The sequence below is a fragment of the Harpia harpyja genome, chromosome 13 (genome assembly GCF_026419915.1).
Source record: "Harpia harpyja isolate bHarHar1 chromosome 13, bHarHar1 primary haplotype, whole genome shotgun sequence".
Lineage (NCBI taxonomy): Eukaryota > Metazoa > Chordata > Aves > Accipitriformes > Accipitridae > Harpia > Harpia harpyja.
The window spans coordinates 14,778,344-15,066,701 of NC_068952.1; the positions used below are offsets into that span (position 1 = coordinate 14,778,344).

At 39.6% G+C, this 288,358-nt stretch overlaps 4 long non-coding RNA genes across 10 annotated transcripts; 3 read left to right on the forward strand and 1 right to left on the reverse strand.

Moving 5' to 3' along the window:
• The first annotated feature begins 40,931 nt into the window (after positions 1-40,931).
• Positions 40,932-194,413, forward strand: LOC128150388 (uncharacterized). Of its 3 annotated transcripts, XR_008238044.1 has the most exons (9): positions 40,932-41,083; positions 128,729-128,810; positions 135,606-135,657; positions 182,232-182,359; positions 186,612-186,672; positions 188,462-188,568; positions 191,121-191,272; positions 193,986-194,074; positions 194,266-194,413. It is a non-coding gene; the product is annotated as an uncharacterized LOC128150388 (long non-coding RNA). The 3 variants fall into 3 exon arrangements; XR_008238043.1 differs by lacking the exons at positions 40,932-41,083; positions 128,729-128,810 and adding an exon at positions 114,138-114,342; XR_008238045.1 differs by lacking the exons at positions 40,932-41,083; positions 128,729-128,810; positions 135,606-135,657 and adding an exon at positions 114,138-114,342.
• On the reverse strand, positions 92,637-113,613 carry LOC128150387 (uncharacterized). 2 transcript variants are annotated; one of them, XR_008238042.1, is made up of 4 exons: positions 113,506-113,613; positions 112,692-112,790; positions 95,195-95,297; positions 92,637-93,320 (listed from the first exon to the last, which is right to left on the reverse strand). It is a non-coding gene; the product is annotated as an uncharacterized LOC128150387 (long non-coding RNA). The 2 variants fall into 2 exon arrangements; XR_008238041.1 differs by having other exon boundaries at positions 95,191-95,297.
• A 207-nt stretch (positions 194,414-194,620) lies between the features above and the next one.
• LOC128150244 (uncharacterized) lies at positions 194,621-218,603 on the forward strand. Of its 2 annotated transcripts, none has more exons than XR_008237995.1 (4): positions 194,621-195,577; positions 208,581-208,665; positions 209,556-209,679; positions 211,859-218,603. It is a non-coding gene; the product is annotated as an uncharacterized LOC128150244 (long non-coding RNA). The 2 variants fall into 2 exon arrangements; XR_008237996.1 differs by lacking the exon at positions 194,621-195,577 and adding an exon at positions 201,229-204,600.
• A 22,234-nt stretch (positions 218,604-240,837) lies between these two features.
• LOC128150463 (uncharacterized) lies at positions 240,838-284,827 on the forward strand. 3 transcript variants are annotated; one of them, XR_008238059.1, is made up of 7 exons: positions 240,838-241,084; positions 255,413-255,648; positions 271,471-271,614; positions 273,923-274,049; positions 278,543-278,590; positions 281,628-281,916; positions 284,310-284,827. It is a non-coding gene; the product is annotated as an uncharacterized LOC128150463 (long non-coding RNA). The 3 variants fall into 3 exon arrangements; XR_008238060.1 differs by lacking the exon at positions 271,471-271,614; XR_008238061.1 differs by lacking the exons at positions 271,471-271,614; positions 273,923-274,049 and having other exon boundaries at positions 278,548-278,590.
• The last annotated feature ends 3,531 nt before the right edge of the window (positions 284,828-288,358 follow it).

The window sequence follows — 288,358 nt, forward strand, 5'->3', positions numbered from 1 at the left end:
AACTTGTGAGTAAAAAGGCAGAATAATTACTGTAATCAGAACATCACAAGCTGGCCCAGGCTCAGCAGCATGTTACAGAGACCTTTCGTGAGTGGTTGACTGGTGTTTACTCTTTCTGTAATAGTAAGGCTGTATATTTCATGTTAACTCTTTTTTTGACATAACTGGATATTTCAAATATACAAAAATTTTTGCTGTGAATAAGTAGTTTCCAGAGACCTTTTTTTGCATTTCAATCAGCACATGCAAAAATATTGCGGTTAGTTACATTTTTTCAGAGTTTCATTTTTGTTTTTTTTTAACCAAAGTCCCTTTAATCAAAACACTTCACTGCTTTCCATTTTAGCCCAAGCATCTCTTCCAGCAGGTCCTCTTGTTTTCCCTGTGAAAAGGAAAAATTGATGATAAAGTTTAGTGTCTTTAATGCAACCCTGCTTATTTACAAAGTCTGTCCAAAGGCTGTTTTCTCTAAGCAGAGGAGGAATCAGGAAAGAAAAAAAAAGAAAAAAGATGATTTTGTTGTTTCCGGCGTCAAGGCCCTTTGAGTCTGCAAGCATATTCCAAATATTCCACAACTCCAAAATACACTCTCCAGACTTATCTTAAGAAAACATGCTTTGATTTCTCTCAAAAACACATCGGAGTATTTCTGGCTTTATGTTACTCCTGTGACTTTCTGAAACAGATGCTTGGGTGAGTTACGTCAGGCAGCAAAGTAGGATCCCGAGGCTAACACCAAGCTTGATCTCCTCTTCCCTGTAAAGCAGACAGTGACATTGTCCTGGCAGGAGAGTGTGAAGATACTGACCTCCCCAAGCTGGGTTTGCTGCTGAAAGGCAGGGGAATGCAGTGAGTTGGAGGGAGCAAGCATGTTAGCTTAGAGGCATGTAAGAGACTGTGAACATTGCCTAATGCTTGCTGCCTTCAGCTCTCCATTTTCGGTTGTTTCCAGCCAGCTCATTGTAGTAATTTAAGCTGAATTTTTCCATAGGTTGTTCCTTCATCACATTAGTTGTTTTGTTGGGGTTTTTTTTAAGTTTCAACAAAAATAGGTGATTTGTTTCCAAGAAAAATATTGGTGAAGAACAGGTGGTTTTGCCAGTGCCCATTTTCTTCATTTGGTTTTTCGAACAGCTGTGTATCCTCTGTGGTTTGGAGATATATACTGAAATTTGGCAGTGAAGTGCCTTTGATTGTTCTCATGAAATTCACCCTGTTTTAGTCAAGTTGCAAACAGGGGAAAAAATTGCCATTTTCATAAATGCAGCAGGATTTTCCTTCTTTTATTTGTTTGTTTTGCTGATGGTATTACTAATTTTCAGAAGAATTTGTCTTACAAAACAAAAAACTTCTCCACAGAAAAAATCAATAATTTGATACTAACTTTGTTCTGAACTAAGACATACCAGCTGAAATAGGGACATAAAATTAATGTAGAAATATCAAAATATTTCATTCTGCCCAGGTCAGCTCTATGCTCCCCCAGAAGTAGAGTGGTGATGTGTGAGAAGGTAAGTACTATGATGAACCACCGAAGTGCAAAAGGACAGATGATGTGGTGCATCATGGGAAACAAAATTTTTTTTCAAGAAGTATTCTTCTGTGGAAAACTTTGATTTTGCGTGTACTCCCACGATTTCTATAAGAAACCTCTTGTAAGAGAGAGATTTTCTCTGTTCAGTTCAGTAGAGGTTTTTACGAGGAAGGAAGACTACCATTTGTCAAAACTGAGGTTGAAATGGATATTGAAAAAATTAATTCTGTAACACTTTTTAAGTCACCTTGAACATAGTAAGAATAATGTTGTTATTAATAATAAAGAATGTGATGTATTGCTCCAAGAATGGAATTAAGAAAGAATGAAACTCAGAGGTCTGAGAGATGCTCTAAAGAAGTCAAAGAAATAATGAAAATCCATCTAAAATTAATTCCTACATTTTTCAGGCCTCCTTGCTATTTCCTAACCTTTTAACAGAGCAGATGAACCAGGAACTAGCCTTACTAAGAAATTTCAGACATCTGTTTCAACTTAAAATGCCTCCTGTTTCTTACTTTCATCAAGTTTCCTAGAGAAAAGAACTTCTCTCAGCCAGATCTCCCCCATGTTGTGATCTACGTGAAATAATCAATAGCAGTATGCGATAATCTGCAGCATGATATACTGACAAATGCAAACTAGACTAAGCACAACGTGGATCTCTTGTTTCTGTAAATATTTTATGCTTTCTCAAAGGACTTAAATTTATGAAGGCCTTAGAGACATACACCTGCAAATATAACACTTTGTTTTACTCAATTCCAATTACATTTAAAAATGTAGAAATTTCTCTGGCATATGAAATCTCAAATGCTTTGTCTGTGAAGTACATGGTCCCTGGATTCTGGCTTTTTGTAGGGTTTTTCTTCTCAATTTTGATTTTAACTCCTTAGAAGAAGCTACAGCTAAGCTAATTTTAATCAACACCAGCAATATTTTTCATAGAGTTGCCACTAAGGTATTTATGTCATCGTAAATATTAGGGAGAAGGTTTGTGCAGGAGTGGGAGAGCAGCTTGGCTAAGAAGTTAATTTTATCTTTAGTCAGTTTGAATGAAGACATATAAGAAACCACCTTTTACTGCTTTTTTTTTTTTTTCTTAGTAAGGCTCCAAGTTTAGACTCAATTTTATATCAATGCCATATTAGACATAGTGTTCTAAAAGGGCCATTAGCCTGATCCAGTGTGACAGTTCTTATGTTACTTTTTTACCATGGTAAATCCTTTAACCACTGAAATACTTCATATGCAGTGTAAAAACAAGCAAATGAAAAAAAGTAATCTTTTGGATTTCTTTTTTCAATTTTATTTCAGTAGGAGCTCTAGCCCTACAGCTACATGATCACTTTGATCCATGCTCATGCTGAAAGGGGTGGTCTCGTTCTCTCGCCACAGCAATTTCTCATTTTTTCCACCATTACGGTTAGTGCAGCCTTGCATTGAGGGGGGGTGCCAGGGATGGGGACAAGTTGGAAGACAATGCTTTTTTACATAATGGCTGAAAGCAGTTTGCTGGAAATACACAGTTTTGATACTTGATTGGTAACTACTTCATGATATAGTATGCAAAAAAGCTAATTCCACTTTATTCAGATAAAAATATAGGCAGGATGAAGCCTAGGTAAAAGATTAAATGATGAGAATGAGAAATGAAACTGTGTTAACTATGGTTAGAGAATGGCAAGTGAAATCATACAGCAGCGATAGTAAGTGCTAGTGTTAGGACCTGTTGCAATTGTTATCTTTGTTACTGACTTGGAACAAGGAGTTAGCCACTCAGTAAATTAACAGCCCCAAAATTGCTATGAGTCTGAAGCTCAGTCTAGACAATGACATAAAAAAAGATGTCATGGTAGAAAGGAAAGCTGGGAAAGAATTACCAATACAAGATTATGCTTTTATAAAACAATCAAACAAACAAAACCTGAGAACCAAGAAACTATCCTGAAACATTTTTTTTCTTTACAGAAAAATTATTCTGGGGAAAACATAATACTAAGAGATGTCAGGTTATGTCAGTGTACAACAAATGGACATGAATTTGTCAAACAGTATGGATATGAAAAGACTTAGGCAGTTTGGGGCTGCTTAGGAAAAGTCATCTCGTTGTAAAAGCAAAAATCACTATGATGAGCCAGTACTGGGGTTCTGGACAACATCCTAGAATAAAGATACTGCCACACTGGAAGGGGTTTAACTAGCATTATTAGGGCTCTAAGCATTGATTTCTGAAGTCTAAAAAGCTAAATGTATGCAATTTAGCATGACTTAAGTTAGTGAAAAATTTAGGGCTTAAACACCTGGAGAAGATCTTTCCATCAATTGTCATAGCTCCATTGACTTGGTTTAGTTGCAATTTCCCAGGCCAAGGTCAAATTATTTAGCTGGAAACATGTGGACAAAAGCAATGAGGTAGAGTAGAATACAGAGTAAAAATACATTGAAGATACACACACACACACGTGAGATCCTTACAGTGTGATAAAATTGGCTGTGGAATGGTCTACTTACGGAAAAGTGTAAGTCACAACGTTTGGAGCTTTTAAAGCGATTCTGAGCAAAGCCCAGTGTAGCGTGCTGAAGTGGAGTGATCTTCCACTGGCTGGAAAATGGGCTGTATTCCATAGTCTTTCCAAATACTGTTACTCTTTACAAGAAGCGAAATAGAAGGATCAGATTTAAGTATTTATGTATGAAATAAGCCATAGAGATTCAAAATTACTTTCAAATGAAAACCAGATTTATGAATCTCTGTTGCTGCATTGTCTTGATTGAAGACGCCACCTTTGTAGGCTATTTGTGCCCATCATCGAGGTTTTGATACCCAGATGTTGATCTGTAAACTTGGTAAGACCTCTGATAGTAAATTAAGGAATCAGCTTTTCAATTCTATAGAAAGATCAGATTTGAAATCCTGGTAAGTTTCTGCTTTTTGGTCTTTTTCTTTTAAGAGATTAAACAAAGGTAGTAGCTCAACATATCTAAAAGTCATCCTGACCTAAACAAAGGACCAACAAACATTGAAGATACATTTATAGGTTTGAGTGCTGTTTACCCTTAACATGTATCAGCAAAGTTCTGAATTTCCCTCACACCCTTTGCTCTTTTTTCAGTTTATAATCTAAATAGCTTCCCTCCAATGGCATCAGTAGTTGTGCCCAAGAGTTATCTGGAGTTGCAGAAAGATGTAAGCTCAGATTTTGAGGTTCCTTTACATACAGGAAAACAGATAGAGCCACTGCAACAAAATGTTCTGCACACCCACACATGGTAGACAAAACTAAACCAGAAGGAGAAAAACATGCCGCTTGGCAGAGATTCGAGGTAACTTGCATAAGCAAAAGCTATGCCCATAGCCACCATAAAAACTTAACCTTCATTTTGAGATTCCTGTGTTTCAATTTGTTCAATATAGAAGCTAAAAGACAAATACAGTTAACAAGATATCCAGCGTCACTGGATAGTAAGGAAAGAGGGGAAAAAAATGCACAGAAATGTTCTTGTGGCTCTGTTTTGTTGCTAGTATTTAGCTTTGAGAAAGAAGCTTTGCTTTCTTGATTTGCAGAGGATTTCTAGACTGCTAAATTGCACAATGCTGTAGTAATGCTAAGCTTTAAAACTGGCAACATGGATAGAGGTCATTCAGTCACTGTGTTTTGGTAGTGTTAGCATTACTCTGCATTAAACCAGAGCTGTGTGAATCAGTCAACATGTGTTGTCCTTGGGTATAAAATAGAGTGTTCTTTAGTCAGATGTTTGGATGTGGCAGATACTATCTTTGAAATTTAAGAGAATTCCCACTTTTCCACTCTAGCAATAGTCGTAAACAGATGTCAAGGCTTGAAAAACGATTTCTGATGATACCATGGCTTCTCACATTTCGTCATGCTATGCTTAAAAAGAAAAGGGAGAGGAGGCAGGCTGCTGCTAACTACTCGAAAACAAAGATGTATGGTCAGATGGAGAATTACAATGAAATACATTGATATTAATGCCTGTTTTACACTACAGGATAAACGACAGGTTTCTCAAGAGTATTCTGTTTCTACACCAGTGAAATCTACGTGCAACGGGACTAGTTATGGGCTTGTATCAGGGATAGCACTGCGCACTGAAGACAAAATGTAGAGGGCCAGAACAAACTTATCAATTACTCAATTCCCCATAAACATTAAATCAAGTGTCTCTTACTTCAGGAAAGTGGATTTTACTTGCAGATCTACAATTAGGCTGCACATAGGGAAAGTACCTGTTTATTTCCAATTATCTCCTGCAATAGTACACAAGTTTTCCTAATTGCCCGGGAGAGAAAGTTAGTGAGAGGATGGACAGCATTTTTATGCATGTCAGAGAAGTCTCCATCCTGCTGCTGATCATCCTTTCTCAGGCCTCACTTTCTAACAGCTGGGATGAACCTGCTGTTCCCAGAGCAGCACGGCTGTGTATAGTATTAGGTGTCCAAACACAGCTTGTCTGTCTTGAGATTGTTCCCCTCTGCCCCAAGAAGTACTTGCTGGCTTCAGAAGAGGTGAATAAAAAACATATGGCAGAGAGCAGAGCTATGCAGATAGTTTTATTTTAAAGATGAAGGCATTTCAGTGTTGTGTTGTTTTACTGAGTTGCCAGGCACTTGCTCTGAAGTTCGTTGTGTTTTATTTCATGTGCTTGTGATCATGTGGCAGTGCTTAAAGAGAAACCCACGGGTTTGTCCTGTGCCATCTTACCTCCTGATGCGCTGTCCTGACAGAGAGTGATACCTTAAAAGCAGTGACATCTAGATAGCCAGTAACTTGCTGGAGGCAACCAAGTTATTACTACATGAAAGTATATCTTTGACAGCTTGATCTCTTGCTTCTCATCATGATGAATGTGGAGCCAAAGCCTCTCAGTCCTTGTAGAAAACTGCAAAAAGGCCCCTGAGTCATTTGTTAAGGAGGAACACTGATGTCCCCAGAGGGAGACAGGCAGGTCTCCTTGAAGGCCTGTGCTTATTTACAGCAGAATAAAGCAATTTGCTCTGCTTCAACTTACTGTTTGTATTGTGATTCAGATTATAGCAACAGTTGTTTTCCAGGGACCTAGATGCACGTTTTGCCTGGCTTGTTGAATGAGGTGTTCAGCAAGCTATGGGTTCAGCAAGCGTTTGCCCATTTCTGTGTTTGTCCTTTGTAAATGACCTAGCTAGGCTGTAGGACAAATTCTTTCTGGAAGTTAGATTTCCCTTTCTTCTGTTAGCAAGTCTAAGAATTCCAGAGGTGTCTGCCTGCAAGTGAGGTGGGCAATGGCATTTTCAAGGTTACAGCTCAGTGCCCAATTCAGAAAAGGGGACCAGTACTCCGAACAGCATAATGGTTCCAGTTCTTGATCATTTAATTTCATCTAGCAACACGTATTTGAAAGCTCACATGTGCCTGTTGTTGCTCATGCTTAACTGAAAATAAACTATAAAAGCTCCCAAACGATTCTGAGCACTGCCCCACCTGCCCAAATCCCATTAGTGACTGGTATGTCAACCTACAAAATAACGCTGTGATTGCTGAAGAAGTCCATGCTATTTTTCCATAAAAATTATCTCATTTCTTTTAGCTTACACAGCTGTCTTTTGCTGTCTTGACATAACTGCTTGTCAATTAAAATTCTTGGCACAGAACAGCCTTTACTTATGTATACATCACCATTTTGATTATTTCTGTTCCTCAGGGGAACTGGAAGCATGTAGTCTCTGATTTGTAAAGCAGTCTTGTTACAGGTATCTTATTTTATAGGATTTAAAATAGGGACATATTTGATATGTTCCTTTGATTTAAAAGAATATTCTAGTAACATATGCTTTTTAACAAGGTGGTTGTGAGGTGGTTGTAGCCACAGACCTAACCAAACACATGTACATTGATTGCACAGTAACTCAGCTTCTCTCCCCACCCCCAGTTTGGTTTGCTTTTCCTTTTAAAAGCAGTCTTGTTAGGATGAAGTCTGCCCTGAATAACTGCTTAATGTACCTTGATTCTAGACTGGAAGTCACTGTTTTCTTTCAAAATGTGCCTCTTGCCCACAACAAACAATTTCAGCCTTTCTTTGCTCTGCTAGCAGAAAGAACAGTGGTGACAAGCAGTGTGTTAGCATACCAGCCGGTGAAGCTGCTCTATTAGGGTGCTTAATTTTAGGAGCTTAACTTGAAACACCAAGCTTTAAGACAACTCTCATTAGTGTTACACAGCTAACTCATAAAATCTCTCAGGTTCAAAAGACTGTGAATCGATAAACTCTTTCCTTTTATTTAAACTGGAGCCTTGGAGTTATCTATGAATCAAATTATCACCTCACTGAAACCAAAATTATGCGTGTTAAAACATTAATGTTTTTTGCCATGGCCATGTTAGTCTATTTAGAAGTTGGTTAAATGGTATGCAATAAATTTCATAAAATATGTGGAGGAAGTTACCTTATGCATTAAATTTATTTAGTCAAAGTCATAAAAGATAACACTTAACAGAAAAAACCCCAAACTAACATGGAACTACATGTAAATGCAAGATCATCCAAAAATGTTGTTTTGTTGAAATAGAAGGGTTTCACAGGAAGATTTTGGCTTAGGGAGTGATTATTAAAACCAAACAAAAATAACAGCAACACCTTTAAACATGCCATTTTTTTCCACTCTAAATCAGTTCTTGGTAAGGGCTAAAATAGAGTTTAATGCTTATGTGTCATCAAAACAAAAAATTTTGCATAACCCTAAATAATTTTTCCTAGTTTAATTTCAAGAGAAGCATAAGGAATTTCTTACTTTCTGTTGCAGAACAAGAAAATATTCAGAACCCTGAAATTTATAAGGGAACAGAAATCTGATTCTTACATAACTGTAACAGTTATATACCTATATACCTTCTCATTACATTGTTTTGCAGTAAATTACTTCAGTCTTAAAGTCTGCATTAAGAGCAGATTCATTAATAGCTGAGTTTAGATTACCATGCTGTAAAAATCATGTTCGGTGTTTTCCAGTTAAAATGCTTCAGTACTGTAAACTCAGTTATATATAAAAATCTTACCTTGGATTTTCTGTGTTGAAACCAACAGTTCTTGTATGAGAAAGTTCTCTCCAGTTTTTGCTTATGAAACTAATAGACTAGATGTTATAGGAATTGTGAAATAAATAGTTTTGTAGAGCCACTTAATCTACACGTTCTGTCATTCATTAAAAAAAGAGACAATTCCAGCATTTAGTTATTACATGCAAATGTTCAGAGTGAGAAAATACTCAGTATTATCACTGAATTAAAAAAAGATGTAAAGTAGCATGCTTATGGCAAACAGTTGCACAGAGATATGAGTATGCAATATCAGTACCTATGGAGGCAGGAGTTTGGAGGAGAAATTGGAATGTCTGCTGCTAGCAAACATTCTCAGGGTGATTTTCCTTATCAAATTATCAATAAACTAGCCTGGTGATGATATTTTCTTTGGAAATATTGTGATTAATGTTTTTGAAAAATTGTTATTAAAATTCTACACAACAGACCTTGTTGCACAGAAACTAATAGAAACTGGATTATGCCTGGTACAAACTCATTACTATAATTAATTAGCTAAATTCAGTTTTGTATGCATGCAGCCAAACTCTTTTGAGTTCCTAGTTACATGCATATATGTAATGTTTGCTGTTGTAAGCATACCCTGTTTCTTTAACCAGCCATATTTCTGTTGTCTCTTCTGAAGCATCCATGTTTGGAGTTACTAGTGTCTATGGGGAAAAAAAAAAAAGGAAAGAAAGATGACATAAAGTCCATGAGCAAACAGAAAGTACAAAAGCAAAATAACATTCAGGACCACATCTTGATAAAGTGTGGCAAGTCTTCCAGTACATGTTGTTCCAGTCTGTGCATGTGCAAATTGATTGTTGGTACATGCAATGAATATGTGGTTGCAGCCATATATTTTAAGTGTATCTAGATATTAAAAAATGTGATCCATGAAACCCAATCTATGTTGCCTACACTGTCCATGTAATCTATACAGTTATTACCATGGAGATTTTAATAAGGAAATCTCGTTTCTTCTCCTTATAAAATTAAGCTTACATTTCTTGAAATTCCCCTCCTTCCACGTTACCATTTAGTCTTATGTAGAAAACATGTGCAAAGTTGTTCTCCTGATAAACTTTGCATTTAATTGCATTTGGTGTTAGAGTAGTTTAAACAGTTGGCAAGTACTGTAAATGTTTCAGATCCCTTACCTGCAGAATGTTCATTTTTTGGAAAAACTGAAGCTTAGAATTATAACTTCATTAAGTGTTTACTTTACAAAACAGAATCAGTCAGATAACATTAATGGCTACATCATATAATTAGCTAAATTTCCTCTGTGTTTCTGTAAACTCCAGCCAGGCTTTTCTCACTTGCTTTTTCTGTCTTGGACAGAGACGTTCCATTGTGTAAAGCTCTGCTATTGTTTTATTGAATGGAAGAACATGGAAAGAACAAACAGTGGGCATCTTTAACCTCACTTCACCCCACATTGCTTTTAAAATAAAGCCAGTGGTCTCCACTAAAAAATTGAATGATAATATCAAAAAGCCTGGAAAGTGAAAGAAGTGACTGCATCTACCAGTTATTCAAAGTAATCCACTACATTTTAGGGTAAGGTACTATAAATCAAGATATTTAGTGACCAGTTTCTTTTATATCACCCTGACAGCCAAAGAGAGACAAGTATTTCGTGTATTTCTTTATATCCTGCTGGAAACACTGGAAAGGTCTTGCCTCAGTGTGAATCATGGTCAAGTCTTATAGGTATTTTCTGTTATCTCTTGGAGCCTCACCTTGCTGCTATTGAGGTCAGTGAGAGTTTAGTGATTGAAAACATGTTTGCAGTGATAACATCCCTCCACTCTCTTAATAATTAATTCAAACAGCTAATACCTCTAAAGGAACTCTCTTATGTCTATCTTGCATCCTCAGTTGTTGAACATTTTACTAAAATTAAAGAAGTGCTAGCTCCTCAGCATTCTTATTAATTGATATTCTTGATCTCAAGATAGGCTACAAATAGTACCCTTTTGCTGTCTGTGATACGCAGGACTGCAGTTCTCACTTTCTTTGCATGTTTGCTCTTCTTAAAACACATTTTTTCCCAGTATCTCTTATATGTAATACACAAATGACTGGATTCATTGATTCCAGTTTATGGTGGCATTTGGAATTTACTGAGCAGATTTAAGTTTCAAGCAAGATTCTTCAAGTGCAAAAGTAAACTGAAAGCCTGCAGTGATTTTTGTGTTATGACATACCATAGTGGAGACAAAGGCAACTGCAGTCCAACATAGACATTTCTGGCTCAGCTCACTTTGGACGGTACGGGGCAGAACCAGGTCAGTGGGGCATCAGGGAAGTCCAAAAAGCAGAGAAAATGCATCCCTGTGATGCACTCTACTGCTGTGAATCACTACGGTGATCAAAGTTTGCTAGTTTAAAACTAACTTGAGTACCTTTTCATGACACTGAAGTAATCTGTGTGGGTGCAGTAAATGTCATTTACTTTTCTCCAATAGGCATATCAACCTTGTCAGTTTTCAAATCGCAGCTCTCCATTCTGTCTCTTTGACAGGCATTTGCTGCGTTTGCTTTCCATTCCAAAGGGAGCAACCTCCTTCTGCATCCTCACTAATGCAGTGGCTAAAAATCCAGTGAAATTTGAAGGCAGAACTTAACTTGGTTTCCTTTAAATATGTAAAGATTTCTCGTTATTGTTTTACCTTGACTGCCAGGGATGTGACCATTAGGACAGAAACAGAAGAATATTTATTTTCAGATTGTATTTGCATACTTTCATCTTTGTGGCTTCCTTCTGATGAATGAATAAAACCCATCACATACCGAGTAAATGTTACAGGAAAAAATTACTCCTGAAACATATTAGCTGCCTACAGTGACGGCCCAGGTCTCAGTTCAAAGAAAGTTGTCCTGACCATCACAGACACTTTGGAATATGTCCTTCCCACATTCCTCTGAAACCACAAACAGGACATCCTGCACCATAATAACAAGAGCCTGTGGGTTGTTAAAAGCCAGGAAAGAGCAGCTTTAGAATAGGAGAGAGGAGTTATACTTGAACAAGAAAACATCAGACCTTTCTGCAGGCTCCAAACTACCAAACTGATTCCTGAACCAAGTTCAAAAGACTCATTTGTGTTTCCTACATCATTTGAAACATATTTAAAATGGTATGATATGATGGTAGGAAAATACATGCTGTTTATTTCAGAAGGGAACTGTCTCACACTGTTATCTTGATTGGCCTTGAGTTTTTTTATGAAGTCTCGGAACAAACCAAGCCTATAGGATTAAAACCTACAAGGCAAACAGTATGTCCTTGGCAGTTAAATATACATATACATGCTATGCTATTTACTAGTTTTCAGTCACAAAGAGCAAATTCATAGTTAATGCTGCTAAGTTCTCTCGCAAAAACCTAACTGGAAGATGTTTTGGGGACATGGCACTGCTAGCATTCAGACATCTTTTCGAAAAGCAAATTGTACTTCTCTAGACAGTGTGTACTCTGTTCTCTTTTACTTGTTTGAGAAGAGGGCAGATCAGAGACTAAGAAAATGTCCATGGATATGCATCCAAATCCAGTCCTGGTGAATAGCAGCTGTTTATGGGTGCTATTTACTTTGAATATAGAGTCAAGAAAGGCCCCACCATTAAACTACATCTGTCTGAGGTGTTCTTCTCAAGGTACATGAACTTCACGACCTAAGAAATACTCATACCTTCCTTTAAACAAACATGTTTTCTATTCATTATTTACTTTGCCTGCTGTATTCATCATAAAGTTGTTATATGTTTAATGATCATTCAGAAAAAGAAACATTATTTTTTCTTCCATAGGAAGGCTAAGAAATTAAAATGGTAATAGTAACTTGAAGAAATGGACAGCAAACAAGTAGTAGTTTTAATCATGTGAATCCTTCATAAAGGGAATTAACTATTTCTCATAGTCTTCTCATTGAGTTTTGTTTGAAATCTTCCTTGTGATTATTTTTTCCTGTTCCAAAGTGGCCTTATGCAAACCCACACAACAGGATGGTGTCTGCTGTCCTTAATGCCAAAAGACTATTCAATGGTATTGGAGACAGAAACCCTCTGAGAAAATGCAATATTCCACTTCACCAAAATGAAAACAAAATCCTTTGATTGTAGCAGAGTCTGTTTCTTTTCTTATAAGGAGTGAAGACATTTTGGCAGCTATGCTGTTTTTCTTGTGATTTGTGGTATTGTTTATTATGAAAACAAATTGCCCATCTATTGGAGGATATTGAGCCAAATTTGCTGATGTCAGTGAAGGTACCCTGCAGCTGAAATGAGGTTGTTATGATCTGTGCAGGAACTTAAGAGGCTTAGAAAACTGCTGCAGAGAAACATCCCAGCTTTGGAACATTTTTAACTGGGAACCCCTGGCAGTGTAAAGTGAAAGTAGGGTCCAGCTTTTGGGTTGGGCTTCCTTTTTCAATGGAAGAGGTAGAGCTGCACCAATGTCTGTCAGCAGCAGCAGCAGCAATCTCCAAGAGCAGAGCGTAGGAGTCAGTCTTCTAATGAACAGTGGCTCACCTGGGGTGGATCAGCACGTACTTAAACTGACCTCAGCCCTGTACCTGCCTCTTCTTTCAGCAACAGCATCGCCATGAATGCCAGGGAAATCATTCCTCCAGTGGAAGGAAACCTCTGCTCCATCCGAGCCTCTGCTCTGGCAAACATAGATGAGTGCTAAGAGAAGAATAGCACAGGGCTTTTCTAGTGCCTCCCCTGCCTTTGAGACAAAACCAACTCCATTCTAAATTCTGACAAGAAACACAAAGTAACTGCTTCTTTCCATAACAGTGTAGAAGAGCGGATTTCCTAAGCACTGATTATTACTGGTGCCCAGTGAGGGAAGTACTGAACTTTCCCAAGCACTGAAAAGATCAGAAAAGGCAGGACTGGGGAAAATATGAGAAAGTTTTATTAGCCCGTTCCATACTGTGCATGTACTTTTGTAGGACCTTCAGGCAAGGGACTGTTTCCCAGCTGCTTGCTGGGTGAAGTTCTGTTGTTCTGCGTGCTAGGTAATGGGATAAGGAGAAAACAGCTCATTTGCATTGACAGTAAAACATCATGGACCCCTTAATTGTGAGAAATACGGTCTCAAATTTTATCTATTAACCAGTGCTTGTACTAGTCACGTGTCACTGCTGTGGGTTGAACTGCATCACCACCTCTGTGATCCAGCATCATAATTATATTGTGTAAAGAGAATATTTTCATAGTGAACATAGCCTTGCTTTATATCTAGTTTTATTAGGCTGTGACAGTGTACTTTCACAGCAACCAGTTCAGTCAGTTCCAATAATATGACATGTTGAAAGCCTTTCAGCTTCACTCCTTTCAAGTCTGTGAAACTGACTTCTGAGATCAACAGTGTGATAAGGAGACAGCACTGCCTTCTTGCACCTTGGAATACGGAAATGTAGAAATAATACAGACTGTTTGTACTTCATGTCTTATTAAGATCTGTATCTTTTATATTTATATATCCTAACCATTCTCTGTATGTAATTTGTGAATGTAATATACTTTATTCCAAAAATATCTGACTTGCTGGCCCAGTATGAAGTCCATACAGGCCACAGGGCTCCATTAGATTGCTGCTTGCTAGCTTCATGTAAACCCTAGTCAAAATCTCTTTTTTTTTAATAGAAATTAGCTTAGATCAATAAAACCTTTTTAATTTCACAAATGGACACTCCTTGGGAGATGGGATTAGATCTCAGTTTCCCTCCCTCTTTAAGGGCAAAAATATTTTAGCTGAAAATTGCATAATTATGTCTCTTTTACCTAAGGCAAGTTCTGCCAGTGAACCACTATCAAAGGTACGTATTTAAGCAGGAAACCAGCATTTCTGGCTGCAAAGAAAAGCAGCATTATCTCTACTTTGTTTACTTTAACTGGACCAACAACGATCTAGCACGAACATGGGAGTTTTGCCTGCACATAGCTAAGGGGAGAGAGAGTGCCTAGGAGAGGGAAAGAGATGAAGCCCATATGTTAGATACGGGTGTATACGCGTTCATGCCTTGCTTAGAAGGTTTAATATACATCACTGAGCAAAGCTGTGAGATGTTATCTCATTGCCAATACATCAGCCTGTTTTGCTTGGATGAAAATTGACCACCCTTCAGAACGCCAAGTCATTCATCAAAATAAAAGACCCACAACTATGTGAGAGACAGAGCACAGGGTTGGTTGAGAACATATGCTGGAATGCATTTAACATCTCTGAACTTCATGCAAGAGAAGTAGAATGGAGCTCCTATTAGCACTTTCCTCTATACTCCCATAGGAAAATTTGTTCTGTGAAATTCGACTGACCAGATAACTATAGAGGGAGAAGAAATAAAGTGATAATACATGGCTGTGAAACCTTATCTTAAATTGTCTAGTAATATTGGGGAGAGGTACTCATGTTACTGCTTTTATAACTACTGTAAACAGGTTAAAGCTTTTTCTTACTGAAACCATATGGAAAATGAATTCTTTGTCAAAGAAATTGATACTTCACTCGGCATGCTGTTACAGCTTAAATAATTTTAAAGTGAAAATTGAGAGGGTTTGAAAAATTGTCTTGCTCTAAAAATATAGGATGCAGGTGATTTCATCAAAGATACTTTCACAGAAGTAAAATATGTAAAATGTATTGTGAAAAAGTATTTTCTTGATATTCCCACATTATTTACTTTTGTGCTGTTAGCATACTATTAAATGCAGTGGTGTTTTCATGTATAATATAGGTGTAATCCAGATCCCAATGAAACTAATGGAAAGAATCCTACTGACTTCAAAGACCTTGGAATTGAGCCTGTACATAAATTGCTAATTAAACTTGATTAGTAAGTAAGGTTGGCCAATGGAAAAAATTTACCAGATTTATAGCCTACCTGAATAACAGGTAGTGGAATTAGTGAAGGTCTAGCAACTTTATTGCTGGAGTTCTGTTTGACCACAAGACAGCATGAGCTCTGGGCCTGTATTGCTTTTCCTCGTATTAATTCCCTGGTTCATAGAAGTAAGGCAAATGTTTCTTTCTAACATGAATTTTTATTGTTTACATAAGATGGGTTTCCTTTTCATTAAAACTTTTGTTATGTTTCCTTGGAAAAACAATGATATAAATTAAGGGAAAAGGAGTATAAATTGCATTAATGGGATTAAATTAAAAAAGGAAGAATTATACAGAATATCAGGGGAAACATCCTGACAGCAAGATCTATTAGAGTACTGAATTGTCTCTTGCAGGAAGTAGAGGAAGCCACGTTGCTTGAGACAGTTTAAAACTAGCTTGGATGAACCACAGAAAAATCCAGCATAGAAGTGAGACTGGGAAATGGGCTGGCTCACTTAGTAGACCTTCTGTGTCTCTGATATCTAGAAGAATTTTAAGAGTTGTACAATTTTAGGAAAGCCTTATGTATGTCTAGGCTCAGCTGTGGTACTGATTATACTAAACAGTTTACATTAGGCAGTTTTCAGTAACCCACACGTAAAGCTAACCAGGAAAATCCTCAAGGAAAAAGAAATCAAAATAAGATGAAAAATAAAGCCCTGTAACTCTGAAAAGGGACTTCATGTGCCTACACCTTCTGATTCTTACCTGTTTGTCTCACTATGGTATAATTGCTTGACTGTCCAAGTGGTGGATAGGATTCTGACCTACTGGCATGAAATACAGGTTGAGCGAGGTCAGTATTTGGCTGGTGGTGCTCACCATATTAACCTAATTCTCTGGTTATCAATGTTATCAATGCTTTGGTAGCTTAAACATATTGTATGTGCACTGATCTGGCACTAAAAAGAATCCAGTATACTTTTAGGGATAACTATAGTTCACTGCTAGATTTTTGGTTCTACTGATTTAGTTACTTGATGTCTGCAGCGGCCTGACTTGGTTTATTTGGTTAACAGACTTTGTTGTGTGTATTTGACCTCATTAAATGGAGGGTGTATGCAATAAATCCTATTAAGTGTGGGGTAGATAAGAACCCCCAAAGCTCTCCTAATATGCCATGAAAATATTATTTTCATTAATATGAAAGATGCTGCTGCAGAATGTATTTTGGAAGGAAAAACAGATCTTTTCCTCATGGCTTACTTAAAATTATTAAGGTGTTCTTTGAAGACCATCACAGTATGGCTTAAAATTAATCAACAAACTATTCCTAAATGCCATTTGCCAGGCATAATCAAACAGGCATATGTTCAACACTCAGGAAACATTTTAGAGGATTAAAAGTCACAGCATGGAGAGGAATATGAAATCCTAAACCTTCCCCTGCACTCAGACAAGCAGACAAGCCACATCATGAGCAGCTGAATCAGACTTCAGGAACTGCTTGCACAAACTATGAAAATGTCTGGCAAGATAAAATGTACCCTCAGCTGGAAGAAAATGATTCAGTGGTCACATGATGTCCCATGGCCATAGCTTTAAAACAGACTTTCAGAAACATATTCGACATGTGTTGGTGATCACACAGATGAAAGCATGCATTGTACAGATGAGAATTCCAGTGTCTTGCACAGAGCCTTCAGGACTTATGAAAGAGAGCATTTACAGTGTAGTTTTAGGACAACCGCAGAAAAAAGTGCCTTTATCAGTCAGTACAGTAGTTATGAAAGCCTTGGTTTTTTGAACATACTGAAGTATTCACATATACACATATGGTATTGGAGATTAATTCATCTGTCCCTTGATGCATTCCTCATCACTGAAATAGAAAAACAAAACAGAAGAAAATGGAAAAGACTGCTGTGGAAAGAAAAGCCCTATTTTATTCAGTCTTAAGCATGACAAAGAAAAAAAATGGTCAGGAGCAGTCTTTGAATTATTTTTTGCATGCCCTGTGGACTTGAACTCCCCTAAGGTATTTTACCAAGCTTTATGACTGGGTAAAACAACCCTAGATATTTACTTGGTATATCATGAGGCTATTTTAAAAACCATGTGTAAGACAGAAAAACCCACATGCTTTTTCCTTTTTTTCTGCAAATCTATTTATTTAAAAAAAGGGGGGGAGGAGGATGTGTGTTTCAGTCTTTTAAATAATCTCAGTTATAGACATTGTTTGATTTTCTCTGAATTTGTATATGCGGGGTAATTCTTTTAGGGGAGGCCGATTAAACCTCAAAGCAGACAAACAATATTCTTAAGATTGACTGTAGCTTCAGATTGACATCCCTTAATGAGCCTAAGGCCCCAAATCCTGCCTTGCTGAAAACAGTCTAGGTTCATAAAGGTTTCTAATCTTTCAGTTCAACCTTTAGATGTATAAGAAACCCTCTGACCAGGCAAGAAGTTAAAATAAGCAAAGGTCTTTCTGGATTTTTTCAATGTGTTCTCTGGAAACACATAAATCTCAATGTAGGTTTTATCAGGCATATTTTTCCTTGGATCTAACCTAACCTTCTGATTTTATTCATGAAGCTCTGTATTTGTATAAAGGCATGGACATTTATGTGTATACATTTGTTCATCAAGCTTATAAAATCTTAGTACAATCTGGGCAGATCTGTATTATGGATATGAACGTAAAAGTAGGATGGAATAGACCATTTTGCATTAGGGACCTATTTGTAACTGTGAATTTAAAGAACCAGTCACATTTTAGTAAATTATAAAATGTTTTAGCCATGGGTACATTTTGTAAGGACACAGGTATGGTTTTCAGTTGTGTTAAATCAGCTCTTTGGTGATCTAAGTCGGGTATAGTGAAGCTGTGAATTATGTCTATAGAATTTAATGTTACAGTTAAGGCTCCCTTCCTTTGCAAATATTCCCAGTTTCCAGGATGAATTAATCAGCTGATTTATGTACATTACTCAAAAGTAAAACTACTTAAATGCTTTTAAAAGCATTTTAAAATGGTACAATTTGAGACAGGACCGTCAACTGAGATATGTGGAATTACATCAGAGATTAAATTGGCCTACTGTTAAAATTATTAATGTTGGCCCAAAGACCAAAATTTTAACTCAGTCCTCATTCAGTCATAATTCCCATTGACCTTTGTCAGGTTTTTGCTTGCAGAAGTGAATAAAAAAATGAGAGTTTGGCTCCTTAAGCTGTAAGTTATTAAAATAAAATTGTTGACCTTTCTGGTAGATGATCACAGTGGCAAAGTCAGGTTTCTTGCCAGGTTGGCTGGCTATGAGATTAAACTTTGCGGATTTACAATTATAGTAAAAATTACTTTTGCCATAGCATCCAGGCAAGGAAGTAAACCAGTTTAAGACAAATGCTTTCAGTAGGTGCAGTCATTCCTGTAGAGATCAGATTTCCTTTGCCCTCTCTTTTCTATACCCTGTAGGTAATAAATTCCACCTAGATGTATGGCAACAGAAGCGACGTTCAGTGTCCCAAACAGTCAGCCACCCAAGGTAGACACTTTGCTCTAACATACATATCTTGATCTCTGCTTCTTGGGCAATGACATCACAAATTACAACGGACCATTTAATTGTGTAATTTCATTGATCAGATTTACTACTGCCATCTTTGTTGCTAATACCTGTAATTATGTTTGGACTTAATGAAAAGGCCACAGCAAAATGTCTGAGGAGCCCTATAACCTGGTTTTCCACATTCCTGGCCTTTTGTTTGTTCCAGGATTTGCAACATGGTAATTGATAATGATAGGTGGTAGATGAGATAAATGGTTTTACTGTAATGCCAGGAAATTAGTTTACTTGCACTCATGGCCAGAAGTGTACTTCATCCAACCTTTTTATAGGTATTTGCTAAGGAATAAAAAGAGAAATTCTGCAGCTCTATTCCCAACAAAATTTTGCTTCTCTTTGTTTAGGTCCAGCTTTAGCAATTTGCTTGCTAGTATGTGAGCCAGGATAATAACTGTTAGAAGTCAAAACCCGAGCTAAATAGGCAGCTACTGCAATTTGGCAGTATTGTTTTATCTGTGTTATGATTTCCTCATAAATAGCACTTCTACAATTTTAGTTGTACTTTCAATATTAATGCTTGTATTAACATGGCTCTGGTGATTTTTTTTTTTTTAATGTAGTTTACAACATTTCTAAGGTACATTACAGGGTTGAAGCATACATTTCACATCTATGGTAAAGATCACATTTGTGATAAGCAGTGAAGGAGGAGGACAGAGCAGATTCCTTTCTGTTAGAGAACATTTTTCATTCATTTAACTTCAGTGATATCCTTCCAAATGGCAATCTAGTGTAATCTTGGGACATAATTTGTAACATATCCTTGTGGGAGCTGACTGGATTCCCACTGATTTTTCAGTTCTGGGTGTTGCCAATTTTGCATGAAGCTCAAATACCCCAGCTTCAGTATCATTAAGGAGGCTGCAAAATGTTCACAGCGAACACAACTTTTGTGTGTTATTATGGAAAAACAATGTGTTATGGCTTTGGAAAAAGAAATTTCTAGGAAGTCACTAAAACAAGTTACAAATGAGATGGAAGACTAACACTTAAAAAGACAAAGGACTTGTGAAGGGTAATTGCACAGCCAGTGTTTCCCATTTGGAAGAAGCACTTAAATGTGTCAACAAGACTTGTGGCAACATCTGCTGAGCACATTTTGATGCCATCCTTTATAGCCACTCATTTTTACAAGACATAACCATTTCAGAAACATATCTGAGTGCTGTGAGCAGCTGAGAAATCTATCAGTTCCTTGACACTGAAATGAGGTAGACTTGTTCTCTTCCTTCTCTTTCTGCCGTTCTTTACACCCTTCCCTGGTCTTTGCTGATGAGTTTTCAGCAGGATTAAGAAGCTGAATTGATTCAAAGAAGGGTCCAACCAGCTTTAGATATTTGTCTGTATGGGCCTTGTAGCAAAACAGATGGGATGAAGATCGAGTGGAAACTCATTCTTTGAGAAAATAATGCGTTATTAGGGTTACTAACTTCATTTTGTGGATCCTAAGAGATGGTGGTAATTGAAATATTCTGGGTCTCTTACACTCATATCAAGATGCAATGTTACAGTCAGCATGGGCTGGTAGGCAAAAAGTATTAGACCTGTGTCTGAATTCCATCTGTGCCATTGTGCCCTGGACCTACACATCCAATTATCTGAACTGTACACAATCACTAACTATCTTACAATATGCAAATGATGTCTTTATCTGTAAACCACGCAAAAGGGCATGTTCTGAGACTGCAGGAGATACATCCAGAAAGCTAGTTGGTGTCATCAAAGTGCTGAATACTGAAGCATCTGTATGAGATAATTGAGGGACACATTAAAACTGAATTGCTCCAAGAGAATTAGCAGAACTCAAAATGCCTAGGATACTGAAATATCAAACAGATACTATATCTTTGGTTTGATATGTAATATGCTTGGGAGAAAGAGGTATTCTAATATGTGGTGATATTGTCAGTCTAGTAACTAGTCAGTTGTTCTTCTTCTCCTGCTCATTTTCACAGAGGACTTTCTGAAATACAACAAGGTGGAGTAACAAGCATACCACAGTTTCAAGAAGAAACATTTTGAGAATAATTCTTCTGCATGGAAACGTTATGTTCAGCCACCCAAATAAACATTTTCAGACTTTTTTTTTCTAAGGGAGTTGGAAGGATCTTAGGAAATTAGTAATTCTCAGAATAGGCAGGAATTTACTTAGTAACTTATTAATTTCTGGTTGCTAGAGAAGTACTGGCATGTCCATTATTCCCTGGGCATTGGCACTACTCAGTAGATGTCCATGTGATTAATCGAATGAGCCTGGTCCAGACAATGAAGAGTGTTAACAAGGCCTTTGCAGAGCTTGTGGAAAGTGCCAGGTTATTAGTGTTACACAGCGGTGCAGAAAGATGAAGAATTTTTGTAGCCGTTGACATTTCTTGAGAGATGTCCATAAAAAATACTGGAGGTGGAAGAGGATGTCTGATAAATTAATTTAAAGAGTAGACCCGCAGATCAGATGCAAGATAGCTAACAAAGGAAGAAGAACTATGTTTGAGTCAAACAAGTTACACTTGGGCAATAAATGACAGTGTGTCATTCAGTGTGTGAATAAATCATGTGCACTCAAAACTAGTTTGGACTTTGCGAAATGCTTGTATCCCTGTCAAACCAATGAATGCATGTGCATTAGTAATAGAGTCTAGTCCTTGTGTGTAAGCTAAAAAGCTGTATCAAAAACCAAGTTAATTAAGAAGGCAATTTGATGTATTTATATCAAAGAAAGTCAGGAATATGAGGAAGAGACATAGAGAGAGAATTCTAGTATCGTTAGAAATTAGTATGCTTTATAATACATCTTTTAGTATGATTCTCCAAAGAAAACAGCACATTACTTGTTTATGATTACTTCAGAGAAGTAATAAATTTATTTTAGCTGTTTACCTTTGTTAAAATATTTTTGGGGCTGATAAATCTGTTCTAATACAAAAATATGTATATTATTTTGTGGAAGTGATATATATGTAGTGCACTCTGTCATATCTAAACTAAGTCAATTGACAGATGTCTTCAAAATTCATTGCTAAATTTCTGCCATCTGAGGTCATATTGTTAACTTTCTTTTTTATGCTGGGCTCCTCAGTATAAACTGGGACCCACCCGTTTTAGTATATGACTCAGACTGCTCATTTAATACATTTAATTGATTGCTAAAGAGAACTTGGAAAAAGGTGGGAGCATCATATCACTTGTTAACAACCCTTCTATGTCTCTGAAAAGACTGACATTAGAGGAAGTCAGTTCTGGGAATGTACTTCAGTACCTCTTATGCTTCTTGCAGTACTGAAAGTCAGAGGACTTGAATTTTAAACATGGTTCCTTCTGCTAATGATTTCATGGGTTTATGCATTGATTTCTTGACAGTCTCTTTTTTTTTCATTTTCTTATTTTTTTTATTTAGGCATAGGTAGAGGATGGGCAGTATATATATATATAAAAAAAATTTTATTGGTTAGTAGCTAACATTATTTTAATGTGTGAAATCTATGGTTAAATATACCAGAAGAAAGTTTTAGACCAGTCTTTAAAACATGTTTACATAACATTTTGTCACATATTTCTACCCATGCAAAGCCTCATAGATCCATTTGAAATTATGTTTTCCTTCCATTCTTCTGAAAGAGTTTAGCAAAATTTGCCTGTTAGGAAAGATTAGTTTTTCTTTAAAGAAGGTAACTTATGTTTAGAAAACTAACCAACAGAAATCCAGGGCAAATTCCAAGAGAGGATGCATTGCATTTAAAGAACAGCCTGCATGCTATGGGCATCTTTGCTTTTTTAAAACTTTGAATTGGTTTTTATTGTATAGCTATGTCCTCAGAGAGCTAAGATTTACAGCCCTCATTATGTAATTTATAAGACTAAATGACGAGCATACTAAAGGATCTGCAGCTGAACCAGTCAGCAACATACAGATAAATCAGATTTATCCAACCTGGTCTTGTCAAGTCAAGCAAAACAAAATCAATCAGTGAACAGAAGTAGTGGGACTACTTAAGCTGAAAAAGAGAGTCTGTTTCCTGCTAGGGGACTGGAGCTGGGTAGTCTGTGCCCATTTTGCATTTCAGAGAAACTACTGCAGAAAGTGATTTTTTTTTCTTTTTTTTTTTTTTTAAGTGTTGAAAAACTACTGACATTCTCTGAGAAATCCCCTTCTTGCTCTCGTGTGCTGTCCTGAAAAGTGGCATGATGGCAGTCGTTGGGAATAGCTTTCTCAAAGAGAGTCCAAGTCAGAAAATTGCTATTTGCCAGAGAATCACATTTCCATCTTGCAGCCACTAATAATAACCTACAAAAGTATTCACTCTCAGTTTTAAATGACCTCTTGTGCTTGCTGCTGCCGTTGAAATTAGCAGTCAGTTGACACAACTGGTATTTTCCCTTCCACCGAGAACCAGCTATGAGCATGAGGCACATGTGCCCTGACTGAGGAAAAGAAAGCTGAGTCCCTGAGCAGGGGACCTGATCACCCAGGCTGTCGATTCCTCCTCACCTTTACTTCCCATTTGGCTTCACATGCGTCACCAAATAACACAATTTCAAGACTTAGGTTGAGCTGGGGATGGAGGTGATGGAAACTTAGTTCTGCTACCTAGCGTACCAACATTGACTTGTGTACCTCACCGAGCAGGGCCTGCCTGTGAACAGCCTTCCTTGAAACTTGCAGAGAATATACCAACTTCATGTCTGATAACAGCTGCTGAAAGCTGTCCTCTCACTGAAAGGATGATGGGGAACCAACAGCCCTAGACTTTGTGCCTCGCATGTATTTTAGTTGATAGCTCTAACATGTGATGTGTGTCAACGTACCTAGTGCCATGAACTAGTCAGAGACATGTGAGCCTGTTTGTGAACAGCTCATTGAGCAAGGAACTGGTTTTTGCTTTATTAGCCTTGTTTTCAGGTTTGTCTGGAGTGATATACAATGAGGTGTTTTCAGTTGAGGAGTTTTGAACTTTTTTTAGTAACAAAACCTAGTTTGTTCTAAGTAAAAGCAGAAGTCAAATCCCCCAGTTAGAAGTCAGGAGTAATGCACTACAATTTACATCTTGGGTCACGAAGATTAAAAAAGCAAATTCCTAATATCGTGTTTACTTCCTGGCACAGCAAAGAGAAGTAGAAAAGACTACAACGTGTTCATGAGCAGATGCTTGGTTCCCTTTGCCGGTGGCTCATTAGAATGCTATGTAACTGGACTCTGTACAGGTGGACAGTTAAAAGCCAATAATTTTAATTAGTGCTTTTTTAGATCTATGTAGCCAAGGATCTCTAGGAGCTTGACCTTGGGCTAGAAACCAGTCTAATGTTTTAAGTCATTGTGGGCCTGCTAAGATGCTTGTCTCACTAGTGACTGATTTATGACTCATTCTCTCCTCAGTTAGTCATAGTATTGCAAGTTTCCACAGTGTGAAATTGCAACTAAGAGGAAGAACTAGGGCAGAGAAAAAGCTGGGGAAGAAAACTAAAATGGGAAAGATTTATTATTGTGCAATATGGGCTGAAAGAAGTAAGAAACAAACTAACCAGAGTTGTTTATTAGTCTAATGTGAGGTTCAGCAAGGTAAACTGCAAGAGACTGTTGGGGTTCCATGGACTCATTGTGTATTTCTAAATTAACATTAGATAGTCAGGAAAAAACCCAATGTTTTGGGTGGGTTTTTAAAATTTTTATCATGAACACCTGACCAGTGACTCTTTGCTCAGTGTACCATGGATCCAACAGCAAACTCTGTCTTTGAATAGCCCTAGCCGTGTTCTGTGAGATAGGGTGACCCTTTACCTAGGTTAGTTTGGCTGGGTTTGGTGGTGGTCTTACCAAAATATCTGGGAGAACTAGAAAAAGTCTAATAGGAAGTAATAGAAATCTTTGGGCTGTGACAGACCTCAGAGGAGGAATTTTGAAAGGGGAATGAGTGAAGAGCATCATGAGAGAGCTTATGTAGAACATTTTAAAATAGTGAACAGTAAAATCATACCTGATTGTAACATGTGAAGAGAGGACATGAAGGTTGAGAAGTTTCACATTTGAAACTGGTCTAAAAATGCCTCATGAAGCCTTCATGAGCTCAAAAACTTAGACATCAGGTAACAAAACCACAATTTAATCCAACCATTGCCTTCTTAGACGTTCCTTCTTAGGCTGTGCGTTCTAGAGATGGTATTATATTACCCATTGTGCGAGAACAGTGTGTCAGGTTAACACATCTAGTGCTTTAGTTAGAGGTATACTTGGGTCCCATTTAAACAAACAAAACCTTGCAACCAAAAAAGATACTTTGTTTCTGTATAAACTGAAGAAATCCATAGAAGAGCCCAGGGCAGAAACAGCTATGCAATTCATTTGTGTCCATCCACCTTCATCCTAATAACACCCATAATGACAACTTCTTCTGGTGAGAGAGGAAACCACGGAATCTTGTTTCACCACTGCCAGTTTGTATGCGTACACTAGAAACACAACAGAACAAGCTGGAAGCATTTTGGATGAGAGGCTTTTGTTGATTATATGTATAGAAGTGCCAACAGCTCTTCAAATGGATAGCAACCAACACTGAACCTCAAAAAAATCCAGACTGTTCATTTCAGATAAGCATCCAAAAATTAGTCTGCTTAACCAAAACTTGTCCAAACCTCTTTGGTCTGGAAATCAGGCTGGAAATGTTACATGATCCGACTTTCATATGAGTTTTCCAGTGCTCATTTCCTTTTGCCAGCAAAGAGATACCATGAGAACAACTTCTTATAGCATGGTGTGTCTGCAATTAGGCTTCTGCTTTTGCCTGAAAAAAACCCCCAACAGTTAACCAAGCCTGTTTTGAGCTTGTGCAGGGAATGGATTTGATGCAAAGTCCATCCCTAATAATTACATAGGAGAGATAAACCATATACTCTTATGCAATTAAATATGCATAGTATTAATTCCTTTGCAAGATTTTAAAGCCACTTCCTTTCTTCTTGTGGCACTAAATCCAATAGTTTCATTTTAAAACCAAACTTGGACTGAAATTGAATTCACTTGTAAGTTAACTTCAGATTAAGTCTACCACTAGAAAAATTGGTAATGCAACAGAATTGTTTCTACTCTTCCCTTTTCAACACCTTTTAGTGTATGATCATATTTTGATCTATATTCCACATGATCCTTTTTATGAAAATCAAAAAGACAACTTTTGTTTTCAACACTTTTGCTGTGAATTAGGCTAGGAGAGCTGGCCAGTGTTGGGAAAATGTCCGAAAAAGATATAAAGTGGTATGTAGTTAACAAAACTACGTTAAACATAAAAGGAGCCAGTTAAGTCCTAAAGAAGGTACAAAAGCTTGCAGAATAAGAACAATTAAAAATAAAGCTGAGAATACTGCATCACTGTGTAGGAGAAACAGCACCCCAGATCCTGCAGTCAGTGACACCGATTACTGTTTTGTCTGCTGAGAGTTAAGATGAAGGACTAGGGCATTACATCTTACAGAGTCTTTTTCCGTGACTCCTTTTTATTGGACTAAAACATTTCAAATGATAGGAACTTAATGGACAAATTGTGAACTGAGTTGTTGCCATCAGATATCCATGTGAGTGGATGTAATAACTCACACATTCACTAGCAGTTTCATGCAGGCCAGTAGTACTCATGTGGGCCCTTGGAAGCTCAGTACCATCTGCAATTCAAATTTTGCTGCTTCTACTGACTAAAAACTAAAGGTGTTACAATCACTAAGGTTAACATTAATCTATAAAGGTATGAAAATTTAGCTTCAAAAATAGAAAACCTGACCATTACTAAATAAAGAACTTCTGGTAGAGATAGTGCTAAATCAGAGTAAAAAGTTGGGGTTTTTACATTCAAGTGTCAAATTACTTATCTGTGACAAAGATAGAGGAACAGAATGCTGGAAAGGAGACTTTGCCCTTTACCCATCAGTAGCCTTTCCCATACAAACTTGCATACCTTGTTCTGTTTGGCTTTCAAGGTGAATGAAAAAGGCTTCCACACATTGTTTGTGTAATGCTCTATCAGTCAAAAAAAGGGTCTTCAGAAGTGCCTAAGGGCAGATTTTCCAAAAGTTTTGAGGTGACTTAGGTGCCATTTGCAGCATAAACTGTAGCATAAAAATAGCTTTAAACACCTTCACATTCAGTTCCTTTGAAAATTGAAAGTCAGCTCCTACATAATTTTTGTGGATTTCAGAATTTTACCTATATAGATAAGTAGTTGGTTTCATTTGTTCAACTCCAGGTCTCTATTTTCTTTGTTGCTTCATTTTAATTCTGCATATTCCTAAGAATGCACATCAGTTTTATTTGTACTCAGCATAGGTCTCACCACCTGTTTTGTTTCCCATAGCTTTCTGTGAAAGGGAATCATCAGGCATATTTTAAAGTTTACATTTTTTTTGCCACTAGTCTGAATAATATCTGATAGACACATGCTTTGGAATTTGTCGGGAAAGGGATTCATCTTTTATTTCAACTGATTTCTGATGAAATTGCCCACAGAAGTAACCACAATGTCAGAGGTTATGGAAACAACTCTGTTAAAAAAAAAAAAAAAAAAAAAAAAGCAGGACCGAGTCAGACACTGAGAAATGTAGCTATTTCTCCAACTTCTTTCTCATCATGTAGTTCCTTTCTGGTTCTATTATACTCAAGCCTTTGAGGTTTTTCTCTGAATTGTTACTTATAGTACCCTGAGCTGCTTCTGCCTTAAAAGCAGATAATCATCCTGAAAAAGACCATAGTTCATTAAGAGAACTAATGATCCTAAGTAGTCTAAACTCTCAGGATGTTATACTCTGTGGAGCAAGGAGTTTCCCTGACTAGTTATTTGCTGAACTCTGAATAAAATCACTGGGTTTGTATCAATAGGATGTCAAACCACGACCTTATTCTTCACTCCTTCTCCACCGTTCCCGAATGGATGCCGTATATGCAGAGAGGAGGGAAGACAAGAATTACCCAGTATGCTTTCTCCAAAAATGAAACTGTTTTAAACTAGTTGTAATAAACATTCTCTGTTTTGCTCTTATGCTCACCTTTTTTTTTTATTCTTGGAAAAATGCACACAAGCTTAAATCTTAGGTAACAATGAAAGGAAGATTTTTTTCAGGCACAAGTGTTGTGAATGTAGGCTCATTTCTGAGACTCCTCAAAACCAAGAAGCCTGGCTGCACCTAGGGTAGGCACGAAGCTAAAGCAGTGTCATATTAGTGAACTGGGTGCTGGTAAAACAGGGATAATTTAGGCCTCCAAGGGTAAGTAAGTTAGTCTAAGGACGTTTCTAGATCCTGGGGGCAAAAGAATCCAAGGAAACTGCAAAGGATGGTTTAAGATGTGTTAACCCCAATGCACCCTGTGTATAGAGATACTGTATGGCATTCAAGGTTATTAGGGCAAATCCCACAGAGAGTGAAGTTCACGTAAAGGTTCTCTGTTGCCTTCCCTGACTGATGCCCAAATGAAATTCTGACTGGCCACCCCTATAGGTTGAATTTTCAGTATCTAGTTCTGAATTGGCTCTTATGTTCCTTCTATATTGTGTTGCAATAAGTAAGAGCTCATTTTAACCCTAGTTTTCCCCAAATAACCATTCTTGACAAGAAGTTACACAAGGTAGTCTAGGCAGTACGTAGAGCATGGCATACATGCAAATATGCCTTCTTACAGCTTATTTCAATGCCTATGGCGATCTAAAAACCCAGGGAAAACTTCAAACACATTATTTCAGAAAAGAACATTGATGCACACTTGAAAATTACATCAGGTAGCAATAGTAATTTCAAGCACATTTTCCCTTCTGGGAAAGTACATCAAAGAGCAGGGGTACCATTCTCTTGTGTCATTTCCTTCAATAACAAAGGAAGGGCTGACCTTAGATATTTGGATTATGTTAGTCAAAACTGAAGAAAAGTATATTAATCGGCTCTGAGTCTTGATAGAGCCCTTTTGCCATGCAGTTGTTCCTTAAGTAAACTCTGAGTAAGGGAAAAGAGGTTGGAAACTTAAGTACAGAATGTGATCAGGTTAAAATGCAACTGATCAGACTGAAAATCAGTGGCAGGTACAGAAAGAAATACATATAAATTTTCTGGCTCTTTTACTACAGATATAATTCCACTGTCAAGTGAATAGAGAGAAAATGTAAATAGTCTGCTGGTCCCTGATAAGAACCTCTTCTAAGAGTTGAAGTGAGGGAAAGAAGAGGCAGAGATCTGACCTAATGACAGTGTCATCATTGTCCCTCCCAATTCTGACGATTACATGATTAATGTCAGTAGCCTGAGTCTCCTTCTTAAATGGATTGTTAGAATACATGTATCACCTTTGTTTGCATATGCATTCCTCCCCTACAGAAAAAAAAACCCAAAACCTAATATGCAGCATAATTACATGACCACTTTTCTGCAGGAGAAAGGCAAAGCTCAGTGTAGAGCCAACTCCACCAAACTTGGGGAAGTTTAGAAATGGATAAGAACCAGAGTGACACAGCACAATCCCATCATACTGAAATACTGTAACTTGGCCACTAAATACAATTAAAATTTAAACTATATTTTACCCTTATTACCTATACAGAGTTCAGTTTGCTCAACCATATGCACCTGACTAATTGTAATGTACTTGCTTGGGCCATTTATGTGCATCATAACATGTGGAAATAACGGTGGCAAAACCAGATCCATTAAATGTAAGTAAATCTTACCTTGACACCAAGAGATGTCAATTCAACTACATACAATTCCCCATCTAGAAATCATGCTCCTTTCTCCCATACTGTACTGCTTTGTCTCCATAAAGGAAAATCTGCCAGGCTTGGCATGTCTGTCACTCTCTGTGTATACAACAGCTCTGTAGTGGATAACTTCACAGAGGTCCTCTAGATACCATCAGAACACTAAGACTACTTCCACTTCAACATGTTTACCACAAGATCTAATTTTTTTTTCGTTATGATACTGAAATAGGGGGAAAGGAAATATGTGATGTAGTTGTGTGTAGTATAAGTGTATTGGATTCTAATACCCAGGAATGGTTTCTGGGCCCCCAAACCCTAATTCTTTTTTGTCAAAGAAAAGAGCATTTATTATTATTATTCTGAATTCACTCTGGCGTGTTCAAGGAGGAATATTTTTTATATGATTCCTTTCTTTATTGTGAGTCAGCAGAAAGACCTATGGCCATTTGAGACAGAGGGAAGAATGTTGCCTGTATGTGTGGATGATGTTTGAGATACAACCAGCAGTTTTAGCAAGCTTTTTCCTCCCACTCATGTAGAAATTAAGAATACTGAAATTAGGAGAGAGGAGGATGAATAGTATTCCTTCTTGAAAATTGTAGTTTTCTAATTATTCATGCTAGCTTGCAAGAGAGGATAGAGAATTTCGCAATGAAAAAAACAGGAGCATTGAGAAAAAAAAATTCTTTGCCTCAAAAGACTATCTTGACTGATTAATTTCTTTCTGTTGAGAATTTAAATTATAGCTTTTTTACCTTTCTTGTTAGATTCTGTGACATGGGAAAAAAGCATGACTTAGAAGCTATTCTGCAGCATACAGGAATAATAAAACTTTATGGCAGGTTATCTGAGACAGGCATGTGACTAAACCTGGAGTTCTTGAATCCACCTCCAGCATTATTAGTTATGAGTTATAAATAAAAGCTTCTGACACATTTCATGGACAAGCACTTCTGGGGATAAAAGCTTAGCTATGACAGTATGAACATTAAGTAGTTACTGAAATGCTGCTTTAAATTTAGAAATCAAGGTTTCTCACACAAGTATGAGTGAAGTCAGGTAAAATTTGTAGGACATGATAGGACATAGGCAGAATGAAATGTCCAGCATTTGCACTGAGATACTTCCAGAGGGACTCTGCAAGGGGGGCATACAGAGACCTGATGGATTAACTCATTTCATTTCCATGAAATCTGCTGCAGTATAAACCATTTAGAGCAACATTACCTTGAGAGACCTATAATGTTTATTTAGGATCTAGACTGAATCCAGGGTCACTATGGCTAAATGCCATTCCAGAATCACGACTGAAGCATTGTTTGAGGTCTTGTATGAAATGAGACCAGTCAGTATCTAATGTAGCGTTGCTATTGTGTGAACACTGGAGAAGACTGCCCAGGGCTGAAGAGGTGTGGGGAAAGCCCAGATGTTGTGCTCCAACCTCAGCTGACATTGATGGGGTGGGACCTGTGTACTGAGAAGGATTCTCGATATTTACAAAGCTTTCCCAGTGGCTGCTAGTATCTGAATGACTTCCAACACTGCTACTGTCACCTTTTGTAAGCATTGAAATTGTTCTCGTTAAAAAAAAAACAAAAAAAAACAAAACAAAAAAACAGTTCAAGTGAATTTCATCGCTGTTGGTGGCTGGAACTGAAAGTGAGGGTGAACTTTCAACACCAGATGTTTTCTGGCTGGGAACCATTTTTATTCCCATTGGGAACAGTTTCAGTGGAGAAAAGATGAAAAGGCTAGGCAAAACAAAATAGATAGGCAAACAAATAGGCAAAACAAAAAGCATATCTAGGGCCCTGTTCCACTGGATGTGTTCAACAGGCAATACTTTAAAGATGATGGCAGTAGCTCAGTTTTCTTGGCATCTCTATTTCTGGTAACAAGGACCATACTAACAACTTGGTAACACACAATTTTACAGGCATGGAGGGTAGGCAGAGGGTATAAACTGCTAAATTGGTCTGAAAAAATGAATTTATCTTTCCTCAAAGACAAAAATCCAAAAGCTTTTGATTTGGTGCTGGTTTTTCTTTTTTCTTTTTAAATTTTCGTCCGAGCCAAGTGGCAAACAGGATTTAAAAGAACTGACTCGGGTTGTTCACACAGGTGCAAATTCTCTGCTGTCCTTCAACATTTCAAAATTGCAGAAATGCAGGACCTCAGTGCAAATAGAAGTACAGGAAAAAATTCTGCATCCGGAGTGTTCCACATCAGTCGGCGGCGAGGCCAGCAGAGGCAACGCTAAGTGGGCGGCTGAGCGCTAGATGGAGGCGGACTGGGAGGCTCCCGAGGCCCAGGAGCCCCGGGGCAGAGCGGCGGGACCCGGCCAGAGCCGGCGGCTCTCGCGAGAGAGGCTGACGCGGCGTGCGCGTTGCCACGGGCAACCGCGGGAGATTTGAACGGCCCCGAGCAGCGCCGGCGAGCAGGAGCGCGCCGCGGCAGGGCGCGCAGGCAGGGCGCGCAGGCAGGGCGCGCAGGCAGGGCGCGCAGGCAGGGCGCGCAGGCAGGGCGCGCAGGCAGGGCGCGCAGGCAGGGCGCGCAGGCAGGGCGCGCAGGCAGGGCGCAGCCCCCCGCTTCCCCACTCGAGAAGGCTACTCAAGCGGTGGGGGTCGGCCCAGAGGGAGACCCAGATATGGTTGCTGCCACTCGGGTGAAAGCCATTGTCAGGAAAAATGTGGCAATGCAGACAGAGCTCCCATGTAAACATGCAGCTGTCCAGGTCTCTGGCTGCAGGGAGTGCCTGAGTCTATCACTGTTGACAGAGGGCAGCGGGGGCACCTCTTGTGTGAGGTGTGACCAGGTGGATGATCTGCTCAGCCTGGTGGCAGAGCTGAAGGAGGAAGTGGAAAGGTTGAGGAGTACCAGGGAGTCTGAGAGAGAGGGAGATAGATTGGTGGACCTGCACACTACCATCCCTGAGGCAGAGGCAGCAGATGGAGGCTCCGCAAGAAGCGGAGGTTCCCCTGCCCTCTTGCCACCAGGCAGGAGGGGACCTACGAGATGGAGGGGAATGGATACAGGTCCCTGCTTGGGGAGGCAGGCGAATCCCCTCCCGGTCTCCCTCACCTTCCCAGTTGCCCCTACGCAACAGGTATGGGGCTCTGGAACTTGAGGACCAGGTCAATGAAGATCAGGGTGTAGATGAAGCCCTACCCAGGGGCGTGCCTAGGCTCAGTCAGGCAGCCCCATTCATTCTCGCATCCTCTGAAAAAAGAAAAGGGAGGGTAATTGTCATAGGCAACTCCCTTCTGAAGGGGACAGAGGGCCCAAGATGCAGACCTGACCCATCCCACAGGGAAGTCTGCTGCCTCCCTGGGGCCCGGGTAAAAGACATTACCAGGGAACTGCCTGGTCTGGTTCGGGCCTCCGATTATTACCCATTGCTGGTTGTGCAGGTTGGCAGTGATGAGATTGCAGAGGGAAATCCAAAGGCAATCGAAAGGGACTTCAGGGTACTGGGGCGATTAGTGGAAGGATTGGGAGCACAGGTAGTGTTTTCCTCAATCCTTTCAGTAGCAGGGAAATATACTGAAAGGAACAGGAAAACACACCTGGTTAATACGTGGCTGAGAGGCTGGTGCCATCGGTGGAATTTGGGGTTTTTTAATCATGGGGAGGTTTACATGACACTGGGCTTGCTAGCGACAGATGGTATCCAGCTATTGCAAAAGGGTAAAAGAATCCTCGCTCGTGAGATGGCGGAGCTCATAGAGAGGGCTTTAAACTAGGTTTGAAGGGGGAAGGAGATAAAACTAGGCGCAACAGAGGTGAGCCTGGAGGCGGCATGCCAATGCTGGGGGTGGAATCGATAGCCCAGCTCAAGTGCATCTGTGCCAATGCACGCAGCATGGGCAATAAGCAGGGGGAGCTGGAAGCCATTGTGCAGCAGGATAGATATGACTTAGTTGCCATCACGGAAACATGGTGGGATGACTCCCATGACTGGAGTGCTGCAATGGATGGCTATAAGCTCTTCAGAAGGGATAGGCAAGGAAGGAGAGGTGGTGGGGTGGCTCTCTTATGTTAGGGAGTGTTTTGATTGTACAGAGCTACATGATTGTGATGACAAGATTGAATGCTTATGGGTAAGGATGAGAGGGAAGGCCAACAAGGCAGATATCGTGCTGGGAGTCTGTTATAGACAACCCAACCAGGCTGAAGAGACGGATGAATCATTCTACAAGCGGCTGGCAGTAGTCTCACAATTGTGTGCCCTTGTTCTTGTGGGGGACTTCAACTTTCCAGACATCTGCTGGAAATACAATACAGCAGAGAGGAAACAGTCCAGGAGGTTCCCCAAGTGTGTGGAAGATAACTTCCTGACACAGCTGGTAGGTGAGCCTACCAGGGGAGGAGCCTTGCAAGATCTACTGTTTACAAACAGGGAAGGACTGGTGGGAGGTGTGATGGTCAGAGGCTGTCTCAGGCTTAGCGACCATGGAATGATAAAATTCTCAATTTTTGGTGAGGCAAGGAAGGTGGTCAGCAAAACCACCACTATGGACTTCTGGAGGGCAGCCTTTGGCCTCTTCAGGACACTGGTTGAGAGAGTCCCTTGGGAGACAGTCCTGAAGGGCAAAGGGGTCCAGGAGGGATGGACATTCTTGAAGAAGGAAATCTTAATGGCTCAGGACCAGGCTATTCCCATGCACCGCAAGTCAAACCGCTGAGGAAGATGATCAGCCTGGCTGAACAGGGTGCTTTTGCTAGAAGTCAAGAAAAAAAGGAGAGTTTATCATTTCTGGAAGAAAGGGCAGGGAACTCAGGAGGTACAGGGATCTTGTTAGGTCATACAGAGAGGAAATTAGAAAGGCAAAAACTCAGCTAGAACTCAATCTGGCCACTATCGTAAGGGACAACAAAAAATGTTTTTACAAACATGTTAACAAGAAAAAGAGAGCCAAGGAGAATATCTATCCTTTATTGGATACAGAGGGGAACATTGCCACCAGAGATGAGGAAAAGGCTGAGGTACTTAATGCCTTTAATAGTGAGACCAGTTATCCTCAGGGTACTCTGCCCCCTGAGCTGGAAGGCAAGGATGGAGAGCAGAATATACCCCCATTAATCCTGGAGGAAATAGTTAGTGACCTACTACGCCATCTGGACATTCACAAGTCTATGGGACCAGATGGGATCCATCCAAGAGTACTGAGGGAACTGGCAGAGGAGCTTGCCAAGCCACTCTCCATAATTTATCAGCAATCCTGGTCAACAGGGGAGGTCCCAGACCACTGGAGGCTTGACAATGTGATGCCCATTTACAAGAAGGGTCGGAGAGAGGATCCAGGGAATTACAGGCCTGTCAGCTTGACCTCGGTACCGGAGGAGATTATGGAACAGTTTGTCTTGACAGCGCTCACATGGCATGTGCAGGACAACCAGGGGATCAGGCCCAGTCAGCATGGGTTTACAAAAGGCAGGTCCTGCTTGACCAACCTCATCTCCTTCTATGACCAGGTGACCCACCTAGTGGATGAGGGGAAGGCTGTGGATGTTGTCTACCTGGACTTCAGCAAGGCCTTTGACACTGTCATGGCATACTCCTTGAGAAGCTGGCGGCTCATGGCTTAGACAAGTGTACTTGTCACTGGGTGAAAAACTGGCTGGCTGGATGAGCCCAGGGGGTTGTGGTGAATGGAGATAAATCCAGTTGGTGGCAGGCCACAAGTGGTGTTCCCCAGGGCTCAGTATTGGGGCCAGTTCTGTGTAATATCTTTATCAATGATCTGGATGAGGGGATTGAGTGCACCCTCAGCAAGTTTGCAGACGACACCAAGTTGGGAGGCAGGGTTGTTCTGCTCAAGGGTAGGAAGGCTCTACAGAGGGATCTGGACAGGCTGGATCAATGGGCTGAGGCCAACTGTATGAAGTTCAACAAGGCCAAGTGCCGGGTCCTGCACTTGGGTCACAGCAACCCCATGCAGCGCTACAGGCTTGGGGAAGAGTGGCTGGAAAGCTGCCCGGCAGAAAAAGACCTGGGGGTGCTGGTTGACAGCCGGCTGAATATGAGCCAGCAGTGTGCCCAGGTGGCCAACAAGGTCAACAGCATCCTAGCCTGTATCAGGAACAGTGTGGCCAACAGGAGCAGGGAAGTAATTGTTCCCCTGTACTCGGCACTGGTGAGGCCGCACCTCAAGTCCTGTGTTCAGTTTTGGGCCCCTCACTACAGGAAAGACATTGAGCTGCTGGAGCGTGTCCAGAGAAGGGCAACCAAGTTGGTGAGGGGCCTGGAGCACAAGTCATATGAGGAGCGGCTGAGGGAGCTGGGGCTGTTTAGTCTGGAGAAGAGGAGGCTGAGGGGAGACCTTATCGCTCTCTACAACTACCTGAAAGGGGGTTGTAGTGAGGTGGGTGCTGGTCTCTTCTGTCAGGTGTCTGGAGATAGGACGAGAGGAAATGGCCTCAAGTTGAGGCAAGGGAGATTTAGGTTAAATATTAGGAAAAATTTTTTTACTGAGAGGGTTGTCAAACATTGGAATGGGCTGCCCAGGGAAGTGGTGGAGTCACCATCCCTGGAGGTATTCAAAAAGCGTGTAGACAAGGCACTTCAGGACATGGTTTAGTGGGCATGGATGATGGTTGGACTTGATGATCTTGAAGGTCTTTTCCAACCTAAATGATTCTATGATTCTATGAACAGTTACAAACAAAAGAGGAACTTCTGCAGTCACTGAATTTTTTTTCATGTGCATAAATTCAAATTGAAAACTTGGCAGCACTTCACTTCGGCATTTATATCACCAACGCCTGTAGTTCTGTTTCTTCTTCCATTCTTTGTTTTCACCTAATTCAGCTTAGTACTCCCTGGCATAGAGAATTATGAGGCATAATAGAATGAAGCTATCATGTCAATTTGGACTTGTGGGTACTGCATAAATATTAATGATAATTAATAGGACTTTGGTTTTACCTTTAATGTCCAAACACCATGAAGGAAGGTGTGGCAATGATTTCCCTTTTTTCTGTGGTGTAGTATTACTGATTTCATTTTGCATTTTGACCAAGGAATCAGGATCCTATTGTGATATTTTACAAATGCATGATGTAAAAATACATCAACAAAAAGTAGCCATTGTTGAAGACATAATTTTTTTTACACGTTATCTGGTTTATGTTTGTTAATGATGATAGTCCCTATATGAAGTGGTTCCCACCAAGTGGAATTTTAATGTTTTTATTATGTTCCTTGATATTAGAATCAGACAGAGATAAAAATAGTAATTCTTTTTCTCAGAGGTTTTTGTTGATTTGACATTTGTGTTTTTTCCAATTGAAGAAATGGAAGGAAAACACTTAGGATACTCTATTAATGGGGACAGAGCTCTTGCACTGTTTTGGGGACGGACATCTGGTCCTGCAAATCCAGGTTCCCAGCAGCCTGCTAGGTAGGCTGCCAACAAGCTGGACAAGGTAGCCAGTGAGAACCCAAGTTTTAAAACCTGCCTGGCAGTGAGGCTCATATTGGAGCCTGCCTAGGGTCTGTCAGACCGTCTGTGAAAAGTTCTAAATTCGCCAAATCATCAAATTCCAATGAAACAGTATTTGGTAAGAATTTTTCCAACCTGCTCTAATTAAAAGGAAAGTAAATCACCACAGCCACTGTTGTGCCTATTCAAATTCCCATCTGTAGTTGTTTCCAGTGTTCCAGGTTGAAATGATATGTAGATATGTATGTAGGTCCACAACATATTCCTGAATCCAGGAAGTCACTCTTTCGAGCCAGAAAAAAAAAACCAAAACCACTGGCCCAAACCAAAAAAAAAAACCCGAAAAGCCAATGTGCACGGCCAGACTGTTTATAGTTCTATCACCTCATAATTTTTCTCTGAGGAAGATTTTTTTTTTTTTGTAAAAGGAGTATTTCTCTCTACACAGTTTATTTCCAAGAGATATTGTGTCCTGATGAAGAGTTATAAAAAGGTCATGCAAACTATACTGTTCAGGCTGTCTAAAAAAGATTGCTATTAAATATGCCTTAAACTTAATATTCCCTGGAAAATTAACTGGCTTGTAAATGACATTTTGACAGATTATTTTAGCTATGAAGGGTTATGTATATGTGCTGAATTTTAAAGTCTGCCTGTTAACTCTCAAAGTGAATTGAAATGAGTAATTTATTTTGCTGATATTTAGTATGTTATGTCATTTCTGAAATATAGAGATCTTCATCTGGGGAATATAAAAGATACTGTAGAACCAGCAGTACTTAGAGCTCCACACACAACCACTCCCTTTGGACTCAGATATCAAAGGAAACTTCCAAAATACAAAGATAGATTTTTAAACCGAAGTGCACACTGAGTTCTTTAGAAAATCTGCTTGTACATGCCAAAAGACTGATGGGTGCCAGGCAGTTTGTAAATCACCTTCATTAGATACCTAACTGTAAATGGAGTTTTTCTGAGAAGGTTGTTCACTGTAACACTGACACTAGGATGACAAGATCCAAACCAGAAAAGTCATCTCAATTAACTGACTGTATTTCCTAGACAGGAACTGATCTATTTCTTTATGTATTTATTATTATTGGCTCTTGCATTATAGCTCTGGCCAGGTGAACCATTCCCATGTAAGGGATAGTCTATATGCAGTGTGTCTTTCTGCACAGAGAGCAGGGTTGTCGTGGTTTAACCCCAGCTGGCAACTAAGCACCACGCAGCCGCTCTCTCACTCCCCCCCACCCAGTGGGTTGGGGAACAGAATTGGAAAAAAAAGTAAGACTTTGAGGTGAGATAAGAACAGTTTAATAGGACAGAAAGGAAGAAAAAAAAAATATGACAATAATAATAAAGAATTGGAATGTACAAAACAAGTGATGCACAATGCTATTGCTCACCACTTGCTGATCGATGCCTGGTTAGTTCCTAAGCAGCGATCCCCCCAGGCCAACTCCCCACAGTTTATATACTGGGCATGATGTCACATGGTATGGAATACCCCTTTGGGCAGTTTGGGTCAGCTGCCCTGGCTGTGTCCCCTCCCAACTTCTTGTGCCCTTCCAGCCTTCTTGCTGGCTGGGCAGGAGAAGCTGAAAAATCCTTTACTTAGTCTAAACATTCCTCAACACCCTAATGTTTTCAGTTGTTCCTATCAACATTATTCTCATACTAAATCCAAAACATAACACTATACCAGATACTAGAAAGAAAATTAACTCTCCCAGCCGAAAACAGGACAAGGCCCTCTGTTAATCTATGGCTTCGCCTACTCCACATCTGTTCACGCTGTGAGTCCTTTTATTTGTGTAGAGTCTTGGAAAGGTGTCTTATGCAAGGGTCTGATCTTTGCAGGTGTGACAACACAAATTGTCTGGCATAACCCTGGACAGCCTGCTCCAGATCTAGAATAATTAGATAGGAGGAGGAAGCTCAGCAGAAGGAGGATGGTCATTGAAGTGACATTGGTTTCCACAAGTGGTGACTAGCAGTCTTTCAGGCTCCAGGAAGAAAAGCCCCTTGAGTGGGCTCAGGGACTTTGTTTTCTGCTAGGGAACTCTGTACAAGAGCTCAGATGTAAGGGTTTTACAAACTTTTGTTATGCATGCTTCAGTGGCATGCTATTTAGAGGAAAACTGAACTTGTTCTTTTTTGTTTGTTTATTTTATTTTGGCTTCTCTCTACTTGACTCCTGCACATGTGGCACAGTCAAGAAGTTCTTTTGAGAGCCCCTTGCCTCGCAAAATGTCCTGGAGATTATCCTGTGCCTGACATAATAACAGCCAGCTGACTGACAGCAACTACCAGTTCCAGATTATGCATCTGTCTGCTTAGCAATGGCTAAGGAGCACACAGCTGGTGTGCATGGGAAGGGCTGGCCTGTGTCCTAATTATTCTGTGAAAGAAAGAACCAGCCATTGGGATTTGCCCAAGCCTCACTTCATCCATGATGAGCTGTAATACTAACCATTTTTGAGTGAGTCACTACCAAAACTAGCTGGGAAATAGGCATTTCAGAGGTGAAGCTGGATGGGCTGGATAGTCTGTGGTATTCTGAGGAGTAATTTGTAAATGTTACTATATGGAGCTGCATGGATGCATTTTGCCAATATTGGTGTTCATCATAAGCTAGCTAAAAGTTTTTTGTCCATTCTGAACATGATGGACCATCTGTTTAGAGTATGTTTGAATGAAAACAACACTAGGTTTTTAGTGGGTGTCTTGATTCTGTGTAGCTTCAGTGCATCTTCCTGACTGTGTTAAAGTATTGGTCTAGTGTTTATGGCTAACATGGGAGCTGTGAAAACATCTGACACATACCTCACAGCCAAAGTACTTACAATGGGAAAGCTCGGTCCTGTGATTAGCTGGCCCAGCCAAAAACAATAATGGGAGATAGATAACACTGCTGACACACAACTGAGTCTTCACTAACGGACCCTTTGAGACCCAAAATATCTCAGATCAAGATTCTGTCATAACAACCTGAGTGAAGTAAGAAACTTCCAAAAAGTCTCTATATTCTGCAGGGCTGTTGTTTTGCATGAGCTAAAGACTGATGATGAATGTTTGCTTGCCAATGTGATACAAATAATCCCCTGAATAAATGTGACTATTTAGCATGCTGGTTTTGCTGATGAGTAATACTTTCGAAGGCTCAGGAAATGTGTAACCCAAATAAAAAGAAGTCATAGCACTGTGGAAGGTCTGATGGAGATGACCTACTTCCAACACAATCTGGTTTTGTGCAAAACTCAGATCCAGAGGAACCCGTCTGGATTTTGTTCATACATAGCAAGTTATGTGAGCTGACTGAATTTCATGCAGTACTTTGTATTACAAAAATAATACTTCGCCATTTGCTTTATACTGTGGGCACTGAGGTCCTGCCTGCCAGGTAAACTGCATTTGGTTGAGATCATCATGACCTATAATGGCTTCATTCAGTGTCAGATTTGCATGCCTTTACTAATATTTGATACCCAGAATTGCAGGCATCTAGGAATGCTTTCCTAGAAAAGAACACTAGAGCACAGGTTTCATTTCTTCAAGTAACTAATACATGACAATGTTGAGTAAACAAGCCACTGAGCCAACATGAAAAGGAGGTTACAAGCTGGTCCTTAGCCTGTGTCATGTTGGTAGACAGCCCTGCCTCAGCCTGGAGATGAACTTTTCAGATTAGGAAGAAAGGAGTTGTTAGCAATGATCCAAGGTGAACTGGTTGTCTCTTTCCTGTATTTCAGGATTCATTTGGCCAGGCTCAGAAACCTTTTTTTTTCTGAGAAAAAATTAGGGGCTCTCAGTAAGAATTCTGAGGTAAGTGCCGTCTGAAGTTTTGTTAAGCCCACTGCTTCAATGAGACATTAGAAGGAAAATATTTTGTTTTGTTGGTTTATTTTGGCTTTTCCTTGCTCTGATCCTTTACAGGGCTCTACAGAGGAGTATGTAGGATGGGCAGTGTGCCAGGTTTGCAGCCTGCACCATCCTTCAGTCCCAGAGAGTTCAGTTAGAAAAGGTATAAATGTATTCTCTACTGAATGCCTATCAAATGACGGGGAAAGGAGGGAGGACAAGAAGTGAGGCTTTTGTCTAAACAGAGAATTTATCCGTAGCTGGACTTGCACATGAAAACCTTTAGGACAAGACATGAACTGTGGTGCTTCTGATGACCTGAGCCCCTGGTAGAGCCGGGAAATGGGCATTATGCAGGCATTTTTGCAGCTTTTTCTTCCCCTGGAAAGGGAAGGTGGGTCTATGACACTTTGTAAGACCTGTTGATGAAGTTTCCTTTTTTACTGAGGCTCTTCTAAAAGTGGCTTTCCATTTTCTTACTTGGTTTTATAGATTTTAGAAATGTGTTGGGTATGTTTATAATATTAAAATAGGTGCTCTGTATGGGGATAGAATCAAGGGAGAATCTTACTACAGTAGTCATTGCCAGTGTAGATAGGAGATAACATTTGAATTCCCTGTTGTGAAGCTGCCCTTACACTCTTGCCATGTGTCTTAGACCCACTCTTGGACACGACCTATTACTTCTGGTTCAAATACATGTAAAAAATAGCAGACGTCTTAAGCACTGAAAGAGATTCTCATCATTCTATGAATGGCTCACTTTATGTAAATGTCTCTAAGCAGCTTTATTTTGTTTATTTTGTGGATTAAATCTCAGTCTTAATCTGGCATCCATTTTGGCTTTGAGGAGGCATCCATGGCAGTCTACTGAAGGCATAGACAAGAAATGAAAAGGCAGTTTTTGTAGTCATTCCAACATTACAGGAAGAAAACACTTAAAATTAGCCACATGTGGTACTCATGCACAGAAACTGAGACTCTGTATGCTTGGCAGTGTAGAATTGAGTAGAAAGAGAAATTGAGTTGAAAAGATGACAACTAAGACCATAATTATGAAATGCAAGCTCTATGGGCAACTTTTGCTAGAAAAGCTGTAATGCAATCAGTTGCATACTGTGAGACAAACCCACATATAAACAAGAAAAGTCTTTTTATTGTCCCTAAATCACATGTAAATCTGAAGAGTAAAGAATTTGAATAACTGGCCCCAGATCACACCAAATGAATTTGAGAAGAAGAAAAAACTTAGGTTTTTTCTGAAAGCCAATCAGGGCCTTAGAAGCATGACCATCCTTCCACTCAAATAGAATTTAATAGAAATATCATAATAGCCAAAGTAGCCAACTCTTAAAAGACTTACAGATATACTATTTCAAGTTTCAATAAATCTCAATTGCTCTTTAAGATTTGCAACTAATCTGCCATAAGTCCCCAGCTGCTACAAAAGCTTTCTTCACAGAAATGTCAGCGTGGCTTTCCTAAGTCTGAGACTCAGACTGAATTTCTTGGGAACTTTAGACAAGTGCTTCATCTTTCAACCTTCATACTCCTCCTCCTTACTAGTGCCAGTAATAGAGACTGTTAGTTTGTACTGCACAGTGAAGTGCAGTAATTTCTTCATTATCATCAACTATGTAAGATAATGAGAAGTCCTTATTTCCTATTATCTGTCATGCAAATGGACAAACTGTAATGCATAACTGAAAATGTTCTTGGATGCACAACTCTGGAATTATTTTTTTCCATATACATTAAAATCCCACTGCAGCACTTATGATGTCTCCTGTATGGCCAAGTTCAAAGTCATCATTGCTCCAGAATCACTGCTGACAGGCAGAATAAAGGATTGCAGTCAGCCTCAAAAGTGTATCTTTCCAGCTTTCTTGTTGCTGGTTTTATTTTGTTAGCAATCCAGTTCTAAATTGCAGTTTTAGCTTTCATTTCTCCATGTGTTCAAACTGGACTAAAGCTGTAGCTTCTTGCTTGACTGGCTCCAGTGAGGTGGCATTGTTCACAATAAAACTGATTTTTCACAGATAAAATAGTGGACTCTGAACTGACTGCAGCTGCTCAGGAGTGAGACCTTGATGCTGTAATAGGCACCAAAACATCAGCTCAGTGTTTAGTAGCAGTTTAGCAAGCAAACAAAATGTTAGGCTCCTTTAAGAATGGGAAAAAAAAGAAAAAAATTGAAAACACCATTACGCACATATCATTCACAACCTGAATGATGTGTGCAGTTCTAGTCTCCCTATCTGAAGAAGATAATGTTAGAACTCGAGAAGGCACAGAGAAGAGAAGCAGGGATGACCAGAGGTATGGAGCAGCTTGCATAGGAAGACTGATTGAGAAGGCTAGGGCTCCTCCAGCCTCAGAAGGGATATAAAAGAGGTCTACAAAATCATGAATGGCATGAGGAGATTTGGTAATGATCAAAACTGATCACAGTTTTCTCCAGTGTGAAAACTGCAGGCCAACAAATGAAGCTGGTAGGAACCTAGTTCAAGTCAGAAGTAGGTAATTGACCTGAAGGAGAGAGCTCTTCATAAATGAGCTGTTGGCCTGTGGAACACCATACGACACTGTGGACATAAGAAATGTACATGGGTTCAAGCGAAGACTGGACAAGTATTTGAAACAGAGGGCCCCCAGAGCTACTGAATATATTAAATCGTAACAAGCTCAGAAAATCTGCTGAGTTGAAAGCAGCTGCAGGGTGGAAGAGTATGAGGAGAGGAAATAGCCTCTATACTTACTCTACTATGCTTTCTTATGTGTCCAGTTATGACCATAGAATATTTGATTAGCTAGATACTTGGTCTGAATCAGTATAGCCACTTGTATTTTTATATTATAACAATGCCCTAACTGTTGGTGTGGCCTAGAAAGATATACTGAGCCTCTAACTTCTGTAAGATTTTATTTTTTTTTCTATAGAATCGGGGAAAAATGCTTTATTTCTTGGGCTATACAGTAATGGGATCTGCAGTGTGTGTGAGGTGATCAGAGCTATACATCCCTCTCATTACAAGCTTTGCAGAGTCTGAAGAGTCAGTTAGGAATGTATACTTTCATGTCTGTATCTTCACAAATGTACGGTAAAATACCAAACTAAGCTAGTGCTTTAAAACAGAGAGCTGTGAGAAGTGAATTTTGCAGTGCATTTTGTAGTCTCTGAATCATAACTATGTGAAGTCCTGATATTTTCACTTCACTTGCTTTGCACACATTCTGAAAGGCTCTGTGAATGTTCGGAGCATCCTTTTCTGTATGAAAATATGAAAAGCCAAGTATTATTAGAAAACCTATTTTCATCTAGTTGTGAACTGAATATTCTTCCTGGCAATGAAATCATCATCTAAAGTTATCATTTGGAGAGAGGGAGAAATGGGTTCCATATGGGATAATTATGTGGTGGTCTTCTCTTGAAGTAATACAGAAATCACTGCCCTGATGAAAGAGTCAGGAGTAACTTGTTTATCTGGCATTGGTTTGGGCATCACAACACTAGAACAGGTCAGAAGGAATCTGACCCAGGTATTTTCTGTCTTGATTATCGTTACGAATGTGAACAGAACTTTCAGCTAAGACAAACTTACCATAAATCCTACAAACCTGGTTTTTGAGGCATCACCTCTTATGGTGAAAGGATTGTTCTGTCTCTGCGCTTAACTCAGTCCTTGGTTTCTTTAGTGAAATATCCAGTAAAGGTGCCAATTGTGGCAGAGGTTTTAGTGGTGTGGATTCCTGTCCATGAGATCACCAGCTTATTGACCATGACTTGGTAATGACCACTTGGTAAGTGACCTACACTGGATTTGAACTGGTGACCTTAATGTGGGAGACTCTGTATGCCACTTCTAATCTCTGGAGGATTTAATTTCTGGTTTTTATTCTAAAATAAACTCTGTTCAACCTCAGATTTCTTCCTCAGGCAGTGTTGTGACAATAATCTTTTCTCTATTACCTTGACATGCTTTGTATCTTTCACAGCACTAAGTTGATCTTCATCATTTCATTCAGAAATAATCTTAATATACATTTAATTCATAGAATAGTAGAAAACTTTATTTTTCAGCTAGTGGTTATGGGAACAAGAAAGAATTTTAACAGCTATATTCAGTACCCTTGAGAAAACACGATGCACTGTAGCATGGGAACAGCCCTAAGTTCCTTACTCCAGCAAAAGCCTAAGTCAACAAGATTTGTGCCTGAGGAACTACCACAGGACTGGCCCAAATATTTTGATGTTTTTGGATACAGAAGTACACATAAAGGAGAAAGAGACAAAAATCATTCCAGATTTCAGAATATTTAGCTGGAGCTTGTTTATGTAGCATTTTTTAAAAAATAACTATTCTGGAACATTAAGTTGTGTAGCTCTAATTGAGCCCAAATGTGTATCAGGTACACTGATTTAAAGCCCACAATGATCCAGTTATTTGGAAACACATTTTAAGAGATGGTGTTGGCTTTAAGTGTTTTTTCAGGTAGTATCTATGTATTGATAGCAATTACCAACCCTTCACTGAAATCTTCTAATTTCATCATCAAAGTAAAAAATGAAGGTGAAAATTAAATCGTTAGTGTATTCACTCTTCATGAACTTGCTTAAATTGATAGTATTGCTCAAGACATGAGCTTTTATAGTTACTTGCCCCTTATTTTTCAAGGCAAAATATTCAAACTTTTGCCTTAGAAAATCTTGGACTTTGTAAACCCTTTTGGGGGGGGGGGGGAAGAGGGAATATGGGTGTGACAGGTGCAAAGTTTAAATTACTTTTAGCAAAATATGAATAATTAGATCCTATGAATCTCAGTTGATAAGTATTCTTGAGAGTTTTTCATTTCTATGCATTACTGATTCCTGGCTTGTGGGGGAAAATTTTACAATGAAATCCTCCTTTATTGGTGCATAGCTTATATGTCCAGGCATAAAATTTAAAAAGATAAGTGAACAACCCTTCCCTGAAACATAGAACTTGATCAGACTGAATGCAATAAATCAGTGCTGCTTCTTCAAGTAATGATACAGAATAACTCAATATAAAATATTAAGTAAAACAAAACAAAACAAAAAGGCAGTGAGTTCTTCTCAAATGTCTGCTAATTTGTTAAATACATTAAGGAGCTAGACATACAGCTGTCCTCCTGTATAAATTATAACATGGATACTGTGACTTTGCAAAGATTCCAATACTGCCATATTTTGTTACTGAAATTTCTCCATCTCTTTGATCAAAATGGCCAGTCTTCAGCATCTGGTCAAATACTTAACATATTTTGTATAGCATAGCCAGGAAAATACAGATTTTAATTACAGATCCATGAAGCCCTTGTGGTTAAGAAGGAAAAAGAATCAAAAGTTTCATCTGAAGTTAAGTTGGCTGACTGATGAAGTGAAGTCCGATAGGAAATGAACATACATGCATATTATATTGTATATTTGTATATTTTTATATGCTATATAACACTGAGATCAGTTTTGGAAGACTGTTGCCCCTGACTTGCAAGACTGAGCAAATCTGGCAATGGCATGGAGATATGCTGAGTTTTGTTTTCCAATGTAAATTCTAGGCATTTTTCCTACAACCCAAAATGTCTATCTTACGAGGTCTGTGTTATGCTTTCAAAAACATTTTTGTGTCATGCATCTGCTATATAGCCTTAATCCAAGTGTGCTATACTCCTCATAGGAAAGCACATTGAAATTCTTACTTCAAGACATTTTCAACTAAAAAGGGCTGTCCTTTTTCACTTTTTTTATTCCAGTAAAATGTTAAATTTTTACAGGAAAGTTTCATTTTTCTTAATTTCATTACCTGAACAGATAATGGCCCTTCTCTCCAAAAACACTCTCTGCTTTTCTCTGGAAAAGAGAATTTTTATGGCAAATTGAAAAACTATGGAACTTTTATGATAAATTAAAAAAAAAAATCTTTGACATTTCTTTCCAAGTTTCTCATTAAAATGCTGACTATTTTATGACCTGCTTCAGTGTGGTAATTTCTGTTTAATTTAGCTTGCAGCCAGTTACTTTCTGAACCAACAGAGAAACTCCCTGTGTAGATTCACTGGACACAAGAAACATCACTTTCATTCATGAGATTGTAGGGTTTCTTCTCATGGCTGCTGAAAATTTTGAGAAAGCACTTTATTTTTTGCTTGCAGTTTACTCAGTATTTTCCTCCCAAGTTTTCATTATAAAATATGTTTTGATAACTCTGAAATGTAGGAAAGAGCCTTGAAATATTGTCCTCTGAGGCATGAAAAGTTTATAGTGTCTTATTTCTAGATGTAAATATGATTCATTCTGTGCTAAAGTTTCTAAATTTTATTTCAGCCATATGACACCCAGCTGATAGTGCTTTAAGGGGCTCACTAAAGAGCAAAGCTGGCAAAGTCTCTTTTCAGCTGATAGCTCAGATGAGTAGTAGGAATTAGCTGTAACAGCAGCAGCTCTCAGGAGGCAATAGCACAGAAGGTGGCAGCGTGGCAGGGAATGAACAGAAGGGAATAGATACTGAGAATTGGTCTACCTTGTCACCCACAGAAGCAACAGTGTAGCAGCCATGAGTAATATAAGCTTCAGTGTTAGAGTACCTTTCCTTTAACACAAGGGGAATAAAGCTACACAAAAGATTTGGGTCCAATTCATATACAAGGTTGCAAGCAGCTTCTGTCACTCTACGCAGCGTGGAGATGCCTCCCAGAGCCCTCTCCTGTGCGGAGAAGATCCCCGCTCCACACAGGCTGGACCAGGCTCAGCCTGGCCTGAAGGCTCAGCCAAAAGTGAGATCCTGGTTTTCAAGCTCATCTTTGCTTTTTCCATCAGGTCGAGCAAGCTGCTGGCCTGCTTGGTGATCTTGGGAACTTTTTTTTCTTCTCTGGCTCATTTTCCATGGGGAAGGTGTAAAAAATTAGAGATACTCTATTGAAAATATAGTACATATAAAGTAGATGTGATGCTGCTCTAAGCAGCTGTACAGGGTTTCTTCATTCCCTGATGTTTTTCAGAGAATACAAGGCTTCTGCTGTAAGTCAGAAACAGGCACACAGTTCATATATTTTTCATTGCAGTTCTGTAAAGACAGGAGTAGTCCATGGAATGATCATATGTATAAAATGACTCCAAGACTAGCTCTAAATTTATGAAGCACTTTTGGGCTCTTTTGAATGAAAGGAATTACAACTTGTAAATGCAAAACAGTGCTACATATGTTGTTGTGTGTACTGGTAAACCAAGGAGATGTCATCTGAAAGCAGCTAATAGCGCATGGTTCTACCTGGAAACCTTTCTGCTACAGATTTTACTCATTTCCAGCCTTTCCCGATTCTTCATAGCTGAGGAAAACATTTCCGCTGACTTGAGTGAGGCTGGATAGAAGGTGTATGGCTACGTTTAAGGTGGCAGGGTAACAAATATATAAATTATGAGGTTTTCTGGAATAAAAAAAATTTCCACTTAAAATATCACAAGTCTAAAGTTGATTCTGCTAGTGTTTATGTATGATATTTCATATAATACATATAGCTCTGTTTACATTATAATGCCCTCAGTTACATTTATAGTTGAGCAAATCAAAAAGGAATTATCCACTAATGTTTTAAAGAGAAATACTCTCAACTAATTCATCGTATTCCACCAAAGGCAGGTGGATAATTAGGAAAAACATTTATAGAGTTAGTTTTATATTTTATAATAATAAAAATGATATGCTGAAAACAAGTGCCATCTTACCATTTGCATTATAAACCACTCAAAACCTAATTTCTTTTTGAGGACTGTCTGCTACATTAGTTTCTCTGAACTGGAAAACAGATCCAGATAAAGTCCCGGTTCTCAAAATGTGGAAGAAAAGTTGAAGTCAGAGTTTAGGTCTCATTTGCATTACAGTTTTGTGAGTAAGTCAGGAAATGGACTGTGTAATGGCTCATTCTGATGGGAATCTAGTCTTCACTAGCTGCTGTCAGTGTCATGGAAATGATAATGTAAAACTTGAACAATTTGATTTCTACTGCACATGTTTGAAATATTTATAAAGTAATGATGTGGTAACTGGACTGTTCTTGCTATCGGCTCTGTAGCTCTACCTGTTTTAGTGCCATACTTTGTCCTGTATTTTGCATGTGATCTTTCACTTTTCTTTACTTGGTGATGAGAATGATCCTTTTGGTGACATTATTACAGAATTTGCTGCGACTTCTTTATCAGGTTCACGTTCTCCAGTAGGACATTGCTGCTGGACAGGGGGAGGGAAGGCATCCCTCCCTTCATATTCAGCTGGGTAGCAGAGGAAATTTTCCAGAGACCTCTTTACAATCCCAAACAACCAATGGCAGAAATTCCCCTTATTACTGGATCTTTATGAATAGTGACATTACTTTGATGACTACAAGGCTAAATAAAATGGGTTTTCTCCTATGACCTGACGACTTCTCCCGTTATATACTCACAAGGTACTACAGTAATTAGTATCTGCTGACAGTTGTGTACAACATAACTTTATACAACACCTTTCTAAACAGACTGTTTCTTTCATAGGGCATAAAACAAATTAATCATACAAATTTGCTGTATGTCACATCTTCCAGGTTACATCTGTTTATGTACATATGCCTATTTTGTTAGAGAGGTTTTTTTAGAAGCTTTTAATGTCCACACAGACTTTTAGAATAGCTAATTACGTTCTCAAAAATGGGAGGAAGGGGACTTATTGAAAAGAAAATCTTTGAAGTAGTGGAGGCTTATTCTTCAGGCACTAGTGGTCTCCAACAATTTTTGGCAAGACATTTGTTCTCTTTTAAGGTCCAGTGCTAATGCACAAAAGCTCAGAAGCTCAGGCATGTAACTTCTCCTCTCACAGTGGTATATCATAACAATCTGCAGCGTTATTGATCCAGGGACCCTCTGACTATAGGCTGCTGGGAAACACTCTCACCTAAGATCAACTTTTCATGTGTTTGATTTTCCCTAACAGTTTTCTCTAACCTTACATGAGAGCTAATTTCAAACTAACCTTAGTGTATTTTCAATGACTGGATTTTGTGGGTTTTGGGGGAGGGGTGTTGGTTTTTTTTAAACAAAGATTACTAAATTATTTCTTTTGTGAAAAACCCATACAGCTGTAGAGAAGAGTAAGTCATGTTTGGGATTTTGCAGCCTTGATCCATCTTTTTTATGCACAAGGCAAAAGAATAGCATCAGGCAGAGAGATGTGTCCCTCAAAAGGCTCCATGATTTGAAATCTGATGCTTCCTGTAGGGAGCTTTGTCATCTCCCTGCCCACCCACCTGTTTCCCTCTTCTGGTCACACATGGAGTCATTACCACATCCAACAGTGTTTGGCTTAGCGGTCAGGTAGTGCTGGCACACAGTTTCGTGGGGGGCCTCATTGTACAAGAGAACCTACTGTCTGATTTTCGCTGCCAAGAGAATCCTGCTTTTTCTCCCCCCACTGGTTTTATCAAGGGTGGCTCAGTCCAAGTTAGGGCTTTGATTGGGCCACACAATCACAGCTACAAGACCTGCTTTCCTTCAGGTATAAATGGGAGAGAAAAGGGCTGGAAGTGGTCCTCACATAATCACTTACTAGGAGACTTGGAAGACAAAGTGGCAAATGTGGCTCCTGTGTAATGACTTGCAGTACAAGCTTCTACAGAGGCCCATTTGAAGATGGCGTAACTTAGAGCAACCAAATTATTGCTGCAAGCTGTGTCCATGGCTGAGATCCAAGCTGAAAGTCAGCAAAAGTAGATGAAAGCAACCAGCACTGTTTCCTTTATGCCTCTTGCACTAATGAACTCTATTATCTTTATTAAATTGTTTCTCACCTACAGCTTGTAAATGCAATTATAATTTGGTCCTTTTAGCTCTTGCATATTCTTTAGTAGACTGTTCCCAGGCCAATTCAAAATCACCACAGCATAAAAAGATTGTTCTCAACAGCACTTTCATGCTGTTGATTTGAAATACTTTGAAAACCATTAGATTGTTCCAGGCTTACTGGGACATTTCCATAAAAATAGCTCCATGCCAAAGAATCTGAGATTCATATATTACAGGATATGGTCTCCTCACACCCTCCGCCTACTCATTTGGAAGTGTCTCATGGTTTTCCTGCATCATTTGACACATCTGTAGTCATTTAATTGTTCTAGCCTTTCAGACTGTATTGTGAAACAATTGCTTACAGGATTCATTAAAAGAAAATATAACAAAAAATTCCCATGTGTTGTACCTCCTCCACAGTAACGTAAGCCTTGGAAACTTGCAGGGTATCCAAAAATCATTATTATTTTTTAAACAGGACATTTTGACCTGTTAGAGTAGGCAGCCAGTATGCAGCATGAGTATTTGGACAGTATTTCTGTATGTCTAAACAAGGCATGAGTGGAATGAGTGTGTTATACATTGCATGGGATTTTTTTAATTGTTATTTGTTTATTCCAGTTTTGGTCCTGACTCAGAAAGGTACTTAACCACTTTTTTATGTCAACCTTCAACTAGAAAAGCCTTTTCTTAAGCCCTGTTGAAGTGAGTGGAAACTAAACATATGCTCGGAGGGAAGCATTAGCTTGAAATGTTTTGCTGACTGGGATATTCTCTCACACTAGTCTTTGGAAGTTGACCTGGCAAGAGGTGTTATTGGAGTGCATCTGTTTATCTCAATTAGTATTGTGTCATACAGAATAAAACACATTGCCAAATGCTTGAAATTCCACCGTTCCCTATTTCACTCCTTAGTGGAGAGGAGAACTCCCTGTATCTCCAGCTGAGATACCAAACATCTGGCAGATCTCTAAATTCCCATCTGACTCAAGGTCATAGAACAAGACACTTCATATTGATGCTGAACTAGGCTTCTGCAACGTAATGGATGTATCTAGTTGCAAATGTTTAAATTGGTTTCAAAAAAAGATGTTTAACGGTTTCTGTTGAAACACGCATTATCGTAGACACAAATGTGGCTCATAGGCTGATGGGAGCCTAGCCGGAGAGTGTCACAACGAATATATAAAAATGCTGCTTAGGTTTTGAGGGAAGGATCACATCTGAATCAGTCCAGCACTAAATTATCCACTGACAAATCCTGATTGTGAGAATATTTTGGATGGAATTTGGTAGTGAGCCTGCGAGTGACAGGCAGATCAGCAGCCTTAACGTGAAAATGGCTTAGCAATAGGAAAATAGAAATTAAACATACTTTGCTTTCTACCTTCTTTTCAGGCAGCTTAACACACCTATTTTCTCTGAGGTAACGTTTTGGAAAGACTAGAAAATTTTTACCACGTCCATAGATGTATTTTACACTGACTTTATAACAGGATACATAACAGCAGAATCTATCATATGGAATCTAATAGAATCTAATCTATACCTGAAACAGAGCTAGATGTATAGTTTTCTTAGCTTAATAAGTAGGCCCAAGTGATGAACAAGCTTCTGCACAATGGATTTTACCATATTTAAAACATGCTGCTTCTCAGAGTACCAGGTGAGTCCCTCTTTATTCTAGTCTGTCCATATTTTTATGCCACATTCATCGTTACATTTGACTGCCTAGAGACTTGAATCTCCTCCAGTTCAGCTTTTCAGGCACACAGGTGTAGTGATGAGTAGAGATGAGCTGTCATTAAAGCTCAGGCTCTCAGGCTTTGAGATCACTTGCAGAGGTCTAGGAAACTCTGCCTTGAGAGCCAGGGACCTCAAATGCTTGCCCTGGTGCTCAGGACTAGCAGGAGGAATAACAGCCTTCCCCTCAAAACAGCAGAGTCAGGTGGGGTATGTCCTGGGTCAGATACCATGAGATCCCATGAGAGCTGAAAGGTGTCTTTCTGGTTTTTCCTTCTCCATCCCTAATCACTTTCTCCTTATTTCTACCATGATTTCTTCCACTTCTGACCCCAGGACCATATGTGGGATTTGGCAAACACCTCATCAGCTTTAAGTGAAACATAGTAGGTTCCACAAGGGTCATTTCCAAGGTAACTTCATTTCATCAGAAAATCACTGACTTTCTCTGGATCCAACCCTTGCCCTAATGAGTGGGAAACACAATAACCCATAGCAGGTTTTTTGGGACACCCCATTGCCAAAGATGCTTAGCAAGTCTGCATTAGCTGGGGAGAAACAAGGAAAATTATAATTTAGCAAACACGGGAAAAAGGTTTGTGATGAATGTGAGCACTTGCTCATAGATAAGCAGAAACAGTACAGTGGCTTTGCAAATCCCTCCCCAAAGGTTAGTGGTGTTTAATAACACAGGTGCCTCTCTTTGCATCTACTGTTACACTCTGTGCCTTCTAAACTGTACCTCAGTATTTTACTATTTTCTTTGCAAGGCCTAATTTGGAGTTCAGACTACACAGGGGAATAGTGTGTACAACACAGATTTTATCGTGCTTCCCGTCTCAGCTGGCTTTCCAGCAGAAAGGTGATGTAAACACTCTGAGGAGCGGTTTGGTTATATTCAGAAAACAGATTTTTCTATAGGTTTTCTCCCATATCAGTTTGTTTTTATTGGTGTATTAGAATAGAGACAGCATTAAACAGGATGTGTGTAACTTCAAACAGATCATGAACTTCTGTCAGTTATAATAGATTTAAGAATACATATGTGTGTACAGGCTTATGTGTGCATATATATATGCCAACATACAGCCAACACAAAAACATGTGTGTGTGCTTGTAATCTAACAGAAAAGTTTGAGAAGAATATAAATGCTAGTGGAGGGCTACATATGTGTTCATTAATAATTGCTTTTTAGATTAAGCACCAGTTTCATGTTCTCTTTCAGTAGTAATTGAATTGAAGTGAGTGTATCTAAAACACCAAGGGTAAACAAAATCCAGTGGACTAGACTGGGCATCCTTTGCAAAGAGAATCCCGGATGTAACTGTGTTACAGCAAGTAATTTTCCTGGGGCCTGACATACAATGTGTTTCTGTGCAGCAAATTTAAGAGAGGATATGCAGTTTGCATCATCTCTTTTTTCCTCTTAGCCAGTTTTTCCAGCTAATGGAAAGAGAATGTCATTGGCTTCATCTTTATTCCACCCTCATTCCATCAGGCCCAAACTCTAAGTTGGATGACTCCCAATAGGATCAGGACACATATGGTCAAAACGTATCACTTAAGTAATGCTTCTGAATCAGCACATACATTTGCAAAATATTTTTTTAGTGTTAAATTTGTGAGATTAATTTATTGCTCAGCTTACATTTCTTTATGAATAAATATATATGTATACGTTTGCATATATATACATGTATATGTGCATATACGTATGAGTAAACCCATTTTCCCTATCCTACTAGACCTCCAGAAGGTGGTGCTTCCAGCTGTCTGTATGTGAGCTGCAGAGACGTTTACTTTTGTATATGTGGTGTCAGGAAGTGGGATGAACCAGCTCACATCTGTTAGCCATTAAACAGTGAAGTAATAACAACAACAATAATAAAATATTATTTTAGCCAGGCCGACAAGAACAGATATCAGACATAGAAAGCTGAAGGTGAGTCAAAAGAGGGCCCACATCCAGCTGATTTCTTCAAAGGCAAAATACTATGTACTCTTTCCTGGTTTTCAGTTCTGCAAATACCGCCTTCTTGGATCATCATAATATGCCATCAGAATGAGTGGGTTTGAGGATTTCCTGTAGAAAACTATAGCAGCATTCACTTCTGCAGCAGTGTTCTGAGAGGAACAAGCACAGGCCTCAGAAATTTTTGGATTCAGAAAAGCAACACTTTTCTTACACTTCTTCCCACTCACCTTCTACACTTTGGTCTGCTGATTTTTCTCCCAGGAAACTGCTGAACAATTGTAAAATGGATTAATTAGAAATGCGTGCCATTTTTTAATACATACTACCTGAGCGATTAACAAGGCTTGTGGGGTTTTTTTTAATAGCTCTTGTGTGATGTATTGCATCACTAGAGAGAACAAGAGGACTGACTTTCACTAAAATCTGATCAAGTCAATGAGAGTAAAAGAGGTTTCAGAAGATCACGCCTCAGGACATTGCTTTGAGTGATAAAACAATCTATTATTAAATTTAAAGAGAGGGATTGCTCTTTTGCTGATATGCATGATAGTTGTTACCAGATAGCAGCTGCCACTGCAGAAAACTCTGGCAAGCTGAAGGAACATCATGATTAATTGGAGAACTGGTATTCACAGAAAATGGCTGGCTGCCAATGGACTGCAGAAGTAAATAGCATCAATTAAGTCAGCATAGCTAATTTTGTCCTGAGCTAGTAATTACACTTTATGCACAAAGACCTCTTTATTAAAATAATAGAATACTGTCGAAAGTATAAGTGTACAACTGTTGAGTATTATTCAAGCTATTTCTTGATGATTTAATAGAAAAAAGGATAAGCACTGACTTTTACCGCTTTGGTCACTTTGGCAGATAACTATTGCTACTTGAGTTCTCTATTTTTACTGTTTCTGTTTCATCGATCTGTTTATGTGTAAATAAAAAAGGCAAGCACTTGGTACAGCATTTTATAAACATTGGTGTGCAAATATTTGGAGCAAGTTTGGAACTTAGTTTTAGGCTGCTTGTTTGTTTCATTTTGCAAAGTTGCAGTGTGTTTCTCAAGTCTGAAGTCGGGGATCATGTGGTGGTGATTCAATGGTCGTGTGTTGTTGGTCATGCCTCACTGAGAGGACAGCACTGAGCTTGGCCTCTCAAGTCAAGTGTTCATGTCCCTGTGTTCAGAGGCACAGGACAAAGGGTGTCCAGGACAAACTGTTCCAGGCTTTGAGGACCTGTTGATGCAAGCAGACTGGCAGGAAAGAGTCTTTACCAACCTTTGCTATTTCAGTAGATATCGCAGGCCTCCATGACTCAAAGGTTCCTGTACAGCGGATTGCACTCACTCCCGTTTGGCAAGGAATGGTAGGAGAAATGGATACATGTAGCCTTCACTGCTGAGCTCAACTATAATGTGGTGTTGGCTGTTCCCTGAGGAATAGGAAAATGACCCCAATGACAATATCACTGTCTTCTCCAGGTGAGAAGGGAGTGGTCTCTGTGTGTTTACATAGTGTCAGGTCGTAACTGCGCAGACATGTACATTCAGTGTTTTAACTGTCTCACGGAGAAAGTCAACAAATTATCTGAGTCCTGGCCAGACTTCAAAAGTTCAGAGGTTTGGTTCAGAAAGAGCTGCAGTCACTGATCCAAAGTTTATAAAAGCTCTCCAGATTTTCTGAGACTGTAAAACTGGGCTGGAGCAGCATTTTTCCTGTAGCTTTCAGCACTTCTGTTTCCCATCCTAGCTGGACAGTGGAATTGAAAAAACACTTCTTCAGAAATTCCAAGAGCTTAAGAACATTTGGTCCCAGTCTGGTTCTAAAAATGAGTAAAGATCTGGGAGGCTGTCTGGTGGGGTCATATCTAACCCACCTAGTCTGTCCTGTTTTGTCTGCAGCTCCCTTCAGAATGAGTGGTATTTTTGTAGGTGGGGTCTGGTGCAACACTCAGTATGCACCCTAACAAACTGGCTTGTTGTCTTTTCCCAGCTGCTTAGAGGTTCCTGTTGATATTAAAGCTCTTGATTCAGAAGCAGATTCTGTTTAGTCTTTTGTAGTTAACACTGTACTTCGGTGAAGAAAGAGCCTAACAGTTGGACAGCTGCAATATTGCAACATCAACGGGGAGTCTTAAATTTCAGAATAGTAGAAAGCATGTTCCTAATGCCTTGGTGTTTCAGATAGGAAAACGCTGTTTATAATATCACATGACCAAGGCAACGGCTAATCAAGTCATGGGAAGAAAATAAATTTCATCTCCTGCTGTTAACTCTTTCACAACGCTGCTTTGGGATTATGCTGTAAGGACTATTTATTCATCCTTTTTCTTCCTGCTTGGAAAATGCTTGGATTTTTTCCAGAGGGTAGCTACAAAAGTACTGGACCACTGCAACAAGTGGGTCAGACACCAGCATGCTTCATACGTGCCAGCGATGACTACTACAGGGGCAGCAGCCTAGGCCCTATTGCTTCAGCTGAAAGAGAATTTGTCATTTCCATTTGATCAGGCTAAATAAATATATGTTTAGCCATTCTTACCTAAATCTAGGGCCTTTTTAATTTTTTTAGTTCATTGTGAAAACTAGGCTTTTCTTGAAGTCCTGGGGAGTGAGGATTAGTATTAGTATACTATTAGTTTCTACTGTCACTAAAAGACAACTAGCTAACATACCCTTGTAAGAAATTTCAGGTATGCAGAGGTAGGCAGGCTTTTGCAGAGACCCCTGAAGCCACAGAGTCCACTTCTGCCCTTCAAACTTAAAAACAATTGAATTGCAGAGATATTTGTATTGAGAGGAGAGAGAGAATTGTTAAGCCAATTACAAAGAGAGGAGAAATTTAGCATTCAGTTCTGGATCCAGGCTCAGATATTAAGCAGTTCAGAAGATTTTGGATCCGAGACTCTGGTATGAGTTCGTGCCTGTTACTGTGTGCAGTAAGAAACTTCCTGCAACTATGCTCATGCCTTCACTGAGGAACAGATACTATACGGGGCTTCTGGGATCCTTCTGCAGGATCAGGCTGCAGCTGCATGCAGCCTCCGGCTCCTCCAGGGACACCACGTATATTCCATATGAAGGAGCTCTAAGAGATATTTATTCTCACCAAGACAGAAATCTTTCTGTACTTTCCCAAGGGATCGAGTGCTGCCTAAATATTACAAATCTTGGAAAAATCCCTTAAAACCTTATCTGCAACTTTGAACCACTTGGCACCTTTCTTTTCATCCCAGGAAGAATTTTCTAATAAGTTTTCTTAACTGTTTTTGGAATCCAAGATAGTCAGGTTTATATCACTGTAATAGTACCTCTGCAGAGTCTACCACAATTTTCCTTTATCCATCTTTAAATAACTACAGTAGTAACTTACAAAAAATCTAAGCATAATTCATATTTGTGTAGTACTTAGAACTCTTTAAGCCGAAGGGAGTCTACAAATGCAGTATTCACTCAATTGGGTATGTTTCCTTGTGATGGACAGAAAGTCAGTTTAGGCAATGAACTGTGAATGGCAGTTGCCACTTAGTCATGTCAAAAAATCAGCATTTGGCTTAGCAGAGATACCTTGTGTGGAGTGAAACTGGATTTCATGTTGTGTTAAATAAATATGACATTTTAAGCTTTATTTTATATTAATAGTGAAAGTTAAAAAATAGTAGCTAGTTAATAAAAGTAATGTACAATTTTACACACTCATCACAAGATTTTTTACCAACTGCATGTTATTTGGACTCTGAAAGTAGGAGGCATTGGGATTAATATTGTGTTTGGCCTTATAATGGCCTCTTATAGAGATGAATTTGAACCTTAGTGAATATAATTTTGCCTCTCTCACTTTTATTCCATATTGCATTTTACTCCAGTTTCAACCTTCTCGTATGCTTGGTTAAAAAAAGTTGGTGTAGTAGTGAGGCTGAGAGATTCAGCAAGACTTCCCACTAAAAATATTATGCATATGCACTACATGTGCAAATCCACATTAAAAGAACATTATTAAGGTTTTTGAGGCAAGTAATCTGAGGCAAGTAATCATGAAAGTGAAGTTTGAGACTGCATGTACAATTTCAGTTCAGGTCACGCATTTGCATTTTAATCATATAGTTTGTTTTTAAGTCACAAGTCCCTTCCATTTTTCAGCAGACAAGATATGTCGGCTCTAGGGTTTGCACCAGAGTTGTGAAGTCAAGAAGGCTAGTGCCTTTGGATGTGAATTCAAAGATTGTATCATCATCTGCATCAAGTGAGGCAGAGGACTACTGGAAGAGAAAGGATGGTCTCTGCCCATCTCTCAGAATTCCCATGAGATGACACTAAGTCACTAAAACCAGACTTTATCAAACATGACTGAGAATTTTGCATTTCTTATTTCTGGATCCCATGTTTAGAGGTGCAGCAGAAGGCAGTAGGACCTGTACTTTGGGCATATAAGTATTGTGAAAACTTAAGTCCCATGTGTCACAACTAAAAAAAATTAAATAGCTACTGTTATTTCAGCTGCAAAATGGAAACTATACTGTGAAAATAATTAATATATATGAAACACTCAGATACTATTGTATTGGATATGACACAGAAAGTCTTGAGGAAATTAATAAAGCTATCTTGAGAGCAGTTTTTGACTAAAGGAAAGCATGTAAAGGCCATGATCACACACTGAAGAGTAAGTCAAAACAGTCAACTGAACATTGGTTTTTTGTGAGCACTTTTCATTTCAATTCACAAAATTATATTGTCATTTCTGACTTTCCCAGCATTTGACTTGGCAACTTTAACACTTTTTATGTGTCACACATGTACTGGGAGAAAAGTGCTTAAATTCATGGTCAGGTCTTTTTTTTTTGGTATTCTTACTTCTCAATGTCATGAAATAACTCAGCACAGCACAGTTTCACCTCACCTTTAAAAGAAATATAGTATTTTAGATGTGGTTTTGTACTTAGTGAAGAACGTAAATTTGGCATAGAAGAAGTTCTTTTCAAGGAAAGTTTGGTGCTAGCAGCTTTCAGAAATAACTGTTTTTTCTCATCAGAAGCTGAGTAAAAATGAGCTACATTTAGAAATACAGCTGACCACCTCCTGTGAAGATACCAGCACTGTTTCTTTAACACTTAAAACAATCTTGGGCAGTCAGTCAGGAGGGAATGGGAGCAGGGAGAGATCAAGGGAAAAGCTCCTCTCAGTGAAGCAGAGGGTGAGAAACAGACCACCTCTATGGGAAGTGCTGTTTTCCTCATACCAGCAATGTTTCTTGCTCCACGTTGGAAGATAATGTTTCATTCTTGACAATTGTCATATGCTGCTGCCAAGGGAGGAAGGAGGAAATAAGGCAAAGAAAAAAAAAAAAAAAGAAAGAGAGACCTGTCCATGGAAAGGGGATAACAGCTTTAACAGAGCTCGCAGCAGAAACCCACATGCATCCCCCTGCACTGATTGCCCTGAAACAACCAGGCACAGCCACAGCCAGAGTCATGCACAATATCCTGCTGGGCCTCCAGCCAGAGCTCGGTCCCCCTCAGAAAGGACAGAGGTCTTCAAATTGCCACTCAGTTATCCAAATTACCTGCTTTTCCTCATAAACCAACAATATTGTTCTCTTCTACAGGTCTTATGCTGAGTTGCCAAGTAAGGGGGTGTCTGCTGAGGATAAATAAAGGGAATATTCTTACAGAAGTATTTAGGCTGTACTCAAAATGCTGAAGGTGGCAGGGGCTCTGGATTTTAGTTATCATCTTGCAACTTTTTTCTCCTTAGAAAGTTGGTTTTGCACAAGAAACTTGCAGGATCAGGCCATTGTTCACACAGACCTACATGCTGCAGCCGTACAGCCTACTGCACAGCCATTCATTTTTTTGGTGAGAAGTGGTGATAACAAGCAGTTACCTTGGCGCAGTTTTACCTAACCAAGGTGAAGTGTAGTACTTTTTCAGATATGCCACATACTAGGTGAGCAGGGGGGCTCCCCAGCTTTCCCAAAGGAAAGCCAAACTTCCAAAACTGTCAGCCATGTTTACTTCAGGCCTAAGAACTGGAGATACCAGCGTCTGGGAGGAACAAGAAGAGGGTGAGAGAGACCAGAAAGTAATTTTCTTTATTCTCCAGTGGACATTTGATGAACTTTGTTGATTTTCTTTGACTTTCTCTGTTCCTTTTCTTCTTCATATTTTTAACATCGTATTTGGGGAATGAGGAATAATAGATCTAGGGTGTTTTCCACCACTTTGAGGGAGATGTTAACAGCAGTATATCAGAAAGATGGAGAAATATGTTTCTCTGTCTTTCCAGTGGTTGTATCTCTGATGGTGTACTTTTGCGTAAGCAAAAGTCTAAATAGAAGAAATGAAATGGCAGAGATGCAGCGTTGGTGTCTTCGTTGAACTCTATGGCTGAGGTTCCCTAAAGGTCATTTGACCACCTCTGTTCGAATGTTCAAAGTAAGAAAATGTCAGAACTTACTGTTACCAAATTCTTTTCTACTAGAAAACTAAACTAGGAAAATAAAATCCACTCATGGTCAGCATAGGCTTGACCCAGTAAGAAACTAAGTCTCATAGGTAACGGATGAAAATGTCTGTGTGAAAAGTCCAAATATTGTACAAAACCAGATTACAGTTGACAACAGGCTGATCGTGGTGACAGCAAGCAAGTAATTGTTTCAGAGTCTTTGTACTTTTTTGCTGTGATTTCATCACCCTGTTAACACTTAGACCGTGTTTCTATGTAGCCATTTCTATTAAGTACTCCATCCATTCATCAGCTCCGTTTCCTCGTTCTGGCTGCTTCAGGCACCAGGTGTATTTTTGGTGGTTGTTTAAGCTGATGAAGCACATAACCTTGGATCAACACAGTGTTTGAGATTTATCTCTCAATATTGCCTGTTTTTCTTGACTAGGAGAACCTGAGGTAAACACTACACATAGTAGTAGTGAAATGCAGTACAGATTGCCTCTTCAACAACTCACACAGTGTATTTTGTTATAGAAAAAATAAATACATTGGGCAGACAAGAAAATTGCTTGCAGCAATGAGTGGGAGTTTACAAACTAACTAAAGAGCTTTGATTCCTGTGTCCTCTAGTTGCACTAAATACCAAAAGATAGTATCACAGTGTAGCATAAATGAAAACACTGAAAGCAACTCATTTGTTTGTTTATTACTGTTTTGTTTAAATTTATGGATACACGTGTTCCACTCTGGATGCTTATAGCATTGCATAAATATGGTTTTGCCTGGGTAGGTTTCTTTCTTTTTTTTTGAGCCACAAATTATAATGTTTATCGTGCTGATGAAGCAATGGTTGGGGGACAAATATGATATTAAAAATAGACTTGGATTTCCCAATCATCTGAAGTGCTGGCTTGCAAGCCCATGCAGCAATGTTGATTTGTGGGTAGTTAATTTTCTTGGCCATTGTTTTTCTACTGTGTGATGCTGTGAGGTTATTTCTAGGCAAAATGAAATATACAGTTATACATAGTAAGAGAATTGTATGGTAGAAAATGTTCTTGGCACACACACACTACTCAGAATGAGTACATAACGTGCACTTGAATGGACTAGCTGTTTTTTGTTTGTTTTTCCATTGGCAAGCCAAGAAATAAAACACAATTCATTTTGAACTTAATTTTTCCTTTTTTTTTTTTTTTTTAAGATTATGATACAAAATCTTATTTTCCTTTGGATGCAGTTCCAAGACTCTGGAGCAAAAGCTTACTTAAGTGATATTTCCATCACTTTACAGATGTTACTTATTCACTTTTCAATCCAGTTCAAAAATCTTAAAAGATCCAGATATTTGAGAAAACAAAAAATTATTTCCTTATGCAGTTTTGAATTCAGGTTTTGATCCTGATATAAATATAGAGGTGAAATTCACCAGGGGACAGAGGCCAGCAGAAAGCCGTGCACAAACACTATGTTTTGCCATGTTTGCATGGGGAAATACTCACTACCTCCTTCATCGCTTCAGGTTCGCAATACCTGGAGCTGAGACAGATGTGGTTAGACAGAGCAGAGAGCGTAAGGTGGGGTTGGACTTGGGTTGGACTCAATGCCTGAGGGCTGGAGTCGAGGCTAATTGAAATAGAAAGGAGGTTTTCCTTTTATTTCATTGGTCTTTGGACCAGCCTCAGATTATCTGGCCCTAACTCATTTGCTCAACAGGGACAGAGACTGTGGATGCTGTTCCAATACATGAACTGGAGCTGCTGATTCAGAAGAGCTACAACTTACTCCCAGGCTGTTTTTCTTCAGGAAATCAGATTGTTTGAACTTCTAAAGGGTGAAACCAATTTTATGCACAGCAAGTAAAAGACAGAATTAAAGCATTCCTGGTACAACAAAATTTAATTTGCAGGGTTTTTTAAACATTGTCGAGCTAAAGAGAAGTTGTGGCACAGCATCCTGTAACATGAGATCATTTCCCATCATTCTAGGAATATATTCTCTTATTATTCTGCCTTGAAATGGAAATACTGGGAGATGGATACAAGCAGGATTTAGTCTATGATTTCTAGGTACAAAAAAGTCACTTCTTGGAAGAGGTGACTAATAATTTTCTTTATAAAAAAGGAGGGAATAGTTAAAGAATTCAAGTGACTTGAGCAATTTGCATGTTTAACACCTTATATTTTCTTCTCTTTTTATCTTCACCTACATACATAACAGAATGGACATTCTCTTTTACCTTGGAATTTTGCATTTATTCTTCCACCTAGATGATTTTTTAAAAAATTCAATTTGTATAACTGTTTTCCTTTTTCCATCAGGCACAAAGTATCTTTGGTACAAATGGGGATGTAGTTATACTAGGGTCAGAACTCTCTGTGTTTTGGATTCATGCCCTAGACTGGAAAAAAATGGTTAATAAGTTGCAGAAAACAGGTTGGTTTTACTCTTGTGACACAACAGTTAGAGCTTTCTGTCTGCTGTTGCTCAGGCTGTCAAATGATCCTAGAAACAGCAGTTAAGCAAACTGATAAAAAAGGGGATTAAACAAAAAGAAGCAGCAAGTTGAATAAGGTCAGCAATACAGATTGGACACCTAAAGAAAAAAAGTCACTGCATTCACATGTATTCTTTGTAGAAAACCAGATGTGGAAAATCATCCGTTTTCTAAGCAGGCTGTGCTAGCAATTTTGTAATTCCAGGGTTCTTTTCCTCCTCCCTCCTGTCCCCAGCAGTGCTTCAAAATTAGCTGTAATTTTCATGGTTCAGTTATTAGAGTATGAAATGCATAAGGTTTGGCGGGGAGCAGCAATGAACCCTAAAATTAAGTATTTAGTACTGAAATGTCTATATTATCCTGGATAAATATGCCTATATTTTTGTTGGATGGATTCAAGAGAGCTAAACAGGCTGGGAAAACCTGAAGTCTCCTAAAACTAACTAGGTGAGGGGGACGGAAAGCAGTTATTTGACTCAAGTGGTGGCTGGGGAGTGGGGCGAGCAATAAGGAGAAAACTGCGCAAGACACTTGAGAGATGCTGTAACAGAGTTGGAATACGGGGTTAATATCAGAGGGTTAAGAGGCGGCACTGCTTATTCTCTCTCTCTCTAACTCTCTGTTCCTTACCTTTGGGCTGCATTATCTTGCATTCATATTTTCTGGACAACACCTTTTTTTCCTTTTTTCCTTTTCTCACCAACTATCACACTTGACCCTATTGACATTCTATTTCTATACATCTTGCAGCAGCTTTTGGACCCAGACAAAACCTGAATGTTGCCCTATACATTACAGCAGAGGACTTCAACTTGTGCTGAAGGCCATAACTATTCAGAGAAGCACTTGTTTTAAATTTCAGGTGCGCACTTGGGTCCCACATGGAGCCCTAAGGTATTCACTAGCAGAAAAGAATATGAATAAGGGTTTTGTTACTATAGGTAGAATAGTAAGTGGCTGCCTACATAAATGCCTCCAGCAGTCCTCATTCTGGAAACCCCTTTGGGCTGAGCACTGAGCTGGTGGTTCTGTCTCTGTTATTGTGGTATTCTGACCAAGAACAATTGTATGAGATAATGTCATACGCAAGATATGCAGTAACTTGTATTTCTGTTTGCCACATTGTTTCCTAGTCTTTTTCTATTTCAAACTTGCATTCTCTGTAGTGAGAAGTTTGGCTTCTCTCCAGAGTGCTCACAGATATTTCTGATTGAAAGGAACTTCCCTTCATCCACACTTTGTTCTTCACCTGGTATCTCTTTTCTTCTTTCTTTTGTGTCTTTCAGGGGCTAACCTGAAATAGAAAGAACTCCTGCTCTGTACTGTGCTTGCTGTTTTCCTTCCTGTACTCATTACCTCTGATCTCTTGCGGCTATATTCACTTGTTCTGGCTTTGGAGTGTTGTTCTATCCAGTGCATCAAACTTACTTTTCATTTCCCATATGTTCATCAGTAGCAGCTGATATCATTTACTGGGGCTGTATCCTTTGCGAGTGTACTTAATTTTCCAGCATATCAGGCAGGGTCCTGCCCCCTTTCCTTTTACATAGCCAAAAAGGCTGCATCCTGCTGACCAAGGCAACTTGGTTACACAGAGGCTGCAACAGGAGAAGTTCTGTATGCTACTTACAAATGACCCACTAAAGCTGGTGGGGGTGTGGAGAATTGTAGTAGAAATGTTAAAATTAGTATCTTAGGAGAGTAAATGGATAAGTCTGGTTGCAGAAACACCAGAATGAGTAGACAGCTGGACAAGGGCTACAAGAATGGCATGTGCTGCTGGCAGCTGGATTAGCAGGTCATCAGGATCCTAGCACACATGTGTGTGCAGCTTTTCAGGTCACCCAGACTGGGAGACAAAGTAGAGTGAGTAAATCCTGATGACTCACAAAGGTGGAACAGAATGGAGAGATTAATCACTGTCATCCCCTGAAGGGTGCGAAAAGGCACATCCAAAACCAGCACAGGGCCGCCAACTGAGGAAGAGGAGGAGACATGAGGAGGAGTTGATACCCGACAGGTCCTCTGTGTCACTGCAGAGAAGCCTGGACAGGACACCTGGATATGAGCATCTGTGTGCTTGTATGCTGGACAGACCACTCATGTGCATCAAGCCTTAGCACTTGTGAGTAGGTGTGGGGGTATGAGGGTATGACTGAAATCAGCTTTGTTTTAAAATAAAAGCTCCCTTCTCTTACAAGTTCTTGCATGATTTGCTGTATTGTTGCTACACCACTGCAGCATTATTTCCTGCAAGTGGGGCAACTTTCCCATCTCAGGGACGGCAGGGAGTTGAGCTTCCCCTGGGACAGCTCTGGCCCTAACCCAGCAGTGGGAGGAGGAAAAAGGAGGACAGTAGCAGGTAGTCCTCTAGCACGCACACAGGGCAGAGACAGTGCGAGTCTCCCTGTCATAGGCATGGGGGCTGAAAACCTTATTCATTAGGCCACCAGCTTCACCTTTTACAGTGAAACTGGGGCCTGGACATTAGTCCTGACATCCAGGACTCTGATGTTACCCCCTCTGTGCTGCCAGAGTGCTTTCCTACTCTTGGAAGGAGTAGGAAAATGCTCTTTCTCAATGAATACTACTGACTCCAGCTAGGGCACACTGCCACGCTTTTATCATTTTCTGGATAAAGCAGGAAGAAGAGACTAGTATTCTGCAGAGAGGGAGAATGCAAGAATGCCTCTTGATGACAGATGTGTCTTTAATGCTGGAACATACAGTACTTGGCACAAGTTGCACCCTATTTAGCAAGTCTGGGCTTCCTTAGGTGAGCTGATTTGCAAGGTGCTACTCAGTAATCTGAAGTCTTAGCAAATTACATTCCTTCATAAAGTCTTACAGCAAAACTGGAAACACTTGAAAACCTGACTATCATGTTCCCCATTTTCATTTGAGGTAATAGCCATATAATTTCCTCCTAAGTGTCAAATTCCAGATGATTCGCTGTGTTTTCTAGCTAGACAAAACATTTGGTCATGTCTGATTTAGAAGCAGAAGAGCGTTCACAAGCACAAAAACATGCTCCTGAGAGGATCTGAAGTAAGGAGCTCAGGGCCTACAGATCCTAGTTTTTAGATACAGGACACCAAGGTATCAAGGTTGCCTCTTTACTAAAGGAGTTAAAGGCTGCAGATAGATTAGATGGGCACTTCCAAAACCATCAGCATACTGAACAAGGAACCCTTAGTAGGACCACAGCAGCTTATAGTCAGCCCATAAAAAACACAAAGCTCTTCAATTTTAAGTCAAGGCTATAGAGAATTGTTTATGTTTGCTCTGAAACCACAGACTGGAGCCCCCTTTTGAGGCAGATGCTCTGACATGGGAAGACAGGCAATTTAGCTGGAGCTCCAGTTCCAAAGTGGAGTATTAGTTTAGCTGTAGGTGGTTTGTAGGAATACTTGTATTCTATGTCCAAGGCCATTGCAATCCTAAATTACAATTTTTACTCCAACAACATGTGTAACTGGCGTTTCACAAATCTGTAAACTTACACTAAATGGATCTCTTTCAAAATGCCTGTTAAAAAATAACTCACTTTCATGGCACCTTTAGAGGTTAGTTAAAGTTTAAGTCCCATTAAGAGACATTAGAGTGCGACACAAATGTCATGACATGTGCAAGGCCGCTTAGTTGTTGGAACAGAGTATCTCATAACAACAGGGAATGAGATGGTCTGGCTGTCTTCTGTATTCATCTCATGCTTCCTTCAATTCCACTCTCCCATAGCACATTGTATGTGACTTTAAACCTGCAAACACTTTTGCCCAGTTAGCAGCCCCTCAGTCAATGGTCTCATTCAGCTGTTTAAATTAATGTTGGCTTTTACCAGGTCCCTTTGCCATTTGGATTCAATAGAATATTTATGTAAGTGAGAGAGGGTGATGGGGGACTAACAGGACTTGTGTGGGATGATGATCCATTTTATGCCTTTGTAATGGAATTCTTTTAAACATTTGCTTCTCAGAAAGATCCTCTCTCACTTTTCTTTTAATCTTATATTCTCAGCTCATAATTCTGCTTCATTTAAAGTTAATGCCAAATCAGTGCTATTTTATAGGGTGTTTGCTTTGTAAATGGAGAGCTGCTAAATCAGTGTGCTAATTTCTGTTGTCACCCCAGTGTTTAATTTTGTTTTTGTCAAATGATTATCTGTTATGTACACAACATAACAGTGTAGTTTCATACTTGTCATTTGTGTCTCTCAGTTACAAGATCTTTGTTGCACTCCTGTTCCAAGGCTTCTTGCTTACAGATATCTGACTGCAGCAAGCTTACAATTATTATTTTATAAGCCTAAAAGATATGAAGTTGCAAAAGGGAAAGAACATTTTAAATATAACAATGCATTAAGTATGGTTACTGAGTCATTGTTTCGGTTTTATACAGTACATATTTCTGGCTAGTGTAAAATGCACTAAGAACCAAATTTAAAAACCATCTGCACCTCCTGTTTCCGTCTAAGACGTTATTTATGTTTTGGCTTTGTACCCTGAGCTAAATACAGAATGTGTAAAGACTGTTAATTAACCCTTTGAGACATGAGTTTCCCATCAATGTGTGGAACAGGAACATGTTTTTAATTAGGTAGTAAAACTCCCAGGATTTATACTTGCTCAAAATTTGCTTCATAATGAAACCAAAGGGAGTACATGTTAAATGAATTAAGAGAAAAATGAAAAAAAAAAAAAAAAAAAGACTCTGTATTTAAGTAAAGCTAAATGTGTGTCACACTCCCACCAAAGCCAGGAAACTCAAATTTAAGGCCAGTGGTACATTATTAATCCAAGATATTTTAATGAATATGATCAGGGCTAGATACAGTTTTTTATCACTTGAAGAGGCAGCCTCTTAGTCTTTATCTTTTCTCTAACATTTTTTTGGTAAGATCTGTTCACACCCTTAGGAATTCCCCAGGATGCCCAGTATTCTCCCGATATGGTGGATCAGACAGCAAATTAAAGAAGGAGCTCTGTGTAAAGCTGAGCTCGGCTCAAATCCAGCAAAATGTTTAAGCACTTGTCTAACATAAAGCAAGCAAATAGTCCTGTTGAAACCAATGGAATTAGTTGCATAACTGAAGTTAGCCACACACTTAAATACATTAGTGAATTGTGGCCGAAAGACACACTCTGGTTGTGTAATGATAAAATGGGGCATTGGTCTTGTGATGTGCCATAGCCTGCCATAACGCCAAAACAACAGAATACTTCAGTGGGGATGTAATCTTACCTGTAGTGTTATTTTAATCCTTAGTTAAACTTCATAGCAAGATTTTAATATTGATACATGTTATAAAACATGCTATAAATGAAAAGTTACCAAAGCACAGGGTTGTGATCTTATTCTGCTGTATTTGAGCCCTATGTTCTTATTCTGCTGTATTTGCTACTCAGTCATTTCAATTTTAAATCAGAAATTCCAGAAATGCCTGGTTCAAGCAAAGGTCTTAAGGGTCTGGAAAATACAGTGTTTTAAATAAAAGCTTGTTTAAGTTACACAAGCACAAGGGAAGGAAAGCAGTTCATACTGGGAAGCCTGTTTGTTTTTCTTTGTGCATGTTTAACTTAAAATTAAACACAACATATTTCTCTTTTTCTTCTTTCTTTTTTTTTATTTTAAAGGATTTTGATGAAACCCTTCACACTCCTATACCATATCTTTTAGTGCCAGGTTTCAGTCTAAGTGAATTTTTGTGGACAAGTGATAAAACACTAAAAATAGTAGTTCAAAGTAAATACCTCCAGACCAGCTGAAAAGAGCTTCAGCTGTATAACTGTTGGTCCAGAGAAGCTCCATGGACTTTCTGTTTGGTACAGTGCCATGGATAATTTTTACTCTTCCCTGGAGAAAACTTCCTCCCCCCTTCCCATGTCCTTTGTAGTGGTCCTGGTCAGAAGCAGGGCCTGACAAAACAGAGACACTGCTTAGAGAGGGTTTGCAGTCCAGAGCCTGTAAAAGTTAAAAGAACAAAACCTGAAGTTCAATGAATGATCTTGACCGTTATCTTGTTCCTAGTGCAGTTATTTGCACCTATGCTAAATGGGTATAAATTGATGACATTCATATTTTGTTTAACCTTGTATTTCATCCAGCAGCTGGTATAAATGAGCCCCCAAGTTGAAAAGCAATGGATAACCACGTTCATAGGGTAGGCAAGGAATATCTTTGGAGAATTATTGCCCCATGAGTTTTAAAGTACAGTTTGAAATACACTTATTTAAATGGTGATGAAGTAGCAGGGCTTTCAAAAGTAGCACCCCGTCCTCTGCCTTCTGCCACAAAGTTTACCACAAAGCCACCCAAACAGCCACACCGACACAATGCACACGGTGGTGAGGCTAAGGAGCTGGGGACAGGGGCAGGATGCAGTCACTGCTCAGCTGGCCTAAACTAACTGTAGGTGAAACGCCAGCTTTAGAGTGTAAAACTGCCGTAGCACTAGTTGACCACAGAGCGCAACTCAGACAGATTAAAGTCTTAAAACTCGAACAAATTGCAATTTAGACTGTGTGCAGGAAGCACATTTTTAATGCTTTCTTATTAAAAAATACTATTGTTTATATTTTTATATTAAATAAGATCCCCACACGTTTAGCAGCGAAGTGTGTGTAGCTCTGTACCTGCCCACTTGAGACCTTCAGATCCCTCAGTATGTTGTTTTCCTTTGCATCACCTGAGATATTCAAGTGCACAGAACTGGCACTGCACTGAAAGACTTGCACCTCTGCACTGGGGTTATGAATAAATAAATGAGCATCAGATTGGAAATTGAGATAATACCTCTCTTATATCAGGGTAATTGCCTATTATGGTAGCTTCATCACCTCAGTGCTTCCTTCTGCGCTGCCTTCTGGCTCCCAACCTTGTACTGTACTTTGGGGTGCTCTGATGAGAGACTAGATCCAGTGACTCACTTCTGTTTTCCCTTTTGACCACTCTTTGGCCTGATGCTCAGGCTTGCAGTCCCATTAACCTTATCTGGTTTTTCTGTGATCCCTTGACAAACTGATTCAGTTTGCTAACACAGAAGAAAATTGTTTGGTGGTTGTTTTTTTCTGGGTTAGCGTTCTGCTAATTTAGTGTCCTGAGTTCTTTCTCAGAAGGACTGGACGAATTATACAGTCATTAGGACTCCTAAGCAATGTGCTAATAGGATTAATATTTTTAACATGCCTTAATATACTTTTAAATAACTAATTCTCTGATAGTTAGTACTTCAGTATCTTCTGTGTTGCAGATATTTCTATTCTGGGTTTAAATATCAAAACTTTTTAGCTAATGTGATCCTTTAGGAGGAACACCTGAAGTTTAGTCCTATAGTAATTAAGCATTTGAAACACCTGAGCTGCTGCCTCCTCCTCCAATGTCTTTTACCTTGCATGGTCATTTACCCTTGCTTGAAGTGAGTGCAAAGTGGGCGCAAAATGCTACCTCATCAGCTGGTAATGTTTTACAAATGTATAAATGACTATACAAGCTCCAAAGCTGTGTGAAAAATCAGGCTTTTTGTCTTGGTTGGTTGGGGTGAAGCTATTACAATTTTTAGATGTCTTGCAGGTTGCTTCTCTTTCTTTGTGTCCAAGGGGTTCTTTCCTTGCTCCAGTGCTTTTAGTAAGGCAGTAGTGATGCTAAAGGTCAAGGAGGAAAATGGAGAGAAGGTAGGATGTACCCTATAGGCTTGTATGCTGGTTTGTATTTACTTAAAATAAACAGGAATTGCTGAAAAAGCTACGGTGCGGCGAAGGGGATTATAAATCAGGTTCCTTCACATTGTATGTATGTGTTACACTTTTTTATTAGTTAAAAGTCTAAAGTTTTTTGCTAGTTATTGTGGTATAATGGGAAAAGGAGCACAGTACAATTAATTGCTAAAACATCTTGATTGTTTTCCTGTTTCTTTGTTATCTCTGACACTAGAAAATCGGAGGTGGCTGCACAATTGAAATCTGACTGTTTGTGGCTTTCAGATCCTGGCAATGAATAAACAAAGCAAATAATGCGTGGTTTTGGGGGGTTTTTTTGTCTGTTTGGTTGCTTTTTGTTGAGAAAGCTGGTATCTACATACAAGTACATGATCTCATTTTTGCTGTGTCTTTTTAGGGCACAATTGGGCCAAAACATTTTGCTTTGTTTTAGAGTGTAAGTGGACTGTAATGCTATACTGCTATGGTTGGTTGGGCTCTGTGGGCAGTGTAGCATCCTGACTTTATTCTCTGCTTCTCCTGTCTTACCATATTACCTGTGTTCTTATACACCTCATGTGTATCATGTTCACAGACCTATACTACTAATGTAAACAGTTTTCTGGTGCTAATTATGTCTTGCTTTCAATTTGATAGGATCAAAGCATTCTAACATAATTCAAATATATTTTGTGGAAATACAAGGAAAGTAATTCTATACTTTATCACAGTAAAAAATTGCCTACAGAAGTTACGTAGAAAAACCTTGTGTAAAAGGGTTATCTTTGAACATTGTTGGTTAATCAGAAGTTATGTATCTTGGTAGAGAACAAGCATCTTGGATAATTTGGACTTAAGAAGGTGGTTAAACTCTGGAGCAGTTTCTCAGAAATGCAGTGAAATCCCTGTCCTTGGAGGCTCAGTTATTAAAACTTTACTGGTAGTTACCAGTCTGATGTAACTCTTAAGCTGGCTCTGCTTTGACTGAGGGCTTGAAGCAGATGAATAGAAATCTGTCACAGTCTCAGTTATTTTGTGTTTCTATGTTTTCTGATAAGTGCTCTACATCTGCAGTCTGTGCAGTCACACAAGAGGCCGAGAACTAAATGCAATGAGGACGGAGGCCTGTATGTAATTCTGAAGTTAGATTATTTCATGCGAGTGGTTGACTGACTGCTTCCCCAGGCAGCCTAATTCTGTGAAAATCCTCATACCACCTGTCGCTCTTGTTGATTGCTGGGACTGTATCCATCTACAGATGAGATCTTCTAGCTCTGAAAATTCTTTATCCCAAACCATGTTGTTTTGTGAAGCGTATGTAATTATATAGTATTTCATTAGCTCCATGAAAGGAAAAAAAATCACTTGTACCAGGTATGTTTGAAAAGTATTTCCTGTGGCGAAAGCAAAGCTGATGTGTTGCATTTCTTGTACCATCTGAATCAGTAGGCTTTGAAATGTTATTTGCAAAGTAAATGAATTATTATAAAGATATCTCAGGCAACATGTCATTCACTACTGTTTTCATGTATCTTTTCTCTATGTCTGTATGGCAACAGAAAAATAGCTCAAAATAGGTCACTCATCATGTGAAATTAGAATTCCAGTGCAGCACTCACAGGCATTTGAGCTACTTGATATGCAGAGGTGTCTCAGAACCAAGTGTGGGCTACACGTCCTATAGATCTCCAAGATAAACTATGTGCTATGTAGAGTTTATGCATTTATTACAGTGGTGCATGGAAAGACCAAGTCTATACCAGGAAACTCAACAGGTCCTTCTCATAGCCTTGAGCACTCCTCTGCAGGTGCCCCGTACTGTTTTAATTGTTAGCATGTTTCCTGGCATGGTTTTGACCCATGAGAATTGGCAGTCTCCTAGGAAGTCCTTGGGCAAGCTCCAAGGAACAGCATAGGCCAGGGGCAACACCCACCAGACAGTAAGACAGGGGCACACGCTTAGGGGTAGGGGGAAGGTTTGGCTATATGGAAGGTGAACTGTGTCCTGCTACTTGCCCCAAGGACCTTCAGTGCTCTTGAGGCTCCTTCAGTAGAATAGACAAAACACTTTGGGTTTTGCTCTGTAAAATCACTTTAGTTCATGCTGGACAGTTTTTAAGTATAAACTTTCCTCTCGGTTGTCCTCATCTCCTCTGAAGCCAGCTCTGTACTAGGGATGTCTGCCAGCATAGCTGTGTCAGTCTGCATACAAATAGGTTTGATTCCTGTCCAGCACAGCAATCCCAGCTGAACTGTCTGATAGACACGACTGCCCTGTCAAATTATTCTTTAACACTATAGCTGGTTTAGTTTTATCAAAACACTGAACATCTTTATAAGCTGTGCCCATACTATATTTGAGTCCTGTGTTCCTGTACTGACAGAGCGCTGCAGCTCAGGATGCAGTCTTAGGCACAGCATGATCCAAAGATTAAAGTGATACAACTGGCCTACAAGGTAGTTTGCAGGTGAGCTCTGTTACCCACCATCCACACCCTAGCAGATTCTACAAGCAAACATTCATTACCCCTGCAAGCTCTCTGTGTAGTTTTTTGCATGCTTATTTCTCCCATACAAGCAGGAGCATGTTGTATATTGACTCAATTGCTGGAGTGAAACTCTGTTTGAACTTTTTTCCAATCCAAGTGTGAAAACGTAACTAACTGAAAACATAGTTCTTGGTCTAAAGGAAAAGCAGCTGCCATTATGCAATTTTTTTTTTTCATTGCTGTGCCAAAAGGGTCTGCAAAGACCTGTGTGGGAGAGGAACTGTAAAGTTTCCCATTCAATCATTAATAGGAACAATTTTTGTTGGTGGCTGGTACAGTGCTGAAAACTGGCAGAGCAAATTTATTTCTGCACTCTGTGGACCAAACTCAGCTCTGGGATAAGGATACTGAAATTCCACTGAAGATTATAGGAATGGTGCTCACATATAGAAGTATTTTTACTCTAACCATAGGAGAGAGGTAAATACTCGTGTCGTCTAAACCTTAGCATGAAGGCACGGATATCTTAAGTCAGTGTCTACTTTGTTGACGTTGATTCATCAAAGCACTCGTCTTTGCCAGAGGCCATAACAAAAATTCCTAATTACCTATGACATAAAGGAGTTAGCAGGAAGGTTAGAGCTGAACAGGTTATTGCACCATCTGATTCTGTGCACCTACTCCATGGTGCCAGCCACTAGCTTTTTGATTTTTGCTCATAAAAGTGGGTGCTCAAACTGGTGTTTAAAGCTGAAAAATTAGTGACCCTACTGTAGTAATGCCGAGGGGGTAGAAAGCATGGAAATGTGTATGTGATTTGACAATAAAGTATGTCAAAGGCATATTGTTTGTAGAGGTCTGTGGGTATGGGAGGAGGTGCTAGCTGTGATTCATAGTTTATTTATTGTTCTCTACTCCTGAAGTCTCATAATCAGTAATTATTATTATAGTCTCACACAGGACTTCTTTTCCTGAAACAACCTTCCTAGACCAAATAGATGTCTGAAAATTTAAGGAAGTTCTGCATCCTCACATGAACTGCTTAGCTGCATCATACCTTACAGCAGAAGTATTGCATTGGTAGTTCATCAGCATTCTAAAGGAGGTTAGGGAAGAAACTGGGTCTTAGAGAAGAGAAGCTTCTATTGGACAGTCTTGAGCTGACAGCAGGACTAAAAATGCTTCATTGTGAGTTAGTGCATGCTCTGTTTCAAGCAGCAACATTTTAGAAAAAAACTATTTCTTAGCTCCCATGCAATTCCACCCTTGAGTAATGCCCTCTGTTCCCTAATCCTTATAGAAAGAGGCTCTGTGAGGTGACGCCAGAGTAGCCTTTCACAACTAGAATGTTTTCTATACTAGCAAAATGTTTTGCTGCCCCTTTGGATAGTTTTTAGACACCATAATGCATCTAGAGCTCTGTCTGTAACTGCAAGGCAGTGTCAGTCACAACAAGGGTAACAGGCTTTGCTTTCCTTGTGGGTGCCTCTCCTCGGGTATACATGCCCTGTCTTTCTGCATGAGGCTGGATCTAAGGAGGTATGTTCAGGAACCTCAGGAGGCACTTCAGAAAGGGATCCACCTGGTCTGAGTCTGCATTGCCACCCCTCCCAGGTGCTCAAAGGATGACTGGATCCATTGTAAACATTAGTAGTCTTTTCTTGGAAGGATGGGAGCAGGGGAAGTAATACGACCTGGGGTGGGATGGAGTACATGTAGTTTGGAGGTCCAGGGCTGGGGCAGGATGTACAACAGCTGAGACTTAAGCCAGTTGTTTCACTGCTAGCAATTAATAGCAAAAAAAAAAAAAAAAGTAAGGCTAGCATAACTGCAAGTGCTTTTCTTGGGATTTTTTGGCAGGAATAGGAGGAAGCACATTTATGAAAGCAAGGTATTCTGAAACAAGCAAGAAGAGTGCATTAGACCATGTCATGAACTACACGTCATATTTTTATTTCCCCAGATTCTGGAGTATTTGGATGTAATTATTCTGTCTTGCCAAGCTTTTGTCTTTAGTATTTTGGATTTGTGGAATGATGGCAGGGAGAGCCAGTTCTGAATGTGCAGTCTGGCTAGGCTGCTGGATGAAGGAGTGGCATATAATTCAGTAACAAAAACATTGTGCTAGAGTTTTTTTAGTTTGTTTCAGAGGAAGCATCATTGTAGACAAAGATCTTGTGGGCGAGACTTCTCATTTTGTTAAGGCTGTCTGCCCTTTACATGTCTCTTCTCCTCTGGATGGCAGCACTACTGAGGTATCTTTGTCTAGGAGTACGGGTGACAGGACAGATTTGAAAGCTATTTCTGTTAAGTGTTGGAATTCATTCTTATAGCTGCAGAGTGAAAAGCTAAGGGTAATTTTCCTTTCACGTGGATTTTCTTTAAGGATTAAGTTTCCTCCTTTGAGTATGGATGAAGAATGGGGCAAAAATAAAGTAAAATATCAAGGTTTCTATATAATTTGCTCAAACTTGCTGCTTTTGTAGTCTAAGTGACTGATGAATATCTATGTAGATCATAAAACGCAATTGTAGATCATTATACTTAATACATGTATATAATATATATAAATGCACATTCCTAAATGGGTTCTTTACATCTGCAGTGTGATAGAACAGAATAAATGTAAACATAAAGTGCGCTTCTTGAGTCTATGAAAGCAAACAGAACCTAGAGAGATCTCAAAAGACATGTACAGATGAAAATGCAGATGAACTTGGGCCTTACTGTACCCCCTCTTTTATCACCCTGCTTTTCTTCAACATAAGTCAAAAATAACATTTTCTATGAGTCTGAAAGCAGAAGTTTTTGCTGGAGTTATGATTCATTTATAGCCATAGTTAGATGGCAGGAAAGGCTGTCTGTGAGCCACATGCTACCTGAGTTGGTTTTCTATACGCACATACATATGTTCATACGTTCCCTATATAAAGGTGCATTTGTAAATGTGTATAGAGAGTGCCTACACACACATGCACCTATAATAACTGATGTAATACTTGCTTTGGCAGTGGACAGAGACAGGATAATGGAATGACACTCTAGGCCTGTTTTTTGTTCCAAGTTTCTGTTTATTAGAGTAGACCTAGTGCAATTTATCTACTGTATAAAAGCACAAATATTGGGACCTGGAGGAACCAACTGAATAGATCCTTTGTTCCTTTTGTTTCACTTTCAATTAGTAGCCCTGACAGGAACCCTGCTTGCAAGGTCCTAAGGGACAAATGCACTGCAGGATTGCTGCTTATAGCAGTACTTGTATCAAGCCAATGAACACAAAGATTATAAGGCTGGTGTAAGAGAAATAATAATGTAAAGTGCCATCTTTCTTTCCCAAACCAAGATCCCCAGCCGTGTTCTGTTTGCACAGGCTACTAAAAGTGGCTACAGGAGGAAGATACAGCTTGGGTTAGAAGAGTAGTCAATAAGCACAGACTTATTTTTAAACCAGTCAGGTTATTTAATAATTTTACTCATAGGTGAAAATTCACCTCATTTAGTCAGGTGAAAAATGGCTGAGATGCATGAGGCTTGAGAGAAGGGAAAACAAGCTTGAAGACTAGGGAGTGCTAACTAGAAGTCATTCTGAGGCTCACTCTTCACAGCTGGACTGCATTTCCCATAATATACTATGCCTGTAGGATTTCCATTGTCCACTACTTATGATTCAGATAAAGGGAAGACTGGAGGTCACTGAAGGTGAAATCTAGTATGGAGCCAGCCCATGGAGGAAACCAAAAAGAGACATCCAATCTATAGTTTTCCATGAATCATTGTGGCATCTCAGTCAGGGGCAAATTATTGCTGAGCTGACCTCAAATAAATTGTTGCTTCTTGACAGTTGAAATATCTTGACTTGGATTCACCTAAAACTGCACATGTTGTTAAAATTTTCCTGGTAGACAGTAAAAATATAATATCTGCTATAAATAATAAGAGTGTTTAAATGGAAAACTGCCTCTCAGGTACTGTCACTTGCCACCTATTCTGTCTAGTTTTTTCTGCATGGCATATTTAAATTGCCGAATATTATTTTCACTAATAAAAAGGATATGTAAATAATGCAAATAAATTACCAAAAGAGGTTAAAGGGATTTTTTTCTTTTTTAAATTGGCCGTATTGTTCTAACCTTTTTTTAGGTCTTCTCTACTGTTCTCCCCACATGGTACCAACCGTTTGCTTGGGTGTATTTTTAACACAATAGACATGCTGATAAAGGCATGAATACTAATATGTATGCTTACAAGGATTTTTATTTTTTCTCCAGATGTCTTTGCTATGCTGTCTGTAGGCCGAACTAGGTATGACTTATTTACAATATTGAGCACTTACTAATAGAAATACTGAGAAGACTTAGTGAGGTTGCTCATGTGATTAACAGCCATGAGGAGAGGAAAAAATAACACTTAGAGCTACTCTTTCCTGTTTTGTTTTGTTTAGGGGCTTTTTTCTTCTATTAACTAAAATATAAATGCAAAACCTGAATGAGGTTGCTTGTTTTCACCCTTGAAGGATGAGGTTGATTCCTTGAGCCAAGGCATGCTTTTTTTTTTTTTTTTTTAAATGGCCCGAGTTGATTAAGTCTTTTGTTTCTTTATTTTTAGGGAGGTTACAAAACCAGGGGTTTCTTGTCAACTTTTTTTTTTTTTCAAGATCACCTCAGGCATCAAATCTCTGCTTTAAAAAAGCTCAATTGTTATGGTTTGGCAAATCTCAAGCAGGTCTGTTTGGACAAAAATAAGGTTTTTTTAATAAGGAAATAAGCTGAAGTAAGATGAATATAAATAAGTTTGTATATAAAAATAGAGCTATTGTTGGTCTATGTCTGGATAGTACTCTCATTTGGGCAATTAATCTCTCTGGCTGGTTTTTGATGGCTCACATATTTGGACAACCCCAGGCTGAAAAAGACCTAGATCCCAGGTTCTCACTTCCCAGGGTAATGTTCCAACTGCCAAGCTATTACATTAAACATGGCTCGTGGTACCAAATGTCATTTAAAAGGCAGAGCCTTTTGTGAAGAGAAGTGCCAGGCTGCAGATCTCAAATAGGGAAAGATAACTTTGCTGTAGCAAGGAGTGAAGGGCAGAAACCCTCGGAGGGGTAAATATCTGGGGCAATGCCTTGCATTCAGCATTTTCTCTTGGGCAGCTTCAAGTAGCTGAATGTTGTGTCTTCTTGTTCAAATGCTACTTCAGCTTCTATACAGAGGCTTCTAACTCTCATTAACTGTATAGAAACCTGAGACACCTCCAGCCTCTGAATGCCACAGGGGGGTAGGCAATATGCCATTTTATTTTAATTGCATCTGTCTATAAATGACTTTGGAACATGCACTCAACTGATTTGTGCTCTTTGCTTCCAAGAAAATCCCAGCTGTGATGAAGCATTTGCAGGGTCAATCTCATAATTTGACAGTGAAGATATTAAACTGGAACAATTTTAACTAGTGTCTTTAATTTCATATCTCAAAATAATTTCCTTATAAAACTTCTCTGATGGAGTCTGAAGGTTTCTTTACAAATGTATCTTTATAATGAGCAACATTTTCACACAGAAGGCAAGAGAAAGGAAAAAAAACCTGTTGTCCTTTTAAAAATGTACCTGTTGTATTAGTAACATGTAAATCAAGGGGCTGATATTAATTTGAGCCTTCAAAAAAAGCTCGATGGATTGTATCTATTACTGCCCATGGCCCTGATTCAACTATTATAGAAGTCAATAGGTGTCCTGGCTGTTTCCTCCCATAGCTGTTTGGATCAGGCCCAAGGCAAGCAAGAATAGTCATGGGGAGATGCTACAAACAGTAAAATTTAAAAGAAACAAACAAACAAAAAAGATAAAAAAGTTGAGCAGCATCTGGTAGGTGTTAGCGAGAATTCCCTACATGAGTATAGCATAAACTAAACAATGTTCTGGTGCCTGCAATTTATTTAAAGACTATTACACTTCCTGGATTTTCAAACTGGGATTTGTAGAGTGGAGATAAGGTTAAATAGCTCATGCAAAACCTTTTCTTCAGTGGCTTCCCTCCACTGAGCAGCGGTTTGCAAGTGAAGCCCCACTGCCAGTGCCACAGGTATGGGGAGGGGGTGGTGGGGGCCATGACGCCTGCTGGGATGCCACCTCCCACCTTCCCCTGTCCCACCAAAACCCAGCTCCCTGTCAGGGAGACTGGCAAGAAGGGGTGGGATGGTGGAAGTCAGCCAATTTCTTCAGGAGTGCTTTGAGTGAGGGCCCCTCTTCCCGACATGCAGGCTCACACAAAAAGGCTTGGAAAGGAAAGTGACCTCCTGATCCCCAGCAATGGCCAAAAAATAAACAAGAACTAGCCCTGAGGCAGTCCCTCTGTGGGTGCAAAGCAAACCTCCCCCCGTCCTCGCTGCGGTTTATTTATAGATAGCTTTATTTGTTTGTATTGTCAAGAAGCAGTAATTCCTAGATTATTTCTTTGGTGTCTAGAGAATAAAGATCAAATGCTGCCAAGTGTACACGTGACAGATAAATGAGAATATAACACTAGAATCCTCCTTTGTCATGGAAATTGTGTTGGTTTCCTGTAAAGAAAATGAAAAGCAGATGTTAAAAAACACAGCCGGTTGTGTGGATACTCATGCTGCATTGGGATGGGTTGGATTATAAAATGATGAATAGTCAGGGGAAGGAGGGTGGTTTTAATTTTACTTTTTTTTTTTTTTTTTTAAGTAAAAGATAGCTGCTATTCAGATGTTACTGGTAAACTAGAGTCTATCACCTTGAGCTGGTTGACGGGATAGGAAATACTAATGAGGTTCCTTTCTAGATGAGAGTGAGAGTGCTCACAGCAATACTGCAAATGCTGGGCTTTTCTGTTTTGTAGCGGGTACTTTTTGTTGTGAACAATAACTTGGGTGGGTCAGAGCTTCCCCCCCCCCCTTGGATTCCTTCTAGCTGGCAGCTGATCTTGGCTATCCCACATCAGTTTCTTGAGAAATGAAGCAGTTGTGTATTTCTTTATAATGTCATTTCAAGGTGGAAGGCAGGGAGAGGGAAGGGATTAAAGCCTGCAAGGAGGGGAAGGGAGATTGCTGCTTTCAGGGTGCCTCTGCCATGGAAAGGCTCTTACCAAAGGAGAGAAACCCACTTTTGGAGCATGTCTCCCCACTCTCCGCAGGAGTGTTGTGTGTATCGAGGAGAGAGCAAAAAAGCAGAAGCAATTAAGCGATAGGGAGGGCGTTATGGGAAAAGGCAGCGTGAACATACATGATTATTTGTAACGCTGCTTGCTCGAGTAGTTCCGTGAAACTCACACCTCTCTTCTGTGATGGTATGAAACTATGTGAGATTGAGGATATGCCTACTGTGGTGGAAAAGGCCTGATTTTCCCCGCCCCATTTTTCAGATGACTCTCCTGATTCCTTGTTGGTCTGCAGTCTTTTTAATGACCTGTTGCTGCAGTGCCGCTTCCTGTTTGTACAGTATGTTGACATATTGGAAGTTTGAAAGACTGCCCTGTCTTCCATGTAATTGATATTAAATATATACACAAATTATACATACATATGTATGTATACAGGCTCTTAACAGGAAACAGGCAGGGTTGAGGCAGGCTTCAGATTTAGCCATAGGAGCAATCCTCCGGGTAGGAAGAAAGAGCTCCCCAGGAGTGTAACTGCCTCTGAGGACATGTCACCCAGAGATGGCGAGGGCTATTTGGAGTAACTGGGAGAGAGGAAGGTCAGCGTGCCTTCCCCCAGCACCACCTCACCAGTCGCTTAGTAGCATCAGTGCTGCTCTGCTTTTAAAGCAACACTGGGTCTAGCTGTGCTGTTCCATGTTGTACTGCGTGAATTTACCTTGGCCATCGCATTGTGACTACTCCTAGTCCTTGTTATGCAAGGAAAATGCGTATTGCAGCCAGTTGCTGAGAAGTCCCAGGGAAGGCATGCACGCTTGCTGGAGAGCTGAATTGATATTTCTTCTTAAGCAGTTAAATGTATTAGGACTGAATGTTCCTGAGATATTTCTTCTTAAGCAGTTAAATGTATTAGGACTGAATGTTCCTGAGATCAAGGCGGGGGATGTAAAATACAGTCGTACTTCCCAACAATAATCAATGTTTTCAGGAGTTTTCAAAAGTTGAAAATACTCATCTTTTTTATTTGACAAATTCTCAGCTGTTGTTTTTGTATTACTTGAAGTGTCCTCTATCTTTGCCTTTTTATTTTTCCATTTGCATTTTTTCTTCCTCTGTAGTTGCAGGGGTGCTTGTATGTATATGCAAGTTTTATGTATATAAAAATCTAACATTGACAATCTGGCTGCAATCTCAGTGGGTTCTAAGAGCAGAAGGTAGACAGCTCACTCTAACAGCTTTGCTGAAGTTGCTTAAATTCATAGGAAGATGGTATGGGTTCAGTATATAGGTGAGAGATTTCAACACCACATGCAGCCAACTCTGCTACAAAGTACAACACAAACTTCTTTGTTTACCCTGGGAAATCTATATTTTTCCCTATATACACATGGATGTGTAATCTCAGCATGTGCTTCCTTTTGATTCTGCTGCTTCTCTTCCTCACTCATCTAATGTCTTCAATCCATGCAGCAAGGACAGGCAAGCTCCAAATTCCTGGATGTGATTAAAATGTCACATCCTTTTGCAGTTGTTGCTATTCCACTTCTAACCTCAGGATTGCAGGGGAGAGCAAGTCTTGAAATGTTCAGGGCCTTATTTTTTGGATGAGTATCCAGCAATACTTATCTGAATCAGCTAATGCAAAACTGTATTGGAAAAGAAAATCTCTTTGGAGTATGTTTCCTCATTAGTTACGGAGCAGAAATATTTAGTGTTTTGCTTTGGGACTTTGTTGTTTCCACATCCATCCTAGGTAGAAATTGGAAAAAAATGTAAATATGAAAATATGTAGGCTATTACTTGTGCTATCTGGTGACTGAAGTTATATTGATGGCATATGGACTAAATGATCAGAGCACCCAAAATGGTGCAGGGAATTAGATTCTTTTTTTAATTGTAGATGGCATCAGAAGAACCCCTTGGTGACAGTTGCTTCAGAGAAGTAAACTGGGGAGGCTCAGAAGTTATTCTTACACCCCGAGGACTATATGCCTTTTCACGTCATATTTAATGTACCTTGAGACAACAAAACAGAATCTTCCCCTCTGCTGACGCCAGCTCTGTGCTGTGTCTGTAACTCACCAGAGCATTTGAGCTCTGAGGACATCCATCTGGCACACTTTAACTCCAAAATTCTTCAAGACTATTTTTTTTTTCCTATGTTGCTGGTTCATTTCACACAGACAAAATCACCAGCTGCGGCCATGAGTCTTTTGACACAGGAAGAGGAGATGGGTTTCCCAAAAGGCTCTTGTCAGTGGTGCTTCTTGGTGGGTCGAAGGGTTCATTAGTGAGGAGCTTGGCCTCTCTTCCAGGGAGCTGATGGCTGGTTTGGTCCTCCCTTCAGTGGTTTAATAGCGGATTGAATTGCTGATTCTGAGGAGGGAAGATCATAAAAATTTATATCCCCCAAATATGACATTCTACCAGACCTAAATATGATTAAAATATCTTTAACACCCACTAGCATCTTGGTGGGTTTTTTTAAGGTGTTGCTGTAGGGATGTTTACCTCTGGAAAAATTACTTGTGTGAGGGAAATATTTTGCTTCTGATTGAACAAAGTTACTGGGAAATTTCATTTTTTTACATCAAAGAAAATAAGACGTACACTCCCTTTATCTTTTCTGGTAGAAAGACTGTCTTAAAACATCAAGAAAAATAATACACCTTTTAGGAGGAGGCTGGGTGAAATCTAATTTTAAATGTCTTCCCATGAGTTTTAAGCTGCCCTCTTTGTAAAAAATGTTTTTTTCCCTGTCCGGGCTGGGGCGGCCGTGCGGGCGGGATGCGGGACCCGCCTGCAGCAGCCCGGTGGTGCAGACTGAGCGTCTTCTGCCATACCAGCCAAAAACCCGTGCGGGTTTTGACACAAGCAAACGCTAGCACTCGCGGAGCGCCTTTTTTAGAGCCTGCCGCTGGATTCCTTGACAAGAAGGTGGCGCTGGCACTCTGAGATTGGGAGTTCTTGCGGTGGGTGACTTCGCGTCCACAAGGGTACCTTTTAAACAATTTCTGTAGGCTGCATTAAGTGGAAAAACAACTTCCCAGCAGCTGTTTTATGTTGTTTGGGGTTTTGGTGGGGGTTTTTCGCCGTTGTTCCGATTTTTTTTTTTTATTTTTCTTAAATGCTTGGTACTTAGAAATCCTGCTCCCCTGCAAAGAGGGTCCTCTTCTCCTGTGAAATGCAGCCTCAACTAGCTCATGTCTTACACCACCCTCATTGGATCCCAGCACTAACCAGCTTCGGGAAGCTTTTGGTTACAATGGGCTTCTTTGTAAGGAGGGCGTGTGGCTTTGGGGGGGACCTCTGTGAGCAGTGGTGCATTTTGGTAGGGTGGAGGATGCGGTGCCCTGAGGGGGGGACCCCTGTGCTGGTGTCAGCACAGAGGTTTCGTAGTTTTGCTGACTTAAACGCTCAGGGTGTGACTTCAAACTTCACTCTGTTCCCAGAGCCACTTTTTTTTGTGTGCCCACCTCTTGCTTGTTTGTGTCTAATTCCACGTGTTAAGTACAACTTTATCAAGGCGAGATGTCCTCTCTTCTCCAGGCTGCCTGTGAATGACGGGTGTTAATGAGAGTGAAATGGATTCACTTTAACTTGAACTTCAAGGCATAAAAATTCATTGTCCTTTTCTCTCTCAACACCTTAATTTTGGTGTTTAACCAATCGTTTTGGTGAGTACCAGCCACATACATTGCAGAACAAATGATCGCTGTTATTTTCAGCATGCTTTAGGTTTGTGTGCATGATGCGTACGTAAAATACGTGCTCCCACTTGCAAGGCACTCTTGTGTGCCAGGTATTTCTCCTCCTAAGACTGTTGGCATACTTTGCCACATAACTGACTACAGTTTTCATGCACCATAAAACAAGTATAGGGTATGGAAGGGTTAAGTCCCTGTTGTCACTGGCTGTGCAAATGGTCTGGGTGTACATAGGTGTATTTTTTTCCAGGACAGATTTTTTTTTTAATAATTTAACTATGGCATTAAAAATTCAAGTTCTTAAATCCTATGGTTTTTTATGGAGGGAGTAATTTAATAATAAAGTATTATCTTTATCACATATTAATCTATATTAATTTTTCTTTTAAGTTGGTGGGGGAGGGATGGGAGAGAAGGTGGCGTGTATGAACTCAAGGCTGCATTTGGCAATTTGGCCCAGCACTTCCTGCCAGCACAATGGTTACCCCAGTATGCAATTTGTGCAAAACAGGTAGATGACTTTCTTCATAAGCATTAAGTACAAAGGGTAGTCCATGATGCCATCTAATTACTTAATCCCCAAGGAGTTCTTCAGGCATTTATTTAACACTAATTGCATGTGTAAATGTTCTTAATTTACAGCGTGTGAAAGTTGCAATGAGTGCACACAACAGAGGATGTCAAAGTGACACTTCATGGTAAGATGCAGTTAAGGCAGTGTTAAGTTACTTCTAAATAGGATTAATCATTTATTAAAGTTCAAAGCTCATCAGAGCACAGGAACAAGCATATGATGACTTATTGTTCAAAAGTAACTTGTAGAGGGGAGTCACACTTCTAAAATTTCTATGATAAACTTAGTACATTGCAATAAATGATGAACTTAAAGACTTAAAAAGCTAAGCAGGGCAAATGATTCAGTGGAAGGCAAAGAACTTGGCTTGGCAACTGTTGCACAAAGCCTGCTTGGGCTGTTAATTAGGGCTTGCATTGTAATAGAGTTGTGGAGTCCCAGGCACTGTACAGAGCTGGGGGGGCACCGTGGTCCTTGCCCTAGAGCTTGTATGGCTTCAGCCGACAAGATCTAGGAACAAATTAGTTTTGCAGGGCACAGTACGTCTGTAAAGGTCTTGGGACAGGTAAGTGGCATTATTTGGAAAGGAACCTGATGCCTGGTGCCCTGTCAGCTATTTCCCACCAGTGGAGTCAAAGTTTTGATCCTCTCTGCAATCTTGAATAATGCCGTAGATATACACACAGGAACACAAATAACAGCTGGCACCTGAGCTCTCAGGAAAATGTCCCAAGTCTTAGGTTCTCTGTGTTTGTACCAGATTTCACAGGGTGAAGTAGCTCAGGAAATAATACAAGAAAGAAAATTGTACTTTTTTTGACACGATTATATGCTCTAGAAACATAATTGCCTGTGAGCCCTACTTTGTGATGCGTACTGCTGAGGCCTACAGAAGTAGCTTTGAAGAGGTGGGGAAAAACCTGATGTTTTATGGTATCAACAGGAGCAAAGTTCAGTCAGCCTGCCCACCCAGGTCGAACACAACCCTAAGTCTCACACCTTTATCCTGTGTGAGATGTATCAGCTCTGGGACTTTTCTGGTTCTTCAGTGGATGCTGGTACTTATACCTGCATCTTAGTACTTCCAGAGAGGCAATAATTGTCATAGGGACTAGAGTGTGATAATTCATGTGGAAAGGCAATCCAGCTAGAATTTGTCAGAATGAGTGGGAAAGATGAAGACTTGCGTGTGAATTTCCTTGTCCATCTGTGAGATGCCTTGAGCTCTTACTAGCTACAGGAATAATGCTGATTGGATTTACCTGTTTTGAGACTGGGTATTCCAAGACTTAAAATGTTAATTCTCTTTATTCTGAAAATTAGATCAGTACATTCATGCATTTACATGCACTTTGTGAATGTGTCTAAATCTCATGGTTTCATACCTTCAGGTTCAGTCTTGATTATTCTTAGACCCATGAGGAGTAGCATGTGATCATCTCTTCTGCAGCTATGCAGGGCTGCGAAGGCTTTACTTTCAGACGCGGCAGAAAAAGTTTAAGTGTCTGATTTGCCACAGACTTCTATGGTAAAGACCAGAGCTGAAGAAAGGGCTAAGCATCCTGTCACATTGTGTCTAGGTGTTTCCTACATAGTAGAATCCATAACATAAAATTCAGTGCCTTTAGCGAAGACAGAATTGTACATGTCAGAATGGGATCTGAAAATATTGAGGTATAGGGGAAAGAGTCACCTATGGTTCCTGGCAAGCCATGCTGGAGTGGCGTATGTTTCAAATTTAGTCCCACTTTTGTACTTAGAACTGAGCATTAAAGTGTTCTGTCAGCTATCTTAAAGGAGGAACATGTAAAAATGGACAGAAGAGTTAATCATACCTGAATGCTAAAACCAGATATTAACATGTATGTAAATTCTAGTCCAGGATTCCAGCCAGGTCTTTTATTAGGCTAAATGGCTTCATCATCCCCATGTGACGCTGCTGAAGAGAGCTGCAGGAAGTCTGTGTGATGAGGAAAACCTAACTTCTCTTGCATCTATCCTGGGCCCTTTGTGATTAATGGAAAGAGTCCATTAATTCAAGCATATGCTTTTGGTCTCTAGGGGAAAAAGTGGTTATGATTAAAAACCACCTTCTACTCATGTAGTTTGATTTCCTCTGTTTTTCTCGGATGAGACCAAAAACTGGAAGGGGTATGGATGGCCCAAACAGTTTAGTTTAAAACAAAACAGAACACCCACAAATCTCTGCCTTCCCTTTATGCCGAGCTGTGCTGGGAGGCTTTGGCGCTCTGTGAAGGGTTGGTTTGTCTCCTTGCTCGCTGCTTGCTTTTTGGCAGGAGTGGTGTGTACTGAGCTTGCAGGTCTCCGCAGCTTCCGGAGCAAGGAGACCGCAGAGGGAGAAGCCCACATCTTGCCTAGTGCACTCTGCAGTCTGTGCCAAGGAAGCCCCACAGGTGTGAAATGCCAGACAAGGGTACAAGCCTGTGCCTCCTGCGAGGCAGGACCTGAAAGTGGAAGGATGACATGGCAAATTGGTGGGGCTGGCTGCCTGCAGGAGGACACAGGGGGTCTCTGCAGAAGAAATCTGCTGCTGTGGGAGAAAACTGAAAGGCCAGTACCTTTGGATGTCTTCAGTCTAGGCCAGCTAAGGAGGAACAACTCTGCTGTTACCAGCAGGCAGAGTAGCACCAGAACACATTTAGGTAATGTCCACTTGGGTGCTGTGTTTAAACTGATGAAATTGTACCTGAACTCTAACAGAGACCAAATTCTCACTTTTATTTCAAAAGTTCAGCCGTTTCAGCTGACACAGCTCATACTGGGCTGTCTGACTCTCTGCACAGCAGAGGTGTGTGCAGGCAGCATTTGTTCCTGTCTGTGGTCTGCAAAGGCACGTGATCCATTAGTAAGAAGTGAGGAGGTAGTGATATCCCTGGAGGGAGAGGAGCTTGTTCTTCTGCTGGGGTGCTACTGGGCACATTGGAGGGGATGATGGGGACTAGAGAGCCACAGTGCAGACCTGGCCAGCTCTGACTGGGAGACAGCAGTGAGGAACAGGGAGCAGACAGGTCTCAGAGTAGGTGGGAGGACTCAGCGGGGACCGAGCACTGCTGCCACTCACAGTGTAACAGGGCTATGTGTAACCAAGCCTCGGTGTCCTAAGGTCCCACCTGTGTGGACACAGCTGTTGAAGGTAGAGTCATGTGTAAAATCTTTCCTCTTCTGTCTGTTCTATTTATTTGGAAGGGGTTGTGCTTAGAGTTAACTTCCTAGATTCTTTTTCCCTCTTCCCCCCCCCCTCCCCCCCTCTCTCTTTCTTCAAAAGCTTTTTGGTCTCTTTTGGTCAGCAACCTACAAGAGAAAGCCTAGACAGAGTTAGCTCAAAACAAGCTGGCCCAGTGTCTCACCATAAAGTACTGTGAGAGCAAATGTAATATGCCTCTTTTTACCCTCCTTAAAAACCCCTTGTGCTCCCAAGTGTGCATTTGTGCAAAAGCAAGCCTTTTGAAAATAGAAACCTATAAAAATCAATCCTACAATTAAAATAAAAATTGCCAGTGTAAAAGTAAGACACCCTTAGTAAGGACAAAACCATACCTCCTCTGGAGTGTTTATAACCTGAATGTTATGGAGAACTGAAAAGAAATCTGCCATTAGCAATATAAGCAAACTGTCTCTCATGTCATTTGAGTACCTTATTAAGGACTATTCTTGTTACTGGACTGGGGTTATGCCTGAGGTAAAATATTAGTTAAGATAAGAAGGAATTGCCAAACTCATGCCATTAATGGTTTCTAAAATTTCATCATTACAGTGTATATGCTTATAATTACCCCATTGACACCCTTTAAATGTCCCCAGTAAAATGTGATATAAGCTTTTAAGGTGCCCCAAATGAACATCTAAATGGATCTATAATATAAAACTTTAAAAACAGGTGATTTAAGAGAAGCCTTTATTTAGCATTGATTTTACTGTTGGTGGATGAGATTCTGAAGTGGACTTAGTTTTTACTGAGACAATTCCTGTGCCTTTTCATGGAGTTTTGGTAAGCAACATTTAAGCAACTGGTTCATTTAAAATACCTTGGTACCACACAGGTGTGTACGTTTAACCTGGAGGGAAGAGGGACAAGGAGAAGGACAATTACAGGATTTCTCTTCTCCCCTTCCTTCCCCCATCCCTTGCCACTCCTGCTTGCCCAAGAGGAAAAAAGCATCACATTTCAGATCCTAGGAAGTCACACTTGCCCTGTTTGTTCTCTGATATAGGCCTATAAACAGAGACATTCAGTCTGTAAACAAGTCAAGCTTACAAAGTGACTGAAAGATAACAGTCCCCCATCTAACAGTGGGAGAGGAGGGAGGGAGCAGGGGGAGGGATGATAGAGAGGCTGCAATAAAAACAGGAAGGTCTCTGTTGGTCCTCTTGAAGTTAGTGGTTAAAAACATCAAAGCGTGGTGTGTATTTTTTTTTCAACCAGACTGCTGTGTCACTTTATAATTCTTCATAAAGCAACCATCCAGCCACTAACATACTGCAACTGTTAGTGCGAGCTGTGCTTTGATTTAGAGGAACTCTATCCATCTCCAGGCATGTTAAGCTAAGGAATCTCTTGTAGTTTTACTTGGCATGCTGTGTGCCATTGAAGAAACTATAACTTTTCAGAGCTGCTAATTGCAAGCTGTTCAGGATTTTTTCCTTTCATTAAAAAAACAACTCACAAACAAATTGCACTCCCCTTCTCTCTTGCTCCCAAAACCCAGATAATTTTCTTAGATTCTGAAGTCTTCAGAACTTCCTACATTGAAAATTTAAGTGAAAAACAAGATGGCAATCGAAAGGAAGGAAAAACAACTATACTGTAAATATCAAAGCAAAAATGTACGTACACCCAGCTCAGTTCTAAGAAATATAAATTATTCAACAGCTGCTTTAGCAGAGAGATATTTTTAAAGTTTGAAGCCAGCAGAGTGCATCAGTTCCCTTAGATGGGGGAAGGTATTTTGTTCTCTGAAAATAAGAGATTCAGAGAATTGCATGGAGTTCTTGTCTGCCTTTGGAAAAGCAGCCAAATAAAGATAGGTGGGAAGAGAAGCAAAGAAGGGTGGGAGCCTTTAAAGTGGGAAGAGAAGCAGTATTGTTCTGGGAGGGGAATAGTGAACTTTCATGTAAACAGTGTTAGAAGCTTCTCTCCAGTGCTGCGCAGGCAAACCACTCTGATTTGTTATTGCTCAAGAAGCTGACTTACACTGAACAGCACTTGGTTTTAGCTTTAGCATAGGAAGAAGAGAGCAGTAACGGTTCTGTAGGTGGAGAGAGCAGTCAGACCAGAGCCAGCCTTTGGCCTGTACTAGAGCAGCCTGGTTTGGGGTCAGAAGCTAGATTTTTAGCAGTTTTCCTCCAAGGGAACAGCTGCTGCAAGATTTCCCACTCCTGTAGGGAGTAGTTGTGTAGAAGGGATTGCTGCAGTTGGGAGGAGGAGTGGAGGCAAATGTTCTAGGTGGGGTTGGTGCTGATGTGCTCTGTTACCAGCTATGATAGGTAAAATTTTGTGTCTGGATGATGATTTAAATTTCTTCCAGCTGTGAATCAGGACTTTAGCCTCAATTCCTCACTGCTGATCAAAATTGGCAAGCACTCTCAGCAGTGGTGAAGCTGTAGCAGAGGTTTTAAATGGAAGTCAGCAGTGCAGAGCTCATTGGGGGGACGTATTTTCCGTGGGCTTCCCTGTACAGGCAGAATTTGAACAGGCCACCAGTTGCATCCACAAATTGAAACACACCTACACCTGCATACTTTTTTCCTCTGGTGTATCTTAATGATACACATAGTCAAGTACTTAGAAGGATAACTAGCGTGACTTCTGTAAGCCATTTCTAAAGGGTCTCAGGTTTTTCTGTTGGTGGTCTTTGTTTGTTTGGTTTTTTTTTTTGTAAGCATATCTTTGCATATACTTCCACTGAAGGGAAAATTTGTTCCTCCTTGTAGTGCTTAACAACTCATAAAATAAATAGAAGGCAACTTAAACTTACAGATCACTTCAGGTGAACTTGTATTTCTATGAAGTGCTGATGCTGACTTCCAAAATGTATATTCCTTTTTTTATTATCAGCTGTTCATATATTATCAGCTGTTCTAAAAATGTCTGCTCCATATAATATCACTAATAGTAGTCAGCCATAAAAATGTGAATGCATGCTTTGTCTCTAGCGCAGAATAAATCAAAAGACCTGCAGAATTATTAGGTAAAATCACTTATGAGTGGTAATATACTAAAAGAAAAAGCTGCAATCATTCTCTGTCCAAACTTCCATCCATATTAGCTTAAAGCGAGACTTTGCTTTTAGCTGATGGGATATGTGCCTAAAGTGCTATGCAGGCACTTAAAAGTGAATGTGCACACACATATACACACACAGACAAGCATATGTAAAGAAAAAAGGTAAATAAATGTAGGTTAGAGAGCATGCCTTTTGGGGAACCTCAAAAGGCTTAAGCATTGGTCCTTCAAAAAGGTGTATGTAATGGCTACCTGCTACAGACCACGGGTTGGATACAGTTCCCCCAACTGTTCCCTTAGAGTCCCTTGCAACCTTTTGCAAAAATATCAGTCTTGGTTACATCCCAACTGATGTAAAAGTTCACTAGTATAATAAAGAGAAGAACTTGTCATCACTGACTAGTCCAGTGGCAGGAGCTCATCATGAGAGATCATGGAAACTTCTTGAGTACAAGCCTAAGTTTTGAACACATAAAAGTAGTTATGTTTTAGAAACTTACTCAAGACACATCGTTGCCCAAAGGGGCTAGTGGAAAATGAGAACTGAGGTTGCCTGGCAATTTAGAGTTTGGGGTTTTTTTTTTCTCCCCTGTAGAAGTTTGCTGGCAGTGTGAAAAACTTGAGTGAATAATGAAACAAAGTATTTGCAAGCATCCATCAGATAAAAGCCACAAAGTTACTTCAAAGGTATTAGTGCATCTTTTTATTTGCTTTTCGTGCACATTCATATGCATGACGTTGTGTTTGGAAGACCGTTCATGACAGAAATTCCAGAATGCTTGCATGAATAAATATGAGCAAATGTTCATCAGATGTTCATACCACAAGTGGCTTGCTCAGTTCTCTTGCTTGCTTTTCAAAGCTGGTTGTCTATTCGGAGCAAACAAAACACAAAATGAATTTGAGGATTTGCTTTTTGTTAATAAATGCCTAAGTAATGTTTGCAAGGATTCTTTTTTGGACACACACATTCTAAAATATATTAATGGGATATGATCATAGAAATATTATAAATAACAAATACATTGAATTTCATTTAAGTTCCTTTATGAATAAAAAATCCTGTTTTCTACTGGTAGTTCACACCTGTGTTGGACCACAAGTAACTGCAAATATTTAAAGTTAACTTGAGTATATTGGATGCCTTAGAAATCAGATGTATTTTAGGTAGCTGGGATCAATTAATTTGTAAGCTAAACCTATAGATATTATGAAATTCTTACCTGCTGCAGTTTCTGTAGAAGCATGAATGCCATCAAAACTATTGGCATTAATAGGGGCCTTTCTAGTGATTTAAATCTACTTTAGTTTGGGCTGCACGTATCTTGTTGACAGAACATTTAACTTTTCTCAGTGTGCTGTATACTCAGTTCCTTGTGCCTCTTCCCATCTGAATGGGTGCATTTAGGTGCAGCTGACAAGGCTGCAGGGCTGTGAGCCAAGGCATGCTTGCCACCAACCTTGTGTGGAAATCCACTGACTTCAGCTAAGATAAGGGGACATCAGCACAAATATGCTTGTATCAAATTAATCCACTCCAAATTAAGAGTATTGGGAAAAGCCTATGGCACATGAGTTGTTGGATAAAAGCAGGATCCCACATGTGATTATTCAGGAAAAATATTTGTGGCTGAACAAAAGTTTTTGGTATTCCAATAAAACTTATTTCTTACTTAGTAGCCTCCATCAGCAAACACCTTTTTCTCTTCTTCATTGCTCTCGTATATTGAAAATAAATACATATGTTTTCTCTTGTTACTATTTTTATGTGATTGAAATAATTAGCATACAATAAATAATATTAATTATTAATAATAATAAACTGGTGGGTTAGTATATGATCTTCTTGTTTGTGAGCCTGAAGTTTCAGAGATGGCATCATCTGTAAGAGAGCACAAAATAATAACAACAGTGTCACTTCAGAAAGGTGAGCTGGTTTCTCAGTGTGTGTAGAAGAGAACAGAGCGGGCTCTATGGTTTGATTTTAGCTCACTGAAAGCCTGGGGAACTGTGGATTTTATATGGCCGGAGCTCAGCAGAACAGAGCTTTGTCTTGATAACTCAAAATGACTAGATCATGCCTGGTAGCTGGTCCTGGAAACCTGACCCTTGTCACAGGCTGACTATATCAATTTGCAGTAGATTGATGATGTATAGACTGTGGGTGCCCCAGGGGGGGCCCAAGAAAGGCCTGAGAAACATTGTATTGTTAATCCATACCCCTCATTAGTTTCTTCTGTGCTGGATTTCAACTAGCTGGCAGGGCTAGAGGAGTCAGAGGGAGAATGTGGCATTGTCTGGTGTTGTTATTGTTAGTTGCCTTTTGAATGAAAGGAAGTTTTAAAATACCTTTTCTCCAAAGTTTAGTACATCAAAACTGGCAGGATTCTTTATTTTCCTCTCTACCTATCTTGTCAAGTGCCTGGAATTCCTGGATTTTCTTTGTATATTGATTTAGTGCTCTCCCCTCGACAGCCTGAACTTTATCTCTTCCCGATAACAGTCTCTCTCTATCCTTTCCCAAGTAGTGGCAGGCATATTATATACGCTGTAATCAATTTACGTTTCACTACCATTCATCAGCTCTTGTGCTGCTGATGGAGACTGTAGCCCTGCCTTCACTGTTTCTTTATGTACTTCGAGATTTGTTGCTTAACCATTTCTTCTCAGTGCACTGCAAGGTTTTGATTTGAAGGAGACTGTAGTTTTAAACGTGGTTTCCATCAAACAGTAACATCTTTGTCAAACTTCAACAGAATTAACCTTAACTGCAAAGGAAGTTTTGACTGCCATCATAAAAATGTTTGATTAGTGTTAATAATTTATTAAATTGGTTTGTCCTGACACTGCCAACATGTTGGAAATCTCTCAACCATTAAAACATTAACAGAGGCTGTAATACAATGCTCCTTCTGTTCCACGTTTTATTTCAAGACTGCATTCTTACAAGCCTGGTTCTGTGGTGTTCCAATATGCTCTCATTAGGACTGCATTAAAAGATGAAATATGACAAATATTAAAAAGCGTGGGAATATGGAGTAGAGCGTGGTGGGTGTAGTTTTGTGGGCAACTCTGCTGCGATTAAATTTTTGCAAAGCAAACCTGGTTTTGCAATAAGGGGAAATAAAATTACTAGGCAAGTATTTAACTGAAACAGGCCCAATATGTTTGATAGCTTATGTATTTTAGGAGGTTGGATGAAGCATAGTTAGAATTTCTACTAAGATGTGAAAGCTGATATTGGGCCTGCTTATGCTGAAGCATGCCATTCAATTATATAAGAAACGAAGTCCTATTTGAGAAAAGTATTAATGCCTTGAGAATAGATTGATCAAACTTTTATTTGATCGTTTACATCTGCACTTGAATTGCTGGTGGTAGGAGCTCTCCTGTGTTCTACCAGAAACACCTGTTTTGGCTCATGCAGACTCAGGAATTGTATGTAACATATTCTGTATAAAAGGCCATTTAAACAATAACAAGAGTTTGGTTTATTTCCCAACTGGATGGAAGATAGTTGAAATGGAGGCTCAGTTTATCCTTTGTGAGTTGCTGTTAGTATCAGTGAAATTAAGTAAGCAATTACTTTTTTTCCCTCTATTCAGTACTCATATAGGAGTTCCAACATTGTCTCAAATGCGTAGACTGAGGTTGCAGGTTGCATCAGTGAAGCACAGACATGTTGACAAGTGAAAGAAAAACTTTTTTCTTCCATCCCAGTCATGAATATATATTGAAAATAGTTCCAGTACCTACCTTTGAAATTTAGTGCAAGGCTTTTGAACTCTGGGAGTGAACTACTCCATAATTATTCATAACAGCTGGACTGGTCCCCTCTTAACTCTTCTCTTTTTGGTACCTGAAAAAATATGATGGGTACACTAGTGAAAGGTGTATTCTACTCTACAAAGGGAAGTGATCTAAGCTACTCATACCTGTATGTCCTAAAATCCACGTGTTTTCAAATTGAGAACAAATCCTTTAGGCAAGATTTGCTTAGTTTCTGTATTTTATCATTTCCAGTTACTCAGCTGCATGGAGTATAAATCTGAAACAGTTGACCTTAAGTCAGAGGACTGGTTTACAGTGAAGTCAGTGAGAGTACAACTTGGCCCTTCTTCCATTTAGTCTTCACCCATTTGTCATTTCTGTTATGTGCAGGACAATTTTATGGAAATCATTACCATAGGTCAGCCTCTTTGCAGTTCTCTAAACTTCAGAAAGTCATTCTTAATAAACTAACAACACTGCAAATGCTAATTTGTTTTAGTAAGTACTATATCTTGCAAGATGTTGGCAAGAACTGTGTAGCAACAGTACATTAATACATAGAAAATAATCAATTGTTTCAACATCACAAAGTAATAATCTATCAGCTCAATAAATTCCCAAAAGATGTGTCAAATATGTGAGTGTTTGGGGAACAGACTGAGCGTAAACATTAAAACTGGGGCTCTGGAACTGCCAGAAATAGAGTTACTCTTGCTTTTTTTATGGTGGTGGTTGCCTTTGTAATTGTTTCCTAATTACTTGCTGTGTTAATAATGAAAATTTTTGAGCTTTCAGAACATTCAACATAGTTCTACATTTATTAATTACAACAGGAAGATGACTACTATGGGATGTGAGATATTTTAATATGAAGGTTCAAATGTCGTCTCTTTTCTGCTTGGCAAAGTCACTAGCTGTGACTAGACTGTTTCCCCATGGTTTGGGAGCCTACATGCTGTTATTAGGAACATTAGATACTTTGTATCTTGAGATGTTTACCTCCATTCTTGGCTGGAGTGGGATAAACTAAGATAAGCGCTCTTACTAAGTGCCAAGAAATTTCCATCTTAAGAGCATTCTCAGCTCCTCCTGACAGTAAATGATCTAAGAGTCTTTCTAAAATGTAAACCAAAGATTGTATATTACCTGCACAGAAAAGGCAAGGTGAGGAATCTCATATTCATGGTGAATGCATTCCTATACAATTTTTTTTCCACCGTAAAGAGGGTTGGAAAATTTTGAATTAAGTCCATAAACTCATTATTTTCAGTTCCAATGTTGTTTCTTTTCTAACGGAACTCCTGACTCAGTGATTTTGTAAATAGCCTGCAGTTACGTGCCCCTGAGTGTGGTCTAATGAGGGTTGGAGGGTACCTCTTAGATCATGTTGGAAAATTAAAGGGACTTTTTTCCTCTAGCTTTTCAGACTAATTATTCTCTCTTTTTATATGAGAACAATCCTCATATATATCTTGAAATCCTCTTCAATGGCACCATTTTCCTGTCCACAGCTTTGATGTACTGCACATACTTAACAAAAAAGGCTATGTTTTGGGAACAGTGGTCAACAGATCCCATCATGGTCCTAGCTGTTTAACGGTGAATTCAAATACAGTTGCATGAATGATCTGAAATTGAACAGAGAAAGAGAATCTCTGTTCTGTTCAAAACAAAGCCATGCTCTTCATCTCCAATTATTTGTACTCATCTTTTACCCATATTTCCATCATTTAAGGATAGTAGCTAATGAATAAATGGACCACAAATACCTCTGGCTCACTTCTCTGCTTATGTGCTGTGACTTGATGCTTGAATTGATATTGCCTGTTACCTGTGTCTCTGGTCTTAATTTGTGTGCATTTGGTGACTTTGTATACCCTTCTGTTGCACTGGCTAATTCCACTGAAGCTCTCTAAAATAAGGTATAAGCAAGTTTGCACAGTTTGCTCTTTTTGCTGCCTTTCAGTAATAGCTACAAAATCATTTTCTTTTAACGCTTCTGACCAGCCACAATACTAACAAAAGGGACTGTTGCCTAAATATCTGATAGTTCAAACCAGTGTCTTAGAATACTACTTCCTTGTCATTAACTTTGCCCAGCGTTGACTTGGAAAATTATAGAGACTAACATTCATGTTCTTTGACTAAGTCATGTAGTCTCCAAACCTCTGCAACAGAACAAATCCTGACTTAACCCTGTATGTATCTCTGACATGGTCTCCTCTAGAGGAGGGTTTCTTCAGTTATTAAATTAATAAATGTGGACTGTACAGTTATTTAAATGATTTGTATGACACTGGATTCCAAGAGTATATTGAATGAAAAATATCCCCAAACCCTAGATATGCAAATAAAAGATGAAATTTGACTGTAACTCAAAACTAGCCAAATTTTGGACTGTCAGTTTGCATCATTGTGAAAAATAAACAACACAAGGCAGAATGATCCAATACGGATACTGCGATCCTGCACAAGGCAAAACTGTTTAACATCTTTGTCAGTGACATGGGCAGTGGGATCGAGTGCACCCTCAGCAAGCTTGCCAACAACACCAAGCTGTGTGGTGCAGTTGATGCGCTGGAGGGAAGGGATGTCATCCACAGGGATCTTGACAGGCTTGAGAGGTGGGCCCATGCGAACCTCATGAAGTTCAACAAGGCCAAGTGCAAGGTCCTGCACGTGGGTCAGGGCAATCCCGAGCACAAATACAGGCTGGCCAATGAGTGGCTTGAGAAGGAGAATGCGGAGAAGGACTTGGGGGTATTAGTGGATGAAAAACTGAATATGAGCCAGCAATGTGCACTCACAGCCCAGAAAGCCAACCGTATCCTTGGCTGCATCAAAAGAAGCGTGACCAGCAGGTCGAGGGAGGTGATTCTTCCCCTCTACTTTGTTCTCTTGAAACCCCACCCAGAGTACTGCATTCAGCTCTGGGGCCCCCAACATATGAAGGACATAGACCTGTTGGAGTGGGTCCAGAGGAGGGCCACAAAGATGATCAGAGGGCTGGAACACCTCTCCTAAGAAGACAGGCTGAGAGAGTTGGGGTTGTTCAGCCTGGAAAATAGAAGGCTCCAGTGAGATCTTATAGCGGCCTTCCAGTACTTAAAGGGGGCCTACAGGAAAGATGGGGAGGGACTTTTTAACAGGGAGGGTAGTGATAGGATGAGGGGTAATGGTTTTAAACTGAAATAGGGTAGATCTACACTAGATATGAGGAAAAAATTCTTTACTGTGAGGGTGGTGAGACACTGGAACACAGTGCCCAGAGAAGGTGTGGGTGCCCCATCCCTGGAAGTGTTCAAGGCCAGGTTGGATGGGGCTTTGAGCAATCTGGTCTAGTGGAAGGTGTCCCTGCCTGTGGCACGGGGGTTGGAACTAGGTGATCTTTAAGGTCCTTTCCAACCCAAACCATTGTATGAGGACATAAAGGATAGGATGGCTCAAGACTTTCACGAGGTGATAAATAAATGACAGGGTAGAAGAAAAAAAAAAAAAACAAACCAGCAGAATTAGCCTATATTTAAATACTAGAGTAATGAAAATCAATGTTAGAGAAGCACTAATTTCAAAGATAGTTTTGAAAATCGGAACAGCAGACAACAGGAAAGGCAATGACATCTGAAAATAAGAAAGCCAGGCTGCAGAATTAAGATATAGGAATGAGACACCAGCAAGTATAGATCTCGTTGTTTGTGACTAGGAACTAAAAGAGCTATACTTAGTGTGCCGTGCTTCTTGTTTTATTTCCTAGTGCAATAAAGTTACATATTCCAACCTATTATAGGTCTAGATTCATATCCCTTCTTATCTCTCTAGGTTCATGTCTTCCTAGATGTGAATTTAACTGCATGATCAGTACAAAGTCCTCAGAGAAGGTGGTGCAAATTAATAATGATGTCTGCATAAGTGACAGTTCCCTAGCCACTCAGGAGTTTAACATTTCTAAAAGCAAATATTGGATGTTTTATTACTCACGTAGCCTTTGAGTTGTTTGGGTCAGTCTTTTGTGTTTCTGTGTTGTCTTTTGTTTCTACCTGCTCTACCTCATTAGCTAATAAGTTTTACATCAAGAGCTAGGCATGAAAAATAGAAATGTAGGTGCTGAGTATTTTCTTAGCCATATCCAAGCAAATTGTCCACAGAGTAGTGTCTTTCTTTTAAACTGCAATTCAACTTTTCCTTGTAAATGGAGGCAGAAAAAGCCAAGGCAGACAAGGACTCATAATTTTATCCTGCTTCTACATAAAGACTCGTGTCTGATGGTTGGTGCAGCGCAGTCTTGTGTTATATGAGTACATCATGTGCAGAGTTCAGGAATGAGAGCTGTTCCACAAATAGTCAATATTTAGCTACGATTATTTAAGCTGCACTGGTATTGCATGGGCATCTTTAACAGGAAATAATGAACTTTGTTCCTTTCTAGTAAAGATGTTATCTTTATTAAAAGATGCCTCAGAGCTGCAGTGCACCTGTCCTTTTATATGCAGCTGCATTTGACTTGTTAGGAATCTTTGTAGGATCAGCAAACAATTAACGTTGTTGCCTGTTTGTTGGGGTTTTTTGTTGTTGTTGTTGTTTTTTGTTTTTAAAAAGACTATACCACTTTTTCTTTCTCCCCTTTACTCCAACTCACAAACTACAAATCACTTCCTGGTGCCCCAGTTAAAGGAAATTTCTTCAGAGATATAACATCAGGTGATTTATGCATTTCTTTCTGGTAAATAAAGATAGGGGAACCTTTCAGCATAATTACTTAACTAACCAAATATTTGTTTTAGATATATTGTAGGTTGTATTGCTCTGTGGCACATGAGACGAAGTATATATTGTGAGAGTAGGTGGAACCTGGTGGCTACCTTCATTCATCCCGACCCCAGTCGGATGTTTATCAAAAACCACTGGAGGGAGGCAAGATTTATCACTCAAATGGGCAACTGCAGAAAACTTGTTATTGCTTTGGCAGGAGTCTAATGGAGGGTAGATTTTTCACTGTTACAGGTGTTGGTGGTACTGCATCCTGCATCCATTCTGGAGCAGCTGATTGCACTAGAGAGCACTTCTTACAGGATTAACTCTGTTACAAGCACTGAGAGGGGGCTGATATGCCACAGTTTTATATTACAACATTGTGTTATTTAAAGGAAAATGATGCATAGCAAGCAGAAGGATTGCAGCCACATCCTCTCTTTTGGTGGAGAGTGAGCCCAATGACAGGAGCAGGTCTGAGGGCTGGGCAGCAGCCCATGGAGGAAGGTTTCTGCAGCTTCCTCTGGTATGCCTGTCTGCAGGGCTCTGGTGGGTGCAACCAAATTGTAAAAAGACTCTTCCAAGACGGAAACTTGAAACCAATGTTGTTCTCCCGTACAGAGACTCTGTCCTTTAAGTGGAAAGGCCAGCACACTCAAACTTTGGAGCACCATAGACTTCTTAATCTATGCTAATAATGCATTTGAATTGATCCATCCTTATGATTCAGAGCACTTTGGAAAAAATATCACATGGTACTTTCTGTCTCGGGTTGGAAGGCATGAGCAGGAAAAGAGACTTGCTGCAGGATTATAGGGCAAGTGGGAGAAACTGGGATGAAACTTAAGTCTCCTCATCTTTGTGCTGCTTTCAGTAGCATCCCATCCCAACAAAAAGTATACAGCTGTTCACATTGGTTTTACTTAACTTGCTTAAAGTAAAGCAAGTACTTAAATACATTTTTGTATTTAGATGTTGTCACCGCAGGTATGCCGTTATAACCCAATGTCCTGGTTTCAGGATAGAGTTAACTGTCTTCCTAGTAGCTGGTACAGTGCTATGTTTTTGAGTTCAGTATCTGAAGAATGTTGATAACACTGATGTTTTCAGTTGTTGCTAAGTAGTGTTTAGTCTAAAGTCAAGGATTTTTCAGCTTCTGATGCCCAGCCAGCAAGAAGGCTGGAGGGGCACAATAAGTTGGGACGGGACACAGCCAGGGCAGCTGACCCAAAGCGGCCAACAGGGTATTCCATACCATGTGACATCACATCTAGTATATAAACTGGGGGGAGCGGGGGTGGGGGGGGATCACCGCTCAGGAACTAACTGGGCATCGATCAGTGGGTGGTGAGCAATTGCACTGTGCATCATTTGTATATTCTAATCCTTTTATTATTACTATTGTCTTTTTATTAGTGTTATCATTATTAGTTTCTTCTTTTCTGTTCTATTAAACCATTCTTATGTCAACCCATGAGTTTTACTTCTTTTCCCGATTTTCTCCCCCATCCCACTGGGTGGGGGGGAAGGGAGCGAGCGGCTGCGTGGTGCTTAGTTGCTGGCTGGGGTTAAACCATGACGCTCAATTATTAATACTCCTAAAAAAGAAACATTATATTTTACATATGCGCAAGAGAATTTTCCTCCTCTGGCTACATGTTGAGAAGTGGGTGGGGGGTGGGAAAAGGATTAACAGGGTGGGGGTGGAAAAATGTATTTTAACAGAAGAAAGAGCATGCACAGTTATAGTCTCACAGCAAGAAATAAACATTGTAATCATAAACAAATGTAACCTTGAGTACAGAGAAGACAGTGATTTTATTGTATTGACATATGGCGCTTGGGCAACGATGGAGGATTTGTTCTCTTACATTAGTCAGGACACATTGGCAGACAGGCCCTTTCTGTGGCCATTGCTTCCAGATAGCATGTCAGACCTTGGGTTATAACATGTCTAGGACTGGACAGACAAAGGCAAATAAGAAGGCTTGCTTCAGGGGAGATGGGGGAAACCTCTTCACCTGCAGGCCTGAGTGTGAACGTTCTCAAGAACAGTGCTGGAAACCAAACCAGCATCAAGAAAACTTCCCTTCCATAATGTGCCTGCCTTGCCTTTCACATTTATTTAAATGCTTACACTTACACTCTGCAAAGTGTTATCTGAGTGTGGTGTCTTGAGGCACAATAATCCAAAGCTAGCTCTGCGGATCTATGCAAACTGTGATGAGACAAACTGACGATGTGGCTCCACGTGAGACCATGCCCTGTCCTCATGTGTCGGGTTTCTGCTCTCAGTGCCACCAGCTTAGATTCCATCAGGTTCCTCACACAGATTCTATGGGATTGTGTTTCTAAATCTGGATCTCAGTGAGAGGTGGGAATTGTTGTTTCTTGTAAAAGAAGCTACCCCAGAGGAAGGAGACTTCTATTGTGTGCTCATGGACACAATCTGGACGGCACAACTAACTGACAGATAGTGCTGCATAAGGATGTGAGAAAAGCCTTGGCCATCCAAGAGTCTCCAGTATTTAAATTAAGCAAAATCAAGAATGTATTTGCAAGGGAGTACTTGCTCTTCTTTCTTTCTGTTTCTGTTCAATGTATGTTAGCTGTACTTTCAAGTTTTTGATAACTTCACTGCATTGTGATATTAAATTCCTTTTTATGGGGGAGAAGTGAGGCAGAGGAAAAAAAATGTCTTGACTAATGTCCTTTAGGGTATTCATGCAGAACTGGGTATTAGAGCAAGACCTCCAAGTCCAGCTCAGTGTTTATTTAATGTGTTGTTTGTATGTGCTTTAAGAGTACCTTCCAACTCTTCACTTGTTTGTTTAGAATCCAAACTAATTCTAAATAACCCCCCTGTTTTGTCAAGATCAGATTGCAGATGCTGGATGCAAATGTAACATGAAACTTAGATCCTGTTTGGGTTTTCTTTTTGTTTGCTTGGTTTTAGTTCTAACACTAGGAAGCTTTTAGGGATGTTAAAAACAAAAGCAAACAAAAAACCTCCAACCGCAGTTCAGAGTTATTCTATTCCAGTGCAAGCATAAAGAGGGGCTCTCTGTTATACCATTGCAAGGAAAAAAATGAAGACCTGCATGTTCCTTTTCCTGTAAAGTGTTTCCTCATCTGAAGTAGCATCCCATGAAGGAACAACTCCTATTTGAGACAGTAAAACTAAAGAATGTTTTTGCAGATTGACAGCATACACAACAAATTCTGGGGCAAATCTTCAATAATGCTTCTTAATACCCCGCTGGCATATGGAGCCCAGAAACATCTAAAAGGTGACCCTTTATTTGTTGTTGCTGCTGTTAAGATCAGAACCTGTTTCTTGTGAGACACTTCTAAATGAGTAGCCTTGCAGCAACTCTCTTTGAGAGTCAGGGAATAACTCAGCCTGGAAGGGGCCTCTGGAGGCTGCCTGGTCCAACAACCATGCTTAGAGCAGGTCCGACTTTGAAGTTAGATCCAACTTCAAAGATAACTTGGATTGCTCAGGGCTATGTCCAGTCGGGTGTTGAACATCTCCAAGGGCGGAGGCTCCTTGGCACCCCTGGGTGCCTGTACCAGTCTGTGACCACTCTCATGGTGAAAAAAAATTTCCTAACATCTAATTGGAATTTCCCTGGCTGCAGCCTGTGTCTATTGCCTCTTTCCTTTCACTGTGCACCTCCAGAAATTTGGCTCTGTCTTCTTTAAAAGTGCCTGTTATATAGATGAAGAAAACCATAAGATCTCCCTTCACGTTCTCTTCTTGAGACTGAACAAACCCAGTTGTCTCAGCCTCTCCTCTTCTGTGCTCCAAATCCCACCAAGTCAGCAGACTGGTCCCTTCATCCAAAGCAAAAACTCAAATTAATTTGCAACAGATATGTCTCGGCTTTCAAGACATCAGTGAAGGCCAGACAAGTGGGGTAAGTTATTTCCATGTTTGAAGGGAAACGTGTTGGCACAGGTGCAAGATCCCTTGTTGCTAATGTAATTTTTGGCAGGTATTTTCACTCAGAGAAGTTCGTTAGATGCCAAAAGCAAAACGTAGCGTAACATATTTCTCACACGTGGCCTCACAAGCAGCCTTGTGTTCAAACCTCCAGTCAGCCTGTGTTGCACTGGCTTTTCTCCTGCCACATGGCAACGCATATCCGAGAATAACATTCAGTAAATTATTCAGTAAATAGCAGAAGGAATCATTTTTGAGTACTCTTGTAACTTCTGACTGGAATTTCAATTTAGTTATACGAATGCCCAATATTATTCCCTTTATTCCAAAACATTAAAAAATGTTTGGAAAAAATATATGTATAGTTTGAATCATTTCACAGAGTGATTCTTCACTGATTTAATAGATAAAATTGATTCCAGCTTATAAAAATCCTTTCTGGACTTTGTCTGTCACCAGCTTTTATCTCACTTGTTCCATTGTAACCTGTCTTCATTGTAAACAAGGTTTCAAAGACATTGTGATGACAGATTGAATGTCCAAACAGAGAAAACAAAGCCTAATTGTGTAGAAAGCTTACTTTATAGGTTTTTTATGTGGTTTTTTTCCCTCACAGAGTCAAATGGGCCTTTAATTGAATGAATTTAATTGTTGTAGAAAAGTTTTCTTTCTATATGCCCTGTTGGGTATCTTGGTTATCTTTCTTTAGTCTGCACTTTCATGCCAGGTGGGGATGGGGAAGTGCTTTTTCAGGCTATATGCTGACATTATGCCTTCTTGGCTGTGGAGGTATTTTGTATTCTGTGTATACAGCTATGAACCAATGGGTGGCCAACAGACTGTAAATACTATATATAGTATCTCCAAACTCACTTGCCCACCTATTTGCAATTGCCATTGGCACGGTTGCTTAAAATTTCCATCAGGGAAAAGGATATTGTTGTGTTCCTCGTACTGGTTATCTTGCAGTTAAAAAGCTGCTTGCCTACAGAGTCAATACCATAACATAACAGCAATCTCTGAGGAGGAGAAATGAGGAAGGGATTAATGTGAGGAGGGGGAAGCATGCAGCATTTACTGTCCTGCCAGCTCTCATAGTGGCTGCCTTCATGATGAAAACCAGTGCCATGTAATTCTGATGGCTCAGCTTAGCAGGGATAGCAAGAGCTGTGCTTGGCACAGCACTTGGTCATTTTGTCATGACATTACTAGGCTAACCTGCATTGGTTTAGAAACTTCTCTGAGCCCCAGATTCCTCCTTGCCAAAACTGCTGAAGCAGTGTTCATGAGAAATTTCCGCTGTCCATGTTGGAGAAAGGCAGTCTATTGCAGCTTTTTAAAAATCTGCTTGACCAACTATAGACTATGATGTGATGCTGTTGTGCCACGAACAGTAATCTTCAATGACTTTACCAGAGGAGGCTTTTTCTTTGCCATTAGCAGTGGCGTTGAAGATGCCCATAGCTAATATTTGGAGACCAGGAGACCCTCTGTTCAGGTGGGTTTTGGCACCATAATTTAGTTTTAATCCATGTTTAACTGATGGAATTTACATTCTTCCACTCCCCAGTTCCTAAATCAATGATAAATATTTTGGCCTGCCCTTTTCCTTACTGGGGCACAGTATAAGCGACCAGAGTGGCCATTGCTGATGCTATTGCTGCATGAGCACCTAGAGCCCAGCAAGGCTGGCTCCCAAGCAAATGCAAGTGAACAACTTACTCTAAAGGGAACTTCTGTACGTGAATATGTGTCAAGTAATTTGAGGTGCCTTTGATGATACGGTACATGAGTTGAGGTCTTACCTGCAATACCTGTGTCCTACAACACTCCTTTCAAGACCCAAATAAGCTGTTTTGTTTTCAAGCTGTCACACTGTATGCTCCTGTTTAGTGTGATCTTTTCTACTGTATTACAGCCTCACTAGCTGTGTGCACCTGTGATTTGTTTTCTCCTTCCTAAGTGTAATACTTCCAAGTCATTTTTACCAAAGTTCATCTTCTGGTTTTGGACATATTGATTGTCCTAGAGTGTTTTATCACCTTATTATATTCCACTATTTCCATACTAGTCAAGAGCCCTGGAGGACAGGATTAGGCCCTGAATCTATGCTTGCAGTATCTCCTTACTTCATTGCTGTCTGCACACTTTTTGCCTGTCCTACTCCATTGTTCAAACCATTCATTAAATAAGACTTATTTCCAGGACAAATACTTCAAGGATACTTCAGATACCTGTTCCTCTGTAGGAATTGTTTTGGCAGTGAATTACCAATAGATGTTCTTCAGTCAGTTGTAAACACCATAGAGTATGTGCACATTTAAACTATTTCTTTCATTAATTTTGATAGTTGTGTATGACATGTCAAAAGTCTTATTCAGGCTGAAATATATCTACCGCTCTCCTGCTATCTACTAAACCTATTAATCCATCAAAGAGGGAAATTGGACTGACTTGCCGTGGTTGTTTTCTAGCTCTTTTTATCACTGTTATATACCAGTGGTTGAAAATTGTTGGCTTAATCATTTGCTCCAGAACCTTTCCAGGACTTGATTGGTTTGCAATTTCATCAATCATTCTGTGATTCCTTCCTCTTCTTTTCTTTTTATCCCTGTCATCTGTATACTCTCAAAAGTGATTACCTATGGTTCAAAGACCATTTTGATTAGTTCATGAAGTAGTCAAGACCAGATTTCATGAAGCCCTGCTTATTTGGAGATACCTGTCTTGTCTAAATAATCTGTCTTTCTTCTGTCCTCTGGTCAGCATTTATATTCTTTGGTGTCCACAGAGAAAGAAAAGTCTTTGTTTTAATAAGAATTAATTTCTCCACCTGCTTCACAGGTCTTAAATGTGGAGTATCAAGCAAGTAATTGTCATTACTCTAAAAATGGTGGTATTTACCCTATTTTTAGAGGAACTACTGAAGTGACTTGCCTGTTCTTTCACAGCCACTCAGTAGTAAAGGAATAGCACCGGGAAGTTTTTGACTCTTTCTTAGGATATTCAGCACTCAGAGCCATCATCATGGGTCAGGACTCAGTTGTGCTAAGCTCTGTGCAAGCAAGATGATCCTGTCCCAGAGCATGTCATAGTGAAAACTTAAAACGGGAGGCAGGCAATATGGATAGATAGAGAGGACCACTACAGGAAAACCCAGAAGTCAACAGTAGTCTGTAAGATAAGCAGCAAATCAGAACTTGGCCCTAAATTCTCCTCTCAACAGTTCCTAAAAGAACATTCTGTGAGTGTGCGAGATCAAAGTTTCCTTGGTGACATTGATTCTTCTTGAGATGAAGAAGCCTGAGCAAATTCATGACGTGGAAACTGCAGTTACTGAATTTGACCAATTGCAATTTCCCTTCAAGTACCCCTACAAACAGAATGATCATCTCAGGCTGTCCTTGGCCTCCCTGCACGCAATTTACGAGCTTGGTATCCCATCAGCCTTTCAAAGAGAACTAGAAATACAGTATTTCTTCTCATATATTGTGAAAGGATTCAAATAGAAATGTAATATTAGTAAAATATCTTTAGTATCTGTATATAATTCAGCATTCAAAGTCACAACCAGACCTAGAAGCAAGATCAGATGGCTTTCTAATACCCACTGTGCATTTCTGTGGGCTATTGTGTTAGCTTTGTGCATTCTTGTATTTTCATCGTGCCTATTCTTATTTTCATTCAGGATTCACCCATTTGAGAGGAATATATTGAGCTTGTACATGCACAGTGACTACACACTCAGTCTTGCTGTTCAGCCTCCATTTTATGTCATGTATTTAAAGCACTCTGAAGTGTTTTGTGAATGTGCAGGATGATCTGCAACATAGATGAATCCGGGGTAAATAGGAACCCGAATATTTTATTGTTATCTTGATGGGGTAACTACAAAATTTATCTTCCTTGAACTGTCACTTTAAACTGGCAATTGAAAAAAGCTTTACAGGGATTTTTTTTATTTGTCCATTTGTAGTATACAGAAGTAAATCTAGGGATGCATGAACTGGATTTAAGGAGCTATCCTACCTTTCATTATTTTCTCGTCTTTGTGCGGACATGGGATATAGCTGTATCTGTTCAAATTGAGGATAAATAACTGAGGTGAAGACTGCTAATGTAAAGACTGGTTCACTTATTGCTAGGAAGGCAGATTGAGATATCTTAATACACAGTTACTTGTTATTTTAGGGGTGTGTGTATATAGGCTAGTGATGTCTAGATAGCATGGATGTAGGAGAGTTTGAAACTCCCCATACACAGCGCATTATATCGTGCTATGATCTTTCTGACATCTGAAAATCTGGAAGGGAGCTCACAGAGAAGTTAAGGACTTAACTGGCTATATGCTGATTGGTTTCCAAAGTAAAATCTTAGATTATATGATTCAAAACAATGTTCGTATTTTAAAGAAAGTCTCTGTGACCTGAATATGTGGAAAATGGACAGTTACTAGACCAGAAAGTAGACGTGTGCATGCATTTATTGGACGTTTTGATGCTGTGGGTGCTCTGTGCATGGTTTATGTAGTGTATTTTTACCTTATAGTTTTGTGGAACTTTTACATAATCTGTGGATCAATTGAATTTTTAAACTGACTATAACTTCTTCACTCCATGAAAGCAGACAAAAGATTCGATATAAAGGCTTCTGTAGCTTGTGCACCTCCTTTTTAGATAGCAACTATACTGATTTGCTGACATCAGATGATTTTCAGAGTGGTACCCAAGCCTGCAAATAAAATGGGTAGCATGTCTTATCATGTACACTAGAAGCACAATTTTACAAACACCTATAACACAGCGTTTGGCAACACTGTCTCTGTGCTTGACTGACAGATTATTTGGTTTGTAACAATCCCCAGCCTGGGAGCCCCTCTCTTAAGCCAAACGTGCAGACTTACACTTTCAGTCCTGAAGTTCCCTGCTGTGTTTGTGAAGGCTGTGGCCACTACACATGCACGTGACTAACCTTACTCATGTGAGCCATCCCATTTAGATAAGTGCATACGAGGCTGTGATGCCATACCCTAAATGATCAAAGAAGTAATCCAAATCCCAGATTCTTACTTTCATTCAAGCACACACATAATCCTTAACATCCCAAATAGTGTTCTAATTAGCCATTGAAAGCAGTAAGTGTTAGGCTCTGAAAGTGATTATACATTTAAAAGTCACTTGGGTCAATTAAATAATTTGATTTTCATTCATGTTCCATTGGCTTTTTCTCTCCTTTCATTAATTTTAGTCCACAAAAATCCTCACTAAAATCGCCCTTGGAGTAAGTGTAAACTCACAGACTTTGCTCTAATCCCCACAGAGTGTTGGATATTACTTTCAACTCAGATCTAATTAACAGTGTATGTTCTTTATTTAAATCAGAGCATTTCTGTATATTATATGTCAAAACAGATACCTGTTGTGTGCTGTCATTTTCAGAATATTGTTCTTGTCCATGTCTGGTACAATCCTTAATTTTAGGAGGTGTCACGTGACACTAGAGAGTCCTCTGACAGAAAGCAAACCTTAATCTTCTCCCTTTTTGTTTCCAGTATATTTGTACTGGATTTAAAACTGTGTGTGATTGAAAACTGTGCTCCAGTTTCCTAAAAGAGAAGTTGTCCTTTTCAAAACTACTAGTGATGCCCTTAGCGGAGGTTACAGGAGTTGAATGGCCATTGAGACTGAAGGACTTTTCTAGATCAGGTGTGAGTCCCGGTGATACAGCAGTATTGGGAAGGTGGCTGCTACCAATAGCTCTGCTTCTGTCACTAGCACAAGGTTTTCAGGTCGGCATAAGGCATAAGCACATGTTTAAATCCTCTTTCCATTTAAGATGGAAAAAGACTGTGCTTTGCAGAAGCTGTGCTTGTAGAAGATGGCTAGGTTGGTTACATGATGAAAATTAAACATTTGCTAAAGGGTTTCACTGAAGCAATGCCCAAAACTACAATGAAAAAAAAAAAAAAAGTCAAACAAAAACATCCAGGCAGAAGTACATAAGTGTGTAAGTCTAAAATATATTTAGAATAGCCATGATGCAGCATCGCACTTATAGTCAGGATGCTGCTTGGACATCTAGGCCTGCTAATCACAGGGATTAATGCCTGACTCAGAGAGAAGGGCTACCTGCTTCACTGGGGCTCAGAGGAGTGATCCTAGTGTTAGCATTTTTATACCGGGGTTGCTGAAGGCACAGGCATGTCAAGATTTTGGTATGGCCAGAATGAAGTACCTGGAACTAGATTTAAAAGTCAAGTACCACTTACTATTCTTAATTCTCTTCAGCTGATGTCTCCTACCATTTTTAAGGTTCTTCAAATCTATATTGTTGAAGTGAAGACATGAGAAAGAGCATTTGTGATGGTGAGGGAGGCTGTTGGATAATTTAATTTTAAATGCAGTTGTGTGGTAAGAGCTAGCTTTTTTTTCCTTCCTGACATCTTAGAGACATCATGGGGATTCAGTGCTTTTAGCACCTCATTTATTTATTTATTGGGATAGAATTGCAGTTGGAAGTCTTATTTCAAATGAATCATTCTTTGTTGCTAATGTTTAGCAGAGGGAACACTGTTTTGTGGTTTTATCCTCGGTCTTTGACACTGAATGGATTTGTCTGGGTCAATAAAGCAGGTTCTGATAAAATGAGTATGGATCCTCCACAAAATTTGATTTTCAGTGTGAGAATCTTCCAGACAGGTTGATTTTTAGAAACTGCTTGTGGACAGGCATTGATTATGGAACAGAGTTATTTAGGATAGCTGAACGCAACAGTTAAGCCTACATAATCTCCTAGAATGTATTTAAAGCTAAGCAAATCATATGTTGAGATTCTGAACGCACAGAGGTTACATGATTTTTAAGTGGGAGCAAATGGTACTTCTCTGGACAACTGTAGTAAACCTAACCCAGAATTCAGCAAGAGTTTCTGCCTTCAAACTGCATGAGAACTGCTGTGGCTAGAGGTGATTCCTGAATTCCCTTTGTTAACTCAAAGACACAGATAACAATTTTCAAAAGCAACCAACTTGAGTGTTGGAATGGCTCAAAATTTGGGTGCTCACATGAGCACAACTTTAAAAATCTGAGGATGTGCTGCTTTCTGCAAAAACAGGCTCTTTTCTGTTGGTTCACGTCTCAGGTAAAAATAAAAGTAGGTTAGGCCACTACTCCAAGTGAGTGTCAAGCCTATAGTGGAAAAAATAGGATAGCAAAATAGAAGTTACCTGATTCTATTTGAGGTGTGCCTGAAGCAGCACAGAGAACTGCTTGAGGGACACCTGGGTTCGCCATTGATCTATTGACCTCAGGCAAGGTGCTTTCCCTCTTTGTTCTTCAATTCATAAAACAGAGATAACACTCAAGGCCGCCTTTGTCACATGCTTTCAGATCTTCTGATGAAAGGAGCTTTACAGAAACAAATAATAACCCTATTCACTGAGAATTTCATATCATGGCAAACTTATTTTCCAGGTTAGTGCAAATGGGTCCAGGAGTTCTGGAACCAGGAAGCCCAATACGTGTTCTAGGCTAGTCCAGCTCTAAGAGGGAACAAGTTTGAGATGAAACTTGTTGTGCAAAACAGATGCTTTTTAAGTCTCACTCCTAGAAGGATTCTGAATGTCTGATATGTTATTTGCTTATTCTGATTCAGATAGTCTCTGTTCTTGGTTGGTTGCCCCCCCCCCTTTTTTTTTTTCTTCCCCCAATCTTGCAGAAACTCAGTCTTTGAATTCTTCATTCCTGTCAAGTCAGGCTGACATTGACCTACAGGATCAGAAGTTGCTATAGGGGTGTGGACAGAAAGTCTTGTGTAGCATGATTGTGCAGGTCTCATATCTTTAGGAAACCAGGGCAAAAGTCATTCCTGCTTTCATTCCATTCACTCTGAAAACCAGAAAATGGACTTGCCAAAACAGTATCTCCAAACTCAAAGCTATCGTTATCCTTAGAAAATGAGATGGGATGCTAGCCAAAAAGTGAAAGAATAAAATTTACAACACAAATGGGACTGCGTTGTGCGTGAAGGTGAGATACCAGTGAAAATCTTCATTGCTGCATAGTCTGATTCAGTACAACTGCTTGCTACAGAGGAAACAGGTGAAAGTTATATATAGGACTCCTGGCTCCATGCAGTGTTGAGCTATCCAGAGAATACAAAAGAATATACAGTTAACCTTATAACAGGCCACAGAAAGGAAAGGAATAGTCTGTTTTTCATATTCATGGTGATTAAGTCAAGTCTTTGCACCAAGAAAGAGGTAAGGTAGAGAGGGGGCCTTTCTGATGCAGAGGTTAAATGGATTGTGCAGGGAATAGACAGGACCTCTGTCATTACATGGTTTTTAAAACAGGGTTATGCAAACATCTGTCAGGAATGGCGTAAGAATACCTGACAACAACAAGGCCTCCTGAGCTCCATTTGAACCACCTTTTCTATGATTCTTCTATAAAGTCCAGGTTGCCTTGTGAAACACAGATGTAATGATGGAAATAAGACCTCTGTGCAATAAGCTGTTAAAGTTAAGGTTTGTCTGGCTAGAGACTGACAGAGCTGAAAGTTTGGCTTGTGTAAAACAAACAAGTTCAGAAAAACTGTCCCAAATGAGTCATTCAGCCCTAAGAGGAGGGAGAACTGAAGCCTTTGAAAATAGCTGCAACTTGCCAATAGCAGCAGGACTCAGAAGCACTTTCAGCAAATATATGAGCACAACTCATAAAATGCTAGCATAGTAAATGCCCCATAACACTACTGACTTGCTAAAGGCTGCAAAGACTTTTACCTCACCCGGGCAGCTCCCAAGCAGAAAGAAGTTTCCCATCCTTGGCTTTGGTCATGGATCCTGGAAGTTGATGCCATGTGAGGCGATGAAATGTCATCCATATCCTGTCCACAGTTAGAGAAAGATAAGGTATTATCCAGCAGGGAAATAAGCTGCTGTTTGTCATGAACTTGGATGACAGAAAGTGGCAAATGCTGTTGCATCTAAGGTCCAGACCCCAGATCCTTACTCATCTATCTAGTCCTTATTTAATCTGTCCTGAAGTCAGGTGCTTGTTCAGCCACATAATAATTTCCTGAGATACTAACAGAAAGCTACCAGCTCGGAAGCTGGTTGTAATATCTTTCTGAGCACTGCCCAGTGGCACTGGATCTAGCAGCAGTATTTGTGCAGACTGCTGAACTTAGGCTGTACAGCATTTCACTGCTGCTATTTCTTTGTTTCCCTGTTGATGCTCCTATATACTTTTCCACTTATTGTAATGGACAGTTATGGATAAATATCTAAACTGAAATTTTACACAAAAATTTTGCTTGAAAACAAAGCCGTTAACTGAGCAATATTGCATTTTCTACAAAAAAAAAAAACCCATCAAAAAGTTTTTATCAGAAAACTGAAAGATAAACAAACAAAATGCTAGATGATGTTTTATTACATTTTCTGGTTTGCTTTCTAGTTAAACAAATAAAATTTACTGAGAAAAGCCTCTAGTTTTCTAGTCAGCACAAGTACCAGGCTTAAAAAAGCATTTTTGCTCTGCGGAAAAACAGTGTAAAGAGTTGCTTATGGTGAAATACTAACTTGTTACATTAAACTTACTGAAGCAGGAGGGAAAAGAAACCCCAACAAATCCTCAAATGGCGATGCTTGCAGTCCGCCTTGAACTCACCAAGTATGACGAACAGTGACACTGCTGTCTTAATGTACTGCTGACAGAGCTGCTGTACTCATTAACCTTTGATGAAACAAGATGTCACTTTGTTCACATCAAATGCTCCTTGATGCCAGCGCTCAGAGACTGGTTTTGTTGCTGATGCAGACATCAGCTATTGTTGAAAACATTCTCTCTCCCTTCCAGCGTTTCACTGCCCATGAGGATTTATAGGTGCTGATCATTATAAATCTGCAAATGGAGTCTGAAGCCAAGTGTGCGTGTTTAATTTCTGCAGCTTTTAATTATTTTTATTTAAAATATTTATTTTTAAGTGTAATTTAGGTATATTTAAACACCTGAAAATGTTAAATAAATTCTTGATGTGCTACAGGATGCTGCCATGAACTCAAGGATATGATTGAGTGATCACATCATTTTTGAAGCTACTGGAACTATTAAAGAAATATTTACAGCATTTAAAATGCTACATAGTAGAAGCACACTCTAGTGGGAAGAGTGGCATTGAGTTGTTAAGTATTCTGTTCAACATCATGACTAAGCAGTGGTGTAGCCTGGATTAGAACTGAGGTGTCCTAATTCCTGATCTATTCTGTAGCTGTTTATCAGCATTGCCTTCTATTATCAACATTAGGAGCCGATCTCACTGTTCTATGTACAGTAAATATCATGTCACCTGGCAAGGAAATCCTGACTGACCGTCTCTAATCTGGGAATAATTTATGCCAAAAAGTATTATTTTTGTTTAGTCTTTACTTTGCATGGTAAGTATATTCATTTTGCTATGAGATAAATGAAGGGGGGAGCAAGAAGGAAAAGGAAGAATTTTGGTTTCCTAGCCAAATATATAAATCTTCAATACTGAAACACTGTGATATCAGAGGTGCGTGTTCTCATAGTTGCTTTTGTGTTTGTTATTTTAGTGAATAGGACAATATTTACAGATAACCTCTAATGACATTCTTTCCACTTTATACTCCTCGGTATTTTTTCCTTGCATTGGGGGACCTTGCAGGTTTTGTATTTGATTTTTTTGATTATTTTTTTTTCTTTCCAGTTACGTTTACAATCATTACAGCTGTCATGCAATTGTAACATCTTGAGAAGCAGTTGAAGATAAGAGTGGGGATTCTACTAATTTGTAGTTGTGCAGAGGAGGAGTGTCTGATCAGAGACTGGTGCTGGAATTCTAGCTAAAGGCCATGTCATGCCTCAGGGGGTGCTGAGCTTTCAAAGCTTTGTGGCATAAAATAGCTCTAGAAGTAATGGTCTTTAAGAAAAAGATTTGAAGGAAGGAAAGTAAAATCACCTTGAAAACGGCAAGTTGTTTAAAGCGTAGGAGCTGTTTCAGACTCTTGCAGTGAGAGGAGACAGCAGAGGTGGATGTTAGAGAAAGTGTAAGTAGACAAGATGCAGGCAGAAGTATTTTCATGGGAAATGCAGGAGATATTATTAGTTTGCTTAACACTGAAGTGCATCTGTCCCTTATTGAGTGATGAAAGCCCAGGAGATTGACCATCCACACTAGACAGGCTTTACAAGATGAGCATGTGAAATTCATGGAATAGCAAACTTACATGAAATATGACCATGCTACTAAACAGCAACACAATGGAAAGTGCATTTGAGAACACTCATGGAATATGATCAAGCATAGCTGATACAGAGTCCTTGAAAGGTGGTAGTAAATACACTCATTTAAGGACTTTCACCTGTTGCTCTAAATCATTCATACCCCATGGCTTGTCTGCCAGCACTGTGACCCCTGCCACAGAGTGAGGAACATCAAAGAGAGAAGTGAGCAGATCAAGTCTCAGGTAGGCGTTGTACCCTTGTTATGGATAAAAGAAGTGTTAATAAGTTATGAAACAGGTGGAACCAGGATATTGTAATCCTGACATGAATGACCCAACAAATATTAATAGGATGGTACTATCCATTCGTGCAGAATCATATAGAAGGTATTTTAAAAGATCATTTAGAATGATTTTTGTTATTTTATCTCAAAGATGTGAAAATGTGGGCCATCGATTGCTAGCTTAGTAAAAGCTTCTTTTTTTTTACTTTTTTTTTTTTTTTTAGATTTTCCAATCCAAGAAAGATTTACAGTCTCTGATACTACCTGTAATCACAAATGAAAATAAGATTCTTAGGTTTTATCAATCAGGTTAATTTTTTTTTAGATGCACCACCATTCCATGTAACATCTCTGCGCTCTGCTGCCAGAATGCTTATGGTTAAGTATTTACTGTCAGGCACTGTTTTCTGCTGAAACAGCTGTTTTCTCTGGAAATATACACATGCTACCTCCCTTCTCTAATGTTCTTTATTTGCTTTTAGGTACAACATGTACAGACTGGTTTTAAAACAGTAGAAATTGCTCCCTGGAAATGAACTGTAGTTAAAATTGAAGACAAGCCTATTTACAATCAGAGCCAACAAGTCTGCAAACATACACTCTGCGTATCTAATATCAGGCCAATTTCGGTAACATTTGTTTGACTATGTACGGTATAATCTGTTGTTATTGAACTAGAAAAAGTCTGTTATGAAAGTTTATCGCTTCTAATCACTGAATCCTCACATCCAAATATTTTTTGAAAAGCACTTTTACAATTTCTCTTCAGAGAAAACAGTTTATTGGGTATTTTTTCTGAACTAAGGGAAACTTAAGAGTTAAACAGATTTGTGACAATGCTGATGACATGAGTCTGATGCTGACCTCAGGTCTTTCAATATGGTCTTAGACATTAGTGACTTTGGAGAACATTCTGTGTCATCCTTATACAGGGCCCAAAGAAATCTGTGCTTTCACAACAATAACTGTGATTGCAAAACCAGAACCATACCCAAGCCCCCACTGTAACAGCTATCTGCCCTCTATGCTTATACATATTTACATCCTGTCTGCCTTACTAATGCTGACAAAACCCCTGCTGCAGTCCTTTGAGCTTTTTTGTACATGAGTGTCCTCAGGGTTAAAATTCTGTTGAGCAGGGAGTTGTAGGTGTTTGGGGTGGATTTTTAGTATTTCAGTCATGATTTTCTTTTAAAGTTGGTAATTGATTTTTTTTTTTTTCTTTTAAGGTTAACTGTGGTTGGTTGGTGTTTACTTTTCTGGTGGTAAAACGGGGCGGGGGGGGGGGGCAGAAAATAGAAGAAAGGAAAACCTTTGTAGTCTCTTCTGGGTGGCCAGAACCTGGCTCTGTCTAAACTCTTTTGAAAAGTGGATTTGATGAGTCAGAAATGCTTTCCCTGGTGTTTCTATGTACTCGCTCCTGGGTTTTGTGATCTGGTGTGTATCACAGGAGTTCAGACTTCATAGTGCCCTTGAGCAAAGTGTGTTTCTAAGACAAACAGCAGCCTGATGGTTGCACTGAAATGCAACACTGCATAGTTGCACTGACATGAGGAAGCTGGATGAATGCCAGTGGGTCAGTGGTATGTGGGCCTGGTGGAGATGTGGTGGTCTCTGCTGGGGAGGCAGCAAGGGCTTTTTCTGGCAGTTGGAAATGCATGATGGTCACATTCAGCTCCAGACACAGTCAGTTATGGTGATCAACACTTATTTGGGTCACCGTGGCCAGATGCTCATCTCACAGGAAGTGACAATGTTTTCTATAAAGTTAGAAGTAAAAACCCCCATCTTTTCAAAATGCCACAGCTACCTGGCCATCCAAGTAAAGGCTTTATACCACTCCTTTGGAAGATGTTGTTCAGTGGCAGAGGACACAACATCTTGTTTCATGCTTGAGAACGGTTACCATTTTCAGTCAGCATGATTTTGGTCCTTCCCAGGCTAATGTGAGTCAAGACCTCTTCCTCCCTGAATGAATTTCCTTACCCACCTTAGTTATTCTAGCCTGGCTTGGTATAAAGAAGTCTTCACAGTGAGTAACAGTGTATAGGAGTGTTCAGTGGTATCTTTGTCAGTGGACGCTGTGGGCACGGTTCCGGTAGACCTCTGGTTTATGCATATGAAGGTTGAAAGGTTATTCTGCTGTCCTAACAAAGAGAAACATGATCTTGAAATAAACACAATGTTCAATATAAGTTAGCTTTTACTGTTTTTTCCACCAGCTAAGGGTAAGGTGTAATTTGTCATTGCTCCTTTCTCCTACTTCAGCCACCGCTGCCATAGCTGTCAAAGAGGACAGGAGGAGTGGAGTTAGGCAAGCACACTAAAATATGGGCATCTCTAAACTAGAGGTTCCCCTGAAGTCATCCCAATTCAGACTCTGCCTAAAACTTACAGAGTGTCTGGGTATAGGCAGTAGACATTTTCAATGACTCAGTTGTGACACTGTGACACAAGTTTCAAGCCCACGCTCAGATCCCAGGGCGCTAAATTGGGCTGCTTTCTGTACGGTAGACAGAGCTGTTGGAAGCTGCCTGGAAGCTGGGAATTTTGCCTACTGCCAAAACTATGTTTGAAATGGCATCTTGTAATTTTTCATCATCTCTTTTCACATCACTGATTATCATTGATGCTGGCTTGGAAAAGGAGATGGTCTCCTATATAATCATGCAAGCAGCACAGTGTCCAAACATCACCAGGGCAACCTTTCTTCATGCCGTGCTCTGCGCATTTTTGCAATGGCTGCTCTTGTAGCATAGGCAAGTTTCATGGCTTAATGGGCTGGTGCCTGCAGACCCAAACTCTTGGCAAGAATAGTGAGGTTAATTACTTTCTATTAAGGTGAAGTCCTGGCTCACAGAGACTTTTCCTGGTGACTTCAACATGGCTTGGATTTCACCCTTCAAAAACCAGTGACTCTGTGCAACAAAAGAATGTGTCCTGCCGATTTGTGAACCTTTGATTTCAGTTGCTGTTGTCCTACTTAGCACTGTATGCTAGCTTAATGGTGTCTGGCAGCAGTGCGCTGATCCTACCCACCTCCTGGGCTTGGCTTCACCCATCCTGTAATTAATAAGCAATGTATTATCTTATTTACTGACTAGTTTAATCTCTAACTATACTGCACTGTGTTACTGGACACTTTTGACTGTTGTAGGAACTTCATATTTTATTTTGGAAACTTGGCTAGTGGCAATCTAACCACAAAGGCTAGGAATAGCAGCACATGTGCACTTTATAGAATGGTTTGACGAAATTGCAACAAATCACAGAAATTCTGCATATCTCATGTATGCAAGAAAGGGTTATTTTTTAAGGCTGTCATTGGTCCTGTGTATCTTAAGGATACCATGATGGCTATTTTAAGTAGCCAGTGCACAACCAGTTGCACTTCCTTTATTTGTTTTGGGGGTGGAGGAGAAAAAAGTTGTTTTGTTATGCTTTTTTTTAGGATTTTTAATCATCTTTGAAAGTTTCTGAAGAATATATTTTCCCTCTTTGATGAATTATCAAAGGCTCTTGACCTCATGGTTAATAACTTTGTTCAAGGTTACAAAGAAAAGTTAAGACAATTCAAGTAAATAGTCTCACTGACTTTAAGGAGGTTGATTACTAACAGTAATCATGTGCAGAAGAGTTTTCCGCACTGGCTCTCAGTTAAAATTCAGCAAAAGTATCCACTGAAGTCAACTGGAAAGTTTTCCGGAGTAGGGAGTAAATATAAAACTGAGGACAGTCTTGAGGACCAGGCCCATGTTAAATACTTCTACTCCCTGAATACAAACAGCTGAAGGTTTCTGGATAAGCCAAGACAAATACATTTCTTCTGAATTTTTTTCTTTGCCGGCAAAATCTAATATTTAGCAATTCATATGATAAATGCCACTAAGGCGGCATGGAAATGGAATATATCTGAAAATATGTCACTTCAGACTATAGTTGGTACAGTCTGTTTCTCTTTGTAATAGGTATTTAGTTCATATCTAGTCCCAAGTGCTGCTCAGATCATTCCAGTTTTTTTTATTTCTAGTATATAGGGACAATCAAGGCACTATGTTCTTTCCATAAAGTTTTTCCGTGCATAGCACAAGGCTGGAATGGAACTAATATGAGAGGGAAAGTGTGCTTTACCAATGCCAGAAAAAGAAAAGTATACAAAGTTAAAGAACACAAAGTTTGAAGGTCAAAAATCAAATAACTTTCTCTGATTTTGGATACCTGGAACCAATTTTCAAAATCAGATTTTTCCATGTTAAAAAAAAAACCACCAACACCCCCCCCCCCAAAACCAAAATCCACAAAAAAAAACCCCAAACAAACCCAGTAGAGGAAGCATAGTCTCCATAGGTGTCCTTTTAATGTCCTCTTTTATTACCTTACTGTGATGCACCTCTTCTTCCCTGGTCTTTTTGCTCCTACTGACAAGTAATCCTAGCCTGCTAATCCTGACCCTTAAACTCTGCTACATTATAATTAACTTTCAGTGTCTCATGACTCTGATTTTTATGTATTAAATGCATGCCTTGTTATCCACTCAGTACAGCATAAGACACTGGTTTGACAAAGAATTAAATCCAGTGCTTGGGAGAGAGCTTTATTTGTCCATAAGAAAAATAAACCCTATTTCCAGGACTTAAGTGACATTAAAGGTTTGTTGATGTTGAGAAATTTAATCTGTCAAATGCTTAAAAAAATACTTTCCAACTAAATTCACGGACTTGCACTAAATCTCCACTGATTTAGATTGTAGTAAGGATTTTCCTCTGGTTTAACTTAATGGATTTAAAAAAAAAAATAAAAAGAAAATCACCTAAACCATTGTAATTTTTATGTTGGAATATACGTCAGCTGTCAGGTAGTCCTTGCATGATTCATTTGGAAGGTGATGATTTTCAACAGAAAAATGAGGAGCCTGTTTATGAAACAGAAAAATTTGAAATCAGAAATCAGTAAAATGCCTTTCAAGAGAGAAGCTGAATGACTCACAGGATAAAAGAACCTTCTTAAACTTGCAATCAAATTCATCATGTTTAACACTGGGATTACTTACAGATTAAAAATCAAAACTTCTGTGACAAGCAGAGCAGAGAGGACAGGATCTTGCATTTCTTCAAGCATGTGCTTCAAAAACTTTTTTCCAAATAAGTCAGCTTATTGTTATTTTCCCTGGTTTTCATGACAACAAACAAGATTTGGTTATTTAATATCTTGTTTCTGTGAGAAATAACAAATTATCTTTAGAACAGCAGATTTTATTTCTTCAGATGAGAAAGGTGCACTTTAATTCACTTTTGCTGAACAGACGTTTGGCTTTATTGGCAGGTTGTCAGGAAAATTAAGTGAAAACGACAATGCGTTGCCAAAGTGCAAAAGACTTGGATTTAAAAACGTCTCCGCCAGAAATCTGTATTTCAAGCCCTGAGTCTGGAAGTTTTTTCCACGGCTTTGGTTAAAATGAAAAGGAGAGAACAGGGCCTAAAATTCAGAAGAGCTCAGCTCATTCACTGGTCAGGTAGGAAAAGGTGACTGTAACCATTTATTGCAAAATAATTGACCTATCTTGTCAAATGCACCCCTTCTAAAGGGCTTCAAAAGAAAGAGGGGCTGCTTGAAAAGCCTTGATCCAGCTGTGGGTGCTGAAAATCGAGGCTTTCATTGGTAGAGTCAATGAGGATCCTGGGGGTTGGCTGGGGAGAAGGGCAATTAGGTTTATCATGTAATTTGAGGAAGGTCCAAAGGCAGCCAGGAATCGAGGGGACGCTCCTGTGGGCCCACAGGAGCAGCTAGCAGCCATCAAAGGACAGCAGAGCCTGTTGGGACCAACATGGGCTAAGTCTAAGTCTACGTCTCTTCGAAAACAGAGTTGTTGCTTTTTGGGGAAAAGCAAGAACAACTCTGGTCGGTCGCTGCAGGCATGAAACAGCAAAGAAATAACGTGAGCCCTGGGCCGGTGGGAGACAGTGACAGGCCGCCTAGCTGCGGGTGTGCAGGAGAGAGGTGTATAAAGGCAAAGCACTGAATGCTGCGGGGTGCAGCCGGGAGCTAGAGACAGTCACCAGAGTCGGCAGGGTCATTAACTCGTGGATTCACACTCTGCTTAGGCAAATCCAGGGCTTGAACTGAAGGGAAATTACATCGTTGCAAATCTTAAACCGTGTTGGATGCCTGCAGGACAAAAGGGATGTGAAGTTCTCCTTTCTGCTGTCCCCCAGGGGCCAGTCTCCCTGCCCTGTCTCACTCTTCTTCAGGGTCCTTGCTGCGGCCACCTGCCCCTGCTGAAAAAGGCCCAGCAGAAGGTAGAGAGTTGCCCGTGGCCCAAAAATTTCACATGTTTGAGGAGATCTCCATCTCCAGCTAGTAAATTCTCCTTAGAAAGGAAAATGAAGTTAGTCTCCTGCTTGTTTATACGTCTGGCTGAGATCCCTTCTGTTAAATGCTTCAGACAGTTGTTTCCCTTCAAGAGGAAGGTGAATGCCCATGAGCTAGCTACTTCAATTTAAATTGAGCTCCATCTAAAAGAACTGTGGCACTTGTAAGCATGATTAGTGCTTAAAACTGCTGTCATTTAGCCAGCAAACAATGCACATGACAACCACTTAATTCTTGGCAAAAACAAAGTTCTGTGTTGTTAGTTTGTTTGGGTTTTCTTTTTAAATGTAACCCTATTGTAAATAAGAGTAGTGCGTATGGTAGTGATGTACAGGAATTCTCTTGGAAATTTTGAGAATAAATACCAGCTCTAATAATAATAATAAATTCTCTATTTTAGGAGTGACACAGGCAAAGGAGAAAGTGGAAGAATGTAGAAGAAAAATTTTGTGTGACACATAAAGCCTGTATCTCCAAATAAAAAAAAGGGGGGGGAAACCACTAAAAAGTGAATGTGCCATGGTCATAATGAGCCTTTTTTTTTTCTGTTTGTGTGAAATCACAAGAAGACTGATAGTACTTTTTATCTTTTGCCATTGCAAGTTTGTGCCAAAATACTGGAGGTGTAATATAATCCCCCATAATTACATGTTTTGAGATAGAGCATTCCTTGGCTGTTTATATGGATTAAAACTGACTTAGAATGCTAGAAGGCATTCCAGTCATAATGGTAAACTAATTAGCAATTAATACTGTGCTATGGTTTAAGAGTCATTTTTCTGTTATACTTTGCCATTAAAATACAAATATTCAAGTAAGCTACGAATGACTTCATGGAGTTTTATCTCATTAACGTGATAAATTCTTTGTTCCTTTGCAAACAGAAGAAAAGTGTCACGGAATAGCAATTAAAGAAAAAAATAGTGTTGGGAGCAGCACTATGTGTAACCTCACTAATTTCAAAAAAGTCATTACTTATTTGCAGACTTGCATTTATCTGTGGCAATAATTGAAAAAAGGGTAGGATCAGATCATTATTCAGATTTTAATTGCCACTGTAAAAGCTCCACATGAATAAATGGACAAAAAGTTTGGTTTACCTCTCTGTTAAGGTGTTGGAATCCTGGAGCGGCTAGGCAGACCATAAAACAATACTTCATAGATTTATCCTTATATAGATCTATTCTGGCACCTTTTTTTTTTTTTTTTCCTAATGATAGGTTAATATGTTTAGTTTACGTCAGCTGCCTAGTATGAGTACTTCTCTGAACTGTATCCAAACTGAATATATCTAAACTAAGATATAAGACTATTTTTCTCCATTTACTTCAGTAGGCTTTGGATCAGGTCCCTATTGAATCTTCAAAGTTGACTTGAAAAATCTAGTGTAATCATACCTTCTTATATACCTTGAGCTGATTCCAGCCCTAGAGCTGGTCTATGTTGAGATTTCTGATAATGCTGAACAAAAAGTGAGCCTGGTGTGATCCTTTGAATTTGTTAATGTATTCAAGTGAGTTGCTGATTTCTGAGAATCTAGAGAATGAAATCTAATGCTGTGTTTTCACTGGGGTTTTTTTAGGGTCTCATTCCTTTTATTTAATCGAATGACCATTCTTTGCCGTTATACTCAAATGACAGAAAAATTCATGTTTATGGGCACGTATGGTAACTGTCTGACTCTCAGTACTGATAGTCATTGTGCATCCAGTCTGTTTTATTAGTAAAGGTGATCCAACAGGCAGGAGGAAGGCAAGAACTTTGAAATAAAACCTTTAGAAATATGTTTTCCCCATGCTCTGTTTACAGATATGACTTGGAAGACTGGCAGAAACAGATGAAAGAGAAATTTCTTTCCAAGCCCTGGCTGTCAGCTTAAGTTACAAGTGCCCGTTTGTAAAATATTGTTGTTTAAAGTGCTTAAGTGTTCAAATAGAAAACTTGCATAGAAAGTGGCTTCCTGCTTAACAAAAATGGGTTCTTATCAGATAACAATTCTGTCCTTGCAACATTGGCTTGATGGTTTTTTATCACCTTGGCTGGAGTCCTTGCATGCCAGCCAACCCTCCATAGATCCCAAAAAGACTTCCTCACAAGGGGAGTCCCTCTTTAAGCAGGTCTCAGAAACCCTGCTGAAAACATCCAATGTAAGAATTTGGGGTCTGGAGACTTCTGGAGGAAGTCAAAGGAAAGGAGAGAGGTGGGAGTGTGCACAGGTGTTGTCTTCAGAGTTTTGTACTAAATGAACTTTGGGCTTCCAAGAAAAACACACAGATGTGGGTTATTCCCAGCTAATGTCATGCAAAATATTTCTAATGAAAGGCAAAACTTGTCACAATCAAATCTTTTCCACATTTCATTAAGTTTGAAAAAGGTCCAAATTTTATGAGGAAGGGGGAGAAGAACTACTGATGTACATGGAAATTTGCCAGTTTGGGGTGTCCCCTCATAAACATGAAAAACGCAACTCTGAAGTAAAAGTAGCTTTTCTCTGCCCATTGCCACTTAGCAGAAAGGAAAACACGGAGAACATGAAACCACATCACCAAACAGAAAACGATTAGCTCATAAATGTGTAACTTTTTCACTGTGTGGCATTCAACCCCTGAGAATTGTGTTGTAAGCTGCATTTTGCAAGAGGCTTCTGTGGGGTTTGCACAAATGCATGGAGTCATGCTTCAGTCTCCCCTTTCTCCTCCCTTGCCGAGGAATTGGCATCAGCATCCAGCTCTGCAGGGCTTCAGCCACCTTCCCGTCAGCCCCTGCCACTCTACAAAGCCCAGGGCCATGGGGGCTGCAGGACTACTCCTTGCCCGTGAGGGCAAACTGCTGGGGGAACAAGTGGTCTAATTGCCACATTAATTCATTGATGGATGTGGTGTCACTGCTGCAGTTTAAGAAGTGCTGTGGCCAGCTGCAGAGGAGCCCCAGTGTTGCTTCACAAGCTAGGGAGGTTCCTGCATATGAACTTCTCTCTGCCTCCAGCCTAGTGACCAGCTTTTGGGGCCCGCTGGATATAATTCGGAGGAAATACCAGCACAGCTCAAACGCTCCATTGGGCCTTGTACAGGCTTGGAAGTTGGGAAGTATGGCTCCTTCATTCTTCAGCCTCTTAGCTCCTGTGTGTGCTTGAAAGAATTTTCATCTTGGGCTTTATCTGTCTCATTTACTCACATTTTAAAAGCTCAGATCTCAGAGGTATTTTGGCATTGTTAGGCAATCGTAAGTGATTAAGGATGCTGGAGAGTTCCCTAAGGCAATGTTTGTTGTCTTACTTGCATCATACTGAATGAAGGCTGTCTACGTGGCACAATGTAGAGCTGTGTAGATAATCTAAGCTTGCTCCCAGGGAGCCTGCTTGCAGGCCAGAAGCTGCTTGTCTGCTTTAGTGAATCAAGCTAGTGCATACTCTTTCTCAGCACGGCTGGTTAGGCCAAACAGTGTGCCAAAAACATGTCTATGCCTCTCCCAATCTGCTTGAGTGTCTTTTGCAGCACTACACTGTGCCACACAGACCTTCAAGTAGAAGACCTTATCTAGTAAGTCCCTAATCTAGTCTAAGGGGTGGTTTTGTTATACAAGTAATAAAAACATCTCAGTATGATGCACTTGCAGTGAGACACAAGAAATTTTATCCTGGGACTGTAACAGGTAATAGCATACTTTCCATTCAAGTCCTTAAACTTAATTAAGAACCACCAAAAATTAAATTAAATCAAACATGCATTTACCCTGCTTGTCAGTCTCAGGCATTGTAACATGGCTCCAATTTCTAACCTGGATTTAAACTTTTGTCCTCAATTAGGTTATTTAATTTGCTTCATTTAAACTCTACAGGAAAATGAAAAGCAGGTGTTTCCTTTATTGAGCACCTATTGTTATGCTTTCTTTTCTATTTTGAGTTATGGTCGCAGCATTTTAAATAATGAACCGGGACCTCCTCTTTGTTTTCAGTGAAGTTGAACATAGACTAGAGGACTGGAATGAAGCTCGTTCTCCTAGCAGTTACTGTCATAGTAGATAAAGCTCTTCCATAAACGGAGGAGGGAAAGGAAAGGCAGCTCCAAACCTTTATCATCAGTGTGTCTTGGTGGCACTTCTAATTTCCTGTGGCTACTATGAGTAATAAAAAAAAGAAAGTTCCTGGAATAAAGGAGCAGAAGCAGAGCTCTGGCCCCAGAGCACAGCAATATTATCCCAGGTAAACATGAACTCTTTTCACAAAATTATGGAGCAATCCTAGGAAATAGCACAGAACTGTGCAAAATGTAAGGAAAGCTGTTGCATTGCTTGGTTGAATAGTGATTTGTTTTCCAGCTCAGCCAGGATGGCAGACACCTATTTGCATTCTGCTTAAATGCTGTGTTAGTCTTTATGAAGGTCAGTGGTTAATCACAGGCTGCAAAAACAAAAGCTTATGAATTAGAGACAATCAAAAAAACAGCTAATGTAAATTGTTTTGAGTTCACTCAGAGTGTGAAATTACCATGTTTGTATAATATAGTCAACATAATCAAAACTGTAGGTACTTCCTGATTAAAGAAAAAAAGTGGATGAATTCTGTGCATGCATTTGAAACGTGAGCTTAAGGCTTGTCTTGGAAAGCCTTAATAAAGCACTGAAGAGTTCCAATACTGGGATCAGCATGGAGCATCCTGTTACCGAGTGAGGAAAGTTTCTGGAATAGCCTTTTTTGATTGTTCCAGAAGAGGAGCGAGTGCTTACGCTCTAGGAAGTGTTTTCTGAGAATTCCTGCAGGCTGAGGAGTTCTCAGTCATGCCAAACATTTGATTAATGATGACTTTTTACATTGATTTTTCTACTAGCAATGGGTAAATTTAATAGAGGTCAGTGGTTTCGTTCATTTTAGTGAAGGATGTTTATCAAAATGTTACCCAAAATTCTGAGAGATAGAAATCTTCTGAGATTAGATACTTGGAAAACTGTTGCTTAAGCTGCAGGAAATTGGGTGTGATCATTTAATTACGAACCAGTTTAGTCGCTGGCTATCTCTGTTATTCAAGCAAAATCCTGGCAGAAGACTTACCAAATGCTGCACTAGATGTTGATCTCAGTTCCATGATATAATTCACTCCACTGTTTACAGCTGAAGCATGGCAAAACTGGGACCATCACTTCTTTGTGAGAGGACTTACTGGGTTGTACAACTAAGACCATTGCAGAGGTCTTCAGGGACAGGGAATAGCACTGCAACCGTTGAAATTCTACTTGCTTTACTAACATCATAGACATGGTATTAAAATGGTGGTTTCTTCAGCCTGCTGCGGTTTGAAATACTAGCTTTAATTTCACGGCAGTTGACCTTGATCGTGCAGGACAATAAGCAGCAGCACCATGGAAAAGTCCCAGAATACAATTCTCTTTAAAAGAAGCAAACAAAATCTGATCTACTGGTAATCTTAGAAGGTATTTAATCTAGCAGGAGAGACAACAGCTTCAACAGCAGTGTTTAAAAACTTCTACCCGTATGCCAGTCCTAATGATTTTCAAGTACAAATAAGAACTCCAAACATTAAATTCCCAAATAATTTCCCCCTCCCTTGAAATGCCTTACCTTATAAGAAAATGAGCTTCACCTATAGATAAATACTGAATGTGGTTGGGCTATGAGGCTTCCATTCTTCCAGACTAGATTCATACATGCACACACATTTTTAGCACAGCATATGCACGAATAAGCACCAGGAGTGCTGTGCAGCTGCCATGTTTCTATTCCACTCCTTTTTAAAACACATTCCACGCTCATGAAAGCTGCTGGACTGGTGAGCAAGAAGGGTAATACAGTTCTATGGCCTTGTATTCTGCTGTGTAATGGTAGTTCAAACATTTTTTTCCCCACCTTGTGTGAACAAAAAGGGGAACTGATAGTCTCATTCTTATGCCTCTACCATCATTAGCACACAGTGCCAGCATGTGGGTAATACTGTTTGGGGGAAGGGGCAATGGGCTGCTTGCTTGTTCCCTCTGTTTGTGTGTGCACAAACAACTGACAAGCCAGCACACTGAGGCTCTTATTTAGCAAAGCTTCCTAAGTGTGTGCTCCAGCCTGCCCATGCTGGTGAGGCTGTTAAGAATGTGCTTAACTGTAATCAGATGTTCAAATTCAAAAGGATTTAAACATCTGCTTCTCATTAAGTGCATGCTTAAGAGCTTTGCTGAATCAGGGCCTTAGCCATTAGGAAATAAACAGAGACCACCAACTTATTTTACATATACTCTTGAAGAGCGTTCGGATAGATAGTAATGACTTTCAGTCAGTATTGACCAAAGTTGGCTTTGAACTGCTGACCTAGAGGTGAAAGGCTTGTATCCTGTTACCAATCCCTGGAGCAAACCAGTCTTACTTGTTTTCAAATATTAATGAATTAAGTCAAGTCAAAATGTAGCCCCATTGATTGCTTTTTCCTCATATTTTTCCTGTGTCAGCATCAGTAACTGATACTGCTGTAGAAAATCTTTGGGAATCAGTGCTGCCCACAATTCTCTGGTTTAAATCACTTGCACTGTAAGCAGAGTCTTAATAACTGAGACAGTTGGTTAGTTTCTAAAAATATTTAGAAATGGACCTTTCCACAAATGTTGATAGTAACTGTTCATCAAGGAAAACATACTTATGTGTAGGGTCTAATTAATTATTTAGGTATCTATTCTCATTGTGATATGCAAACATAACTCTCACTGACACTAATAGGAGATTCATATGCATGCCAGGAGCAGGGGAAGTCCTTGGAGAGTATTTAGACAATATTCCTTGAAGGATTGGGGTGGGGAGAGGCAAGGAGGAAAATCATTGATGCAAACATTAATTTGTCATTTTTCCACAGAGGCTATGTGTATTTTTATTTTAAAAAGACAGTGGGGACCATTAACTAATACTTAAAATTCTGTTTGCATCTGTAAAGGCAGAGCTTAGATGAAGGCTACACAAAGACCTCCAGTTGAAAGTGGAGGCATGCTAATATTGAAGAAAAGCAAATGCTCCTAGTAAGTGCTCTTTTGAAAACTTTCATTTTAGTCTTGCGTATTTGACTTCTGGGAACCTTTGTTTCCTATGGGAAGCTTATTGAACCACAAGTATTATCTGAAATATTGGGGTGTGTTTCTTTATCATTGGATATAGGATGTACATTTGATTCACTGATTCAGGTGTTGAGTGGCTGTGGTCAGATATTGCGAAGGCCCATTTCCAGTAGGATTTGCTCAGTTGCTGGGTGACCTGTGCGCAGTGGTGTCCCATGCACATAGGACCTATGTGACCTAGAACAGGTCAACAAACCAGGGACATCTGGAGCCTAGACAGTGGCATGACTGCAAATGTGGATTTGCAAAAGCAAAAGAGATTCAGGTGCTATGGCAAGAGATGTACATAATTTCATTTTTGAGTCTTTTTAAGCCATCCCAACATCTCGGAGAGCCATCCTTCCAGTAGCACTGTATCAGAGGAAATTCAGTCCAGGTTGGTAGAACTGGCTGTCAAAAATTATAGTAGTATCAAAATTACATACTCCAGTCTCTGTCTCTGCTGCTTCTTCTCCCTGGAGCTATCCTGCCCTACACAGCTTAGTCAAGGGGTCCTCCAGCTGTATTAGATGTGGGTCCAAAAACCCTCAAGCTTAGCTTCACCACTGTGCTCAGTTCCTAAAACTGGTTATTTGCAGCAGGGAAGAGCAGCACTCTAAATAAGGCTTCCTGGGGCTTTTGGTTTTTTTGGTTTTACTTGCTTTTCCCTGCAGATGTGCTCTGCCATGGGCTGAACAGGGACTGAGAAGGGGGAGCTGAAGGGCCCTGTTTTAGCTGAGACTTTGGGGGTCCATGTTTTTTGCCTTTTCTGCATTTTGAAACTGAAGTCCTCTGCCCTACTGTATATTTCTGGTGCTTGGTATTTCTGAACCCTTCCTGTAAGTCACATTGCAGGCATGTTAAGTCAGTTTACAGGAGGAACTGTGATGCCATTAGTAAATGCTTCTGACAAACGGCATCAAGTAATCTGCAACCCCTGAGAAAGTTATCATGGCCTTTTTCCCTGCTGCACACCTGGCAGGAGGGCAACATGCTGGGAATTATCACCCTGACCTTCTCCTTGGTTTCCTGGCTCTGTGAGGAGTCTGGCCCTTGCTAATCTTAGGGGTTGTGTATAACGTGGTGAGGCGCACAACTTCCAGACAGAAAAAAAACAACTTTAAGTGGGTAGTATTTCTTTAGGGTAAACATTTTCCATCAGTTCTGGAAAACCACAAAATAATAATGCAAAGTTACTGGAAAGCAAAACTTAATAGAAATTGCATCCTGATACAAAAAAATAATTCACAGCAAACCAGTGATACTTAGGAGAATAAAATGTAAAAAGAGCAAGTCAAATTTCCAGTGAAATATAAATTGGATTACTAAAACCTTTTAATTAATTGAAGATTGAATCAGCAATTCACAAAAGGCTATCTTGAAAATTTATTATCTTATCTTGACAGCATGTCATTTGTGGTGGGGAAAATTACCAAACCCAGAGCAGAGGATAAGGACTCACCTATAGGCATGCAAATATCTCTAGGAATTCAAGTTTTTTAGCCTGAAGAGACTGCAGTTTACTTTAGCCTAACTCATTTTCCCGAAACATTCAAAAGGTTGATAAATTCCTCTACCAGCTATTTTATCACGTTTTATATACTGCTGAAGATATTTACTGCTTTCTCCAATGTTGGATTTTTCAGGTTGACATAAAAACATGAAAGAAATGTCATCGCTCTAAAAATGGTCTTTTTAATAAAGACTGAAAAAACTTTTTATGAGATGTTAGTTTGGGTGTGCTGGATCGCTAGATTCAGTTCTGGGTTTTGACTTATATTTACTTTAACTGACACGTCTTTTCACTATAGTTCAGAGAAAAATGAGCAAGCCCATGTGAAGGGGGAAAAAAAAAATCACAAATCAAGGGTAGTAAACCTGGTTTTGGATCTTTTTATGGAAAACAAACGTTTCTATGAGTAAGGTGATATTTTTGTTGAAATGTTTTAGGTTTTAGTTTAAAAAAAAAAAAAAAAGTCTCCTCTTCTGCGTTCCTCCCAAGCCAATTTGTTTTTATTTTTGGCAAACAAAGAAAACACTCCTCTTTTCCAAAGCTAAACATAAGTTTACATGGTCCTTTGTATAAGCATGTGTTTATTCACATGCATTGTCTGCTACTTGTTTCAGTCTTTGTGATACTTTGCTCTATAAAACAGACCTGTTGCAGAGTAACTAAACTGGAGACTCAAAAAATTTCAGCTTACTGTGCTGTTATGCCCTGCTCTTCCCTGGGACTGATGGCTCCAAAACAGAGGCAAATACTGAAGGAGGAAATACTGAGTTTTCTAAGGGTCTGGATTGTTTGGTGGCTCTAAAACTCCTTCTTCAGGCAGAGATACAATAGTGCCAGGTAGGACAGCCCATTAGCCCAGTTGTTTTCACTTCATGAATAGAAGACATACATTTAGCTGTCAGTGAAGGTAAGGGAGGTCATTTGTAACCAAAACAGGTTGTTTTGTCAGAGCCTAGGGTTGACATCAACCTAGGTCAACTGGGGCAGCGCCTACTTACATGCATAAATATTGATGCCTTTTAACTAAGTGAAAAAATATTATATTACAAAGAAATAGGGAAGAGGGACAGGGCTAATCAATTTCAGTCAATCCTGATCAAAGTTACCTGTGTATCTTTGAGAGCTCTCCTGTCAGAGAGCTGCCTGATGGGGAGAGGATGCTCCACTGTCAGACCTGCTGCTGCTCTCCAGACCTCATGCCCTCCTCTGCGAGGCAGCACACTGGGAGCATGCTGGAGGCAGAAGGAAGGCGGGTGGTCACCCATGGCACCCACAAGGCTCAGCAAACCCCCGAGAGCACGGCATCCTTCTCTGCTGTACCACGCTGCTGCTGGGGGAGGTGAGGCGCAGCCCCCGCTGACAGGGACATGCTCCCCTCGGCAGCCGCCGAGTTTATTTCTTTGAAGAAAGAATCTGAATGTACATCACTGAATTTGGTCTGAGAGAGCTTTTTCAGGCTGAGGGATTTACTCAAACCTGCTTTCTAGCTGGGGTTTTCAATGGTTTGGTCTATGTTTCCTTAACAAAGATATATGCTGGGATTAAAGGATCTTGAGTTAACCTCCACGGCTTATTTAAAATGCACTCTTTGTAAAATACACATCAAAAGTGTCATGAACTCTTTCACTCTGGGTGGCATAGAGGGTGGAGAAATGTTATAAACAAAGTAATACAGGGTAAATTGTAATCTAAGAGGCAACCTTTTTTTCCTATAGAAGGCAGCTGAACCAAAAATGCACACCCTAGCTGCAGAACTGTGTGAAGGAGGATAATGTCTTATTATTGTCATTGCTTTATTGTTATGCTGCTTCAATGCAGTATTTTGTACCCTTCTGGGAAAACAGTTTGGACATAAATGTAATTTATATGCAGCTGAGGTTTGTTGAGCACTGCTGTTTGCTTCAGTGAGAGGAAGTTGCAGGTGGCTCGCAGGTTGGCAAGTATGCTGTATTTAACACTGCTCAGCTTCTGTAGTTTGGCCTTCGGGGCTAGGGATTCACTAACATCTATTTACCTTATGGCAGTTCCCAAGATACTCCCTTAAATACCAGCCACTTGTTGTGCTTTCCTACGCTTGTCAAATAACAGATTTGGAACAAATTGTGTAGAATTACAAGTGGCACAAATGGAATGCATAATTATCTACCTAGCTGCCAGAAGACAATGATAATTATGTTTTTATTTTAAATCATACAGTGGAGATGGCTACATTTCTTATAGTTCTAGTGTTGCTATGACCATAATAACACTTTAGGCTTCTAGTTCAGAAATGTGGTTTAACCATTTTTTCTCCCCCCCCCCCGAAAATTATAGCCTAAGTAACAGAAGGCAAGTAAACACCTTACTTTACACATTGGCACTTGCATTACAACAGGACACAGAGCAACAATTGCACATCCTGGAAAATATATTTGCATAGTTGAATCAAAGTCTATGTAAGCTGGAGGAGGTTTCAAACTAAGAGGTGAGGAATTAGTCCCATAATAAAATCAGAATTTGTGTTTAAATATCCTATGTTGTCCATGCACTAAAAAGTACTTCTTCCCATGATTTCAAATGGCAGTGTTTGCATATTGAATACTCAGCAGCATTTTAGGGAAAGAATGGGTACAATATGGTAACTGCAGCTGTGAGAGGGAAGGATATGAGTCGTCAGTTGGCCCAGCTAGCCCTTATGGCAAAGATGTCAAACTGTGCTGCCTCTCGCCCTTTACACATGTCACTCTATCTACTGTTGCTGTTTATTTGTTGCAATTTTCGTCAGAGCTTTGGGACCTTCATCACACCTGCTCCTTTTCTCAGTGCATCAGATGCGCTGTTGCATCTGTGGCCGTGTAATTTGTTCCTGTCTGTTAAGTGCCACTCTCCAGTCATGGGCACAGCTTACCAGCCAAGAAGTCACCAGTGAGAGCAGAAGCCATATGGAATCGAACTCATGTGTTTTTCTGCTTCATAACAATGTTTAGCTGAAACACTTTCTGCAGCCTGTTGTTAACATGGCCCTGGTGCTGGGACATGCTGGGATGGCTGCTAGGGTGGAATTGTCAGGATACAAAATATTTTTGTTCCCCACCGAATGGCTGACAAAATCATTCCAACTGGGGAGAAAGAAATGAAATGAGGAATGGAAATTACCTTCTATGTGAAGGACAGAAAGGGAATGATCATGTGGGTAGGGGGAGCCCCAGCCCAAAGTATTGTACGTGGCCCCCCTCCCCCCCTCAAGGCACATACGCACGCAACGTGCTCAGAAGTTAACGTTCAGTAATGAAGGGTGTAAGATACTGCTAATAATGATGCTGTTTCAGGACCTCAACAGCAAACTTGCAGATGGGATTATCAAGACTTAATTTCTCCCATAAGGTCACCAGCCCCGTTGTGAAATTATGTTTTGAATTGAGAGGCTGATGATTCCCTGCAGGTTCCTGGGTGACCATGTTGTCACTATGAGCTATGTGTTTTTGTATAATTTTTCCATCTATTTCACCTGTTTGAGGCCTGAATCTTTCCTCTGTGTTAGAAATACTTTTAATGTTTACTCTATAACTTCATTTTGGCAGGGATGTTTCACAACCCCATGTAACTCTTTGTAACTCTATAAGGTCACATTTTAATAAGTAAATGCACTCACTCCTTTGCCATCTGTGGGTGATGAACACCTGCATTAGGAGAGCACTGAATTCTTTCAAGATAGTCTTGAATAGACTTGTGAATAGAAGTATCTCCTACATCTCAAGACATGTGAAAACAATAGTCCCACAGAGTCAAAGGCACTGTATTATGAAATTTAAACGTGTTTTGCTTACACGGGTCTTAGGATAAATCCTTTCTTTCTTTCAGCTGTGAAATCCCTCTTTCAATCCTTCAAATAACCCGTCTGAAAGAAATCATTCCAGCAGAGCCATTACAATTAATTCTATTATGTAAACCTGTAGTTTCAGATTTTCATTAAACTGACAAATGGTTCCTCAGAGTCATTTTCTAAATTACAAAATACATCTTGGCTGTTTTAAAAGGCCTGTTATCACACACTATCCTGTAACATAGGACTATATTAGTGGGGTGAAATTTAGTCCTCAGCCAGGATTTTTAAGGAACTATGTTAGGTGCTGATGTCCATCTGTAGGCATGTAAATAGAAAGCCTAGTTTTAAATTACTTAGGATCCAAGGGAGATGATTGGTATACAAGATTTGGGGGGGAAAAAAGTTTCCATCTTTATCAGGGCACTATGAAAATATTAGTGTTTGGAACAAAAAAATTGTGGTACAAATTGCTAGGTAACATTAATGACATTAGAAAATAGGTTTTGTACCAGTCTTTTCTGGCAGTCCTAAGCACATCTTCCCCCTCAAGTGAAGGTCCTGATTTGCCTGGGCCAGCGCTAAGGTAAACTTGGCACCGTGGGTCTTAGTGGAACCTCCCAGAAGCAGCAGAGGTGCCGTTATAAGGGCGAGCATGGGAATTTAGCTGAATGGTCTCCTAAAGAAATCAATATTCAGATAATTTCAAAAGAACCATTCAACAAAACCTTGGATAAAATGACAGATTACTTACAACATTGGTTTAAAGCGTTTATGCTGATAATTAAGAATAACAGACAAAGAGTATTAAGTAAAGGAGAGCAAACATCTAGCCAGTCATTAAAAGAATGGAATTTTTCTAATCCTCTTACAAAGATGCTGGTTTGGGTCAGAGTCCATTTCTGCATAAAGCAGCCACACCACGTTTTTTTAAGTCAATGAAGAGCTGAGAGCTGTAGCTCAGACCCTCAAAACTACTTTAAACAGACAACTCCCACTGAGAGACAAGCATTTAAATTAATCTGGGGACTTGGGCCCATAAGATGAATAAAGAGAGTTTAGTTCATGCTGTACTGTATAGTAAATAATTATGTAGCTGAATTAATTAGATATACCAGAAATTTACTAATGCTTTATTCACTGGAAATTTTCATATCCTGTATCACACGTGTTTTATCTCAGGGTTAAGAAATTCTGAGAAGTGCTTTTTATTAGGTTAAACTGACAGATTTTATTTCATACAGAGCCACATTTATAGACAACATCTGTTTTTTACATTTACTCTCTTTTTTGTTCACCAGTGATTGTTTGTTCCTGGGAAAGAGGGTATGTGACTGTTTCTATCTGCCTCACAAACAATTTTGAATCTGCAAAATAAAGTCAAATTTACATTTTTATTTCTTAGGTACCTGTGAAGACTCAAGCCTCATGGTCTACTCGTGCTATTTTGATCATTAGTAAGTACTCTTAATTGCAGTTGTCTTCCTTTGAGTCCTTTTGACCCATTGTAGGATTTGTGAGGCAGTAAGGTCCAGTAGAAGATCCTTCAATACTAATCTCAAATCTTATTTAATTAGGCCTCCTTGGAAGATATTATTTAATGAGTTGGAAGGACCTCAAATTCTACTTCTAGCCTATCAAACCCAATAACAATTCCCTAAGCTGCATAATTAACCTTTCCCTTGGCAACTTCTTCCACACTTGCCTTCATGTCATCTTGTTTGAAGTCTCTGTCTGAAATGTCTTTATCACCCTGTTTATTGATCAAGTCTAAAGGGAGAAGTCTCTTCTTCTATAAGGCCTATAAACCTGACTGTATCAGCCAGCACAGTGAAGGAACTGAGTAGATGGCACTGTACTGCTTTTCTCAGTATCTCCTGTTCCTGCTGTTGCAAATGTAGCATGTATGAACAGCAAGGCCCAAATACTCCTGTCTGTAAGCTGTGTACAACACACAGGGCTAGCTGGTGGTATGGTCTGCTGTTGTGAGAAATGCTCCTGGTAAGGATCATAAGCTGTTTAAGAGTACACTGACCAGTAGTGCTTTTTCTTCTTGTGTTTAGGCAACTAAACAAACTTATTCTCTTTTCAGAGAAGGGCCTCGGAAGTCTGGAGAGGACAAGACTAATGTTTTCAAAACTGCTGTCTCATTATACCAGTGTTTTGGTACAGCCTTAGCCCTTGGTATTCAGAGGTGATGTAGATTGCTCGAATCATCTACACTACACGAACAATTCAAGTGTTCTCAGCCAAATAAACAGACATAGCGGCAGGTATAAGAAAGTTATATTTAAGTTGTATGGGATTTTGCCCTTCAGTAACATATAGTGCATATATATAAACTGATGGCGGACCTTACTGGATCCTTATCAAGAGAAATAGAATTGAGCAAGTGCATGGAAATTGAAGTGAGGCTCAATTTACTGCAGTTAGTACAATTAGAATCTTAAAAATACCCCCATCCCCCTGTTTCATTCAACATTTTTGTGGTAAAAAGCTGATGGGTCAATTTTTTTTCTTAAGAATTTTTTCCTCCCTAAAATTCATACCCTATGGTGAATTAAGGATTAAACAAGAAGCTGACCCTTTTAGTCTGAGGAATAGGAGAGAAAGGATTGAGTTGATTCTTTCTCATTTTACACACCACAATTACTTAGGACTCTTGTGAGCTTAATCCTGTCCTGTGGCATATTACAACTCTGGGAAAAGAGAAGGGAAAAGGAGTTTTTGATCTGAATAAAGCTAGTTTGTGCCACATAACAGCACTGTAGAGGGCTGTGGCTTTAAAGCTAAACTGCTCTGACAGATGGACTATATTATACGCTATAGCTACATAATTTTTCTTCATAACTTGCTGCCTTTTGACCCTGAGTTCAGCACAATAATGTATTAATGCCCCTGCACCCTCAGCCTATTTCCTTAATTAGCTTTTGTGTTAAAATAGGAGCTGTTCGTAGTTATTTTATTTTTACTTTCTCCTCCTCCTCTTTCTTTTATTCAGATACTAGTTAATGCAATAATGACTCAGGTGATAACTTAGGGCTAGGTTAGTGATCCTAAGTTTCCCACTCCAACTCCCTCTCCAGCCTCTGTAGACCAAGTTACAGTACATCATCGATTGCACAATGTGGCAGGATAGCAGAATTCAGGCTTCAAGTAATAATACGATTCAAGGTCTCTTGAACCCTCTGTAATTAATTCTATTAATAGATGACCTGGTGCTTAATTAGCAAGTCATTTGGAATCAGCACATACAGTAAGTTACATTTCATATAAGATATGCTTCTGAGAGTCCCTTAGAAAGATACTTCCTTTTGAAAAAAAAAATCCATGGCCATATTTAATCAGGTATTGATTGGCAGTTAGTTCTGAGGAGGCTGTAGACATAATTGTAGTGCACAAAGTGCCACAGCCTGTGAAAAGCCGAAGTATATTTTCTCATGAAGTGATAACTTTGTCATAATTACGATCATCTAACTAGCAGTGGACAGCAGGGAGAAGCCAGGCTCCAGCTGTGCCTGCAAGCTAGTGCTGATGTGTACCTACCAGCTGCACAGGAATGAAGTTTTACAAAGACTTTCTGTCATCATTGCACAAATCTTGCTCCAAGGTCCTTCAGGTTCCTCAGTGGCATGGCTCCTGCTGCTGTTCAAAAAAGGTGCAAGTATTAACAAAGTGAATGACCAAACTAATTGCCTAGAGCCCTTAAAAACGTTGCCGAATCCAGCAGTGTTTAACAAATGCTCAGCATCCTTAGGCATCTTCATTTTCTTGTCTCCTGAGTTTAACTCAGAGGTGTGAAGTTCAGTTTTAATTTTTTCTCCTTTGAGATGCTAATGAATTATAAGGCATAATCTGAGAGTGATTTATCTTAAAATGTCTGTAACTCCCACATTAAAATGTTCTATTCAGAGCGGGGAAAAAAAAATGCACACTCTGAACTGCTTACACTAAAGCCCCATAGCACTTGGTGATCCTCTGGTAATGCTGGTCTGTGATAGTGTCTGGAGTCTCAGGCGATTACTGGAGAGGTTTGAGACTCATCAGAAATGTCCCCCTAGCTCAAACATAGTTTATACTGCAGTAGTCTTTAAACGTGATGCTATCTAGTTATAGACGGCAGGGTGTTCTGGAAACCCCAGAACAGACCTGCTCCTATTACCTGGCCCTGGCAGGTGGTGGGGAAAAGTCTTCACTTTGGTAATTTGGACCTCTGAACTCAGCCAGCAATTAGAAAACTAAATTTTGCCAAAGGCTGGAATTAAAATCACAAAGTGATAGAAGCCAAGTTTCTCTAAAATAAGCAGACCTGCCAGAAAGATATGACTTGGAAAACTAGACTAGAAGCACATGCTATTCTTTGGTTCTGCTCTGGGGTTTTTGGTTTTGTTTTTTCCAGCGCAAAAAATGCAGATTGTTTAGATCATGCATATATAATACATGTTAACTTTATAGTCTTGTATATAAAAGGTTAATGTGGTATTGTGGGAATATTTTTGCACAATTTTCATCATTGCCAGTATAGATAAAAAAATCCATTTCTTTTAGTTTTGAAGTAATAACTCCAATGTGTATATGACGTACTGGTCCTCCATCTAAACTCAGCATGTGCGTTTCATTACCATGTGTTAGAGATGCTGCTTTGTGACTACAGCCTCGTGTAAGGCAGTATCTTAAGTCTCTGAGAAGACTGCACAGCACAGTTCAGCAAGTCTTTACTTGTTTATTCAAATTCAAGTCAGAATTGTAAAATGGTTTTGATTAGCTCCTGATGCTTTTAGATACTCTTGCAAATCAGTACATGCAATGTAAGTTTAGAAAAGGTTCAAGGAATCTTGTCCATTTTGTCAGTTTATATATCGTGTCTTGATATAGTTCCTGATTTCAGAGAGAAGTTTCTAGGCCAGTACTCAGAGTACTAATATTGTTCAAGCAGCTAAGGCTATGGTTTTAGATCTCGACGGTCTGGTTAAATATCCTAAAGAATAACTTAACTATACCTGCTATGATGCCAAGGCCAACAACTTCATTCCTGAGTGTACAGGTACTTGTAGTTTGGGAGAAAATGAAGAAACTGTTTTGGATTTGGAATACCTTTGTACTCAGTCAGGTGCAAAAGAGAATTGAAAGAAAAAAGAACTACGTCTGTGCAAACCCCTCTCCCCCAAAAAACTCACACACACGTTGCCTAGTGAGTGTCAAGTGGGTCTCTGCTGCAGTGTCACAACTTTGCTCACCCATGGGCTGTTCGTTACATTTTTCAGTTTGTTTCACTTATATCATTTCTTGCCAAGAGGCCACAGTTATAGGCCTGACCTGAATACTGGAGTTACGAAGAAGAAAAAAGTCACCCTGATGGAGAATAGATAGTGACAAAGACTTTATTCTCCTGTCCACACCATCAGCTGAGAGGGACCTGCTATCAGCAGTAACTGAGACTTGAATCACACGTTTTCAATGCTGCAGGCGGGAGATGGTCTTGAGTTACAAAGCTAAGTCTCACATCAATTAAAGTCTGTGTGCACAGCAGCTGCATTCAGAAAGGTGGAAGAGATTTAATCTTCACCTTTCACCTTGGGTCAAAATACAAGGTTACCAAGACAGACTGTTATTAAAAATGGATTGTTTCTGCCAACTTAATGTTAAAAGTTTGCAGTTATTATGAAAGAGCTTTATTACTTGCTCCCTTTGTTAAGGAAACTTGCTGTTAAATAGCAAGGAAGTAATAAAACAGCTGAAAGGAACAAATAAATATTTATGCCAGACTTCCACAGTCTGTAGCAGTTTTAGTCTTTCTCCTTGATAAAAATTAGAGAATTATTCTCTACTGCATCTTACTGGTGAGTAGGTGAATTATTCTGATTGAGTATAAAGAGGCTCCCAGGTTTGAACACTAAAGGTGTACTTAGTTTGAATGGATATACAGTGGGAGGAAGATTTTATTTTAGTACAAATAATCATTTAAGAAACAAACCCTATATGAAGCACTAACTTTTAGCTACATCTCAGAAATCATATGTCCAAATTCAGCTCACCACTGAAGTCTCTGGGCATCTTCCATTGTTTTTCTGAGGAAGCTGAATAAAGCCTGAAGGGGAACATCTTGCTGATCTGTGTTCCCTGGATGCACTAAAGGTAAACAAGGTATGATTGATCACATTGGTATCTTGCTGCCTTTTAGACGTTGTCTTTGATTTGAATTTGAGGCCAAGCATCTTCATATTCAAATAAGCAAATTCCTATAGCCTTTGTGTCTCTTTGTACATCTAAATGAAGAAATTGCCCCAGAGAGATAAATACAGATATTTTTTGTGGTTTTATACAGACTATTTTCCAAACTTTTGTGAAGAAATATTTAACTTCAAGAATATATATGAGTTCTAAAGGTGGGGTCAAAACCTGTGTTTCATATGGGTAAAGGTCTGCCACGGCTAAAGTCAATGGAATCTTTGTCACTAACTTGGAATGGTATGAATGAACTGCCTGTGAACAAGGGAAACTCTTACTGTCATTAATTTACAGAAATTTTGTTGTTCCAGTTTTACATCATTAACCTCAGGTAGAGTAAAGCCATCATAACAGAATAGAAAAAGCAAGCTGTGCTGGTAGCAGCTCTTACACTTTAAGGATAATGTTTGGAACAACAACTAAGCCAAGAAAGTTGAATTTAGGGAAGGAATTTTCATCTAATGTAGGAGTCAAACATGCAATTTGGTATGTCGGTGCTGGGTTCAGCAGCACTCGCACTGCGATTGTGTCCCTTTGAAAAAATGATTCTGACTAGCATTAGTCCTCTGTACAAAGACTGTATATTTCATGACGTGTGCATTGTTTGAGTTATAGCTGAATATGACTTTTTAATATATTCCAGATATGTTAAGCAACAACTGAAGAAGTATGTGGAGCATGTTCTAGTTTTTGTTCTAAAACACATGTATTTTATTTATAATGTGGAAACTGTACAGTCATTGCAATAGTTACACTCTGATATTTAGCTTTTTATTAAAAAACAATACCTTTATTAAAATTGCAGCACTATTTTTAATTAATTTTCTATTTAAACGATTATCTTAATCTATTTAGAGTTTGAATGATACAGAGTGATACTGATCATCACTTGCACATTAAAAAAGGTTCTGCTCAATGGTTCCAGGTCTGGAATAAGTCATAGAAGGCTTAGATCCCTTGTGTCATATGATGACTTTCATTTAAAAAAGATAGAAATCTTCTTGCCTGTATGGTGTCTAAATGAAGGTTAAAAAAAATGAACTGAATATAACTGCCACCTAACGTATAAAAACCTTAAAGGTTTTTAAGCCCTAGATAAATCTTTTGCTAATCAAAAGTCACCGTGTAGTCCTTGTGGCTGATGTCAACTCTCAGTATAAGGTAGATGGAACAAGCTTTCCCAATCCGCTGTTGACACAATGAGAGGGAAACTGCATGTGTAGTTACTGTGTAATAGCCTCTCTACAGTGGTCTGCAAGGAACAGCTTTGAAAATGTACTGTGGTGAAGAAAAAAGAAAGGGAAAAAGAAAAGCAAGCGAAAAAAAGGGAGAAGAAGGAAGGAGAAGGGGAAAGGGGAAGGGAGAGGGCAAGGGAGAAATTGCCTTGCAGGTTATAAACAATACAAAAAAGCAGTCATATCTTTTTCCAAAACTCCACTTTCTGCCTATGCAGTGCTGTTGCATTCAGCTTGCAAAGCAGAAGGGGAAACCCAGTCTTGAAGACACAGCAGTCTCAATTTTGCAGCGACTTCCACTCAGAAGGCCTCCCGACCTCCCGGCTGTGGTGCAGCCCTGCCATACACACGTCTCTCCATATGCTTCCCCCCTGGCTTCACACAGGTACCGGGATCACTTGCATGCAACCTTGTATAAGGCTGTTTCCCAAGTCACCTGAAATAATATTGGCAGCACAGAATATAAACACATCGCTGTGTACCACCTTATTAAACACAGATGTGGCTCTTGTGAGGGCCTTGTTACCTAGAGGTGTCTCACCTTCATTTGCTTGGGTACCAGTATCCTACAAAGAGATCTCTGTTGTACTGCATTAATGCTGTGGTGGCAAACCCAGCTTCAGGTAGGGGCTTTCTGTAGGGGCTGCACGGATAGAGGGCAGAGGTGTTCCTCCAGTCCTGACCTCCTCAGGAGTTAAGGTCAGAAGGCCAGATTTTTTGTTTGTTTGTGCATAAGGTATGTTCACTGCCAGACTTTGGAAGCCCTTAGTTAAGCTGATAATGCCTGGAAAAATTCACCACCAAAATCTGAAAAGCTTTATGAATAACATTTGAAAATATAACTGTTGCTACCTGTTAATTTATTAATCTAGGAAACCGAAGGTATTGTGTACCAGAATGTCAGAACTAGTGGCAGAAATGCATGTAGCTGATGCCTTTCTGGGTTTCAGTGGGATTTCCTTGGTGTTACTTTGTTTTTAAGTGTCTCATCATCTGTGGTTAATGTCTGTTTTGCTACTGGTGAGGGGCTTGATGAAAACTGGACTAGTCCGATTGAATTTTTCCTTCATTACAATTTTTATACAAATTTGCTGATTTTCTACTAGGACATTTCTGCTCCAGGACAGAATTTCTGCCAAAAATAGAGAGGCTGACAGAGATTTCAGTAGTCCTTTATTCAACAATGCTCCCTGGGCTGAGGGAAATTTAGTCACAAGTCTTTAGTCCAAATCAGACAGATGAGAGCTCTGACCACTAGGCTTTTAACTGGGACTGCATGGGTCTCTCCTGAGTTTTTGGGTTTTTGCATAAAACTTCAAAAAAAACATGTTTTCCATCCCAACAGGGAACAGGAGAAGATTTTGCTTGAAAGCTGAAAAAGTTTCATGGTACGCAAACTCCATGTCATATCCATATGTAATCCAGAATTGAGTTTGTCAGTGCAGGCTGAATTTTGTCTTTGATCTCTAAAAGAGAAAGGCAGCCCATGAAAATACTGCTGAACTAAAAGAACATAAACAGGCTTAAAATACCACATTCTCATAGAGGGTAAAATGACATTGTGATGGAGCGTATACCACCAAATCCAGGCCCCAGTGAATTTAGCAGGGAGGCTCATAGTGCAGTAAAGGGACAATTTCAAAGCTCTGAAATTTGATTTCACTTTTTGTCTAACCCATATCTGAACTTCTTTGTTGAATTTCTAGTCTCATTATCTGATCTTTGGCATTTTGTTTTCCCAGAAGTATGGCAGAACAAATAATTTCTTGGCAAAGCACGTACACATCCAGTGGATTTCTCTGGGGAGAGCTTTTAATTTGATGAACACCTCGGATGTATCTTAGTTGCTTCTTGCTTAGTAATAGATCGGCAGAGAGACAAATAACGCTCTGCCTCTCTCAAGTCCTGGAGAAGCGTGTGCCAACCATATTCCTTGCCGCACCTGCAAGGCAGCTTTGAGGTCTCCCATCTTTTATGAAATCAGTGAGAGCTCAATTGCCTGGCTGCACTCAGCATGCAGGTCCCTGGAGCAGAAGATTGCTGTACCAGTGTAAAAGCTGGTGTAATCAGGGCATTTTCAGTGCATGTTGGCAAATTCTGATGAGCCTAAATGCCTCCCTCTGATGATCCTTAATGAACCCTATAGGAAGGGACGTACCAGTACAGAAAATAAGTTCTATGTGTTGTAGCATGGATCTATTGCCACCAGAATGTAAGAAAAGTATGGCATCATTATCAAAAAAAGCCATAAGAGCACACATTGAATGTCCTATCGGCTCAACAAGGAGCAATGGGGCTCTGAGTGACCTGAGATGGCTTAATCGTTATCTGCCTTTTACTCTGATTTTACTCACGGAAAACTTGTTTTCCTCTCCATGCACTACAAATAACCAGTCACCTAAAACATTAAACAATGAAATTCAAATGTACTGAGTTAATCACTGGAAAAGTGCTTCATCTGAAAACTCCACCGGAGGATCACATTTCAGAACACAAGTGTCCTTGTACAGTATGCATTTCCTCTCTGGTTCACCGGTTTGCTCATGTAGAGATTTAGAGTAATACTGAATTACAGCCTGAAGCCATGCCTGACTATCTTTTTCATTAATTACCTTCTATGGCTTTGGGACAGATTAACTGATAAATATATGAATCCCTAGTGTAGTAACCTTTATGGTGTACTTAGGCATGTAATCTCAGAATCTGTGAAAAACTTTTTTCTTTCTTCCTATAGATTACTACTGTGCTCTTGCTATCTGAGTTGCCTGTCCAAGCTGCTGTATTGTCTTTGCTAAAAGGTGCTGCTAAACCAATAACTAGCACCTCTACAGCAGACTTCTACAACAGTCCAAAAGGAAGATTGCTATGGCTTTTCAGAAAATACATTTGTTTCTTTTTTTCATATGTTAGGACGAAAGATGGGCGAAACTACAGAATGCCCTGTGTTACCTTTTCTGGGCAACAGATGCTTCAGAGTAGTCTAAGAAATGTGTATCAAACAACCATTTTTCTGTTGTTTTGGGTTTTTTTTTACTTTTTTTTTTTTTCTTCAGCAAAATGTCTCAGAAACTGGCCATTCTGGAAGGGTAATCACACTGTCTTAAAAAAAAGCCTAGTTTCTGTTGCAGCTGGGTTTTATGTTCCTCTAACCTGCCCTTCAGCAAACTATCTGTTGCAAGTTATTTGACCAGTGTACCTCCTCCTCCTCCGTGCAAAGACTACTCAGATTTTTTTAAAATTTTTAAATTCAACGAGAAGCACTTCAGATACTCATTCTGTGTATGGAGAGCTGTTGTCTTTTTTGCTTTGTTTCTTGTGGGTATATTTACTGCATAATCTAGCTAGTAATCTGGTTAGACTATTACTGAACAGCAACCTTGCTGGGGTTGCTTGAAACTTCCCAAATGTAATCCCAAAAGCTTTGCTTTAGGTCATCATTGCAAGTCAAAAGAATCACTTGACCACAGCCTGAAGAAATCAAATAAAGCCAGGTATCAGTGTTATAAAACTTATATACAGAGAGAACTGAACTAATGTGCTTGCATACATGTTTCTAAGGCCTTTGCATTGATGTATGTAATCAATTACTAATAATATGTGATAAGACCGTCTATTTACCAGGAAATGAGCTCAGGTGAACAAATCTTTTCACTAATGCCATTATAGCAGGTCACTTTATATCTATTCCTATTCACTGGTTTGGATCTGAATTGGTTATCTATCCCTGTATCTGTTCCACCCATAACCTCAATTTCCATGCCCACAGCATCTTTACCATAGAGCTGCTCTCACATGTGCAGTATCCTTTTTACAATTACTTTTGGCGTGTGTAATCGAACGGATGGTTTGGAAGGGCAAGAAGGAATGTGAAAGGCAGTTCAGGTGATGCTAGTAGAGGAAGAGGGAAGTGCAGAACATTTTATTCCTCTGGTAACGTAGTGCTTGAATGACTCACAGTATTGCATACAAATAGGTAATTATGCAAATATGGACGTGGAGCAGAAGATTCCAGGGCAAGATTCATGGATGGGACTAGAAGAAGTTTTGTTTCAAGGATGGGATTTTTTAATAAATTTGCTATTGATTTATTAAAAATTGGTTTTGAGCTCCCAGCCATGACAGATTATATCTAAAAACCTAAGGTTTGCCTCAGTATTTCTCTTCTTTTGCCACATAATCATACAATCTCTTTCTGTTACTCCTGTATAGTTTAAATAAAGTTTTTATAAGGTTAACTGAAAAAGGGGGGCACTACTCGGTTAAAAACATTGAACATCCAGTCTTAAGAAATAAATCTGTGGATGGAAAAGTATACTGGAAGAAGAGGAAAAGCCAATTACACTTTCAAAGCTTTAAATATGAAACAGAACAATGGGGAGGGTAGAGCAATCAGAGCCTTTTTGATTTGTTAATCTTTCTTGACACTGAGATAGAGTTTCCTTCAGTAGAAGATATGTAGGAAACTACCAACAAGGCTACTTATGCCCCAAAAATATGGGAGTAGCATTGCTAGTCTATAGTTCCTTAGGGTGAAGAGAGCCTTGGCTTGCATGCCCAAGCAAGAAAGTCAGTTTTATAGCAACCTCTATCCTCCTAAGCCTGAGCACTCCTATTGCTAAGCATCCATATAATTTATGCCTATAGGACTGCAATTCCTCAGAGTAAGTTTTCTTCCATCTGTTCAGCTTGAATGGAGAACATTTGTTAAATGGTGTTTGGAGGGATGTTGGCAGTAAAATGCATGCCCACCCTGATGTTAGGCTAGTTAACTGGTCTTTCTAGGCACAAAGCTGACATTGTTAGATGGCACAGAGCTTGAACAAGTACAAATATGAGAGAGCACGTTTTCTTCTTTTCTTATAACTTGAGTATTCTTTCCCATTGTTCTTCTAAAAAGAGTTAAGATAACTAACTACCCACTTAGAATAATTAGAAGTAGTTGAAGTCCACCTGTCAATTGTATAAAGTTAGATTAAGTCCAGTCTTTGCAGTCTGATACTTTTTCAGATTCAAGAAGCCAGAGCCATGTAAACATTGAAAGTAATTATGTCTCCTCCTCCTTTTCTTCTTCCCCCCCCCCCTTTTTTTTTACCCCCTTTTCTTTCTAATGTTAGTTGTTACAGAAAAGAGTCAACTTGAGTTTCAGAGAGTCTGCCAAAAAGCCTCTGGCATTCCCTGGGGGATTGAATTTTACATTCTTCAGCAAACAATGTCTGTCTCCAGAAATGCAAGAGGAAAACACTATTTTTCTTTTTAACCTAATATCAATTGCTAAGCTTAACAGAGCTCTGATTTTTTTATTTTCAAGCCTGAGGAACATCTTATGTTGATGTTAATATGTGCCTTTTTAAGCTTCATTTGTTATCTTTAAGCAGCTGCTAAAGTGTAAACAAGTTCTTTTTCTTTTCTGTGTTAAAAAAAAGGCTCTTAACCAAAAGCTCCACTGCTGTTGTGCTTATTGGGCTATGCTAACACCAGTGAAAGAACGTCTTTGAATGCAGCAAATGTTTGGTTTATTTCAAAGCCTTTCTAAACTATAAATCACCCACATTTCTTCTCAGCCTTCTCTTTTTCCTTTCAAGTAGAAAATTAAATGAAATCAGTTAGCCAGGAGATAGTAACATTAAAAGTTATCTGTGATTGTTTTCAAGTATAATAAAGAAGGAATTTCATATTTCTGATAGTGACTTTACTTATAAAACTCCTATATGATCTAGAATTTTGGAAGTGATGTTGGGTGAGCATTTCAAAGGAGGGCTGATTTGTCAAAAAGCAGGAAGTACAAAACATTGTCCCTTTCAAGGTAAGTCAAGCTGAAATCTGGCCTTTCTGGAATATTTTTATTCAGAACATATACACATTTCTCTCTCCCTGTGTTACCTCAGCTCTATATTTCCCTCCCAGACCACAAAGACTTTCCAAAAATTAAAAAGGGGGAAAAAAGAGTAATTTTAAACATTTTGCATACAGACAGGAGCAGTGTCGTGGTTTAACCGCTGAAACCAGGACAAGCAGAAAGGTGTGTATGTGTGTTTAGAGAGGGAGTGCAACAGGTGACGTTCAGATCTGAAACTGTTTGCCATCTCCATTGATGTATACCCCGTCTCCAGCAAGATCACTGCCACCTGATATGATTAGATCCCTAAGACCACTCCTTGAAGTTTACAGGGTATATAAATCTGAAGGTAATCTCTTCACAGTCTCATAGGAAAACTTCACAACTAAGAAAATAATCATGTTGCCAAATTATTCCTCACAACTTTCCAGATTTTTTTTTTATTTACTTTCCTTCATTTTACTTTTTTAACTTGAGTATGACCCAACATGCACACCAAAGGAAATGCACAAAACTGTATTTTAGGACTGAACTACAACATATGCATCTCCTTTAGTTAGCAGTGTGTAAAAAGTGTGGCTCAGGAGTCTTCTGGCAACCTAAGCCCAACAAGTGGCTTGCTCAGCCTGGCATTATTTAAAACTGCCAAAGGACTGCACAGAGATATGTGCAAGCAATTTGTGCCCCATCTGGTCGGCAGAAGTTTTTGAAACAGAGGGCACTTCTGGGCGTCTCCTCTCTTCCACGAGATTTGTTCAGAAAATTATTCTGGTTTGCTCTATACAGGCTTTTATTCCACACTCTCCACTGTCCTGTCTGAATATTTTCTGTAGGACATTAAGCACTGGTGTTCTCCACCGCAGCTCTGTCCTGTCTGTGCACATGTGGGTATCTGTCCTGGAATGAACGGCTGTTCACATACTTGCTTTATATTTGTGTTGGAGAATAAAAGGGTTGAAGAAATGTGCCTTATGCTGGAGCTAAAGGCAGTCTCCTTATGAAGCAAACTTCCTGAAGAAGCTTTGTTTCCTGCAGGTTGCTAGAAGGTGGTAGAGAAAAACATTACACCAGCTGCAAACCTCTTGGGGTCTCCCAGCTCTTGAGGCAGAGTGTGTGTGTGTATGTGTTTGGGGGGTAGGGAGGTATAAAACCCAGTGGCAGGGTTTACTGGAGGAGCAAGAGGAAAGAAACCACTGTAGGACTCCAATAAGCCTGCTGAATAGAGCTGTGATTTGTCACAGGTCTCCCCTTTGCTACTGAACTAACTTTTCTTTCTTTTGGTCATCTGAGATACTTCCTGTGCTTAAACCTTCCTGGGTCCCTTCATATACCCTGCTGGAAACCCTATGAATTTAACTTGCTGTATTTTTACTCAGTAGAACATATTTAGTATACATTAGGAGAATAAAATAACATGCCTTAGTGCAGTACTAGCTGTTTTAAATATCAGAAATGTAAGTGGACTTCTATAATTTTAGCATGAATGTGTTGCAGCATCAGGGACGAATTGTGCTGGGTGATTTTTATTATTTTTTTTCCCCTGAAGTGATGCATGTTTTTTTCCATGTAGCAAGATCTAGCTAACTGGGGATTGCTTGCCACTCAAAGGTGTAACAAATAGTATAGTTTTGTAGTTTTGCCTGTGTTGCAAACTGTTATTGCGATGGATCATAATGTCTAAATATTGAGATGGATCACACTAAACTGATATCAAAACTACTAGAACTGAAGATGTTTAAAAGGCACTTAATCACTAAATTTTGTTCTACTCGTCCTGTTTGCCGATTTGGAAATAGTTACCGGGAGCTGGCTTAGCAGATGCCAAGCTATCCTGCACACAGCTGAGGACTCCAGCTTGGTCCTGCGTGCCCAGGCTGAACCTTTACCACCTGCGTTCGGTTCTCCTCAGATTTTATAACCTCAGGACAGTGCTGCAGAAACCAAGCAGGCCGAGTGATTTTATACATTATTTTCTCCCCTCTGAGCCTCTACAGATTTCATTTCACAGTAGAGGGCACTGTGCAGTTGGAGTTCGTCCTCTCGAGAAACTGCGTGAACTCCTGGTTTCTTGTAGGCATAGAGATTCCAGGGCACTCTGCAAACTTACAATTTTAGCTCTGCTCAATGCTCATGCCTAATTAAGGTAGTTATAGTTTACTTCAGCTCTTGCTTTGGTTTCTAATGGATTTTTTCTACTCTTTTTTCTCCTCTGCTGCTGTGCATTGTTAAATAGCTGCACTGTTCCATCCCAGATATGGCTATATTTTAGTGGTCAGCCAGTAGATTGCTATACATAGTATTTAGTTAAATGCTTTGTGGATCTTTCTGTATAAAAAGAGCTCCATTGAGACTAAGAGGATATTATTATTCATAATGTGGTGACTAGTTTCACACATGGCTGAAGCAAAATAAATCATCACTGTTTTTAACAAAACAGTGAGTAGACCTCTTGTTGACCACAGCATATTTGTGGTCAGCAAAGAGCGAGCCTTTTATAGCTATTAATATGCTGCCAAGGTGCTTTAGCTGAGATTTTTGCCCTAAGGGAGGTGGGCTTCCACTACCGCATATTCGTGTTTCTCTGCTAAGCCATTTCCAGAACCCTACTCTTACAGAGTGATTTGACACAAAAATCCAGTCCTGAAAAGAGAAACTGGTTACTGAAAGAATTGATACAGATGAATATTGTCCACATGCTGTATCTGATAAGAAAATGAATGATGCTTTTGATTGTTCAAGCAGTAATTTTTAGTTCTGAGCAGTCGTACACAAAACAACTGATATGTCAGCATTTCTGTTATGCACACCAGCATAAAGCCTAAGGTTTGAAGAAGGCCTGAGTGATACCAAGCATCATGGTCCTCTAGCTGTTTACGCTTCCAGTTCTGTACAGTTAAACTGACGTTCAAACATTGTTTTGTAATTGGCCTTTTTATTACACAGTCAAGGGAATGGCATCATTTGGGGATGTTGTCATCTTCTGATGTAGCACTCGTACAATGGTACCTGACTTCCCTGGAATGACTTGGGGCAAAACGTAGTGATTTCTTACACTAAGACTCCTGCTGAACAGACACGGATGGAGCCAGTGCTGGTTCTTCAGTGCTTACTCCCATCACTTTGCAGAAGTTAATATGAACTGTTTAGCCTGCATGCAGCCATCTGCACGACTGAAAGTCCCACCAGAAATTCTGAATGCTTTTCCAGTCAAAAAGCAGGAAGTTTGAACACATTGATATGCTGTTTAAAGGGTGCAAAAGAAATGTAGTTTATAATAGTAATGACAGATCCAAAGTAATACATAAAGAGAAGAGTCATGGGTGGTATGAGAAGAAGGGAAGGAAGATAAAATGGGAAAGCTGTTCTCCATAGCATATCATTATGTAAACCAAAAGCAGAACCCTTACTTTAAAGGCTTACATTTGACTTAAACATGTTTCTTGACATACCATTTACAAAAGGCCCTATTCTGAGCTCAACCCAGTGTAAAAAGGAACAGCTCCACTGAATGCAGTGAAAGCTCTGTGAATTTATGGGAGGGAAAACTTATGTGAAATAAGAAGTGGGGTCATCCTTAGAAACTTATCTAAACCTTCTTGTAGTTATCCAGATGAATTTCTAGAGTTGCATATCTGCAAACATGAAAAACGCAAATAGTTTATTGAAGACATTTCTCAGCTTCTGGTGTATTTATAAATAAACTTAGACTATATATGTAAGGCATACAGAGTACGCTCTCTGTGTTTACTTTGCTGTCCGGCTCTGTGCTTTCATGTGAAACAAATGGTTTCTGCCATCTCAAAACAGCTTTAAAAGCATCCATTGTCTGATGTTTTTAAAGATATTAAATTCTTCATGGCTATTTGTCTGAAGTATTCTGTATTCTGCCTATGCTCTGAGCTGGCCAGATACAATCCAGTTCAGAAATGATATGACTGAATCATCATCACCACAAAGATGTATCCAGGTTAATGTACACGATCTCTTTTTAGGATAGTTGTAGCTTACAAAAAGGTTTTGAAGAGAAAATTTTCCGTCTGGATAAATGCATGTGTAGAAATACATTAGGTGCTTTAAAAAACTTCATGCTGCATCTGTGTCCTCTACAAGTGGGTATGTCCCTGGTGCCCAGCCATGGTATGTGAGGTGATTAATGGTGCTGACAATTCTTTGGAGGAATAGAAACAGGGATTATAAGTTTAAAAACTGAAATTCAGCTGAAGGAATCGGATCACAACAGATTTGATTTTCTGTCATCTATGGCAAACACCCAGGCTCCACAAATTCCAAAGTAAAGTAAAGCCTAGAAACTATTATCCTAAAGTTTCCTGGGATTCTGTCTGTGCCTGTATCTATTGTAATTCCCACTATCTTATTCATCATCTTGGGGCTTTTTCTTTTCAACATTGATGATAAATACAGAGTGTTAAAAAGGTCTTGATTTGGTAATGGTTAATAACACAGTTCCTGTTGAAGCAGTTCTGCTGGTTGCTATGGATCAGAAATTATAAATGGTGATACAGGAGAGCAGATAACATTTGATAATATTTTACTGTGGGAAAAATGTTATCTTTTTTGTTGTTTCAATACCAACTTCATGTAAATGTAATTAGCTCTGTGGTAAAAAAATGAGAAAGTTTCATGGGTTATAGTTTTTGTGTATAATCAGCCCCAAACAGCAGTTTGTGTCCTTATCTATCACACTGCTTTCTCCTTGCTTCTATATTAAAATGAAAATGTTCTGAGCTTTTGTAGAAACTGCCACACTTTTTCACTGGACAAGAAGGATGCTGTCTCAGGGAGAGCTCTGAAGTTGTCTCTGAGGACTTGGGTGCTATATCTGCAGCAGGATCTCTTTGCTGTAGGACAAGCATTTTACACAGCACTGTTGCTGAGTCGCTGCCTGTGAGATGGAGGTATTGCTTTTCAGTCTCACAAATGTTCTCTGGGTAAAAGACATTTGTAATGGCTAAGTGTTAAAGTTCTGTAATGGTCCAATGAATATTTAGCAGGATTTCACTTCTCTTGCCTGCGTCTCAATGTTAAAATCTTAGAAATACGCAGTAGTTCTTTCAGGGGAGAAACAGTACTGAAGGTCTCTGAGTTGTTATGACAGTTATGAAACTTGCTTATGATAACTGAAAGTGCCTTATGAGGGCCATTTAGCTGAGCGGGGAAAATTCTGAAGTTTGCAAAACTCACTCCTGTGTGCAACAGTTGAGTTCTTCCTCAAAGAGCAGGGCTTTCTACAGCAGTGATGCTGAACGTTGCCTTCCTCCTCCTCCTCCCCTGCAGAGGCTGAGCATGCCACGTTGCTAGTGCCTTCAGCTTTAGGATGTGAAAAGCAATGTTGGCCACCAAGGCAATCTCATTTTATCAATAAAAGCAGGGTGAGAGGCCATGTTAGGATATAACAAACCTGACCTTTCTGTTCACAGGTGCCAGGCTGCTCAAGTTAGCCACAGATATTTTAGCTGGTATTTTTGTCTAGGCCAAGCTGTCCTTGAGAAGTAAAGCTTGTTTATGAAACCTCCACTAAAAGCAGGTGTTGCAGACATCCCATTAGTAACCTTTGACTTACCTTCCCCTTTGAAACTTTTCATCCCAAAGGACTGACATTTCAAAGCCCCCTTTTTTTGTGTCCCTCCAAGTTTGCATATTGTAAACATTTTTCTTCTCTGCTCTGATGGAACAGAGCCAAAAATCTGCACAATGGGGGAACTAGATGTTAATGAGCAGAGATTGTGGGAAAATGTGTACCGGGCTGCCCTGCCTGACCTGCATGATAATGCTACATTTAGCACATTCTTTTCCATTAGTGTAGCAGGCCTTGAAATGGTAGCAAACAACGCATATTGTGAAGGTTTGTTTTAAAGAAAACTGCTTTCCTAGGAGAGTGGAAATAAAAAATTATTTATTGTGTACAGTTGGCAGACAGACAGCTGGCCCTGGAAATATTTATGCACTAACAGTGGTGTGAAATTATATATTCTTCTTCATGTTTTCAGTAAAATTGCTTTACGTGAAGGTTTAAATTATGTAAACCACAAGTATTACGTACAGGCTCATACTGAATCAAGGAAGTTTACAATTGCTCTACGGGTTTAGGGACTGATGAGGAAAAATAATGGTTATTTGGCCTGTTAGTAGAAAAAGTATTCTAGCACTTTGGCATCTTTTAAATAGATTTTTTTTTTACTCTGGCTGTGCTCACAACCCCTTTTTAATGTGTTTATGTCAGTGGAGTTTTGTTTGTACAAAAAGCTCCTGAAAAATTAATTTTGGCTCCTCTGAGCCAAGTTTCATTTAATCATAAACCAGAATTTATGTCTCAACCATATGAAAATCATTAGGGGCAAAAGGATTCTGAGAACATAAACGCCATGTGACTTAGACACCCAATTGCACAGCTTGAACTTATCAAGTAGTGAACATATTAAAATACTAAAGAGAACACTTACAGTCAGCATTTGGTGTGCAATGAGGAGAGAGAAATTTGTTTGCACAAAATTTCTGACTAACAAAGAGGAGTACTGAAGGAATTAATAACAAAAGACTGACTGTAGATAATTTCTGAGCAGAGAAATGGATTAAATCCATTAAACAAGCTATTTCTTGCAAACTTTTTACCCAACTATTTTTTTGATTATACTTTTATATGTCCAACTTTGCTCTTTCAGTTAAGAAAAGAGTAATTCATGTAGTAAAAATTGCATACAAATGTGAACTGTTTACAAATGTCATTCCAGATCCTTACTGGGAAATGCTTATTTCTTCACAGTCGATTCCTAAAGAGCTTTTCTATGGGGAAAGAGACTTCCACTCATTACCTTAAACACAACACTCTTATCTCCACTGCGGAGTGGATATGGGCTCTGAGCCATATTTTGCAAAGGACAAAGCAAATTCTTTAGCGGAACATCTGCTAGATAAGAGCAGCATTCCTTAGAATAGGTTTTCTGATGAAAGAGATGCCAAAGCCTTGATTCCAAAAGTACTTTTATGCTAAAACAACTACTGTCTCTGCTAGTTCTGTTACATACTTTCAGAAACAATTTCAAACCCCAGCTAACACCAAAAATATGGAGGTGATAAACAGTAGGCTTTGGGAGTACTCAAATCAACTTACATTTTGCATAGTAAAAGAAAAGAATGCAGAAGTATCAATCCCATTTTCAGGAATCAATAAAGTAGCATGAGATGCATACATGACCAGCTGACAGGCAGTCTCTGTGCCTATTATGAAATGGATTTCTTTTATCCACAAATAATGTCTTTGTGCCATGAGCAGTTGATGACTCCAGGCGCTGTACCCTCAGAGCAGCTAAAGGGTGATAGCTGTTCTGCACGTTCTGAAGTCTGTGCAGTAAGGGAGATGTTTATGTATGTTTGCTCATGCTGTTACACCACCAGGAAGGCCTTGCAGCAATGCACTGTTAACTCTGTCGTGCAAAAACAGAGCATGGCATTGAGAAAGGCAACATGGCAAAGGGGACTGAGTACAAATTTATCATGTGTTCACAAAAGCCCCTTGCTAATGCCAGGATACCCTCTGCTGCAGATACCTTCCAGGACTGCAAATCTCTGGCTAAGGCTGAATCCTGGGTTCAGTAGAGTACTTGGATGGCCTTGCTGTTTATTCTGGGGAACTCTTAATGATCCAGGAGGGTATCTATTACCAAGCTGGGTACTTTCAGTTCCCTTTTTTCACTCTTTGTCTTCCATGTCTGTTGCTGCAGTTCCAGGCTTCTGATGTCCCGTAGTGCCTGGTACAGTGACTACAGAACATCTCTGCATTGTCAAATATTTCTGCATAATGATTTAAACCAAACTTTGACACTTGTTTATGGCAAGCACCAACTTGGTGACTTTGTCTAGGGAAGCACCGTGCTGTTTCTCGGTTAAGCTTTAGCTCATCTGCATTTCTCATGGAGCTGTACCTTCATCACTTGCCTTCTGTTTGTTTGTCTTCCTCTTCATTGCACTCGAGGGCTGCTGTGGTCTGTGTTTTGGGAACTGCCCCAAGTGAAAGAATCAGGGAATTGCACTGTAGCTGGAAACAGGAAATCGGGAACACGGGGTCTGTAGTGAAAGAAGAGGGATCGGGAAAGTTGCTTATTCTTTTCATCCTCCTTCAATTCCTGTTGGGTGCTGACTACTGTGTGGTTTTGATTTTAGTTTCTCAGCTGAAATTCTACAATTTGTAGACCATCACATCACCTCTTATATATGATTATTATGCCCCTACAACCGATGAGTGCACCCAGCCCACCTCCTTGGTGGTCCTGGATTTATATTCTTGCAGTTTTCTCTGGCTTTGCTTTCAAAGCCCTGCAGAAAGTATTTGTATCTTTGTTCTTTCTTCATAAATTTGTTCCTTTAGCTTCACTGTCTGAAATTCCCATATTCTGTATATGAATGCCATAAGAGATTGCCTCCAGCTCGGCCAGTGCACACTAGATTTGGCTTCTTCCAGTGGGTGCTAACTTCCTCTTGAGCAGCTACCATCGTTCACACTAAATGTTGTAAGGGGATCAGATCAGATCACATCTCAGATCTGGGTCTTTCCTGGACTGATTTAATTGGGCAATAGAAGGTATTCATCCCACCCTGCTTTCCCACAAGCATTTGAGTACTCACACTATTCAAATGTGGAAGAGTTAAGAAAGTTTTCAGGAACAGTACCCCACCCGCATCCATGCTCATCTAAAGAGGGAGGTTAAATGGAGAGTTATGTTAAATGTATTTCAAGTTGTTCTTGCTAAAACTTTCAGGACTCCTTTAGTAAGTGTGAGGCTTATTCAGAAAAACATCACTATGAAGAAAAGCATTTGAGGACAAGATAAAACATGATTCTGGCTAAGAATCGACAAGCATGTATTTAGGTGCTTTTCAATATATGTCTTTACAGAGTTGATCTCACATCATCTTTTTATTTCTTATTCTGCTGGTAATAGGTGTCATCTTAACGACATTTGCAATAAATACTTCTCAAATATTTGTATGTTCCCTTGCTGATACCTTGCCACCTCTAGATTTTTAATACAGTTCCCTAAATCTCTCTTTTAAAAATAGTACCAGTGCTCCCATTTTACAAATGATGAGCTGAGTTACAGCGAATAACTCTTCCACTCTCACAAAAGAAAAATTGGGTTTATGGAGTCCAGTCATCCTTACTTTCCTCATCATAGGCTCTTCTTGAAAATGGAGGAGATAATTTCTTTTGAGACGATGATGTTTCACAGAGTGAGTGCAGCTCTGCTCTCGTGTTAAGAAATTTAAGCTTTTGAAAACACACTTGCTGTCAAAAGACTTCTTCTCTTTCAAGACTTTTAGCTATGGGTGATCCTCTGTTTAAAGTCTTGTCCAGCTGTGCTTTATAACTGTCTCTTAACTGATATATGAATTATTTCCTTCAGTTAAGCTCTCCATATTGCTATGCTGAGTTTGCAAATGCATGGTTTTGCAGTAGACTTATTAGTTTGCCAAATTAGTTGTCTTGTGTGTTTATATTTGGTAGTTATGCCCTGTATATTTTTAACTTTCTGGCATGATTTTGACCCAATTTGGTGAAGTGTTGTCAATCATTGTTACGAGATATAGGAAACAATACTAGAAAATAAGATCTTGCCATTTTAAATCTAACAAAACAGCTCTGTTGCTGATCATGTCTGGCTGTCTAACAGATGGGCTAGTGTCCCATGAGAAGACAGCCACTTCCTTCCATAATAAACAAAGAAGGAGAAGTTGTCTGCAAACCATTAGTGTATTGTAAAGTTAGATGCAATGTCTTGATATTGTCAGAATGGGTTCCTCAAGCAAATTTCTTTGACATTCTGTCATAAGTCAGATACAAGACAGCGTTAAATCAAAATTAAAACTTTAAAAGGCTGCCAGCTGTTTAACTGTTTCCAACAAAAGAACACCAGTAAAAATATCCTCCGTTTTCTAAATATTGATAATGAACTAATAGACAATAAAGGATTGAGTAGGGTATTTGATGGAGGCAAGATCATTCAGCCCACATGCCACATTCCCAGCATGCAGTGGAGATTCCTGTCTCCTTTTTCCCTTTTACAAATAAGGATGTTAGTTCTAACACTGTTCTTGCTTGAAGTACAAGCTGGTTATTGTATAGTGGAAGCTTGTGAAAATCCTGGCTGGTCGTTACATTAGAATTGGTTTTTTTGATGGGACACCTAAGGAAAATTATAAGACCCGCAGAAATCAATGTGTTTTTCTTAAGAAGGGTATTTTCCCTTACATTCAAAGGACAACACATTATATATATGTATAAGACTATGGCTGGTCACTTTTCACAAGAATTGCCACTGAAGTAAAGAAATAAGTGACAAGTGTTGTCATTTGCAGAGGAAAGAGTTTTTTGTGGTGAAATAAATTTTCCACCTTTAAAAAAACATTACATACAGTGTTCCAATAATAAACTAGAAATTATTCTTTCTTTCTGTTTCTGCCAGGAAAAAAAATATGTACAGCTCTCAACTTTTTTTAACCAATTACTTATGGCAGTTTTGCACCAAAAAAAAAAAAAGAAAAAGAAGGAAAAAAAGATAATCAAATTCCAGATGTATAAAGCTGTTTAAGCCTATAGGACATGGAGCTGCTGAGCAATGTGCTACTTACTTAGTTGCCTTTGACAAGTCTTAAGATCTTCCCACTAAAATTCCATGTTTAAGTTAGAGGCAGAATATAAATCCAGTGATCTGAGAAAAAAAGTACACCCAATCTGGATGGATTGAGGTGACGATCCCTTTTTTATCCATCTTAAAACTAAGAAGGGCTTAAAGCTAGAACTAAAACCTTTCACATGTGCATTGCTAAAGACTTTTAAGGAACTACTGTAAACTGAAGGACTGACAAAATCCAAAGAAAATTACAAATAACACTGCAGACTGTTTTTGTTTGACTTTTATCATAGTTTTACAACTTGTATTTCTGTTTCTAGAATATGTTACTGGTAGAGAAAACTTCAGGAGAAGATATACTGAAATTAGTGTGAGCCCCATGCCACAGTTTCTTATCTTCTCTGCTTTAGAGTGACTGAAGTGGGTCTAATTTGTCAAAAATATGTGGAAAATAAAAGAGGAATTTTTCAGAACGATCGATCATGTCTAATTTTTTATATTCAGAATATGTGAGTGGATAGGCAGTATATTATGTATCTCCTGAAGTGTCTTGACTTTTTGGATTGGTAATTGTGTATATATAGTACTTTTTCCATCTGGCCTCTCTTTTATAGTTCACTGGAAAAATGTAAAATTTTCTTAGTTGGCTAGATGGTAGAAAATTCTACACATTTTCTAGAAGTATAAATCCTGAAAATGCAACTTGACTTGTTCAGTGCTTGTAACTTGTGTCCTGTTTTACCCCATACGCTGTCTTCCTATTTCATTATGAAGATGTAAGCAGCAAGTTACTACATCATCATGAGCCAGATACAGTGTTTATGATGTTTATGTTAACTAGTGAATTCAAATGATCCAGATGTGCTATAGGAAACCTCTATTTAACCTGGGATCATATGATAATTATCAGAAAGCTTATTTAAAAATATTCTGCAAATAATTTCCCATTTCTGTTGATTGCTCGCTATCTTTACTTGTCATTCTTAGGAAATGAAATGAAACCCACTTGTCTACAAAGGCAATGTAAACTATAAAAGTAATAATGCCACACTTATAAATAGCAAACAATATCATTGGGAACAAGTGTCTTATTTCGTTGCTCATTCTTTATCATACAAAATCTAAGTATTTACAAAGGACCTTAGGACATTTCTGTGGGATATAAAACAGAGCAGGGGGCTTGAGGCAGGGTTTTGATGCTTTGAAGCAGCTTTCCAGTGTATTTGAAACAGTACAAAGAATAGTAACTTCTCCTTAATCCTCTCTTTGAATAAAACAGTGACATTTCAAAGGCTGCAACAGTTTTGAAAACATAATTAAGCTAAGCCTCTTTAACTTTGCATCATACTAATTCTGTGGGATCATATGTAACCAATGGTTAAAGCGAATAACTGGATCAAGAGTTGTGCCTCTAGTTTAGCAGGACCTCTGGTTCATACTTTGAACCAAACCAACTCTGAACATTCTTTTCCCTCATTCATCCCTGCTAGGAAGTTTTATGAAAAGCACAGGCAGCACAATGCATCAGCTCCTTTCAGCAGGGCTTTCTGGGTCCTGGAAAAAAGTGAAGAGAACAAAAATATTCAGGCTGCTCTGTAATGAAGGTCATGGCACTGCATTTTCTATCTGTTATTTTCTTCAGTAAGTTTGTATACCTCTTAGGGTAGACTGGGAAAACCGGAGCTAGAATTCATAGATTTGTTCCGATTAGGCCATGAAACAACACTTTAGTAAGATGAATACTTTTAAAATAATATAATTGCAAGATTTTTCACATATTCTCCCATATGAAGAATAATTCCTAGTATCAGAACATCTTTCAATGAACCCCCTCGCAATGCTCAACAACACAGTCTGAGTCAGTCTTAAGAGCTGACAAATTACATTGCTTAAAAGTTTGTTCTGCATATGGGTTTCAATACTAAACTTTCTCCTTTTCTCCTATATTATTTCTAATCCCTTATGTGAGAGGAAAATGATGACCTCCATCATGAAATCAAAAGAAAAACTGGCGCTCCTGATAATGTGATAAAAATGCGGAATTAAAAGATCTGGCTAAAATGATGGAGGAGGAAACTAAGGAAGAGAAAATAAATCAAAATCAGTGAAGGAAACAGTTTTGCACAAATCTTTACAGTGCAGCCAAAGTCCATGAGAACTATGTGTATTCAATGTATATCAACAAATACATTTGGGGCCTGGCATCAGATACTGTGGTCTGATGTGTACTGAGTTACATCAGAGATCTGCTCCATTTCTGGGCTCCTGCTGCGTCTGTCCAGGCACGTTGGGTAGCTGCAGTGACACTTGGTGCCATAGCTGCTGATGGCAGACCACAGCACTGCGTGTGGTTCTAGAATCTGATTATCAGAAAACTCTAACAAAAGCGAGAGTTTGGGTTCACTGACTCAACTCCCTTGCTGTGGCTGACAACTGCATCGCTGTAATCCTGTTTATAAATCTAATGTCCTTCATCTTAAACCAGGCAGCTTTTTGCCTTTGCAGCCCTACTGGAAAGCTGTACCAGAAGCACACTGCTATGACAGCTGCAAACTTTCTCCTAGTTTTCGGTCACACTGATGGCTATGATGAACTCTGCTGTCTATGCTACCTAGCACAGATAAAATAATTGAGCACATTCACTCTTGGCCTATGTTTTGCTAAGTTAATAAGCCAAGTTCCCTTAATTTTCTCTTGTAAGAGAGGCTACTCATTCCTCTTATCATCTGAATAGTCCTTCTTTGTAGCTGTTCCAGTCTTTTGCCTTTCTTGAATGTCAGTGATGAGAATTTATATGCATAGCCTCAGGTGAATTAGTACTAGGGAATGGTGCAACAGTTTCAGTAATTCCTTTTTCTACTTTGCCTGAAGCCTTTTGAGGTTGCATTTGCCTTTTTGATTGCTGACTGTGATCACATAAAATGCCATGGTCATTTTCCTCCTTTGTTGCGTAAATCATGGTCTTTGAGCTTGTAAGAGAAATTCTGTTTTTCACTTGCTGATATAGTATTGCAGTCTATGCAGCTGAATTCTGTTAAGGTCATTCCTGTGCAATACTCTTGTCTTCCTCAGCATGGGTGGGGCTCCCCCACTTCACGTGATCACTAACTTTCATTAGAGCACTTCTATTGATTGTTACCAAAGTTGTTAATGAAAGCATTAAATACTCCCTGCTTAGACTAATGCTTTTGTAGGTGCCTGTCTAATAACCTTCCAGTCCTCCAGTTGGTTTTTTGATATGATCAATTGTCATTTGGTTTGTTACACCTATTGAAATGCTGGTACTTATATTCACCTTTTCCATGTTAAAATAATTTCTTCGTTTGGAAACGTATCCAATGATTTTCTGAAAGCCAGATAATTTCCTTCTTCATGTAGTAGTGAATAGCATACCTTAGGCACACCTCAGGTGTGTTTTATTCTGTTTTCCTTTTGTCTTGAATGGTCTTTACTTTAACCTTACTACTACTTCCTAGGTTCTTGTATGTTATTGGGTAGCAGCCCAGGATGGGACCTGCGAGTGCTCAGATCACTTTTCCCATTTTGAAATACAGGGACTACATTTGTTATTCTCTAGTCATGTAGTACCAATACAGTGATATGAGACATTCAGCATTTTTGTATGGAGATTTCTTGGTGTTCCTTGACTTGAGTGCATTTAACTGAGTTTTCTTTCATTCCTGTACTAGCATTCATATTAATTACCTTTTTCCTGTGCTATTGTTCAACATCATTAGAAAATGAGCTGCTCTCAACAGCAATAACAAGATCTTTGTGACTAATTTCCCAAATACCATAGTTAAAATCCATGTTTCGTTAGGTTCTCAAGTGCTTTGTTAACTCTAGACAAAGAAGGGATTTTCATAGTCACAGATAGGATTTAGACATCAAATCTCTCTCTTTCCTCTGCCTTTCACCTTCAGAAAGTCTTCCCATGAAACTGTATATGATTTCTGAACTATTGTTTCTCAGGAGGCGGAGAGTAATGTAAGGAGCAGATACCTCTGACTTTTTTTTAACACCTGCCAGCTCTGTAGCACCTCTGGCCTTTTTCTTCAGGGCTTCAATAATTAGAGCTGTGTGAAGTTTCACACGTAGAATGGAACTGGATGATTCTAGCATCTAATCAGGTCAAAGGCTAAATTCCTCTCGTGTGCAACATGTTACCCTAGGCTGAATTATAGCCCTGTAAACCGGAATGGTTAGATCCTTAACTTTGGAATATTAACTTGTTAATTTATTTTTTGCAATAGATAGAGAATCACCACATCACACAACTGTCAATTTTATATCACTACTGACATCTTTTGCCCACGCCTTGCAACCTGAATTGCAGGATGTGTTTCTATGCTGTGTTGCAATACCTCTTTGCTTTTCTAATTGCAGGAGGACATGTGGATGACACAAAGCATCACACAGCCTTGACCCAACAGGCTGATCCACTGCTGACACAAAGCAATGTAGTTGGCTAATTGTGTGGTCTGTGGATCTGGCCCCAAATGTGGCAATCTCACTGCAAGTGGTAACCACTAGTCTAAACTGGAATATATGAGCTGACATGCTTGGTTTAAGTTATATAAACTGGCTATGCCATGAGAATTATGAGCTCTGATCATGCAAACTAGGGTTCTTAGAAGAATAAGAAGGTAAAGAAGCTTTGCAAATAAGTAAGCACATGGGTACAAGTTGTAAACAACCTCTGTGTAAAATTTCACTTTGTGCCAAGTGCCAGATGAGAGCGAGCTGGATGCTCATTTGTTGCATGCTTTCTAAAGTTGGACTGCTGACACTGTTTTGTTTGTAATGTATTTAAAGTACTGAAACCTTTCCTTAAGATTTTTCTGTCCTTCCAAAGGGCACCCAGTGAACAAGCTGAATCATAGAATCATAGAATCGTTTAGGTTGGAAAAGACCTTCAAGATCATTGAGTCCAACCATCATCCATGCCCACTAAACCATGTCCTGAAGTGCCTCGTCTACATGCTTTTTGAATACCTCCAGGGATGGTGACTCAACCACTTCCCTGGGCAGCCTGTTCCAATGCCTGACAACCCTCTCAGTAAAAAAATTTTTCCTAATATCCAATCTAAACCTGCCCTGCCGCAACTTGAGGCCATTTCCTCTCGTCCTATCTCCACCCACCTGACAGAAGAGGCCAGCACCCACCTCACTACAACCCCCTTCAGGTAGTTGTAGAGAGCGATAAGGTCTCCCCTCAGCCTCCTTTTCTCCACACTGAACAACCCCACATCCCTCAGCCGCTCCTCATATGACTTGTGCCCCAGGCCCCTCACCAACTTGGCTGCCCTTCTCTGGACACGCTCCAGCACCTCAACGTCTCTCCTGCAGTGAGGGGCCCAAAACTGAACACAGTACTCGAGGTGCGGCCTCACCAGTGCCGAGTACAGGGGAACAACCACCTCCCTGCTCCTGCTGGCCACACTATTTCTGATACAGGCCAGGATGCTGTTGGCCTTCGTGGCCACCTGGGCACACTGCTGGCTCATATTCAGCCGGCTGTCAACCAGCACCCCCAGGTCTTTCTCTGCCGGGCAGCTTTCCAGCCACTCTTCCCCAAGCCTGTAGCGCTGCATGGGGTTGCTGTGACCCAAGTGCAGGACCCGGCACTTGGCCTTGTTAAACTTCATACAGTTGGCCTCAGCCCATCGATCCAGCCTGTCCAGATCTCTCTGGAGAGCCTTCCTACCCTCAAGTGGATCAACCCTCCCTCCCAACTTGGTGTCATCTGCAAATTTGCTGAGGGTGCACTCAATCCCCTCATCCAGATCATTGATAAAGATATTACACAGAACTGGCCCCAATACTGAGCCCTGGGGAACACCACTTGTGACCTGCCACCAACTGGATTTATCTCCATTCACCACAACCCTCTGGGCTCGTCCATCCAGCCAGATTTTTACCCAGCGAAGAGTACGCTTGCCCAAGCCATAAGCCACCAGCTTCTCAAGGAGTATGCCATGAGAGACAGTGTCAAAGGCCTTGCTGAAGTCCAGGTAAACAACATCCACAGCCTTTCCCTCATCCACTAAGTGGGTCACCTCATCATAGAAGGAGATCAGGTTGGTCAAGCAGGACCTGCCTTTCATGAACCCATGCTCTCTGGACCTGATCCCCTCCCTGGTTGTCCTGCACATGCCATGTGAGCGCTGTCAAGATGAACTGCTCCGTAATCTTTCCTGGTACCAAGGTCAGACTGACAGGCCCGTGGTTCTCTGGATCCTGCCTCCGACCCTTCTTGTAAATGGGCATCACATTGTCAAGCCTCCAGTGGTCTGGGACCTCCCCTGTTGACCAGGATTGCTGATAAATTATGGTGGCTTGGCAAGCTCCTCTGCCAGCTCCCTCAGTACTCTTGGATGGGTCCAGTCTAGTCCCATAGACTTGTGAGTGTCCAGGCGGCATAGTAGGTCACTAACTGTTTCCTCCAGGATTAATGGGGGTATATTCTGCTCTCCATCCTTGCCTTCCAGCTCAGGGGGCTGAGGATAACTGGTCTCTCTATTAAAGACTCAGACAAAGAAGGCATTAAGTACCTCAGCCTTTTCCTCATCTCTGGTGGCAACGTTCCCCTCTGTATCCAATGAAGGATAGATATTCTCCTTGGCTCTCTTTTTATTGTTAACATATTTGTAAAAACATTTTTTGTTGTCCCTTACAATAGTGGCCAGATTGAGTTCTAGCTGAGCTTTTGCCTTTCTAATTTCCTCTCTGCATGACCTAACAAGATCCCTATACTCTTCCTGAGTTGCCTGCCCTGAATGCTTGGCATGCTTTCATCTTGGCTGACCAGTCTGGCAAAGGCTATGGATAACTGGGTCCATAGTTGGAAAATGCAGCTCTCCCCCTTTTCCCAAATGAGATACTTAACAGTACTCTTCAGTTTGGCAGTCGATCACTTCTATCAAGATACAGTTGCCTTTGGCCGAGCCTCTGGGATCTCTGCAAAGCTTTTCTCAGCCACAAATCATTTCTTCATTCAGCATGTCACTTGACATCTTCAGTGTTATAAAGTAGTTCAAGAGGGTGAAAACCCATTTCACCTCCTCACCAAGGGCTCAGTTCTCCTGTTTTCTGAAGTTATTTATTTTTTGCTTTAGGGGACAATGCAGTTTTACTCTCCTACTGCGCTATCAAGAGAACAAGTCCCTTTGAGCCAAACACCTGCTTTCCTTTATAAAGAATGATGGGAAAATGCCTTTTTAAAAGCCTCTATTCATCTACTTTCTTAATTTACAAAAAGTTCCCTATTACTCAGATCCCCAGAGATTTGTAAAAAGGTATAGCAGACCAAAGTAAAAAAAAAAAGGAAAAATAAAGTACTGCCTTTCTCTTGCCACAGCAGGGACAAAACGATGGCAATGTGCCCTCAAGTTTACCAGACCCTTATTCTCTCCTGCAGTCAAAATCCAGAAGCTAGTGGTCTCCACTAAGAAAACAATAGGTCACCTGGTGTCTGTGAGCTCCAGCCTTGGGAGTCTTTGCTGGCCAATGCCTGTAAGTTGGAAGCCAACTGAGACACACCGAGTGTTAATTCACCTTACAGGCTCCCGTTTCTTCATCCAGAAACTTCCCCTCAAGTTGAACATAGAGATGGCTATGTTTGTCAGGAAGTGCCTAGAATATTCATGGAAGCTTTGACCTATCATGATTTCACACTTCTTCACCATTTTCTCTTCTCTGACAAATCTCGAGAAAGGTGTCACAAAGCTTTATTCTTAGCTATGACTTTCATAAGGGTTTATGAATGTTAAGCATCTAAATCTTGTTAAATTGGTAATTCTCTTATTATTTTTGAGAATCACATCCTCAATTCTTCTTTTTCTACTGGTTTTAAGGTAGCAATTTGCAGACATAAGGTGACTGTGCTGCATAGTGTTGCCATGATTCCTGGGTACACCACATCCTTCTGTCCTTCTAGCATGAACGGTGTCTTGCAGTGCTACAGGGAAGAGCTGATATTGCTGGTTCATCTGAGCCCTTACACAGTACCAGAAGATTTAAGTAACAGGTGATGTTCCGTGGGCTAGCAGGTAAGGACCACAAACACTCGAAGCATACATGTAACAGACTTGACTGCAATTCAATTTGTTGTGACCTTCAATTACTCTTTTATTGTATCAGTGCCTTAAGAGGTCAGTCACAGGCTACATAGACTAAAAAATAGTTCTTGCTACCAAATGATTTAGCCTTGGGTCATCTCGCTTATAGTTTATGTTTTTGATCTAAAATGTGCAGAATGGTGTAGTCTAATTTTTTTCTAGTCTAACGTTCTGAGACCAGCATAGGACAGGGACATGACCATAACAGTGACTCCTATGCCTACAGCTGATGCTGAGCACTTCAAGCAAAAGTTTGTGTCTGTCCAGTTTTGGCCGTGGCAGGTGGCCTGTGGCCCATGAGCAACAGCACATGCCTCCACTGCTGCCTTCACACAGCTTGCAGCATCTTCCTAAAACAAGTCCTCTCTGAGGCCAGGTTATTGCATTTCTTTCTGCTTTGCCCTCTGGGCTGCTGTGCATCCAGCTGTCAGCTGAAATAAGGAAGGCAGCATCAACTTCTGATTGGATCTTCTCCCTCTAACTCAGTCCAGATTTGGGAAAGTATCTAGGAGTCACAGGAATAAGAAAATCTATTAAGAAATTACCTTAACTAAAGGTGTTTTTGTCTTGTGTGTTGGGGTTTTGTTTGTTTGTTTGTTTTTGCTTTGTTTTTCTCCCCATGGTAATGTGTAAATTCTAGTCAGAAGTGCCTGGTCCCAGTATAAGCAAGATTCAGATCTCAGGTCTCAGGTCAGGGTGATTTGGAGCAAGGAATGAGGCTTGGTTCTTCCCATCATGGGTAAATATCCTATTCTGGAGACTGCTGACGATCGTGTGGGGACATTTTCACATTATTGTCTGTTGAAGATGCTATACTTTGTAAAAGAATAACTATTTATTGCATGAGCAGAAGAGGCAGATAGACTCTATAGAGCTGTTTTGGAGTTTAGTGGTGAGAACAGAACAGGTTTTTCAGAGAGCTGGGTTCAGATCACTGTCTTTCAAGAGGGGCAGGGAACCCTGTCTTTCAATGCCCTGAGCACTAAGCTTCCTGACTTCTAGCAGTTGGGTGGGGGCAGAGAATGAAATAAAAAAATCAAAAGATCTTAATCTGGAATCCTTTACAGGTACAGTGAAGAGCCAGAAAGTACATTACAAGTAATAGTGTGTTGGCATTGGAATGAAAATTTTTGGGAAAGGACAAATATTCATGACTTACTCGTATATTTTCTAGCTCAGCAGAAATGTGCTTTCAACTTGGTCTCAGATATCACAATACAGTATAGAGTATGTATATGGTAAGTTTCATGTATGGAGTATAGTGTGTCACTTAACTATGTACGTAGACACTATTTCATGGGGAGTAGAGCATACTTATACTTAAAAATATTTTCCATAATGGCAACCTTGACATTTTATGTGACTTAAAATGTGAAATAGTTCAAGATACAATTGCAAACCTAAATGGAAAAGCAACTGCATAAGCAGAATATTGTGTTTATTATAAATGGCATGCAATTTTACAGACACAACAGTTTTTTTACATTTCTAGTAACCAAACATATTTTCTCCCATTTGCACTCCCATTGTTCTACTACGACAGTGTCTCATAGTTAGCGTATCCCTTTCATGCAAACAAATAAACAAGGCTTTACAGAGAACTGCAAAATCAGTTGTGTCTGGTGAAACTAGTTTAGCTGAGCAAATACTGTATATAAAAGAACAAGAGTCGATGCCTTTTATTCTGAAGAAAAACGTACTTGACGAGTAACCCCATGGACTGTAGTGTGATTGTGAATGATAAGAAATCTGAAAGCCTGATGAAATGTGAAAAAAAAAACCAAAACCTTTTCTTTTCATTTTCCTTTTTAACTCCTTGCAAATGTTAATTGAAGCTTGACTAAAAGTTTCTAGTGAGTGTGTGAGGGTAGCCTAGAGGCCAGATCCCAGAAATATTAGGGAAATTCTTTGTGCTTCTGTTGGCAGAGGGAAGCCTGTGCACTAAGGAGGGTTCTTGAGTTTTGAATCCATTTTTGTTCAGGTAACATTTTAATTTGCTCTCCTCTCACTGGATTTGGTAAGGACTTGCCTCAGAATGGCCCAGTACACATTAATTTTCAAAAATTACTACATTCAGAAAAACAGTAATTCTCAAGAGCAAATACATAATCTCATACATGAAACACACCTTGGGTTTTACTCATTTCTCACTGACATAAGGTGTAATTTAGTTGTCTAAAATGGAGTCATTTGTGATTTACGTCAGAAACAGGCCCACAAAGGCTATTTTTAACACACACAACCAAATGACATTTAATTTTTTCACATTCACTCCCCAGTGTTGTTGTATACATCCTCAGTGGCATTATAAAGCGGAGCTTTTCAAACAGATGAAGTATGTTACTTACTGTGGCTAAATTGTAATGAAAGAAGAGATGGCTGTTTGCCAGTGAATGGTGTGTAGCTTGTAGAAGCATGTAATTACATAAATCACAAACATATGAAGAAGATGTTTTCTCTTTACATTTAACTGGTGTTGCCTGGAGCTATAGCTGCTTGCAACTCTATTTAATTACCATAATTATTTTAAATGTGCATATCTGGGCAATCTTTGAGCTTTATGAGAATGTTATTCATACCTTATCAGTAAAAATCTGAAGGGTCCTATTCTTTCCCCAAAGGGGCTGCAGTAACCAGGTTTCTCCGGATTTCAGGCATAGGGTGGCTGTAATGTTTATATCTTTATTTTGAATTACAGGTTTTTAAAAAACCCGAGCCTCTGAAACTAATCAGATCTTGAAGTCTCAGTAGACGCTATAATTTCCTGGTAGGAAATTAAGCATTGTACATTGTTTGTGGAAAGAAAGTACCTGGAGAGGTCCTGATTAGCCTCTTTTACGTCTTAATTTGCTGACTGTGTAAATGTTGTTTGGCCAAACAGGTTGACAAGTGTCTAGGAAAGGTATTGACTATGTCAAAATGGATACTTCCTGTGGGGAATGTCAAAAAAACCTGACAGACTAGCTGGGATTTTCCAGTTAATTTTGTCAAGCAGTCAAATGTGTTAGAGTGGGGCATTTTAAAAATTCTCTCTAGCACTAGTGTAAACCTGATTCAAATAACTGATGCTAATGGAGTTGCCCCAGAAATACCACAGGATAACACGGGCTTTTGGTTCTTCTTCTCTCATTTATGTCCATTTTTTATTGACTTCATGCCATTTTGATATTGGTCGAGTTACTTGTGGCTCAGACCAATACAAATGAGAAAAGACATGAGTCCTGATATATGGGATGACTGGCCAATGTAGACACACCTCAGTTTGCCCTAACTAATGTAAATTGGTAAGTATAGAATTCCTCCAGTTGAATACATTGGAAGTGGTAAGACCCTCAGGAATAAGAAATCTGATAGCTAAATAACCTCAAAAGATCAAGCTGTAGGAACCATAAGCAACTGTCACACATAACTGATGAAGAATACTTACGAGTACAGATACAGAATCCTTACACACTGGAAGACCAAGAAAGGCAGGTTTTGTCAGAAAAGGGTAGCATAATTTATTAGTTCAGCTCTGCATTTATAAAAACACATGTGTTTGGACAAATGAGCCCTTCCTATGTTACAAAAAACCAGTTGGTCAAACACCTGAATGCAAAGATAGTGAAGTTGCAAAGTTCTCATGTTCCAGTAAAACAAAAAGTAGTAATTATTATCAGTTTTAGAAGTCCAGTTCTAGAAATAAGGTAAGTATAAATAAAAACCCAATGGAGAATCAGACTGAGCAAACACAGTACTTTTATATTATTCAATGTCAGGGAAATAGGTTGATAGTTTGCACCTTGTCTTTTTAGTCAACCGCTATAGTTAACCTTGCAAGTGATGCATCCTTAAAGAGCTTTTGTAAGTCATGCAATCATTTTTGTTTGGTTATAATGTGACATGCCAGCTGTAGATCATATGTGCAGTTTTGTGACATGACTTAGTTTTTTACTTCTACCACCCAAGAGGCAACATACACAAAGCATTATTGTCAGAGATCTGTTACTACAATCTCTTGTGAAAAAAAAAAAAAAGGTAAGCCTCAGGAATGCCAGGGAACAATGCACTTTCCACATCAGAGACTGATTTGTTTAATAACCACAAATTATTTCAGGTAATTTGGCACCAATTTAATTGTACCCACAAGAATGTCCTCAACAACAACAACAAAAAGAAGCAACAAAAGAACCACCCCTACTACCAACCCTGTCAGGATGAGCTGAAGGCAGAGTTTCCATTCATTAAATTATGATTAGCCTTGCTAATACCTTGTCTATCAAATCCCCATACCGTGCTGCAGACACACCAAAGGGAAACATATATGTGATGTTTTGAAAAGGAAACTGTTGGAAAGTGATACTTCTCCCACGCATTAGAATGACAATAAAATCCTTCAGATGAAGGTGCACACTAGAACAGTCATTAAAAATGAAGATTATGAACAGCTGAATTAAAATCCAGCCAAGGCATTGTCAGTTAATGTCTTTCATTAAAACAAAGAGCATGAGGACAAACACGATATTCACTAAGTTTGCTGAGCAATTAATCTGGATTTGTAGTTAGATTTTGTTCTGTTCTTTTCCATATTTCCAAATCACTGTGTAATTGAAAGACTCCGATGGTTACGTTAACCTACCATCTCTGTAGTATCGGCATCTATACAGAGGGTGATATATGCCCTGTCAGTAGGTTACAAAGCTCTTTGCTGAATAGCAGAAGAATGTGGGAATGGGAAATCCCCCTAGTTTTGCCTCTGGGAAGAATATATCTTGGCAATTTCAAATAGTGAAACTGAACACAGACATTTGGAAGATTTGTTTTAAAAGCTGACACTGGAGAGCTGACGTGAAATCCCATTCAGTTCAAATTCTCCAGCACAATGGAGAAACTTCCTTCTGGCCTCCCTGAAATGCATTTACCTGTAGCTGACCAAATGTAGTGCCACAGAAAGAACAGAGTTTTTTATAGAAAAGCCTTTGCATTTCTCCTCATGAAAGCCATGTTCGCTATGGCTTTTTTCACAGTGAGATTTTCCCCTTCCATGGAGCAGAGAAGAGCCTACAGGCCAAATTTTGATAGGAAGTGCCTGACTAAATATAAGAAAAGAATATCAAGCAAATTGAGTCAGCATGGTTTTTCCTTAAAATCTGGGCATCATTTTGTTTGTACCTGATCAAGGATTCCATAAGATAAAAAGAAAATATCCAGTTCCAAGTCAGAAGGCAACCATGGTCTGTGTAGTAGGTTCGTTGTTTCAGACTATTTACTGTCCATGACTCCAGCTTTGTTTCAAATGGCTATTTTGGCTCTGATTGTTACATGCTCCAAAAAGTATATCTCAATATGTATTTCCTTTATCTTTGAGTGTGCTTCAGGCAATTTCATCTGATTTTTTTGATATCCTGTTCTTTATCATTGTATCTTTTCAGTCAGGCCTATCAGTGACTAGCTACATAAATACCGCTACAATTAAACAGAAATTCTCAAATCTCTAAGTGATAAGAATTTTGTACTTGGACCACTTGGAACAGTTTCAGCCTGAATTTCATTTGTTTTTCAAAGGATTTCTTTGTATGGTGACTGAAGCTGTTGCATGATTGGTGGGAGGGAGAGAGGAGAAAAAATAGGTTCTGCATGTTAATAATAATTAGATGACATCTGTGAGATGAAACATTACAGCATGAATTACCTAACTTCATTCGACTTTGAAGTCCACCAGATTGTTACAAAGTTTGCAAAACAATTGATCATCTGTTAGGAATACATGGTAAATTCCCCATCTTAAAGTTATACCCGTACAATGAAGGGCTGCAGTACTTGAGACTTGAAGTGAAAAGGGCTGGATGTGATTACAAATTGAACTGTAATGTAATCTGGGCTTTTCCAGTCAAGTTTTCCAGTGGAAGTTGAGGTTGGCTAACGATTTCTTTCCTGTGCACTGCCCTAAGGATCCGTTCTGTTTCTTCAGGGCACCTTGGCAAGAGACTTGCAGATATTTAAACCCCCTAATTAATGCCAGGTATTTCACTTCGCTTTTATTTTTAAAACATGAAAAAAATAATTACTAAGCCAAAGAAAAAACAAATATTTTCCATTTGCCATTCATTACAGATGTCAGCCAGCCATAAATACAGAAATGGTCAGCTGCAGGTGTAACCTAGTTCTGTTGTGTAATGCACACTCTGTTCCTATAACATTACTAAAAATGGTCTGTCTGGCTAATAAATAGCACTGCCATTACATAGTAAAAGGTGAAAATTAATGTGAACGCTGCTGGTGAGTTAGCTATATTAACAAGCCAATCATGTAGTATTAGCAGTTATAATGGGGAACAACATAAACTTTTAAGAGCTTCTGCAAAAGTTTTCAGTCCTTTCAATGTTGGGAATTTAAAATCAGTGCTGTCCAGTAACTTTATTTCTTTAAATTTAGGAGGAAAAACATGTAGGAATTTTTTAAAGTCACTGATATCTGCATGTCAAAAAAATATTTTAAAAAAATTGGGTTCCAACCTGCATGTATCACTAGTATCTCAGATGCTCTGCTGGTAAAGCTCTGTTGCCTCCATCAAAGGTTCTGGCCCATGTACAATAACCTTTCTTTGATAGCTAACTGATAGAGAACTGATAACCCCTTACTGATAGCAAAACCTTTCCCACACCCAGAGCAAGAAGAGAGTGCAATCTAAAATGGCAGTGGGTAAAGGGAGACAATAAACAAACAAAAGACTAATGATTTCTTCTACTTAGACACAGAGCTATGTCTGACCAACAGCCCATCTGGCCCTGTGTCCTCTTGCTGATGTTGCCTGGTACTTTGGGAAGAATTTAAGACCAGACAATACAACCTATGTTTCCTCCCTGGAGCTTCCTGCCAGATTGTGTCAGCAGTTGAGGGAGTTTCCAAAATATATTTATCTTGACCATTATAGGTAATAACCAGTAATGGATCTAACGTCTCCAAATTGTCTAATCCTTCTCTGACTCCACTTTGGTCTCTACAGCATCCAGTGTCAGTGAGTATCACAGTTTAATTGTGTGCTGTGTGATATGCAGGATGCTGAGAGTCACAGCCTTTGCCGGGATGGTTCTTGGGTCCCATTTGTGTGTCCTCAAAGAATTACCGTTGTGTGTAGTCCTAAGAATGGCTTCCTCTCTATCCTGCACATCTGGGGAGAAACCACATGCAGTCTGGCCCAAGATGATAAGTAGGATGATGGGAATCTGCCTGATTAGTAACATACTTTGTGGGTTGTTTATATTTGAGTCAAATGTACTAATTCCCCCTCTCTGTCTTCCTCCCATTCTTTTAATTTTATTCTTGGCTGCAGAAAAATCGCTAAAGAAAAATGTACCTTGAAAGTCAGATTGTTATGCTTGGCAATGCTTTATTATGTTGCTGTGCCTCAACACCATATTTGATCTGAACTTATTTCTAGGAGATAAGTAGATTAAAAGAAAATTAATTGGAAATACTTCTATTTCATGTATCGGTTGGTAACACACATCAGAGGGCAAAAATTAAAAGACAAACGTCTATCAACTAGAAAAGCAAGTCTGCTCTCAAATCTAGTGCTACAAGTTCCTGTGGAAGACTTCACAATGATATGACATTCCTAACTTGCCTAAACAAGAGCATATGGAAGAACTGATAGTTATTTTATTCTGTCCTATACTTCAGAAATCATTTCAGTGAAAATTTTCTATTTCCCAAAGTCAAGTTCCTATGAATTTATAGTATAACTGCATTTTTAGTTGCAGTCTATCAAATACTGCGATTAGACGCGTGTTGTGGTGAAGAGGGGAAGGAGGAGGGAATAGAATTATTACATATTTATAAACTAATGTTAAATTCTGATCTCAGTCAAGTTAATGTCAAAGCTGGGAGTTTAGTGGGAGCTGAATAAATCCTAAAGATGCTTTGTTATCTCTTGCATTTGTGACCAACAAGTGAACAGGCAAGTTCAAAAATTTCTTGTCTCCAGCCTCTCTGCAGCTTTGAAACACTGTGGTTTGGTTGGAAGTACTGCTGCCCAAGACCTATCAAGTGTTTCCAAGTGTGGGGCCGGAAGACATGGATGCAGGTTGGGAACAGAGACCCAGCAGTTTAGTCTGTCTTCTTCCCCCCGTGTGCATGTTCATGTGGGGTTTGATTCTTACAGGCTTTAAACAAGTGGAGGAGGTGTCGGTGGTATTTTTCATGCCAAGTGCAGGCAGCACAGCACCCGCTAGGGAAGGCAATGTAACGCAGAGCAGAATTTGCTGTCTGTGGGTTTAACAGTCGGTTTGGGAAATGGCTGTGATTTTACAAGCCAGCTCTACTAAACCAGACAAAACTGCCCTTGGTGGTCTCTGCTTGGAGTAGCATTTTAAAGCTACTGAATTTCCATGGTTACTTTTAGCATGCTCCCCCACTGAAACCCAGGTGAAAAGCTACAAGGAGGTATCACCCTGGAAAAAAGGAGAGGTAGCACAAGGAGACAAGCTTAAAAGTGCCTCAGAGGGGCAAGATCCTGTAGGAACTGCAGCTTCTTGCATTATCTTCTCTGAAGCCTGAGGTGAACTAGAAGTCTTTCAAGAAAGCAGATTGCAGGGAAATGGCTTGTCACTTCTGCAGTGCTGATGCTACCCTAAGTTAAAACATTTGATGTTTACCCATCCCTGCTCAAAACGCAAGCATCTGTGAAATGTTGTTGAACAGAATGACACAGAGCCAAAATGGCTTGGCATTGTGAAAGAGGGAGAAAACAACCATATCAAAGATGCATTAGTGATTCTATGCCTCTTCTTGTATTCTGGAGTTTGTAGCAGCCACTGAAACAATTTACTGTTCTACTTAGGAAGGAAAATAGCTATAAATCATAGCTAAGTTAGTTCATAATTCCTACGAAGCGTACTTAAGAGTTATCACTGTCCTAAACAAACTTCCACTCTAGATAACTGTGTTCCACAAATGGTGCTTCCAGATTCAGTCTTCAGTTATAATTGAAATGGCAGGAAACACACCAGAGAAAACACCATTGTTATATCTGTATGAATTATAAGTTGGATTTAGGATCCTTTAAGAAATAGCTGCTGACTGGGTTAAAAATAAAAGGTGAAAATAAACACAAGAATTGTTATGTTAGACAGATGGCTTTTGCAAGAGCCTGTGTTAGACAATACCTGCATGAATAGTGAGGTAACCTAGTATGTGTCATCTCCACATTCTTCATCTTTCCACTCACTTTTGACTGTCTTTTTTTCTTTTTTTCCCAGAAAAAGAACAGGAGTTCAACCTAGTCTTCCACAGAGAAAAAGGGAAGAAGTTGAGAGTGAAGTACTATTTTCTAAAACACGTTAGTGAAAACAGAAAGGGAAAACGGGAAAGTAGGAAAAAGATAGGGCCACTTAAAAAGTCAGAGAGAAAAAAAAAGTGAAAGAAAGGGAAAATGAAAGGAGAGAGCATGGTGAAAGAGCTGATGGGCAGGTAAAATGAAGTACCAATAAAGAGAAGACTATGAAGAAGGGTCCGAAAGGTAGTAACAAAGAGAAAGAGATGGACAAATAGTCATAGGCAGAATTGAAAGAGAAAATAAAAGGATATAAAACCAAATAAAAACAGGAGATGGCAGAATATCTAAAGACAGTAAATGGGAAAATGTGGGAAAGAAACAAGAGATAGTAGTAGTTAATTAACACATGTTGCTACCTTACTTCAGAGGGAAGCAAACACAGGGCAGTCATGCCAGTTAGGGCTATAGGATGGAAATAGAGGGGCAATGGGGGTTTTTTCCCATTTTGTGAACATTGTTCAAAATTTTTTAGCCAAGGATGAGTATAAAGAGGGCCAAGAGAAAATGTTTACAATGCGTAGTGTGTGTCTGAAAGTGAAATGCGGATACTAGCGGCAGTCCCTACTGAGGATGTCCCCATCAAGTGCAGCAGGCACAGTATGGGCACTGACATCCCTCAATCATTCTGCAGTTCTAACCTTTGCTTCCAGCACTTGTACTGTTTACCCTTATTATGGTATATTTTACAGAACAAATGGCCAGCTGGGGTTGTCAGGCCTTATGCTGCTTTGTATGGCTGCAGAGGGTTATAAACAATCCTAATACTTGATACTCTGGCTTTGTGGGAGAGACCCGTCTCTGTAGTGACAAGATACAGCAAGCTATCAGATGCAGGCAACCACAGTAAAACAGACTGTTTTCCCTCTATTTTTAAGCTCATATTTTCACACAAGAAATATAGCATTGGTGTGGTCACTGCTTCAAAGTATTTTCTGTAGGCAGTTTTAATGAGTAACATTTTAAAATGCTAATTTTAAATGCAAGCTCTTCAGTGAATGTGAGCTGGTAAGCAAATTTCATGCTGAAGTGTGTTACAATTAGACTCTTGCCCTGGATTGATGAGGACAGATGGTGGGGTCTGCTGGTGGTAGGTTTTCCCAGCATAGGTGGAGAAGAGAGTCCTTCACAGAGCATGGGGGTCACACCTGCAGCCTAAGGAACAGCCAAATCATGGACCTGTTTTGCTGAGCATTCGTTACCTTTGACTTCCAAGTGGCAGTGGCCAGGAGAAGGGTAGTTTTTATAGGTCTAAATTAAAAGATCGGCTTTTATCATCCATCAAGTTTGAAAGCCTTTACCAATTCTTTTTTGTTGTTGTTCTTCAAGAAGGCTCAGAAGACTTGGGCTTACAGGTCACTGGTTCCAGGCTACAGCAGCCAGTGGAGGCATCAACACCATCACCACAAAGCTCAGCCCTTGTAACGTTAGGTGAAGTCTCCTGATCAGTAGAGGGTAAATCCATAGGAGACTGAAACCTTTTCTTCCTTGGGCCAAGAGGAAGTCTCCGTCCACAGCATCTGGAATATTTCTAACGTGCAACCCAAACTTCATAAAGGTGTGAAGGCTAAAAATGGGAAACACCTACCACAGCTCCAACAGCCAAAGCAAACAGAAAAGAGCTCAGTAGTTAAAGCTTCAAATAGCTTGTTCCTCAGTCCTTTCCATATTTCACTGGCATCCTCACAGACACTGGCCCATGTACATAGCAAACCCCAAATGGGTTTTAAAACTAACCTAGAAAAGAAAAACAAAAGTCTTATGGATCAGAGGCAGCTGCCTGGCCCTAGATTCTGTACTGCCTTAACAGGTTTTGCTTTTCTTGTTGCTCTTTTCTGTGTGTTTTTGATTTGGGAGGGGGAGTTGGTTTTTGGTTCATCCTTTCCTATCCTTTTGTCTAACTTTTCCAAACTACCAAACAAAAAGTCGGATCATCAGTTTTGTTTTACTCTATTTTATAGACCACTGGGAGAAGCTATAATTTTTTTTTTGGGGGGGGGGGGGCGCTTCTCATTTTAATGCTGTCGTGGTTTAACCCCAGCCAGCAACTAAACACCACGCAGCCGCTCACTCACTCCCCCCCACCCAGTGGGATGGGGGAGAAAATCAGGAAAAGAAGCAAAACCCGTGGGCTGAGATAAGAACGGTTTAATAGAACAGAAAAGAAGAAACTAATAATGATAATGATAACACTAATAAAATGACAACAGAAATAATGAAAGGATTGGAATGTACAAATGATGCGCAGTGCAATTGCTCACCACCCGCCGACCGACACCCCGCCAGTCCCCGAGCGGCGAATCCTTGCCCCCACTTCCCCGTTCCTACACTAGATGGGACGTCACATGGTATGGAATACCCCGTTGGCCAGTTTGGGTCAGGTGCCCTGGCTGTGTCCTGTGCCAACTTCTTGTGCCCCTCCAGCTTTCTCACTGGCTGGGCATGAGAAGCTGAAAAATCCTTGACATTAGTCTAAACACTACTGAGCAACAACTGAAAACATCAGTGTTATCAACATTCTTCGCATACTGAACTCAAAACACAGCACTGTACCAGCTACTAGGAAGACAGTTAACTCTATCCCAGCTGAAACCAGGACAAATGCTAAAAGAGAAAACAACCAGAATGAATGTGGGCAATGGTGTGATTTTTCCAGCAGCATCATAATCATCAGGGAGAGTATTAGACTGCTGCTTGATTAAGTATCTCAAATTTACTGATATTCTATAAATTTACTGATTATCTGATAAAATCTTGACAACAAATGGATTCTGTCTTTACTATTCTCTCAACATTTCTATCAATAACCTCTTTACTACATTTACATCTAGAAAAAAGAAGTTAAGGCTATTACATTAATCTAGGACAGTAGAAAGATGATGCTTGTGGATTTGTCTACTCACTTGAATAAAAAACTGAAGTGAGATCTACTTAGCAGCCATGTACAAACCACATAAAATCTATCCATGTGCTGGTTGTCACCGAGAATTGAATGTATTCAGAAGAAAAAAGTAGTTTCTCACAGAAAGGCTGACAGTGCAGCATCAAACCACTGTCTTCTGTCCCTACCTGTTCATATCTGCAGACATGTGCATGGACGTATCTTGCTGCTCACATGTATTATTAGAGCCCCTGGCTACAGTGCAGCCAGTTTGTCTAAAAATGATTTCTCAAATATAATTCAGGTACTGGGTACCTCATTTTTTGCATTCCCCATTTAACTCCAAGTTCAAAGATTACTGAGTGCACAAGTCTCTGAAAAGGAGTCAGCATGTTTACCTCATTAAATTTATTTCACTAGCGAAAATGGCACCCAAATTCCATTTGGGCACAGATTTGGAAGTAGGAAGTTTTCTTCAACTTGATTTCACTTGGCTAAACTAAAAGTAATCATGCAGATTCCCCTAACTTTGAACTCCATGTGGAGCTGTAAAAGTCATGCTTTGCTTTAAAAGATCCTTGCTCTCAGCCACAAACTTTTTTTTGGTGCATACTGGCATCTCAAACCAGCAAGTACCGAGCTCTACAGGGCTGATCCAGAAAAGAATTCATGTAAATGTTTGGTTTCAGGTCCTGTTGAGGGCCAGTTCTTGAAAACATAAAGCTAATCACACATTTGACTACTTTATTGGATCAAGCCCAGGGCACAAGGTCTCAGAGATGGACGTGTCCGTGCTGTGCTGACAAACATCCGCACCTGGCAATAAGGCCGTCTTCACTTACAGGCTCTGTGCTCCACTTGGCTATTTTAGGACAGGTTAGGGACCAGTACTGGGGGGAGGGAGGGGAGTTTATTATGTGGAAAAAGGTCAGAAGTTTGCCTTCTTGCTCAAACCAGCAAAATCTGTTTTTAATCCATGAAAACACACCGAAACACCCTTCCTGGAGAAAAAGGTATGTTGTATTTTTCCTGACCGCCGTTTTCCCTGGTGGCAAGTTTCTCATTCAAAATTATATCCACGGCTTTGTTTATGGGACTTTGCAGAAGGATTTGCACGGGTTAGCGAGCGGAGGGAACACTCCCATACGCAGAAACACAGAACCCAATAAAACACATGAGGCTCTGGTGGTTCCCCTTCCCAGCTGCTGCTAAGTTTATTTGCAGGCTGCAGCCTGGAAAAGGGGCTGTGGCCCATCTGCACCCGGTATATGGGAATTCATTTCCAACATAGCTGCAGGAGCGTGGGTCCAGCAGACCCTCCCCTAACCTCCTCTCAGATCCCCTCCATGCTGACTTAATTGGAGCCAGAGCAGACGGCACTGCAGTGTCCCGGGGCAGGGGGGCTGGGGGCTCGGCCGCACTGCTGATTCTCCGAGGTCCCCCGCCGTTCCCTCCCCCCTGGCATAACTGTTGGGTTAAGCAGCATAGCAAACCTTGTGTGGGCCCCTCTGCATGGGGCGAGCTTCACCCCTAGAGCAAATCAAGCGTCGTGCTGGACGGTGGGGCACGAGAGGGAGATCAAAGAGGGTGAGGCTGTGTTGCCGCACCACATCTTCTGGGTCTGAGCCTTTTCCCTCTTTGGCTGCAAAGCTCACGCTTGCTGCGTGGTGGCGTGGGCATTGCGGGGGATGTTGTGAGTAAGCATCTCGGGAGGAAAAATCAAAGGGCAGTATTGAAACTGAGACAGGGAAAGGAGATGGTATTGCTTAAATCAGATCTTGCTCCTATATTGTCTTTTGCACAGGAGGAAAAAGTTTGTTTCTGTTTTATGTTTTGGGTCTGCCTGGAAGATGTTGGGAAGGGCTGTCTTAGAGTGGTGAGGGCAAAGGCATCTTCTATTTTAAACCTTTGTTAAAGGGAAAGGGATAAGCGTATGAGTGTAGGAAAAATGAGAGATGAACATTAGCAAACTTAACTGCAATCAAAAGCATTTGTGAAGGGATTTGTCCTGAGAAGACAAGCACTAAGGTTTTGGGGCTCTATACTGTTACACAGATATGAGAATAAGCATTAAAAAAGTAATTCTGTGGCTTAAGTGAATAATTAAACTAATGAAGGACAACACATTAAAACAAATCATTGTATAGGAAGTACATGCAGGGCAAATGTCAGCAGGCAGCCTAACTACCTTCAAAAGTTTTTAGACATTTTAGCAGTTTTAAAAATATTCACTTTCATGTGTATCTATGTGTGGTTCAGCTGAGCATCTGGCCCCCAGGACCATCTCTGCCCAAAAGGTGAAGTCACTTTTAAAGTAAGCAGTGACCTCTGGATCAAAAATAACAAAGCCACATGCTCAAGAAGAAGAGAGAGTGATGGTCACACTTTATGGCTTTAAGCCTCAGGTTTGTTTTGTTAACACTAACTTCCTTAAGGTCTCTCTTTTTTTTTTTTTTAAACAAGATTTCTTTGTTCTTTTCCATATAAATTAATTTTTCTCTTAAGCAAAAGTTCATTTTTGTCCAATAATTTCTTTCGATAACATTCATAGTATGTAGAAGCATGTTAGATTTGGCAAAACGTTTTGCTTTCTTTAAACACAGAGGTACTGAAGTCCAATTCATGGCTGTAGGAACTGCTGCCATGGCCCCACGTTCCACGTTTTACCCACAGCATTTTCCTGGGAGGGGCAAGTCCCTCTCCCACTGCTGTCTCAGTGTTTCCGTATGCTAAAGAGAACTCCACACACATCCATTTAAAACTCCCAGATCTCGATGTTTGGATGTGGTAGCTGCTGGGGACGTTGGCCGCTGTGTCAGGCTGTTACAGAAAGGCTGGTGACTGTGCGGAGAGGAGCAGGGCTTTCTGATGTGCCAGTGGTCCTTGCTGGGAACACACCTCACTCCTCCTCTCCTACCTGTGGCTCAGTGGCTTCCTCACCACCATCAGCTCCTCGGTCCTGCCTTATTAGTTTTCCTCACCACCTTAAAGGAAAAATGCTGAGTATTTGTTAAGGACTTGTATTTCTCAAGAACAGGTGAGAAGGGAATGGTTTACCTCAGAGTCCGGGAGTTTTGAATGTAAATAACCACCCGTAATACCTGTCCCCTTTGCTGTAACAAACCAAGGTCTAGTCCTCCTCTAGTCTTCAGAGGGAAAGCCCTTACTCACTCTGGTGTTAGCCACTACCTTATTTATTTCTTTTCCATGGCTATTAGTATTGAATTAAACTTTGTTTCTGAGGTTGAGAGAGAGGAAAGATGGTTTTAGTATTGGCTCTAATTATGCATTTTGCCTCAAGCCACTGACACAAACATTAATTTGCTCAAGGGTCACCAGAGAAGTGGTTGAAAAGCACCTAAAGATTTTAATTGGAATTTGATTCACATTCATGCTCAAGAATTCTCATGATCCTTTTATCAGGACAAGTAAAGCCTTAAAATATTGAATTGAAAATATTGTAGGAAAAAGCTTTCCTGTGGTATTTACAAAAATTTTTGGTCAGGGCAAAAATTGCAGGGAAGCTGACTTCCTCTTGTAATTTTACCACTTCTGTGTTAAATTTAGGAACTGAAAGCAAAAGAAACAACTTTTGGCTTTTAATTAAAAATGATCTAAATCTAAGTAATTTGGCTTTCTGTTCACTATAGAAGAAAGTGCTACTGAGGTCTAACGTTAACCCCAAACAGCTAACTTGTGTGACAGCTACAAATTTGTGTTTCTAGGATTCCACCTCAAGTAAATACTTGTTAAGCGTATGCATTTTTTGTAGTGATGATGGGGTCAAAATGACTGCTTTGCTTCTGCTGTATCTATCTTGGAGCTGGATTTTTCTATGAAGTCTGTGGAAGCTTGTTAGCATGTTAAATGCCCAGCTTTCATTAAATCCACACCTGAAGAGTAAGTAAATGAATCTTGAATTTCGCATTTGAAGGTATGTGTGCTTTTCATGGATTTATGCCAACTAGATTCTAGATTTAAAGAGACCTTGTGATAACCTTAACCACACTGTGGCTAGACTAAACCTCAAAGATGTTGTTCCTAGGGGCACTGCTCTTTGAAGTGGTACCACTGACAGTTTTAGCTACTGTAGGTATTTATGAGGTACAAAATGATAAAGTAAGTAGGCATCAAATGTGATTTTAACAGCATATAAACATCACCAAACTGGATTATATTCTTGCATTCCAAGCTTTTGTTTGCTCAATTTGAGTTTAGTTTTCTCTCCGCTCTTTTCTTTTTCCCCTTTCTCTTTTTCCTCTAAGAACCTGCCCTGAAGAAACATAGAAGCAGTGTTTGCCAACTCCCTAACAGCTCAGATGTATATATTTACTATGAATTGAACTTGAAGCTCTTAACTAGTACTGTGTGTTTAACCTGTTTACTTACCAAAGTAGTTGGAGGAATATCTGTGCATTTTCCACATTGCTTCCAGTGTGCTGCTTTGTTTGTTGGTGACTTACTAATGATACTTGTGATTTATTACTGTCACTTTATTAGATTATGTGCAAATCGGTGACAAAGCACTATGTGGATCATGCCTTGCTAGTCATAAAAGCATTCAAGAAGCCATGAAAATCAGTTAAGCTTGAACCTATTGAACGAAAGAGCATAGTGCTGTCTATTGATCAGTAGCCTTTAGATATGTAATGAATAGTAGTACTTTGGACACTGTCAGATAGTGTTTTCCTTTGGATCTGATAAATTACACTCTTTTGTATTAGTGGTTCGAGAATTGACATAAACCACTGTTGTACTGGTATTTCTTTCAGCTCTAGTACTGTGGTGAACTTACATGGCCAAGGCATATAAACGTTGTTAGAAAAACCTGATGTTTTCTCTTCCAACACAGTTTTAGCCATTGAGTTAACACTGATATAACTTTCATATATGGCAGAAGATTGAGGGCTGGCCTGAAAATAGTTTGCAGAATATATTTATAGCCTATGTGCATGATGTACACAATCTCTCTCATACATGAATAACATATACATATTTGGACTGTAGCTGTCTAATTTCTTTATCAATACAGATTATATTCTGAATTTTTTATCAAACAGGCAAACATTATGTAAGATTAAGTCCTCATTTGTTGTTGGCTTGAAGGGTACTTTGTTTCTATTTACAATATCAGGACCTGATTTCTTCCTGCTTTGCAGTTTGTACAGCCATTTACACAAAAACAGAGCTGGGATGTAGGTAAAAAATTACTATTTTATTTGGATAAAGTTGAGGGCAAAGCTTATGGTGCAGCAGGTCTCAAGTCTTACATCTGTGTCATTCTCTGAAGGAAACCCCCGTTAATACTAATAGTCAAATTCTTTGGAGGAACATGTGTTTGCTAGGACGTTCCTCTGGGTGGGAGAGTCACTTTCTCCTCCCCGCTGCTCCTCTCCCTTGTAAGAAAAATTAAATATTCAGGAGAATGAGCCCAGTAGCCTATTTTATTAACAGAATTAGGGGCAACAAACTTCCAGCAGCTTCTTTTCTCTAGATGTTTTCTAATGCTTTTTTTAGTGTTTGCTCAGGTCATCTATGTTTGAATTAGTTCATCTCAAACGAGCCTGATTTAGGCAATAGTAACCATAACCTCTGGGGACTGCTTGACAGTACAAAAGAACAGTGATACTAGTTTGAACATCAGCAGTACCCTGGCACGTCAAATAAGTCAAAGGTTCCATTTAACTCAAGTTTAAGATTTTTTTGGCTGTGTTTGCAGTTACAGGCAAAATCCAGTCACACTTATACATCTAAGACTGAGAGCAGGAGCAGTGTTTGGTAAAATCTTTGACCCAGTGTTTTCTGCCTTTCAAGTACACAAGTATTCAGTCCCCTGCTCCTCCTAAGGAAAACACTATTATGAAGGCTGAGAGCTGAATTTAAAAAATGTGATTGTAAGTAGAAATGCCATAGTAAGCAGACAGTTTTCCCAGACTGGAAAGGCTTGGGGACAAAGGAAATGAAGCATGTATGAGCCTTTACTTGAAGCTGCTATTTTTCAGGCTCTCTGGAATATCTGTTTTGCAACTGACTCTGGGGACCCCAGTTGTATCAGTTCTTTTCCTCCAGCAAAAAATCCCAGTGGGTTAATCGGTAGTGACAATTTCAGAGCACAAATAAAAACTCTTTGCTAAAGCGGGTGAACTGTGCCTTGTCTGTTGGTTTAGCTACAGAACAGAAGGCCTGCAATTAATATTTTGACCCTTTCAGTCTTTTCAGTTACTTCTGAATTAATACAGTTAATTCTCATCTTAAGCTGATTCAAAAGCTCTCTTGGCAACACTGTAACACAGTGACCACCTAAATAGTAAATGAAAACATAGCTAAAAAGAGTCAAAGCTTAGTAACATCTGCAGTGCATTAAGAGAGGTTTTGGAGCTCTAACACATGACCCAAGTGCCCAGCATCCTTGCAGAATGTCTTTTACTGCAGCCTGGTTTTGCTCTGGTCTTTCTCAGAGTTAGCTTAAAGGGCAAGTAGTCTCTTATGACCACATTAATTGACCCAACAGATTGGATATAGGAGGGAGAAGTGATTACCGTCTCAAATCACTATTTTCTATGTAAATTTTTACATAAAATAAGTCTAGGTCAGTGTCTAGCTATTTAATAAATGTTTCTTATTTTATGAAGGCAACTATAATTAAGTTATAGAATTACAGAAGTCTGGCTGGGAAGAAAATTTCTAGCTATAAAATATTTTGAGGTTAAAACAAATTATTTCTTGTGAGTGTGTAGCAATCTTGATAAAAAGCTTTTTCTGCCCATTGTCACTATCAAAAAGCAAGCCAAATCAGAGTCCCTGCACTTTGAATTTCATTCCATCATTTTAATCTAGATAATTTCATTTTCCAGTGGACAATACTGAAATATTGTCAATGCTCAGATGAGTCAAATAATGACACATACCCCCCCCCCCAATAATGTTTTGGTGAAAAATGAGAGATTCATACTATAGCTTGCCATAGAAGCCAGATAAACTGGGCTGAAAGTTTAATCAGAAAAGTCTTCCATTAGTTTGCTTGCAGTCTTCAAGGTACTGCCCAATTTTCTTTCTGCCTATATCTGTAACCATATATCCTTACCTACCCGGAAGAATCTCATCTCAGTGATGATTTCAGAGAAACCATATATATGAGGTCCCTCTCATTTGTATGTGGCATATTGTTCTATCTATTCACATCCTATTTAAAGACTCAGTTCATCTGTGCTGCCCAGAGACAGTGAGGGGCAATAACAAGGGGTAGATATTATTCTGTCCCTATTGAGTAAAATCCTACTCTGTGGTCTGTCCTGCAGGAAATAATACCCAAAGAAACCAAAAGGGGGAAAAAAAGGAAAAGAAAAAAAAAAGAAAAGAAAAGAAAAGAAAGAAACAAACAAAAGGTTTCCCCTCTTTTTTTCCCCCATTAAATTGTGTCTTTTCATATCCTCATTTGGCTTCCACACCCCAAGTGTAAAAGTATTTAGCTGGTGGTGTGTCCGTCATTACCTGCTTGGTGTGATTTAGGAGTTTTAGTAAAACTGAAAATCAAAAGGCTTCATAAATGTGGGGACAGGGCTGCCACTCAGTGGTATTACAAGACCTAGTACATTTCTGGTACTTGACTAACAACAAATAATAGCAATAATGACAAGAGAGATGAATGATTTGAACACTGCTCTGTGCCCTCTATAGCACACATAATAAAAGCTTCTAATGTAGCAGTTTGTGTAGTTGTTAGATCAGTAACTGTCCAGTAAATTTACTTTACTGTTTCTCTCAGTGAAAAAGGATACATACAGACACATAGCTTAAAAAAAAGATTTATTAGTCAGCATAACCTGATGTGGCACAAAAGTAGTATTTTCTATTAATGCACTAACTTAATTATAAACATAGTGAACAAGCATGTTTGGTGTGTACTGAATGACTATTATTAAAGTAAAATACAACAAAAATTGGAATATTACTTCCTGAGAACCAGAAAGATGCAATTCCTATTTTGTAGCATGTAACTTTTCCTAGTTCTTGATTTGAGGACTAACTAAAGCCTGGTCATTAGCACCTGACAGTCCTATCCTCGGGTTGGCCAAAGCAAGACTCTCCTAAACCGCTCTGTCCTCCTGTGCCTCTTACTCCTTGTGCCTCATGCATACTGCTTTTTATTTAGGGGTCCTTCTTAGAGACCAAGTATGGAGAAGGTGTGAAGATGAATTCTGGGAAGGATTTTGGTAGGCTGTCAGTGCATGAATAGAATAATAATAATAATAACAACAACAATGGCTTTTTTATTATTGTTTGATTGCAATAATATTGCAAAGTGAAAATAAAATCTTGATCCTAACCTCCACCTCCCCAGGACTAGACTAAAGAGAAGACTTTTACCATTGTTGCAGTGAAAATCTCTCAGCACCAACTCCATTTGGTTAAGAAAAGAGGGTAAAAGCATGAATGGGGTTGATTTCCTTAAGCAGTTTAGCACACTGCTGATCACAGAAGTTTAAAAAAAAAAGCTAACCAATATTCAAGTAGGTAACAAACCCTCCTTTGTGAAATGGGGTTTTCTTTGTATAGCACTGAGGAATAATTCCATCCATAAAACGTTTACAAGAGATATGAGACTGTAGAAGATCTCCTGAATCTTTGAATCCAGACCTCACTATTATGTGACTACATGAGTAAAAATATGTTAGTAATGTAATTTGTATATATTCTGCATGAACTCATGAAGTTTCATCTTAAAATTAGCATCACTCTTCTTATGCTCTGTTCCAGGATCCTACTTTACTGTAGGTTAGGTACAATCATATCACACATGAATGTTTGTACACTGAACATTTTTAATGTAATTTATATGTTTTTGAACACAGAAAAAAAACCCAAACACAATGTAACCATGACACAAAGTAACTATTTATGTCCATTAGAAAAGATGTTTGTGTTGTTGACTTTGGAAAGAAGGGTGCAGTCTTCAGACACCCATGGCAGTATTTTGGGTAAAAACATATTTATTGGAAAGTAAAACTAGGATTAAGCATTGTTCAGTTGATTTTTTTTTTCCCCCAAATAGAAAGTTCCAAAAAGGACTCCAAATAAGTGATATAAATTATTTTCTAAGACAACTTTAGGTTGTATATTACAAAACAACTAAACAAAACTAACCAGAAAGCCCTGGGATTAAGCAGATGAAAAGCCCATTCCAGATGGAAAAGAGCTCAAGAGTCAGAGCTGCCCAGAATCCAGAATGCTCTGTCAAAATTAGGTTATATTAGTGTAGTCTTGAAAAGAAGGTTTGGAAAAGAGGCAGAATTAAGACAGCAGTTAAACTTTGTTTGACAGGCTAAATGGAATACATTTCCTAGCTCCAAATGGCTGCACAGTGCTCCTGTAATGGGTGTCTTTCTCAAAGCATAATGAGAAGAGAGAAAATTATTTCATTTGTCCAGACTATAATCAATCACTTCCAGGAAAAGAAGTCTTTCATGATTTTCCAGCAGCAATTGTTGTTAAATATATTAATTAGTTGTACAAATTGCTTTGTGAAAGAAAAAATGAAAAGCTATTAGAGAAACAAGTAAGATGCACAAAATTAATCTGTAAATTTATAACTATTCTTAGTCATTCTGCTGTCTTTGTGCCTCGATACATGCCTTTTTTCTTTATTGTCTCTAAACTGCCAATAGCCGTAAAAGCATGAAAGCAATAGAAAGGATGGAGAAGTCTCAAAAGAAAAGGGCTTTTTCATCTGGCAACATGTCCAGCCCAAAAGCCATAAAGGCCTTTCCTGAAACTTCAGAATTGCAAAAGCTTACTGAGTTTTGCCAGATTACTTGCTTCTGATGGAAATTCCCTAATGGTACTGATGGTTTCTGACAGTGATAGAAATGATTACATAAGGTAATGGTAGGCAAATGATTAAAAAATACTCTGCACAGCTATAATGTCCAAGAATTTCCGAGTGCCTAAATTTGTATTGTCTTATCTAGTCATGAGAATATTTTCATTCCCAAATCTAAACAGCAGGAAAGCTGAATCACAGGAAAGTCAGTCTTGTTCCCATTGAAGTCAACACTATAATGCCTGGAGACTGTCTTTCATGTATGGGATGCAAGACTGAACCCAGGATGGTAAGGATTTGATTTTGCATGCCTATGTGCACTTAAAAGAAAACAGTAGAGAAATTATCCTTTGTTTTCATGTGTGCGCTGCATGCTCTGAAAGCCACTTTACTCAGGGAGCACAAGAATGGATTCAGTGCTTCTACTTTTCCAACACTCTCCAGAGGCTTGGACAGAGGAAAAAAAAGATGAGCCCAAACTAATCTCCCCAAGTCAAAAAAACCCAGATGGTCCACGAACCAAGTAAAGAAAGGAAGTTAGCTGGTATGATAATTATTAGCTTCCAGGAGTCATTTGACATCCAGGAATTTCCTACAGGCAATATTGTGTTTAAATACAAACCTCTGATAATTTACAAAGTCTCTTTGGAAGGCCCCTGCATAGATTAATATCAGGTACATTTGTTATTGAAGCAGCAATGGATAGATGGAGTCTCAGCTGTGGTCCTGAACATGCGTACACAGTGCTCTCCTGCCTTGCAGACATCAGGAAAGTCGTCTTTTGTCATATTGTTCTCTTTTCAATGCCACCTGAATCAGTCTGTTATCTCAGAAAAGGCTGGATTCTTTAAAATAAGTCAGTCAGTTCAGAAGCAGATAGCTCTAAAGTGTAGGTTTCGGTATTAGGTAGCTGCATGTCAGTTTTACGGACATAATCCTTCAGTTTTAACTGGGCTTTTTAATTTCACCTAAAAAAGAGGCCAACTGAATTCTTCCAACCCCATTTAATTGCCATCTCTGTGTGCAGCTTCACTTTATGTTTCTTATAACAAAAAGGCTTTTAAAGTTGATAAATGGCTGCAAAGATTTTGCTTTTACTTTGTTGCTTTTCTGTTTATTTAACCAAGATCAGTTCTTTTAGTCCTGACCTCAGCCTTGTCAAATAGACTGTGTTTGTCAAACTGCTCATGCTCCCATTAACTCCTAGCTGTTTCAATTGTCACGTTTGATGAATGGCTCAAATACTGCTAGCATCATTAAAAGCAGGGATACTGAGGGAAGTATTATGTTATACTGAGTCCAAATACACACCATAAATAGGAAATTCCAAGCAAAGAAAATCTTTTATTGCATGAAGGAAATTGCAAGTGGTTTAAACTAATCTCTTTTAATGCCATCTTTCATATGTGCAGGAGACAAGAAAAAGCTGCTCAGGTTTCATGGTTGGTATTATCTCTTTATGGTTAAAGAACGTTAGTAGCTTTATAACCTTATTTATACAGAGTTCATGTAAGTGTTTGGGTCTGCTTGGGGGAAAAGGCCTGCTTAGTGTGAATAAAAGCAACAGAACTGTTCCCACAGTGCTCCGTAGGTCCAGAGGGTCTGTCCCTTCCCAAAACAGAACCTGCTGTTTCTGTAAGTCAGGGCTTCCTCTAAATTAAGTCATGCAGCACAATTATCACGCATTATTTTCCCCCTACTAGGCTGACGGAGGCACCGCAGCCCCGGGCTGCACGGTGCTGGGCGTCCTGGCCCCTGTCCTGCGGTGCCCTTGGCTCTGCCCGCCTGAGCAGTAACCACAGCTGAGCTTTCTCTAATGACCTGCCAGTAAAAGCTGTGCGAGTTCAGGCTCGCCAGGGTCTGGCAGAACACAGTACTCCGGTTACGCTCAAGCTAGCGTTTCAGTTTACATTGTCTGGTACTCTTGTCTGCCCTTTGTCGTACTTACTGCACAGTGCTAGCAAGAAGCAGAGTTCGGGATTAGCGCTGGGAAGTTGGGTAATGGCTTCAGCAGAAAGAATAAATATTTTTGTTATTGTTGGTGTTGTGTTGTTGGCTTGGATTCTGGGCTTTTTCTAACAGTTGAAGTCTACCTAAAGGGCAAAGAGCTTCTGCTTGGATAACTTTTTTAAATTCTTCAGGCAGATAAAATTATTCAGATGAATATTTATACAGATACATTTAAATATGCAAAGTTATACACTTCTGGACTGTGGCATTGCTGTGCTTATTAGGCTCAAGACAGAGTTACTGGGGGTTTTTTTATGATTTTGTTTAAAAAAATTGTAATTCTAACTATATGTGCATATACATATAGGCTGGTTCTAATATTCCTGAGTGTTACCCATGTGGAATTTTCATCATGAATAAGTACACTGCTGCAGTATATTTTTCCTGGATGGTGATACAAACCATTACAATGAGGACAGCAGGCAAACCATTAAAGCAATTCTGAAATGGCATCAGAAGTAGGTCCTCAAAGTTTATATTTTCCCAAGCTACAGCAGCACATGATGGTTTTTTCCTTACTAGAAGATAGAAAGGATTTATTGATCTCAATCTTCTATGAAACTTCAGTGAGCGTAACGTTGCCTGGTTGCTTGAGTGCAAGGAATGGCAGAAATTGTCTCTCTTCTATCGCAGCTAACTCAAACTTTAGTTTTGAGATGATCTTTCTAAAACTTTAGATTTAGAAAGATGATGCAGGATGTCAGTTACTGAGCTTGAGGCATCATTACTCTAAATTAATGATTTGCATCACAGCCAAAGCATACCTGTAAAGATGTAGTAAGAAGCATTAATAGTTAATGGATTCACTTAAGCCCTTTTTCCCTTTTGTAGATGCCATAACCAGGAGAGCACAGAGGTGGGCTGTGGGCTTCCAGCAAGTTACCGCTGCCAGGGAGGGTGCAAGGGTGGGCAGCTAGCCCCACAGAAGCCATGTTCCTGACAGCTGACTGCACCGGGGCCCTCTTGCCCCACGCATCCACTGGGTGAGTGATAGCATTTGTTATTTCCTCCCAGGTGGAAAGGTGCTTCTCTTTGTCTGGACTAGATTGCCCAGGTTTGTATGTATTTAGATTGTAGTGATCTGGACATCAACAATACAAACTTAATTAACACTTTTCATCCAGACAAACCATGAAATGGTATTACTGTATATAATCATGAATGTGTGTTTCTGTACTGGGGTGCATCAGGTAACTGATGTTTGTTGCCTAGGACCCTAAATATATATTTGGTTTCCTAAATAGTTGTGGGGTTTCTTTAAATCAACAGAGTTCACAGTTCTTTTGTTATTCACTGAGTGATAATACTGTTAGCGAGCAAAACACTTTCATTAGAACAAATGCGTTTTCAGCCTCAACTGTATTCTTGCTTCTGTCTGTACTAGAATTAAATATTAATCAAAACAAAGTAGGAAAGCTTCAATCATTCCCTGATGAGGCTTCCTGCATTTTTAATCACAATTTGTTGGTGTCACTGGATTTCTGTTACTCTCAGGAGTACTGAAACCTACAGAATATGAATTCATTTGATTAACCACATTTGAACCGAGTCTATAGGAACAGGCCCTGTACTTAAGACTGCTTTCTGTGGGGCAGGATTATAACCATCAGGGTAGCTGCATCTCAGAATTAAACACAAGTATGTACTACACACAGGTAGGTACCAAGCTCCCAGCCCACACGTGCTCTCCCACTAAAATCCGTGAGACTGGCGTTTATGAGAAAATAGGCTTGGAGGTCTGCAGGCTCAGTTGGTCTCCAACGAAACCTGATCTTGACCTGGAAAAGCAGGACTGGGGATGTCAGTACCTACATACTTGTTAAATCAGTGAAATGAAGAATTTGGCTTACAGTTCACTGAAAAGGCATCAGCAAGGTTAAAGCAAAACATAAGATAAAGCTTGTTTTCTGTGCCCCCTTGTTCAGCATATAAGTGATACTGTCAGGAGTTTAGAAGCAAGTGCTGCGGTCTTTTCCTGGAAAGTATCATTGGCAGAAAAATAATCTTCAGCAGAACTCAAGAACTAAGGGGAAAAAAAATGGTATAAATCAGTTAACAAGTTGACCCACAGGCAGCCAAACTAAAGAGGCCTCATTTCCTATGGATTTCTGTCTCTTCAGCCTCATTGTCTGCTTTCCACCTCTCCACCACCACCAGCCCTCCCTGTCCTTCATGCCTCCAGCACCTGGCAAGAAAGACCGTAGTGTGGCCAGGGCAGCGCTGCTGCATGCGTGGTCGTGGACTGTCCCCATTTTGCACAGGACTTGTAAGAACTTGACACTGATTGAGACCTCTGCCCTTCTGTAAAATGGAGTTAAAACTGCGGGGAAAGAGCAAACAGACAACAGGCAAACATTTGTACAACACAATTATGTTGTAACCTCATTTCCCTAAGGAACTGTATATTTTTGAGTAGTTGGTATTTTTAGAGATTGGATATTTTGCTTATTTTTAAAAGCAAGTAAAAAGATGCATAGAAACAATCACAGAGAGGTGACACCACACTTTCTCTGAGTAAATAACCACAAGGCCATTCCAGATTGCCATATTCCATAACATACAAATCCTAACCCTACTGCCTGTACCCCTTGGATTAGTCTGCATCCCAGACACGGAGGACCTAAAGTGCAGAAGCCCTGTAGCAAACAAGCCTGCCTCCCTTGTATGGTAGTCTCCAGATTGCCACATTTATGCCATCTAGACATGTTAACATTTGAAAGAGAATTTGAAATTGAAGGAATGAATCCTACTTGATAAAACAAAAGACAACACCATTTTCTCCCTGGGAATGAATGATGCTGGTGGTGTCAGTGGGATTGCAACATGTTAATTTATTCCAGCGTTTCTGAGCTGGGGGGTTCTCTTTAACAATATATGTCAGATTTCCTCTATAATGACCAATTAAAATTCTAGGACTAACTCAATGCAGCTATGATATCCTCAGTATCCTGCAGCATAGTTGGCAGAGCAAGTGCACACTTTTCATTTTCTTTGCTCTGTTTTGCTTGCTTGCTTGCTTGTCACTTCAGTTTGCCCATGAGTGTTTGCCTTGCACTGCTCCAGAAAGAATGCTAGGGCTGGGTGATAAATAAGGGACAAAGATAGTATCAGCACTGATAACAATGAGTTTTTGTGTGTGTGGCTTTTAAGTAAGAAATTTTTGAAGACATTTTGTGTCATTTGAATTTTTCTAGCTTTTATTAAACAAAATAAAAATTGTATGTTTGCATTTTTATTCAAATCAATTAAGCTAGAAGTGGGGGGGGGGGGTTTGCTCAGTTTTGAAATTCATAAAGGTGTGACTGAAAAGAATGATTTTTCCTGACATTAAAATATTAAATTGTCATCAGAACTTTCCTCTGGGCTCACAGGCAATAATGTGTGTATCTCCTGTTCTCTATTTTCCTTTTGTCTCACATGCATAATGTAATAGCCCTACTTTTTTCAAGGAATGTGCTTCTCTCTAGTACTCTGTAGTTTGGACAAATTTAGCTAATAAGTTACATGTGCAACTAGTCCTTGCTGGTTAGAGAGTTCTTGGTATTTCTCCTTTTATTTTTCCCTTTGCCACATACACATCCTACAAAGCTTGAAAGCTTTGGAAAGGACTAGATGAAACATAATCACTTATTAATAATTTAGAAATATTAACTTGGACCTAAATTCTGTTCTTTCCTTTCTCTTTGTCATTTCTAGACTAAGAAAATTATTTCTAGCAATGGCAAGAATATTGGCATTGTCGCACAGTGCCCAGAAACCATAGGAAAGAGTAGCCAGTGCAAATAGTAAATGAAATTTTTAGTCATGTTGTGTGAACTCTGACTCTCACCAAAGTCAGTGAGACTGGAGTTCCCTCATGTTATATCTCTGTGCTATAAAATATGATGTTGTCTTATTGCTACAAAAGTTCTGATTTTCTTGTCTAACACTACTTTCTGCTTGTCTTTTTGGTCATTGTCCCTCTGGTCGCGTGAAGTTTCAGCCCACCCAGCTTGACTGAGCATTTCTGTCTGGAAGCATATTGGGAGCAGCTTTCTTCTGAGGTACCTGGTACTTGCTGCTTTTGCTTGAGCATCCTAGAAATTCAGGGGACTTCTTGACTTCAAGGCATGAGAGCTACTGCACTCAGATAAACTGTAGTTTTAGAGAATCATCTGCTTAAAAGAATATTTCAGTGTGCTTCCCTGCAATTCTGAGTTGCTGTTGTTTTGTTTTACTTTTTCTAATACTGTTATGGATCAGCTCCTACGAACTATTTAGAGGTGTCCTCCAGACTAGATCTTTGTCCAGCTTTAAAGATAGTTTTCATGGGTTTCATTAGGTCATCAGATCACTGCTTATTGTGAGTCTAAGTCACTGAGACTTAAGTGATGCGGAGAACCTAGCTAACTCACAAAAGCTGAGGGTATCCAAGTTGTTACGGTCTGGCCCATAACTGTCCTAAGAAGGAGTTAAATACTACAAAGAGCTGGGAATCCCCGTGTCTGAGTTCTGCACCAAAGATACTAGTTTCCAAATCATCATAAATTCTTGTTTTTCCCAAAACACAAACAACCTTCTGACCTCTCTAACTTTCTGATATAAACTAAGAATCTTTTCATGATAATCAGAGTCAAGTGTCAGTTCCAGAAAGCCATCACTATGCATTATAGGCACTTAGGCACATTAGAAAACAGAACAAAACAAGCAATCTACCACTTTCCAGGGTTAATGCTATGAAACATTTTATGGGTAGTCCATAAGTGGACAGAGTGTTGCACTAATGTGTGACTGCACGGCAATTAAGCTTAATTAGGGAAGGTTTTGAAAAAGACAGATAAAAGTAAATTATGGGAATGAAAGCAACTGCACTTTTGGGGACCACACTCCGCTACACTAGTTCAGTGAAGTGTTGCTAAAAATGTCCCCCGTCTGTCACATTGTGATGCACATCCAACAGTTTGTCAAACCAAGCGGCTTTCTCTAGAAGAAGGAATCTCTTAGGAGCACATTCTTCACTCCGTCTCTGCTGAACTCACTGGTGTGTGTCTTCAGGAGACAGCTGTGCTTCGACAGTAAGAGCAGCAGATGACCCTTGATATGTGGCCATCCAGTTTAGTTTAACATTGCCTCTTTTCTACATGGAGTAACAGAGGTAAAGATGAATGTGGATTTTCATTTTCATGTGTGGTCTGGGGAAATTTTTTCACAATTTCATATTTTTAATGCTTTCTCAGGTTTACAACTGAGCATCCCATATGGAACATCTGATTCTGGTTCCAGTGATTTTCCCTGGTGAGAAGTCCCTGGTAAGCAGACCTGGAGCAGTTCCCAGCTTCCACGCTGCATGGTTTGAGGGCATCCCATCAAACAAGCTCTTTCAGAGCAGAGAACTTCAGGGTTTCTGTGCTTGGATACAGACTGTTTCAGAGCTAGGTGCCTATTCCCTCTCCAAGAGAATTTTAAAGGAAACAAAATTTAACATGCTGAAATCCTTAACAAAACAGAATTGCTTTTTTCTGCTCTGGACTAGATGGTTGTTACTGCAGGCACCATTATAGTATGCTATGTTATATTGGATTTTAATAAATTATGGAAAATAATTAAGTAGAAAAGCAGGAAAAAAAATGCTACACAGTCAGCAGACAGATCTTTTTTTAGCTTGGATAGTGTCTGGTATTGCTTTCCACCAAGACACTGGGATGCTTTTTTTCCCTAATGAACTTTTTACATCCGAGATGAAATACAGATTCTGTGGACAATTTATTAAGAAAAATACCAATTCCATGTGAGCGGTTTTCAGACCAACAGGGAATTTATATGTGGAAATCATATATGGGTGTAGGGAAACACTTCATAAAAAGAATGACTACATGGTCAGCATCTGTAATTTATGTGCATTCTTTTTTTAATAAAAAAAAGTGCGTTCAGATGAATCTTTACTTTTTTTTTTTTTATTGAAGCTCAGCAAGGGTAGCCTCAACTGTAGTTGTTTAACCTTCTGACTTTATTTGTTTTGTTTTTGAAAAAAGAAAGCTAAACCCAGCACTTTGTGTTTTCAGTTATGAAACTTATTCATATTTGAAAGGTTCAGTAAGGACACCTTTCTCCAGTGAAGAAAGCTGAAGTAAGTGTAGATGAAAATATCAAACATGAAAGACTCTGTTAAAAATGAAAACAGAGAGACAAGAGGATGCTAAATATAAAAAAGAAGCTAGTTCTGGGATTTGATGGCTGAGTGAGAACGGCTGTGCACAGGTAATCCAGATACACTTCCTTATGCCTAAGCATGTTAGATACATGTTTACCTGCACATACACAGATGCAAAATTTGCAAATGACGTGTGTGTCCATAAATGACAATTTCCTACAGGTCAAATTTTGTGGGAAACAACTGAATTAAAAAATATATTCCTAGAAAGGATTCTCTAACCAAACCTCGAGACGGGATCTCATATTTAGCACAAAGTGCTATTTCTGAAGTGAGATCCCCTTAGCCGGGGAACCTTACTCAGATCCCCTACTTGCCTCCACATCTGTAACGGGAAAGTGAAGGCTCAGCTAAAATGTTGCTGTATGTGAGGTAAAGAGACACTCCAGGGTATGCCTGGATCTATGGTAGCATAACACTTGCGAGGGGAGCTGGCACCATCTCCTTGGCAGAGTTGTTACAAGCCCTCCATAGACTCATTCATTCATGGAGATGATTAGATATTGCTGGAAGCCTGATGCAGTTATGAAGCAGTAGGTGAAAAAGCCATTTCCCCACTAAAAGCCTAAACCCAGCATTTATTACTTCCTGTTAGGTCACAGGAACATCACTCATCTGTCATTTTGATGATAGCCATTCTCTTTTCATCTTCTTTGTTTGCCTGAAGCTCTGCCCTACACCTCTTTTACATATGCTGTAAATGCTCCCCTCCAGCAGGTTTCCCAAGATCTGCAGTATTCCTGCTGGCACCTTCTGCAGCAGCCAGACCTCTGAGAGTCCCTGGGACGGACTCGGAAGGGAATTCTCTGAGTTGAATAAATTAGTCAGGGCAAAGGCTGGCATTCAGCTTTTGTTCAGTTAATGACAGGGAAAATCCACCTGGATTGGTACTGGCTACTTAACAGGAACCTACAGGTCATCAGGATTTGGCCTTCTATGATTTGAATACTTTTAAAATGATATTTTATGCCAGAATGCTGAAATGTTACTTGTTGGAAGAGCCAGGGAAAAGCAAATTTTTACAGCTCACAGAGACCTGCGACAGCAGTTGGAGCTATTCTCTCGACTCTCTCCCCACACCGCAAGCCTTCAAGAGGCTTTAAAGCTGGAGAAATCAAGGCATATGAGAGGAACCTGCTGAAAAAATACACTAACGGAGCAAAAAAGTCCATTATTCCCAGTTTTCTAGGAGACACATTTCTGTCTGTGCATACTATATTTCTGCAAGAGATGTTTAATATTTACAGGTGAAGGAACTCAGGCTTGCTGGTATTCTTGGATTCCTTTCTAACCTGCCCTCATTTCTTTTTCCCCCACCTCCTTCCCTCTTTTGTGGCTTTCCAGTGTAAGTGCCCACAGCAACCCCCTGTTCGGGATCCAGGAGCAATCCTCCACCACAGGCCCAAAGTGAACCGTGGCGACAGCCGCTAAAATGCCTTGATCACATGTTCCCAGCACCCTGCCCTGCCAGCAGTGGCAGGAAACTCCAGTTTATGTTAATAAGGTGTGGAGGATGGCCAAAATATTTTGTGAGTTTTCCGGCTCAAAAGGGTAATGAAGCTACCTCTGTCTCAGTATGCTGGCATGGGAACAAGCTAAACAACTGGGAGATGTGTTTCAAAGGAGAAATACAGAGCACAAACTCCCTGGGTTTCGTACTTCCACTGGAGGCTGAGCTTTGCCTCTTTCCACCTTTTTTCCAGGCTGGCTGCTCCCTTTTGCACAAAAAGAGGGATGGATGGGGGAGGGTGAGCAGGCTTTTTCTGTGGATTAGCTTCAGGCAGCTCTCGCCAGACTGAAAATTACACTGGAAAGCATTTCTAAGTTTATAGCAAAATAATGAATTGTTTAATATGTAAAGTAAACCCAGAAAGTTATTGCCATAAATTTGGTTTAAAATCTACCTATTTATTAGCTCTGAGCAAAAGAAGCCTCCACACTGCTGCGAGCATGGTCAGATTCTTTGGGCTCACTTCAAAAAGCTCTTTCTTTTTGTCATTCCTCTCTGACCTCCTCCCTGCTAGTCCCGGGATAAAAAGCAAGCCAAAGATCTGCTGAGAAATGGGCCGAGCCACTGCTGACCTTTGCAAATCCAATTTCTTCAAAGCAAGAGCTAATCGACGTGTTCCCACGCTGTGTGTTGCTGAAACGTACGATGCAATTCAAGGAATGAATTCACCATGGTGCAATCTCATTTTGAATCCAGTTTTCTTGTTATGTGTCAGAGGGTGAAGGAGGCAGAGTGTGGTACAAGTTTTAAAGAGCAGTCGCACACAAGTTTCACAAACCACATAAGTCTGTCTTTGAAAGATTTTGTACTTTGGAGGGGTCTTTCCCTTAAAATTTAAAATGCACTAGCCTGCACACCCCTTCTACCTTCCTCCCTCTCAAAACCAGAGACATTTTGTAGTAATTTAAAAGAAAAATAAGCCAATGAGAGTTTGCACTGAATATTTCTCCAAATTGAAAAAAAATAGCTCTCGGGGGGTATCATCTGATGTGTAACTGAGGTGCCGGTCTGGGGAGATTGGCGTGCACAGGAGCTATAGGTGAATGGGATGGTGATACAGGGAGAGCTTTAAAATTCAGATTCTCTCTCTTACTTTGCATATCAGATTTGGTATGAGTGCTATTCCTATTTTACAGCAGCGAGAGCGGTCCACTCTGTGCAAAGTTTTGCAGTCTCTGCTAGGTACCACAGGTGTGCCTGCAGGATCCACGCAGGAAAAGCGTGTTGGCATTCCTAACCTAAATCTTCTAATCTTGTTTCAAGAGGTGCGTGGAGACTGGACCCCCTCCCTCTGTTTTCCAGAAGGAGCTGCTGTTAGTTTCCCACACAGCTGGCCAAGCCCTGCCTGACCCCAGCACTGGGTAGCCTGATGCACCCAACGTGATCGAGCGGTGATGGACTGCAGCCTGCTTACGTGCACCGAGCGGTGCCTGTTTGCGTAATGCTGCCACTTTTTGTCTGGGTGAAAGGGACAGAAGAGGACTCTCATTCCTCATTTAACTACTGTAGGGCATATGTCACGGGTAGCACATCTCAAGCCCTTTTGTCAGTGCCAAAGAGAGGAGTTATGTCTTTCCCAGCATGGGGTTGGGTTCAGTGTGCCTCTCTCTGGAGGCCACCTCTCCATCTGGGAAGCCATGGCATGGCAGACAGCAGGCAAGCTGCTCCACATTCAGTGCCTTACCACTGACCTCGCCGCGTACGGTGTATTTGGCCGGTTTGGTCGTATAGTAGAACCAGAGATATTGCAACCTATTTATTTGATTCATTATCATCTTCATTGCACAAGTGTCATTCCATTAGAGCTGATGTAATGGAGAATCAGGCCCTTGGGCTAATGGACTAAACTATGCCCTGGCTGTGTAAGCTGAAGACATTCACAGGAAGCCTCAATGCTCTAATTTTCTAGTTGTCCTTAGCAAAGCAGATGAAAAATATATCATTGTTCTCAAGATTGCTGAATGAAGCAAGTTCTTTTTTAAATTTTATTTCCATAACGATGAATAGTAAATTTTATCCATTCATGGCTGGTTTATGAAAGAGTTTGCTAACTAACCAGATCTGGAGAGCTTTCTTTCTCAGCAAGTATTGCAATAAGAGAACTGTTTGTGGTTTTTATTACTTTCTCAATATTTCTGTTATTCTCTTTCCCGAGACACCATTAGATTTTCCAGTCTTGTGGACATCAAAGATTTTGGAGAAGAGATTGTATAAACTGGATAGGTAACAGCTGTTACCAGACGGATTTACTGGTGGAAAGGGGAGAGGGCTAATTTGTTTTATGTGCTTCCTCCTGCTGCTGGCATCTTTCACTGTGGCACACAGTTCCTGTCCTGTGATAGGGAATATCTTTGCACAGAGGGAGCCCTTGTCCACAAGATTACACCTACCTTTGGGTTTTGCTGTTGTTTGTAAGTAGCTTTTCCAAATGCCTCATCATAGCTCTCTTACCTGCTCTTCCAGTAGTTTATTAGAGAGAAAAGAATGGGAGAATAGCTCTAACTTTGTTAGTTAATAGTACTGGTTGAGAGATTTTCATTTCTGACCTTTTCAAGTCAGAAGTTTTGTTTGCTCCACTTCTGCATATCTCAGGACACTTTAAATTGGACTTATTTCTGTAAAATAAAAAATTGTACAGTGAATTCCCCAAGAAAGGTCACACAGGACTGAAGCAAAATTTCAGCTTGAATAAACTGCAGTATCTCTGCTGCGCCCTCCCTTTAACATGGGAATTAACATTTGCATGAATCCTCTTTATTTCCTCATCTGGTATAAAATTCCCTTGTGCTCCTCTTTTAGAAGACTCACTATTTAGGAAAGATCTTGGAGGGGAAATGGTGATTTGTAGTATTGCAAAGTACTAGCTGGTAAAACGTTGTGTGTGTGTATAACAACGTGATTTTTGCATATTACTATGCCAACAGTATCTGATCCTACTCAGATAACAGTAAAGCAACCTACAGCTTTGACCAGATTCAAAGAAAGTCACGCTACTTCTTCTCTTTCTTATTTTAGGTTTGATTCACTTGCTTTCACATTTGCGTGTTGTGTTTTTAAGTACCTACCCTCATGTTCTTGAAGCTTCAGCAAGACAGCACTTTCAATATATAGTGTCTGCAAAAAATGGTCCTGTGTCCTATGAATATTCCAATACATCCAATCTAACTGAAAAATTTAAGAGGGACTGGCATCTTCTCAATCTAGTTTCCTTCTTCCTGAGGTAGCCTATATTAATACTTTTGATCCTTCCCTGCTCAGAGCAACATCAGAATCCATTGCTGTTGCAGGAGAAGAGACTCTGGCTTCACACAGTCTGTGAGGATCCTCAGACCTTTGCAAAAATGCTCAGATTCTCACAGAGTTTGAGCCTTTTAGATTCTCACAGAGTTTGAGCCTTTTCTGCAAGCTGGTCTAGGGGCACTGGGCACCTCCTCTGGGAGAACACCACTGGAGCAGACAGCCTGTGTCAGTGGCAGCTGGGCTGCTGTCGGAACAATGAATCCTGGCTGGAGAAGGACAGAACAGAAGCCATGTCCAAAAAACCATCTCTAATGTGATTTGGGGTTTTTTTTCATTGTGCTGTAGGCCTTAATTCATTTCAAACTGTTTTCTTCTGTGTCCTTCAGTTGCTTCCCCACTACTGCTCCATATATTTAAAGCAAATGACCCCGAAAAGAGAGGAAGTCCGTTTAAAAGAGCTACTGAGCTTTTGTGCAAAGCCCAGAATATTTTTTTCTGCACAACCAGTGGAGAAATGAGAATAGCTTGGCCAGTTTCAAGAGAAAATTCTCCATCTTTAGTGAGCATTTAGACTGCAGTAAAGATCGAACTACAAAGCCAAAGGCAAAACTACAGAGGAGGCTTACAGGCTAGGTGGGCAGTTTGCTGCAGGAGCAGGGAAGTAAGCCTTACCCATTGCTTCTCTTGTAGTGGGAATTTGCCATTCCGCTGGCACTGTAAACACAGCAAAGAGGTTTTATCACAAAGAAGTCTGAAAAGGTGTCAGTTTGCAAAACTGAAGGAGCTGGCAGGATTTAAATTCCAGAAACAAAACTGCTATAATTGTTTTCCCTCTTGTTCATTTTGTCTGATTATAGTCCAGAGCCAAAAATACTTCAGTAGCTTGCAAAGCTGGAAGCTAACCAGGTTATCAAAATGGGCTCCAGCTCACTGAGGGATGGCAAGAAATATGCTTTTCTTCTTTAGGATGCTGTTAATAGTTTTGTATTGCTTGCCAGCTTATTAAAACTTTGAATTTATTTGAGAGGAGGTGGCTAATTGAGGAAGATCCTTGATTTTTCTTTGAAGAAAACAAGTTTGCTGTGTACAGTTCATATAAATAGGGAGAGAAAGAGACGTCTGACTAATTATGAAAGGTATGGTGAAATCTAGCTCGCAGTCCCTGTTTTACACATAGCCCTTTCCGTATGCCAAGTTAGGACCCATGCAGGTGAATGTCACCCTAACAGCCTACTTACACTGAAAAATTACTCCTGTTATCTTGGGTTCCCCATGTCCTGTACTAATACACACAGAATTAAGCACACTTAGCGCTTGTACGTTGTCAAAGATTGATGTGAATCGCAAACTTTTAATGATATGTTAAGCATGACAGTCTCTCGCATCCAGAAGAGCAGGTCTTGTTAGTAAGCCTAAGAATCAGCAGGAGCTTGTGCAAGTGGTCGCACCAAATGGTTGTCAAGCTATGAAAGCAACAGGTAATTCAGGTGCAGTATCTCACAGACTACTGTAATTTTTAAAGTGAGCTTTGTGAGCTTGTGCTCAGGCTTATACAGGTAGTGTGTGTCAAGTTAAAGCTACATGAAGCATTTTTTTTGCTTCACTCCACAAGCTGTTTGCACAAGAGTTACAGGTATAAGTTATCAGCGTGCTATTGATAGATATTGCAATAATTATTTTTATTACTTCATTATCATGTATTTGGAGCTCTGCAGTGACAGTAATAATAATTTAAAAAAAAAAAATTATTAGCCACAAAGGAATGCTTATTCATGGTGACTTTAAAATGTCATAGCGATGCTCTGAAGCAGTACAGAAACTGTGAAGTTTAATGCATATAGCCAACAGGGCATTAAAGCTTTATGGCTCAAGAACTCCACTATGAACACATAACAATATTTTTCTTCTAACATAGTTGCATCTTCATAAAATCTGTTAAACTGCAGCTTGCAGATGAAGTCTGAAGTACAAAACAAATTAAAGTACAGTAACCCTGAAAGGACAAATTGATCTAACCAGAGCTGTATTACTTACAGGAAAAAGAATTGGGATTACTGATGGCTCACTGCACAGAAACAGCATTTACTATGATGGAAAAGTGTATACCATGGATTAACTCTGTCAGTTTTGCACTGGCCTGTTTCTCATTTTACATGGCCAACACTTTGATCCATGCTATAATGTAGGTACTTACAATCCTGGGAAACTTGCTGCCCCAAACTAAAGATGAAATAATTTAATCATAGGTACTTGGACAGGCATTTTTCAAACCAATTTAATTATGTTTCATTGTTTACAGCCTGTGTCTTTCTGTGAGTATTACATCCGGAGATAATTTAAGAGCACAACCTGCTTGTAGGCTTAGGTGTGTGGAACATTTGAAAGAAAATGCAAAATTGGTTAGTTGTTACAGTTCATAACTCCAGACTATTCAAGTTTGAATATCTTTGTGTTTTCTTTTCTTTTTCTGTTAAGGAATTTACTCTTTTTATGAATTTCTGTCTCTAATTTTGCCATTCCTCTGCCTGTAAATACATATATTCTTATGTAGTTTAGGAATGAATGATAGCATTACAGTGATTTCAGACAGATTTTGAGTTCTGCTATATTCCTATAACATCTCAGAAGTTCCAGGGGCCTCAGAAGGGTTGTTCCAGATTTACAGTTGTATAACCCCAGCAGAATTTTATCATTTTATATTTGCATTCAGATCCAATGCTTTAGTCATCCAGGTCCCTAAGCTGGTTATCCAGTCCAGTTCTTAGTGCTGTTTTAACTGTTGCACTCACAACTTTTATGAATTTCATATAACATTAGATGACAGTAAATAGGTAAAAAGATAAACTGAGCTTTTAAAGATGGAACCTGCTGATATATTTTACTAATTTCTAGATCTATTATGTCACTAGTACTCTTTGGAAAAGTTCTAATTTACAAAATATGATCTCATGGTATGTTTTATCTTATTGGCTTCTTGCCGTATTGCCAGAATGCAGTGCATTCAGAGAGAGGCAACCAAAATGCATGCTTCAGCAGCCTATGCATGCAAAGAAAGAGAGCAAAGCTGGTTTTCATTTTGTAGAAACAGATCCTAGTTACAGTATACCTCCAACTGAATGGCTTTTTATTATTAGTTTTATGTTTTTGATTTTCATTGGGTTCTTTGGTTTTATGTTTTTGAGGCATGTGTATCTCATGTTCACAGGAGTAGTCCAAGTTTCAGAAGTTTTCTTAGGGTGAATTTAACGCTTTTAAAAGCATCACTGGAAACCATCATTCTCTGCCTGCTCACAAATGCAGCAACTCTTTCTGCACTATTCACGAAAGATCCCTTACAAAATACTACATATTTTTCCACCCTTGCTCAGAAGGTACTACTCTAGAAAAGAAAAGATGGCCTGTTTGGTCCTGATGATGGGTCCTGAAATGTTGAGTTTCTAAGACCAACAAACTGATTCTATTTAAGAAAAGTCAACTCAAGAAATAATATCTTGAAGAAGATACTAACTTAAGAAATATCTTCTCACTAACCTCTGTGAAGAGCTTTTGGTTTTCAAACATCTATGTAGTTCAGCTGAACTGTCAATTCCCCTGCCCTTAGTAATTTAAAACCCGTATTCTCCATAGAACTATTCAGCAGTATGCAAAACGTTATTAGCAGACGCGGGGTGGGGGGGGGGAGTGATTCTGATCAGAAATCAGAACTGCCTCAGTAAAAGGCTGGTTCAAATATGCACTGAACAAGGGTTAAGTTGCAGTTTCATTTGTGAGCAGTTCATGTGAGATCACTTACAGTGATCTGGGTCTTCAGGAAAAGCTGTGAAGATCAGCCACTCAGTAACATGTGTTCTTACCTTTAACACTAATATATTTTTCTCCTTGCTATCTTTTAATCTTTTTTTCATCTAGCTATATCTATAAAATTATAGATTAGTGATAGATAGATACAGATACAATCATTTCCCTTTTTTTGTAGTCCTTTATATTTTTGCTCTCTTTCCCTCCCTTGGCTTATTTGATTTGTATTTCATCTCTGTTGAAGGAGTGCGAATACCATTATACTCACTTCTCAGATGATTTTTCAAACCAATGATATTTGAATGGCTAGAAATTGAAAAAAAAAATTGTTTTTGCTAAACCTCTGGCAGCATGCTCTCTTCTTGTTTATTTGTACTTAGGCTCCTGTGGTAATATTCTCATACGATATGAGCTAGGATTTTCACTTCCATGAACTAGACTAATCTGTGAAACCAGAGGTGGAATACTCACCTTCATATGCCTTCTCAAGTGATAAGATAGCACTCAGTGAAATAGCAAGGAGCATTTAACAGCTTTTCAGAAAGGATTATTTTTCCGAGAGCATTCAACCCAGCTAGAACCAGGAAGTTTAGAAATTGTGTAGAAAGTCATGCCCTCCCAAAGATCTGGTCACTCTCTAGGTCAAGAGTTAGGCATGGCTCAGACAAGGTTCATGTCCTAACGCTTTGCCATCCATAGGCGAAGTAGCTGATATGAATTTGAGCATCTGATATGTAGCTGATACACAGTTCTCTTGTTCTTAACCTTGTTAAGTACCGCATTTTAAAAATCTTCATCTTTTTCAGCCTGCATGGTACTGGTCCAGCAACACTTTTTATGGGACTTTAGAGCTGTGCCCAACAACTAGTTTTGCTCTTGCTTCTGTAGCAGTTTCTGCCAAGATATTGACATATGTGAAGAACTGTGCATTTGTTGAACTCTAGGCTTATTTCAATTTTGTAGGCTTTAGTCCATAATCATCAATTACCTAGCCGAAGTATGAGAAGTGATATGCACTGGCAAAAGCACAGTATTTTTGCAAGTGCATCTGAAGCTGAAAAGATGGTACACAGAAATGCTATACTCTTGGGAAGTTTGGCAATGTCAGTTTTGGAGTTCCTTCACATGCTTGCATAGATGGATTACTTTATGGAACAGGTTCAATTCTCAGTCTTACCCAGGTAAATCCAGAGTGATTCTCCTGAGCACAGCTGACTCCACAGTCTGCCTCTCTGTTAATTTGACTACAGCGATGGAGTTATGCATACTAGACTGTGGCTTTTCATTGCAATTGGACCACATCAGCAAAGTGGTATCCAGACCTACATGAAGCTTAGCAGGAAGACACTGAATTTGGCAACTTGACATGTGTCCAACCCTCTCACTTTCATTTAGAAAACCATTTGAAAAAGGCGTATCATCTCAATTCCTCTCAGTTTTGATAGTGATGGTTAACTTCCCAAACAGTGGTCCTTTACTGATAATTTCTCAGACTCTAATTCATGTTCAGTACGTTTGAAATGTGTACTTCATGAACTGCCTTGCTGACTGAGGAAGCTTCAGTTATTTTTTCTTTCAAAACAGAGAAATATACCCTTACCTCCCCAGCTGGACAAAGCCAGTGATGAATAATCTTATCATCTTTCTGAAATATCAAAGTTGTCTCCCCTCATGGCAGAGAATACCAAACCATCCAACGAGAAAGCAGGCCATGTGAATAGCCTTACTGAATTCCTAATTGTTTGCTCTGGCAGTTCCCAGTGAAGCAGCTGGTTGTCTTTGGAAATCTATGATTGTTGTTTTGGGTTTGAACATCATGTGTCTTTAATTTTCAGCACTAGCCCCAGGGATAAGTATCACAAATATCTGCTTGAAGTCCTTTTGCCCTTGGGAACCCAATATATACTTGGCAGCCTCTCTGACAGTGGGACTGAGGGGACAATCAAAGTTGACTCATTGCCTTATGTCCCCTCAGGGAGAAGAAAGAATAAAAAGGGCAATTGCTGCTTCCTTCAGTTGCCCGAAGCAAGTCTTTCCTGTTTTGTAGAGTATAAACTAATGGCATTTTCTAAAACAATCTGCCCTGTATGTGAGCAAAATATTCCATCCAGTATCATACAGCTAATTCTGGGGCTTGACTTCCTCGCATCCCAGTCCGGTCCCGGGAGGAGTTCAGAAATCTATAACCCTACACATCATCAGAAACAGACAAACACATCTTCCATTCAACACTCTCCTCTGACAGAACCTACTGTATTGTTCTTCAGTTTAATGCACAGTAAACTAACTAAAATGAATTTGTAGAATGCTGTATACTCTCTCAGGTGCACATCTGTGGAGTGGGCTTTATTTATTGTGCCCAAGCCATTAATAAATTCTGATCTCCTATTGCACGATTAGGACCAACATAAATAGCTTCACTGAAAGTCATAGGGTGATGCTCATGTTCATTGCCCTGCCTGTGAGTATACTTTCCCAAATATTCTCCACCTTATATGCCACACTGAAGTGAAACAGTCATTAGTGTGCTTGTAACATCATAATACATAGGAGAAGCCCGAGCCCCAATGTATGCATTAGCCAAAGATTAAGCAGGATGCCAGATGAGCTTTGGTTCATTTTAGAAATGTTGCTAGGCAGAGCTCCAAGCTCACACCAAGTGATGCCAAGATATTTGCTCATGTCTCCATTGCCCCTTATCTCAAGCAGTGCAACTGCCAGAAATAATTTGCCTTAACAGAAAAACTTCACACATTTTGCACACTGCTCTTTCCTATGTAAATCTCATTAGTTTATGATTTCTGTTTGAAAATAGAATTTAACTCTTGTATTTTAGATCTGAAAAGCATCTTTCTTTAAGATAGCATTTCCATTTTTCTAGAAAACCTGTTCCTTTTGATTTTATAATCAGCTCAACTCAGCACAAGAATCTTATATAAGAAGGTGGCAACTATCAACTGAGAAAGTCCAGCATTTTCTTTTTCTTTCTAAGATTTCAAGTTTTACTGTTAGTCCTGAAATGCAGTGCTTTGCTAGGGAGTATACTTCTGAGATGATGAAGGATTTGATATACTACTCAAATGCAAAAAAAGAATTTTAGCTGGGAAAGAAGCTGTCAAAGATGAATGGGTGTATTAGCTTTGCATGAATCTGAACTTTGTCTTGCAAAACCCTGCACAGGGTCTCAGTGATACAGAGCCCATTGGAATCAGCTGTTGTCTCACAGATGAAAATAATAGAGCTCAAAATGGTTCTATTTATTCCTGATTTGAAAGGTAAGTTGGTATGACTTTATATAAAAGTAATTTTAAATATGCTTGTATATTATATATATATTAATACATGTATTTAATCACTCTATCCAACACAGAGGATATAGCCTTGATCTGTAAGCAAGATCCCCTCTTTACAGTTGCAGCAGAGTAGGCCTGGACCTAACTGTACAATTAGTGCTTTTTGACAATTTTTGCTTTGTGACAAGTTACTTAGGTTATAAGTGCTTTAGGTTTTGTTAGCGTATGATTCCGTTAGTGTCTTTTATGTCTACTCCCAGTAGTTTATTGGCATGCAAGGACCAAAGCTCCTGAATCAGTGTCACTTATTTTACACAGAAGAGCCAGACAGAGGTGTAGCACAAGGTAAAGTCCATTTGTTCTCTTCCTTACTCCTTCTTTTAGCTCTGCTTTACACTGAGGTATGGAAACTGTCTTGCACAGGTATAGGAAGGCACTCTGTACTTGAGCAAAGGCTGAAGCAAGAAAAACAAAACAAGTGTGATGCTAAGAGCAAAGCACAGCAGAAAAGACTTTAGGAGGATCTATAAAAAGTTTAAATTGGTAAAACATGTATGTGGGTGGGTTAGAAAGAGAATAAAGCATAATTAAGTTACTGAAGCCTCAGCAGGACTCTGAATGTTGTTCAGTGTGTATTGCAGTTTGCTTTAAAGAAATGTCAAGAATACCCACATCCTTAGAAAGGGGACTTTTTTTGCAGTTTAGCATTAATTTTAACAAATGCATGAAGGCTGCCCTTTCTTGGACCTTGCATCATTCTGCTGCAGGGTACTGAGTGTATTACAGAAACGCATGAAGGCAAAAATCCCTCCTTCTGCAAACTGGTCACAGAGCTGGGCTGTGTGCATTAGGCACAGCTGAAAGCTGGGGGAACCTTTGCCATCCTGCACTAAAAAGGGTGCTGGGGCACATCATCTTCTCCAAAGTGGGCTGGGAGCCAGCTGCCTGCCTCTCTGCCGTGGTGGGGATAGCCCTCTAGGGTGCTCTTGCTCTGTGTAGGGGTCTCTGCCTGCACAGGGACTAACACCCAGAGAAGAGTGGATGGATGAAAGGGGGTAGCTCTGCCTCTATCTCCCTTTGAAGTAGGGGGAAGCAGAAAAAAGGGTGCCAATAACAGAAAAGTATCCTTGCAGCTACAGGAGCAGCATTTCTAATTGCCTTACAATGCAGACAGTTTAGGTCTGATGCCCCAATGCCGTGATGACCCAGACACTGCCCTCTTCTCCCCCTGCCAGCCCCTGCTTGCCCTTTTCTTTTCCTGGAGCATCCTGCGTGACCACCAAGGTGAATGACCTAGGCTGCTCCTTTACAAAACCTTGTGCTGCTCCTGAGACCGGCAGAAGAAAACACAACTGTGAGGTTCGTAAAGCTCTGCAAAGTTACATGTTTTGTTGAATGATACTGCTTCTGCAGTCATCACAGCAGACCACATCTCCTGAGCTTGACCGTGCGAGTGTGGTGGTGCACACAGTGCAATACAGGTGGCAAACCTGGAGCCAGACAGGGTTTTTGGTCCCAGCTTAAACAGGCAGTCTTTTGATTAACTCCCCTTCTCACGGTCCCCAAAGCCCAAGGCTGCTGGGAATCGATCCTGCCCCTTGTCCAGGCCTGTATCCTCCCCAAAAGATCCTTACATGAATGCTCAGTGGGCTTCATCGTGGTGGTGGACTCCTTCACTGGCACATTAGTGTAATGTTGTGGCTGGGAAGGTCATGTAAGGCAGCTATAATGGTGAAATTATGGAGAGTAATGAGGATTTGAGCTGTTATCTATCTCATAAATACACATTCTAGTGTGCAGAAAAACCACAGTGTTGACTGAAAATATTGCAATCTTCAGGGGAAAAAAAAGATGTTAGCCAGAAGTGTCATGTCGTTACATATGGTTCACCTAAAAAAAAAATCTGACCTTTTTTAAGATGGCTGCCAGCCAACATTTCAGCAGTATTTCCTTTGTGTTTCTGCTCACACAAAGTGATTTATGTCCAAGTACTCTCTAGCTGATTCTCAAGTTGCAGTAATGACTTTGATTGTTTGTTTATAGTTTTATCTGAACATTTCTGCCTGCCATGTCATATATCCTGAACCAGTGTAAGTGTCATTTATAGGCAACTGCTGTGCCCATGTAGAGTCAGTCCATTGTTTCTTCTGTCTTGTCTGTGACTCTTCGTGTGTATTATTTGTAAGGTTTTGGAGGTGAAGAACAGGAGAAAGAGGACCATATCCTTACCTTGCTGACCAAGAAAATAATAGTTTTCAATGAAATTATTCCAACAGATATGTAGGGAAGTCAGAATTGGGTCAGGATACTTGGACCAAGTGGCAATTTTTTCCATGGGAAGAGTTAACATACTTTCCCATGAAAGAGGTGAGGCCAGAGCTGCATGCGATCAGCCCAGAAGATGTGAGGCAATCAGACTGTGAGGGAAGCGCAGTTGGGCCTAGCTGTAGTGAACAAGTTCATCTGTGCAGGACACTGCATGAGGAACATGCTCCAGAACTTCAGGATTTGCCTACACAATGTCACAGAGGAGATTTAGTTCAGACATTTGAGCTGAAAAGTCTGTCTACATAACAGGGAACTTGTTTTGCACAGTTGAGACCCACGTGCATGTTAATGGCTTGTACATCCTTTAGGTGATCTGGCATGGAGTACAGAGGAAAGGGAAAACAGATAAAAAAAAAAGTGGGAAAAAAAGAGTAGACAGTAAAAAGAAACAGTAGATTTACCCTGGAATCAAAACTCAAGAACATAATGCAGTTTATATCAATATAAATATCCATATGAATGTCAATATGACAAATTAGGATGGCTGTTTAAGTGAAAGAACATTGTTTTTCATATAAATAATAAGCTCCAACAAATATGTTATTGTTTTTGAGAGAAGCTCAAAATGTCTACCATCATTATGATAAAACAAAATAGTGATGTATGTGGATTGTCTGTTGCTTTACTTTCCACCTTTTGGAAACAAAATGGTTAAGGGAAAACAAGAAGAAACTTTATTGTGCAAAGAAAAAACCCACAGTATACAAAGGGGTTTTTTTGAAGAAAGTACCTTTTCTTTAAGTGTAGGGGTTTTTTTCAAAACATATGAGAGAGAAATTTAGAACTAAAGATCTTATTCTCTTATTTAGTTGGGACTCCTAGTGATTCATAGACATTATGGCCAACAGTCTGTTATGATTATTGTCTCATCTGATTCACATAAATCAGTTCATACAATTTCACTCCGTAATTCCTTTGCCAAGCTTCTAACAACATACTGTTAATTAAAAGGTCGTGATTTGACAGTTAGTGTTTTCACTTATGCTAAGAGTCACAATGACTTTGAAAGAACTAATCACACCCACATTAGGGATAAAAAATACCACGTGAATCTTACAGTGTATGGATACCTAAAGCACGATGAAACTACTGCTGTCATGCATTCTGGGTAAGGAATCTGCAAGGATTTGGGGCTGGAGGGTGGGGTCCTGGGTGTGAAGGCAGGGTCTCTTCCTTCATCCCCTTCTGGAGCTGTCTTCTCACTCTGCAGGTGGTCAGACGTCCCTGGCAGCTCCTGCCCAGCACAGACGCAGCACAGACCTTCCTTCACCCGCTCGTGCAGAGAGAACAACAGACCTCAACTGGTGCTTGGCTGGCGGGAATGGGAGCACCACCAGGCACAAGCCTTGCCTTGAACTGCCCCACCTGTGCTCCGCAGAAGACAAAAACGCACCATGTAGGCCCTTCAGTCTGCCTATAGGCAACCTTCAGAGGATCGATGCTGGCTGTCGCACAGAACGCTGCAACATGGAGCATGTGGCTTGTGCCACAGATGCCATCACAGCAGTGGTGCTGTAGGCCCTACATGGAGAATTCACAGAGCCCCGTGCTGTGACAGTAACATCCACCACAAACACACTGAGACAGTGAATCTGAATCTTGTTTTGCAAGAACCTGATAGCGGACAATTCTGTGTCTTGTACTTCTTTATAAAAGAGATGGTGTTCGTGCTTCACTGCACTTAACACCATATTACATATTCTATAGTTGCAGGCTAGGTGCATGCACAGATTTGCCAGCAGTGGCTATGATTGCACAAATATGCAACAAGGAGTGTTAACGACATGCTTCGCTCCAGAAAGTCAGTTAAAATCCTGAGAGGAGACTGATGGTAGTTCAGTGAAATTTCGTCACTCCCAAAGAGGTGACTGGAAGAATAAGTCATTCCCAAAGGACTCCTCAGGAACAGTCCAAAGCTACAGGCCAGATCATTTATTTTAGAATACTGTTGCCTGAGCCCATCTATTGTTGGGTCTGATGCAGCTTTTATTCTTGTCAACTCAGCATCCTCAGTTTTCTTGCAAATCATTTACCGCACACTGGAGATGTATCATGGTGTGGGAAATAACAGATTTTTTTCTGAACAGCTATCATCATTCAGCTTCCAGAAAGTACTACTGAAGGTAGGTATGCTCACTGTGCTCACTGATAAAGTAAGTCCAATGGAGAGACAGGGCTCTAATCCAATTTGTTTCACAAATAGAGCTAAGGAACAAGCAGCATCAAGGAGCAAGCCAGCTAGCAGCAGTCAAACACTGTATCCTACGTACTAACATTAACTTTAATGACACAGTCCATGAACTTTTTAGAAGGCACAGAGAATACTGGGAGTGGAAGGAACAGAAGTTTTTGATGGAGGGAAATAGCATTCACATTTCAATAAGCTCCAAAAATGCCTTTTCCAAACAGAGGTGCTTTGTGTTACGCCATTCCTGTTGGCCGTTTGGGGGTTTTTCATTAGATGTATGAACTTCTTGCCATAGTAATAAAGGTCAGGCACTATTGTGCTTCTTTTATGATACTCACTAGCACAAGTCATGTATACAAACCCAGGAAGTATTTATTTATGTGGAATACGTACTTAAATAGTGGACTACAAATCATTTAAAGATGCCTATGATATGAATCATACCACAATTTCATGGATAAGTGGAAACATTATGCAACTTACTGAGTTTTTAAAGCACTAACGAATGTGAACTATACAGCAGACTTGAGCTGGACCTTTTCACCCCTTCTAATATATGCTGTTGCTATTTAATATTCCTCACTAGGGAGTAATGCTGGCATACAAGTCAGCAATATATTAGGCACTGGAGCCATGAACCTAGTGAGAACATAAACTAAACTGATTTTCAATTTTGGTACATTACAAAAAGGACTATTATTGTGAGGTTAGGATGTCAAAGTTGGTGACCTGGTATAATGAAGTATTCCCTGCCACATAGTCAAGCGTGAAAAGTAATTGGAGGCGGTATAAACTTTTAGAGGCTTAGGGTTTTTTCCCTCCCAAATTAAATATTCTTTTGCACACACTTTTTTTTTTAATTAAAAATAGTCATTTTTGTGAAGCATCATAAAAGCAGAAATGATGCTCCCGTAAAGTTTGCAGTTGATGGAGAAACATGTGTGTTTAGAAATGAGGTCACATCTTAACGCTTGGGTTACTTACATAAGGCACTGATGAAAAGCAAGTTGCTACCTGCCAGCTAGGAATGACATTAAAATATTATGGCAGCATGTGACCAGCTTTAGAGCTTAAAATCTTGAAAGGACACAGACAATGTCCCCTTTGAAGAATACTCCTGAAGACCACTTTACAGTTTCTGCTAAGCTTTAAAACACGGAGTAAAGTGCCCCATGTCTAAGCAGCAACGATAAAAGTTGTTACTTCTTAGCTGCAACATTTACATCTGAAAAACCAGCACCAAAGTGTGCACAGGTCTTTCAGCTTGCCCGTCAAAGAAAAAGGGTTAGCATTTAGTGTAGGGAATGGTGCGTTAGTACTGCGAATCCCATACTCCAGGTGTTCATTATGGCTCCACATCCCGACTTTCTGCACTGGCTTTGACCAAGTTATTCTCGATTTCCTCTGGCACAAGCATTGCGTGAGCTGGCACAGCATCACTCCCCAGGAACTAGACTGCAGAGGGCACTCCTATATAAGAAGGAATTGCAGTCTCCAGGCTCATTTACTTTTAGCCTCGATGATTCATTGTTATTTTTTCTTCTTTAATAATTAATGATGCTATTATTACACTAAAAGGAAAATCTTATTATTCTTGACAATTGGTTTTGTTATGATTATTTATTTCCCCCTCCCCCCAAGTTTATACAATTACAATGTCTGTCAGTGCTTGTATCATGTTCGGGTTGTCAGCCTCAGAAATTAAATGTACACAGAAGGATGACCTATTGATATACCATCCCTAGGTATAACTTGAGGGAAGCATGGATGAGGACGGAGACAGCTTTTGCCATGTGGCTGGGAAGTCAGAGAGATTCTGCCTGAGGCAGGCCATCCATGGAGCAATATGAAAGCTACCTTCCCCTTCCTCTCGTCCTGTTTCTGAAAGGGTTTGTTGGAAGCATTACTTTGGTCTGGATTTCAGCTGTGACAGCGAGGAAAGACGCAGTCTCTCAAACAACAGGTCCTGAGCCTCATGGGGTGGATTTCTGCCCCCTGAACTGCTCTTCAGGAGGTGAGGCTGGACAAACATGCTGCAGCTAAATGTGGCCAGAGATATGCAGTTTACATGGCACAGCAGAGGCAGGGGGGTGCAAAGCATGTGGCAGAGGCAGTGCAATAGACTGGGGACTCTCTGAATAGCAGGCAGCTGGGTTAAGGCTACCATAATGCAAACTACTCTCTAGAGCTGTTACATGAGGCCATTAAAACCCTGAGGTGCCTCAAGACTGGAAAGAAGCAAGTGTAGTTTATGGCTACTTTAGCCACGCCCTCCCCTTCCCTTTTATGAATTAGAGGTAAAGCCTGTAATGGCATCACCCAACATCTCAGCCTTAAGGCTGAATAGCTTAAAGCCAACAGAAGTAATTCTGGAAGTTCAGCTGGAGCCTATGCAACTCCTACATTGCAGTTTAAATGTGCTTCCAATATTTAGCTTTGTTTAATGAGAACAAGTCTGTACTAGCTTTGGCTTCTGCAGGGGATACAGCTCATGTATCATCCAACCGACAACAGAAGGGTCATTTCATTTCCTGTGGGTAGTGGAAAGTGATCTGCCTTTTCACACTTACTTCTGGAAACTTGTCACAGGGAAAGTGTAGGATCCGGCTAACGCTGTGCAAAAGAGCTGACCAAGCAAGGATAGTGGGACCTGGCTGATGGAGCAGCAAATACACTTCCACAGCTGAGCCTTGAATCATGTTTATTTTCAAACTGAAGACCTCACATTTCAAGTGAGACATTTGCTCAGTAAAATGCATGCATTTCGTATTTCATTACCCCATGCTGTATATCTCATACAGTGGTTAAGAAATGAAGAAGTGTGGAAAGGACAGTTATTCGGGAGAGCTGTAACCATAAAGATTCCACTGAACAGGATTTTCCCTTGTTCCAAACTGTTATCTCACTAGATGAAAACATTGTGCTTTATGATTAAGCTAATTGTGTTGGACAAGCCAGTCTGCAGCTGTAGAAGCCTGGATTTTCAAATGTGCTGAGCACTGGCAACCGCAACCAAAGTCAGTGGGGGCATTTAAAGTGCAATTAAATGTGAAGTTCTCCGAAAATTCAGGCCAGAGGCTATCTGTAAAACGGGAGCAGAGATGCTACTTTGCCTCACAGGGGTACTGTGAAAATTTGTGGCACAGCTACTTACACTAGTGAGAAGTTACACTGGAAAGTCTGTGGAAAAAAAGTGCCTTTTTTCAGACCAGGGTTTGGCTATAAATGTTAAAATAAGGCCTTGAGCCACCAACTGAACAGTGAAGAGGAAACAAACTTGTATGGCTTGCCCATTTGTAGACTGAATGGATGATGGATCATGGCCCCTCCCTCCCAAAACAGGTTAAAAATCATAATAGTATACCACATGGGCTGAATTAATGTTATGCAAGCATATCTAATGCTAGCATTCCCTAGAGCATTCCCCTTAAACAGGGTGTGTGGTATTTTTTAAAATATATGTACTATATTTATAAATATAGGTAATATGCATAAACAATGTATATTTGAGTAAGAAATCTCTATAGATAATCCAGCAAAGGGAGATGAGGATGATTAGGGGACTGGCACATCTGACATGTGAGGAGAGGCTGAGAGAGGTGGGACTGCTGAGCCTGGAGAGGAGGAGAAGAGAAGGCTCGTGGTGGGAATCTCATCAATGCGTGCAAATGCCCAAAAGGAGGGTGTAAAGAAGACAGAGACTACCTCTTCTTAGTGGCATCCATTGAAAGGATAGGAGACAATGGGCACAAATTGAAACACAGGAGATTCCATTAACAAAAATGTAAGAAAAAAGGATTTTTACTACATGGATGATCAAACACTGGAACAAGTTGCCCAGTGAGATTGCGCAGTCTCTATCCCTGGAGTTATTCAAAACTCCACTGGACAAAATCCCGAGCAACCTGCTCTCATTGACTCTGCTTTTATCAGGAGGTTGGACTAGATGGTCTCCAGAGGTGCCTTCCAACCTCAACCATCCTGTGATAAGCGAGGCAATATTTTTTTCCAATTTCTCCTTTATTCACTTTCCTTGCAGTGTTGGCAGAATAGATTGGTTTGCATCCTGTTCTGGTTTGGGGTTTCTGCTTTTTTTTCTCCTTTATCAACTCTATCTTTTCCTTTTGTGGATGCTGCTCTCTAATTTTACAGGTTATTGTAGTGTTCTGCTAGGTCTCCTGAAGTTAAAACCTCTTTCTTCTTTTGTGAGTGAGGCTTCAGAGCAACATCGCTAAGTGCACCACTGAGAAATAAAAATTAAACAAAATATGGCATAGAATGTAGCAGAAACTGAAATGAAAGTATTCTCCTAATGTCACTACAGTAGAAACTGAATCTATTTCAGTGTACTTTTTCAACTGAATAGGGAAAACACTTGTAATAGGTGAGGACTAATTTGCCCGCAACTACCTATAAACTGAAGAAGTGACCAAGAACAAGGGCTGACGTAATAATAGTGGTAAGGTGAAATTATTATATAAGAACAGAAATTTGTAATTTAACTCGTTTGGGGGAGTGGTTCTAAGGAATAAAAATACCAAAGTTGAATACCCATAATAACAACAGTTAGAATTAGCAGTAACTATTGCCCTGCAGCCTGCTGTTACAGCTGAGACAGTTTTGTAATGTTTTAGATACTATGACACAGTCTTTTATATGCTTCTCTACCTAAATGTTACAGCAAAACTATATCCTATTGCCTTAACATATTTCCTGCCTTTCCATGAACGATTGTGATTGACCTACTCACTTTACAGTCATTTTTTGATAGGTTTTCAAGGTAGTATTTAACCATATAGTGACTGACATGACATAAACTCAGCAGTGTACCTTGCCAGGGTGATGGGAACGTTTTTAAAGCTGCATAACGCATGGAAATGTAGCAAACCATTTAAATGATTAACACACTTACTATTAGCAGGGTAGAAGATAATTACAGAATGATTCACAATGTTTTGTTATTGTAATAGCTACTTGTATTTGGGTTGTGGTAACATTCAAAATTGTTCAGCACAACTGCAAAAAACCTATCAAAGTCTATAAATACTTCACAGGCAAACAGAGACAACACTGTGTCACACTGGACATGCTAATTATGGAAGATCCTCAAACCAGATAGATATCTTTTCTTTCTTTCACACTTTCTGCTTTTTGTTTCCTCTTTAACATTGTTTTTTTAGCTACTTGTTCCAGTTGGCCTTCATTGATATTTATTGCTTTTTTTGTAGGACTCTGGAAAATACAACTGACTGGTATATTTATATCATGTGAATATGTAATGAGTGCTATCAGATCATCTTTTTGCTCATTCAAAATTCTAAGTAGAATGGATCTTCTGTACCTTATCTGCCCAGTTTCAGCAATGCCTTAAGCACTGAATTTTTTTATAGTGATATTCAGGCTGATTTTCAGACTTGTTTTCTTGCATATTTTGTTTTACTCCTAAAGATACTGATGGACGGTGCAAAATATCACTTCATTTCTTCTAAAATCTAGCCTCAGTATCTGTACCTGGCTTTATTATGACTCTGTGTTTGGATATTTTTTTGTTCAGGAAGAGGGAATAGAAGTGGGGTTCAACAGATGTGATTATAATATTGTAACATCCTTTAAGAGTGCTGGGTAAGTTGCTCACCTTGTTCTTCTTTCTACTCTGAGGAGCCTGGGAAAAGTGTAAGTTCTGTTAGTTATTGTGTGTTTACTGGGATTTGCCCCACTCCTGCAATATGAATAAACTTGTTTATGAATAATAAATCTGATAATGAATCTGCTGATTGGAATGTTTCATGATGTTATGCCACTTCTTATGTCTATTGACCAGATTAGTATCCATTGAATGGGGTAAGAAGAGAAGGTATAAGTGCAAGGGTTTTCTTAAGTGCCTTGGAGGTGGGAGACAAAATGGGACACTGGCAGTGGAAAGGAAAGATGAAGACATCCCTTAAACCCCAATGAAAAGACTGAAACGCTTGAACTAGTATTTTCTTCCTTTGAAGAAATCTACTAATGATAGGTCTTCAGGATCTCACTTTTTGTAATATCCTGAGCTATGTTAAAGATTGTTGGTTTCGGTTAAAGACTCTTTCACAGATGAAGACTTGTAGGAATAACTAAGGTGTCTTTCTGTGCCATACATGACAAACTCAAAACAGGACCAAAATAGCCAATTTGGAAACAGCAGTTAGAGGACCCAAAAGGCAGTTTCCATCAAACATAAGTTATTTTTATGCGCAGTTGGGGGTGTTTGAGCTATTTATGAAATCCAGATAGAGAAATTAATGTTTCTGAATAATCCTAGAACAAATGATGAGGAGAGAGATCATGCTGGGTTGTATAACATTTTCTTCTATAAGAATATTTTCCATTATATTTTGTGGGACATTTATAACCCAAAGGATTCATGCAAAAATCCAGAGCATTATTGTAACTATACAGAGGGCAATGATACATAGCAGAATGATAATTTCTTACCATGAAGTATGGATGAAAATGTAGTCAATGCCTTTGCTTGCTTCTAACTTTTGAATGAAGGCGTGGTAATACCACAGGGTTCATATAGTGCAGGCAAAATTGCGTGCAACATTTCTGTCTCTTCTTCTAGTACTTTTTAAACTCAAATGAGTTATATTCAGAATGTTAAACCAGAGATAGCACATGAAGAATATATCTCTATCAAAACCATTTATGCATCTAGGTGACATTGGGGGACACACAGAGAAAAGTATTTTCATCAACATCATCATTTGTACTGCAAACACATTGGACACAATGGCTGAAAGAAGGACCTGAGGCATGGTGTAATCACATAATAAAAGGTAGTTCTTGTTCTAAATTTTGTGTTTGAAGTACATACATCAGACGGCAAGGAGAGGGAGGAGGAACACCAGGCTGTGACTGGTAAGTGAGGCAAGAGTGGCTGAGTGCCTGGCTCAGTATCGCTCAGGAAGCTGTACCGGCAGCAGGAACTGCTCTCCCCAGAATCTCAGCCACCACTTCAATAGCATTCTCTTCAGTAAAAAGGAGAACTGGAAGACAAATAAATTGGCTAACTTTTTATGTTCCTTCATGAGAGGTTTAACTCAGTTTCAATTTGAAGTTCAGATGAAGTTTGGGTCTTGTCTTATTTTATCTAAATGAGTTCATCTGTCTCATATCACGGCTTGACTTTGTTATGCATTTTAGCCTTCTGGTCTTTTTCATGTGAGGTAGTAAATACTGGCTCTTTTCAACAGTTGAAATGTCAGGACATGATCATTTTGAATGTGCTAGATGAAATCTGTGAAATGCTGCATTTCTTTTTCAGTGATCTCTGGAATGAAATCACAGTTCACAGGGCTAGAGGACTGGAAGTGACGTCCGGGGTCACTGAGGCCGGTGCAGTGAGTTCAGCCCAGTGCGCAGGCACTACCTCTTATAATCCCTTTCACATGCCCACAGACTGTTGGGGTTTTTTGTTTTGGGGTGGGGTTTTTTTTGCAAAGTTTGAACACTTCACTGCAAACAGACACTACATCAGGAAACAAGATTTTATTCTTTGGTGGAGACTGAAGCCTAAGTGTCCTCAAACTGAAAAGAGCTTGCAGGATCAGTCATATTTTATGCAGGTGACGTGGGGTGGAGATATTGTTGCTGGATTCTGCCTCTCACATCAGTGGGTGCAATGAGATCCTGACTCCACTGCTGTCCCCCATCTCAGGGATGCTGCCCACCTTATCTTTCTGCATCTGTTTCCCTATCTGTCCCTACAAACAACAAATGTAAAATGCCTTCAAATCTGCTGGTGAACAGCTTTATGTAAGAGCTGCATTCAGTCTGAGGCAGGCCAGAGCAATCCAGGCAGCTTCAGCTTCTGTTATTTGTGAGTACTTTACCCTAAGTTAAAAATAATCTTGATACTGTCTTACTTTTTTTTTTACGATCAGCAGTTTAAGTTGAAAAGGTCAATCCTTTCTCTGGTGGTTCAAGTTCTGTGTTTTCAAGTAGTTTCAGGACATATCATGTCATAGGACATCAGATACTACATTCCTTCACACTTTTAAAATCATTGCTTCTTTCTATAAGAAAGTAAAATTTTGTTAGAAACCCATTCAAGTTTGCTTTCCTTTGAAAAAAATGAGGCCTTTATTGTACAAAACATTTCCTCATCCAGAGCTTATTGACATCTACCAGATCAAGTTTTAGACAAACAGGGGATTTTTAATAGGGATTTCTCACTCATTAAATTTGAGCTACAGATTCTCTTTTTTGTAAGAACTAAGAAATATTTTTCAACATCAGGCCTTTTTTGAAGACAATCAGGCTTTTTTGAACATAATGGAATAATGACATAACCTTCATTGTAACATCTCAAATGCTACAATATAATACATTTGCTTAAGCCTGGGAGAAGGAAACCAAACCAATTTATTATAGCCTGTTGATTCACACTCACATGCTGTGCAGTTCGTGTGAAGGTCCCATTTACTTTTTCACATGAACTGCCACAGCATGGTTTAAATAGAGATTTCTCTAGCAGTAGTGTTAAGGTTCCTCATTAACATCATTTCTGGAGTCACTGGGCCAAGTATATCCTTAGTTCAATTCCACTGATCTCAGTGGGGTTATCCTTGAGATATATTTGGTCCATTGTTTCTACAGAATCTCTTTGTTCTTTTTTGAGCTCTTTAAGAATTTTGTTACTTTGAACATTTCTCACATAGCAAGTCATCATGCTGAAAAGTTTGCAACATTTATAAGTAATTTCTCAGGTATTTCTACCTATTTGTACACTGAAATAAGACATTATATCCAATAATTGCTATTTATTCTTTTTATTTTATAATCTACACATATATCCTGTTTTCCAGGAAAAGCAATAAAACATACTATAAGTTTCTCTTCTTGTTTATTTTTTCTTCTTAATTCCAAAACTTGATGCAACTACCAAAACTAATCTGAGAGAGACTACAGGTCCATTTGGCATTATTCTCTGCCCAGTTCTATTGCTTGCAATTTTTGGAAACAAATAATAATTGAGTAGTGATACTCCCAGGCCAATATATTCTCACATCGAAAACTCTGAGCTTGTTTGATGTTCTATATCAATACTGAATGTTTCTCTTCATTAGTTCTTTTTGTATTATTTCTATTAGGAAAAAAATTTGTGCAACATTAAAAAAAACTAAAATTAACCGATACACAAAATTTCACACAGGTTTTGCAGTTAATGACCATTCTGTACATTATGCATATATATGTGATTTACATGACTTAGATTTTCATTCAGAAGAATGAAAGGTCTAGTTAGGGAAGACAGCATAACAAAATGAAATCATCCCTGTGATAAATGGTTGGGTAAATGGAAAACACATCTCATTCTCAAAACACCATCTCTTACTCCTTTCTGTATATTAGCGCAGCTTTGCACAGGCATTTGTTGGCCTTATTAATTTATATTAATTTTCCCATGAACTATGAACTCAGCACATGAACCTCTTTATTTGCCTTTGCATTTAAAGACTCTGTCAGATATTACAAAGATAATACAGATAATACATAGAAACTAAATGTGGTTTTCACCAAATCCATAATCAGCAGAGGCAAGTGACTTGGACTGGGACCCCTGGTTCCCTCAGCTCATACTTATCTTGCTGTCAAGATCTTTTTGTTCTCCATACTCTTAAAATAATTAAGTCCCAATGTGAGATTGCATTCTGCAGGGAACAGCCTACAGGCTCCAGAGGAATTAAACCACTCGTTAACTGCTGCTTGCAAAAGTAGCGTTTGGGTCTGATGATAACAAATGGGGCTAGAAATGCTACCATGGAAAGCTTTGCTGCCAGCATGGCCTTCGCTTTACACACAGACACATGCATTCAGGAAAGTGCTGCAAGAGAAGTGCACCTGTCAGTTGCATTACTTCTTCAGATACAGGGCTGTGATTTTTTGCAAACCTTCCAGTCCCTTTGAGTATGTTATTAACACTGCAGGCAGAAATGATACTGCATCTAAATAAGGATGTGAAAAACTCCCATTTTAAACTACTCAGAAGCAAAGCTTGCATTCAAACTGCACACACAGGATTGGTTTATGTTTACAGAGATTTATATGTGAGACAGAATGGAAAAATGTAATTTAGTTTTATTTAACATCTTCTCAAAATCCTAAAGACCGCTTTCAGATGAATTAGGTGCTGGTAAGTACAGTGACTATGTAGGCAAACGTTAACAGCCAAGCATCAGTCAGCAACAGCCCTGCATGTTATATTATGTGTTAAGAAAGTGAATGTTAGTTAGAAACCTGGGGTTGTCCCTGTGCTCTTTTCAAAAGTGCAGTGTGGTCATTTATCTACAAAACACTAGAGCTCAGATAAAGAGCTGAAGGTCTGGTCTGAAAGCTGGTGCCTTCAGGCAACACCTGGTATATCACTGAGGTGTCTGTATTATTATACCACTCCAATCTCAGTGTGTTATTCATGTCTTCCTGGTCAGCAGATCACTGAGACCAAATGGCAACCCGTTGAACCATATTTTAACACTGATCTTTGCACACAGAGTGGTCCATGAACAGAATAAAGTCAGAAAATGAGGCAAGAACCCATAGTCTCCATTTCTTGATCAGCTCCTTGAATTTCCTTGTATCAGCATCAGTCAATTTCAGAGAGTATGTGAAATCATGATTTTGTGTCATGTAACAGCTGGTCTTGTGCAACACAGCAGAGCCTCCTGAAGCACGAACAAGAAACAGGATACACAGCATGTGCTCTGCAGATAGAAATGCTCTGCTGAGTGTACCATCCTCGGGATGCACATCCTGCAAAATGCAGCAGAGACCCAGAGAGTTGGGGTGCCATTTTGACATGCTCAGAGTGCTGTGGGGGGCTGACTGCACCTCTTCTCCCCACTGAGCCTCAGGGCCACCATGTACTGATTGGAAATTAAGAGCACATGGGACCTTTCAGAAATAAAACCTTGCATGCATGTCCTGGAGGGGCATTTCCACCTGGCAGCCATCCTTGGAGTGTTACAGCTGGGTCTGTATTGTGCTCCTAAACCACTCCTAAGGGCCCTCCTCCTGAGAATGGTGCAGCTAGGAGCTCTTCATCGGTGCTGTCCCTGCAGGCTCTCAGAGAGCTCCTGAGCACCACAGGGCCTTCACATCCTTACCATCCTTTGGTACAAGTGGGGAAGAGTACCCTGAAAGGCTTTTCACAGTCCTGAGTACTGATTTTTGTTGGTGCCTAAGATCTTCATTGCAAGGGCAAAAAACAAATTTTAGCTAGGGGAGAGCTTAAACGCAAACAGCTTTCTCATACTGGGAGTATAAGAAAACTCTATAACATTTTTTCCCACTCTTTCTTAGCTCAGGGGCCTGCCTTCAGCCTACAAAGCCTTGGTTACACCAGCTTTATGAAGAGAGAAAAAACCAAGGACTTAGGGGTTCAAAGTCCTGGGATCTGGACTGTGTTGTAACAAACCCATTCAGGGCACTGGTAAAATCTACTTTCTAGCTAAACAAAATAAAATTAAATGAAAAATACCTCATCAGGTTTTGTGTTTAATTTAATTTAAAAAACCCCTCTATGTGCAGAATCATGCATGGCCATTTTCTTAACACTGGACCCACTGTTAGTTGAAGGACACAGTTTCTTGGATGAAGTACTGGAAATTATTTTAGTGTTTTTAGTAAGAATAACTAACAGTGATGAGTAACTTCCTGGATAATAAGTACATCGGGCAATGCACATTGTTCCTCAACCTGATAAACTCTTAGCAGGGAACTTCCCTTCTCTGGGGTTGCTGCTCTGCCCTGGGGTTTTGTGTCTTCAGAACAGGCAGATCTGTATAATCTAGAGAGTCAAACGCTGAGCAATCAGTACCACCAGGGCAGTGTTTTTAATGAGAAAAACAGTAAAATAAATGGAATGTCATTAAGACATATGACTGTTTTGGAAATGATGCCAGCAGTATAACAGAAAGTTACTTTAAAATATTACTTGCTATACATTTATTTTTAATGCATATGAAATTATAGAAACAAACCACTTTAACTAGCTGAAGAAATGGACACTCTTTGCACACACCATTTCAAATCCCAGTAGTATGTCAGCCTCTTGGAGCTGTGTCTTGAACTGTCAAAGAGAGATCTGGACAGTCTCTCAGTGTCTCTGACTGTTAAATCCTTAAGTGACATGTATATATGCTTAAGGAATGGGCCAGCTTGCAGACAGAAATATCCCGATCTTAAAAAAAAAGAAAAAAAAAAAAAGATTAAACAGATTGGTGGTTAGAATAGTGTCATGAAACTCTTTGCCCTCAGTTGACTGGGTTTGTTCCAAGATTCAGTGTTCACTTAAACATGGTATGAAAAAAGTGTTGTGGCCAAATAGTCCTGTCATATGCTTCAGCAACTTTTTTTGATAATGCTTTGTTGTGACTGTTTAGTTCAATGCATTCAACATTCACATCCAAACCTGCCGTGCTATTTCTCCTGCAGCAGTCAGAAATCTAAAGACACTTTAACCTAATAAGAGGCTATGTTTTTCTTGTTTCGTGTCTACAGTGAACTTTTCCAATTCAGAAAGGATATTTTTTTAATGCAGTTGGGCATGTGTTAAGGCCTAGTTGGCTTTAGCTTGACAGTAACTACACACATAGTAACCCTCTTCTGGGTCTTGCACCCATCTTCCTCATCTACCACCTCTTTATTCTTTGTTGTAAATCTTCCCTATAATTAGCAGCTCATGTCAGAGTCACAATGTTATTAATGAACCAGGCAAGCTTTTTGAATTCTAGCTGTTATTGCATTCTTCCTCAGGTGAAACGAAGATCATCCCTTTTTCTGGAAATCAGCCTTTAAGTGCTAGCAGTGCACAGGTCTAACACCACAGTTCTGCAAAGTACTGATTAACCAGGACCAGACAGTGGGAACTGGAAGAATCACTGAAGAAACAGGAAAAAAGAAAAAGGTAGGCTTGAATATTAGAGTCCTTAGACCTGCTTTTTGGATTTTTCTTTCTCTGTTCTGAAGATGGAAAGTAATTGGGCTCCTTGGTTTTCACAGTATGAGCACCACTAAAACATTATTTAGTTTGCTTTCTTAGCAAATTTTGAAAAATGTTTTGTAAACAGAGTAACACAGACAACGGGGCAGAATCTGTTGCAAGTCATCACTTTCATTCTCAAAGTTCTGTATTTCTGAGCTTTGTGGCATCCTAGATGTATCCCTCATGGGAACTACAATGATGATATAATTATTGCTGTTTTCACCCAAGAAATTTAGCATCTTTCTTTGAGGGGGAACTGAAACACTTGGTAAGCAGAAACTTCCCAGATATCCAAGGACAAGAGTCAAATTGCTCAAGATGTTTGGCTTTACACAGCTGCAAGGAAGACCAGATTCAGGGAAGGACAATTAAAATTATTGTATGACAGGTAATTTCTTATTGCATTGTAATTAAATGCAACATCATAACCTGGAAGCAACACCATAAACTAGACAGTACTGGATGAAAGACACAGGATTATTATTTTTAGCCTAGATAACTAATGTTCCCCAGGTATCAGATTCCCATGAGATGCCGAATGAAGTAACGTGTTAATTCATACTCACATCCTCTCTGTTTTTCTAGGAAGTTCAGAGTAGCTCTACAGGGACATTTCAGTGTCAGATGGGTACAACTTCAACATTTTGCAAACACCTAAGGTCCTTTTGCCTTGTCCATAACAATGATTGTTAAAGGAAGAGAGTTGTTTAGATTTCTTGCAACCAACATATCTTTTGGATGCTTAGGATATCTACCACTGAATGATTTTGCATGTCATGACATCTACATCTAAAACAACAGTGTTAATATTAGCAGTGCCAGCCACTGCAATGTAATCTAATATATATATTATTTTTTTAAATAAAAGGATGAAAGATGGATCCACCATCTTGCAAGACTATAGCCCTGTGGGGATAAAAAAAGCATGAAAACAATCTTCAATGGCTTTTTACTGTGCACCCAGTGAGGATACAAATTGTTCCCTGCCTTTGGGGAAAAAAAAAAAAAAAAGAAAAACCTATTTGCAGTTTAACTAGAAAAAGCCCATCCAAATTCTTTGCCTCTGGAAAAATTCTTGCAGAACATGGTAGTGTGGAGGCTATTTCAGCAATTGGGAAATCCCAGGAAAGAACATAAATTAATTTTCTACATGCTGAATTTGAATCACCTCATGCATTGACAGGGCAAAGAATTATATATAGCTAAACTTCAACTTTTGTTCCTAACTTCAGACCAAATGGGGTCCTACAGAAGGTATCTCACAGCTTCCAATCCATATATACACCTTGCTACAATAAAATGCTTTCCATGTCCTGCTACAATTAGCAGAGGGATTTATTTTTAGTTGAATAGAAATGTGATAAAGAATAAGAAAATAATTACTTAGAGGTGAAATCCACAGAAGGAACTTATAAATATCCCGATTCACCAGACTCCAGTTAGGTACCAAGGTTGTGTGGGGAGAGCTGCAACATAAGAACAGGCTTTGCAAAGTCTGACAGTGCCTGGAGAGGCACCAAAGCCAGACAACAGGAAATGCTGAGCACAAAATTCCAGCTTTCCCTAGAGATATATTGTATTCATACCCCTCACCTAGGTTGGGGTGGCACATAAAGGAGAAAAAACAAGCAAAGAAATGTGTGACTAGGACTTTTAAGTAAGGCTTACTTGGAAGGAGAATGCTCAAGGTCTATTCCCTGCTTGGTTTAACATAAAATAGTGAACTATTAATCAGACCAGTATGAAATATTCATCTCTCCCCTTCCAGGCAAGTTCCCTAACCTCAAGGCCAACAACTTAACAAGTATTTAATTATTTCATTCAAAATGGAACAGTTTCCACAGAAATATTCAGAGGCTCCTCTCATCCCAGATTTCCCCAAGGCACCCTCCAGAAATTTTTGGAGAGAGATTTTAAGCCAGAATTCTGTTGGACAAAGGGAGGAAAAAAACCCAGGTTTTTCAAGTCCCAAAGGGATGATCTAACTGCTGAGGTGCTGGGCAAAAGCATGAAAGCAAGAACAAAAGCCAGTGTGCTAAGAACACTCAAGAGCTCCATGCATCTTCAGATCTAAATTTTTCATTAAACACATGGCTGACTGAAATATGGGGACCACAGTCCCAAAGGCTCCACTGAGATTTGTTGTGGAACACAATTTTGAATAGAGATTGTTTCAGCTCTACTTCCTTTTGGGGGGGGTTGGGGCTTGCTTTGGTTGGTTGTTACTGTTGTTAAACCATTTCTGTTTGTAGCTGTTGTTAAACTATCTCTCAGCCATCACTTTGTTTTCTTCTCAGAATTTTAGTTGTTATTGCAGATGATTAGTATCAGATTCATGAATGAGGTCGTCATTTCCAGAATTTCTTTTCGTCTCCTGTAATTATGTTGTCTAGTTTTTGACTTGTTATCTACAAAATTCTCATGTTTTGCAGACATTCTGCAAAATTTGAAAAATAGTAAAGAAATTGAGAGTGAGATTTCTGAGGGAGTTCTTGCAATCATCTTACAGAAAAAGACAGAAGCCTTGCTTTGGAAACCACTAGTGGAATTGTTTATATCCAGGACATTCCCAGCAAGTATTTGTCTTAACTGTATTTTAAAAACTTTTCCTGAAAGAAACTCTACAACCTGTCCAGGAGCTTGCCAGAGTGACAGAGAGACTGGAAAATATGAATTCTTAGAGGAGTCTGATTTCCAGATGATACATGCTTAGGCTTCCATAAAAATCATAGGCTTCTTTTTAGGTCCCCCTCAGCTAGCCAGTGGTTTTACAGAATCATTGGTTTCCAAAATCACATCTGTAAATGAGGTCCCTGAACAAAAAAACTTGCTGTTGAGTTAGATTGCATAGGCTTACAGATGAAAAAAAATACTCATATGAGCAACAAGTTGCAAGTAGGTGAACTGAGGGTTTGGTGTTAGCAATCAGTTCATTCATTTCTCTGATTTCTCTCTACAGTTTCTGGCTTTTGTCGGGGCCTGATGGCAGGGTTGGGGCAAGTTCCTTCTTTCTGGCCCTTCTATTGTGGTTTTATGGGAGTGTCACAAAAGTATATTTTGAGGAAGAGGCCAAAGAAAAATTCTCAGCAAAATGAGAACAGATGAAAATATTGAGATTTGAGTGGCAGTAGGATACAGGGCATTTTTTTTTTTTTTTTACTGGGCACTGAAGCGCATAATGAAGACAATGGACCTTAACTGTAATCTCCGTATGGCCTCTAACGTCACAGTAATCATGTCACCACTGCTACCCAATGTTCAGCCTTGCTACCAGCTATTCTCTGGCAGTAGAGTAGGCACCCAATGCACCAGGAGAGGGAAAGGTTAGAAGAAGTACACAGCGAGTTCCCCTTAGTTTGGTGGGGAGGCATGCCCAGACCTTACCACCTTGGCCAGAGAGGAAAGGGAACTACTCCAAGAACCAGTGCCCCGCTGGTTTTAGATAAGAAAAGAGAATTTCTGGGAGCAGAACACTCTCCTGGGACTGGAAAGCAGCAGCAGCTCCAGGTTTATGAAGAGAGAAAAAGGACTGAGAATTGGCTGCTTTGTAAATGTAAAGAATAAAAAATCAATAACTTACTTTTACACAAAGTAAGTAATGGGGCACAAAGGAAGCATGTGAAAAAAGATGAAAAGGGACTCACAAACCACAGGAGACTGAAAAAAGATAAAGCAGTATTGTAGGCTTCATTGTGTTGTACCAGGCCTTATATAAAAAAAAAGACCTCCATCTACTGCAGAAGTTGAAAAGATGCATAGAAAGGGATTTCTAAAGCAGCTGATTTGAATAATGAGGAAGGTAAAGATCACTGGGTATCAATTTAGGTGGTCTGGTGGTAACTGTCTTGTTACACACAGGATCATCAACAAAGATGCTGCTGTGTGACAATGCAGAGGTCTAGTATTTTTGCATAAGCCATTTTCATCCTGGGTAATTTCTTATTCAGATCTCAAAAATATCAGGGGAGTTACTTCATGTATTCTTGTTTCTCTCCATAGAGTACTACAGCCAACAAAACAAGCTATAGGAAGTTGTGGGTACCAAGCCAAAGTTTCAGTAGCTTCTTATTTTTATTTTTTACATTGTTATGTGGCATCTTCCGGTATATGTAAAAAGTGCTACAGGCTGTTGTACAGGTGGAAACTCGCTCTTCTCAGCCAAAATAAAACAGTTAAGTTGCTCAGTGGTAGCATGAACGAGTGTGTGTGAATTTCATGGGCTGGTGACTGGGGCATCTTGCCAGGTGCAAACAGCTTGCGAGGGAAGAATATTATCTGTAGGAAGTATAATGTAAATTCTTTATTGTTGCTTATGGCCTCATTTTTTGAGGGAAAAAGTTGCTAATGGCAAATTTAGTTACTACTCTGCAGTTCAGAGCAGCACCTATTGCCTCTTTCATGGTATTGGATAGTAGGTAAGGTAAATAAAATGTAGTGCTTTTGTGTAATGTTTATTTCAATGACAGATACTGAAGTTGGAGAAGGTGAGTCAACTGGAGTTTATTTGTAACAGTGCAAAAGTTTGCTTTCTCAAGGTCCGAACTACCTGAAAAAGATCCAAGAAGTTTAAATTATTAACACTGTTAAATAACATCAAGTTCCTAATATTCAAAAACAGACTTTCCAGATAAAGAGGAATGTTGGCCAAAGGAAAGCAGCAAATTTCCTGACTACTCTGTAAAACTGAGGCAGAAAAGCCATTCTGGGTTGCCTAAACAATTGTAGGAACCAAATAGTCTGGAAAATTTCATTTCATGTCTGACAAAGTTAGACAAAATGTTCCTGTGATCGAAAGTGCTAAATCTTCAAGTACTGCTTTTTTATATGTCAGAATTACAAACGAAGATTTCTAAATGAAAAATTGTTTCCTCCACCCTCCCCCCCAAAAAAGAAGAAAAGGACAAAACATTTTTATCATCTGATTAATATTTGGGTTTTGCATTAACAATAAGGTAAAACAGAAATAAACTCGTGAAGTGCTTCAGTTCACTAGGCTTTACATTTATTCTCAGGAAAAAAAAAAAAACACCTGAAAATGTTTTTCTGGATCTACCGAAGAGTACAGCCTGTCAGATCCAGCAGATCACTTGATCATATATTTAATTTGAAACATGTGAGAAGGCCTGCTAATTTCATTAGCCTTTGCAATTAATCAGGAGAAATTTTTAAAGCTACCACTTCATACAAAACTAAACTTCCTAGTGAATATGCATTTCAGACACATTAATTCCTTTTTCTTCCATAAAAAAAAAACCCAAACAACTAACTTCTTTGCTCTACTTGTAAGGAACTCTTTTCTTCAGAAAAAAAATCTGTGATTTTAAAATGGAACCTTGTAAAAAAGGAAAAAAAAAAGCTTTTGCTAAAGAAATATCTTGTACTTGTAATCCAAGAATCTGGCATTGTAAATAACTTTAAAGTAATTTTGCTTGGCTGAGCTCAAATGAACGATTCCCAGTAGGTTCTCTGAGGATGACCTGTTTTACTTGAAGTCTTTTTAATTTCAGAATTTCTTGTCACTAGTAAACTGTGTAAATGACTCTTTCTTGAAATGTGTTTTTCAAAATAGTATGGTTAAATACAGACCAGCAAGTTCTCTTCTCAGTCCTTCACATCTTTCCTGCTAGCTACAAGCAGCAGTTTCTTGGGTGTACAAAACACAAACAAAGTCTGTTGCAATCTTTCTTGAGCAACACGAGCCTTACTTAAATGGGCACTGAATATACTGACAGTACTAAAATTAAAATAAAAGAAATAATAGAAAGAAACCAATCATTCAACAGTAGCTTAAATCTTAATCCAGCTGCCCAGAGGGTAGAAAAATAATTGGTTTTATGGTAAAATTAGTAGCTTCAAATATTTTATGGCTCAAAAAGGAACAAGAAGAAATGTACATACAAAGGCACTCTCTTTTGTCATCATTGTTTAACTTCATCTGCTTCTGACCCCCACGGCATAATATTATATTCCAGGAAAACAGCTGTTTTCACTCTTTCCACTTGCTCCAATATTCCCATACTTCTGATATTTTGTTTCCACTGATGCAAGAAAGAAGGGGAAAAAAAAAGAAAAGAAAGGAGGAAAAAAACCAATTACATCTAAAATTATACAGGCAAGGAGCTAACAATTAAACAAGAAATGCACAGCCTTGGTTGTCCAGCATCACACCCTTACCTTCAGGCTGCAGGGCCGTTTATAAGAGGGAAAAGGAAAGCCTCTTGCACCCCTCTCAGAATACTGAGAAGAAAATAGTTGGTTTGACACATGCACTGCAAATTCCTCCGATCCACCAAACACTACCCAGACTGTCAGTCAGGCGATGTCTCCTCTCAGGGTCTCACCCCAGCCTTTTCTTTAGGACTGCCATGAGCACTACAAGGAAGGAGTTCCTTTGGATAGTTCTTTGGTTCAGAGAGATCATTGCATACTGACCTTAACTTGCTTTTGGGAAGGAGTTGGTAGCTGCTGCTGTTTGGAGACTAGCTGCCCTTTATTTCAGTTATAATGAAATCAGCATAACCCTGATTTCACTCATAGTCAGAAGGATAGCAAAAGCTCATCATCAGCCTCAAAGAATAAAAAAATAGGTGAGTAGAAGTGTGAATTAATTCCCGTACCTCCACCTCCTCTACAGAAAAAGCAATACTAAAGAAAGAAAGAAACCGGCTAAAAAAACATAAGAACCTGAAACATAAAGAGGAGGAAAGTATTTTATTTGACTTCTGGATTCTGCAGCTTAGAGGAGCATTCCACATTTTCAAAATTTTTCCTGCAATCACAGAAGCTAGAAATTTGCTTTGCCATTTTAAGGAAAATCGAGAGCTTGACCATTATCTCCTAAAAACACTGTCATGACACTCAGGTGAAGTAGAACCAGAGGCACATGCATGATAAATAACCCTTCCTCAGACAAATGGAAACTCCCAAAATCCCCACTAGAGGAGAGATGCAGAAGTCCATGTGAGCTGTGGTTTGACTGGGGAATTTGGACGCAAGTAGTGTGTCCTATACTTACATAGGGGTTAATCGGAAGCCTGTTTGGGAATTTGTAGCTTAAAGACCTAATTCATATAACATTCAGCTTAACAAAAAGGGAATGAATTTATGACAGGACAGAAAGAGAAAGCTATACATCTGCTCCCAGAGAACATCACATTCCCAGAGAGATTACTAAAACATGTTAAACTAGGATGTTTGCTTTTAGTTTAGCTTACTGTTGTACTCGAGGAACAGAAAGATCAAAGTATTCTCTCTGAAGATATTTGGCTTTCTAAAGCCTGTGCTGACATGTGGTACACCTGGAACAAGGTTGCAGTTACATGTTGAAGTAGCCTCCTTGCATATAGAGGTATTTCAGTATGTAATCCAGTGCTCGGGGAATTTTCCTCCATGGACAAGGAGATTGGGGCGTGCGTCCTTGTGTACCCACAAGTTGCAGTGCAAAGGTTTTTCTTTCCCAAACAGGACAACTGATTGTTCTTGAAATAAGGCAGCACCATACCTCCATGGTACAGGTGTAATTATTTCAGCTGAAAAAGAAAATTAAACAAATCTCCTATGTTAGAGTTACACAGACAAAGCCATTTTTTATAGATCGGCCTTACTCAAAGGAAGCAGGGCTGACAACATTTTACAAAGCAGAAATCTTTTATTTGGAATTTTTTTCTTGGACTGATTTTTGTTTTGGAACTTTTCTAAACACTATTTAACTTCAAAAATATTCTGACCAAGCTGTACCATATGACATGCTATAAACACAGAATCTACAAGAGCTGCTTTCATGCTCTTCTAAAAGTCAGGTGCTTTTATTTAGCAGGGCAGGCTTACAGATGTTTCGGTGGATCTAATGCTAGGAAAAAAAGATTTGACAATGTGAGCCATGGTAAATTTTAAATAGGCTTTCTGTGTGCACCACTAATACATAAAGCCTTGAGTTTTCACACAGCATTGAGGTATTGCTGTGCTAATAGAAAGTAAACTCTGGTTTATAAACTGCACAGAATTGTGAGTTAAATCAGTGGGTGTTCCCTGAGGGTGTAAAAAAAAAAAGTATGAAGCAGTAACTAATCATAGAACAGAATTAAAACAAGAATCTATTTTCCATAAAGCCCCCAAGGAATTTTTACAGTCTCATCAGTTTGTGTGGCATCAAACAGGGCAGTTTTGTTGTGGTTAGCAAACATTGGTGTGTCCTCTTCATAATCCCATCCATGCCTAAAGTAAAAGGGGCCCCATGTCAAAAATCTTCTAGATAATGCCTCTGCTGACTCTGCAGATGTGGGTTTGCTCACTTCTGAGGTGCTGGCATCCTCTTAACCTGCTTGTAGTGCAGCAGTACCAAGACCCAAACTGTCTTTGTCCAGACTATGTCCCAAGGTACAATCTCAACTACAGAAGCTGAGGAGCGAGTGAGAAACTCACCGAGCCCCCTTTCCCCTTGGAAGCCTTTTCTCACGTGAGGACTTGTGCTGTGTACCTTGAGTCTTTTCTTCCTGTGTGGCATGTGTGGGAGCACTGTCAGCCCAGTCAGCGGCCTCCCCAGGTTACAGCATGGGGATAAACAGCTGCAGGGCATCTTCTGCATTTACTTGAACCGGAGCTATTTACAGAGCAAAGATACTTTCTGAAAACAATAAGTCCTACAGAAAAACCTCACTTTTCTGCCCCCTATGAAATATTTCCATAGTTAGTGTCTAGCAATCATACACCAGTTCTATCCAGAGGTTAAAAAGGGCAGCCAGGTAGGCGGTCTTAGGTTGTTTGGTTTTGTGATATTATAAAGTTTTCATCATGAATCCACAGTGACTATGCTTATATTTTTAGAGAACTGTAAAAATTTTGTCAGATTACTGGTTTTTTCAGCTCTTTATTCTTATCATCTAAGAAGCTTCTAAGGTAAAGCCATTTCCATTTTGGTCCTCATCCTTCTTGCAGACCATTTGGGTTATCGGCACCATAACTTACTGTTACTCATTCTTCACCCTTCCCTTTTTCGAGGAATGTAGGGTTATCACCGTAAGAAATTCCAGTGGCCTGTTCCTTAGGAACCCCCATAGTCTCAGCTCTGTAATTAAAAGTAGAATCAATTCTTAGGAGCACTTTTGAGTGCTGTTGACTTCTCAAAAAATCAGTCACGTATTAGGATGTTTCGCTGAACACTGTTGGATATACAGCTCCTTTCAAATTCTGAACAACCAACTCTGCTCAAGAAAAAACAACTCCTGCCAACTTTGCCACACCATATAAATAACAATATTAGCTTCTGTATTTCTGAAGCCCTGAAACACTGAAAATGAAGTCCTGGGATACTTTAGCTGTTAGAAAGTTGGCCATTTCTACTGCAGGTGATACAGCACCATATTTAACATTAGAAGATTTTTTTTAAAAAAGAGGTTTTATTTTATCATAGCAGTTGTATAAGGAAGCAGTACCAAATTTTCACCACTTCTGGTTTCATTCTCCCATGTGAATTAATGTGTTTCCCACTCAATGACAGATTATCCAGTTACCAAAGCTTTAAGCAAAAACCAAACCTTTCAGAAACTGGGACATCTCAGGACTGAAGTAACTTCATTAACTGACTGATAATGAACTCCTCTTTTTAATACAGTAAAATGGGGTTTGTTAAAGGAAAAACTCCATTCACTAGTGCTCAGATAAAAGAAAAAACATGTTTTCTTATCCACAGCTGGTTAGATAAATACAATGAGATAAACAGTATACTTGCACAATATCTGGATTGCACAGAGTGTGTTTTCTAAACAGCTCTATTAAAAAACTTAAGAATTGAGAAAAGGACTTGGTCTGGAATAATTGATATCACCAATTGCTCTTTAAGAGAAAAGATTTTTTCTAGGGAAGTCTTGAAGTCTTTTTTGTCTGCTTTAGTGGAAAGTTCATGAAGAAAAAATTATCTTCCTAAAGAGTGTCTCCTGGGGATGTAAAAAACTGATAGAGCATAAAATTAATGAAACTGTCCTATTTATATGAACACTTAATAAGGTCCCATACAAACTAATATAAAATATTTGGGGACTTAATATAGAATATATGCTTTGCATAGTTTCTTTTTAAAGATTCCTGCATGCCATACACCAAACATAGCCTTACCTATTAAATTCTGTAGGATGGTTCAAAACCTCTGCAGAGTATTTTCTATTGAGTGCTCTAGGATCTTCATCTGCAATGTTATTGATTTACATAATAAATGTCCAGTTCTGTACAATTCCTTTTTTAAAGGAAATTTTTCTACTTCCAAAGGCTGTGGGCTTAGGCCCTTATTAAGCAGCCTCAGTAGTGCTGAGTACTTGCAAATCCATCTGAATTAATCGGAGAAGTAGGTAGAACCGGCTCCAGCAAGAGTTCCACGTACAATGCCATGTGAGGCACAGATGCAAAATCCACCATTTAAATATATCTGGTATGATTAAGTTCATGGTAGTTAACATGCCATTTCTGTATTTGCCTTTATAACTAGCTGTATTTCTTGTGTTAGATAAAAGTGTTGCTGGCACTCATTGAGAATGATCATATTACTTGTGTCTTAAAGATTCAAGTAACAGAAAAATAAATACAAATAAAACCATACCTCCAACCATCACTTAGTTGCTAGTACAAAGTTTCTCAGGCATGCAGGGGAAATAATTTTAAAACTTTTTAGCATATTTTAAACAGTTTTCTTGGTAGTGCTGTTTTGTCTCTCTGCAACTGGGTAACCAGTTTACCTCAAGTTGAAAATGCCAGACAACTGGAAGAAACTAAAAATCTGCTTCATGAAAAAAATCTTAAATTTTTGCTATTGAGTCTCTACAGGAGTTTAAACTCTTCTGTTGAATGTACATGCATTTATCCTCTGTAACAGCTATAGGCAGGTATAAAAACATAAGATAACCATTGTTCTAGACATTGTGTTGCAGGGCATGTCTGAGTTGTACAGGGGACCATGATACAGAAGTATTTGAACTACCTAGTTCCACACCTAGAAACAGTTTGGCAGTGACAGCAGAGAGCTGTACTAAAGGTAATTATACCATTTTAAAAGCTGCAAGAGCTTTCTCCCACTTCAGGGGAGATGTGCTGGAGGAACTCAACCAGAGGGAAGCAGCCTTCAAAAAGTATAAATCCTTCTGCTTTGTGAAGGAAGTCCACATTCACACAACCTCCTTATACCCCATACCTATGGATGATCTTGTTTTACTCCCAGGTGACTCTCAAAGACGTAATCCTGGCTGTATTAAAAATTATGGAAATTTTGTGCGTGGAAATTTGGAACAAATGGGACCGGTGGGGTGTCTTGTCCCTTCCTCAGTCAAACAGTCTCCTGTCATCACTTCTCCTCACATATAAATTTAATTTAAATTCCACTGACTGCAGTGTTACAAAAAACATAGAATGTCATCCCACAGAATTTTCATAAGCATATAAACAAAAATCTCAGGGAAAAAACCATCAAAAGTAGATTTTGTGTACCCTTTTTGCACTTTTGAGTATAATGTTTTGGTCTTTTTTTCAGGCAGATATTATTCCCATATTTCTCTAGAATCAGGAGTCCCAGGTCATGAGTGTGAATAATCTTTTATCATCTTAGGTTAAGATGGTTTATCAGCTACTGGGTCTGCCACTTCTTCTTCACCTTTTCAAAGGCCAGTTACTGATCCCACATCAAATCAGCTGAATTTATGAGAGGAGGAGCAAAGAAAAGAATAATGCCACATCTTGAGGTAAAGACAACGATGTTTGAAGCCTCTGAAAGGCTGGCTTTATTTTTGAAATGGCAGCTGTTTGGAACTGTTGACAGATTGGGAGTGTTGGAAATTGTCCCAGGTCAGATGTATTAGTGATCTGGGTTCAGGTGAAGTGGTCAAAGGTGCTTTATAAATGCCATTTCCCACATAGCTATCTCCACTGCATAGTAATATAGGCAACAGTTATTTTTATAACAAGTAATTGAGTTATTTTGGATAAGTCCCACACAGGTCAGGGGTACGTGCTTTTCTATCATCTTCCTCCCCTTTTGCTGCAGCAATTGCAGTAATTTGAGACATTCCTACTACTATTCCTAATTGAATTAGGATGGGCTGAAGGCAAGATATCTGGGGAGGGGTGGTAGAGAAATAGCTCTTTTTGTCAAGAAATCACTTTCAGTCTTTTTCTCTCTGTTATTTCCTGTGACCTGAAGACATTGATCAGATACATGGTCATGTTTTAAGGAATTTTCCAAGGAACAGAAATGAATCAACTAAACAAGAACTGGAAAGAGGGGCAACAAGGAGTTTCATCTATTCATGAGAATTTGATACTCTCACTTCTCGTACTCTATTCTGCTGCATTTTGTTTATATTATCATGCAAGTTTCCAGAGAACAAGTAAATTTTAATTTAACTTTAAATGGAAATAATGGAAAATGGAAAAAGCTTTCTCCCTCCATGCATACATAACACGAAATATATAATGTAGTCAATTGAATATAGTATAGAAATAAAAATAATTGAAGACACATGTTTTTCTGACAGTCTGCTTGGATTGAACCAATACCGCTCAACTATCTTCTGTGATAACTGCAAAGTCATGTTTTGTCCTACAGTGTCCCTCCACTCCCTGATGGTCTGAAGTACATCTCAGAAGTACAGGTCAAAGCCTCATCTGGCTTGTTATCCTCCACTAGTGCCAAAATCCTTGGAATGCTGTCAAGCATTTTCCTTCTCTACACAGGCAACAGAGCTTCTTTTGTGAATAGTTGCCTGTGTAAATTTAAGCTTGTTAATGCCAGATTTCTACCAATAAAACTTAGTTGTTAAGATCCATGGGAACAGTGAAGACAAAAGGTGAGGAAGCTTCTGACAGGAGTACAATACTGTATTTTAAGTTACAATCCAGATCCCTCTCCGGTTTGATACTGAACACAGCACTCAGTTTATTTGCAAGTGATTAGTGAAGATTCCCCTTTCTGGTCCTTAAGTATCAGTACGCAAAACACAGTAGTTTTTCCAGTAAACTCTACCTAAGACCAGTGGCCTAGAAAGAAAAATGACACCAGTCAAAGTTGTGTGGCACAACACAGAGCAAATCAAGAGGTTGCTATACATTTTGTTTGCATCGGATCACTCCAAAGTCATACATCTATAACATAGCAATGTTCTAGGAAGAGCTCATGCATCTGCTGCTGAACTGAGAACTGTATTTTCACACAGCTGTAATGAAAAGCTTAGAAAACTTAATTATATGTCTTAAATGCATTTGATTCTTTCTTTCATGATTTTTTTCTCAGCTCAGTTTGAAAATAGTACAGAAAATCTTCTGTCTGTCATTCCAGAACTAATTTCAAACCATGCGTCAGCAAGAAGGCTGTAGTTTTCAAGAATATGCCTCCCTGTTTTTACTACACAGGTGACAAAAATGCTTAAAACCTCAGCCATTATTGTTCTGAATCATTAGAGTATGTCAAATAATCTGTGATGTACCGATTGCTATAGCAACTATTCACTTTGGTTCAAAAATTGAAATAAACAGTTGACACACCATATTTCACATACTAGACAAGGCTGTTTTGGCATAATGTAGTAATATTAAGATATTCTATGGAAACTGAGCAATACTCAAACTGGTACATATGACAGACTATTTTAGGCTCAGAATAATTTTGAGAATAGGATATTTAAATTATATTAGTTAGCCTCTGTTTAACTGTTATTAAATACTATACATGATTAAGCTGATTTAATCTAATTAGACTTCCAACTGACAAGACTTTCCAGTTGGCTGAAGTTTTGCAGGGCCCATTTTGTACATGCCAGTAAACATCAACCTTTTTTTTGAGCAGCTGACCCTTAAAAAGATGCCCCACTAAGAGATCATATCATATACAGTAGAGTTTAACCATAATCCTGACCACTGAAAGGTCAAGAATTTCCATCATCTTTCAATGTTAGTAATTCCTTAGGGAGATTTTTCTGTATGCTTCTCAAGCAAAACCATATTTGGTGAGCTTCCTCTTCTTTGCTTCTATTTTCTGAATCTTGAATTAGTAATTGCATATATAGTAAAGCTGAAGGAGGTCCAAGAAGATATTCTGCACTTCAGACAGGATTTAACTTCTTCCATACAGAATGATATTCTCAAACAGAGCCAAATTCTATGCTATTCAGTGGGAATATTGTTCAGTTATGAACAGCAGAATTTGCCTATGTATATATACACATCTATATAATAAACACACCTATATGTATACATACATACATATGTATGTATATGTATATAGTCTATATTCTAAAAGTCTGTGTGAAAGACTATTCTAAAGAGCTGTTTAGAAATTGAAATCACCAGTTATTTTGTTTACCATCAGGCCACTCAAAATTCTCCTATAAACAGAGATTTTTATTGATTTTTATGGTTAAACTCTCAAACCTCTTTTTAGGTCAAATAATGCTCATGTTTCTCATTGGAAAAGACATGTCAATGGGACCAGGAGCACGATGAAGCAGTGTTCTCAAGGCACAACATTAATAGCTTGCCTAATTGCGTGAAAGGGTAGACTTTGTCCAAGAGGTTTCAGGAATTTATGCATCTCAAACACGAAAACATATCCAGGTAAGGAAATATGATACATATGGCATGCTGCGCACTCAGCTGGGTGCCAGAAATATGGGAGTGTCTTGCTGGCTCTGTTTCTGTTTTTTTTAATGTGAGACAGGTCATCTTGCTCTTCTGTACCTTGAGTTCCTACTCCATTTTTAATCATCTTCCTTGTTTACTTATGATGTCTTTTTTTCAAGGTAAAGATTATATTTAATTATTTGTTTAAACAGTACGTACCACTTATACCTCAGTGAATACCTGTGAGCACTCTGATAACTATACTCTAACATTCTTACACAATAGTTTCTTCTGACTCTCATTTTAACCTTTGGTGTTGCATCATATTTGGTGTTGGCAGAATAGAACATGAGTGTTCTTGCATTTCCTTAATAAACAGCCCAAGAAAACTGCCTTCCAAATATGCAACAGCTACAAGGTGATGATCTGCTTGGCAACCAGGCACATGGGAACATGTTCAAAAGCCCTTAACAGGAATCATGCGCTAATTAAAAGAAAATGAGGAAAGCAATGAATGCTGCAATGATTTTACCCATAGACTTGAGAAAAGACAGATGAAGGTTCATTGAAACTATATTTCTCAGGGCTACTACAAGCAGAAGACGACAGTACATATTTAGCCATCTTCTCAGGTGGGTGCTTAATAATAATACACTTTATGTCTCTCAACTCTGCTCCAAAGACTGTTTTAACAGTTATATAATATGCATACATATTAGGGAGGAGGATCTGGCATCCCTGGGTTTTTTTCCCTTTCTAACCAAATGTCTGAACCTCCAGCTAGAGTCAGGTTTCTTCTTGGCTGTACTCCCTCTGGCCCACGAGGCTAGCATTTCTGGCTGCACTTCAAGAGAAAGGGTGGAGGACAAGTTAACCAGAATACCTCATGGCTTGAGCACTTCACTAACATGTGAAAGATATGGGTTCAGGCATTCCCCGCCTGAAGAAAGCACAAAACTCCTAAGTGCTGGATGAGTTAGTGGCATACTATGCAAAAGGAAGGATACTGAAGCATACAAGTGCTTGTATGTTATCACATCTAACTTCATAGAAAGTTAAGGTGGCATTTTTATGGCACTCTGCCTAAACTTGGACCACAACAGAGTACTATGCAGGATATAGTACAGGGTTGATGCTCCAGAGCAGGCACTTTCAATCATGCAGGGAGCTTCCAGGCTAAGTACAAAGATAATATATATATCAGACTGTGTTAATCTTGTCCATGTGTAAAAAAAGATTAATCACGGAAGACACTAAAACAATTATGACCTATGATTGGTTATGGTCATTTCAGAGGATATAATAACTTGGGACTTTTTGTTGTTATTGTTCTAACATTTTCAAAGTAATGGAACAATACTTCAGAAAGAGCAGGGATCTGGATAAGTTAACTGTTAAAAGAATGTGACTTTCTGATGCTTGATTGTCTTTACAGCTCACTTTCAATTATTTCAGAAGTACTTTGTCTCTACAAAATCTACTACGCATATCACTGTATGACCAATGTAGTTTTACTCCTTCTACAGACAAATAAAACAAAGCAAAGTATTTCTACAAATGCAGTTGATTTCCCTAGAATTATTTCCAATCTACAGTCATAATCAGTATAGGATTAAAATTCTTTCATGATCACATAGATACAATACCAAGGACCCAGTTCTGCTACCTTTACATAGAGCAATGGTTTACTCTAGGAGCAGCATACCAGTGTGTCATGGTACTATCACTATATTTAAGTAAAGCACATGTTCAGCTGAATCAGGCCCCTTAGATGTGAAAGTGAGAGGTGCCACAGATAGATACTTTTGCATTTGCAACATCTAATTTAGCTATGTTCCTGTGGTCTTAATGCCCTGAAGCCATAACAGAAATAAAAGACTGCTGGCAGGCTTCACTGGAAATATGAGAAGGGTGTCCAAAGGCTTACTATTTATTTACACACCTAAACATAAATAATCTCCTCATGTACCACTTTTACCCATAGGCTAAAACACATAGTTTTACAGTAAGGTCATACTTGTCCTCATGTTTTGGAAACATAATCTGTCTTTTAAGGTTTGCAATTCATTTTATTCCAGCTGTGGATTTATAAATCCCTCCAATTTCAAAGAATTCAAAAGCTTCTTAAGATTGTTTTCATTTGGATGGAGCAAGTATTAAGTCTGATCTAAAAGAAAGTCAACTACAGGGTCTGTCTATGTACATATAGACACACACACACATTTCTCATGAATATCTGAGAAGGTATAACTTGATATTCAAAAGACGAAGACAACAAGAACTGGCAAACAGAAACTTTTTTTCTGAACAGAGGTGAGAGGTGTATCACCTTTACATGCACCACTGGGAAGTGTTTTGAACTAATATTAATAGCTATGTTGAAATTCAGTATTGGAAATCACTAAAATTTGAAATTGATTAAAACACCTGTTCAATTCAGTTTAAATCTCTTCCTTTTTCATATTCCTTTGCCAGTCCAACACCAGAATGCTGCAGGAAGTATAAGTTTGCCTAAATGATTTCTAAGATCAGGAAGCTGAGGTACTGTGAACAAGATCTGAGTAAGCATTCAAACTGCTGGACATTTATGTATATAGGGATCTGATCCTAGCCTATGGTATATATCTTCTGCCTTTCTTCAGGCTGCAAGGGTCATAAGGCTAATTTCAAGAGAAAACTCAGGGGCTTTTCTTTGCGTGGAGAATTACCCTAACATAGTGGCGTTGGCTCAGTGCAACACCCTTCTGCAGCAGTGGTGTTACAGTTTAGAGAAATGAGTCTTGTTGGGGTGGCATCTGCCCTATTAATTTCTAGCTGATCTAAAAATCTACATGGACCATAGCAACTGAGACACCTGACCAGTCTAATTCTACTGTCATATCAGCCCAAAAGCAAGAAAATCCTGCTCCCTCAATGGCCCCAAAAGGCCTAATCAAGAGAATCAGGCCATTTGTTTCTAAATACATGTCATATTTGAAAAATCAGTCTTGTTTTCGAACACTCTCCTGACCTTCTTCAAGCTGTTACTTACTTAGCAGAAGCACCACTGGGCAGAGTTATACTGCTTTAAAGCACTTTTGTTATGGTCTCCTTGCAAACAGAAGTGTGCCATAGTGTTTGAATCTTTCATGATGCTGAAATGAAGCAGCCAAACCCCAGATTCAAGCAGTATCACTTTCAGACAAGGGGTGCAGTGGAGTCTAAAGGGGTGTAACTGTTTCACTCCCTCTGTGACTTACCACACCTCCCTGGTACTACAGAAGGGGAAGCTGAGACAGTTCCATAGAGAGCTCCTCCTTTGTGTGAGGGCTGCAGTAAAGCTTGCAGTGCAACATGGTCTAGTGAATGCTATGTAAGTCCTTATTCACACTTGTCCAAAATCTTGCTGAACAATCTAAAAAAAGGCAAAGAATACTTAATTTGAAGAGCTATTCCCATAAAAATATTATATTTACTAGATGATAGACTTCAGCCTGACAAGAAACTACTATCTCAAGGAAAGATTCAACTAGGGGCAAAAAACTTTTGATTCCTCGAGTTATTTTAAAAAATGGATTGTTGTAGTCTAGAATATTCTGGTCTAAAGCTAAACATTTGGAAACCTTGTATGATCCTGACATTCAGGGAGTCTAGCCCAATGCTTTACTTTCTGTTGGTTCATCACCCAAGTACAGAATTGAGCTTTTCCAAATTTATCCTGTATGAAAGCAGAACTGAGCCCAAAAATTATTTGTTCCCTATTCTTCCACAGACTTCCTGTATGAATTTGGTAAGTTGTTTAAAGTCTATTCCTGTGTTTGAGGCCCTCACTGGATCAAATGTCTGTTTTCCAGTGCCCTGTTTGGTTTAGACTATAGACTCTCTGGACTGTGGACTGCCTTTTCTGATAAATTTCTACACAGCATCTAGCACAATGGCATGTGATTACTTGTCTGGAGATCTTAATATAAAAGGATCTAATATAATACATACATCATTAGGAGACATAATACCATGTCATATCATATCAATGACTGGAGATAAACAGAGTCATCCTACAGCATTCTGTGTGGAGAGCCTGCAGAGACCCTGCAATAAAGGGGGAATATAGAAATGGAAAGTAGTTTTAGGTTTCCCAGAGCTACAGGTTTATTCCTTCTCCTTAAACAGCCATTAAGCAGGATGAATAGGATGAAGGCCATAAAACATGAATGCCCTTTTTAATTGGAAAACATGCAGTAAAATAGCTGCCCCTTTAGGATCAAAGACACTATTAAAAATTAAAGATATTATTACTGTTATTGTAAGGTTTTATTAGTAGCATTTACCAATAGCCCTTCTCACAGGGGAAATTGCTGTAAATACCCAGCTGACTCACAAACAACTATATTGTTCATAACATCACATGGCTGGCCAAGCATTACCTTCTGCTACTCTTTTTCTCTATTCAATTTTATGCCATTGAACCAAGGCTGTAGAAAATATTTTTTCAAACAAGGATATAGTATGTCCTCTGATATATGGCTGAGGTAACAGCAGAGCTGCTAATATTAGGGAAAATTTACCTCTGTAAAAATTTGAGATTCCACTTACTTGTTCCTCTCTCTCACTGTTTACTTTCAAGGGCTAAATAAACCTGAAACTCAGTCTCCGGAAAGTCTGAGATATAGTAACATGCTGTGTCTCTTTCTCCCATTCCATCAGTAGGCTATATTTGGTACAATTATGCCAGATGCCTCTGGGTTCATGTTTGTCATTCTGCAAAACTGAGAGAGACAAATTAAGGGAAAACTGTTAGGCAGTATAGTCCCAGAGATAGCCTAAAATCAAAATAAAACAGTATGTTAAAAATAAATTGCATTTTGGAACCTTTCAAAATTCCTTTATAGGAAAGACAGACTTAGTGTCATCAAGGTGCTAATATGCTAATGTCTGAGGAAGAAATACTTTCCTAACGACTATTCGCACCTTCCTTGGGTGGTAAGCTGTACCTGACTTTTACTTCTACCCGTTTCCCTTTTGCTAGTGTGGGGACTGTGGCTGAACTTCCCTGTGCTCCTGGAACTTCCACGGTACTGAGGTGTTTCAGGTTGGCAGCTGTTTTGCAAGGAGACTGTCCTGTGTGCTTACCCAGCTGGGGAAGTTACTTCTGCACTTTTTCTTTTAGGTTAGGAGGCAGAATCATGACATGAGGGCGCATTCCTTCTGGATCTGAACCTTCTCCTTTCTCTTTCCAAGCCTTGCCTTTCTGTTCCTCCTAATCATAGGACTAGAGGATAATTCAAGTTGGAAGGGACCTCAGGAGGTCTCTAGTCCAACCTCCTTCTCAAAGTAGGCTCAGCTTTGAAATCAGATCAGGTTATTCAGGGCTTTATTCAGACAGGTATTCAAAACCTCCAAGGATAGAGACTGCATCTTTTCCATATTGGGGGGGGACCAAAACTGCACTTACTATGTAGATGAGGTCCCACAAGTGCCAAGTAAAGGACTTCTTTCACTTCCCTTGATCTATTGTCTATGTTCCTGGTGATACAGCCCAGAAAGTTATTGGTGTCCTTTGCTGCCAGGGCACACTACTAGCTTATGTCCACCTTGCTACCAAGACCCTCAAGTCCTCTCCTGCAGAGATGCTCCTCAGCTAGTCAGTCCCTAGCCTGTACTGCTGCAGGATTTCATTTGTTTCCAGATGAAGGACTTGGCATTTGTCCTTGCTGAGTTTCAGAAGGTTCCTGTTGGCCCATTCCTCTGTTTGTCTAGGTCTCTCTGGATGGCAGCTTTGCCCTAGACTTTATTGACTGGTCTGCTCAGTTTGGTGTCATTTGCAAATTCAGTGAGCATGCACTCTATCACCTCTGGCAAGTCCTTGTTAAAGATGCTAAACAGGTCAGGTCCAGGACAGACCCCAGATGTACTCATCATCAGCCTCCAGACAGGGTTGGTCTATTATCCACTTCCTTCAAAGCCTGATTATTAACCAGTTTTTTGCCCATCTATTCATCCACTTATCAAGATCACATTTTCCTTGTTCAGGCATTTACTACTATTGTAGTGGTAAAGGCTACTCTTGTTTCCTTTTGGCACCCCTTTGACATCTCCATTTGATCTTTGGCTCCTTTTTGCACTGGAGCTCCTTCATGAGTTTTCTGCTTGGACAAGCTGGTCTCCTGATACATCTACTTGACTTCCTGTGTATTGGGATGGACAATTCCTTTACTTGGACGATACTGTCATTAAGGATCTGCAAACTTTTCTGGGTTCCTTTACTCATTGGAGCTCCCTCCCATGGGATCCCATCTACTAGTTCCCAGAATAAGCTTAAATCTGCTCTCCTAAAGTTCAGGGTTTGTAATCTGCTACTGTCCTTCCTCAGGATCTTGAACTCCTATTTCATGGTCACTACAGCCAAGGTTATCGCTGATTATTACATACCAACCAGTTCTGCCTTGTTAGCGAATAGCAGATGCAGCTATGTGTCATCCCTGTTTGGCTCATCTAGTACCTATACCTGCTTACACCCTGCCTTGTTGCCCTTCTGGCAGATAACAGGGAAAGAAAAGGGCCCCATTAGAACCAGGGGCTGTGATACAGAGACTTCCTGAGTTGTTTAAAAGGGTTTAATCTACTTCCTCATCCTGAGGTAGTCTGTAACACAGTTCCACCACAGCACCACCTTTGCTGGCCTCTCCTTTGACCCTGACCCATAAGCTCTCAACCATCTCACAGAGGAGCTCCATACATCCAAGTTCCTACTTCACTTAAAGGACGACACCCCCATTGTCTTACCTGCCTGTCTGTACTGAATATTGTGTATCCATCCATAATAACCTTTCAGCCATGTGAGCTGTCCCACCACAGTTATCCCAGTGATGATGTAATTTGGTGAACACGAGCAGAGCTCTAGTTCCTCCTGCCTTTTTCCCTGGCTGTGGGCATTTGTGTACGCACCCTGGAGATGGGCCTACTTTTGCCCTATTTCATCATTCCTAAGGTCTATCATCTTGTACACATTACCCTGATATCACCCTAATGAGTCAGATCATCAGTAAAACTAAGTAAGGTGGCTAAAGGGAAGCTAAGGTAGATAGATTAGATACAGATAGGTATGGATGTTACAGATTTAGACAGGTGTATGTATAGTGTGAATGAACACCTTCTGAAGACAAATTCAGCTGTATTTCAAAGGCTAACATGGCTGAGTACCCTCTGAATGTGCACGTACTGTGGAACACGCTGGGGACAGAAAATGGAAAACTGCACTGCAAAACATGCAAGAAGAGGCTGATACCTTCATGTACAGTTCCCCAGTTGGTTTTTGAATAATACTAACCTCTATGCTCCCTAAAATAAATTCCCCTTTTAGACAGTTTGATTGATATGACACAGAGTAATCTCTTTTAAATCATAAATATAAAGCAGACCTTTTCATGATATTTTCATTTTCCACTGCAGAAGTTTTTTGTTATCTTCCTGTTTCCTATCATGCAAACTCTACAAAGGCCACTGACAGCGTTTTCTTTCCTAACTAAAAAGCTCAGTAATCAATACCATTAAGTATGACAGTTTTTCCATGTTTTAAAATATAACTAAGACCAGTATTATTAAAAACACATAGTCACTGATGCATTGGAATTATTGCAGTTTTCTAAAAATAATCTACTAAAATAAATCTCTGAAATGTTGTTATCATGCATGTAACTGTACCTGCTTGGTCTATAGGTTCAGCTTTACATTTAATGGTGCATTTAAACTTTATGCATTTACTTCTTTCAGAGTCATCTGTAGTTGGTTTCAGTTGGCTAATGATAGGTTTGTGTGCAAGATGACATAGTAAGTACAATTTGCTCTATTAACAGTTTTGCCTTAAAATATTTTAAAGGATGTGCTTATCTTATCAGGCAAGAAGAGAAGGCAGCTCTTGGCACTTATATCAAAAGTGTCATTAACAAAAGTTGGTGATCAGCGAAATTTAGTTATTCTGCACTTGAGACAGAGGCTTGGAATTGAAATGGCAGAAAATGGGCTACTAATAGATGATTTTTTGAGGTCATACCCTCCTCCTGGTTTTATGAAGTGCAAATACTGGGCACTCATCAGAATTAATAATATAGTGGCAGCTTTTTTGAGTTTGAGAGTATAACCTGTCTTTTCTGCACTAAAATCACAAGACAATCAAACATGAAAACTTTGCAGGCAGCGATATGGCTTGTAATCTTCTATTTACAGCACTGGATTTGCTAACTTTCCTTGCTTTATGTTTTACAATGCTCTTCAAGGCTAAACAAACTGAAATTATTCTGTCTTTTGTCTGCCTGTCCTTACTGTTCTCACAATGAAGTCACTAACCATGAAATTAAGTCTACAAGTTCCCAAGCAGAGGGTGTGAGCAATATGAATAATGTATTGCTCATAACAAACTGTCAAGTGCACTGTCTATAGATATGACTGCAGAAAAAGTGCAGTAAGAATAAGAAATTCTCACAGTAGCCAAGTTTGCTATTAATGGAATTAAAACTGTCATCAGACACAGTAGATTCATAACTGTATTTCTGAGTTATCCCCATTCCAGAATAATGACTGTAAGCTGAACATTAAGCATTATTGAAGCATTTATCCCCTTCATGAGAATGAACAGTATTCAGTATTATTGCAGACTGGTATGAATGCCAAATGCTTTTAAGTTTTCTATCATTTGTGACTAATGCTCCACCAAAGTGATGGCTATCCCTGTTCAGTCTCATCATCTCAGCTACTGAAGAAAGAGCAAAAGAATTCCTCAGCCTACCCAGGAAATAGGTGCCAATGGCAAGGGGTCAGTTGCCTCTGATTTTCTACTGCTCTTGTGGGCATTTAGACTACTGAAATGTTTATATTCCACCTCAGTGGTGTTATCAGCTACACAGGAACCTCACTCTGAACAAGTTTGTATGGATACATGAGAGTTAATAATTAGCTAGTATTTATCCATGAAACATGCATGGATATATTTCAGTTTGGTGAAAACACCATTAGTTTCTCTAACTGTCAATCAATTGGTTTTGGTTTTACAAAAAGAGTATTCAAAAATTCTGGAATCTGAAGTATTTATTGTACATCTTAAATATAAATTTGAGCTATATTTCACACAATTTATCCTGTGCTTAAGTGAGGCTACTGATCAAGGTGATTCACGTAGCTCAGGTTACCATAGACATTCAGATGCACCTCTTCTCCTTGTGAACATACACTGCCTGCTCGCTGTAAGCATAGCCCAGTCAGACAAAACTGTCTTCAGCTCAGTGTTTGACTCATTCAAGATTTCATCCTCCCTTTGCATGAGCTGGCAATATAATATTCCCTCATCCCTTTTACATTTTTTATTTTGTATGAGAAATGGAAGACCTCAGACATGAAGCCCTGGAGCTCTCTTCAGTGATGAAGAAATGATCATGATCAAGAAAATGGACTGAAAGTGTTTTTATATATCTAAAAAAAATTAATACTGAGTTGCAAAGAGAAAGAAGGTTAGAAGAAAATGCTGCAGCTGGTCACATTTTTTGGTAATAAGGGTCATACATAAGAAAAATTTGACAGAACAGAGAACTGGTGGCAGGTCAGGCATCAGCTTGGGTATAAAATCTAGGACAGGAAACTGTTTAGACACAACTCAGACGAAGCAAGATAAACAATACAAAAAGGAAAAAGATATCCTCAGGTATATATAAATATTAAGGCCCTATCCTATAACACAAAATACAAAGGAATTTACTTAGTATCAAAAAGCTTTCCCAAAATTATCAAGATAAGGCCATTGCTGAAATTTTTCAGTGCCTATTCCAACCATGGGACAACAAGGTTCTTGGAACAAAAAGTGTGTCATCTCATATATCATAAAACTCTCAGCACAGTCAGGTACCAATCCTGACCATTGTGTATCATTACAGTATAAATAGGTAAGGATAAAAATGGTAACAGTAACAGTTAGAAGCCAATTCTGAAATTCTTTCCACTTTTTGCTTTGTAAACTAAGACCTCTGGACATGCAGTGTAGAAGTGGGAAACAGCAAAGAAATATTTGTATCTTGCCATTACTATCTTCTCTATTTATCATAAGCAAATGCTATAGAAATCCTTCCTAATTGCAGACCACACATGTTGTATTCTGATCTTGCTATGTTTCATAATTTTATTCCAAATAAGGAGGATTGCTTTGGATGTTCAGTTGCTGGAAAGCATTATAAAATGTCCATATCCAATATTCATGCTGCCTAGCTGAGTTTCTTTTCTTACTAATAGGTAGAACGCTATCTTTCCTATCTTTAAGTATCTTAAATTATCTTACTCTTTTTGGAAATGCCAGTAAAAGATGAATAGAAGTGGAGTCTGGTTTAAAACTCATACCTGTGTTGTAACACTGAGCTGATACTCATACTGTCTCCCTAGTGCTTTTTCAACTCCTAGTGTCTTTTCAACTAGAAAGGGCTATTATACCTTATATATTACAGTATTATACCATTAATATGATTGTCATTCTCCATTTGCTACACATCTTTGATATTATGTTGTCATTCATAAGGTCTTTGTCGTAGGGACCATCCTGGGAATATTTCCAAGTGGCAATAGTAATCCACAAAGCTGCAAAGCATACCCCCTGATTGAAGAACAAAGGCTTAAGTCAGAAAACGGTATATTGCTGTTTGTCTACCAGTAACTCCAGTAACAATTTTTCTTTGAAGACTTTTTAGTTTTCATTAACTTTAACATTGATTTTTACGCCAGAAGGTAGAAGACAACACCACAAGACTGGTGCAAAAGACTAGATTCTTCAATTATATACTGTAAAAGATATAGAAATAGAAAATATTAGGAAAGATAAAATATCCTTCTTCCCCAAATAGTGTCTGTATTTCCAATTACAGTGTTCCACCCTGTTCTAAAACTTTTTGGAAAACAAAATTAAACATTTTTCAGGCAGCCTCTGCTTGACCCTAAGATGGATGCTTTTTAGCATGGATATGGTACCTTTTCCATATGCAGCCTGAAAAGCTTTTAACAAACATTGTAATTACAAAGCTATGTAAATGTGAGCTGGGATTACTAGTACTAATACAGTAAGGTCTTAATTCATCTTTTTTTATAGTCTTTTCAGGCAAAAAGGAACTCTATAGGCTGTCTTATACAAAAACAAATGGGAAGCAACGAAGAGATTGACTGCTGTTCCTTATTTGAAGATTGAGTTTCAAGCACTAAATAGATTGAAGCTTAGAAGAAAGGCTTGAGAATAAAGCAGAATTTAAATTTTCCTTCTATCTTCCAATTTGTTCCCAAATTTCTGGTCTTTTAGATGATTTGAAGTAAGAAAATCAAAGCCTAATATCATGGTAGTTGCTTGGATAACGAAATAATCCAAATATAATAGGGTAAAGAAAAGCAAGGCATCCAGGGAAATGTAGCTTATCTCAGCACATACTTTAGAAGTTTCTGTCTCCTGATGGAACTTGATACATAAAAAAAGAGGAGTCTCAAGCACTAAGATGGTTCATTTCTTTTAATTAAAAAAAAAAAAAAGGCAGTGGTAAAGAAGTTAATATGGTTAGGGCTGAGAGAATAGGAACTTTCATGCTGCGATTTTAGTATTTTTACATTCTAATTAGTAGGAGATAAAATAAATAGATTATAATAACCTATAATAATATCAATTTCTAGACTTTTTTATAAGTTTTGAGCTTCTTTTATATTGTCCTAATAAAACTAATTAGTTAATTATTTCTGGCATTAAAAATATCTTGCATGCATTCTGCCTCTCAAGCATTTTAAGATATGAGCTGATGAGACATTGGTCAATCTGCAGTGTTGATACGTTCATACCATTTAAGCACAGGAAAGTATATGTCCTTTAAACTACCCCATGTTGTATGTGTGCATGACCATGTAGATGTGAAACCAGTAGCCAGTCTCTGCAGAATATAATATTACAGGGACACCTAACAGATACATAGTGTTCCCAGCCCGTGTTGTGAACTTTGTGAAAAACAACCTTGAAAAACTGCTTCTTCCATTTCTGCCTCCTGGGAATTTTGCCATTAGCAGCTTTATGAATCTTTGACAAGGAAAAGCTGGTCCCTTAGTGATCTTGCTTAAATGTAAAAAAAAAAAAAAAAAAGAAAAAGAGATAGAAAGTATACATACACCTCTTCCTTATCTCCCTAGCATTAAGCAGGAATACATGTGGATGATGTGGAATAGGTATAGTGAGTTGGGGAATGAGGCATAAAATGAACATGCATGTCCAGTGCACAGAAAAGTGGGCCTTTCCCTGCTCTGTGTGTGTAGAAATCAAATTGCCAGTAAGTATCCAGCCTGAAAGAAATCCATCCTCCAGCAGAATGACTGTTTAAATGGGGCTTGGCATTATTAATATTTCTCATTGCCCACCAGTGATTCAGTAAGTGCCTTTCTACAATTAAAAATCAGTCCATGATTTTAATGAGACAGAAAAGTTGGTTCAGTGCATTCCGGCTGTATTTTTTTCTTGAGTCTGGGTAGCATTGCTGAATAGAAGAGAAAATATAGTTTCTCTGCAAGTGAGCTGTCTTTTTTTTTTTCAGTGAATTGCTCCCTCTCTTCCTTTTCCCTCCCTTATAACAGAAGACAGCTTGCCTATCAACGCCTGCCAAAGTAGCAGCGAAAACATTGCTGGTAATGGCAGATGCAAAGACAACCACAAATCTACAGCACTCTTGACATGCACGCCTAGCAGTGGTGTTAGTATCACGACTCCAGTCATCTGTTCCTTCCTATCACATCCCCCCCCACCTTCCTATTTTTTTCCCCTGTGTTGCTCTCAGGCCAGCAGCTATGTGTAAACAGGATGTGGGAGCTGCACTGAAATGTATTCAAGTCCTGTACACCTCTGTCCTCACCTCTGGCTGCAGTGTGCATCCTGCCTGGAACATCTGCTTCAGATAAACATAGGGAGAGTTCAAGCTGTGCAGAGAAGGGCACAGCTTGGAGTTCTTCAGCCAGTTTTCTCTTGTCATCCTTATTTTTTAACATTTAAAAAATATGGAAAAAGCATTTTGCTTCTAACTGGAGGGCAGGTTTCCAGAAAAATCACTGTTGAGTATTTGCAAATAACATACTGGCCTATGTTTAATAATTGAAAAATATTCTAAGCCCACTAAGAATAACATAACTTATTGTTTGTTTACTTATTCGTTCTAATGATGCTAACCAAAAGGTGCACATTCATACACTGTTGATATCCTTCATGTAACTTGAGATGGATTTTCACGGTTGGCAGTGCAGTTTTTAAAAAATTGCTTCTGGTAACCCAGCTAAAATAGATCATAGGGCTTTATAGCACATTCACACAAGAAAGGATTTCATTACAGCTTGAAAACCGAAAGCCAGAATCATGGAAATGTCTGATACTTTTCAGTAGACTCCACTTCAGGCAGCCTGGGAGATCAATCCCAACTGCCATGCAGGCTGTCTCAATTCTCTGCACTGTCTGCCTGAACTGCTCTGCTCTCTGCAGAGCGAGGCAGTTCTGGCGGGGGGGGGGGGTATTTATGTGGCTGCCAGCTCAGAACAGGACATCTCTGAACATGAGAACAAATCTATATTTAGACATCCTGGGAACTCTGCAATCTAAAATGACAACTTAGGAGTTTCTATGACCAGGTAGCCCTGAGTAATATGGAGCCAGTGCATCTCTCCCTGGCAGAATTTAGACATATCAATCTATGGCCATCATCACAGACATCTAAGTAGACAGCTTGATTTTTAATATTAAATCTTCTGATATAGAAAAAAATGAATGTCAATATCCTTCAATGTTAAAAAAAGGTATAATATCCATACTAATTCCAAGAGTAACAGAGAGGGCAGTATGTTAGGACCAAAAATACCTGTACGGCCACACTGACAGAGCCCATGGACATGCACATTCAGCAGGCTGGCTCCAGTCCCAGTAAGAGTGGTTGTTGGGCCATTGCTGCCACTGAGGAGGGCATAAAAGTGCACCTTTACTTCTACCTGAGAAAGGAAAGGGAACCCTTTTCCCCTGCTACTTGTCACCAGCTCCCCTCTTGTTCTGATCTCTAACCCTTCTTGCTGCCCCATCCATGGAGCATAAGAAATCAATTCTGTCCACACACGCTAAACAGGCACAGGGCTCTGCACATGATGGAGACAAAGACTCACAATTAGAAAACAGGTAGAAAATAACAAACACTAACAAATCCCCATTTCTACTTTGACTGACTTAAGGATAGACATTTTCAGAGATAATAAAGGATGACTAGAGACTTTAACAGGCTTTTGAATCAAGCCTACGTTTAACTTTGCACACATCTCTTGGGCATTTAATGTCTGAAGCTCCTGTTCAAGTATTTTGGTCAATTCATCTGATCAGACACAGCCATCTGCAATGTTGCTGTCTACATCTGGATTAACCATCTACTCTGCCTTTATAGTGAATGGAGACAAATAGCACTTCTGGGATACCATTCATCTCCTGTTAAAGTAGATCTCTAAGTCCAGTAAACATCCAATTAATAAGTCTAGCCTCAAGGTGCCTGTTTTCTCCAGGAAAAAAGCCAGACCTGGGTAGCTACACAGGAAACCTTTTAAAATATTTGAGATTGCTCTAACAGTTTGTGACATTAATCAACATTTTGAGGAAAAGAAAGATGCTTAAAAAGATGAAATAAACTTGAAATATTGTAAATTAAATTAAAAGTACCTTTTTTAATATACCCTGGACTCACAAGCAATCTTGCAGGTGCTTTCTGTAATTTTTTTTTTTGCTATCATTATATAAGGGGCTTGGGGGGGAGATTGTGGGGTTTTTTTGTTTTTTCCCTCTTCTGGCCAAGAGAGCCACCAAATAAAGCACCCAGTGTTAGGCGTTAGATTCAAAATAACAACAGTCCTATTCATTCAAATGGGGTTTTTTTGTATTATGTAGCAATCACAAAGGTCTCACCTTTTCTCCACAGAGAAAGGCAAAACATCAGTGGAAGCAAGACATTTCAATTAATAATACCATTGTAAGCTGGGCTGTGACTCAGGTACACTTATTAACCCAAACTTCCTGAGAAAGTATGAATCATAAGACAAGACTATGATACAGAGCATAATCTCTTCTGCAAAAGCATGAGGCCTGATAGCTAAAGAACTGCTAACCCTATACATTGGAGCTACAGTATGGGAATATTTCCTCCCTGGAGAGAAAGTAAGTATGGAAACTCAGAACAATTTTCACTTTTGTATACTTTTCATAGTATTATTTTAATGGACTACATGTTTGTTTCCCCTAACTCATCTTGTTCCAGTTCTGCTCGCCTCTAAAGATCCACATAGTATAGCTATGTTACATACGTGCTTGGGTATTATTTTCCCTATGAGCTTCTCCACAGAAATTCTTGCTTTCCCCTGTGCCAGTTAGTTACTTCTTTCTGCCACTGCTAGTACTTTGGTTGTACTGAGCCAACTACCTACGACTTCAAGCTATAAAATATATACACAACTGCATCATAGTTTTATGATGGATGTGACTGACCTAAGGCTTTTCTGTCAACAGAAACTCAGAATGACTGATGTGCTGCTGGAATATTTCAAGAAAAATGGCCACATCTGCTAAGATAGAGGGGCCTGGGAAAGGGTTATTAATCTGCTTAAAACTATTTTTACTGTTTTTAAGGTACCAGCATCTAACAACCAAAATGAGATCAGGACTCATTTCACAGGGTGCTATAGAAAGGTTTCCAGTGTATTGCAAGTTAAACAAATAAACAAACAAACAAAAAAAATCAAAGGGAAAACAGAGCTGCAGCAATGTGAAGTGAGTTGCTCAAGGTCACTCAACAGGTTAGTAGCAGGCCTGGAAATTGAGCACTTGAGGCCCCCCTAGAATGTGTTATCTGCAAACCATCCTCAATTCCTACTATCACATAAGCCTTTTACATCAGGGCTTCATGCTCATCATCCCCAAGGTGATAAAGTGATAAGTCTTCTTTTAAAAACAAGTACTCCTTGATCCTTGCAGGGGGAGCAGCAAGGCTCTTGAGAGTGTGATATTTCGATGCAAATAGGCTGTAGCTATGAGGATATAAAAGACAGACTCCTCACAGTAAGCAACAATAGGTCAGCACACTGTGCAATGGGAGTCGGAACTATAATTTCCTGTGTACACATGAAAAAACTAATACAGATGTGATTCCTTTTAATGTGATCAAGCTTGGGTCTAGGCTATAACAGGTCCTGTTTGTCAGCTCTTGCTTAGGCTCGGTACAAGGAAGAACTTTGTTATTGGGTCTAGGATGCTCTAGAATTTCTTACTTTTCAAATTTTTAAGGGTAATTTCACCCTTTCCTGGCTGTCTCAAATCCCTTTTGGAAAATGTATATTTAAAAGGAGTTGAAATTCAGTAGGCCAAAAAAGACAATCTACAGAAATGACAAAACAGTGTTTTCACATTTTCCCTCATCATGTTTCATTCTCAAGTAGCAGCACTTGTAAATGCTGGCCTTTCTTGCCAGCTTCTCTGCAACCACCCCAGCAGCACTAACTCAGAGCCCACTTTCTGTTAAGCTCACATGCAGCTCTCCAGAACGTATGTACAGCTTCATAAACACGATTTCTCCTACTTCCAGTACAGAATCCTCATTAGTCTCATAAACTACACACATCTTCCAGGCAGAAGGTAAGGCAACCTGTAGTCACCACTGCTGCCCAAACTACTATGAAAAGGACAATGTTGTTTTCTTTACATTTCTGACATGACACATCACAAAGAAATGCCAGATCAGGGTCAAGTTACACTAAGCTGCATTGTGCTTTTTGCTCTTGTGATGTGACATAACCTCTTATAAAGCAATGAAAGAATTGTAATGTAAAGAAAGGCTTTTGAAAGATCTACTAGAAGGAAATAATTGTTGAGCACAGGAAGAAACTAAAAGTGGCTGGTGTTACCGAAGCACTAAGTGCTGCTCCAAGCAGTGCTCCAGGGTTGTGCCCTGCTGGAAAGAACAGACCAACCCACATATCCCATGTCAGCATCAGAGGCCACCCAATGCCACTGGAGAGTGCCAAGTAGCTGGGGGGGCCCTCTGTTCCCCAGCTGTCTGGGGGAAGCTGCAGTACAGAGCCCATGCAGCCCGTACTGTCCTCTGCCCCCCTTACTGTGGGGATTCCATCTCACTCCTTCTTTGGGTGACTCAACACAGCCCTATTCCATGCTTTTTGTTTGCCAACAGATTGTATCATCTAGTCACTCAGCTGCGTTCAGCCAAGGCTTTCATCAGGCATGGACAAAGAGGAGACAGGCAGCAAAACTGTGATGTTCCTGGCATAGCATGATGATAAGGAATGAAATAGGGCCCTGCATCCTACAGGTGTTCCTTTCCCACCCTTACATAGTTTTCGCATCTTTACCTTCAAAGCCAAATGTCTCAGACCCTCTGGCTTCTGAACACTATTACAGTTGCAGTGGCTCAGGAGGATTATGAGAGAAGGAAACATGTAAAGGAGTCAGAGAAAAGGCAAATGAAAGAGAAGAGGAAGACAGAACTAGGGCTGGGAAAAGTGCAGGAAACAAAACAAAGTGAAGATAAGGAGAAAAATCACAGAAAAAGAAGGGACAGAACATATCATCCATAGTAAAGGCTTAAAAAGTTGTAGGAATTTTACACTAGTTTCATGCAAACTAGAGGGGTAAGGTGAGAACCTAATGTAAATGACATCTTTCATCCTGTGCAATATAGAAGATGTTTTCCTTTATTTTTTTAAAGCACTCTATAAACTTCACCACTTATGGGAGACACTTTTTAAAGCAGGGCTCAACACGCAAAGGATTGTAGCCTGGTCCTACAAGACTACTGTGTACCCAGTTCTGGAGATGATGATGTTTATAGCAGCATTACTAGGACTTGAGGTGTGAGGCAGAAGTTGAGAGAGACAAGTGCTTGGAGAAAGTCAGCCTGGACAGAAACAGATGCAAAATATAACTGCAAGATCTTTCTGACTAGGTTTGTTAATACAGAGCCAGTCAAGACTAAGACTTATGAAACCCATTCCTTGTGCTACTCAGTGTGTGCTGAAGTACACTTATTCTTCTGTAATTTCAAGAACGAAGTAATCCCAACACTACCCATGCACACTGGGACAGTGACAGTGATTACAGCTGGAAGGATATGGAAGAGAAAGTTTTCTTCTTCCATTTTCACCTGCCACAATCCTTACAGTGGCAAATCCATATTTGGAAGCCTGTCGGGCAAGCTTTTTTTAGAGTTGCTTCATCTTTTGTAAACACTGCTCTCTTTCACAGAAAAAAAAAAAACAAACCCATAGTTCCTTCTTGTATTTTTAGATTTAGTTTGTTTTGCTCTTTGTATTTTAAAACAGAAGTGTTTATTCGCAACTGAGCATTCAAGAGGCCATTAGAATTGTATCATGTGACAGCATACTGCAACTCTACAGAACAGCAGATTAACGAACAGTAAACACTTCTGTTCTCTAAAGTTGCCATTTTACAGATCCTTTCACTTTTCCATTAAATCAAGTCATGTCTTTCAAACTTGCTGATATGAAATGCTGTTTTGCCATCATGTTTACATGTTCATATTATTTCTTTTGAAGAACTACAAGATTTCATTAGATTACTATAAAAATAAGAATATGATTGAAAGCTAGCCAGCAAAAAGCTATGTGTTATTGCACACAGTGGGTTTACTATTAAAATTTCTTCCCTAACTAGTTAAGACGTCTGAGATATTTTCTGAGTGACTTTTTTTGAAGTTAGCTGAATATATAGGAATAAAGCTTTGCTGCACATTCACAGGATGAGATTCACAGGATTTTGGATGTCATTAGGTGTTAGGCAGTAGAAAAATTACATTTTTGCAGTAGTACCTGAAGAACTTTGTTGTTGCTATCTGTTTCTCAGAACCAAATAATGACATGACAATTGCAGGTTATAACCTGTGATAGGACATATTACTCCACTGCACTTGAGGAATAGCTCACAAATCATAGACCAAATGAAGTATGGAATAGAAAGAGAGCATTGCCTCTCTTGAGTAATACGCCTCTTATGAGTTCTGATTTACCCATAAACCCAACCTTAATATCTTCTATGGCCTGCCTTCTGGGTTTTTTCAGAGTAACTCACAGCAACTGCCCGGAAAGGTCCTTTCCTATCAAGAAATGTTTTCACTTTTCCTTGCAAATGTTTGGAGGGGCAGCTTCTGAAGAAAGCATTGCAATACATGTACTGAGAGGCCACAAGGCTGCCATCTCCTGCTACCCTTTATAGGCCGGGCCCCATTCTGCCCACTGCCTTGCCCCGCAGCTGGTCCTGCTGAGCCAGCAGGGTCATGGGTGCGTGGAGGAGGGTGAGCTCCCCGGGGATGGTGCTCAGGGTTGCTGGACTGGTCAGCCACACGCAGGACTCGGCGGGCACCGCAAGAAGGTGGGGGCAGGCATGATGGTCAACGGGTTCTTCCCAGCCACGCTCTGCCATGCCCCTTCCCTGCCAGCCTCATCTGTGTTAGGGGCTTTGCCGGCTGGTTTCTTGAACTGCACTGCTCCCCACTTTGCAGGCAGAGAGGAGGCTTGGAGCTGTCTTCCCCTGAGTTGGTGCTGAGGGCCTGCAGCCAGCCCACCATCTTGTCCCCGCGTGCCTGGCCTGCTCATGAGGAGACAGGCAAAACGCAGCACTCCAGTGCTCTGGTATGCCCTGCATCCCAACAAACCAGTTCATTGCCGCCCACACAGCCAGATCAAACAGTATTCAGGAAACAATCTGGGATCCATATTAGCACTCGGTACCATTGCCGCCAGGGCAGTTGAATGGGGGGGGGGGCACTGTTTCTAGCACATTCCAATTGACAACAGCTGGGACAGCTCCACTCCAAGCAGCTGCCTTCACTGTGGCCCCACTACATCCCCTTTCTGCGTGGAAAGCTTTGTTTTGGCTAGGAAAGAGTTTGTTGAGCTTTCTTGCACTGAAGTCTCACACAGAGACTTTCCCTTTGCCCATGGCATGTGACCCTGCCAACTTATGGGTTTGCATCCCCAACAAGAAAAACAACAACGTTTAAAAAGAAAAAAAAAAAAGGTTAATTAACCTCAGGTCTGTTCTCAGCAAAGCAAGGCTGCCATGGATAAGTAATAAAAATAGCTTCTCAATGGTCCTTGTGTCAGTCAGAGACTCACTCTGTGATCTTTCAGTCAAAACCATGAAAGCAGGAGGGGGAGGAGAGGCTGATTCGCTACTGTCCTTTTCTTGTGCGTGTGTTCCCAAGGTTGCCCGGCTCTGTCCTTCAAATCATCTCCACCAGTAAATCATTTAGCTCAACCTGTCACTCTCGGTCATTGTGAGGAGACAAAAGCTACCCATTTAACCCCAACCATGGCTGATTCACGCGGCAGGGAAGGCAGGCTCACAAAAGGAGGCTAGCAGGGAAGGTGGCAGTTGGGTTGGATTTCATGTAGACTGGTGCTGGTTTTCTCTCTCTTTCTTTTTTTTTTTTCTCTCCCCCCCCCTCCCCCCCCCCCCGTTATTTTAAATTAGCAGCACCTCTCATACTGGGATTGTTTTTTGAAGACCACATGTTTGTCAACAGAGCTGTTCTGCTTGAGTAATTTGACTCCAGCCTGGCTTCAAAGGTTTGAAAGGGCAAGAAACACACATAACTGTATCAGCCTACATCTATTACCCCTTTCACCTGGACAGCTTTTTTGGACCATTTTTGTTGCTTTGAAGAAAACTGGTAACAAAACATCCAATTAGTCACATGGAACCAGAGCTATTCCAGCCAACCTGCTATTTGGGGAAATCTGCACTGCAATTATCGGGTTCATTTCACCTGAAGTATTGCTCTAAACTGTCAGCTAAAACTCTGCTACCTTGAATCATAACCTCTGCCCAAAGTCTGCACCTCAAATGGGCATCTTTTGTGTTATGACACGTTGTTCTCTCTGCCAAGAAATCACTCTGCCCTGATATTTTAAAATTAAAAGTTAGTGCTTTGACATAGAAATCAGCTGTTAAATTTAAGACTTCTTTTCCATAATCGCCCTGGCCAAAGTTTAATCTTCAGGTAACACCTCCCACCCCCAAACAACCAAACCCCTGAAAAACTAAACAGGCCATCGGAGAGCAACAAATTTACAGTAAAATGAAATGCATAGAGAAACCAAGCAATACTGCAGATAGTTTCATGATTTATTCCTTTCCCCCACCAAATTCCAGAAAATCCCTAGTGAGCACAGAATTTGCCACGAAGCAAACTGTAATATATATAAAAAATATACCTGCAAATATCCACAGATTCAATTTCTAATGATACTGTTACTAATCCACAGGAGAATTCTTCTGTAATTACCAAGCAAGTGTAGCGTTATATTTTAAGAACCAAGCACTGAAGTTGACAAAGACTCAAAAGCACAAAATACACCACATCTGTGCTTCTCCAGGGATATTTCTGATTTTTGTTACGCATGTGAGATCCAAGAAATGCATATGTACTATGCATTTTTGTAATCTTTTTAATATGCCTTTTAGCAACAAGCAGTTCAGGATGTGGTTATTGCTTAGTGTGTTAGACATGTTTACTCTCCTGTTGGGCATTTAAAATGCCTTAAGTCCTCTTTTCACTATGAATTGTGTGTCAAAATGTTGGTTTGGATATCAAATTCTCTTGTAAACCTGTCATTAGGAAGAGTCTTTGTCCACCTGAGTCACTCTTTTGATTCTTTTGTTTTGTTTTTTGTGTTCCCCTGACAGGTCTGTCCTCCACCTTTCTACAGCTAGCAGAGTAAAGCAGAGTTGGGAAAACATGTTTTGCATTACTGAGTTTGCAGTCTCACTGTAAGCTTTCTCACAGATTCATCTTCAATGAAGGGCAGAGGGTTGGGGAAGAAAACATGTTTTTCCCTGAGACTGCAGAGTATGTGAATTGCCTTCTCTTTCAACCTATGGGGCAGCCTTCACAGATTTCAGCACAAATGGAAGAAATATCTGATTTCCCATTCCATCTGGATTCAGTTTCTTTCTTCCTCTTTGTATAGTTTCTTAGAGACATTATGGAGCTCACTGGAGGGCCTGCTTACACATGACTGTCGGCACTGGGCAGACTGCCAGAATTTCACTCCAGGAGGCTGCAACAGGAATCTTTAATTAACTTGAACCAAAACATTGAATGGCAAAGAACAAAGGAGAGGGGGTGGAGAAGGAGAGGAGGAAGGGAGGGAGCAGAAAATAATGTTTCCCATACTAGAATCTCCATTTTTTGGTCACAGTATGACATTATCATAATGTCATCCCTTATATGTATTTACTAGAGCGTAGGTAATAATTCCTAACTCCTGTATTACTCAGTAAATTTTGCCTTTCTTTCTGCTCATGGAATTAGTATCTGTGATTGCCCGTTGTACAACATAGTGATCAGTATTCTCTTGACTTTTATATTAACATATTGTGTGATTACATATATCCTCTACAATTTATAAGATTCTAAATATGAGACGACTGAGTCCCCAGCATCTTGAACATTGCAAAACTACACCGTAATATTGTGACAGCGCATAGGAGTTCCAGACATTGAACGAGATCCTACTCTGCTCGGCATAGTACCAGTATGGTATGTCCCTTTTCTCAAAAGTTTACATTCTAAGCATAAGCAAGAATTAGATACAGACAGATGAATAACATAACTACTTACTGAAACAGCATTATTCATTGTTGTGAAATGTTTTCAAAACAGAATGGATAATGTTTCATACTCATTTTGCAGAAATATACAAGATGCAAAGCAGTAGAAAAATCAGGCCTGAAATACCTTTCTCTCTTAAGCTCAAGGGAATGAGTTGAGTGGTTTCCTTGCTGTCCATTGCCTGGTTAAATATGTGTGCAGAATAATTACTCTAAATGCAAAACTAATGGTGATTTCATGCATATTCATTCAAGTGAGTTTGTGATCGAGGTGCTGATACTGTTCTAGCTAATGAGGCTCAGTTGCTCAAATATTTGTGAAAACGAACATAGAAAGGGCTTGTACCTGCTCAACATGAACTTATTTACACATTCAAAGGAATATTCAAGTGTGAATTGATTTGCTAGTTGGTGGTTTGGAGTGTATTATGTTTGCATCTTCTGGCTTAATGACATCCTAAAAGAATCCAGTTGGTGGTATCTCTGATGTGAACCAACACATGGTAGCTGGCGACAAGCAAGAGATTCACTTTAAAAGCACAGTCCTGACCCATACTGAAATGCTAATGCGGACATACCCAAATTCAAAGAATTATTTCATCCTCAGAAGCATATATACTTTTTCCTATCCTAAGTTTTCAAAGCAAATTAAATCAAAAAAGTATCATTAATTTCCTATTTTAGAGCTGATGTTTGGTATTGTTCTTTAAATATTTATGGCAAAGAAATCATATTTCACTGCTCTATAAAGCAATCATGTACTTGCTAAGTATAGTGTGAAAACCTGACATAGAGACAAGCTTCAGAATCCCCTCAAAACAGAAAGGTTTTCACAGAGGGCTGAGGTTGTATCTTCCTCAAGTCATGTTAGGAGTAGCTGCAAAAGAATTTAAGAATCTTTAAACTGAATGTGACATCTTTGATAAGACCCTGCTCAGGTTTACAGAGATCAGAGGGCCTGGGGTAAGAGAATCACTGAATGTGCCTTAGAGAGGTCTCTGGAATTTTTTTGCAGCTACCTTCATTGGAAGCCATAATACACACAGAGATTGGAGGCTTGGAGAGATATCTATAATATAATCTCCAAATTTTTATTTATATATTTGTTTATATAAAATGATATATATATTTTTTTATATATAATGATTTTATGAGCCAGTGTGATTCACTTAACAAAAATAATTATGCATGAGCTGTACAAGGAGTGCATTTAGAGTGAGAATTCAGTTTTTATAACAAAATTTCTATCTGCCAAAATACAAACTGTGCTCTGAGTTAGTCTAGTGTAACTAACTACAGAATAACTATTATTTAATTCAAAGGCATTCAGTTACATTTAATGGCATGGGAAGAATTTCTCTTCCAAGTTTTCTCTCTCTCTCTAAACATATTTATATATATTTGTGTGTGTGCATGCACACACATAGGTACATACATAGATGGACAGATACATAGATAGAAAACTGCTACGTTACCAAAATACACTCAATGAGGAATTGAGCATGCTTATTGGAACCTGTGAAGAATGAGCATGATACAATTGTTGATCACCACCTAATCATTAGTATGCTGACTAGTAGGCTGGCTCATTCTGGATTACATATGCACTAGAATCTGTTTTAAACACTTAAAGATGTTACATATATCTACACTGAAGGCAGCATTAGTTGTTTCTGGCCTTACTCTGGCAGATGGACTGTGCTTAGCAATATAAACCAATCTCTCATGCAGTATAGTCCAACTTAGAGGTTTCTCTGAAATCTTCTGTTGTTGTTATTTATCTTCCTAAAAAATATCAAAATGAGTAAATGGTTTCAAATTCAAAGTGACAGCAGAATAAAACCTTTTGAAAACCCTAATCAGCATTCATTCCTCATATAATTAATTCCACTGAAGACAGTAGAGAGAGCGCTGAGGCAAAGTTAACTCACGTTATTTTCATGTGACAAATAACTCTGATTCTTTTGTACTGGCTGATTTTTAACTGTGTCAAGTGTTCACAATTAGAAGTAAAATTATTGATGTGTATATTAACAACCTTTGACTACAAAGGTGAGTATGGGCTATCCTGTTCCATTTTCTTTCATGTCAACTTTGTCGGAATTTAGCAATTCCCTTTACCAGTGAAAATAAGTCCATTTTGAGTGACAAATGGCTGTTAGAAATTCTGAATACATCTAGTCCCAATAAAAATAAAGTTACCATCATTACAAATGTAAAAGTCATAAAATCCCTTGAGTCAAAAGAGATCATTTTATGGGAAGGCTCACAGACTTTTTTTCACTAGCTGACATATCCCCATGCTCAGCAAGCTTTCATTCCATGGGAGTTGCTCACTGGTGTGCCAGTACTGCTTTCCAGTTTGCTCCATGATTATAATTCCCACTAGTTTCCAGGCATTCCTAAATAAGGCCCAACACTTCTCTGCATTAAGATTCTGCCTTACATCAGACTTCAACGATTTTCACTTAAAAAAAAAAAATGAGGATATCTGAGAATTCTCTTAGAGCAGAATTTAAATTAAATCTCCTTATTAATGATGTATGGATTTCTTTCATTGTTTAGGAGGCCTGTGAGCAGTTGAAAGAAACAAGAAGGCTTTTAGTAATGGGCACTAACAGCACCATTGTGCTTGCATGGAAGCTCTTGGCCATTCAGTGTCACAGGGTCAAAAACAATCCAAGCTCCCACACCAAAGCAGTCTGTAGAAGGCCACACAGACCTCACAACACTGATTCTTTAGAGCTCGGGTGGGTTTCTGTGAGTGATGTGTTAAGTTCAGCATTGGGATGTAGAGAGGAAATTAATTTTTATTAAAGTTTACACTCATTCAAACTTCCCAAATCCACTTTTGATTTTCTGAGTTAGGTTGGAAATCTGATGGGAACAAGCTAAAGCATGAATTACAATTATTATGAGACAGCTTTCTTTTCTAATGCTTTTACTTCTGGTTGTCTGGCACATCTCTCTGTCAAGCACTGGGCACAGTGTTACTGCCTTGCAAATAATAGTGATAGAAATCATAGAGGTATACAAAGCAGGGGGAGGGGGGGAGAGGAAACAGGACTAGGAAAGGAATTTATTTGACTTCATGAACCTTGTGAACCATTGTATGTAATTGCTAAGAAAATATTTGAGTCTCTTTTCATCTGGTCCTCCTCTCCTTTTCCTGGCTTTTGCAATGTGTGACCTGGATGGATGCTTTAAGTTGCAGGCGGCAGTCAAAGTCTCATGTACTTCAGAGGGAAGCTAACAGCATATCCCTGCATAACTACTAAATAAACAGTAAATTCTGCATTTTGCTGCATATTATCAGGCACAGGTTACAGATGTATATTGATTATACATCTACAACTCCATGATATCTACAAGTTCTAAAGCATGAAACTGTTGTGCTGTTACAGAACACATAATTTACAGTGATTTGTTGTGTCAGTGAAAAGAATTTGATAACCTGAAAGCCCCAAATGTTGCCAAAATATCAATATATTATAAAAAAAACCCTTTTCTTTTCAAAAAAAGAAAAGGGAAATATTAGGGAAATGTAATAGGATGGGAGAAATAAAAAGCTTTTCATGCACACAGTATACATCAATGGTCCTATTCCAGATGCATGAAGAGCACAGTGCTTTTTTCTGAAGTTTACCTTCTCATTCATGAAGTTTTACTTCTCTCCTGGCTTCACAACTCTGGGAAGACTTTCTTTTCAGTCTTTACTATTACGCTATTGCAATCTTTACCACACAAACTTGAGAGAGTATTTTTGTTGCCTGGGGGTTCAAAGGTATTACTCTAAAACCAATTTTGTTTCAGTCTCACATCAGAACAGTGCACGAGGTGTTCAGAAGCACAGGGAGCAAAGTTGGTAACTGAAGACTTCTATTTTTGACTGATGTTTTAAAGAAAAGAATGTTTGCCTTGTGTTTTGAGTGAAACTAATGGTAAACCACAGCAGATCTGTTAGTGTTTTGCACAGTGATGATGTTCCTAGATTAGAAGCAAAATTTCTTTGTGAGGGGGCTAACAATACTGTAGGGGGCCATCTTGCTTCACTGAACTGGAACATCCAGTCTTTTGAGAGCACTCACACATTAGGTCGTAAGATTACTCTCACTATAGCAACCCTCTCCACTACAATCTCTTTTTTTCTGTTTTTTTTTGTTTTGTTTTTTGTTTTTAAAAAGAAGACACTTTATAAATTAGCTCTGCCACTACCTATTATCTTCCCCAACACCTTCTACCCTTTCTCTTCCTAAACTTCCTCCACTACTGCAGCGAGTTTCAGTTCGGTTTTAGTCAATCATGAGCTTCTGCACTTCAGTTTGTGTATAAAGGGGTTTTTTTTAGGGAACTGAGCAAGGAGAAGAACGTGGTGCTCTTTATCCTGCAGTATCAGTAAAATGTCAAATTAGAAAATTCAGGGCTCCTCTTGATCACTTTGACAGCCAGTTTCTCTGTAAACTAGGCTTTGTCTCTATGACCCTCTAGTTGAGTGATGGGGCAGTTGTGAATGAAAAGTAGATACTCTATGAAATGGTTTGAATCTCATTGTCCTGGATTCAGCTGGGATAGAGTTAACTGTCTTCCTAGTAGCTGGTACAGTGCTATGTTTTGAGTTCAGTATGAGAAGAATGTTGATAACACTGATGTTTTCAGTTGTTGCTCAGTAGTGTTTAGACTAAAGTCAAGGAGTTTTCAGCTTCTCATGCCCAGCCAGCGAGAAAGCTGGAGGGGCACAAGAAGTTGGCACAGGACACAGCCAGGGCACCTGACCCAAACTGGCCAATGGGGTATTCCATACCATGGGATGTCCCATCTAGTATAGGAACTGGGGAGTGGGGGCGGGGATTCGCCGCTCGGGGACTGGCGGGGTGTCGGTCGGCGGGTGGTGAGCAATTGCACTGCGCATCATTTGTACATTCCAATCCTTTTATTATTGCTGTTGTCATTTTATTAGTGTTATCATTATCATTATTAGTTTCTTCTTTTCTGTTCTATTAAACCGTTCTTATGTCAACCCACGAGTTTTACTTCTCTTCCCGATTTTCTCCCCCATCCCACTGGGTGGGGGGGGAGTGAGTGAGCGGCTGCATGGTGCTTAGTTGCTGGCTGGGGTTAAACCATGACACTCATATATCTGATGAAACTGCTGAAGGTGTCAGAGTAAAATTAATCAGTTTGTTGGTATCAGAGAAGAGAAAATCTGAAAATCAATGAACAGCTGTCTCTCCAAATAAGAACACCTTAAAGGGTAGCATGACTGAAGTCTAGGGAGGAAAAAAAAGGTAGATCTTCAAGAAATCTTTGAAAGGCCAAACCAAGCTGTTTGAGCCTGACCAGACACAGGGAAACTTCAAGGCTCATGGATCCAGTACATGTATCCAAATTGATCTGCCTGCTGAGTGGGGAAGAGGAGCCTGATCTGTGATCTTGCATGAAGACTTATTTGCAGTTTGTCAGTGACCAGATCCATAGGGGCAACGATTGGCACCTGTCCTGAATATACCTGTTCCTGAATATTAGTGATCCTTCAGTCTATAGAGATTCTTCAAAGGCAGGAAACAGGACAGAGAACACAATTTATATCCCTGTTCCTATTTTTGACACAGACTGACACACAAAAATCCTATAAGGACAAATTTATAGCAAAACACATTAGATATAGTATGAGAAAAACATAAACTGGTTATTACAAAAGGTGAGCTCCACTATAAGTATCTAACACAGTACAGCTTGTCCAAATAAAGATTTATCTTTTCTCCAACCTTTTGACAGCTAGCTGGCAAGTAAAATCCTGTTCAAGAAACTGTGTCAAAAGAACAAGCCAGACATGTTAGGAGCCGTGTTTAACTGAAATATACACTGCATGCCTAACCCAAGTACAGAAAGCAAAAATCTAGATTATGCAATGCACCCAAGAAGAGGGCTTCTAGACCTCAATCACTGCAGGAAGGGAGGGCCATTATCTTAGCAATGAAGTCTGCTTTTGTCCCTGGAGAAATAAAAAAAGAGCTAGCCAACTACATATGAGCTGGGTTTAGTTTGCCGACCCTTGATCGGGTGTTGACAGAAGCTGGGAAAAGGAGGAGGAGGCTTTCTTGGCTTGAATCTTATGTTCTGCCAAAGCTATTTTGAAACTAAGTTGGAAATTTCCTTGCAACACCATATGTGATAACAAAAGTGACCTTATAGACAAAATATTTAACTTGCTGCTTCAGGAACCCAGACGGCTGTTCATATAGCTCAGCATAAAAAGCAAAAGAAAGAAGACAGTGTATCATGCTCTGCTGAGCGGCATAATGCCATGAAGACTTAAAAATATTTAGTCATCCATCATCAATATACAGTATTACAGGCACCTTGGATAAAATTTGTAGTGTTAGTCTTCATTTCATTCTTCTTTTATGTGATCTTTTTATGTGATGTTCCACTAAAGGACTGGAGGAATAGAAATGGCCCTTTTATCAAGAGCAATACAGTCTAATTTGGGGCCAGTATTATTAACTAAAAGGTGTGGTTTTCAGCAATAATTTTTAAGTTGTTCTGTATGTGCAGGGAGTATTTTCTTCACTACAGCTTTATCTCACTTCACATATTGATATGGCCGATCAGGAGATCACTGTTTCTTTTCCATAAGAACAGTGCACTGAAATGAGATGGCTGGTGCAGCTGGCTCAGTAACTGGGCTGCCCTCAGCTAGCACAGTCCAGTGTAGCAGGAGTGGGATAACTAGGAGTACTTGTCCCTTGACAGAGGAGCTGCCATTGCACAGTCCAGCTCTCCCCCTTTCCCATCCATACGGTAGCTCCACCAGTCCCTGATACAGGCCACAGATTTCAAATTATAGTAGAGCTGGCACTGGTAAATGCTTGTTGCTTCAATGTGAAGACCAGTTTGGTGATCTCAAACCATTTCCTAAAATAGAAGCCACACAGCACAGAGTGATACCTAATTGGGCAGTCCAAGGGCAGAGTCTAGGATGTTTATGACTGTACAGAGTGATTTTTCTATTAACCCTAGAGATAGTCCATGGCAGATGACACTACAACAGTTGGAAAAGCAGCATGAGAAAGCCTGCTGCCCTGTTTGGTACTAGTTCTGTGGCTGAACAGAGGTGCCAGTGTCAATGTTACATTCAGAGAAAGAAATGTTAAAGCTCCAGTTAATAAAAGCTGCTGATGTTGGAGTCAGCTAACTTTGGTCAAGCAATAAACTTGGAAGTCTTTTCCCCCAAGGGCTTCCTTTTTTGTCTCTAAAACAAAGGAACGTGAAATGAAACCAAGAAATCCAGACTATATAGCAGAGCATTATGTGACTAAGCCAGCTGTTGCTCTGATACTGTTATTTTTGTAGCCCAGCCTGTTCTGACAGAAGGAAAAGCCTAAGTCTGCCTGCAGACCTGTTGCTTTTGATAGCTAGACAGGGCACTATATACACTAGTATCATATTCTTTAGCCCTGTGAACCTACACACGTATGGTAGGGAGTCTGAGCTGCCAACAATATATAGTGGTTGAAAAAACATTTACTATTTATTTACCTCTACTAGAAAAAAAGAATAATGGGACTAGTTTGACTAACTCTATTGTTTAGGTGCTCGTTCATTAGGTGCTTAGTTACTTTTAACACTTCCAAGAGTGCAGCAAGTTATTTACCAAAGATTCCAGCTTCAGCAAATATGCCCTCTAGCCCTGTGAACTCACAACTATTCATGCGCTAGTGTTTTAATGAAAGCCAGAAAAATATCTAACAGGGCTCGGCTGAGGTAGTGGTGGGGGAGGACGTTTATGTTAAAATGCAATACAACACCAAAGACATTGATAGAGACTAAACAAGAGGAAAGTCTTCCCTCCCTGCACTCATTTAGCAAGCACATGGAAATAATTGTTGGCCCAGAGACACATAACCATAATTCCAATTGTGCTTCCAGAGGCAGCATACCAGCCCTGAGTACCCCTACAGAGCGCTCCAAGTATTGGAATGCAAATCTGCACACCCAGCGTCAGGATTTGCGTAGCCAGCGTTCTCACAATAAGCAACATTATCAATTAGAACAAGGCTCCCCAGACCAGGTCAGCAGGCATAGAACTTGCAGGAGTTCATCAGCATGGGAAAGACTTGTAAGTGAAGCAGCTCTCCTGTACTTAAAATAATTGATTTACTATTCAGGTTTGATGAAGCCCGAGTTTAATTCAGTGTGTTAAAATAAGGAGATGCTTGTTGAAGTAAGTAAGGGCAACTCAAAAAATTCAATAATGTGTTGTTGTTGGCATTTTGATAGAAATGACTTTTTAAAAGTTCATCAATATTTCAAATAAAATCGTGTGTTGCTTTTGACTAGGTCATAAAATGACCAAAGCCAAGAAGTTTCTTCTATGAGCTACGTCAAGGAACTGAAGAAGGGTCAAAGCTGTGTGTCATGCAGACATGTCAAGTTGCTTCTCTGCCAGTGTGCCAGTGTACTTGAGGTGACAAAAGCAAACAGGTAGGTGACAGGGCCGGGGGAGGGAGGCAAAGATGCTCGGCTCCTGCCAAGGATCACGCTGTCCAGCCTTGCTCTTTGTACATGCACGGATCACAGCAGGCAGCAGCTCTCCATCTCCATTCCCAATGCCATTTCTGACCCCACATGCTATATGTCATGACTGCATCGGTAACTCACAGATCAGGCTGCCACGTTGCCTGGGATTGTGGAAGGGGAGAAAGCCATAATGTCATAAGAGAAATGAGACGCAGGGTTAGCTGCCAGGGATTCAGTTACATGAATCAAAGCATAAAATGCCACAGGTCTCAATTCTAGTCTCTTTCGCTCAAAGCAAGCAAGACAGACTGTTTCATCATTTAGACTCAAAATCAAACATTTAGTAGACTGAGGTTAAATTTTGTTTGGGGGGCATGGAAGACTACTATCTGCATTTGAATCAGGGTTCTGGAAAATACTCTAATTTACATCCTTAGCACCAAAATGCTGCTGCAGACAATATTCACTTAATTAAGTGAAGAGGACTGTGTGAAAATCAGCACTTTCACATTCAACAGGGTCTCTCGAACTGGGACTCTTTACTCACACTAGCAAGACAGGTGATGCTTGGGACAACACAGTAACAATAACTAATGGAAACAGAAGATTCATACTCTGACCCAGACTCCTATGTGCTTATTTAAGGAAGAAAAAGAGATGTAATTACTGTGAATTTAGGCCTTTAGCTCTGCAGCTTTTTTCTTGCTTTGGGATAAAGACAGAAGGATCATCAACAAAACAGCTTTGCTAAATTCAGATCAATGACTAAAGTTGATGCATAAGCTACCTAGGCTCACAGTGGGTACATTTGAAAGGTGTCAGCAGAGGACTGAATAGCTATTTTTCACTGAAACGCAGAAAATCATTTCTAGATTAATAGGGAAAGAATCGATTTGAGCGCTACAATTCTACTTTCACTGCTCGTTTTCATATCACACCCTTTCAAAAGAGAAATTAAAAACTGGAACAAATCAGTTAACACCATATATATATTTATATATATATAACTAAATAGAATTTTAAAATGACCATACTGAACTAGGTGCATGTGGAAATATAAAAATATAAACACTGATGCTTTTTATCAGAAAATAACACAGGAAATTAATAATTTAAGGTTTTACCATCCTATCTGACAAAAGAAGAAACAGATGTCACAATGAACTCTTTTGGTAACTTTATAGCATGGAGACTGTTTTCATCAACTAATAAGATGGAACCACTTAAAGCAAAAGCAGGATGCAACTGCTTGATTTCTCCCACATACACCCCGCTTTGCTGTTACTGCTGTTGCCTCACTACCTAGATCATAAATTGGAGTTGTTTATAACTTAGAGCTGGGATCACCATCAGTGATGTAAGTTTTCTTGACATAGGGCTCTAAGGGATGGTTTTGCCACATCCTTCACAGCCCTCTCTTATTGGTGTGGCACTATGGTTTGAAAACAATGAAATAAAAAATGACTGTAGTAGAAATATTGTTGCATTTCAACACGATCTACAAAGTAAGCCACAGCTAGGCTGGGAGTATTTTAGAATTTAGCTGTCAGAAATTATTCCAGGACCAAAAAGTCCATGCTCTGAGCCTAAAGTTGTAGTCTTAGAAGAGTACGATTGCATGCACTGGAGAACACATAGTCAGGCTGTTTGCTCAGAAGCACTGAAACTCCAGCCCCTGGTAATGCGTGCTAGTGCCCTTACAAATGATCTATTGTACTTTCTACTGTTTACAAACATAGCACATTGAACCAGCCAGGTTTAAGGCTGTGCGGAGAAACAGACGAGTAAACATTATTGCTAAGATTGTGCTCCAGTATTGGTGGGAGAAGCTGAATGAAGAGTTACCAATTAAAGTCCTACTAATGATACTGCAGTTTGTTCACCTGCAATCAGAAAAAAGTCACAGTTCAGTTTTTTATTTCTTCTTCATTTCCTAGATAAAATATTCTGCACTAGACCAATGAGTGGAGATTGCAGGTCTACTCTCACCCGTATGACGAAGGGAAAAGTCGTGGAAAAGCACTTTTGTCTTGGGTTTGTCCCCTCTGTCTCCCATATGCAGGCAGCACAGCTAATCTCTAGAGGTGGACAAGCTCAGACTGAGCACAGTAATGCTACACCTGGCAGCAAGGATGTAGAACACCTCCCCTAGAAAGCACCCAGGTGTAAGGAATTGCTGCATTCCTTCCCCACCACAGTTTCCTTTCATAATTTTTTTTGTGCCAAAGGTGTGAACCAGCAATTTCAGCTATATGTTTTTGTAACTTTCTAGGCTTCCTTTACCACCAAGTTCATTCAGAGACGACTGTTGAAATCTCTGCTGTCACTACACTTCCAAGGTGTTATGTCTTCTCTAGGCTCAGTCTCAATGCCTGTGTAGACTGCAAGACATGCTGAAGGTATTTTGAGTCATTGTTTATTTTACCAGCTATCACAACCTTTTAAGGAGCAAGATGGGTTAAATAAATAATGTAATGAGCTATTAGCAAGTCTTTTCCTCTCCCCCACCCCCAATCTGCAGAATAGCGATCATTGAACCGCACTGCAAATTAACTGTAATAAAAAAGGAGAGGGAGGGCGGGGGGAGGAGAAGCAAAACATTAAAAAAGCAACTTTGAGCTTCAGAAAGGTCATTTCTCAAAAGACTATTGGTGAGGAAAGACGTTGGTGAGGAAAGAAAACACATAAATGTTTTTAAGGGCTTAAATAAATATTTTCTAGATGAATATTAGGTACCCATTAATGTCTCTCTGTGTAGTCCACCCTAACACCTATCCTTTAGTTGTCCTGTTACCAAAATGAGAGAAAGAGAGAGAGAGAGAGAGAGACTTTCCCTTTAATTTGCTTTGCACACTGATGGTTGAAGACAAGAAAAAAAACCTTTCTGGCTCTTTTGAATGAATGGTCAAAGGTACCTTTGCGGCTCCTTCACAGGGTGAACTAATCTGTGACAACTGTAGCTAATCTGGTAAGAAGGCCCGCATGTGTGCTAATGTGCTAATATGAGGGGATTCAGAGCAGTCAGCGCTCGGGAAAAAGCACTGCTTCCTAAATGGACCCTCATATGCAATAGCCCTGGCAACATATGCGCATTTTAACACCCACTTAACAGGGAGACAATGCGGTGGCCTTTGTTGTGCAACACAGAGGCGAGATTCTCATGGTGGGAATTTCTGCCTCACAGGCGACATATTCTTTCAGATGGGGTGCAAGGGGCTGGTGGCTGGGGCACGGCCAGAGCCCGGGCTGCACCGACCGCACGGCTTGGCAGAAAGGTTACATGTACATGTGCGAAATGGAAGCCCCTGCACTGATTCCTTCACTGAGAGGCTGAAAACCTGTGTAATCCCTGCATGAGGGAGGGGGGAGTGAGGGAGAGAAAGAGGCAGAGAAAGGGAGGAAGGAGGGAGGAACTGACTAAAACATGTTGGACCAGGTATCTAGCTGGGATAAAATCAGCTTATGACTATGGTGCTTTAGCTAACAGAGCTTTAACCAGGTTGACACCAGTTTCTAGTGTTGTGATGTGCTTTATGTTATATACTGTCCTTGGAGGAGAATTCTTAAGTGCTGCACTGGAAAGACTAAATGACATCTTCTTGCCCCCTTGATTGTTTTACTGCACACTCAGGAAAATTTGTCTGAGAGAGGATAGGCAACTTACTTCTAGCATAGACCATGCAATAGGGAAGATGACTTCATGGCGGTTGAAACTTCAAGAGACAGGCTGTCAAGAGACTTCAACATTGGTCATGGTTGTGGTGCCTCTTCTGGACACAAATGTGCCCTGCAGACTGCTCTGCACGCCAGTCAGTTCCCAACGTTCCTTTGTTTTTAGGCGTCCCATAGCCTAATGCAAAATGGATAAAAAAGTGTGAGCCAATACATATCTGGAGACAAAGTCTACTCACCTAAGAGAGAACAGTTTACTAAACGCCTCTTGTGAGTGGGGAAGAGACCAGAACTAACCACCCCTGTGAGTGTGCCTTTGTCTGGTTGGTACTCAGCACCTTTCCAGTAAAGCTGGTGTCAAAACAGCACAGTTACTGTGAGCTTGATAAAAGCACACGGACAAGGGGCACAAACTGAAATACAGAAAATGCCATTTAAATATAAGAAAAAACCTTTTTTACTGTGAGGATGACCAAACGCTGGAGCAGGTTGCTCAGAGAGGCTGTGGAGTCTCCACCCTCTGGAGGTACTCAAAACTCAACGGGACAATGTCCTGGGCAAGCTGCTCTAGCTGACCCTGCCTGAGCAGCGGGATGGATGAGGTGGTAGGCAGAGAGCTCTTCCAACTTCAGCCATTCTGTCATTCTATCACTCCAAGACCTCAGCATATACCCCACCCACAAGTTTCTTCCAGAGTTATTTCATTTGACTGACAACACAATGACAATGGCAAAGGGAAAGCAACACCAATATTAGCTCTTTTATCTCAAACAATATTCCTGTTTTATCATGATAAAAAAATGAATCTCAAGGAACATCTAAGCTGCAAATATGGCCTCAGAAAAGTGCTCATCCAGAGCAATTCAGATTCAGAGCAGTTTGATCCAAGACACAGACCAGACTTGGCCAAGTATTCCCGTAAGAGCATGATCCCGGTTTTAAGGCTGCAGTCTTTTTAGCCTTCTTCCCTTGAAACATATTCCCACATCAGCCATAGAGAAGTAGCAGAGCTGAAGAAGGTGAGACTCATGAAATACTGAGTAGTGTTTGGGATACTTGTAAAACAGTATTATTTTAGCTACTCCACTTGTATGATTTTTTCTCAGCTCTCTGAAAGTATTGGTGAGCAAAAATAACTGTTGTAATTGTTTCTAAATATGTAAATGGAGAAATCTTATTTATTCCTTTCTACTTTGTTGCATTCAGTGATACTATTTTATGTTTGAGTTTTGAATGCATAACAATTGACCCCTACTGAACAGTGACGACATTTCCTCTCAGAGGAAGTCCTGAGGGAAGGAAGGTCCCGCATAAACAAACTTCCACTCAGTACAATAGAGTAGCCCATAAATGTGACCATTTTTTCAGGGCATGGGTGAGGCTGACACTCTCTTCCTGCTCATGTAGTCAAGGGCTTATCGCAGCCCTGTTTCCCTGTAATTTAAATGTTTGCATAGCTTCTGGTTCATTTGTATTTTTCCCTGCACAGTGCAGATGTATCCCATTTTCCTGTTGCTGTGGAACACAGCCACAATTTTCAACAGTGTTACATAAATGACCATCTGTGTTAAAAAAATGCTGATGCACAAGATTGCACTGTGAGAATTTTAGCTAGCTAGCAAAATTTATGCTATTAATACTTCTGACACTTCCTGACAGTAAAGGCAAAATGCAGTGACCCCTCTGTTTTGGAATACTGTAGCTATATGACAGAGAGCCACTGTTGCTGTGTGCAGGGAGGAATCTCTAGGGAAAAGTTAAATAACACCTAGTTGCCTATGCCTAGCTTTCCTTAAGCTTTTCAGGATAGTAAAGGCAGACTAAATGAATGAAAAGTTATTATACTGATGGTGAGAGTGGTACATAATTGCATGGAAATAAAGAACACTAAGATTTTGTCAGCTTATTTTTGGCATCTTTGCATTTGCTGACTCCCAGAATTAGCAGTGCTGGAAACACTGAAATCCATCGCACAGATCTCTTTGACTAGCATGACAGTTGTCATAGTAGATAGTGGCAGTAGTAAATTGCCAGTGCTCCTGTGGATGGGGATGAGAGGAAATAAAGATCTTCAGTGATTTTCACAGACACTTGGTGCAGTTCCAAGTGCTAGAGGAGCACAAAGGCTGGGGTTTATTTCTGATCACCCCAAGACTGACACTTGCTGCCTCGTCCTCTTCAAAATACTGCTGTAGCAATCTTTCCTTTCCCCTGCTTCTGACTCCTCATCCTGTGGTCACTCATCTCTCACCGCGAGAGTCTCTCTTTTCTTAGGAGTCACCGTGCCCAGAGAGTCCTGGCTACCTGCTGGCTCCATATCAGATTTCACTTTCCCCCACCTTCCTGATTTAAGCTCTCCTAGTTCAGTGCAAAGTTCCCCTCAATCCACTTTGCTGTTCTGAAACCTAAAAGCCACAGTGACACAAATTAAGCCTTTCCAGTATGTCTGATTGAGTGAAACAGTATGTGTTTTCTTAGGGTTTTTTCTTCCTTTTTTAGCAAACATTGAACTATTGTGTTTGAAATTTGCAGCAAAAAAAGTGCAAGCAGACATACATCATGTAAAATTTTACTCCAAGTGGGTAAAGTTTGTGAAGCCTATACACCGTGATCAGATAGGTTTGGGCAACCTTAATACTTGTGCTGATAGGCACACACAGTCATATATACACACAGGCTTCTGATAATCATGCCTGAAGTGCACTCACAAAAAAACCATATTCATGCACCAACAAGCAAATGTGTGTACAAAACAGAATTATGAATATTGCATGTATCTGCATGTACTGTAGTGTTGCCTTTCTAAACATGGACTTCGCACATATGCTTATTTTTCTGCTCTTACAAAACACTTTGAAAGTATTTGTGCTCATTCAAATGTAACTTCTGAGTCGTTTTAGCTGTAGCACTTGAGGACCTATCAAAGAGTTTTCAACCCTCTAATTGAAAATTATTCTATTGTTACTTTCTGCAGATGATTTCTATGAACCACAGAATGTGATTTTGTTCATTCATAAATAGCAGCAATGAGCAGACATGTCTATTAATAACAGATTAATAATAATAATAATTAATAATAACAAAGAGTACAAGGAGGAGAGCCATTTGCTCTAGAGAGCTAGAGAAAATGAATAAAAACAATGAGGTTTTCTTTACCTGTGAGATTCAAATTTCATTTCATTTGAATTTCTTTCTCTTTTCTCTCTCATTTTTCCTGTAGACAAGAAACTTTTGTTTCGTCGTCCAAGGAAAAGAATGTGAATGAAAAGTAAGTAATTCACATAAACAAATATGCTCACGTACAAAAGACAAGTAGTATGTGTTTCTCAATATTTTAGGCACATCTCCTCTTTGCTAAGTTAGGCCAGATTTTCTTCTAATTTTACAGAAGTGGTTATGCAAGTTTCTCCAACTTTCTCAGTAGCCACTGTGAACTGCTTGTCATAACCTTAAGAGACCCTGAGAAATCAAAGCACCTACAAAAACTCTGCTTTGGGATTATTTTGAGTAAAATCAAACATCCTTAGTATGCAGGTCTGGAAAAACAATGAATATAAACGTCACATTCAGCCATTCACTTTTAGTTCAGAATACATGTTTTTCTGCCGAAGGACTATACGTGGTATATAATCCTTTGCTCCTTCAGGATTTTAATCTGTCTTGAGGCATATGGTAAAAAGGTAAGTGTTCTGTAGAATCATTAACTTGCCTAAAGCAATGTGGATGTTCTTCATTTCTTTCTTGAAAGACAAAGAGCATCTGAAAGTAGTTAACAGCCCAAACCCTATAGTTTGCTGAGGCAGCAAAAAACGAACCTGGAAATGTCCCTGCAGGGCTGAGTTTCATGTTAATTACTCAATTCCCAGGGCAGTGCTTGTATTGACAAGAGTATGTTATTGTTCTGTTGCCTCAGTTAGTACTAAGAATGTAAGAGCACAACATATAAATACATTTATTTATCAGCACCAAAAGCATCAGGGGGATTGTGTTATATCAAAGCTACAGTGGACAGAAAAATTGCAGAGACCCCAATTCTGATCTCACTCCAGTGAGAGAACAGAATTGTCCTTTTCATGTAATGCCACTCATTGTAAAGGGATTCCATTCAGAATATCAAAAGCCTTAGGTCAAACTTTACCTTGTAAAAAGCCCATTCAGTGGCATTCATGAAGAAGGGGCTTTTAGAAGTACTGGGCTCAACCAGCTCCCGGTGCTGAGGAAGGGCAAGACAAAACCACCAAAAAGCAGTCCAGTAAGAAAAGTAGCTGAGGATTTGCTTTCTTCTAAGGGAGCTGTGGAGTGGCTCAGCCTGGAGGACAGGACACTGCTGCTCGCCCCCTCTCTCCCAGCCCGGATGGGAGGCTGTAAAGCAGCATTCAACCAAGGCCAGCCAAGCTCTGGGGAAGCAAATGCCTGGTATGGCACCAGCCCCTTTGCGTTTCCTCGGCCAGGCTCAGAATGGCTCATGCTCATGTATGGGATTTCGTACACACAGAAGAGGACCTGCAGAAGACAGCATGAATTCTTTATAATTCTGTTCGTTGCAGCATTGTTTAGCTCTCTCCATACCCATTTGCTGCTGTGATCAACTCACGTGCTGAACTAGGTTAGGGGAAATGAGAGGGGAAATGAGAAACTACAAAAATAGTGTTCCAGAGTAAACCCAGCTGAAAACGGAGGGACTTAATTGAAAAAAAGTGATTTTTTGGATAAGAGTTGACAGAGGCCTCCTTTCTGCTAAACCTTTGGCCTGTTAATGTGTCCAGAACCACTCTCTGGCTCTGAGGATGAATGGCATTAGCACGGTCTGGACTCACACAACCAGCCCTCCTCTTTGTACCTAAACCCAGTTGCCACATCCATGTACCTCTTGGGAAGAGCCTTAGGTCTGCAGTAGTCATCCAAATGATGTTTGGTTATTAACTGGGAGCAGCTGGTCAGCCCAGGCCAAAACTGGGCCAAACAAAGTGCAAAGAAGGAAACAGACTGTGTGACGGTGCTCAAACCTGTCATTTTGCCATGATAAACAGAGCCTTTGGAGCAGCACAATGAGATATGTTTCAGCCCATCCCATGCGTTATGTCCAGGGACTGTTCCAGAAAGGGCCTGATTCAAAGCACATCAAAATTGTTTGCAGTCTTCCCAGCAGTTTCCATGGGCTTTGCGACCTAGTCTTCAACATTTGACAATAATCAGCATTTTTCCTAGAACTTAAATGCACAGAAACCTAAAAAAAAGTGTTCTCATAATTTTGAAATCCTTGTCTGGATCTGTTTCTGATTTAAGAAAAAAATTAGATTCATTCTTATTTTGCTCAAACGAGTACATACATCTCTGGTTTAAATAATAGAAAGCAGAAAAAGATTTTTGAGGTGATATTTCCAGTGATGAGTTCCAAATTTTTTGGAGGGGGAAGCATGAAAGAATGGGGTGGGACTTTTTTTAAGCTAAAATGACAGTTAATCTACTTTGAATGTTAATTGTCTAACTGTTTTCTTTTCAGTCTGAGACTTTCCAATATACATACTTTCAGCTTGGGTGCAATATTTAAAGGTTTGTTATAAAACTCTTTTATATGGAGCTTATTACACAGCACAAACCCCAGCTGTGTAGCCTGACTTGTTAGTATTTCTTCCTCTTATGCTAAACAATGAAAAGCCACTTCCCATAGAACTGTGACGTACAATATTTCTGTAATCTTAATATAATTTTCTTTCAACCACAGACTTTGTGTGTCCTCGTGCTTTTCTGGGATAAAATTTTCAGAGGAACAAAATCCCTAAAAAAGTAATTAATCATCTGGTTCTGGTTACACAAATGGCCAGATTCTGTGACCTTCAAACCTCCCTCCCCCTCAAAGAAAACAATAAGAATGTAAAGCACAGAGAGACAGATTTTTAGAGGTATTGAGGCTTTGACTCCCGCTGACTGTTAAAAGAATCTCATCCTCAACACTTCACAGAATACGTGCCATGTCATACAGCAGTGGGCCCTTAGTTTCATCCTGCATTTTGATTTCCTCTTATCAATTGATGCAAGTCCTTCATAATTTTACTTCTACATTCTTTACTTGTAATTGAAGCAGACTTTCAAGTCTAGTTTGAAAATTCCTGATTATCAGATTAAAATTTACAAATCAATGTTTACCAAAGACTTCTTGAGAGTTGCATACATTGCTTGTGAACTTAAATTCAGTAGCAAGGTGTTACATGGCACTTCGTACATAACTGATTTTCCTACTTCACTAAAGCTAACAATCATTTGCATACAACTTTCCTCTGCTACACAAATTCTCACTTCAATAGGTTGCCGATGGACATCACTAATGCACTAGTATAGTGGAGTGGCTAACTTTCCATTAGATGACCCATAGCAAAGCACCACCAGGCAATGCTGTTCTCCAGGAAGGAGTGGAGGACAAGTTCTGGCAGTGATTTACTCACCAGTGATGTCAATGATTCTACCAGGTCCATATTTGGTCCCAGCAAGGTGAAGCTTTCAGCCCAGATCCACAGGAAGGACTCAGACAGCACCAAGGCAGCCTGCAGCCATTACCAACCATGGCCTTGGCATGGGAGCCAGGCTTAACTGCTGGTGAGCCAAATCACTTGCTTTCCAAGAGTAGTAATAAGAAAATGTATTTCCTTCCTCCACAAAAAATACTGCTCACATCCAAACACTAAACTTTTGCTTGGGAAGAGAGATTTTCAGGTAGTCCTGCTCGCTGGGTACCCTGGTTCCAGACAGCCCTGGACAGCAGTTACTGAAGGAGACATGGGACTCAGTTCAATAGGTTCTCTGGGAACGTCAAGATTTTGTGAATTTGTATTTTCCAATGGGAGAACAAGGAATCACCATCAGTGTGGTGCTACATTGAAAAGTGCAGGGTTGTAATTATTTCTGTTGGAATTAGACACCAAAGTATTGTGCAAAAATTGAGTTGATGTGCTTGTTTGCATTTTGGGGGAATCAAATACCTTTTAAGAGTCTGGTTTCTATAAATTCCAATCAAAATCAAGGCCTCATAGCCAATTAACTGTTCCTGATCCAAGAAGTTTTAAAGAGTAAAATTTTCTACACTAGAAGACCAATCTAAACTTTTTAAATTAGTCTAAACTAGAGTCAGATAAGAATTTCTGGTCACCATTTCCCCAACAGGGAATTGAAATATAGGTAGTGTAAAAGTCATTTACTCAAGGATCACATGGGAATTGACTGACAGGAACAAGAGTCAAACTTAGATATTCTGTGTCTCAAATTAGTCCCTTAGCTACAAGACCATGTTTCAAATTCCAGCCAAGTGCTGTGAACTAAGTGATCTTTCAGAGCCGTTCTATACATCCTCTCAATAACTGTTCAATCTGCAGTAATAGATTTTAAAAATTCATTAACGCTTATGGTATAAAGCAGTCACCCTAAATCCCATTACCACTGTGAAAATCCTATGCTGCTCTCATGTGTACTTGGTCCTGAACCAAGGGGGTTCTGTGCATGAGAGACACGAAAGCAGGATGAGACCAATAGTTTTATAATTGTGTATTGTGTGACACATTCCTTTTCCTCCTCTTCTTTTTTTCCTTATATATTCCCTGAGTGAATTCAGGCGAAGCTAAATGACCCCTTTGGGAAAGCATATAAAAAGAAAAAAAAAATCTCCTCTTGAAGTGTAGCATGCATCTTCTCTCCAGATGTCCATATCATTCTCCAGTTGATCTGTAGACTCTTTTTTGGCAGTGCTAGGCCTGTGCTTTCTCAGAAGTTGTAACATGCTTCACTGTTGGTGGCTGCCTTATTGTTTATATGATTAGTCACTCTTTGACTATTTTAAGGAGGTGATGTATAATTTTTGTAAATTTTAGATAAACTTCATTTATTTTCTGATGATTGATGCTGGCCAGTTATCTGACTAATTGCATTTTCTAGTGTATTTTCTCCAGAATGTGAAAAGCATTCAGAATGAACAAAAGCCTTCCTTGCTTGCTTGCTTTTCCTTTCTTTCTTTCTTTTTTATTTTTTTTTTTGAGCAGTGGAGCTGTTGTAATAAAGCTAACAAAACTCTAGCTGAACTACAGCTTTATAATAAAGCTTGTGACAAGTTCTGGGATCTAAGCCAAAGTCAAACCAAATGTACAGTTTACGAGGGTGAAAGGTTTTACTGGCCAGTCTGGTTCTCTTCCAAAATGCTTTCATTTCACATGTAAACGCTAATAGAAACAAACAGTGGTAGTACCATTACTTCTATTTTTGCCTCACCACCTCCATGTCATGCAATAAGCCAAAGAAAGAAATCACAAGTAGAAAATCAAGGGAGGGGAAAAAGCACGAGAAAGAAGAATGAAATGAAACTCCATTAGATCCCTCTCTCCGAATTCCATCTGGCCCACTGAGACTTCCTCAAAATTATTGGCAAAATGTGTTATTATTTTGGGAGGAGAAGCGGAAGGTAAAGGAAGGAAAGGGGAGGGCTCAGGCTAACTCAAACAGATCTATAATTATAAAAAGCTGGGGTTTTGTTCCTCCCAAGCTTTGCTTTTCTTTGCAACACTAAGCCAGCATAGTGGGAAGCACATCGATTCATTTGTATATACCTGATCATCAATTTCTGACAAGCCCCAATTTCCCCTCCTTGGTTCTGTTTAAGACAAAACTCTTTCTGAAGTCTATGGGAGTTGTGCCTAAATAAGCCACAACACGAAGCAGGAGGCTCCCAGGGCCCCCTTGCTCACTGTGATATTATGCACACAGCTTGTCTATGAAAAAGCATGCTTGCACTATTCTTCCCACATTCTTCTCTGTTTCAGCTCCTATCCATTTGTTTGTTTCCTTCTCTAATTGCATCTTGTAATAAACCCAAGTCTGATAGCTCCTTAAGGCAGTGGCTTCCCATTTACTATGTGTTTACAGTATACTTCTGCCAAAAGTACATCCTTAGGCCAAGGTTATATATCAATGCCTGAATGAGATGTATTTTTAATTTTTAATTTCAGAGTAATTGTAAGTGATCAGATGACTACTGGCAGTTGGATTTTTCCTACATTTAAACTGCTTTCACTCCCACTGACTTCCCTGTATACAAAGCTGGTGCTGAGACTGCAACACATCTCACTCCTTGGGCCATACCAACGCTACTTTTGCTCAGCACAGTCATTTTCCCCCAAGGAGCAGTTAACATGGAGAACTATGTATTCTGCTCCTTTTGAGGAACCGTGGTTAAAACATATATAAGCACTACAGACAATCAAGTTAGCAAGACGGGCATTTCCATTTGTCCATGTGCTGTAACTGCAGAGTATAGTAACCCTCGAATTAGCATTTGCTTTGTTTTTTTCATGAATAAACTAATTTTCATTAATAAACTCAGCTCATCTATCTGGAGTCCTGCATTTGCAGAAAGCTGAGTGTAGAGAGATAAAAGATGTCAACACGTGTTGGATCCTGATCTCTTAACTTTGGGAATGACTATAATGCAGTACCCATGTATGTAAAATGACACACAATAAATGCAATGACAATCATAGGTTCACAGGAGAGTTGTGCTGCTTCATCCTTGCCCTAACCAATTTTATTTCTCTCTCTCTGGATGAAGGTAACAGCATATCTTAGAGTATCTTTTCCTGGAAATTGAAGGGAATCTGACAAAACTATGCTTTCAGCAAAGTAGCAGAATACACTTTGTGACAGGAATCAACTTTAAATCACAAAATGGGAAGATCTTCTTTACTGACATGCCCTCATCTTGCCTTCCTTAGTGTTAAGCTATAAAGTACGTGGCACTTTGTTTGCAGAACGGTTATGTCATCTTAAAAAAACTTTATTAAATCATGCAGCAGCCTGTTAGAGAACTTAACGTAAGCTGTAAAAATATTGGTGGGGTCTTCTTGTTGAAGACACTTCACAACACGTCTCTAGGCACAGACATGCATTAAGGCATGATTGCACTTACTACCCTGATGTACATACTGATCTGAATCCTTGTGTAGTTTCATAATACACGCAGGATGTCTCATGACTGACTCACACTATGTCCACACTGCAATCAGGATGTGCAACTCCTAAAGACATTTCTTTGGAGACTTTAATAGACCTAGCCCAAATAGTTACCCAATGTGGCTAGTCTGAAACTAGGTGGTATCTCTTTCAGAGGAGTTTGTGCCTCTGAGTTTTAGGACACTTGCACCTATAGGAGAGGCCTTTGTCTCTCCTATACATGGACTTGCAGAATCTAGTTAGGAACTTTCAAATGTCTAGGCTACGACAGGTACAAGGGAGAGAGCAAGCAAGAGCAAATGCGAACAATGGGACCTTCTCAAATCACTGTCGCATGCAACGTTTCTTTTTGTTGTTGTTTTAAGAAGTTATCCTCTAACAAAAAATATCTATAAAAATATAACAGCATGCCAGGCTTTGTTCAACTTGATCATTTCAGGTTTGACACATGCAACTGACAGACTCCACATAAACTAACTTCCTTTAATTTAATCTGTTCATTTAATGACCTGTACCTGATGCAGATTTACTCATGATCACTTTCCATATAGCTCACACATACTATTTTACAAGGATGAACTTCATTTTCACAATGTTCTCTGGTGCAATTATGACATTAAAAAGTGCTGGGAATCAGCAGCAGGCATACACACCTTTGGTGCCAGTCTCATTTGCCACCCTGCTAGAGTGAATTAACTGAATAACAGTAAATGACCCAAGGCAGGATGAAAGCAATGCTTGGGAAATAAAAAAAAAAAAAAAATGAAAAGACTGTGGAAGGCCCAGCAGAAGCAGAAATTCACTTGATGATTAATACTCTGATCACACAGCAGCAACCTGGAAGGGAATGCTGTAGTGAAACCTTATAGCTCAGTGCAGAAGTGAGCAGGAGAAAGCATATACATTGCTGCAAAAGTTATTTCTTAAGAAATGTAATTTAACACTGCCACAGATGTACAACTAAATTTTCATGTCAAGCCCCAATTAAACAGTGGCAAGACAACAAAAGTTCCAGCTTATGGTGGTTTGTTTTGGTTTTGGGTTTGGGGTTTTTTTTCGCTTCTTTGTTTAGTCATTGTTTGAAATTAGCCAAGAAGCTGAGATAAATTCGAATCTGGAGAGGGTGAATGGGTAAAGCCAGTCCCAAGTCTACTTCTGACTTGCAAAAGGTGCAACTTCACATAACCATTTACACCCAGCTTCCCTTGAAGGAAAATTGGACTGGCCATAATGGATCAGACCCAAGATATCTGGGGGCTATCAATACCAGACCACGCACAGTGGTTTAAGAACTCAAGAGTAAGCAAAGGGGGGACTAACTCTCTTCCCTTTTAGCCCACTGCAGCACTGATTTCAGCAAAATATGCTCAGATCTTGAGATGAGCTTAATGCTGCTGCAGTTACATTATTGTTACTGAGTTAGTTCAACTGACAGCAAGATGACATGTTGTTTGATGTAATGGTGCTTTCAAACGACAGTGTAGACTCCCTCCTTAATAACTGATGAGTGGTCCAAGCCCCAACACAGAATTCTTAATCTAGTCAATGCTATTATAACTGGGGATATGCTCGTTACCGATTTAAGCAGCTATTCAGGCTTCCCCTGCTCCAAGGGAGTACATTCCTTGCAGGTCTGAGGAGTCATTATCCCTCTGCTTATACTCTCTTGGGAGTTAATGAATCTTGTATTCCCTTTCTACACAATAAATTCAGTTTTAACAGAATGATTCATCTCTAACTCTTCTGGCTGTGAAGGTAAGAAATATCTTTTTGACCTCTTATTCTGTGCCAGTATCTGCTATACAAAAGATAGGTGGGATGGGAACAGATTGCTGCACCACAAGTTTGGTGAGAAACACCTGACTTTGTGGAGACACACTTAGCAAATTGGCAAGTTTTCAGAAGCAGCCCTCTCTTCTGCATATTTTCTGGCTGACCTGTGATTCTCAAGAGCCTCTTACTGACTAAAGTGACTCTCTACCAAACAGTGCTCATAAGTATTTAATTTTGGTGTGGAAATATGACACTGTGAGCCAAACGCTTAAATTCCTTAATGGATATGGACCCAACAGCTCTTGCCTGTCTGCTCAGAAGAGATCTAATTTGCTTTAATTAAAAAAAATATGCCTCCATCAGCTCTCCTGGGACCTGCCTATGGTTACTAAACTAGGCTTTCTGTATAGACCTATCTCTTTGTATTTCTTGCTCATTACAAGGCACATGATCATGTCTTTTTAAAAAAAAAGTTCACTTTCAGTGTTACAGTGGTGAGAGGATACTACCGCAGCCTTTTTCCCTGCTTAGAAGACAACTCAGGTCCCACTCTTAAAGGGACTGAGAATCCATAGCTCTGCTTGAATACAGTGGGAGTAATAGCAAACAAGATGAGTGTTCTAATTCTGTAAGACATGCAGAAAAAAACCCTGAAATATGAGCAACTTGACAAGGTGTCAAAATATTAATGTCCTGTTCATTCAGTTTGTTCTTCTTACTTTTTCATCTTGGACACCTCAACTCTTCCAGCCTACTGCAACGCTTTACCAACAGTGCTGAATTCCTAAAACTTTTGCTGTTTCGGAATTCTGATTGCCCCATAAGCATGTGATGCCAACAGTACCCTGAGGGAGCAACAAAAAGTGTTTGAACAGCAAGGCATCCCACAATCTTGTCTCATCAAGAACCTGGGCAGATACTAAAAGCAAACTGATGCCAGGACCCAGTTCTGTGTGTTAAGAACAGGCTAAAAGTAAACCAGAAAGGTTGAAAAGAGAGATAGAAAGTCATAAGGAATTAAAAGTACAAGTGACTAATATTCAGTCTGAAGCATTCAACTCAGTGAATATAGAAAATTTTCTTTCAAGGTTTTGTTTAAAAAAAAAAAAAATATAAATAAGTTTCTTGAGGGGGGGTGGTGGGTAGGAGTGGAAATCCTGTTTATCAATATTCATCTTTCTTCTTTTCTACCTTAAGGAGTCACTCTTCATCTCCCCAAGCATCAGTCCAATTGGCTGGTTATTTCAGTTCTGTGGATACTCTGCTGATAGCTGTA